Genomic DNA, 288,358 nt, shown 5'->3' with positions numbered 1-288,358 from the left:
GGACCCTTAGTTTGCGGCCTTAAGCGGAATGGACACCGCGATGCCCTGACTCGAAATAAGGCCGGATATCCCTGCAGTGACTTGAATGCAGGCTCGTCTTGCATCTCCCAAGACGAAAGGATGTCTGAATCCCCTGTGGAGACCACAGAGAAAGACCTAGTTCCCCACCTCATTGCTACCGGAGGCCTCACATCCTTTGAAAACTCCAGAGGGACGCGGAGATCAGTGCCTCCAAAGGAGACGATGCCTGACTTATCGTGAAACTTGATAGGAGTCCCAGGATTCCTGTGGCACGTGGAAAGGGACACTTGGTCTCCCGCCTCAGCTGGAGAGGCGTCCCAATTGCCCTGCCAAGCCTCGAGGAGAATCCCGTGTTGTCCCTCGCAACTAGGCAGGAGTCCTTACGTCGCTAAACAAACACGTGTGTGGAAGGGCCATCCCCGTCGTAACTCGAAAATATACCCCAGGTTCCCGCCGCAACTCGTGAAAAACCATGAGACTTCCCCCTCTCCGCGAATGAGGCCTGATTCCCCTGCACTGCGTGCAAAGCAATGCCGTGTTGCACATCACACATGAAAGGACCTTGATTTCCTTGATGGCACTCCAGAGAAAGCCCAAGAACACTGTTTCAAAGCTAGAGGGATCCTGAGGTCACTGTAGCAACACGAAAGAGCTCCGTGGACCAAAAATCAACTCGAGATGAGAGGTTAGTCCCTGGCTTCGACTGCAGAGGAATACCACCTTACCACAAGCACCTCAAGAGGAGGCTTCTCTGAGCTCTAGGTATGTGAGAGGGACCCTGAGTTTGCGGCCTCAAGTGGAATGGACACCGCGATGCCCTGACTAGAAATAAGGCCGGATATGCCTGCAGTGACTTGAATGCAGGCTCGTCTTTCATCTCCCAAGACGAAGGTTGTCTGAATCCCTTGTGGAGACCACAGAGAAAGACCTAGTTCCCCACCTCATCGCGACCGGAGGCCTCACATCCTTTGAAAACTCCAGACGGACGCGGAGATCAGTGCCTCCAAAGGAGACGATGCCTGACTCCTCGTGAAACTTGATAGGAGTTCCAGGATTGCTGTGGCACGTGGAAAGGGACCCTTGGTCTCCCGCCTCAGCTGGAGAGGCGTCCCAATTGCCCTGCCAAGCCTCGAGGAGAATCCCGAGTTGTCCCTCGCAACTAGGCAGGAGTCCTGACTTCGCTGAACAAACACGTGTGTGGAAGGGCCATCTCCGTCGTAACTCGAGAATATACCCCAGGTTCCCGCCGCAACTTGAGATAAACCATAAGATTTCCCCCTCGCCGCGAGATGAGGCCCGATTCCCCTGCACTGCGTGCAGAGCAATGCCGTGTTGCACATCACACTTGAAAGGAGCCTTGATTTCCTTGATGGCACTCCAGAGAAAACCCAAGAACACTGTTTCAAGGCTAGAGGGATCCTGAGGTCACTGTAGCAACACGAAAGAGCTCCGTGAACCCCAAATCAACTCGAGATGAGAGGTTAGTTCCTGGCTTCGACTCCAGAGAAATACCAACTTACCACAAGCACCTCAAGAGGAGGCTTCTCTCAGCTCTAGGTATGTGAGAGGGACCCTGAGTTTGCCGCCTCAAGTGGAATGGACACCCGATGCCCTGACTAGAAATAAGGCCGGATATGCCTGCAATGACATGAATGCAGGCTCGTCTTGCATCTCCCAAGACGAAAGGTTGACTGAATCCCCTGTTGAGACCACAGAGAAAGACCTAGTTCCCCACCTCATCGCGACCGGAGGCCTCACATCCTTTGAAAACTCCAGAGGGACGCGGAGATCAGTGCCTCCAAAGGAGATGATGCCTGACACCTCGTGAAACTTGATAGGAGTCCCAGGATTCCTGTGGCACGTGGAAAGGGACCCTTGGTCTCCCGCCTCAGCTGGAGAGGCGTCCCAATTGCCCTGCCAAGCCTCGAGGAGAATCCCGAGTTGTCCCTTGCAACTAGGCAGGAGTCCTGACGTCGCTGAACAAACACGTGTGTGGAAGGGCCATCCCCGTCGTAACTCGAGAATATACCCCAGGTTCCCAGCTCAATTCGAGAAGAACCATGAGACTTCCCCCTCGCCGCGAGATGAGGCCCGATTCTCCTGCACTGCGTGCAGAGCAATGCCGTTTTGCACAACACACATGAAAGGACCTTGATTTCCTTGATGGCACTCCAGAGAAAGCCCAAGAACACTGTTTCAGTTCTAGAGGGTTCCTAAGGTCACTGTAGCAACACGAAAGAGCTCCGTGGACCAAAAATCAACTCGAGATGAGAGGTTAGTCCCTGGCTTCGACTCCAGAGGAATACCACCTTACCACAAGCACCTCAAGAGGAGGCTTCTCTCAGCTCTAGATATGTGAGAGTGACCCTGAGTTTGCGGCCTCAAGTGGAATGGACACCGCGATGCCCTGACTAGAAATAAGGCCGGATATGCCTGCAGTGACTTGAATGCAGGCTCGTCTTGCATCTCCCAAGACGAAAGGTTGTCTGAATCCCCTGAGGACACCACAGAGAAAGACCTAGTTCCCCACCTCATCGCGACCGGAGGCCTCACATCCTTTGAAAACTCCAGAGGGATGCGGAGATCAGTGCCTCCAAAGGAGACGATGCCTGACTCATCGTGAAACTTGATAGGAGTCCCAGGATTCCTGTGGCACGTGGAAAGGGACCCTTGGTCTCCCGCCTCAGCTGGAGAGGCGTCCCAATTGCCCTGCCAAGCCTCGAGGAGAATCCCGAGTTGTCCCTCGCAACTAGGCAGGAGTCCTGACGTCGCTGAACAAACACGTGTGTGGAAGGGCCATCCCCATCGAAACTCGAGAATATACCCCAGCTTCCCGCCGCAACTCGAGAAAAACAATGAGACTTCCCCCTTGCCGCGAGATGAGGCCCGATTCCCCTGCACTGCATGCAGAGCAATGCCGTGTTGCACATCACACAGGAAAGGAGCCTTGATATCCTTGATGGCACTCCAGAGAAAGCCCAAGAACACTGTTTCAAGGCTAGAGGGATCCTGAGGTCACTGTAGCAACACGAAAGAGCTCCGTGAACCCCAAATGAACTCGAGATGAGAGGTTAGTTCCTGGCTTCGACTCCAGAGAAATACCACCTTACCACAAGCACCACAAGAGGAGGCTTCTCTGAGCTCTAGGTATGTGAGAGGGACCCTGAGTTTGCGGCCTCAAGTGGAATGGACACTGCGATGCCCTGACTCGAAATAAGGCCGGATATGCCTGCAGTGACTTGAATGCTGGCTCGTCTTGCATCTCCCAAGACGAAAGGATGTCTGAATCCCCTGTGGAGACCACAGAGAAAGACCTAGTTTCCCACATCATCGTGACCGGAGGCCTCACATCCTTTGAAAACTCCAGAGGGACGCGGAGATCAGTGCCTCCAAAGGAGACGATGCCTGACTCCTCCTGAAACTTGATAGGAGTCCCAGGATTCCTGTGGCACGTGCAAAGGGACCCTTGGTCTCCTGCCTCAGCTGGAGAGGCGTCCCAATTGCCCTGCCACGCCTCGAGGAGAATCCCGAGTTGTCCCTCGCAACTAGGCAGGAGTCCTGATGTCGCTGAACAAACACGTGTGTGGAAGGGCCATCCCCGTCGTATCTCGAGAATAAACTCCAGGTTCCCGCCGCAACTCGTGAAAAACCATGAGACTTCCCCCTCGCAGCGAGATGAGGCCGATTCCCCTGCACTGCGTGCAGAGCAATGCCGTGTTGCACATCACACATGAAAGGACCTTGATTTCCTTGATGGCACTCCAGAGAAAGCCCAAGAACACTGTTTCAAGGCTAGAGGGATCCTGAGGTCACTGTAGCAACACGAAAGAGCTCCGTGGACCAACAATCAACTCGACATGAGAGGTTAGTCCCTGGCTTCGACTGCAGAGGAATACCACCTTACCACAAGCACCTCAAGAGGAGGCTTCTCTGAGCTCTAGGTATGTGAGAGGGACCCTGAGTTTGCGGCCTCAAGTGGAATGGACACCGCGATGCCCTGACTAGAAATAAGGCCGGATATGCCTGCAATGACTTGAATGCAGGCTCGTCTTTCATCTCCCAAGACGAAAGGTTGTCTGAATCCCTTGTGGAGACCACAGAGAAAGACCTAGTTCCCCACCTCGTCGCGACCGGAGGCCTCACATCCTTTGAAAATTCCAGAGGGACGCGGAGATCAGTGCCTCCAAAGGAGACGATGCCTGACTCCTCGTGAAACTTGATAGGAGTCCCAGGATTCCTGTGGCACGTGGAAAGGGACACTTGGTCTCCCGCCTCAGCTGGAGAGGCGTCCCAATTGCCCTGCCAAGCCTCGAGGAGAATCCCGTGTTGTCCCTCGCAACTAGGCCGGAGTCCTTACGTCGCTAAACAAACACGTGTGTGGAAGGGCCATCCCCGTCGTAACTCGAAAATATACCACAGGTTCCCGCCGCAACTCGAGAAAAACAATGAGACTTCCCCCTCGCCGCGAGATGAGGCCCGATTCCCCTGCACTGCGTGCAGAGCAATGCCGTGTTGCACATCACACAGGAAAGAAGCCTTGATATCCTTGATGGCACTCCAGAGAAAGCCCAAGAACACTGTTTCAAGGCTAGAGGGATCCTGAGGTCACTGTAGCAACACGAAAGAGCTCCGTGGACCAAAAATCAACTCGAGATGAGAGGTTAGTCCCTGGCTTCGACTCCAGAGGAATACCACCTTACCACAAGCACCTAAAGAGGAGGCTTCTCTCAGCTCTAGGTATGTGAGAGGGACCCTTAGTTTGCAGCCTTAAGCGGAATGGACACCGCGATGCCCTGACTCGAAATAAGGCCGGATATGCCTGCAGTGACTTGAATGCAGGCTCATCTTGCATCTCCCAAGACGAAAGGATGTCTGAATCCCCTGTGGAGACCACAGAGAAAGACCTAGTTCCCCACCTCATTGCGACCGGAGGCCTCACATCCTTTGAAAACTCCAGAGGGACGCGGAGATCAGTGCCTCCAAAGGAGACGATGCCTGACTTATCGTGAAACTTGATAGGAGTCCCAGGATTCCTGTGGCACGTGGAAAGGGACACTTGGTCTCCCGCCTCAGCTGGAGAGGCGTCCCAATTGCCCTGCCAAGCCTCGAGGAGAATCCCATGTTGTCCCTCGCAACTAGGCAGGAGTCCTGACGTCGCTAAACAAACACGTGTGTGGAAGGGCCATCCCCGTCGTAACTCGAAAATATACCCCAGGTTCCCGCCGCAACTCGTGAAAAACCATGAGACTTCCCCCTCTCCGCGAATGAGGCCTGATTCCCCTGCACTGCGTGCAGAGCAATGCCGTGTTGCACATCACACATGAAAGGACCTTGATTTCCTTGATGGCACTCCAGAGAAAGCCCAAGAACACTGTTTCAAGGCTAGAGGGATCCTGAGGTCACTGTAGCAACACGAAAGAGCTCCGTGGACCAAAAATCAACTCGACATGAGAGGTTAGTCCCTGGCTTCGACTGCAGAGGAATACCACCTTACCACAAGCACCTCAAGAGGAGGCTTCTCTGAGCTCTAGGTATGTGAGAGGGACCCTGAGTTTGCGGCCTCAAGTGGAATGGACACCGCGATGCCCTGAATAGAAATAAGGCCGGATATGCCTGCAGTGACTTGAATGCAGGCTCGTCTTTCATCTCCCAAGACGAAGGTTGTCTGAATCCCTTGTGTAGACCACAGAGAAAGACCTAGTTCCCCACCTCATCGCGACCGGAGGCCTCACATCCTTTGAAAACTCCAGACGGACGCGGAGATCAGTGCCTCCAAAGGAGACGATGCCTGACTCCTCGTGAAACTTGATAGGAGTTCCAGGATTGCTGTGGCACGTGGAAAGGGACACTTCGTCTCCCACCTCAGCTGGACAGGCGTCCCAATTGCCCTGCCAAGCCTCGAGGAGAATCCCGAGTTGTCCCTCGCAACTAGGCAAGAGTCCTGACTTCGCTGAACAAACACGTGTTTGGAAGGGCCATCCCCGTCGTAACTCGAGAATATACCCCAGGTTCCCGCCGCTACTCGAGAAAAACCATGAGACTTCCCCCTCGCCGCGAGATGAGGCCCGATTCCCCTGCACTGCGTGCAGAGCAATGCCGTGTTGCACATCACACAGGAAAGGAGCCTTGATTTCCTTGATGGCACTCCAGAGAAAGCCCAAGAACACTGTTTCAAGGCTAGAGGGATCCTGAGGTCACTGTAGCACCACGAAAGAGCTCCGTGGACCAAAAATCAACTCGAGATGAGAGGTTAGTCCCTGGCTTCGAATCCAGAGGAATACCACCTTACCACAAGCACCTCAAGAGGAGGCTTCTCTCAGCTCTAGGTATGTGAGAGGGACCCTGAATTTGTAGCCTCAAGTGCAATCGACATTGCGATGCCCTGACTCGAAATAAGTCCGGATATCCCTGCAGTGACTTGAATGCAGGCTCGTCTTGCATCTCCCAAGACGAAAGGTCGTCTGAATCCCCTGTGGAGACCACAGAGAAAGACCTAGTTCCCCACCTCATCGCGACCGGAGGCCTCACATCCTTTGAAAACTCGAGAGGGACGCGGAGATCAGTGCCTCCAAAGGAGACGATGCCTGACTCCTCGTGAAACTTGACAGGAGTTCCAGGATTCCTGTGGCACGTGGAAACGGACCCTGGACTCCCGCCTCAGATGGAGAGGCGTCCCAATTGCCCTGCCAAGCCTCGAGGAGAATCCCGAGTTGTCCCTCGCAACTAGGCAGGAGTCCTGACGTCGCTGTACAAACACGTGTGTGGAAGGGCCATCCCTGTCGTAACTCGAGAATATACCCCAGGTTCCCGCCGCAACTCGAGAAAAACCATGAGACTTCCCCCTCGCCGCGAGATGAGGCCCGAATCCCCCGCACTGCGTGCAGAGCAATTCCGTGTTGCACATCACACTGGAAAGAAGCCTTGATTTCCTTGATGGCACTCCAGAGAAACCCCAAGAACACTGTTTCAAGGCTAGAGGGATCCTGAGGTCACTGTAGCAACACGAAAGAGCTCCGTGGACCCCAAATCAAATCGATATGAGAGGTTAGTCCCTGGCTTCGACTCCAGAGGAATACCACCTTACCACAAGCACCTCAAGAGGAGGCTTCTCTCAGCTCTAGGTATGTGAGAGGGACCCTGAGTTTGCGGCCTCAAGTGGAATGGACACTACGATGCCCTGACTCGAAATAAGCCCGGATATCCCTGCAGTGACTTGAATGCAGGCTCGTCTTGCATCTCCCAAGACGAAAGGTTGTCTGAATCCCCTGTGGAGACCACAGAGAAAGACCTAGTTCCCCACGTCATCGAGACCGGAGGCCTCACATCCTTTGAAAACTCCAGAGGGACGCGGTGATCAGTGCCTCCAAAGGAGACGATGCCTGACTCCTCGTGAAACTTGATAGGAGTCCCAGGATTCCTGTGGCACGTGGAAAGGGACCCTTGGTCTCCCGCCTCAGCTGGAGAGGCGTCCCAATTGCCCTGCCAAGCCTCGAGGAGAATCCCGAGTTGTCCCTCGCAACTAGGCAGGAGTCCTGACGTCGCTGAACAAACACGTGTGTGGAAGGGCCATCCCCGTCGTAACTCGAGAATATACCCCAGGTTCCCGCCGCAACTCGAGAAAAACCATGAGACTTCCCCCTCTTCGCGAGTTGAGGCCCGATTCCCCTGCACTGCGTGCAGAGCAATGCCGTGTTGCACATCACACAGGAAAGGAGCCTTGATTTCCTTGATGTTACTCCAGAGAAACCCCAAGAACACTGTTTCAAGGCTAGAGGGATCCTGACGTCACTGTAGCAACAAGAAAGAGCTCCGTGGACCAAAAATCAACTCGAGATATAAGGTTAGTCCTTGGCTTCGACTCCAGAGGAATACCACCTTACCACAAGCACCTCAAGAGGAGGCTTCTCTGAGCTCTAGGTATGTGAGAGGGACCCTGAGTTTGTGGCCTCAAGTGGAATGGACACCGCGATGCCCTGACTCGAAATAAGGCCGGATATGCCTGCAGTGACTTGAATGCTGGCTCGTCTTGCATCTCCCAAGACAAAAGGATGTCTGAATCCCCTGTGGAGACCACAGAGAAAGACCTAGTTCCCCACCTCATCGCGACCGGAGGCCTCACATCCTTTGAAAACTCCAGAGGGACGCGGAGATCAGTGCCTCCAAAGGAGACGATGCCTGACTCCTCGTGAAACTTGATAGGAGTCCCAGGATTCCTGTGGCACGTGGAAAGGGACCCTTGGTCTCCCGCCTCAGCTGGAGAGGTGTCCCAATTGCCCTGCCAAGCCTCGAGGAGAATCCCGAGTTGTCCCTCCCAACTAGGCAGGAGTCCTGACGTCGCTGAACAAACACGTGTGTGGAAGGGCCATCCCAGTCGTAATTCGAGAATATACCCCAGGTTCCCACCGCAACTCGAGAAAAACCATGAGACTTCCCACTCGCCGAGAGATGAGGCCCGATTCCCCTGCACTGCGTGCAGAGCAATGCCGTGTTGTACATCACACAGGAAAAGAGCCTTGATTTCCTTGATGTCACTCCAGAGAAACCCCAAGAACACTGTTTCAAGGCTAGAGGGATCCTGAGGTCACTGTAGCAACACGAAAGAGCTCCGTGGACCAAAAATCAACTCGAGATGAGAGGTTAGTCCTTGGCTTCGACTCCAGAGGAATACCACCTTACCACAAGCACCTCAAGAGGAGGCATCTCTCAGCTCTAGATATGTGAGAGGGACCCTGAGTTTGTGGCCTCAAGTGGAATGGACACCCCGATGCCCTGACTCGAAATAAGGCCGGATATGCCTGCAGTGACTTGAATGCAGGCTCGTCTTGCATCTCCCAAGACAAAAGGATGTCTGAATCCCCTGTGGAGACCACAGAGAAAGACCTAGTTCCCCACCTCATCGCGACCGGAGGCCTCACATCCTTTGAAAACTCCAGAGGGACGCGGAGATCAGTGCCTCCAAAGGAGACGATGCCTGACTCCTCGTGAAACTTGATAGGAGTCCCAGGATTCCTGTGGCACGTGGAAAGGGACCCTTGGTCTCCCGCCTCAGCTGGAGAGGCGTCCCAATTGCCCTGCCAAGCCTCGAGGAGAATCCCCAGTTGTCCCTCGTAACTAGGCAGGAGTCCTGACGTCGCTGAACAAACACGTGTGTGGAAGGGCCATCCCCATCGTAACTCGAGAATATACCCCAGGTTCCCGCTGCAACTCGAGAAAAACAATGAGACTTCCCCCTCGCCGCGAGATGAGGCCCGATTCCCCTGCACTGTTGGCAAAGCAATGCCGTGTTGCACATCACACAGGAAAGGAGCCTTGATTTCCTTGATGGCACTCCAGAGAAAGCCCAAGAACACTGTTTCAAGGCTATAGGTATCCTGAGGTCACTGTAGCAACACGAAAGAGCTCCGTGGACCAAAAATCAACTCGAGATGGGAGGTAAGTCCCTGACTTCCACTCCAGAGGAATACCACCTTACTACAAGCACCTCAAGAGGAGGCTTCTCGCAGCTCTAGGTATGTGAGAGGGACCCTGAGTTTGCGGCCTCAAGTGGAATGGACACCGCGATGCCCTGACTCGAAATAAGGCCGGATATGCCTGCAGTGACTTGAATGCAGGCTCGTCTTGCATCTCCCAAGACGAAAGGATGTCTGAATCCCCTGTGGAGACCACGGAGAAAGACCTAGGTCCCCACCTCAATGCGACCGGAGGCCTCACATCCTTTGAAAACTCCAGAGGGACGCGGAGATCAGTGCCTCCAAAGGAGACGATGCCTGACTCCTGGTGAAACTTGATAGGAGTCCCAGGATTCCTGTGGCACGTGGAAAGGGACACTTGGTTTCCCGCCTCAGCTGGAGAGGCGTCCCAATTGCCCTGCCAAACCTCGAGGAGAATCCCGAGTTGTCCCTCGCAACTAGGCAGGAGTTCTGACATTGCTGAACAAACACGTGTGTGGAACGGCCATCCCCGTCGTAACTCGAGAATATACCCCAGGTTCCCGCCGCAACTCGAGAAAAACCATGAGACTTCCCCCTCGCCAAGAGATGAGGCCCGTTTTCCCTGCACTGCGTGCAGAGCAATGCCGTGTTGCACATCACACAGGAAAGGAGCCTTGATATCCTTGACTTCACTCCAGAGAAAGCCCAAGAACACTGTTTCAAGGCTAGAGGGATCCTGAGGTCACTGTAGCAACACGAAAGAGCTCCGTGGACCAAAAATCAACTCGAGATGAGAGGTTTGTGCTTTGCTTCGACTCCAGAGGAATACCACCTTACCACAAGCACCTCAAGAGGAGGCGTCTCTGAGCTCCAGATATGTGGGAGGGACCCTGAGTTTGCGGCCTCAAGTGGAATGGACACCGCGATGCCCTGACTCGAAATAAGGCCGGATATGCCTGCAGTGACTTGAATGCAGGCTCGTCTTGCATCTCCCAAGACGAAAGGATGTCTGAATCCCCTGTGGAGACCACAGAGAAAGACCTAGTTCCCCACCTCATCGCGACCGGAGGCCTCACATCCTTTGAAAACTACAGAGGGACGCGGAGATCAGTGCCTCCAAAGGAGACGATGCCTGACTCCTCGTGAAACTTGATAGGAGTCCCAGGATTTCTGTGGCACGTGGAAAGGGACATTTGGTCTCCCGCCTCAGCTGGAGAGGCGTCCCAATTGCCCTGCCAAGCCTCGAGGAGAATCCCGATTTGTCCCTCGCAACTAGGCAGGAGTCCTGACGTCGCTGCACAAACACGTGTGTGGAAGGGCCATCCCTGTCGTAACTCGAGAATATACCCCAGGTTCCCGCCGCAACTCGAGAAAAACCATGAGACTTCCCCCTCGCCGCGAGATGAGGCCCGATTCCCCTGCACTGCGTGCAGAGCAATGCCGTGTTGCACATCACACAGGAAAGGAGCCTTGATTTCCTTGATGTCACTCCAGAGAAACCCCAAGAACACTGTTTCAAGGCTAGAGGGATCCTGAGGTCACTGTAGCAACACGAAAGAGCTCCGTGGACCAAAAATCAACTCGAGATGAGAGGTTAGTCCTTGGCTTCGATTCCAGAGGAATACCACCTTACCACAAGCACCTCAAGAGGAGGCTTCTCTGAGCTCTAGGTATGTGAGAGGGACCCTGAGTTTGCGGCCTCAAGTGGAATGGACACCGCGATGCCCTGACTCGAAGTAAGGCCGGATATGCCTGCAGTGACTTGAATGCAGGCTCGTCTTGCATCTCCCAAGACAAAAGGATGTCTGAATCCCCTGTGGAGACCACAGAGAAAGACCTAGTTCCCCACCTCATCGCGACCGGAGGCCTCACATCCTTTGAAAACTCCAGAGGGACGCGGAGATCATTGCCTCCAAAGGAGACGAGGCCTGACTCCTCATGAATCCTGATAGGAGTCCCAGGATTCCTGTGGCACGTGGAAAGGGACCCTTGGTCTCCCGCCTCAGCTGGAGAGGCGTCCCAATTGCCCTGCCAAGCCTCGAGGAGAATCCCGAGTTGTCCCTCCCAACTAGGCAGGAGTCCTGACGTCGCTGAACAAACACGTGTGTGGAAGGGCCATCCCCGTCGTAACTCGAGAATATACCCCAGGTTCCCGCTGCAACTCGAGAAAAACAATGAGAATTCCAACTCGCCGCGAGATGAGGCCCGATTCCCCTGCACTGTTGGCAAAGCAATGCCGTGTTGCACATCACACAGGAAAGGAGCCTTGATTTCCTTGATGGCACTCCAGAGAAACCCCAAGAACACTGTTTCAAGGCTAGAGGGATCCTGAGGTCACTGTAGCAACACGAAAGAGCTCCGTGGACCAAAAATCAACTCGAGATGAGAGGTTAGTCCCTGGCTTCGACTCCAGAGGAATACCACCTTACCACAAGCACCTCAAGAGGAGGCATCTCTCAGCTCTAGGTATGTGAGAGGGACCCTGAGTTTGCGGCCTCAAGTGGAATGGACACCGCGATGCCCTGACTCGAAGTAAGGCCGGATATGCCTGCAGTGACTTGAATGCAGGCTCGTCTTGCATCTGCCAAGACGAAAGGATGTCTGAATCCCCTGTGGAAACCACAGAGAAAGACCTAGTTCCCCAACTCATCGCGACCGGAGGCCTCACATCCTTTGAAAACTCCAGAGGGACGCAGAGAAAAGTGCCTCCAAAGGAGACGATGCCTGACTCCTCGTGAAACTTGATAGGAGTCCCAGGATTCCTGTGGCACGTGGAAAGGGACCCTTGGTCTCCCGCCTCAGCTGGAGAGGCGTCCCAATTGCCCTGCCAAGCCTCGAGGAGAATCCTGAGTTGTCCCTCGCAACTAGGCAGGAGTCCTGACGTCGCTGAACAAACAAGTGTGTGGAAGGGCCATCCCCGTCGTAACTCGAGAATATACCCCAGGTTCGCGCCGCAACTGGAGAAAAACCATGAGACTTCCGCCTCGCCGCGAGATGAGGCTCGATTCCCCTGCACTGCGTGCAGAGCAGTGCAGTGTTGCACATCACACAGGAAAGAAGCCTTGATATCCTTGATGGCACTCCAGAGAAACCCCAAGAACACTGTTTCAAGGCTAGAGGGATCCTGAGGTCACTGTAGCAATACGAAAGAGCTCCGTGGACCAAAAATCAACTCGAGATGAGAGGTTAGGCCCTGGCATCGACTCCAGAGGAATACCACCTTACCACAAGCACCTCAAGAGGAGGAATCTCTCAGCTCTAGGTATGTGAGAGGGACCCTGAGTTTTCGGCTTCAAATGGAATGGACACCACGATGCCCTGACTCAAAGTAAGGCCGGATATCCCTGCAGTGACTTGAATGCAGGCTCGTCTTGCATCTCCCAAGACAAAAGGATGTCTGAATCCCCTGTGGAGACCACAGAGAAAGACCTATTTCCCCACCTCATTGCGACCGGAGGCCTCACATCCTTTGAAAAGTCCAGAGGGACGCGGAGATCAGTGCCTCCAAAGGAGACGATGCCTGACTCCTCGTGAAACTTGATAGGAGTCCCAGGATTCCTGGGGCACGTGGAAAGGGACACTTGGTCTCCCGCCTCAGCTGGAGAGGCATCCCAATGGCCCTGCCAAGCCTCGAGGAGAATCCCGAGTTGTCCCTCGCAACTAGGCAGGAGTCCTGACATCGCAGAACAAACACGTGTGTGGAAGGGCCATCCCCGTCGTAACTCGAGAATATACCCCAGGTTCCCGCCGCAACTCGTGAAAAACCATGAGACTTCCCCCTCGCCGCAAAATGAGGCCCGATTCCACTGCACTGCTAGCAGAGCAATGCCGTGTTGCACATCACACAGGAAAGGAGCCTTGATTTCCTTGATGGCACTCCAGAGAAAGCCCAAGAACACTGTTTCAAGGCTAGAGGGATCCTGAGGTCACTGTAGCAACACGAAAGAGCTCCGTGGACAAAAAATCAACTCGAGATGAGAGGTTAGTCCCTGGCCTTGACTCCAGAGGAATACCACCTTACCACAAGCACCTCAAGAGGAGGCTTCTCTCAGCTCTAGGTATGTGAGAGGGACCCTGAGTTTGCGGCCTCAAGTGGAATGGACACCGCGATGCCCTGACTCGAAGTAAGGCCGGATATGCCTGCAGTGACTTGAATGCAGGCTCGTCTTGCATCTCCCAAGACGAAAGGATGTCTGAATCCCCTGTGGAGACCACAGAGAAAGACTTAGTTCCACACCTCATCACGACCGGAGGCCTCACATCCTTTGAAAACTCCAGAGGGACGCGGAGATCAGTGCCTCCAAAGGAGACGATGCCTGACTCCTCGTGAAACTTGATAGGAGTCCCAGGATTCCTGTGGCACGTGGAAAGGGACCCTTGGTCTCCCGCCTCAGCTGGAGAGGCATCCCAATTGCCCTGCCAAGCCTCGAGGAGAATCCTGAGTTGTCCCTCGCAACTAGGCAGGAGTCCTGACGTCGCTGAACAAACAAGTGTGTGGAAGGGCCATCCCCGTCGTAACTCGAGAATATACCCCAGGTTCCCGCCGCAACTCGAGAAAAACCATGAGACTTCCCCTTCGCTGCGAGATGAGGCCCGATTCGCCTGCACTGCGTGCAGAGCAATGCCGTGTTGCACATCACACAGGAAAGGAGCCTTGATTTCCTCGATGGCACTCCAGAGAAAGCCCAAGAACACTGTTTCAAGGCTAGAGGGATCCTGAGGTCACTGTAGCAACACGAAAGAGCTCCGTGGACCAAAAATCAACTCGAGATGAGAGGTTAGTCCCTGGCTTCGACTCCAGAGGAATATCACCTTAATACAAGCACCTCAAGAGGAGGCTTCTCTCAGCTCTAGGTATGTGAGAGGGACCCTGAGTTTGCGGCCTCAAGTGGAATGGACACCCGATGCCCTGACTAGAAATAAGGCCGGATATGTCTGCAATGACTTGAATGCAGGCTCGTGTTGCATCTCCCAAGACGAAAGGTTGTCTGAATCCCCTGTGGAGACCACAGAGAAAGACCTAGTTCCCCACCTCATCGCGACCGGAGGCCTCACATCCTTTGAAAACTCCAGAGGGACGCGGAGATCACTGCCTCCAAAGGAGACGATGCCTGACACCTCGTGAAACTTGATAGGAGTCCCAGGATTCCTGTGGCACGTGGAAAGGGACCCTTGGTCTCCCGCCTCAGCTGGAGAGGCGTCCCAATTGCCCTGCCAAGCCTCGAGGAGAATCCCGAGTTGTCCCTCGCAACTAGGCAGGAGTCCTGACATCACAGAACAAACACGTGTGTGGAAGGGCCATCCCCGTCTTAACTCGAGAATATACCCCAGGTTCCCGCCACAACTCGAGAAAAACCATGAGACTTCCCCCTCGCCGCGAGATGAGGCCCGATTCCGCTGCACTGTATGCAGAGTAATGCCGTAATGCACATCACACAAGAAAGGAGCCTTGATTTCCTTGATGGCACTCCAGAGAAAGCCCAAGAACACTGTTTCAAGGCTATAGGTATCCTGAGGTCACTGTAGCAACACGAAAGAGCTCCGTGGACCAAAAATCAACTCGAGATGGGAGGTTAGTCCCTGACTTCCACTCCAGAGGAATACCACCTTACTACATGCACCTCAAGAGGAGGCTTCTCGCAGCTCTAGGTATGTGAGAGGGACCCTGAGTTTGCGGCCTCAAGTGGAATAGACACCGCGATGCCCTGACTCGAAATAAGGCCGGATATGCCTGCAGTGACTTGAATGCAGGCTCGTCTTGCATCTCCCAAGACGAAAGGATGTCTGAATCCCCTGTGGAGACCACAGAGAAAGACCTAGTTCCCCACATCATCGCGACCGGAGGCCTCACATCCTTTGAAAACTCCAGAGTGACGCGGAGATCAGTGCCTCCAAAGGAGACGATGCCTGACTCCTCGGAAAAATTGATAGGAATTCCAGGATTCCTGTGGCACCTGGAAAGGGACCCTTGGTCTCCCGCCTCAGCTGGAGAGGCGACCCAATTGCCCTGTCAAGCCTCGACGAGAATCCCGAGTTGTCCCTCGCAACTAGGCAGGAGTCCTGACATCGCAGAACAAACACGTGTGTGGAAGGGCCATCCCCGTCGTAACTCGAGAATATACCCCAGGTTCCCGCCGCAACTCGAGAAAAACCATGAGACTTCCCCCTCTTCGCGAGATGAGGCCCGATTCCCCTGCACTGCATGCAGAGCAATGCCGTAATGCACATCACACAAGAAAGGAGCCTTGATTTCCTTGATGGCACTCCACAGAAAGCCCAAGAACACTGTTTCAAGGCTAGAGGGATCCTGAGGTCACTGTAGCAACACGAAAGAGCTCCGTGGACCAAAAATCACCTCGAGATGAGAGGTTAGTCCCTGACTTCCACTCCAGAGGGATACCACCTTACCACAAGCACCTCAAGAGGAGGCATCTCTCAGCTCTAGATATGTGAGAGGGACCCTGAGTTTGCGGCCTCAAGTGGAATGGACACCGCGATGCCCTGACGCGAAATAAGGCCGGATATGCCTGCAGTGACTTGAATGCAGGCTCGTCTTGCATCTCCCAAGACGAAAGGATGTCTGAATCCCTGTGGAGACCACAGAGAAAGACCTAGTTCCCCACCTCATCGCGACCGGAGGCCTCACATCCTTTGAAAACTCCAGAGGGACGCGGAGATCAGTGCCTCCAAAGGAGTCGATGCCTGACTCCTCTTGAAACTTGATAGGAGTCCCAGGATTCCTGTGGCACGTGGAAAGGGAGCCTTGGTCTCCCGCCTAAGCTGGAGAGGCGTCCCAATTGCCCTGCCAAGCCTCGACGAGAATCCCGAGTTGTCCCTCGCAACTAGGCAGGAGTCCTGACATCGCAGAACAAACACGTGTGTGGAAGGGCCATCCCCGTCGTAACTCGAGAATATACCCCAGCTTCCCGCCGCAACTCGAGAAAAACCATGAGACTTCCCCCTCGCCGCGAGATGAGGCCCGATTCCCCTGCACTGCGTGCAGAGCAATGCCGTGTTGCACATCACACAGGAAAGAAGCCTTGATTTCCTTGATGGCACTCCAGAGAAAGCCCAAGAACACTGTTTCAAGGCTAGAGGGATCCTGAGGTTACTGTAGCAATGCGAAAGAGCTCTGTGTGCCGCAAATCAACTCGAGATGAGAGGTTAGTCCCTGGCTTCGACTCCAGAGGAATACCACCTTACCACAAGCACTTCAAGAGGAGGCTTCTCTCAGCTCTAGGTATGTGAGAGGGACCCTGAGTTTGCGGCATCAAGTGGAATGAACACCGCGATGCCCTGACTCGAAATAAGGCCGGACATGCATGCAGTGTCTTGAATGCAGGCTCGTCTTGCATCTCCCAAGACGAAAGGATGTCTGAATCCCCTGTGGAGACCACAGAGAAAGACCTAGTTCCCCACCTCATCGCGACCGGAGGCCTCACATCCTTTGAAAACTACAGAGGGACGCGGAGATCAGTGCCTCCAAAGGAGACGATGCCTGACTCCTCGTGAAACTTGATAGGAGTCCCAGGATTCCTGTGGCACGTGGAAAGGGACCCTTGGTTTCCCGCCTCAGCTGGAGAGGCGTCCCTATTGCCCTGCCAAGCCTCGAGGAGAATCCCGAGTTGTCCCTCGCAACTAGGCAGGAGTCCTGACGTCGCTGAACAAACACGTGTGTGGAAGGGCCATCCCAGTCGTAACTCGAGAATATACCCCAGGTTCCCGCCGCAACTCGAGAAAAACCATGAGACTTCCCCCTCGCCAAGAGATGAGGCCCGTTTTCCCTGCACTGCGTGCAGAGCAATGCCGTGTTGCACATCACACAGGAAAGGAGCCTTGATATCCTTGATAGCACTCCAGAGAAAGCCCAAGAACACTGTTTCAAGGCTAGAGGGATCCTGAGGTCACTGTAGCAACACGAAAGAGCTCCGTGGACCAAAAATGAACTCGAGATGAGAGGTTAGTCCCTGGCTTCGACTCCAGAGGAATACCACCTTACCACAAGCACCTCAAGAGGAGGCATCTCTCAGCTCTAGGTATGTGAGAGGGACCCTGAGTTTGCGGCCTCAAGTGGAATGGACACCGCGATGCCCTGACTCGAAGTAAGGCCGGATATGCCTGGAGTGACCTGAGTGCAGGCTCGTCTTGCATCTCGCAAGACGAAAGGATGTCTGAATCCCCTGTGGAGACCACAGAGAAAGACCTAGTTCCCCACCTCATCGCGACCGGAGGCCTCACATCCTTTGAAAACTCCAGAGGGATGCGGAGATCAGTGCCTCCAAAGGAGACGGTGCCTGACTCCTCGTGAAACTTGATAGGAGTCCCAGGATTACTGTGGCACGTGGAAAGGGACCCTTGGTCTCCCACCTCAGCTGGAGAGGCGTCCCAATTGCCCTGCCAAGCCTCGAGGAGAATCCCGAGTTGTCCCTCGCAACTAGGCAGGAGTCCTGACGTCGCTGTACAAACACGTGTGTGGAAGGGCCATCCCTGTCGTAACTCGAGAATATACCCCAGGTTCCCGCCGCAACTCGAGAAAAACCATGAGACTTCCCCCTCGCCGCGAGATGAGGCCCGATTCCCCCGCACTGCGTGCAGAGCAATGCCGTGTTGCACATCACACTGGAAAGAAGCCTTGATTTCCTAGATGGCACTCCAGAGAAACCCCAAGAACACTGTTTCAAGGCTAGAGGGATCCTGAGGTCACTGTAGCAACACGAAAGAGCTCCGTGGACCCCAAATCAAATCGATATGAGAGGTTAGTCCCTGGCTTCGACTCCAGAGGAATACCACCTTACCACAAGCACCTCAAGAGGAGGCTTCTCTCAGCTCTAGGTATGTGAGAGGGACCCTGAGTTTGCGGCCTCAAGTGGAATGGACACTACGATGCCCTGACTCGAAATAAGCCCAGATATCCCTGCAGTGACTTGAATGCAGGCTCGTCTTGCATCTCCCAAAACGAAAGGTTGTCTGAATCCCCTGTGGAGACCACAGAGAAAGACCTAGTTCCCCACCTCTTCGAGACCGGAGGCCTCACATCCTTTGAAAACTCCAGAGGGACGCGGAGATCAGTGCCTCCAAAGCAGACGATGCCTGACTCCTCGTGAAACTTGATAGGAGTCCCAGGATTCCTGTGGCACGTGGAAAGGGACACTTGATCTCCCGCCTCAGCTGGAGAGGCGTCCCAATTGCCCTGCCAAGCCTCGAGGAGAATCCCGAGTTGTCCCTCACAACTAGGCAGGAGTCCTGACTTCGCTGAACAAACACGTGTGTGGAAGGGCCATCCCCGTCGTAACTCGAGAATATACCCCAGGTTCCCGCCGCAACTCGAGAAAAACCATGAGACTTCCCCCTCACCGCGAGATGAGGCCCGATTCCCCTGCACTGCGTGCAGAGCAATGCCGTGTTGCACATCACACAGGAAAGGAGCCTTGATTTCCTTGATGGCATTCCAGAGAAACCCCAAGAACACTGTTTCAAGGCTAGAGGGATCCTGAGGTCACTGTAGCAACACGAAAGAGCTCCGTGGACCAAAAATCAACTCGAGATGAGAGGTTAGTCCTTGGCTTCGACTCCAGAGGAATACCACCTTACCACAAGCACCTCAAGAGGAGGCTTCTCTCAGCTCTAGGTATGTGAGAGGGACCCTGAGTTTGTGGCCTCAAGTGGAATGGACACCGCGATGCCCTGACTCGAAATAAGGCCGGATATGCCTGCAGTGACTTGAATGCAGGCTCGTCTTGCATCTCCCAAGACAAAAGGATGTCTGAATCCCCTGTGGAGACCACAGAGAAAGACCTAGTTCCCCACCTCATCGCGACCGGAGGCCTCACATCCTTTGAAAACTCCAGAGGGACGCGGAGATCAGTGCCTCCAAAGGAGACGAGGCCTGACTCCTCGTGAAACTTGATAGGAGTCCCAGGATTCCTGTGGCACGTGGAAAGGGACCCTTGGTCTCCCGCCTCAGCTGGAGAGGCGTCTCAATTGCCCTGCCAAGCCTCGAGGAGAATCCCGAGTTGTCCCTCGCAACTAGGCAGGAGTCCTGACGTCGCTGTACAAACACGTGTGTGGAAGGGCCATCCCTGTCGTAACTCGAGAATATACCCCAGGTTCCCGCCGCAACTCGAGAAAAACCATGAGACTTCCCCCTCGCCGCGAGATGAGGCCCGATTCCCCCGCACTGCGTGCAGAGCAATGCCGTGTTGCACATCACACTGGAAAGAAGCCTTGATTTCCTAGATGGCACTCCAGAGAAACCCCAAGAACACTGTTTCAAGGCTAGAGGGATCCTGAGGTCACTGTAGCAACACGAAAGAGCTCCGTGGACCCCAAATCAAATCAATATGAGAGGTTAGTCCCTGGCTTCGACTCCAGAGGAATACCACCTTACCACAAGCACCTCAAGAGGAGGCTTCTCTCAGCTCTAGGTATGTGAGAGGGACCCTGAGTTTGCGGCCTCAAGTGGAATGGACACTACGATGCCCTGACTCGAAATAAGCCCAGATATCCCTGCAGTGACTTGAATGCAGGCTCGTCTTGCATCTCCCAAAACGAAAGGTTGTCTGAATCCCCTGTGGAGACCACAGAGAAAGACCTAGTTCCCCACCTCTTCGAGACCGGAGGCCTCACATCCTTTGAAAACTCCAGAGGGACGCGGAGATCAGTGCCTCCAAAGCAGACGATGCCTGACTCCTCGTGAAACTTGATAGGAGTCCCAGGATTCCTGTGGCACGTGGAAAGGGACACTTGGTCTCCCGCCTCAGCTGGAGAGGCGTCCCAATTGCCCTGCCAAGCCTCGAGGAGAATCCCGAGTTGTCCCTCACAACTAGGCAGGAGTCCTGACTTCGCTGAACAAACACGTGTGTGGAAGGGCCATCCCCGTCGTAACTCGAGAATATACCCCAGGTTCCCGCCGCAACTCGAGAAAAACCATGAGACTTCCCCCTCACCGCGAGATGAGGCCCGATTCCCCTGCACTGCGTGCAGAGCAATGCCGTGTTGCACATCACACAGGAAAGGAGCCTTGATTTCCTTGATGGCATTCCAGAGAAACCCCAAGAACACTGTTTCAAGGCTAGAGGGATCCTGAGGTCACTGTAGCAACACGAAAGAGCTCCGTGGACCAAAAATCAACTCGAGATGAGAGGTTAGTCCTTGGCTTCGACTCCAGAGGAATACCACCTTACCACAAGCACCTCAAGAGGAGGCTTCTCTCAGCTCTAGGTATGTGAGAGGGACCCTGAGTTTGTGGCCTCAAGTGGAATGGACACCGCGATGCCCTGACTCGAAATAAGGCCGGATATGCCTGCAGTGACTTGAATGCAGGCTCGTCTTGCATCTCCCAAGACAAAAGGATGTCTGAATCCCCTGTGGAGACCACAGAGAAAGACCTAGTTCCCCACCTCATCGCGACCGGAGGCCTCACATCCTTTGAAAACTCCAGAGGGACGCGGAGATCAGTGCCTCCAAAGGAGACGAGGCCTGACTCCTCGTGAAACTTGATAGGAGTCCCAGGATTCCTGTGGCACGTGGAAAGGGACCCTTGGTCTCCCGCCTCAGCTGGAGAGGCGTCTCAATTGCCCTGCCAAGCCTCGAGGAGAATCCCGAGTTGTCCCTCGCAACTAGGCAGGAGTCCTGACGTCGCTGAACAAACACGTGTGTGGAAGGGCCATCCCCGTCGTAACTCGAGAATATACCCCAGGTTCCCGCCGCAACTCGAGAAAAACCATGAGACTTCCCCCTCGCCGCGACATGAGGCCCGATTCCACTGCACTGCTTGCAGAGCAATGCCGTGTTGCACATCACACAGGAAAGGAGCCTTGATTTCCTTGATGGCATTCCAGAGAAACCCCAAGAACACTGTTTCAAGGCTAGAGGGAACCTGAGGTCACTGTAGCTACACGAAAGATCTCCGTGGACAAAAAATCAACTCGAGATGAGAGGTTAGTCCCTGGCCTTGACTCCAGAGGAATACCACCTTACCACAAGCAGCTCAAGAGGAGGCTTCTCTCAGCTCTAGGTATGTGAGAGGGACCCTGAGTTTGCGGCCTCAAGTGGAATGGACACCGCGATGCCCTGACTCGAAGTAAGGCCGGATATGCCTGCAGTGACTTGAATGCAGGCTCGTCTTGCATCTCGCAAGACGAAAGGATGTCTGAATCCCCTGTGGAAACCACAGAGAAAGACTTAGTTCCACACCTCATCGCGACCGGAGGCCTCACATCCTTTGAAAACTCCAGAGGGACGCGGAGATCAGTGCCTCCAAAGGAGACGGTGCCTGACTCCTCGTGAAACTTGATAGGAGTCCCAGGATTCCTGTGGCACGTGGAAAGGGACCCTTGGTCTCCCGCCTCAGCTGGAGAGGTGTCCCAATTGCCCTGCCAAGCCTCGAGGAGAATCCCGAGTTGTCCCTCGCAACTAGACAGGAGTCCTGACGTCGCTGAACAAACACGTGTGTGAAGGGCCATCCTCGTCGTAACTCGAGAATATACCCCAGGTTCCCGCCGCAACTCGAGAAAAACCATGAGACTTCCCCCTCGCCGCGAGATGAGGCCCGATTCCCCTGCACTGCGTGCAGAGCAATGCCGAGTTGCACATCACACAGGAAAGGAGCCTTGATTTCCTTGATGGCACTCCAGAGAAAGCCCAAGAACACTGTTTCAAGGCTAGAGGGATCCTGAGGTCACTGTAGCAACATGAAAGAGCTCCGTGGACCAAAAATCAACTCGAGATGAGAGGTTAGTCCCTGACTTCCACTCCAGAGGAATACCACCTTACCACAAGCACCTCAAGAGCAGGCTTCTCTCAGCTCTAGGTATGTGAGAGGGACCCTGAGTTTGCGGCCTCAAGTGGAATGGACACCGCGATGCCCTGACGCGAAATAAGGCCGGATATCCCTGCAGTGACTTGAATGCAGGCTCGTCTTGCATCTCCCAAGACGAAAGGATGTCTGAATCCCCTGTGGAGACCACAGAGAAAGACCTAGTTCCCCACCTCATCGCGCCCGGAGGCCTCACATCCTTTGAAAACCTCAGAGGGACGCGGAGATCAGTGCCTCCAAAGGAGACGGTGCCTGACTCCTCGTGAAACTTGATAGGAGTCCCAGGATTCCTGTGGCACGTGGAAAGGGACCCTTGGTCTCCCGCCTCAGCTGGAGAGGCGTCCCAATTGCCCTGCCAAGCCTCGAGGAGAATCCCGAGTTGTCCCTCGCAACTAGGCAGGAGTCCTGACATCACAGAACAAACACGTGTGTGGAAGGGCCATCCCCGTCGTAACTCGAGAATATACCCCAGGTTCCCGCCGCAACTCGAGAAAAACCATGAGACTTCCCCCTCGCCGCGAGATGAGGCCCGATTCCCCTGCACTGCGTGCAGAGCAATGCCGTGTTGCACATCACACAGGAAAGGAGCCTTGATTTCCTTGATGGCACTCCAGAGAAAGCCAAAGACACTGTTTCAAGGCTAGAGGGATCCTGAGGTCACTGTAGCAACACGAAAGAGCTCCGTGGACCACAAATCAACTCGAGATGAGAGGTTAGTCCCTGGCTTCGACTCCAGAGGAATATCACCTTAATACAAGCACCTCAAGAGGAGGCTTCTCTCAGCTCTAGGTATGTGAGAGGGACCCTGAGTTTGCGGCCTCAAGTGGAATGGACACCCAAAGCCCTGACTAGAAATAAGGCCGGATATGTCTGCAATGACTTGAAGGCAGGCTCGTGTTGCATCTCCCAAGACGAAAGGTTGTCTGAATCCCCTGTGGAGACCACAGAGAAAGACCTACTTCCCCACCTCATCGCGACCGGAGGCCTCACATCCTTTGAAAACTCCAGAGGGACGCGGAGATCACTGCCTCCAAAGGAGACGATGCCTGACACCTCGTGAAACTTGATAGGAGTCCCAGGATTCCTGTGGCACGTGGAAAGGGACCCTTGGTCTCCCGCCTCAGCTGGAGAGGCGTCCCAATTGCCCTGCCAAGCCTCGAGGAGAATCCCGAGTTGTCCCTCGCAACTAGGCAGGAGTCCTGACATCACAGAACAAACACGTGTGTGGAAGGGCCATCCCCGTCGTAACTCGAGAATATACCCCAGGTTCCCGCCGCAACTCGAGAAAAACCATGAGACTTCCCACTCGCCGCGAGATGAGGCCCGATTCCCCTGCACTGCGTGCAGAGCAATGCCGAGTTGCACATCACACAGGAAAGGAGACTTGATTTCCTTGATGGCACTCCAGAGAAACCCCAAGAACACTGTTTCAAGGCTAGAGGGATCCTGAGGTCACTGTAGCAACACGAAAGAGCTCCGTGGACCAAAAATCAACTCGAGATGAGAGGTTTGTGCTTGGCTTCGACTCCAGAGGAATACCACCTTACCACAAGCACCTCAAGAGGAGGCTTCTCTGAGCTCCAGATATGTGGGAGGGACCCTGTGTTTGCGGCCTCAAGTGGAATGGACACCGCGATGCCCTGACTCGAAATAAGGCCGGATATGCCTGCAGTGACTTGAATGCAGGCTCGTCTTGCATCTCCCAAGACGAAAGGATTCCTGAATCCCCTGTGGAGACCACAGAGAAAGACCTAGTTCCCCACCTCATCGCGACCGGAGGCCTCACATCCTTTGAAAACTCCAGAGTGACGCGGAGATCAGTGCCTCCAAAGGAGACGATGCCTGACTCCTCGGGAAAATTGATAGGAGTTCCAGGATTCCTGTGGCACCTGGAGAGGGACACTTGGTCTCCCGCCTCAGCTCGAGGGGTGACCCAATTGCCCTGTCAAGCCTCGAGGAGAATCCCGAGTTGTCCCTCGCAACTAGGCAGGAGTCCTGCCGTCGCTGAACAAACACGTGTGTGGAAGGGCCATCCCCGTCGTAACTCGAGAATATACCCCAGCTTCCCGCCGCAACTCGAGAAAAACCATGAGACTTCCCCCTCGCCGCGAGATGAGGCCCGATTCCCCTGCACTGAATGCAGAGCAATGCCGTGTTGCACATCACACAGGAAAGAAGCCTTGATTTCCTTGATGGCACTCCAGAGAAAGTCCAAGAACACTGTTTCAAGGCTAGAGGGATCCTGAGGTTACTGTAGCAACGCGAAAGAGCTCTGTGTACCACAAATCAACTCGAGATGAGAGGTTAGTCCCTGGCTTCGACTCCAGAGGAATACCACCTTACCACAAGCACCTCAAGAGGAGGCTTCTCTCAGCTCTAGGTATGTGAGAGGGACCCTGAGTTTGCGGCCTCAAGTGGAATGAACACCGCGATGCCCTGACTCGAAATAAGGCCGGACATGCCTGCAGTGACTTGAATGCAGGCTCGTCTTGCATCTCGCAAGACGAAAGGATGTCTGAATCCCCTGTGGAGACCACAGAGAAAGACCTCGTTCCCCACCTCATCCCGACCGGAGGCCTCACATCCTTTGAAAACTCCAGAGGGACGCGGAGATGAGTGCCTCCAAGGAGACGATGCCTGACTCCTCGTGAAACTTGATAGGAGTCCCAGGATTCCTGTGGCACGTGGAAAGGGACCCTTGGTCTCCCGCCTCAGCTGGAGAGGCGTCCCAATTGCCCTGCCAAGCCTCGAGGAGAATCCCGAGTTGTCCCTCGCAACTAGGCAGGAGTCCTGACGTCGCTGAACAAACACGTGTGTGGAAGGGCCATCCCCGTCGTAACTCGAGAATATACCCCAGGTTCCCGCCGCAACTCGAGAAAAACCATGAGACTTCCCCCTCGATGCGAGATGAGGCCCGATTCCCCTGCACTGCGTGCCGAGCAATGCCGTGTTGCACATCACACATGAAAGGATCCTTGATTTCCTTGATGGCACTCCAGAGAAAGCCCAAGAACACTGTTTCAAGGCTAGAGGGTTCCTGAGGTCACTGTAGCAACACGAAAGAGCTCCGTGGACAAAAAATCAACTCGAGATGAGAGGTTAGTCCTTAGCTTCGACTCCAGAGGAATACCACCTTACCACAAGCACCTCAAGAGGAGGCTTCTCTGAGCTCTATGTATATGAGAGGGACCCTGAGTTTGCGGCCTCAAGTGGAATGGACACCGCGATGCCCTGACTCGAAGTAAGGCCGGATATGCCTGCAGTGACTTGAATGCAGGCTCGTCTTGCATCTCCCAAGACGAAAGGATGTCTGAATCCCCTGTGGAGACCACAGAGAAAGACCTACTTCCCCACCTCATCGCGACCGGAGGCCTCACATCCTTTGAAAACTCCAGAGGGACGCGGAGATGAGTGCCTCCAAAGTAGACGATGCCTGACTCCTCGTGAAACTTGATAGGAGTTCCAGGATTCCTGTGGCACGTGGTAAGGGAGCCTTGGTCTCCCGCCTAAGCTGGAGAGGCGTCCCAATTGCCCTGTCAAGCCTCGACGAGAATCCCGAGTTGTCCCTCGCAACTAGGCTGGAGTCCTGATATCGCAGAACAAACACGTGTGTGGAAGGGCCATCCCCTTCGTAACTCGAGAATATACCCCAGCTTCCCGCCGCAACTCGAGAAAAACCAAGAGACTTCCCCCTCGCCGCGAGATGAGGCCCGATTCCCCTGCACTGCGTGCAGAGCAATGCCGTGTTGCACATCACACAGGAAAGAAGCCTTGATTTCCTTGATGGCACTCCAGAGAAAGCCCAAGAACACTGTTTCAAGGCTAGAGGGATCCTGGGGTTACTGTAGCAACGCAAAGAGCTCTGTGGACCACAAATCAACTCGAGATGAGAGGTTAGCCCCTGGCTTCGACTCCAGAGGAATACCTCCTTACCACAAGCACCTCAAGAGGAGGCTTCTCTCAGCTCTAGGTATGTGAGAGGGACCCTGAGTTTGCGGCCTCAAGTGGAATCGACACCGCGATGCCCTGACTCGAAATAAGGCCGGATATCCCTGCAGTGACTTGAATGCAGGCTCGTCTTGCATCTCCCAAGACGAAAGGATGTCTGAATCCCCTGTGGAGACCACAGAGAAAGACCTACTTCCCCACCTCATCGCGACCAGAGGCCTCACATTCTTTGAAAACTCCAGAGGGACGCGGAGATCAGTGCCTCCAAAGGAGACGATGCCTGACTCCTCGTGAAACTTGATAGGAGTCCCAGGATTCCTGTGACTCGTGGAACGGGACCCTTGGTCTCCCGCCTCAGCTGGAGAGGCGTCCCAATTGCCCTGCCAAGCCTCAAGGAGAATCCCGAGTTGTCCCTCGCAACTAGGCAGGAGTCCTGACGTCGCTGAACAAACACGTGTGTGGAAGGGCCATCCCCGTCGTAACTCGAGAATATACCCCAGGTTCCCGCCGCAACTCGAGAAAAACCATGAGACTTCGCCCTCGCCTTGAGATGAGGCCCGAATCCCCTGCACTGCGTGCCGAGCAATGCCGTGTTGCACATCACACAGGAAAGGAGCCTTGATTTCCTTGATGGCACTCCAGAGAAAGCCCAAGAACACTGTTTCAAGGCTAGAGGGATCTTGAAGTCACTGTAGCAACACGAAAGAGCTCCGTGGAGCACAAATCAACTCGAGATAAGAGGTTAGTCCCTGGCTTCGACTCCAGAGGAATACCACCTTACCACAAGCACCTCAAGAGGAGGCTTCTCTCAGCTCTAGGTATGTGAGAGGGACACTGAGTTTGCGGCCTCAAGTGGAATGGACACCACGATGCCCTGACTCGAAATAAGGCCGGATATGCCTGCAGTGACTTGAATGCAGTCTCGTCTTGCATCTCGCAAGACGAAAGGATGTCTGAATCCCCTGTGGAGACCACAGAGCAAGACCTACTTCCCCACCTCATCGCGACCAGAGGCCTCACATTCTTTGAAAACTCCAGAGGGACGCGGAGATCAGTGCCTCCAAAGGAGACGATGCCTGACTCCTCGTGAAACTTGATAGGAGTCCCAGGATTCCTGTGGCACGTGGAAAGGGACACTTGGTCTCCCGCCTCACCTGGAGAGGCGTCCCAATTGCCCTGCCAAGCCTCGAGGAGAATCCCGAGTTGTCCCTCGCAACTAGGCAGGAGTCCTGTCGTCACTGAACAAACACGTGTGTGAAGGGCCATCCCCGTCGTAACTCGAGAATATACCCCAGGTTCCCACCACAACTCGAGAAAAACCATGAGACTTCCCCCTCGCCGCGAGATGAGGCCCGATTCCCCTGCACTGCAATGCCGTGTTGCACATCACACAGGAAAGGAGCCTTGATTTCCTTGATGGCACTCCAGAGAAAATCCAAGAACACTGTTTCAAGGCTAGAGGCATCCTGAGGTCACTGTAGCAACACGAAAAAGCTCCGTGGACCGAAAATCAACTCGAGATGAGAGGTTAGTCCCTGGCTTCGACTCCAGAGGAATACCACCTTACCACAAGCACCTCAAGAGGAGGATTCTCTCAGCTCTAGGTATGTGAGAGGGACCCTGAGTTAGCGTCCTCAAGTGGAATAGACACCGCGATCCCTGACTCGAAATAAGGCCGGATATGCATGCAGTGACTTGAATACAGGCTCATCTTGCATCTCGCAAGACGAAAGGATGTCTGAATCCCCTGTGGAGACCACAGAGAAAGACCTAGTTCGCCACCTCATCTCGACCGAGGTCTCACATCCTTTGAAAACTCCAGAGGGACGCGGAGATCAGTGCCTCCAAAGGAGACGATGCCTGACTCCTCGTGAAACTTGATAGGAGTCCCAGGATGCCTGTGGCACGTGGAAAGGGACACTTGGTGTCCCGCCTCAGCTGGAGAGGCGTCCCAATTGCCCTGCCAAGCCTCGAGGAGAATCCCGAGTTGTCCCTCGCAACTAGGCAGGAGTCCTGACGTCGCTGAACAAACACATGTGTGGAAGGGCCATCCCCGTCGAAACTCGAGAATATACCCCAGGTTCCCGCCGCAACTCGAGAAAAACAATGAGACTTCCCCCTCGCCGCAAAATGAAGCCCGATTCCCGTGCACTGCGTGCAGAGTAAGTCTGTGTTGCACATCACACATGAAAGGAGCCTTGATTTCCTTGATGGCACTCCAGAGAAAGTCCAAGAACACTGTTTCAAGGCTAGAGGGATCTTGAGGTCACTGTAGCAACACGAAAGAGCTCCGTGGAGCACAAATCAACTCGAGATAAGAGGTTAGTCCCTGGCTTCGACTCCAGAGGAATACCACCTTACCAAGAGCACCTCAAGAGGAGGCTTCTCTCAGCTCTAGGTATGTGAGAGGGACACTGAGTTTGCGGCCTCAAGTGGAATGGACACCGCGATGCCCTGACTCGAAATAAGGCCGGATATGCCTGCAGTGACTTGAATGCAGGCTCGTCTTGAATCTCGCAAGACGAAAGGTTGTCTGATTCCCCTGTGGAGACCACAGAGAAAGACCTAGTTCCCCACCTCATCCCGACCGGAGGCCTCACATCCTTTGAAAACTCCAGAGGGACCCGGAGATGAGTGCCTCCAAAGGAGACGATGCCTGACTCCTCGTGAAACTTGATAGGAGTCCCAGGATTCCTGTGGCACGTGGAAAGGGACCCTTGGTTTCCCGCCTCAGCTGGAGAGGCGTCCCTATTGCCCTGCCAAGCCTCGAGGAGAATCCCGAGTTGTCCCTCCCAACTAGGCAGAAGTCCTGACGTCGCTGAACAAACACGTGTGTGGAAGGGCCATCCCCGTCGTAACTCGAGAATATACCCCAGGTTCCCGCCGCAACTCGAGAAAAACCATGAGACTTCCCCCTCACCGCGAGATGAGGCCCGATTCCCCTGCACTGCGTGCAGAGCAATGCCGTGTTGCACATCACACAGGAAAGGAGCCTTGATTTCCTTGATGGCACTCCAGAGAAAGCCCAAGAACACTGTTTCAAGGCTAGAGGGATCCTGAGGTCACTGTAGCAACACGAAAGAGCTCCGTGGACCACAAATCAACTCGAGATGAGAGGTTAGTCCCTGGCTTCGACTCCAGAGGAATACCACCTTACCACAAGCACCTCAAGAGGAGGTTCTCTCAGCTCTAGGTATGTGAGAGGAACACTGAGTTTGCGGCCTCAAGTGGAATGGACACCGCGATGCCCTGACTCGAAATAAGGCCGGATTTCCCTGCAGTGACTTGAATGCAGGCTCGTCTTGCATCTCGCAAGACAAAAGGATGTCTGAATCCTCTGTGGAGACCACAGAGCAAGACCTACTTTCCCACCTCATCGTGACCAGAGGCCTCACATTCTTTGAAAACTCCAGAGGGACGCGGAGATGAGTGCCTCCAAAGGAGACGATGCCTGACTCCTCGTGAAACTTGATAGGAGTCCCAGGATTCCTGTGGCACGTGGAAAGGGACCCTTGGTCTCCCGCCTCAGCTGGAGAGGCGTCCCAATTGCCCTGCCAAGCCTCGAGGAGAATCCCGAGTTGTCCCTCGCAACTAGGCAGGAGTCCTGTCGTCGCTGAACAAACACGTGTGTGGAAGGGCCATCCCTGTCGTAACTCGAGAATATACCCCAGGTTCCCGCCGCAACTCGAGAAAAACCATGAGACTTCCCCCTCGCCGCGAGATGAGGCCCGATTCCCCTGCACTGCGTGCAGAGCAATGCCGTGTTGCACATCACACAGGAAAGGAGCCTTGATATCCTTGATGGCACTCCAGAGAAATCCCAAGAACACTGTTTCAAGGCTAGAGGGATCCTGAGGTCACTGTAGCAACACGAAAGAGCTCCGTGGACCAAAAATCAACTCGAGATGAGAGGTTAGTCCCTGGCTTCGACTCCAGAGGAATAACACCTTACCACAAGCACCTCAAGAGGAGGCTTCTCTGAGCTCTAGGTATGTGAGAGGGACCCTGAGTTTGCGGCCTCAAGTGGAATAGACACCGCGATGCCCTGACTCGAAATAAGGCCGGATATGCCTGTAGTGACTTGAATGCAGGCTCATCTTGCATCTCGCAAGACGAAAGGATGTCTGAATCCCCTGTGGAGACCACAGAGAAAGACCTAGTTCCCCACCTCATCGCGACCGGAGGCCTCACATCCTTTGAAAACTCCAGAGGGACGCGGAGATCAGTGCCTCCAAAGGAGACGATGCCTGACTCTTCGTGAAACTTGATAGGAGTCCCAGGATTCCTGTGACTCGTGGAACGGGACCCTTGGTCTCCCGCCTCAGCTGGAGAGTCGTCCCAATTGCCCTGCCAAGCCTCGAGGAGAATCCCGAGTTGTCCCTCGCAACTAGGCAGGAGTCCTGACGTTGCTGAACAAACACGTGTGTGGAAGGGCCATCCCCGTCTTAACTCGAGAATATACCCCAGGTTCCCGCCGCAACTCGAGAAAAACCATGAGACTTCCCCCTCGCCTTGAGATGAGGCCCGATTCCCCTGCACTCTGTACCGAGTAATGCCGTGTTGCACATCACACAGGAAAGGAGCCTTGATATCCTTGATGGCACTCCAGAGAAAGCCCAAGAACACTGTTTCAAGGCTAGAGGGATCCTGAGGTCACTGTAGCAACACGAAAGAGCTCCGTGGACCAAAAATCAACCCGAGATGAGAGGTTAGTCCTTAGCTTCGACTCCAGAGGAATACCACCTTACCACAAGCACCTCAAGAGGAGGCTTCTCTGAGATCTAGGTATGTGAGAGGGACCCTGAGTTTGCGGCCTCAAGTGGAATGGACACCGCGATGCCCTGACTCGAAATAAGGCCGGATATGCCTGCAGTGACTTGAATGCAGGCTCGTCTTGCACCTCCCAAGACGAAAGGATGTCTGAATCCCCTGTGGAGACCACAGAGAAAGACCTAGTTCCCCACCTCATCGCGACCGGAGGCCTCACATCCTTTGAAAACTCCAGAGGGACGCGGAGATCAGTGCTTCCAAAGGAGACGATGCCTGACTCCTCGTGAAACTTGATAGGAGTCCCAGGATTCCTGTGGCACGTGGAAAGGGACCCTTGGTCTCCCGCCTCAGCTGGAGAGGCGTCCCAATTGCCCTGCCAAGCCTCGAGGAGAATCCCGAGTTGTCCCTCCCAACTAGGCAGGAGTCCTGACGTCGCTGAACAAACACGTGTGTGGAAGGGCCATCCCCGTCGTAACTCGAGAATATACCCCAGGTTCCCGCCGCAACTCGAGAAAAGCCATGAGACTTCCCCCTCACCGCGAGATGAGGCCCGATTCCCCTGCACTGCGTGCAGAGCAATGCCGTGTTGCACATCACACAGGAAAGGAGCCTTGATTTCCTTGATGGCACTCCAGAGAAAGCCCAAGAACACTGTTTCAAGGCTAGAGGGATCCTGAGGTCACTGTAGCAACACGAAAGAGCTCCGTGGACCACAAATCAACTCGAGATGAGAGGTTAGTCCCTGGCTTCGACTCCAGAGGAATACCACCTTACCACAAGCACCTCAAGAGGAGGCTTCTCTCAGCTCTAGGTATGTGAGAGGAACCCTGAGTTTGCGGCCTCAAGTGGAATGGACACCGCGATGCCCTGACTCGAAATAAGGCCGGATATGCCTGCAGTGACTTGAATGCAGGCTCGTCTTGCATCTCCCAAGACGAAAGGATGTCGGAATCCCCTGTGGAGACCACAGAGAAAGACCTAGTTCGCCACCTCATCGCGACCGGAGGCCTCACATCCTTTGAAAACTCCAGAGGGACGCGGAGATCAGTGCTTCCAAAGGAGACGATGCCTGACTCCTCGTGAAACTTGATAGGAGTCCCAGGATTCCTGTGGCACGTGGAAAGGGACCCTTGGTCTCCCGCCTCAGCTGGAGAGGCGTCCCAATTGCCCTGCCAAGCCTCGAGGAGAATCCCGAGTTGTCCCTCCCAACTAGGCAGGAGTCCTGACGTCGCTGAACAAACACGTGTGTGGAAGGGCCATCCCCGTCGTAACTCGAGAATATACCACAGGTTCCCGCCGCTACTCGAGAAAAACCATGAGACTTCCCCCTCGCCGGGAGATGAGGCCCGATTCCCCTGCACTGTGTGGAGAGCAATGCCGTGTTGCACATCACACAGGAAAGGAGCCTTGATTTCCTTGATGGCACTCCAGAGATACCCCAAGAACACTGTTTCAAAGCTAGAGGATCCTGAGGTCAATGTAGCAACACGAAAGAGCTCCGTGGACCAAAAATCAACTCCAGATGAGAGGTTATTCCCTGGCTTCGACTCCAGAGGAATACCACCTTACCACAAGCACCTCAAGAGGAGGCTTCTCTCAGCTATAGGTATGTGAGAGGGACCCTGAGTTTGCGGCCTCAAGTGGAATGGACACCGCGATGCCCGGACTCGAAATAAGGCCGGATTTCCCTGCAGTGACTTGAATGCAGGCTCGTCTTGCATCTCGCAAGACGAAAGGATGTCTGAATCCCCTGTGCAGACCACAGAGCAAGACCTACTTCCCCACCTCATCGCGACCAGAGGCCTCACATTCTTTGAAAACTCCAGAGGGACGCGGAGATCAGTGCCTCCAAAGGAGACGGTGCCTGACTCCTCGTGAAACTTGATAGGAGTCCCAGGATTCTTGTGGCACGTGGAAAGGGACCCTTGGTCTCCCGCCTCAGCTGGAGAGGCGTCCCAGTTGCCCTGCCAAGCCTCGAGGAGAATCCCGAGTTGTCCCTCGCAACTAGGCAGGAGTCCTGACGTCGCTGAACAAACCAGTGTGTGGAAGGGCCATCCGTGTCGTAACTCGAGAATATACCCCAGGTTCCCGCCGCAACTCGAGAAAAACCATGAGACTTCCCCCTCGCCACGAGATGAGGCCCGATTCCCCTGCACTGCGTGCAGAGCAATGCCTTGTTGCACATCACACAGGAAAGGAGCCTTGATTTCCTTGATGGCACTCCAGAGAAAGCCCAAGAACACTGTTTCAAGGCTAGAGGGATCCTGAGGTCACTGTAGCAAATCGAAAGAGCTCCGTGGACCAAAAATCAACTCGAGATGAGAGGTTAGTCCTTGGCTTCGACTCCAGAGGAATACCACCTTACCACAAGCACCTCAAGAGGAGGCATCTCTCAGCTCTAGGTATGTGAGAGGGACCCTGAGTTTGCGGCCTCAAGTGGAATGGACACCGCGATGCCCTGACTCGAAGTAAGGCCGGATATGCCTGCAGTGACTTGAATGCAGGCTCGTCTTGGATCTCCCAAGACGAAAGGATGTCTGAATCCCCTGTGGAGACCACAGAGAAAGACCTAGTTCCCCACCTCATCGCGACCGGAGGCCTCACATCCTTTGAAAACTCCAGAGGGACTCGGAGATCAGTGCCTCCAAAGGAGACGATGCCTGACTCCTCTTGAAACTTGATAGGAGTCCCAGGATTCCTGTGGCACGTGGAAAGGGACCCTTGGTCTCCCGCCTCAGCTGGAGAGGCGTCCCAATTGCCCTGCCAAGCCTCGAGGAGAATCCCGAGTTGTCCCTCGCAACTAGGCAGGAGTCCTGACATCGGTGAACAAACACGTGTGTGCAAGGGCCATCCCCGTCGTAACTCGAGAATATACCCCAGGTTCCCACCGCAACTCGAGAAAAACCATGAGACTTCCCCCTCGCCGCGAGATGAGGCCCGATTCCCCTGCACTGCGTGCAGAGAAATGCCGTGTTGCACATCACACAGGAATGGAGCCTTGATTTCCTTGATGACACTCCAGAGAAATCCCAAGAACACTCTTTCAAGGCTAGAGGGATCCTGAGGTCACTGTAGCAACACGAAAGAGCTCCGTGGACCACAAATCAACTCGAGATGAGAGGTTAGTCCCTGGCTTCGACTCCAGAGGAATACCACCTTACCACAAGCACCTCAAGAGGAGGCTTCTCTCAGCTCTAGGTATGTGAGAGGGACCCTGAATTTGCGTCCTCAAGTGGAATGGACACCGCGATGCCCTGACTCGAAATAAGGCCGGATATGCCTGCAGTGACTTGAATACAGGCTCATCTTGCATCTCGCAAGACGAAAGGATGTCTGAATCCCCTGTGGAGACCACAGAGAAAGACCTAGTTCCCCACCTCATCTCGACCGGAGGGCTCACATCCTTTGAAAACTCCAGAGGGACGCGGAGATCAGTGCCTCCAAAGGAGACGATGCCTGACTCCTCGTGAAACTTGATAGGAGTCCCAGGATTCCTGTGACTCGTGGAACGGGACCCTTGGTCTCCCGCCTCAGCTGGAGAGGCGTCCCAATTGCCCTGCCAAGCCTCGAGGAGAATCCCGAGTTGTCCCTCGCAACTAGGCAGGAGTCCTGACGTCGCTGAACAAACACGTGTGTGGAAGGGCCATCCCCGTCGTAACTCGAGAATATACCCCAGGTTCCCGCCGCAACTCGAGAAAAACCATGAGACTGCCCCTCGCCTTGAGATGAGGCCCGATTCCCCTGCACTGCATGCAGAGCAATGCCGTGTTGCACATCACACAGGAAAGGAGCCTTGATATCCTTGATGGCACTCCAGAGAAAGCCCAAGAACACTGTTTCAAGGCTAGAGGGATCCTGAGGTCACTGTAGCAACACGAAAGAGCTCCGTGAACCAAAAATCAACTCGAGATGAGAGGTTAGTCCCTGGCTTCGACTCCAGAGGAATACCACCTTACCACAAGCACCTCAAGAGGAGGCTTCTCTCAGCTCTAGGTATGTGAGAGGGACCCTGAGTTTGCGGCCTCAAGTGGAATGGACACCGCGATGCCCTGACTCGAAATAAGGCCGGATTTCCCTGCAGTGACTTGAATGCAGGCTCGTCTTGCATCTCGCAAGACGAAAGGATGTCTGAATCCCCTGTGGAGACCACAGAGAAAGACCTCGTTCCCCACCTCTTCGCGACCGCAGGCCTCACATCCTTTGAAAACTCCAGAGGGACGCGGAGATCAGTGCCTCCAAAGGAGACGATGCCTGACTCCTCGTGAAACTTGATAGGAGTCCCAGGATTCCTGTGACTCGTGGAACGGGACCCTTGGTCTCCCGCCTCAGCTGGAGAGGCGTCCCAATTGCCCTGCCAAGCCTCGAGGAGAATCCCACGTTGTCCCTCGCAACTAGGCAGGAGTCCTGACGTCGCTGAACAAACACGTGTGTGGAAGGGCCATCCCCGTCGTAACTCGAGAATATACCCCAGGTTCCCGCCGCAACTCGAGAAAAACCATGAGACTTCCCCCTCGCCGCGAGATGAGGCCCGATTCCCCTGCACTGCGTGCCGAGCAATGCCGTGTTGCACATCACACAGGAAAGGAGCCTTAATTTCCGTGATTGCACTCCAGAGAAAGCCCAAGAACACTGTTTCAAGGCTAGAGGGATCCTGAGGTCACTGTAGCAACACGAAAGAGCTCCGTGGACCAAAAATCAACTCGAGATGAGAGGTTAGCCCCTGGCTTCGACTCCAGAGGAATACCACCTTACCACAAGCACCTCAAGAGGAGGCTTCTCTGAGCTCTAGGTATGTGAGAGGGACCCTGAGTTTGCGGCCTCAAGTGGAATGGACACCGCGATGCCTTGACTCGAAATAAGGCCGGATATGCCTGCAGTGACTTGAATGCAGGCTCATCTTGCATCTCCCAAGACGAAAGGATGTCTGAATCCCCTGTGGAGACCACAGAGAAAGACCTAGTTCCCCAACTCATCCCGACCGGAGGCCTCACATCCTTTGAAAACTCCAGAGGGACGCGGAGATCAGTGCCTCCAAAGGAGACGATGCCTGACTCCTCGTGAAACTTGATAGGAGTCCCAGGATTCCTGTGGCACGTGGAAAGGGACCCTTGGTCTCCCGCCTCAGCTGGAGAGGCGTCCCAATTGCCCTGCCAAGCCTCGAGGAGCATCCCGAGTTGTCCCTCGCAACTAGGCAGGAGTCCTGACGTCGCTGAACAAACACGTGTGTGGAAGGGCCATCCCCGTCGTAACTCGAGAATATACCCCAGGTTCCCGCCGCAACTCGAGAAAAACCATGAGACTGCCCCTCGCCTTGAGATGAGGCCCGATTCCCCTGCACTGCGTGCAGAGCAATGCCGTGTTGCACATCACACAGGAAAGGAGCCTTGATTTCCTTGATGGCACTCCAGAGAAAGCCCAAGAACACTGTTTCAAGGCTAGAGGGATCCTGAGGTCACTGTAGCAACACGAAAGAGCTCCGTGGACCAAAAATCAACTCGAGATGAGAGGTTAGTCCCTGGCTTCGACTCCAGAGGAATACCACCTTACCACAAGCACCTCAAGAGGAGGTTCTCTCAGCTCTAGGTATGTGAGAGGGACACTGAGTTTGCGGCCTCAAGTGGAATGGACACCGCGATGCCCTGACTCGAAATAAGGCCGGATTTCCCTGCAGTGACTTGAATGAAGGCTCGTCTTGCATCTCGCAAGACGAAAGGATGTCTGAATCCCCTGTGGAGACCACAGAGAAAGACCTCGTTTCCCACCTCATTGCGACCGCAGGCCTCACATCCTTTGAAAACTTCAGAGGGACGCGGAGATCAGTGCCTCCAAAGGAGACGATGCCTGACTCATCGTGAAACTTGATAGGAGTCCCAGGATTCCTGTGACTCGTGGAACGGGACCCTTGGTCTCCCGCCTCAGCTGGAGAGGCGTTCCAATTGCTCTGCCAAGCCTCGAGGAGAATCCCACGTTGTCCCTCGCAACTAGGCAGGAGTCCTGACGTCGCTGAACAAACACGTGTGTGGAAGGGCCATCCCCGTCGTAACTCGAGAATATACCCCAGGTTCCCGCCGCACCTCGAGAAAAACCATGAGACTTCCCCCTCGCCGCGAGATGAGGCCCGATTCCCCTGCACTGCGTGCCGAGCAATGCCGTGTTGCACATCACACAGGAAAGGAGCCTTAATTTCCGTGATTGCACTCCAGAGAAAGCCCAAGAACACTGTTTCAAGGCTAGAGGGATCCTGAGGTCACTGTAGCAACACGAAAGAGCTCCGTGGACCAAAAATCAACTCGAGATGAGAGGTTAGCCCCTGGCTTCGACTCCAGAGGAATACCACCTTACCACAAGCACCTCAAGAGGAGGCTTCTCTGAGCTCTAGGTATGTGAGAGGGACCCTGAGTTTGCGGCCTCAAGTGGAATGGACACCGCGATGCCTTGACTCGAAATAAGGCCGGATATGCCTGCAGTGACTTGAATGCAGGCTCATCTTGCATCTCCCAAGACGAAAGGATGTCTGAATCCCCTGTGGAGACCACAGAGAAAGACCTAGTTCCCCAACTCATCCCGACCGGAGGCCTCACATCCTTTGAAAACTCCAGAGGGACGCGGAGATCAGTGCCTCCAAAGGAGACGATGCCTGACTCCTCGTGAAACTTGATAGGAGTCCCAGGATTCCTGTGGCACGTGGAAAGGGACCCTTGGTCTCCCGCCTCAGCTGGAGAGGCGTCCCAATTGCCCTGCCAAGCCTCGAGGAGCATCCCGAGTTGTCCCTCGCAACTAGGCAGGAGTCCTGACGTCGCTGAACAAACACGTGTGTGGAAGGGCCATCCCCGTCGTAACTCGAGAATATACCCCAGGTTCCCGCCGCAACTCGAGAAAAACCATGAGACTGCCCCTCGCCTTGAGATGAGGCCCGATTCCCCTGCACTGCGTGCAGAGCAATGCCGTGTTGCACATCACACAGGAAAGGAGCCTTGATATCCTTGATGGCACTCCAGAGAAAGCCCAAGAACACTGTTTCAAGGCTAGAGGGATCCTGAGGTCACTGTAGCAACACGAAAGAGCTCCGTGGACCAAAAATCAACTCGAGATGAGAGGTTAGTCCCTGGCTTCGACTCCAGAGAAATACCACCTTACCTCAAGCACCTCAAGAGGAGGCTTCTCTCAGCTCTAGGTATCTGAGAGGGACCCGGATTTTGCGGCCTCAAGTGGAATGGACACCGCGATGCCCTGACTCGAAATAAGGCCGGATTTCCCTGCAGTGACTTGAATGAAGGCTCGTCTTGCATCTCCTAAGACAAAAGGATGTCTGAATCCCCTGTGGAGACCACAGAGCAAGACCTACTTTCCCACCTCATCGTGACCAGAGGCCTCACATTCTTTGAAAACTCCAGAGGGACGCGGAGATCAGTGCCTCCAAAGGAGACGATGCCTGACTCCTCGTGAAACTTGATAGGAGTCCCAGGATTCCTGTGGCACGTGGAAAGGGACCCTTGGTCTCCCGCCTCAGCTGGAGAGGCGTCCCAATTGCCCTGCCAAGCCTCGAGGAGAATCCCGAGTTGTCCCTCGCAACTAGGCAGGATTCCTGTCGTCGCTGAACAAACACGTGTGTGAAGGGCCATCCCCGTCGTAACTCGAGAATATACCCCAGGTTCCCGCCGCAACTCGAGAAAAACCATGAGACTTCCCCCTCGCCGCAAAATGAGGCCCGATTCCCCTGCACTGCGTGCAGAGCAATGCCTTGTTGCACATCACACAGGAAAGGAGCCTTGATATCCTTGATGGCACTCCAGAGAAATCCCAAGAACACTGTTTCAAGGCTAGAGGGATCCGGAGGTCACTGTAGCAACACGAAAGAGCTCCGTGGACCAAAAATCAACTCGAGATGAGAGGTTAGTCCCTGGCTTCGACTCCAGAGGAATAACACCTTACCACAAGCACCTCAAGAGGAGGCTTCTCTCAGCTCTAGGTATGTGAGAGGGACCCTGAGTTTGCGGCCTCAAGTGGAATGGACACCGCGATGCCCTGACTCGAAATAAGGCCGGATATGCCTGTAGTGACTTGAATGCAGGCTCATCTTGCATCTCGCAAGACGAAAGGATGTCTGAATCCCCTGTGGAGACCACAGAGAAAGACCTAGTTCCCCACCTCATCGCGACCGGAGGCCTCACATCCTTTGAAAACTCCAGAGGGACGCGGAGATCAGTGCCTCCAAAGGAGACGATGCCTGACTCCTCGTGAAACTTGATAGGAGTCCCAGGATTCCCGTGACTCGTGGAACGGGACCCTTGGTCTCCCGCCTCAGCTGGAGAGTCGTCCCAATTGCCCTGCCAAGCCTCGAGGAGAATCCCGAGTTGTCCCTCGCAACTAGGCAGGAGTCCTGACGTTGCTGAACAAACACGTGTGTGGAAGGGCCATCCCCGTCATAACTCGAGAATATACCCCAGGTTCCCGCCGCAACTCGAGAAAAACCATGAGACTTCCCCCTCGCCTTGAGATGAGGCCCGATTCCCCTTCACTGCGAACTGAGCAATGCCGTGTTGCACATCACACAGGAAAGGAGCCTTGATATCCTTGATGGCACTCCAGAGAAAGCCCAAGAACACTGTTTCAAGGCTAGAGGGATCCTGAGGTCACTGTAGCAACACGAAAGAGCTCCGTGGACCAAAAATCAACCCGAGATGGGAGGTTAGTCCTTAGCTTCGACTCCAGAGGAATACCACCTTACCACAAGCACCTCAAGAGGAGGCTTCTCTGAGCTCTAGGTATGTGAGAGGGACCCTGAGTTTGCGGCCTCAAGTGGAATGGACACCGCGATGCCCTGACTCGAAATAAGGCCGGATATGCCTGCAGTGACTTGAATGCAGGCTCGTCTTGCATCTCCCAAGACGAAAGGATGTCGGAATCCCCTGTGGAGACCACAGAGAAAGACCTAGTTCCCCACCTCATCGCGACCGGAGGCCTCACATCCTTTGAAAACTCCAGAGGGACGCGGAGATCAGTGCTTCCAAAGGAGACGATGCCTGACTCCTCGTGAAACTTGATAGGAGTCCCAGGATTCCTGTGGCACGTGGAAAGGGACCCTTGGTCTCCCGCCTCATCTGGAGAGGCGTCCCAATTGCCCTGCCAAGCCTCGAGGAGAATCCCGAGTTGTCCCTCCCAACTAGGCAGGAGTCCTGACGTCGCTGAACAAACACGTGTGTGGAAGGGCCATCCCCGTCGTAACTCGAGAATATACCCCAGGTTCCCGCCGCAACTCGAGAAAAACCACGAGACTTCCCCCTCGCCGCGAGATGAGGCCCGATTCCACTGCACTGCGTGCAGAGCAATTACGTGTTGCACATCACACAGGAAAGGAGCCTTGATTTCCGTGATTGCACTCCAGAGAAAGCCCAATAACACTGTTTCAAGGCTAGAGGGATCCTGAGGTCACTGTAGCAACACGAAAGAGCTCCGTGGACCAAAAATCAACTCGAGATGAGAGGTTAGCCCCTGGCTTCGACTCCAGAGGAATACCACCTTACCACAAGCACCTCAAGAGGAGGCTTCTCTGAGCTCTAGGTATGTGAGAGGGACCCTGAGTTTGCGGCCTCAAGTGGAATGGACACCGCGATGTCCTGACTCGAAATAAGGCCGGATATGCCTGCAGTGACTTGAATGCAGGCTCATCTTGCATCTCCCAAGACGAAAGGATGTCTGAATCCCCTGTGGAGACCACAGAGAAAGACCTAGTTCCCCACCTCATTCCGACCGGAGGCCCCACATCCTTTGAAAACTCCAGAGGGACGCGGAGATCAGTGCCTCCAAAGGAGACGATGCCTGACTCCTCGTGAAACTTGATAGGAGTCCCAGGATTCCTGTGGCACGTGGAAAGGGACCCTTGGTCTCCCGCCTCAGCTGGAGAGGCGTCCCAATTGCCCTGCCAAGCCTCGAGGAGAATCCCGAGTTGTCCCTCCCAACTAGGCAGGAGTCCTTACGTCGTTGAACAAACACGAGTGTGAAGGGCCATCCCCGTCGTAACTCGAGAATATACCCCAGGTTCCCGCCGCAACTCGAGAAAAACCATGAGACTTCCCCCTCGCCACGAGATGAGGCCCGATTCCACTGCACTGCTTGCAGAGCAATGCCGTGTTGCATATCACACAGGAAAGGAGCCTTGATATCCTTGATGGCACTCCAGAGAAAGCCCAAGAACACTGTTTCAAGGCTAGAGGGATCCTGAGGTCACTGTAGCAACACGAAAGAGCTCCGTGGACCAAAAATCAACTCGAGATGAGAGGTTAGTCCCTGGCTTCGACTCCAGAGGAATACCACCTTACCACAAGCACCTCAAGAGGAGGCTTCTCTGAGCTCTAGGTATGTGAGAGGGACCCTGAGTTTGCGGCCTCAAGTGGAATGGACACCGCGATGCCCTGACTCGAAATAAGGCCGGATATGCCTGCAGTGACTTGAATGCAGGCTCGTCTTGCATCTCCCGAGACGAAAGGATGTCTGAATCCCCTGTGGAGACCACAGAGAAAGACCTAGTTCCCCACCTCATCGCGACCGGAGGCCTCACATCCTTTGAAAACTCCAGAGGGACGCGGAGATCAGTGCCTCCAAAGGAGACGATGCCTGACTCCTCGTGAAACTTGATAGGAGTCCCAGGATTCCTGTGACTCGTGGAACGGGACCCTTGGTCTCCCGCCTCAGCTGGAGAGTCGTCCCAATTGCCCTGCCAAGCCTCGAGGAGAATCCCGAGTTGTCCCTCGCAACTAGGCAGGAGTCCTGACGTCGCTGAACAAACACGTGTGTGGAAGGGCCATCCCCGTCGTAACTCGAGAATATACCCCAGGTTCCCGCCGCAACTCGAGAAAAACCATGAGACTTCCCCCTCGCCGCGAGATGAGGCCGGATTCCCCTGCACTGCGTGCCGAGCAATGCCGTGTTGCACATCACACAGGAAAGCAGCCTTGATTTCCTTGATGGCACTCCAGAGAAACCCCAAGAACACTGTTTCAAGGCTAGAGGGATCCTGAGGTCACTGTAGCAACACGAAAGAGCTCCGTGGACCAAAAATCAACTCGAGATGAGAGGTTAGTCCTTGGCTTCGACTCCAGAGGAATACCACCTTACCACAAGCACCTCAAGAGGAGGCTTCTCTGAGCTCTAGGTATGTGAGAGGGACCCTGAGTTTGCGGCCTCAAGTGGAATGGACACCGCGATGCCCTGACTCGAAATAAGGCCGGATATGCCTGCAGTGACTTGAATGCAGGCTCGTCTTGCATCTCCCAAGACAAAAGGATGTCTGAATCCCCTGTGGAGACCACAGAGAAAGACCTAGTTCCCCACCTCATTGCGAGCGGAGGCCTCTCACATCCTTTGAAAACTCCAGAGGGACGCGAAGATCAGTGCCTCCAAAGGAGACGATGCCTGACTCCTCGTGAAACTTGATAGGAGTCCCAGGATTCCTGTGGCACGTGGAAAGGGACCCTTGGTCTCCCGCCTCAGCTGGAGAGGCGTCCCAGTTGCCCTGCCAAGCCTCGAGGAGAATCCCGAGTTGTCCCTCGCAACTAGGCAGGAGTCCTGACGTCGCTGAACAAACAAGTGTGTGGAAGGGCCATCCCTGTCATAACTCGAGAATATACCCCAGGTTCCCGCCGCAACTCGAGAAAAACCATGAGACTTCCCCCTCGCCTTGAGATGAGGCCCGAATCCCCTGCACTGCGTGCCGAGCAATGCCGTGTTGCACATCACACAGGAAAGGAGCCTTGATTTCCTTGATGGCACTCCAGAGAAAGCCCAAGAACACTGTTTCAAGGCTAGAGGGATCCTGAGGTCACTGTAGCAACACGAAAGAGCTCCGTGGACCAAAAATCAACTCGAGATGAGAGGTTAGTCCCTGGCTTCGACTCCAGAGGAATACCACCTTACCACAAGCACCTCAAGAGGAGGCTTCTCTGAGCTCTAGGTATGTGAGAGGGACCCTGAGTTTGCGGCCTCAAGTGGAATGGACACCGCGATGCCCTGACTCGAAATAAGGCCGGATATGCCTGCAGTGACTTGAATGCAGGCTCGTCTTGCATCTTCCAAGACGAAAGGTTGTCTGAATCCCTTGTGGAGACCACAGAGAAAGACCTAGTTCCCCACCTCATCGCGACCGGAGGCCTCACATCCTTTGAAAACTCCAGAGGGACGCGGAGATCAGTGCCTCCAAAGGAGACGATGCCTGACTCCTCGTGAAACTTGATAGGAGTCCCAGGATTCCTGTGGCACGTGGAAAGGGACCCTTGGTCTCCCGCCTCAGCTGGAGAGGCGTCCCAATGGCCCTGCCAAGCCTCGAGGAGAATCCCGAGTTGTCCCTCGCAACTAGGCAGGAGTCCTGACGTCGCTGAACAAACACGTGTGTGAAAGGGCCATCCCCGTCGAAACTCGAGAATATACCCAGGTTCGCGCTGCAACTCGAGAAAAACAATGAGACTTCCCCGTCGCCGCTAGATGAGGCCCGATTCCCCTGCACTGCATGCAGAGCAATGCCGTGTTGCACATCACACAGGAAAGGAGCCTTGATAACCTTGATGGCACTCCAGAGAATGCCCAAGAACACTGTTTCAAGGCTAGAGGGATCCTGAGGTCACTGTAGCAAATCGAAAGAGCTCCGTGGACCAAAAATCAACTCGAGATGAGAGGTTAGTCCTTGGCTTCGACTCCAGAGGAATACCACCTTACCACAAGCACCTCAAGAGGAGGCATCTCTCAGCTCTAGGTATGTGAGAGGGACCCTGAGTTTGCGGCCTCAAGTGGAATGGACACCGCGATGCCGTGACTCGAAATAAGGCCGGATTTCCCTGCAGTGACTTGAATGAAGGCTCGTCTTGCATCTCGCAAGACGAAAGGATGTCTGAATCCCCTGTGGAGACCACAGAGAAAGACCTCGTTCCCCAGCTCATCGCGACCGTAGGCCTCACATCCTTTGAAAACTCCAGAGGGACGCGGAGATCAGTGCCTCCAAAGGAGACGATGCCTGACTCCTCGTGAAACTTGATAGGAGTCCCAGGATTCCTGTGACTCGTGGAACGGGACCCTTGGTCTCCCGCCTCAGCTGGAGAGGCGTCCCAATTGCCCTGCCAAGCCTCGAGGAGAATCCCACGTTGTCCCTCGCAACTAGGCAGGAGTCCTGACGTCGCTGAACAAACACGTGTGTGGAAGGGCCATCCCCGTCGTAACTCGAGAATATACCCCAGGTTCCCGCCGCAACTCGAGAAAAACCATGAGACTTCCCCCTCGCCGCGAGATGAGGCCCGATTTCCCTGCACTGCGTGCCGAGCAATGCCGTGTTGCACATCACACAGGAAAGGAGCCTTGATTTCCTTGATGGCACTCCAGAGAAAGCCCAAGAACACTGTTTCAAGGCCAGAGGATCCTGAGGTCAATGTAGCAACACGAAAGAGCTCCGTGGACCAAAAATCAACTCGAGATGAGAGGTTAGTCCCTGGCTTCGACTCCAGAGGAATACCACCTTACCACAAGCACCTCAAGAGGAGGCTTCTCTCAGCTCTAGGTATGTGAGAGGGACCCTGAGTTTGCGGCCTCAAGTGGAATGGACACCGCGATGCCCTGACTCGAAATAAGGCCGGATTTCCCTGCAGTGACTTGAATGCAGGCTCGTCTTGCATCTCGCAAGACGAAAGGATGTCTGAATCCCCTGTGCAGACCACAGAGCAAGACCTACTTCCCCACCTCATCGCGACCAGAGGCCTCACATCCTTTGAAAACTCCAGAGGGACGCGGAGATCAGTGCCTCCAAAGGAGACGATGCCTGACTCCTCGTGAAACTTGATAGGAGTCCCAGGATTCCTGTGGCACGTGGAAAGGATCCCTTGGTCTCCCGCCTCAGCTGGAGAGGCGTCCCAATTGCCCTGCCAAGCCTCGAGGAGAATCCCGAGTTGTCCCTCGCAACTAGGCAGGAGTCCTTACGTCGTTGAACAAACACGTGTGTGAAGGGCCATCCCCGTCGTAACTCGAGAATATACCCCAGGTTCCCGCCGCAACTCGAGAAAAACCATGAGACTTCCCCCTCGCCGCGAGATGAGGCCGGATTCCCCTGCACTGCGTGCCGAGCAATGCCGTGTTGCACATCACACATGAAAGCAGCCTTGATTTCCTTGATGGCACTCCAGAGAAAGCCCGAGAACACTGTTTCAAGGCTAGAGGGATCCTGAGGTCACTGTAGCAACACGAAAGAGCTCCGTGAACCAAAAATCAACTCGAGATGAGAGGTTAGTCCTTGGCTTCGACTCCAGAGGAATACCACCTTACCACAAGCACCTCAAGAGGAGGCTTCTCTGAGCTCTAGGTATGTGAGAGGGACCCTGAGTTTGTGGCCTCAAGTGGAATGGACACCGCGATGCCCTGACTCGAAATAAGGCCGGATATGCCTGCAGTGACTTGAATGCAGGCTCGTCTTGCATCTCCCGAGACGAAAGGATGTCTGAATCCCCTGTGGAGACCACAGAGAAAGACCTAGTTCCCCACCTCATTGCGACCGGAGGCCTCACATCCTTTGAAAACTCCAGAGGGACGCGAAGATCAGTGCCTCCAAAGGAGACGATGCCTGACTCCTCGTGAAACTTGATAGGAGTCCCAGGATTCATGTGGCACGTGGAAAGGGACCCTTGGTGTCCCGCCTCAGCTGGAGAGGCGTCCCAATTGCCCTGCCAAGCCTCGAGGAGAATCCCGAGTTGTCCCTCCCAACTAGGCAGGAGTCCTGACGTCGCTGAACAAACAAGTGTGTGGAAGGGCCATCCCTGTCGTAACTCGAGAATATACCCCAAGTTCCCGCCGCAACTCGAGAAAAACCATGAGACTTCCCCCTCGCCACGAGATGAGGCCCGATTCCCCTGCACTGCGTGCAGAGCAATGCCGTGTTGCACATCACACAGGAAAGGAGCCTTGATTTCCTTGATGGCACTCCAGAGAAAGCCCAAGAACACTGTTTCAAGGCTAGAGGGATCCTGAGGTCACTGTAGCAACACGAAAGAGCTCCGTGAACCAAAAATTAACTCGAGATGAGAGGTTAGTCCTTGGCTTCGACTCCAGAGGAATACCACCTTACCACAAGCACCTCAAGAGGAGGCATCTCTCAGCTCTTGGTATGTGAGAGGGACCCTGAGTTTGCGGCCTCAAGTGGAATGGACACCGCGATGCCCTGACTCGAAGTAAGGCCGGATATGCCTGCAGTGACTTGAATGCAGGCTCGTCTTGCATCTCCCAAGACGAAAGGATGTCTGAATGCCCTGTGGAGACCACAGAGAAAGACCTAGTTCCCCACCTCATCGCGACCGGAGGCCTCACATCCTTTGAAAACTCCAGAGGGACGCGGAGGTCAGTGCCTCCAAAGGAGACGATGCCTGACTCCTCGTGAAACTTGATAGGAGACCCAGGATTCCTGTGACTCGTGGAACGGGACGCTAGGTCTCCCGCCTCAGCTGGAGAGTCGTCCCAATTGCCCTGCCAAGCCTCGAGGAGAATCCCGAGTTGTCCCTCGCAACTAGGCAGGAGTCCTGACGTCGCTGAACAAACACGTGTGTGAAGGGCGATCCCCGTCGTAACTCGAGAATATACCCCAGGTTCCCGCCGCAACTCGAGAAAAACCATGAGACTTTCCCCTCGCCACGAGATGAGGCCCGATTCCCCTGCACTGCATGCAGAGTAATGCCGTGTTGCATATCACACAGGAAAGGAGCCTTGATATCCTTGATGGCACTCCAGAGAAAACCCAAGAACACTGTTTCAAGGCTAGAGGGATCCTGAGGTCACTGTAGCAACATGAAAGAGCTCCGTGGACCAAAAATCAACTCGAGATGAGAGGTTAGTCCCTGGCTTCGACTCCAGAGGAATACCACCTTACCACAAGCACCTCAAGAGGAGGCTTCTCTCAGCTCTAGGTATGTGAGAGGGACCCTGAGTTTGCGGCCTCAAGTGGAATGGACACCGCGATGCCCTGACTCGAAATAAGGCCGGATATGCCTGCAGTGACTTGAATGCAGGCTCGTCTTGCATCTCCCGAGACGAAAGGATGTCTGAATCCCCTGTGGAGACCAAAGAGAAAGACCTAGTTCCCCACCTCATCGCGACCGGAGGCCTCACATCCTTTGAAAACTCCAGAGGGACGCGGAGATCAGTGCCTCCAAAGGAGACGATGCCTGACTCCTCGTGAAACTTGATAGGAGTCCCAGGATTCCTGTGACTCGTGGAACGGGACCCTTGGTCTCCCGCCTCAGCTGGAGAGTCGTCCCAATTGCCCTGCCAAGCCTCGAGGAGAATCCCGAGTTGTCCCTCGCAACTAGGCAGGAGTCCTGACGTCGCTGAACAAACACGTGTGTGGAAGGGCCATCCCCGTCGTAACTCGAGAATATACCCCAGGTTCCCGCCGCAACTCGAGAAAAACCATGAGACTTCCCCCTCGCCGCGAGATGAGGCTGGATTCCCCTGCACTGCGTGCCGAGCAATGCCGTGTTGCACATCACACATGAAAGCAGCCTTGATTTCCTTGATGGCACTCCAGAGAAAGCCCAAGAACACTGTTTCAAGGCTAGAGGGATCCTGAGGTCACTGTAGCAACACGAAAGAGCTCCGTGAACCAAAAATCAACTCGAGATGAGAGGTTAGTCCTTGGCTTCGACTCCAGAGGAATACCACCTTACCACAAGCACCTCAAGAGGAGGCTTCTCTGAGTTCTAGGTATGTGAGAGGGACCCTGAGTTTGTGGCCTCAAGTGGAATGGACACCGCGATGCCCTGACTCGAAATAAGGCCGGATATGCCTGCAGTGACTTGAATGCAGGCTCGTCTTGCATCTCCCGAGACGAAAGGATGTCTGAATCCCCTGTGGAGACCACAGAGAAAGACCTAGTTCCCCACCTCATTGCGACCGGAGGCCTCACATCCTTTGAAAACTCCAGAGGGACGCGAAGATCAGTGCCTCCAAAGGAGACGATGCCTGACTCCTCGTGAAACTTGATAGGAGTCCCAGGATTCATGTGGCACGTGGAAAGGGACACTTGGTGTCCCGCCTTAGCTGGAGAGGCGTCCCAATTGCCCTGCCAAGCCTCGAGGAGAATCCCGAGTTGTCCCTCGCAACTAGGCAGGAGTCCTGACGTCGCTGAACAAACAAGTGTGTGGAAGGGCCATCCCTGTCGTAACTCGAGAATATACCCCAAGTTCCCGCCGCAACTCGAGAAAAACCATGAGACTTCCCCCTCGCCACGAGATGAGGCCCGATTCCCCTGCACTGCGTGCAGAGCAATGCCGTGTTGCACATCACACAGGAAAGGAGCCTTGATTTCCTTGATGGCACTCCAGAGAAAGCCCAAGAACACTGTTTCAAGGCTAGAGGGATCCTGAGGTCACTGTAGCAACACGAAAGAGCTCCGTGGACCAAAAATCAACTCGAGATGAGAGGTTAGTCCCTGGCTTCGACTCCAGAGGAATACCACCTTACCACAAGCACCTCAAGAGGAGGCTTCTCTGAGCTCTAGGTATGTGAGAGGGACCCTGAGTTTGCGGCCTCAAGTGGAATGGACACCGCGATGCCCTGACTCGAAATAAGGCCGGATATGCCTGCAGTGACTTGAATGCAGGTTCGTCTTGCATCTTCCAAGACGAAAGTTTGTCTGAATCCCCTGTGGAGACCACAGAGAAAGACCTAGTTCCCCACCTCATCGCGACCGGAGGCCTCACATCCTTTGAAAACTCCAGAGGGACGCGGAGATCAGTGCCTCCAAAGGAGACGATGCCTGACTCCTCGTGAAACTTGATAGGAGTCCCAGGATTCCTGTGGCACGTGGAAAGGGACCCATGGTCTCCCGCCTCAGCTGGAGAGGCGTCCCAATTGCCCTGCCAAGCCTCGAGGAGAATCCCGAGTTGTCCCTCGCAACTAGGCAGGAGTCCAGACGTCGCTGAACAAACACGTGTGTGGAAGGGCCATCCCCGTCGAAACTCGAGGATATACCCCAGGTTCCCGCCGCAACTCGAGAAAAACAATGAGACTTCCCCTTCGCCGTGAGATGTGGCCCGATTCCCCTGCACTGCGTGCAGAGCAATGCCGTGTTGCACATCACACAGGAAAGGAGCCTTGATATCCTTGATGGCACTCCAGAGAAAGCCCAAGAACCCTGTTTCAAGGCTAGAGGGATCCTGAGGTCACTGTAGCAACACGAAAGAGCTCCGGGGACCAAAAATCTACTCGAGATGAGAGGTTAGTCCCTGGCTTTGACTCCAGAGGTATACCACCTTACCACAAGCACCTCAAGAGGAGGCATCTCTCAGCTCTAGGTATGAGAGAGGGACCCTGAAGTTGCGGCCTCAAGTGGAATGGACACCGCGATGCCCTGACTCGAAGTAAGGCCGGATATGCCTGCAGTGACTTGAATGCAGGCTCGTCTTGCATCTCCCAAGACGAAAGGATGTCTGAATCCCCGGTGGAGACCACAGAGAAAGACCTAGTTCCCCACCTCATCGCGACCGGAGGCCTCACATCCTTTTAAAACTTCAGAGGGACGCGGAGATCAGTGCCTCCAAAGGAGACGATGCCTGACTCCTCGTGAAACTTGATAGGAGTCCCAGGATTCCTGTGACTCGTGGAACGGGACGCTAGGTCTCCCGCCTCAGCTGGAGAGTCGTCCCAATTGCCCTGCCAAGCCTCGAGGAGAATCCCGAGTTGTCCCTCGCAACTAGGCAGGAGTCCTGACGTCGCTGAACAAACACGTGTGTGGAAGGGCCATCCCCGTCGTAACTCGAGAATATACCCCAGGTTCCCGCCGCAACTCGAGAAAAACCATGAGACTTCCCCCTCGCCCCGAGATGAGGCCTGATTCCCCTGCACCACATGCAGAGCAATTCCGTGTTGCACATCAAACATGAAAGGAGCCTTGATTTCCTTCATGGCACTCCAGAGAAAACCCAAGAACACTGTTTCAAGGCTAGAGGGATCCTGAGGACACTGTGACAACACGAAAGAGCTCTGTGGACCAAAAAGCAACTCGAGATGGGAGGTTAGTCCCTGGCTTCGACTCCAGAGGAATACCACCTTACCACAAGCACCTCAAGAGGAGGCTTCTCTCAGCTCTAGGTATGTGAGTGGGACCCTAAGTTTGCGGCCTCAAGTGGAATGGACACCGCGATGCCCTGACTCGAAATAAGGCTGGATATCCCTGCAGTGACTTGAATGCAGGCTCGTCTTGCATCTCCCAAGATGAAAGCATGTCTGAATCCCCTGTGGAGACCACAGAGAAAGACCTAGTTCCCCACCTCATCGCGACCGGAGGCTTCACATCCTTTGAAAACTCCAGAGGTACGCGGACATCAATGCCTCAAAAGGAAACGATGCCTGACTCCTCGTGAAACTTGATAGGAGTCCCAGGATTCCTGTGGTTGGTGAAAGGGACCCTTGGTCTCCCGCCTCAGCTGGAGAGGCGCCCCAATTGCCCTGCCAAGCCTCGAGGACAATCCCTAGTTGTCCGTCGCAACTATGCAGGAGTCGTGACGTCGCTGAACAAACACGTGTGTGGAAGGTCCATCCCCGTCGTAACTCGAGAATATACCCCAGGTTCCCGCCGCAACTAGAGAAAAACCATGAGACTTCACCCTCGCCGCGAGATGAGGACCGTTTCCCCTGCACTTCGTGCAGAGCAATTCCGTGTTGCACATCAAACATGAAAGGACCCTTGTTTTCCTTGATGGCACTCCAGACAAAAACCCAAGAACACTCTTTCAAGGCTAGAGGGATCCTGAGGAAACTGTAGCAACACGAAAGAGCTCTGTGGACCAAAAATCAACTCGAGATGAGAGGTTAGTCCCTGGCTTCGACTCCAGAGGAATACCACCTTACCAAAAGGACCTCAAGAGGAGGCTTCTCTCAGCTCTAGGTATGTGAGAGGGACCCTGAGTTTGCGGCTTCAAGTGGAATGGACACCGAGATGCCCTGACTCTAAAAAAGGCCGGATATCCCTGCAGTGACTTGAATGCAGACTCGTCTTGCATCTCCCAAGAAGAAAGCATGTCTGAATCCCCTGTGGAGACCACAGAGAAAGACCTAGTTCCCCACCTTATCGCGACCGGAGGCCTCACATCCTTGGAAAACTCCAGAGGTACGCGGAGATCAATGCCTCAAAAGGAGACGATGCCTGACTCCTTGTGAAACTTGATAGGAGTTCCAGGATTCCTGTGGCACGTGGAAAGGGACACTTGGTCTCCCGCCTCAGCTGGAGAGGCGTCCCAATTGCCCTGCCAAGCCTCGAGGAGAATCCCGAGTTGTCCCTCGCAACGAGGCAGGAGTCCTGACGTCGCTGAACAAACACGTGTGTGGAAGGGCCATACCCGTCGTAACTCGAGAATATACAACAGGTTCCCGCCGCAACTCGATAAAAACCATGAGACTTCCCCCTCGCCGCGAGATGAGGCCCGATTCCCCTGCACGGCATGCAGAGCAATGCCGTGTTGCACATCACACATGAAAGGAGCCTTGATTTCCTTCATGGCACTCCAGAGAAACCCCAAGATCACTGTTTCAAGGCTAGAGGGATCCTGAGGAAACTGTGACAAAACAAAAGAGCTCTGTGGACCAAAAATCCACTCGAGATGAGAGGTTAGTCCCTGGCTTCGACTCCAGAGGAATACCACCTTACAACAAGCACCTCAAGAGGAGGCTTCTCTCTGCTCTAGGTATGTGAGAGTGACCCTGAGTTTGCGGCCTCAAGTGGAATGAACACCGAGATGCCCTGACTCGAAATAAGGCCGGATATCCCTGCAGTGACTTGAATGCAGGCTCGTCTTGCATCTCCCAAGACAAAAGGATGTCTGAATCCCCTGTGAGACCACAGAGAAAGACCTTGTTCCCCACCTCATCACAACTGGAGGCTTCACATCCTTTGAAAACTCCAGAGGTACATGGAGATAATTGCCTCCAAAGGAGAAGATACCTGACTCCTCGTGAAACTTGATAGGAGTCTCAGGATTCCTCTGGCACGTGGAAAGGGACCCTTGGTCTCCCGCCTCAGATGGAGAGGAGTCCCAATTGCCCTGCCAAGCCTCGAGGAGAATCCCGAGTTGTCCCTCGCAACCAGGCAGGAGTCCTGTCGTCGGTGAACAAACACCTGTGTGGAAGGGCCATCCCCGTCTTAACTCGAGAATATACCCCAGGTTCCCACCGCAACTCGAGAAAAACCATGAGACTTCCCCCTCGCCGCGAGATGAGGCCGGATTCCCCGGCACTGCATGCAGAGCAATGCCGTGTTGCACATCACACAGGAAAGCAGCCTTGATTTCCTTGATAGCACTCCAGAGAAACCCCAAGAACACTATTTCAAGGCTAGAGGGATCCTGAGGTCACTGTAGCAACACGAAAGAGTTCCGTGGACCAAGAATCAACTCGAGATGAGAGGTTAGTCCCTGGCTTCGACTCCAGAGGAATACCACCTTACCACAAGCACCTCAAGAGGAGGCATCTCTCAGCTCTTGGTATGTGAGAGGGACCCTGAGTTTGCGGCCTCAAGTGGAATGGACACCGCGATGCCCTGACTCGAAGTAAGGCCGGATATGCCTGCAGTGACTTGAATGCAGGCTCGTCTTGCATCTCCCAAGACGAAAGGATGTCTGAATGCCCTGTGGAGACCACAGAGAAAGACCTAGTTCCCCACCTCATCGCGACCGGAGGCCTCACATCCTTTGAAAACTCCAGAGGGACGCGGAGGTCAGTGCCTCCAAAGGAGACGATGCCTGACTCCTCGTGAAACTTGATAGGAGTCCCAGGATTCCTGTGGCACGTGGAAAGGGACCCTTGGTCTCCCGCCTCAGCTGGAGAGGCGTCCCAATTGCCCTGCCAAGCCTCGAGGAGAATCCCGAGTTGTCCCTCGCAACTAGGCAGGAGTCCTGACGTCGCTGAACAAACACGTGTGTGGAAGGGCCATCCCCGTCGAAACTCGAGGATATACCCCAGGTTCCCGCCGCAACTCGAGAAAAACAATGAGACTTCCCCTTCGCCGTGAGATGTGGCCCGATTCCCCTGCACTGCGTGCAGAGCAATGCCGTGTTGCACATCACACAGGAAAGGAGCCTTGATATCCTTGATGGCAGTCCAGAGAAAGCCCAAGAACACTGTTTCAAGGCTAGAGGGATCCTGAGGTCACTGTAGCAACACGAAAGAGCTCCGGGGACCAAAAATCTACTCGAGATGAGAGGTTAGTCCCTGGCTTTGACTCCAGAGGTATACCACCTTACCACAAGCACCTCAAGAGGAGGCATCTCTCAGCTCTAGGTATGAGAGAGGGACCCTGAGTTTGCGGCCTCAAGTGGAATGGACACCGCGATGCCCTGACTCGAAGTAAGGCCGGATATGCCTGCAGTGACTTGAATGCAGGCTCGTCTTGCATCTCCCAAGACGAAAGGATGTCTGAATCCCCTGTGGAGACCACAGAGAAAGACCTAGTTCCCCACCTCATCGCGACTGGAGGCCTCACATCCTTTTAAAACTTCAGAGGGACGCGGAGATCAGTGCCTCCAAAGGAGACGATGCCTGACTCCTCGTGAAACTTGATAGGAGTCCCAGGATTCCTGTGACTCGTGGAACGGGACGCTAGGTCTCCCGCCTCAGCTGGAGAGTCGTCCCAATTGCCCTGCCAAGCCTCGAGGAGAATCCCGAGTTGTCCCTCGCAACTAGGCAGGAGTCCTGACGTCGCTGAACAAACACGTGTGTGGAAGGGCCATCCCCGTCGTAACTCGAGAATATACCCCAGGTTCCCGCCGCAACTCGAGAAAAACCATGAGACTTCCCCCTCGCCCCGAGATGAGGCCTGATTCCCCTGCACCACATGCAGAGCAATTCCGTGTTGCACATCAAACATGAAAGGAGCCTTGATTTCCTTCATGGCACTCCAGAGAAAACCCAAGAACACTGTTTCAAGGCTAGAGGGATCCTGAGGACACTGTGACAACACGAAAGAGCTCTGTGGACCAAAAAACAACTCGAGATGAGAGGTTAGTCCTTGGCTTCGACTCCCGAGGAATACCACCTTACCACAAGCACCTCAAGAGGAGGCTTCTCTCAGCTCTAGGTATGTGAGTGGGACCCTAAGTTTGCGGCCTCAAGTGGAATGGACACCGCGATGCCCTGACTCGAAATAAGGCTGGATATCCCTGCAGTGACTTGAATGCAGGCTCGTCTTGCATCTCCCAAGATGAAAGCATGTCTGAATCCCCTGTGGAGACCACAGAGAAATACCTAGTTCCCCACCTCATCGCGACCGGAGGCTTCACATCCTTTGAAAACTCCAGAGGTACGCGGACATCAATGCCTCAAAAGGAAACGATGCCTGACTCCTCGTGAAACTTGATAGGAGTCCCAGGATTCCAGTGGTTGGTGAAAGGGACCCTTGGTCTCCCGCCTCAGCTGGAGAGGCGCCCCAATTGCCCTGCCAAGCCTCGAGGACAATCCCTAGTTGTCCGTCGCAACTATGCAGGAGTCGTGACGTCGCTGAACAAACACGTGTGTGGAAGGTCCATCCCCGTCGTAACTCGAGAATATACCCCAGGTTCCCGCCGCAACTAGAGAAAAACCATGAGACTTCACCCTCGCCGCGAGATGAGGACCGTTTCCCCTGCACTCCGTGCAGAGCAATTCCGTGTTGCACATCAAACATGAAAGGACCCTTGTTTTCCTTGATGGCACTCCAGACAAAAACCCAAGAACACTCTTTCAAGGCTAGAGGGATCCTGAGGAAACTGTAGCAACACGAAAGAGCTCTGTGGACCAAAAATCAACTCGAGATGAGAGGTTAGTCCCTGGCTTCGACTCCAGAGGAATACCACCTTACCAAAAGGACCTCACGAGGAGGCTTCTCTCAGCTCTAGGTATGTGAGAGGGACCCTGAGTTTGCGGCTTCAAGTGGAATGGACACCGAGATGCCCTGGCTCTAAAAAAGGCCGGATATCCCTGCAGTGACTTGAATGCAGGCTGGTCTTGGATCTCCCAAGAAGAAAGCATGTCTGAATCCCCTGTGGAGACCACAGAGAAAGACCTAGTTCCCCACCTTATCGCGACCGGAGGCCTCACATCCTTGGAAAACTCCAGAGGTACGCGGAGATCAATGCCTCAATAGGAGACGATGCCTGACTCCTCGTGAAAATGATAGGAGAGCCAGGATACCTGTGGCACGTGAAAAGCGACCCTTGGTCACCCGCCTCACCTGGAGAGGCGTCCCATTTGCCCTGACGAGCCTTGAAGAGAATACCGAGTTGTCCCTAGAAACTAGGCAGGAGTCCTGACGTCGCTGAACATACACGTGTGTGGAAGGGCCATCCTCGTCGTAACTCGAGAATATACCCCAGGTTTCCGCCGCAACTCGAGAAAAAAAATAAGACTTCCCTCTCACTGCGAGACGAGGCCAGATTCCACTGCACTGCGTGCAGAGCAATTCCGTGTTGCACATCAAACATGAAAGGAGCCTTGATTTCCTTGATGGCACGCGAGAGAATCCCCAAGAACACTGTTTCAAGGCTAGAGGGAGCCTGACGTCACTGTAGCAACACAAAAGAGCTCCGTGGACCAAAAATCCACTCGAAATGAGAGGTTAGTCCCTGGCTTCGAGTCCAGAGGAATACCACCTTACCACAAGCACCTCACGAGGAGGCTTCTCTCAGCTCTAGGTATGTGGGAGGGACCCTGAGTTTGCGGCCTCAAGTGGAATGGACACCGCGATGCCCTGACTCGAAATAAGGCCAGATATCCCTGCAGTGACTTGAATGCAGGCTCGTCTTGCATCTCCCAAGACGAAAGGATGTCTGAATCCCCTGTGGAGACCACAGAGAAAGACCTAGTTCCCCACCTCATCACGACCGGAGGCCTCACATCCTTTGAAAACTCCAGAGGTACGCGGAGATCAGTGCCTCCAAAGGAGACGATGCCTGACTCCTCGTGATACTTGATAGGAGTCCCAGGATGCCTGTGGCACGTGGAAAGGGACCCTTGGTCTCCCGCCTCAGCTGGAGAGGCGTCCGAATTGCCCTGCCAAGCCTCGAGGAGAATCCCGAGTAGTCCCTCGCTACTAGGCAGGAGTCCTGACGTCGCTGAAAAAACCCGTGTGTGGAAGGGTCATCCCCGTCGTAACTCGAGAATATACAACAGGTTCCCGCCGCAACTCGAGAAAAACCAAGAGACTTCCTCCTCGCCGCGAGATGAGGCCCGATACCACTGCACTGCGTGCAGAGCAATTCCGTGTTGCACATCACACATGAAAGGAGCCTTGATTTCCTTGATGGCACTCCAGAGAAACCCCAAGAACACTCTTTCAAGGCTAGAGGGATCCTGACGTCACTGTAGCGACACGAAAGAGCTCCGTGGACCAAAAGTCAACTCGAGATGAGAGGTTAGTCCCTGGCTTCGACTCCAGAGGAATACCCCCTTACCACAAGCACCTCCAGAGGAGGCTTCTCTCAGCTCTAGGTATGTGAGAGGGTCCCTGATTTTGCGACCTCAAGTGGAATGGACACCGCGATGCCCTGACTCGAAATAAGGCCGGATATCCCTGCAGTTACTTGAATGCAGGCTCGTCTTGCATCTCCCAAAACGAAAGAATGTCTGAATCCCCTGTGGAGACCAAAGAGAAAGACCTAGTTCCCCACCTCATCGCGACCGGAGGCCTCACATCCTTTGAAAACTCCAGAGGTTCGCGGAGATCAGTGCCTCCAACGGAGACGATGCCTGACTCCTCATGAAACTTGATAGGAGTCCCAGGATCCCTGTGGCATGTGGAAAGGGACCCTTGGTCTCCCGCCTCAGCTGGAGAGGCGTCCCAATTGCCCTGCCATGCCTCGAAGAGAATCCCGAGTTGTCCCTCGCAACGAGGCAGGAGTCCTGATGTCGCTGAACAAACACGTGTGTGGAAGGGCCATCCCCGTCGTAACTCGAGAATATACCCCAGGTTCCCGCCGCAACTCGAGAAAAACCATGAGACTTCCCCCTCGCCCCGAGATGAGGCCCGATTCCCCTGCACTGCGTGCAGAGCAATTCCGTGTTGCACATCACACATGAAAGGAGCCTTGATTTCCTTGATGGCACTCCAGAGAAACCCCAAGAACACTGTTTCAAGGCTAGAGGGATCCTGAGGTCACTGTAGCAACACGAAAGAGATCCGTGGGCCAAAAATCAACTCGAGATGAGAGGTTAGTCCCTGGCTTCGACTCCAGAGGAATACTGAAAGTTTGTTTCTGAATGATAAGACGCGGTATTCTTGGCCTCCGGAGGAGACGAATTCTATCCAGGGCCAGAGACGAAGCTGGATCGCTCAGAGCTTTTGTGTAATAAAGTTTTATTAAAGTATAGAGAAAGCTTCTGACATAGGCATCAGAAGGGGGCAAAAGAGTACCCCCCTCCTAGTCTTTAGCTGTATGTTATATAGTCACTCACAGTCTGTTAATGAAATGAAAGTAACGTCATAAAATTTAGAATGGCATCAGATAATTCATCCCAGGCCATAAAACAATTGACTTGAATTTTGTAGAAGGGCAGAATACCAACAAATAGTTCGGTTTACATAGATTAGGGGAACAATACCTGAGTAAGTAAGTTAGGCCGTTTGGCGGAACCAACTTTAAGATAGAGTCTGGAGTTCATTAACATAGCTTAAGACAACATTTCCATACGAAAAAGGCATGTATTGGTTAACTCAAAGTTTGAGAGTAGTTAGCTTTAGGTGAGACCAGGTGTCATGGCAACACAGAATGTTAAGAGAAACCTCCTTTTAAATTTGTATAGAGAAGGAAAAACTGATCGCTGGTTTGTTTCTTCCTGCCGCTTAAGAGAGATAAAAATGTCTGGCACTTACAGCCTCTTTCCTCCATTTGGAGACCCCTGGCCTTCCTGCCTGTTACCCTCTCATTCCCCACCTTTTTCTTTTAGGAGAATTATGTTGCCTAGGGAAAAGGGGCGTCGTTTTCATTCCATAACTGCTTCCGAGCTGACAAGGGGCATTGTCCCTAAATTGGTGAGGCAACATATTCTCCTAATCCTCATATTGAGGATGTCTGATCCAGGGGCCCCAAATAGTAGTCGGAAGAAGCTGCAGTGATAGCAGGAGTTTGAGCAACGATTTGTAACTTAAAAGCTTTCAGGCGACTAGAAACAAATCCAGTTACACAGTTACAGATGCAGGGAGCAAACAGCAAAAACAAAACAATCAGAATTAAAAGTCACGTTACGTCCATAGTGAAGGTACAAAGTATTGCACCAGACCATTCTAGGGTTGTTAGATGTCATCAGACGAAGAAGAGGCATCACATGTGATTGTTGTCGAAGGTATTCGCAGACTTGGAGAAAGTCCTTTCCTTGAAGTGGAGATGTCCACCACGGGAAGCCTTCCACTGATGAAGAGGGGAGTGCTCCGCAGACCCAGCAGTTAGACCGATTGTGGAATGCAGCATAGGAGTGAGCCCAGGACAGGAAGGCACTGTCTTGAGGATCAAAGGGCAGACTCAGGATTTCTGGAGTCAGCAGAAGTAGGCTCACATAGATTATCAGGCCCATCTGAAACATACAAAGTCAGAGCATAGAAAGTAAAACATAAAATGACATCACTTAGTTCTGGTCAGGGTGCCACCTCTTGACTCGAGTGTGATGTACCCACGAATCAATTCCTGGGACTTTGACAGCTGTGGGAGAAGAAAGAATAACCTGGTAAGGGCCTTCCCAGAGGGGCTCAAGGGATGGGCCCCCAGATCCCAATGTTTTTATGAGGACCTCGGTTCCTGGCTCAAATAGAGGCTTGCTGGATTCAGAGGCTGGGTCAGGAGTCGTCTCCCGGAGTTCTGTTAATGCCTGTTGAAAAGCTGAGAGTTGAGTTACATAATTAGTTAACTCTAAGGCCTCAGGATCTATAACAATGTCTGTGCGTAAGAAAGGCCTTCCATAAATACATTCAAAGGGGGACAGTCCCTCCTTTTTTGGGGCAGTTCGAGCCCTCATTAAAGCTATGGGTAGGACTTTAATCCAGTTGTCCTGCGTTTCTTGAGTTAATTTGCGCAGATGTCTTTTGATAACGTCATTAGCTTTTTCAACCTTTCCTGAGGATTGGGGTCTCCAGGAGCAGTGTAAGTGATACTCTATTCCTAGAGCTTTAGACACCCCCTGAGTTACAGCAGCTTTAAAGGCGGAGCCATGGTCACTCTGAAGGCTCCGTGGCAGCCCAAACCTGGGGATAATTTCATGGATTAAAATCTTTATAACCTCTTTAGCTTGTTCACTACGACAGGGGAACGCCTCAATCCATCCAGTAAAAGTATCCACCCAAACTTGTAAGCAAGAATATCCATTAGCTTTTGGCATATGAGTAAAATCAATTTCCCAGTCTTCTCCAGGATACTTTCCCTTTCGTTGTAATCCAGATTTTGCTAGCTTTTCAGTCTTTGGGTTATTTTTCTGACATATCTCACACCGTTTGATAATGTTCTTTAAAGTTTTTATTATATTTTTACCTTCAAACAAACGAGAAGCCATCTGGTAAGTACTTTCTACACCCAAATGAAAACTCTGATGTAAACCCTTAAGAATTTTCCACTGAGCATTTTCAGGAATTGTTAATCGTCCATCCTCGGACTGTAACCATCCTTTATCAGTAATCTTTGCTCCTCTTTTCTCATATCTTTCTAATTCTTCCTCAGTATATTGTGGTTTTTCCTGTTCCACAGGACCTGTCCAGATCAAAGGCGTCTGTAGGGAGGGGGTTTCGTAAAGTGCCGCTTTTTTGGCTTGAGAGTCAGCTAACAGGTTACCGGCAGCTACTTTACTCCCATCCCTGTTGTGCCCTTTGCAATGCATAACCGCTACTTCTTTAGGACAATAGATAGCAGTTAAAAGTCTCTCAATCTCTCTGAAATGCTTAATAGGTTCTCCTGTTGCTGTTTTAAACTGTCTTTCTCTTTCCATATTGCAGCATGAGCATGTAAAGTCAAATAAGCATACTCAGAATCAGTGTAGATATTTACTCGCTGCCCTTTGCTTAACTCTAGAGCTCGGGTCAGAGCCACAAGCTCCGCTAACTGGGCACTGGTTCCCTGGGGGAGAGATTTTGCTTCTAAAACGTGTTCAGCAGTCACCACAGCGTAACCTGCTTTGCGCTTTTCATCCCGAACAAAAGAACTGCCGTCTGTAAATATTTCCATGTCAGGATTGTCTAATGGGGTATCCATTAGATCCTCCCGAGCTGCATAGTTTAAGGTTAGGAATTGGGAACAATCGTGACCAGGTGTTTCATCTTCCTTCTCAGGAAGGAAAGTGGCAGGATTTAAATTTCCACAAACTTTAAGGTTAGTTACTGGTCCTTCTAACAACAGTGACTGATATTTAAGAAGCCTACTGTCTGTCATCCAAATATTAACCTTAGAATTTAAGATTCCACTCACATCATGAGAAGTCAATACAGTAAGGTTTCGCCCATTAATTATTTTTAAAGCTTCAGGTGCTAATAAAGCCGCTGCCCCAATTACTCTTAGGCAGTGGGGCCACCCACGTGCAATTACATCTAATTCTTTGCTTAGATAAGCAATAGGTTGCTGGTGAGGCCCCCGGGGTTGTGTCAAAACTCCCAAGGCCATACCTTTTCTTTCAGTGACAAACAGGTTAAATTCTGACCCTGTGGGCAAACTCAAAGCCGGAGCTTGCAGGAGAGCAGTCTGAAGAACCTTAAAAGCCTTTTGAGTATCTGGAGACCAAACCAGTTTGTCGGTTTGGGCCTGCTGAGTTTCAGCTATAAGTTTATATAAAGGCCGGGCAAGTTCCCCATAGCTCGGAATCCAAATACGACAGTAGCCTGTGATTCCCAAAAATCCTCTCAATTGTCTTAAAGTCATAGGTAGGGGATGGTTTAGTATAGGTTTAATTCTCTCAGGGCCTATGGCCCTAGTCCCTTCTGATATGATTAGGCCCAGATATCTAACAGATTGTTGACAAAGCTGAGCCTTTTCTCTTGATGCCTTGTAACCGCAGCCTGCCAGAAAGTTTAAGAAATCTTCTGAGGCTCGTGAACAAGCTTCCTCTGTCTCAGCACAGAGCAAAATATCATCTACATATTGTAACACTACCGCTTCAGAGCTATTAAAGTTTTGTAGATCCCGTGACAAACTTTGTCCAAATAAGTGAGGACTGTCACGAAATCCCTGGGGCAAAACTGTCCAGGTTAACTGGGAAGCTGGCTGTGTGGGGTCTTCAAAGGCAAATATAAATTGACTTTCCTCCGCCAAAGGCACTGAATAGAAGGCATCTTTTAAATCAATTACTGAAAAATATTTGGCTCGTTCAGGAATTTCAGACAATAGAGTATAGGGATTAGGCACCACGGGGTGTAAAGGAACCACAGCCTCATTTATTATTTGTAAATCTTGAACTAATCTCCATTTATCATTTGATTTTTTTACACCCAAAATAGGAGTGTTGCATGGACTGTTACAGGGAACTAATAGTCCCTGCTCTTTTAAATTCTCAATGATGGGTTTTAACCCTTCCTTAACCTCAGGTTTTAGTGGATACTGCTTCTTATGTGGGAATAGGTGTGGGTCCTTGAGCTTGACAACTACAGGAATAGCATTTTGTGCTCGACCCACAGATTTTCCATCAGCCCATACTCTAGGATTCACATTTTGTTCAACTAAAGGGAGAGAAAGGGAAGGCTCCATATTCATGAAAACAGAGGCATGGACCTTGCTCAGTATATCCCTCCCCAAAAGGGGTGAGGGTGATTCTGGCACGATAAGAAACTCGTGTGAAAATAGCACAGAATCCCAGTTGCATGATAGAGAATAACTGAAGTAATACCTTTTGGCTCGTCCAGACAGTCCCATTACGGAAGCGGATCGGGAAGAAAGTGGGCCAGGGGCTTCAGTAAGCACGGAGTAAGTTGCCCCAGTATCTAAAAGGAAATTGATGGATTGGCCTCCCACCGTTATCAATACCCGGGGTTCCTCAGGTGTAATTAGGACGGGAGCTTGTGTGGGGACCCCCGGGCACCTTCAGTCCTGATTGTCTTGAGAGTCAGACCCCTGAGACCTACGCCTCTGGGGGCAGTCTCTCCTCCAGTGTGGTCCCTTGCAGACCGGACATGGAGCCGGGGGCGGCTTAGATGCCTGAGGGCAATCCCGCTTGAGATGCCCCTCCTTTCCACAGCAATAGCAAGCCCATCCCTTTTCACCTGGGTCCCTCTGGGCATTATTTTCAGGCTGCTTAAGAACGGTTTTCATAGCCATTGCAAGGGCTTCTTCCTTCGTCTTTTTCTGCCTTTTTTTCTTTTCTTCATATTCCCTACCATAATAGACTGTCTGAGCCAGTTGTAACAGATTATCTAAAGACTGATTTGGTCCATACGCCCGTTTTGATAACTTACGGCGAATATCTGGAGCCGACTGAGTGAGAAATTTATCTTTTAAGATCACTTTCCCTTCTTCACTTTCGGGATCAATCTCAGTGAATCTGTGAAGGGCTTCTCTCAGTCTATCTAGGAATTTACCAGGAGCTTCTTTCTCCTCCTGTTCTATGTCTGCCAGTTTGCCATAGTTTAAAGGCTTAGAACGTGCCTGTCTGAGTCCTTCAAGAATACATCTGACAAAATGACTCTGATCCCATCTTCCTTTAGCAGTGTTATAGTCCCAGTCTGGTTCTGTAGCTGGGACCGCCTGACTCCCAGTGGGTACCGCGGCCATGCAGTATCACATAGGAAGACCAGGTGTGTCTTCTTTAAGCCCTGGGGATCAAATCTATCCCAGTTTTTCAGGATACAGTTCAAAGGAGTGAGGCTGGAATTGTTAGCTCCCATCTGTAAGAGAGAAAAAAGCGACCAGCGCCATTTTTTCTACCGGAGGCGTCCCTCCCTGCTCTAGATGGGGGTGTAGACAGACTTTACACCAAAAGCTTTTCCTTCCTGGTCGGACTTAGTCTGTCCCTTACCGACGCAGGCGTCACACTCGTCCCTCCCGGTTCTTCCACCGAGACGGGATGGGGATGCACCAGGGGTAGACCTGATGGCATCCCTGACTGACGTCCAGCTCTTCACCTCGCTTGCCTCTGATGCCACCCGGGGTGCAATCAGAGTAACCTTCCGGAATGCTTCCCAAGCTAAGACCTCTGGGGGACACATTCGTCACCTGAGTGCCTGTGCACAACCCTGAGTACACTCCTGACCGCAATAAGACCTGCACGAACTTTAAACTGAGATGCTCCTTCCAAGCGTCACCACACCGGTATAAGAGCCTCCTCTGGTCCACTAAGAGCCAGTGTTACCAAAGGAAAAAACCATTGCAGTTTCAATCCGAATAACCTTTAACCTCAGAGACGCTCTGGGAGTTAGAGCTCCATCTAGCTTCCGAACTTTCCCTGCCTAGCGAGGCTAGGCGCTTCCTGACTACCAATCCAAGTTTGAGACCTAGACCACAGTATAGCAGCAACATAGGTCACAAGTCCCTTGAAAGTCTATGATCCGATAGATAAGGTTAGTATTTCTAATTCCCAAGGAGTTATGAAATGGTCAAAGAGACCGAAAAGTTTGACCGAGAAAGGAGAGTTTGGTCCACACGCTTTGCCCGTTTCTGGTCAGTTCCTGAAGGAGACATTGGTTGCCTCTTGGCATTGGCAGGTCGGTATAAACCCCCGACAGGTTTCTGCCATAGCCTTATGAGGTCACCGTGGGACCGCAGAGCAGGGCTCCTCATTTGCTTCGCGCAGGGCATTTCATTCATTCACACAAGCACACCATAGAGTTAGGAAAGTACAGTGGAAAATGTGTTCTCTAGGAGAACAAAGAACTAGAGCTCCAAGCATCCTTACCTTGTCCTGAAGGATCCCGGACAAGCCCCCAAGATGAAAGTTTCTTGCTGAACGATAAGACGCGGGATTCTTGGCCTCCGGAGGAGACGAATTCAATCCGGGGCCAGAGACGAGGCTGGATCGCTCAGAGCTTTTGTGTAATAAAGTTTTATTAAAGTATAGAGAAAGCTTCTGACATAGGCATCAGAAGGGGGCAAAAGAGTACCCCCCTCCTAGTCTTTAGCTGTATGTTATATAGTCACTCACAGTCTGTTAATGAAATGAAAGTAATGTCATAAAATTTAGAATGGCATCAGATAATTCATCCCAGGCCATAAAACAATTGACTTGAATTTTGTAGAAGGGCAGAATACCAACAAATAGTTCGGTTTACATAGATTAGGGGAACAATACCTGAGTAAGTAAGTTAGGCCGTTTGGCGGAACCAACTTTAAGATAGAGTCTGGAGTTCATTAACATAGCTTAAGACAACATTTCCATACGAAAAAGGCATGTATTGGTTAACTCAAAGTTTGAGAGTAGTTAGCTTTAGGTGAGACCAGGTGTCATGGCAACACAGAATGTTAAGAGAAACCTCCTTTTAAATTTGTATAGAGAAGGAAAAACCGATCGCTGGTTTGTTTCTTCCTGCCGCTTAAGAGAGATAAAAATGTCTGGCACTTAAGGCTTTTTCCTCCATTTAGAGATCCTTGGCCTTGCTGCCTCTTACCCTTTCAATACCACCTTACCACAAGCACCTCAAGAGGAGGCTTCTCTCAGCTCTAGGTATGTGAGAGGGACCCTGAGTTTGCAGCCTCAAGTCGAATGGACATGGGGTTGCCCTGACTCGACATAAGGCCGGATATCCCTGCAGTGACTTGAATGCAGGCTCGTCTTGCATCTCCCAAGGCGAAAGGATGTCTGAATCCCCTGTGGAGACCACAGAGAAAGACCTAGTTGCAAACCTCATCGCGAGTCAAGGCCTCACATCCTTTAAAAACTCCTGAGGTACGTGTAGATCAGTGCCTCCAAAGGACAGGATGCCTGACTCCTCGTGAAACTTGATAGGAGTCCCAGGATTCCTGTGGCACGTGGAAAGGGACCCTTGGTCTCCCGCCTCAGCTGGAGAGGCGTCCCAATTGCCGTGTCAAGCCTCGAGGAGAATCCCGAGTTGTCCCTCGCAACGAGGCAGGAGTCCTGACGTCGCTGAACAAACACGTGGGTGGAAGGGCCATCCCCGTCGTAACTCGAGAATATACCCCAGGTTCCCGCCGCAACTCGAGAAAAACCATGAGACTTCCCCCTCGCCGCGAGATGAGGCCCGATTCCCCTGCACTGTGTGCAGAGCAATTCCGTGTTGCACATCACACATGAAAGGAGCCTTGATTTCCTTGATGGCACTCCAGAGAAACCCCAAGAACACTGTTTCAAGGCTAGAGGGATCCTGAGGTCACTGTAGCAACACGAAAGAGCTCCGTGGACCAAGAATCAACTCAAGATGAGAGGTTAGTCCCTGGCTTCGACTCCAGAGGAATACCACCTTACCACAAGCACCTCAAGAGGAGGCTTCTCTCAGCTCTAGGTATGTGAGAGGTACCCTGAGTTTGCGGCCTCAAGTGGAATGAACAACGTGAAGCCCTGACTCGAAATAAGGCCGGATATCCCTGCAGTGACTTGGATGCAGGCTCGTCTTGCATCTTCCAAGACGAAAGGAGGTCTGAATCCCCTGTGGAGACCACAGAGAAAGACCTAGTTCCCCACCTCATCGCGACCGGAGGCCTCACATCCTTTGAAAACTCCAGAGGTACGCAGAGTTCAATGCCTCGAAAGGAGACGATGCCTGACTCCTCGTGAAACTTGATAGGAGTCCCAGGATCCCTGTGGCACGTGGAAAGGGACCCTTGGTCTCCCGCCTCAGCTGGAGAGGCGTCCCAATTGTCCTGCCAAGCCTCGAGGAGAATCCCGAGTTGTCCCTCGCAACGAGGTAGGAGTCCTGACGTCACTGAACAAACACGTGTGTGGAAGGGCCATCCCCGACATAACTCGAGAATATACCCTAGGTTCCCGCCGCAATTCGAGAAAAACCATGAGACTTCCCCCTCGCCGCGAGATGAGGCCCGATTCCCCTACACTGCGTGCAGAGCAATTCCGTGTTGCACATCACACATGAAAGGAGCCTTGATTTCCTTGATGGCACTCCAGAGAAACCCCAAGAACACTCTTTCAAGGCTAGAGCGATCCTGAGGTCACTGTAGCAACAGGAAAGAGATCCGTGGACCAAAAATCAACTCGAGATGAGAGGTTAGTCCCTGGCTTCGACTCCAGAGGAATACCACCTTACCACAAGCACCTCAAGAGGAGGCTTCTCTCAGCTCTAGGTATGTGAGAGGGACCCTGAGTTTGCGGCCTCAAGTGGAATGGACACCGCGATGCTTTGACTCGATATAAGGCCGGATATCCCTGCAGTGACTTGAATGCAGGCTCGTCTTGCATCTCCCAAGACGAAAGGATGTCTGATTCCCCTGTGGAGACGACAGAGAAAGACCTAGTTCCCCACCTCATCGCGCCCGAAGTCCTCACATCCTTTGAAAACTCCAGAGGTACGCGGAGATCAGTGCCTCCAAAGGAGACGATGCCTGACTCCTCGTGAAACTTGATAGGAGTCCCAGGATTCCTGTGGCACGTGGAAAGGGACACTTGGTCTCCCGCCTCAGCTGGAGAAGCGTCCCAATTGCCCTGCCAAGCCTCGAGGAGAATCCCGAGTTGTCCCTGGCAACTAGGCAGGAGTCCTGACGTCGGTGAACAAACACGTGTGTGGAAGGGCCATCCCCGTCCGAACTCGAGAATATACCCCAGGTTCCCGCCGCAACTCGAGAAAAACCATGAGACTTCCCCCTCGCCGGGAGATGAGGCCCGATTCGCCTGCACTGCGTGCAGAGCAATTCCGTGTTGCACATCAGACATGAAAGGAGCCTTGATTTCCTTGATGGCACTCCAGAGAATCCCCAAGAACACTGTTTCAGGGCTAGAGGGATCCTGAGGTCACTGTAGCAAAACGAAAGAGCTCTGTAGACCCAAAATCAACTCGAGATGAGAGGTTATTCCCTGGATTCGACTCCAGAGGAATTCCACCTTACCACAAGCACCTCAAGAGGAGGCTTCTCTCAGCTCTAGGTATGTGAGAGGGACCCTCATTTTGCGGCCTCTAGTGGAATGGACACCGCGATGCCCTGACTCGAAATAAGGCCGGATATCCCTGCATTGACTTGAATACAGTCTCGTCCTGCATCTCCCAAGATGAAAGGATGTCTGAATCCCGTGTGGAGACCACAGAGAAAGACCTAGTTCCCCACCTCATCGCGACCGGAGGCCTCACATCCTTTGAAAACTCCAGAGGTACGCGGAGATCAGTGCCTCCAAAGGAGACGATGCCTAACTCCTCGTGAAACTTGATAGGAGTCCCAGGATTCCTGTGGCACGTGGAAAGGGACCCTTGGTCTCCCGCCTCAGCTGGAGAGGCGTCCCAATTGCCCTGCCAAGCCTCGAGGAGAATCCCGAGTTGTCCCTCGCAACTAGGCAGGAGCCGTGATGTCGCTGAACAAACACGTGTGTGGAAGGGCCATCCCTGTCGTAACTCGAGAATATACCTCAGATTCCCGCTACAACTCGAGAAAAACCATGAGACTTCCCCCTCGCCGCGAGATGAGGCCCGATTCCCCTGCACTGCGTGCAGAGCAATTCCGTGTTGCACATCACACATGATAGGAGCCTTGATTTCCTTGATGGCACTCCAGAGAAACCCCAAGAACACTGTTTCAAGGCTAAAGGAATCCTGAAGTCACTGTAGCAACACGAAACAGCTCCGTGGACCAAAAATTAACTCGAGATGAGAGGTTAGTCCCTGGCTTCGACTCCAGAGGAATACCACCTTACCACAAGCACCTCAAGAGGAAGCTTCTCTCAGCTCTAGGTATGTGAGATGGACCCTGAGTTTGCGGCCTCAAGTGGATTGAACATGAGGATGCCCGGACTGAAAATAAGGCCGGATATCCCTGCAGTGACTTGAACGCAGGCTCGTCTTGCATCTCCCAAGACGAAATGATGTCTGAATCCCCTGTGGAGACCACAGAGAAAGACCTAGTTACCCACCTCATCGCGACCGGAGGCCTCACATCCTTTGAAAACTCCAGAGGTACGCGAAGATCAGTGCCTCCAAAGGAGACGATGCCTGACTCCTCGTGAAACTTGATAGGAGTCCCAGGATTCCTGTGGCACGTGGAAAGGGACCCTTGGTCTCCCGCCTCAGCTGGAGAGGCGTCCCAATTGTCCTGCCAAGCCTCGAGGAGAATCCCGAGTTGTCCCTCGCAACTAGGCAGGAGTCCTGACGTCGCCGACCAAACACGTGTGTGGAAGGGCCATCCCCATCGTAACTCGAGAATATACCCCAGGTTCCAGCCGCAACTCGAGAAAAACCATGAGACTTCCTCCTCGCCGCGACATGAGGCCCGATTCCCCTGCACTGCGTGCAGAGCAATTCCGTGTTGCACATAACACTTGCAAGGATCCTTGATTTCCTTGATGGAACTCCAGAGAAACCCCACGAACACTGTTTCAAGGCTAGAGGGATCCTGAGGCCACTGTAGCAAGACGAAAGAACTCAGTGGACGAAAAATCAACTCTAGATGAGAGGTTATTCCCTGGCTTCGACTCCAGAGGAATACCACCTTACCACAAGCACCTCAAGAGGAGGCTTCTCTCAGCTCTAGGTATGTGAGAGGGACCCTGAGTTTGCGGCCTCAAGTGGATTGGACACGGGGATGCCCTGACTCGAAATAAGGCCGGATATCCCTGCAGTGACTTGAATGCAGGCTCGTCTTGCATCTCCCAAGACGAAAGGATTTCTGAGTCCCCTCTGGAGACTACAGAGAAAGACGTAGTTTCCCCCCTCATCGCAACCGGAGACCTCACATCCTTTGAAAACTCCATAGGTACGCGGAGATCAATGCCTCAATAGGAGACGATGCCTGACTCCTCGTGAAAATGATAGGAGAGCCAGGATACCTGTGACACGTGAAAAGCGACCCTTGGTCACCCGCCTCACCTGGAGAGGCGTCCCATTTGCCCTGACGAGCCTTGAAGAGAATACCGAGTTGTCCCTAGAAACTAGGCAGGAGTCCTGACGTCGCTGAACATACACGTGTGTGGAAGGGCCATCCTCGTCGTAACTCGAGAATATACCCCAGGTTTCCGCCGCAACTCGAGAAAAAAAATAAGACTTCCCTCTCACTGCGAGATGAGGCCAGATTCCACTGCACTGCGTGCAGAGCAATTCCGTGTTGCACATCAAACATGAAAGGAGCCTTGATTTCCTTGATGGCACGCGAGAGAATCCCCAAGAACACTGTTTCAAGGCTAGAGGGAGCCTGACGTCACTGTAGCAACACAAAAGAGCTCCGTGGACCAAAAATCCACTCGAAATGAGAGGTTAGTCCCTGGCTTCGAGTCCAGAGGAATACCACCTTACCACAAGCACCTCACGAGGAGGCTTCTCTCAGCTCTAGGTATGTGGGAGGGACCCTGAGTTTGCGGCCTCAAGTGGAATGGACACCGCGATGCCCTGACTCGAAATAAGGCCAGATATCCCTGCAGTGACTTGAATGCAGGCTCGTCTTGCATCTCCCAAGACGAAAGGATGTCTGAATCCCCTGTGGAGACCACAGAGAAAGACCTAGTTCCCCACCTCATCACGACCGGAGGCCTCACATCCTTTGAAAACTCCAGAGGTACGCGGAGATCAGTGCCTCCAAAGGAGACGATGCCTAACTCCTCGTGATACTTGATAGGAGTCCCAGGATGCCTGTGGCACGTGGAAAGGGACCCTTGGTCTCCCGCCTCAGCTGGAGAGGCGTCCGAATTGCCCTGCCAAGCCTCGAGGAGAATCCCGAGTAGTCCCTCGCTACTAGGCAGGAGTCCTGACGTCGCTGAAAAAACCCGTGTGTGGAAGGGTCATCCCCGTCTTAACTCGAGAATATACAACAGGTTCCCGCCGCAACTCGAGAAAAACCAAGAGACTTCCTCCTCGCCGGGAGATGAGGCCCGATACCACTGCACTGCGTGCAGAGCAATTCCGTGTTGCACATCACACATGAAAGGAGCCTTGATTTCCTTGATGGCACTCCAGAGAAACCCCAAGAACACTCTTTCAAGGCTAGAGGGATCCTGACGTCACTGTAGCGACACGAAAGAGCTCCGTGGACCAAAAGTCAACTCGAGATGAGAGGTTAGTCCCTGGCTTCGACTCCAGAGGAATACCCCCTTACCACAAGCACCTCCAGAGGAGGCTTCTCTCAGCTCTAGGTATGTGAGAGGGTCCCTGATTTTGCGACCTCAAGTGGAATGGACACCGCGATGCCCTGACTCGAAATAAGGCCGGATATCCCTGCAGTTACTTGAATGCAGGCTCGTCTTGCATCTCCCAAAACGAAAGAATGTCTGAATCCCCTGTGGAGACCAAAGAGAAAGACCTAGTTCCCCACCTCATCGCGACCGGAGGCCTCACATCCTTTGAAAACTCCAGAGGTTCGCGGAGATCAGTGCCTCCAACGGAGACGATGCCTGACTCCTCATGAAACTTGATAGGAGTCCCAGGATCCCTGTGGCATGTGGAAAGGGACCCTTGGTCTCCCGCCTCAGCTGGAGAGGCGTCCCAATTGCCCTGCCATGCCTCGAAGAGAATCCCGAGTTGTCCCTCGCAACGAGGCAGGAGTCCTGATGTCGCTGAACAAACACGTGTGTGGAAGGGCCATCCCCGTCGTAACTCGAGAATATACCCCAGGTTCCCGCCGCAACTCGAGAAAAACCATGAGACTTCCCCCTCGCCCCGAGATGAGGCCCGATTCCCCTGCACTGCGTGCAGAGCAATTCCGTGTTGCACATCACACATGAAAGGAGCCTTGATTTCCTTGATGGCACTCCAGAGAAACCCCAAGAACACTGTTTCAAGGCTAGAGGGATCCTGAGGTCACTGTAGCAACACGAAAGAGATCCGTGGGCCAAAAATCAACTCGAGATGAGAGGTTAGTCCCTGGCTTCGACTCCAGAGGAATACTGAAAGTTTGTTTCTGAATGATAAGACGCGGTATTCTTGGCCTCCGGAGGAGACGAATTCTATCCAGGGCCAGAGACGAAGCTGGATCGCTCAGAGCTTTTGTGTAATAAAGTTTTATTAAAGTATAGAGAAAGCTTCTGACATAGGCATCAGAAGGGGCAAAAGAGTACCCCCCTCCTAGTCTTTAGCTGTATGTTATATAGTCACTCACAGTCTGTTAATGAAATGAAAGTAATGTCATAAAATTTAGAATGGCATCAGATAATTCATCCCAGGCCATAAAACAATTGACTTGAATTTTGTAGAAGGGCAGAATACCAACAAATAGTTCGGTTTACATAGATTAGGGGAACAATACCTGAGTAAGTAAGTTAGGCCGTTTGGCGGAACCAACTTTAAGATAGAGTCTGGAGTTCATTAACATAGCTTAAGACAACATTTCCATACGAAAAAGGCATGTATTGGTTAACTCAAAGTTTGAGAGTAGTTAGCTTTAGGTGAGACCAGGTGTCATGGCAACACAGAATGTTAAGAGAAACCTCCTTTTAAATTTGTATAGAGAAGGAAAAACTGATCGCTGGTTTGTTTCTTCCTGCCGCTTAAGAGAGATAAAAATGTCTGGCACTTACAGCCTCTTTCCTCCATTTGGAGACCCCTGGCCTTCCTGCCTGTTACCCTCTCATTCCCCACCTTTTTCTTTTAGGAGAATTATGTTGCCTAGGGAAAAGGGGCGTCGTTTTCATTCCATAACTGCTTCCGAGCTGACAAGGGGCATTGTCCCTAAATTGGTGAGGCAACATATTCTCCTAATCCTCATATTGAGGATGTCTGATCCAGGGGCCCCAAATAGTAGTCGGAAGAAGCTGCAGTGATAGCAGGAGTTTGAGCAACCATTTGTAACTTAAAAGCTTTCAGGCGACTAGAAACAAATCCAGTTACACAGTTACAGATGCAGGGAGCAAACAGCAAAAACAAAACAATCAGAATTAAAAGTCACGTTACGTCCATAGTGAAGGTACAAAGTATTGCACCAGACCATTCTAGGGTTGTTAGATGTCATCAGACGAAGAAGAGGCATCACATGTGATTGTTGTCGAAGGTATTCGCAGACTTGGAGAAAGTCCTTTCCTTGAAGTGGAGATGTCCACCACGGGAAGCCTTCCACTGATGAAGAGGGGAGTGCTCCGCAGACCCAGCAGTTAGACCGATTGTGGAATGCAGCATAGGAGTGAGCCCAGGACAGGAAGGCACTGTCTTGAGGATCAAAGGGCAGACTCAGGATTTCTGGAGTCAGCAGAAGTAGGCTCACATAGATTATCAGGCCCATCTGAAACATACAAAGTCAGAGCATAGAAAGTAAAACATAAAATGACATCACTTAGTTCTGGTCAGGGTGCCACCTCTTGACTCGAGTGTGATGTACCCACGAATCAATTCCTGGGACTTTGACAGCTGTGGGAGAAGAAAGAATAACCTGGTAAGGGCCTTCCCAGAGGGGCTCAAGGGATGGGCCCCCAGATCCCAATGTTTTTATGAGGACCTCGGTTCCTGGCTCAAATAGAGGCTTGCTGGATTCAGAGGCTGGGTCAGGAGTCGTCTCCCGGAGTTCTGTTAATGCCTGTTGAAAAGCTGAGAGTTGAGTTACATAATTAGTTAACTCTAAGGCCTCAGGATCTATAACAATGTCTGTGCGTAAGAAAGGCCTTCCATAAATACATTCAAAGGGGGACAGTCCCTCCTTTTTTGGGGCAGTTCGAGCCCTCATTAAAGCTATGGGTAGGACTTTAATCCAGTTGTCCTGCGTTTCTTGAGTTAATTTGCGCAGATGTCTTTTGATAACGTCATTAGCTTTTTCAACCTTTCCTGAGGATTGGGGTCTCCAGGAGCAGTGTAAGTGATACTCTATTCCTAGAGCTTTAGACACCCCCTGAGTTACAGCAGCTTTAAAGGCGGAGCCATGGTCACTCTGAAGGCTCCGTGGCAGCCCAAACCTGGGGATAATTTCATGGATTAAAATCTTTATAACCTCTTTAGCTTGTTCACTACGACAGGGGAACGCCTCAATCCATCCAGTAAAAGTATCCACCCAAACTTGTAAGCAAGAATATCCATTAGCTTTTGGCATATGAGTAAAATCAATTTCCCAGTCCTCTCCAGGATACTTTCCCTGTTGTTGTAATCCAGATTTTGCTAGCTTTTCAGTCTTTGGGTTATTTTTCTGACATACCTCACACCGTTTGATAATGTTCTTTAAAGTTTTCATTATATTTTTACCTTCAAACAAACGAGAAGCCATCTGGTAAGTACTTTTTACACCCAAATGAAAACTCTGATGTAAACCCTTAAGAATTTTCCATTGAGCATTTTTCAGGAATTATTAATCGTCCATCCTCGGACTGTAACCATCCTTTATCAGTAATCTTTGCTCCTCTTTTCTCATATCTTTCTAATTTTTCCTCAGTATATTGTGGTTTTTCCTGTTCCACAGGACCTGTCCAGATCAAAGGCGTCTGTAGGGAGGGGGTTTCATAAAGTGCCGCTTTTTTGGCTTGAGAGTCAGCTAACAGGTTACCGGCAGCTACTTTACTCCCATCCCTGTTGTGCCCTTTGCAATGCATAACCGCTACTTCTTTAGGACAATAGATAGCAGTTAAAAGTCTCTCAATCTCTCTGAAATGCTTAATAGGTTCTCCTGTTGCTGTTTTAAACTGTCTTTCTCTTTCCATATTGCAGCATGAGCATGTAAAGTCAAATAAGCATACTCAGAATCAGTGTAGATATTTACTCGCTGCCCTTTGCTTAACTCTAGAGCTCGGGTCAGAGCCACAAGCTCCGCTAACTGGGCACTGGTTCCCTGGGGGAGAGATTTTGCTTCTAAAACGTGTTCAGCAGTCACCACAGCGTAACCTGCTTTGCGCTTTTCATCCCGAACAAAAGAACTGCCGTCTGTAAATATTTCCATGTCAGGATTGTCTAATGGGGTATCCATTAGATCCTCCCGAGCTGCATAGTTTAAGGTTAGGAATTGGGAACAATCGTGACCAGGTGTTTCATCTTCCTTCTCAGGAAGGAAAGTGGCAGGATTTAAATTTCCACAAACTTTAAGGTTAGTTACTGGTCCTTCTAACAACAGTGACTGATATTTAAGAAGCCTACTGTCTGTCATCCAAATATTAACCTTAGAATTTAAGATTCCACTCACATCATGAGAAGTCAATACAGTAAGGTTTCGCCCATTAATTATTTTTAAAGCTTCAGGTGCTAATAAAGCCGCTGCCCCAATTACTCTTAGGCAGTGGGGCCACCCACGTGCAATTACATCTAATTCTTTGCTTAGATAAGCAATAGGTTGCTGGTGAGGCCCCCGGGGTTGTGTCAAAACTCCCAAGGCCATACCTTTTCTTTCAGTGACAAACAGGTTAAATTCTGACCCTGTGGGCAAACTCAAAGCCGGAGCTTGCAGGAGAGCAGTCTGAAGAACCTTAAAAGCCTTTTGAGTATCTGGAGACCAAACCAGTTTGTCGGTTTGGGCCTGCTGAGTTTCAGCTATAAGTTTATATAAAGGCCGGGCAAGTTCCCCATAGCTCGGAATCCAAATACGACAGTAGCCTGTGATTCCCAAAAATCCTCTCAATTGTCTTAAAGTCATAGGTAGGGGATGGTTTAGTATAGGTTTAATTCTCTCAGGGCCTATGGCCCTAGTCCCTTCTGATATGATTAGGCCCAGATATCTAACAGATTGTTGACAAAGCTGAGCCTTTTCTCTTGATGCCTTGTAACCGCAGCCTGCCAGAAAGTTTAAGAAATCTTCTGAGGCTCGTGAACAAGCTTCCTCTGTCTCAGCACAGAGCAAAATATCATCTACATATTGTAACACTACCGCTTCAGAGCTATTAAAGTTTTGTAGATCCCGTGACAAACTTTGTCCAAATAAGTGAGGACTGTCACGAAATCCCTGGGGCAAAACTGTCCAGGTTAACTGGGAAGCTGGCTGTGTGGGGTCTTCAAAGGCAAATATAAATTGACTTTCCTCCGCCAAAGGCACTGAATAGAAGGCATCTTTTAAATCAATTACTGAAAAATATTTGGCTCGTTCAGGAATTTCAGACAATAGAGTATAGGGATTAGGCACCACGGGGTGTAAAGGAACCACAGCCTCATTTATTATTTGTAAATCTTGAACTAATCTCCATTTATCATTTGATTTTTTTACACCCAAAATAGGAGTGTTGCATGGACTGTTACAGGGAACTAATAGTCCCTGCTCTTTTAAATTCTCAATGATGGGTTTTAACCCTTCCTTAACCTCAGGTTTTAGTGGATACTGCTTCTTATGTGGGAATAGGTGTGGGTCCTTGAGCTTGACAACTACAGGAATAGCATTTTGTGCTCGACCCACAGATTTTCCATCAGCCCATACTCTAGGATTCACATTTTGTTCAACTAAAGGGAGAGAAAGGGAAGGCTCCATATTCATGAAAACAGAGGCATGGACCTTGCTCAGTATATCCCTCCCCAAAAGGGGTGAGGGTGATTCTGGCACGATAAGAAACTCGTGTGAAAATAGCACAGAATCCCAGTTGCATGATAGAGAATAACTGAAGTAATACCTTTTGGCTCGTCCAGACAGTCCCATTACGGAAGCGGATCGGGAAGAAAGTGGGCCAGGGGCTTCAGTAAGCACGGAGTAAGTTGCCCCAGTATCTAAAAGGAAATTGATGGATTGGCCTCCCACCGTTATCAATACCCGGGGTTCCTCAGGTGTAATTAGGACAGGAGCTTGTGTGGGGACCCCCGGGCACCTTCAGTCCTGATTGTCTTGAGAGTCAGACCCCTGAGACCTACGCCTCTGGGGGCAGTCTCTCCTCCAGTGTGGTCCCTTGCAGACCGGACATGGAGCCGGGGGCGGCTTAGATGCCTGAGGGCAATCCCGCTTGAGATGCCCCTCCTTTCCACAGCAATAGCAAGCCCATCCCTTTTCACCTGGGTCCCTCTGGGCATTATTTTCAGGCTGCTTAAGAACGGTTTTCATAGCCATTGCAAGGGCTTCTTCCTTCGTCTTTTTCTGCCTTTTTTTCTTTTCTTCATATTCCCTACCATAATAGACTGTCTGAGCCAGTTGTAACAGATTATCTAAAGACTGATTTGGTCCATACGCCCGTTTTGATAACTTACGGCGAATATCTGGAGCCGACTGAGTGAGAAATTTATCTTTTAAGATCACTTTCCCTTCTTCACTTTCGGGATCAATCTCAGTGAATCTGTGAAGGGCTTCTCTCAGTCTATCTAGGAATTTACCAGGAGCTTCTTTCTCCTCCTGTTCTATGTCTGCCAGTTTGCCATAGTTTAAAGGCTTAGAACGTGCCTGTCTGAGTCCTTCAAGAATACATCTGACAAAATGACTCTGATCCCATCTTCCTTTAGCAGTGTTATAGTCCCAGTCTGGTTCTGTAGCTGGGACCGCCTGACTCCCAGTGGGTACCGCGGCCATGCAGTATCACATAGGAAGACCAGGTGTGTCTTCTTTAAGCCCTGGGGATCAAATCTATCCCAGTTTTTCAGGATACAGTTCAAAGGAGTGAGGCTGGAATTGTTAGCTCCCATCTGTAAGAGAGAAAAAAGCGACCAGCGCCATTTTTTCTACCGGAGGCGTCCCTCCCTGCTCTAGATGGGGGTGTAGACAGACTTTACACCAAAAGCTTTTCCTTCCTGGTCGGACTTAGTCTGTCCCTTACCGACGCAGGCGTCACACTCGTCCCTCCCGGTTCTTCCACCGAGACGGGATGGGGATGCACCAGGGGTAGACCTGATGGCATCCCTGACTGACGTCCAGCTCTTCACCTCGCTTGCCTCTGATGCCACCCGGGGTGCAATCAGAGTAACCTTCCGGAATGCTTCCCAAGCTAAGACCTCTGGGGGACACATTCGTCACCTGAGTGCCTGTGCACAACCCTGAGTACACTCCTGACCGCAATAAGACCTGCACGAACTTTAAACTGAGATGCTCCTTCCAAGCGTCACCACACCGGTATAAGAGCCTCCTCTGGTCCACTAAGAGCCAGTGTTACCAAAGGAAAAAACCATTGCAGTTTCAATCCGAATAACCTTTAACCTCAGAGACGCTCTGGGAGTTAGAGCTCCATCTAGCTTCCGAACTTTCCCTGCCTAGCGAGGCTAGGCGCTTCCTGACTACCAATCCAAGTTTGAGACCTAGACCACAGTATAGCAGCAACATAGGTCACAAGTCCCTTGAAAGTCTATGATCCGATAGATAAGGTTAGTATTTCTAATTCCCAAGGAGTTATGAAATGGTCAAAGAGACCGAAAAGTTTGACCGAGAAAGGAGAGTTTGGTCCACACGCTTTGCCCGTTTCTGGTCAGTTCCTGAAGGAGACATTGGTTGCCTCTTGGCATTGGCAGGTCGGTATAAACCCCCGACAGGTTTCTGCCATAGCCTTATGAGGTCACCGTGGGACCGCAGAGCAGGGCTCCTCATTTGCTTCGCGCAGGGCATTTCATTCATTCACACAAGCACACCATAGAGTTAGTAAAGTACAGTGGAAAATGTGTTCTCTAGGAGAACAAAGAACTAGAGCTCCAAGCATCCTTACCTTGTCCTGAAGGATCCCGGACAAGCCCCCAAGATGAAAGTTTCTTGCTGAACGATAAGACGCGGGATTCTTGGCCTCCGGAGGAGACGAATTCAATCCGGGGCCAGAGACGAGGCTGGATCGCTCAGAGCTTTTGTGTAATAAAGTTTTATTAAAGTATAGAGAAAGCTTCTGACATAGGCATCAGAAGGGGGCAAAAGAGTACCCCCCTCCTAGTCTTTAGCTGTATGTTATATAGTCACTCACAGTCTGTTAATGAAATGAAAGTAATGTCATAAAATTTAGAATGGCATCAGATAATTCATCCCAGGCCATAAAACAATTGACTTGAATTTTGTAGAAGGGCAGAATACCAACAAATAGTTCGGTTTACATAGATTAGGGGAACAATACCTGAGTAAGTAAGTTAGGCCGTTTGGCGGAACCAACTTTAAGATAGAGTCTGGAGTTCATTAACATAGCTTAAGACAACATTTCCATACGAAAAAGGCATGTATTGGTTAACTCAAAGTTTGAGAGTAGTTAGCTTTAGGTGAGACCAGGTGTCATGGCAACACAGAATGTTAAGAGAAACCTCCTTTTAAATTTGTATAGAGAAGGAAAAACCGATCGCTGGTTTGTTTCTTCCTGCCGCTTAAGAGAGATAAAAATGTCTGGCACTTACAGCCTTTTTCCTCCATTTAGAGATCCTTGGCCTTGCTGCCTCTTACCCTTTCAATACCACCTTACCACAAGCACCTCAAGAGGAGGCTTCTCTCAGCTCTAGGTATGTGAGAGGGACCCTGAGTTTGCAGCCTCAAGTCGAATGGACATGGGGTTGCCCTGACTCGACATAAGGCCGGATATCCCTGCAGTGACTTGAATGCAGGCTCGTCTTGCATCTCCCAAGGCGAAAGGATGTCTGAATCCCCTGTGGAGACCACAGAGAAAGACCTAGTTGCAAACCTCATCGCGAGTCAAGGCCTCACATCCTTTAAAAACTCCTGAGGTACGTGTAGATCAGTGCCTCCAAAGGACAGGATGCCTGACTCCTCGTGAAACTTGATAGGAGTCCCAGGATTCCTGTGGCACGTGGAAAGGGACCCTTGGTCTCCCGCCTCAGCTGGAGAGGCGTCCCAATTGCCGTGTCAAGCCTCGAGGAGAATCCCGAGTAGTCCCTCGCAACGAGGCAGGAGTCCTGACGTCGCTGAACAAACACGTGGGTGGAAGGGCCATCCCCGTCGTAACTCGAGAATATACCCCAGGTTCCCGCCGCAACTCGAGAAAAACCATGAGACTTCCCCCTCGCCGGGAGATGAGGCGCGATTCCCCTGCACTGTGTGCAGAGCAATTCCGTGTTGCACATCACACATGAAAGGAGCCTTGATTTCCTTGATGGCACTCCAGAGAAACCCCAAGAACACTGTTTCAAGGCTAGAGGGATCCTGAGGTCACTGTAGCAACACGAAAGAGCTCCGTGGACCAAGAATCAACTCAAGATGAGAGGTTAGTCCCTGGCTTCGACTCCAGAGGAATACCACCTTACCACAAGCACCTCAAGAGGAGGCTTCTCTCAGCTCTAGGTATGTGAGAGGTACCCTGAGTTTGCGGCCTCAAGTGGAATGAACAACGTGAAGCCCTGACTCGAAATAAGGCCGGATATCCCTGCAGTGACTTGGATGCAGGCTCGTCTTGCATCTTCCAAGACGAAAGGAGGTCTGAATCCCCTGTGGAGACCACAGAGAAAGACCTAGTTCCCCACCTCATCGCGACCGGAGGCCTCACATCCTTTGAAAACTCCAGAGGTACGCAGAGATCAGTGCCTCGAAAGGAGACGATGCCTGACTCCTCGTGAAACTTGATAGGAGTCCCAGGATCCCTGTGGCACGTGGAAAGGGACCCTTGGTCTCTCGCCTCAGCTGGAGAGGCATCCCAATTGCCCTGCCAAGCCTCGAGGAGAATCCAGAGTTGTCCCTCGCAACGAGGCAGCAGTCCTGACGTCGCTGAACAAACACGTGTGTGGAAGGGCCATCCCCGTCGTAACTCGAGAATATACCCCAGGTTCCCGCTGCAACTCGAGAAAAACCATGAGACTTCCCCCTCGCCGCGAGATGAGGCCCGATTCCCCTGCACTGCGTGCAGAGCAATTCCGTGTTGCACATCACACTTGAAAGGAGCTGTGATTTCCTTGATGGCACTCCAGAGAAACCCCAAGAACACTGTTTCAAGGCTAGAGGGATCCTGAGGTCACTGTAGCAACACGAAAGAGCTCCAGGGACCAAAAATCAACTCGAGATGAAAGGTTAGTCCCTGGCTTCGACTCCAGAGAAATACCCCCTTACGACAAGCACCTCAAAAGGAGGCTTCTCTAAGCTCTAGTTATGTGAGAGGGTCCCTGAGTTTGCGACCTGAAGTGGAATTGACACCGCGATGCCCTGACTCGAAATAAGGCCGGATATCCCTGCAGTGACTTGAATGCAGGCTCGCCTTGCATCTCCCAAGACGAAAGGATGTCTGAATCCCCTGTGGAGACAACAGAGAAAGACCTAGTTCCTCACCTCATCGCGACCGGAGGCCTCACATCCTTTGAAAACTCCAGAGGTACGCGGAGATCAGTGCCTCCAAAGGAGACGATGCCTGACTCCTCGTGAAACTTGATAGGAGTCCCAGGATCCCTGTGGCACGTGGAAAGGGACCCTTGGTCTCCCGCCTCAGCTGGAGAGGCGTCCCAATTGTCCTGCCAAGCCTCGAGGAGAATCCCGAGTTGTCCCTCGCAACGAGGTAGGAGTCCTGACGTCACTGAACAAACACGTGTGTGGAAGGGCCATCCCCGACATAACTCGAGAATATACCCTAGGTTCCCGCCGCAATTCGAGAAAAACCATGAGACTTCCCCCTCGCCGCGAGATGAGGCCCGATTCCCCTACACTGCGTGCAGAGCAATTCCGTGTTGCCCATCACACATGAAAGGACCCTTGATTTCCTTGATGGCACTCCAGAGAAACCCCAAGAACACTCTTTGAAGGCTAGAGCGATCCTGAGGTCACTGTAGCAACAGGAAAGAGATCCGTGGACCACAAATCAACTCGAGATGAGAGGTTAGTCCCTGGCTTCGACTCCAGAGGAATACCACCTTACCACAAGCACCTCAAGAGGAGGCTTCTCTCAGCTCTAGGTATGTGAGAGGGACCCTGAGTTTGCGGCCTCAAGTGGATTGGACACGGGGATGCCCTGACTCGAAATAAGGCCGGATATCCCTGCAGTGACTTGAATGCAGGCTCGTCTTGCATCTCCCAAGACGAAAGGATGTCGGAATCCCCTGTGGAGACCACAGAGAAAGACCTAGTTCCCCACCTCATCGCGACCGGAGGCCTCACATCCTTTGAAAACTCCAGAGGGACATGGAGATCAGTGCCTCCAAAGGAGACGATGCCTGACTCCTCGTGAAACTTGATAGGAGTCCCAGGATTCCTGTGGCACGTGGAAAGGGACCCTTGGTCTCCCGCCTCAGCTGGAGAGGCGTCCCAATTGCCCTGCTAAGCCTCGAGAAGAATCCCGAGTTGTCCCTCGCAACGAGGCAGGAGTCCTGACATCACTGAACAAACACGTGTGTGGACGGGCCATCCCCGTCGTAACTGGAGAATATACCCCAGGTTCCCACCGCAACTCAAGAAAAACCATGAGACTTCCTCCCTCGCCGCGAGATGAGGCCCGATTCCCCTGCACTGAATGCAGAGCAATTCCGTGTTGCACATAACACAGGAAAGGAGCCTTGATTTCCTTGATGGCACTCCAGAGAAAACCCAAGAACACTGTTTCAAGGCGAGAGGGATCCTGAGGTCACTGTAGCAACACGAAAGAGCTCCGTGGACCAAAAATCAACTCGAGATGAGAGGTTAGTCCCTGGCCTCGACTCCAGAGGAATACCACTTTACCACAAGCACCTCAAGAGGAGGCTTCTTTCAGCTCTAGGTATGTGAGAGGATCCCTGAGTTTGCGGCCTCAAGTGGAATGGACACCACGATGCCCTGACTCGAAATAAGGCCGGATATCCCTGCAGTGACTTGAATGCAGGCTCGTCTTACATCTACCAAGACGAAAGGATGTCTGAATCCCCTGTGGAGACCACAGAGAAAGACCTAGTTCCCCACCTCATCGCGACCGGAGGCCTCACATCCTTTGACAACTCCAGAGCTACGCAGAGATCAACGACTCCAAAGGAGACGATGCCTGACTCCTCGAGAAACTTGATAGGAGTCCCAGGATCCCTGTGGCATGTGGAAAGGGACCCTTGGTCTCCAGGCTCAGCTGGAGAGGCGTCCCAATTGCCCTGCCATGCCTCGAGGAGAATCCCGAGTTGTACCTTGCAACAAGGCAGGAGTCCTGACGTCGCTGAACAAATACGTGTGTGGAAGGGCCATCCCCGTCGTAACTCGAGAATATACCCCAGGTTCCCGCCAACACTCGAGAAAATCCATGAGACTTCCCCCTCGCCGCGAGATGAGGCCCGATTCCCCTGCACTGTGTGCAGGGCAATTCGGTGTTGCACATCCCACATGAAAGGAGCCTTGATTTCCTTGATGGCACTCCGGAGAAAGCCCAAGAACACTGTTTCAAGGCTAGAGGGATCCTGAGGTCACTGGAGCAACAGGAAAGAGCTCCGTGGACCAAAAATTAACTCGAGAAGAGAGGTTAGTCCCTGGCTTCGACTCCAGAGGAATACCACCTTACCACAAGCACCTCAACAGGAGGCTTCTCTCAGCTCTAGGTTTGTGAGAGGGACCCTGAGTTTGCGGCCTCAAGTGGAATGGACACCTCGATACCCTGACTCGAAATAAGGCCGGATATCCCTGCAGTGACTTGAATGCAGGCTCGTCTTGCATCTCCCAAGATGAAAGGATGTCTGAATCCCCTGTGGAGACCACAGAGAAAGACCTAGTTCCCCACCTCATCACGACCGGAGGCCTCACATCCTTTGACAACTCCAGAGGTACGCGGAGATCAGTGCCTCCAAAGGAGAAGATTCCTGACTCCTCGTGAAAGTTGATAGGAGTCCCAGGATTCCTGTGGCACGTGGAAAGGGGCCCTTGGTCTCCCGCCTCTGCTGGAGAGGCTTCCCAATTGCCCTGCCAAGCCTCGAGGAGAACCCCGAGTTGTCCCTTGCAACTAGGCAGGAGTCCTGACGTCGCTGTACAAACACGTGTGTGGAAGGGCCATCCCCGTCGTAACTCGAGAATATACCCCAGGTTCCTGCCGCAACTTGAGAAAGACCAACCATGAGACTTCCCCCTCGCCGCGAGATTAGGCCCGATTCCCCTGCACTGCGTGCAGAGCAATTCCGTGTTGCACATCACACATGAAAGGAGCCTTGATTTCCTTGATGGCACTCCAGAGAAACCCCAAGAACACTGTTTCAAGGCTAGAGGGATCCTGAGGTCACTGTAGCAACACGAAAGAGCTCCGTGGACCAAAAATCAACTCGAGATGAGAGGTTAGTCCCTGGCTTCGACTCCAGAGGAATACCACCTTACCACAAGCACCTCAAGAGGAGGCTTCTCTCAGCTCTAGGTATGTGAGAGAGACCCTGAGTTTGCGGCCTCAAGTGGAATGGAAACCGCTATGCCCTGACTCGAAATAAGGCAGGATATCCCTGCAGTGACTTGAATGCAGGCTCGTCTTGCATCTCCCAAGATGAAAGGATGTATGAATCCCCTGTGGAGACCACAGAGAAGGATCTAGTTGCCCACCTCATCGCAACCGGAGCCCTCACATCCTTTGAAAACTCCAGAGGTACGCGGAGATCAGTGCCTCCAAAGGAGACGATGCCTGACTCCTCGTGAAACTTGATAGGAGTCACAGGATTCCTGTGGCACGTGGAAAGGGACACTTGGTCTCCCGCCTCAGCTGGAGAGGCGTCCCAATTGCCCTGCCAAGCCTCGAGGAGAATCCCGAGTTGTCCCTCGCAACTAGGCAGGAGTCCTGACGTCACTGGATAAACACGTGTGTGGAAGGGCCATCCCCGTTGTAATTCGAGAATATGCCCCAGCTTCCCGCCGCAACTCGAGAAAAACCATGAGACTTCCCCTTCACCCGGAGATGCGGCCCGATTCCCCTGCAACGTGTGCAGAGCAATTCCGTGTTGCACATCACACATGAAAGGAGCCTTGATTTCCTTGTTGGCACTCCAGAGAAACCCCAAGAACAGTTTCAAGGCTAGAGGGATCCTGAGGTCACAAGACGAACAAGAAAGAGCTCCGTGGACCAAAAATCAACTCGAGATGAGAGGTTAGTCCCTGGCTTCGACTCCAGAGGAATACCACCTTACCACAAGCAACTCAAGAGGAAGCTTCTCTCAGCTCTAGGTATGTGAGAGGGTCCCTGAGTTTGCGGCTTCAAGTAGAATGGACACCGCGATGCCCTGACTCGAAATAAGGCCGGATATCCCTGCAGTGACTTGAATGCAGGCTCGTCTTGCATCTCCCAAGAAGAAAGGTTGTCTCAATGCCCTGTGGAGACCACACAGAAAGACCTAGTCCCCACCTCATCACGACCGGAGACATCACATCCATTGACAACTCCAGAGGTACGCGGAGATCAGTGCCTCCAAAGGAGACGTTGCCTGACTCCTCGTGAAACTTGATAGGAGTCCCAGGATTCCTGTGGCACGTGGAAAGGGACCCTTGGTCTCCCCCCTCAGCTGTAGAGGCATCCCAATTGCCCTGCCAAGCCTCGAGGAGAATCCCGAGTTGTCCCTCGCACCTAGGCAGGAGTCCTGACGTCGCTGAAGAAACACGTGGGTGGAAGGGCCATCCCCGTCGTAACTCGAGAATATACCCCAGGTTCCCGCCGCAACTCGAGAAAAACCATGAGACTTCCGACTCGCCGCGAGATGAGTCCCGATTCCCCTGCACTGCGGTCAGAGCAATTCCGTGTTGCACATCACACATGAAAGGAGCCTTGATTTCCTTGATGGCACTCCAGAGAAACCCCAAGAACACTGTTTCAAGGCTAGAGGGATCCTGAGGTCACTGTAGCAACACGAAACAGCTCCGTGGAGCAAAAATTAACTCGAGATGAGAGGTTAGTCCCTGGCTTCGACTCCAGAGGAATACCACCTTACCACAAGCACCTCAAGAGGAGGCTTCTCTCAGCTCTAGGTATGTGAGATGGACCCTGAGTTTGCGGCCTCAAGTGGATTGAACATGAGGATGCCCGGACTCAAAATAAGGCCGGATATCCCTGCAGTGACTTGAACGCAGGCTCGTCTTGCATCTCCCAAGACGAAATGATGTCTGAATCCCCTGTGGAGACCACAGAGAAAGACCTAGTTACCCACCTCATCGCGACCGGAGGCCTCACATCCTTTGAAAACTCCAGAGGTACGCGAAGATCAGTGCCTCCAAAGGAGACGATGCCTGACTCCTCGTGAAACTTGATAGGAGTCCCAGGATTCCTGTGGCACGTGGAAAGGGACCCTTGGTCTCCCGCCTCAGCTGGAGAGGCGTCCCAATTGTCCTGCCAAGCCTCGAGGAGAATCCCGAGTTGTCCCTCGCAACTAGGCAGGAGTCCTGACGTCGCCGACCAAACACGTGTGTGGAAGGGCCATCCCCATCGTAACTCGAGAATATACCCCAGGTTCCCGCCGCAACTCGAGAAAAACCATGAGACTTCCTCCTCGCCGCGACATGAGGCCCGATTCCCCTGCACTGCGTGCAGAGCAATTCCGTGTTGCACATAACACTTGCAAGGATCCTTGATTTCCTTGATGGAACTCCAGAGAAACCCCAAGAACACTGTTTCAAGGCTAGAGGGATCCTGAGGCCACTGTAGCAAGACGAAAGAACTCAGTGGACGAAAAATCAACTCTAGATGAGAGGTTATTCCCTGGCTTCGACTCCAGAGGAATACCACCTTACCACAAGCACCTCAAGAGGAGGCTTCTCTCAGCTCTAGGTATGTGAGAGGGACCCTGAGTTTGCGGCCTCAAGTGGATTGGACACGGGGAGGCCCTGACTCGAAATAAGGCCGGATATCCCTGCAGTGACTTGAATGCAGGCTCGTCTTGCATCTCCCAAGACGAAAGGATGTCGGAATCCCCTGTGGAGACCACAGAGAAAGACCTAGTTCCCCACCTCATCGCGACCGGAGGCCTCACATCCTTTGAAAACTCCAGAGGGACATGGAGATCAGTGCCTCCAAAGGAGACGATGCCTGACTCCTCGTGAAACTTGATAGGAGTCCCAGGATTCCTGTGGCACGTGGAAAGGGACCCTTGGTCTCCCGCCTCAGCTGGAGAGGCGTCCCAATTGCCCTGCTAAGCCTCGAGAAGAATCCCGAGTTGTCCCTCGCAACTAGGCAGGAGTCCTGACATCACTGAACAAACACGTGTGTGGACGGGCCATCCCCGTCGTAACTGGAGAATATACCCCAGGTTCCCACCGCAACTCAAGAAAAACCATGAGACTTCCTCCCTCGCCGCGAGATGAGGCCCGATTCCCCTGCACTGAATGCAGAGCAATTCCGTGTTGCACATAACACATGAAAGGAGCCTTGATTTCCTTGATGGCACTCCAGAGAAAACCCAAGAACACTGTGTCAAGGCTAGAGGGATCCTGAGGTCACTGTAGCAACACGAAAGAGCTCCGTGGACCAAAAATCAACTCGAGATGACAGGTTAGTCCCTGGCTTCGACTCCAGAGGAATACCACCTTACCACAAGCACCTCAAGAGCAGGCTTCTCTCAGCTCTAGGTATGTTTGAGGGACCCTGAGTTTGCGGCCTCAAGTGGAATGGACACCGCGATGCCCTGACTCGAAATAAGGCCGGATATCCCTGCAGTGACTTGAATGCAGGCTCGTCTTGCATCTCCCAAGACGAAAGGATTTCTGAATCGCCTGTGGAGACCACAGAGAAAGACCTAGTTCCCCACCTCATCGCTACCGGAGGCCTCACATCCTTTGAAAACTCCAGAGGGACGCGGAGATCAGTGCCTCCAAAGGAGAAGATGCCTGAAACCTCGTGAAAGTTGATAGGAGTCCCAGGATTCCTGTGGCACGTGGAAAGGGACCCTTGGTCTCCCGCCTCAGCTGGAGAGGCGTCCCAATTGCCCTGCCAAGCCTCGAGGAGAATCCCGAGTTGTCCCTCGCAACTAGGCAGGAGTCCTGACATCGCTGAACAAACACATGTGTGGAAGGGCCATCCCCGTCGTAACTCGAGAATATACCCCAGGTTCCCGCCGCAACTCGAGAAAAACCACGAGACTTCCCCCTCGCCGCGAGATGAGGCCCGATTCCACTGCACTGCGTGCAGAGCAATTACGTGTTGCACATCACACATGAAAGGAGCCTTGATTTCCTTGATGGCACTCCAGAGCAACCCCAAGAACACTGTTTCAAGGCTAGAGGGATCCTGAGGTCACTGTAGCAACACGAAAGAGCTCCGTGGACCAAAAATCAACTCGAGATGAAAGGTTAGTCCCTGGCCTCGACTCCAGAGGAATACCACTTTACCACAAGCACCTCAAGAGGAGGCTTCTTTCAGCTCTAGGTATGTGAGAGGATCCCTGAGTTTGCGGCCTCAAGTGGAATGGACACCACGATGCCCTGACTCGAAATAAGGCCGGATATCCCTGCAGTGACTTGAATGCAGGCTCGTCTTACATCTACCAAGACGAAAGGATGTCTGAATCGCCTGTGGAGACCACAGAGAAAGACCTAGTTCCCCACCTCATCGCGACCGGAGGCCTCACATCCTTTGACAACTCCAGAGCTACGCAGAGATCAATGACTCCAAAGGAGACGATGCCTGACTCCTCGAGGAACTTGATAGGAGTCCCAGGATCGCTGTGGCATGTGGAAAGGGACCCTTGGTCTCCAGGCTCAGCTGGAGAGGCGTCCCAATTGCCCTGCCATGCCTCGAGGAGAATCCCGAGTTGTACCTTGCAACAAGGCAGGAGTCCTGACGTCGCTGAACAAACACGTGTGTGGAAGGGCCATCCCCGTCGTAACTCGAGAATATACCCCAGGTTCCCGCCGACACTCGAGAAAAACCATGAGACTTCCCCCTCGCCGCGAGATGAGGCCCGATTCCCCTGCACTGTGTGCAGGGCAATTCGGTGTTGCACATCCCACATGAAAGGAGCCTTGATTTCCTTGATGGCACTCCAGAGAAAGCCCAAGAACACTGTTTCAAGGCTAGAGGGATCCTGAGGTCACTGGAGCAACAGGAAAGAGCTCCGTGGACCAAAAATTAACTCGAGAAGAGAGGTTAGTCCCTGGCTTCGACTCCAGAGGAATACCACCTTACCACAAGCACCTCAAGAGGAGGCTTCTCTCAGCTCTAGGTTTGTGAGAGGGACCCTGAGTTTGCGGCCTCAAGTGGATTGGACACGGGGAGGCCCTGACTCGAAATAAGGCCGGATATCCCTGCAGTGACTTGAATGCAGGCTCGTCTTGCATCTCCCAAGATGAAATTATGTCTGAATCCCCTGTGGAGACCACAGAGAAAGACCTAGTTCCCCACCTCATCACGACCGGAGGCCTCACATCCTTTGACAACTCCAGAGGTACGCGGAGATCAGTGCCTCCAAAGGAGAAGATGCCTGACTCCTCGTGAAAGTTGATAGGAGTCCTAGGATTCCTGTGGCACGTGGAAAGGGGCCCTTGGTCTCCCGCCTCTGCTGGAGAGGCGTCCCAATTGCCCTGCCAAGCCTCGAGGAGAACCCCGAGTTGTCCCTTGCAACTAGGCAGGAGTCCTGACGTCGCTGTACAAACACGTGTGTGGAAGGGCCATCCCCGTCGTAACTCGAGAATATACCCCAGGTTCCTGCCGCAACTTGAGAAAGACCAACCATGAGACTTCCCCCTCACCCGGAGATGCGGCCCGATTCCCCTGCAACGTGTGCAGAGCAATTCCGTGTTGCACATCACACATGAAAGGAGCCTTGATTTCCTTGATGGCACTCCAGAGAAACCCCAAGAACAGTTTCAAGGCTAGAGGGATCCTGAGGTCACAAGACGAACAAGAAAGAGCTCCGTGGACCAAAAATCAACTCGAGATGAGAGGTTAGTCCCTGGCTTCGACTCCAGAGGAATACCACCTTACCACAAGCAACTCAAGAGGAAGCTTCTCTCAGCTCTAGGTATGTGAGAGGGTCCCTGAGTTTGCGGCTTCAAGTGGAATGGACACCGCGATGCCCTGACTCGAAATAAGGCCGGATATCCCTGCAGTGACTTGAATGCAGGCTCGTCTTGCATCTCCCAAGAAGAAAGGTTGTCTCAATGCCCTGTGGAGACCACACAGAAAGACCTAGTCCCCACCTCATCACGACCGGAGACATCACATCCATTGACAACTCCAGAGATACGCGGAGATCAGTGCCTCCAAAGGAGACGTTGCCTGACTCCTCGTGAAACTTGATAGGAGTCCCAGGATTCCTGTGGCACGTGGAAAGGGACCCTTGGTCTCCCCCCTCAGCTGTAGAGGCATCCCAATTGCCCTGCCAAGCCTCGAGGAGAATCCCGAGTTGTCCCTCGCACCTAGGCAGGAGTCCTGACGTCGATGAAGAAACACGTGGGTGGAAGGGCCATCCCCGTCGTAACTCGAGAATATACCCCAGGTTCCCGCCGCAACTCGAGAAAAACCATGAGACTTCCGACTCGCCGCGAGATGAGTCCCGATTCCCCTGCACTGCGGTCAGAGCAATTCCGTGTTGCACATCACACATGAAAGGAGCCTTGATTTCCTTGATGGCACTCAGGAGAAACCCAAAGAACACTGTTTCAAGGCTAGAGGGATCCTGAGGTCACTGGAGCAACAGGAATGAACTCCGTGGACCAAAAATCAACTCAAGATGAGAGGTTATTCCCTGGCTTCGACTCCAGAGGAATACCACCTTTCCACAAGCACCTCACGAGGGGCTTCGCTCAGCTCTAGGTATGTGAGAGGGTCCCTGAGTTTGCGGCCTCAAGTGGAATGGATACGGGGATGCCCTGACTTGAAATAAGGCAGGATATCCCTGCAGTGACTTGAATGCAGGCTCGGCTGGCATCTCCCAAGATGAAAGGTTGTCTGAATCCCCTGTGGAGACCACAGAGAAAGACCTAGTTCCCCACCTCATCGCGACCGGACCCCTCACATCCTTTGAAAACTCCAGAGGTACGCTGAGATCATTGCCTACAAAGGAGACGATGCCTGACTCCTCGGGAAACCTGATAGGAGTCCCAGGATCCCTGTGGCACGTAGAAAGGGACCCTTGGTCTCCCGCCTCAGCTGGAGAGGCGTCCCAATTGCCCTGCCAAGCCTCGAGGAGAATCCCGAGTTGTCCCTCGCAACTAGGCAGGAGTCCTGACGTCAATGAATAAACACGTGTGTGGAAGGGCCATCCCCATCGTAACTCGAGAATATACCCCAGGTTCCCGCCGCAACTCGAGAAAAACCATGAGACTTCCCCCTCGCCGCGAGATGAGGCCCGAATCCCCTGCACTGCGTGCAGAGCAATTCCGTGTTGCACATCACACATGAAAGGAGCCTTGATTTCCTTGATGGCACTCCAGAGAATCCCCAAGAACACTGTTTCAAGGCTAGAGGGATCCTGAGGTCACTGTAGCAAAAGGAAAGAGCTCTGTAGACCCAAAATCAACTCGAGATGAGAGGTTATTCCCTGGCTTCGACTCCAGAGGAATACCACCTTACCACAAGCACCTCAAGAGGAGGCTTCTCTCAGCTCTAGGTATGTGAGAGGGACCCTCAGTTTGCGGCCTCTAGTGGAATGGACACCGCGATGCCCTGACTCGAAATAAGGCCGGATATCCCTGCAGTGACTTGAATACAGTCTCGTCCTGCATCTCCCAAGATGAAAGGATGTCTGAATCCCCTGTGGAGACCACAGAGAAAGACCTAGTTCCCCACCTCATCGCGACCGGAGGCCTCACATCCTTTGAAAACTCCAGAGGGACGCGGAGATCAGTGCCTCCAAAGGAGACGATGCCTGACTCCTCGTGAAACTTGATAGGAGTCCCAGGATTCCTGTGGCACGTGGAAAGGGACCCTTGGTCTCCCGCCTCAGCTGGAGAGGCGTCCCAATTGCCCTGCCAAGCCTCGAGGAGAATCCCGAGTTGTCCCTCGCAACTAGGCAGGAGCCGTGATGTAGCTGAACAAACACGTGTGTGGAAGGGCCATCCCTGTCGTAACTCGAGAATATACCTCAGATTCCCGCTACAACTCGAGAAAAACCATGAGACTTCCCCCTCGCCGCGAGATGAGGCCCGATTCCCCTGCACTGTGTGCAGAGCAATTCCGTGTTGCACATCACACATGATAGGAGCCTTGATTTCCTTGATGGCACTCCAGAGAAACCCCAAGAACACTGTTTCAAGGCTAGAGGGATCCTGAGGTCACTGTAGCAACACGAAACAGCTCCGTGGACCAAAAATTAACTCGAGATGAGAGGTTAGTCCCTGGCTTCGACTCCAGAGGAATACCACCTTACCACAAGCACCTCAAGAGGAGGCTTCTCTCAGCTCTAGGTATGTGAGATGGACCCTGAGTTTGCGGCCTCAAGTGGATTGAACATGAGGATGCCCGGACTCAAAATAAGGCCGGATATCCCTGCAGTGACTTGAACGCAGGCTCGTCTTGCATCTCCCAAGACGATATGATGTCTGAATCCCCTGTGGAGACCACAGAGAAAGACCTAGTTACCCACCTCATCGCGACCGGAGGCCTCACATCCTTTGAAAACTCCAGAGGGACATGGAGATCAGTGCCTCCAAAGGAGACGATGCCTGACTCCTCGTGAAACTTGATAGGAGTCCCAGGATTCCTGTGGCACGTGGAAAGGGACCCTTGGTCTCCCGCCTCAGCTGGAGAGGCGTCCCAATTGCCCTGCTAAGCCTCGAGAAGAATCCCGAGTTGTCCCTCGCAACTAGGCAGGAGTCCTGACATCACTGAACAAACACGTGTGTGGACGGGCCATCCCCGTCGTAACTGGAGAATATACCCCAGGTTCCCACCGCAACTCAAGAAAAACCATGAGACTTCCTCCCTCGCCGCGAGATGAGGCCCGATTCCCCTGCACTGAATGCAGAGCAATTCCGTGTTGCACATAACACATGAAAGGAGCCTTGATTTCCTTGATGGCACTCCAGAGAAAACCCAAGAACACTGTGTCAAGGCTAGAGGGATCCTGAGGTCACTGTAGCAACACGAAAGAGCTCCGTGGACCAAAAATCAACTCGAGATGACAGGTTATTCCCTGGCTTCGACTCCAGAGGAATACCACCTTACCACAAGCACCTCAAGAGCAGGCTTCTCTCAGCTCTAGGTATGTTTGAGGGACCCTGAGTTTGCGGCCTCAAGTGGAATGGACACCGCGATGCCCTGACTCGAAATAAGGCCGGATATCCCTGCAGTGACTTGAATGCAGGCTCGTCTTGCATCTCCCAAGATGAAATTATGTCTGAATCCCCTGTGGAGACCACAGAGAAAGACCTAGTTCCCCACCTCATCACGACCGGAGGCCTCACATCCTTTGACAACTCCAGAGGTACGCGGAGATCAGTGCCTCCAAAGGAGAAGATGCCTGACTCCTCGTGAAAGTTGATAGGAGTCCTAGGATTCCTGTGGCACGTGGAAAGGGGCCCTTGGTCTCCCGCCTCTGCTGGAGAGGCGTCCCAATTGCCCTGCCAAGCCTCGAGGAGAACCCCGAGTTGTCCCTTGCAACTAGGCAGGAGTCCTGACGTCGATGAAGAAACACGTGGGTGGAAGGGCCATCCCCGTCGTAACTCGAGAATATACCCCAGGTTCCCGCCGCAACTCGAGAAAAACCATGAGACTTCCGACTCGCCGCGAGATGAGTCCCGATTCCCCTGCACTGCGGTCAGAGCAATTCCGTGTTGCACATCACACATGAAAGGAGCCTTGATTTCCTTGATGGCACTCAGGAGAAACCCAAAGAACACTGTTTCAAGGCTAGAGGGATCCTGAGGTCACTGGAGCAACAGGAATGAACTCCGTGGACCAAAAATCAACTCAAGATGAAAGGTTATTTCCTGGCTTCGACTCCAGAGGAATACCACCTTTCCACAAGCACCTCACGAGGGGCTTCGCTCAGCTCTAGGTATGTGAGAGGGTCCCTGAGTTTGCGGCCTCAAGTGGAATGGATACGGTGATGCCCTGACTTGAAATAAGGCAGGATATCCCTGCAGTGACTTGAATGCAGGCTCGGCTGGCATCTCCCAAGATGAAAGGTTGTCTGAATCCCCTGTGGAGACCACAGAGAAAGACCTAGTTCCCCACCTCATCGCGACCGGACCCCTCACATCCTTTGAAAACTCCAGAGGTACGCTGAGATCATTGCCTACAAAGGAGACGATGCCTGACTCCTCGGGAAACCTGATAGGAGTCCCAGGATCCCTGTGGCACGTAGAAAGGGACCCTTGGTCTCCCGCCTCAGCTGGAGAGGCGTCCCAATTGCCCTGCCAAGCCTCGAGGAGAATCCCGAGTTGTCCCTCGCAACTAGGCAGGAGTCCTGACGTCAATGAATAAACACGTGTGTGGAAGGGCCATCCCCATCGTAACTCGAGAATATACCCCAGGTTCCCGCCGCAACTCGAGAAAAACCATGAGACTTCCCCCTCGCCGCGAGATGAGGCCCGATTCCCCTGCACTGCGTGCAGAGCAATTCCGTGTTGCACATCACACATGAAAGGAGCCTTGATTTCCTTGATGGCACTCCAGAGAATCCCCAAGAACACTGTTTCAAGGCTAGAGGGATCCTGAGGTCACTGTAGCAAAAGGAAAGAGCTCTGTAGACCCAAAATCAACTCGAGATGAGAGGTTATTCCCTGGCTTCGACTCCAGAGGAATACCACCTTACCACAAGCACCTCAAGAGGAGGCTTCTCTCAGCTCTAGGTATGTGAGAGGGACCCTCAGTTTGCGGCCTCTAGTGGAATGGACACCGCGATGCCCTGACTCGAAATAAGGCCGGATATCCCTGCAGTGACTTGAATACAGTCTCGTCCTGCATCTCCCAAGATGAAAGGATGTCTGAATCCCCTGTGGAGACCACAGAGAAAGAACTAGTTCCCCACCTCATCGCGACCGGAGGCCTCACATCCTTTGAAAACTCCAGAGGGACGCGGAGATCAGTGCCTCCAAAGGAGACGATGCCTGACTCCTCGTGAAACTTGATAGGAGTCCCAGGATTCCTGTGGCACGTGGAAAGGGACCCTTGGTCTCCCGCCTCAGCTGGAGAGGCGTCCCAATTGCCCTGCCAAGCCTCGAGGAGAATCCCGAGTTGTCCCTCGCAACTAGGCAGGAGCCGTGATGTAGCTGAACAAACACGTGTGTGGAAGGGCCATCCCTGTCGTAACTCGAGAATATACCTCAGATTCCCGCTACAACTCGAGAAAAACAATGAGACTTCCCCCTCGCCGCGAGATGAGGCCCGATTCCCCTGCACTGTGTGCAGAGCAATTCCGTGTTGCACATCACACATGATAGGAGCCTTGATTTCCTTGATGGCACTCCAGAGAAACCCCAAGAACACTGTTTCAAGGCTAGAGGGATCCTGAGGTCACTGTAGCAACACGAAACAGCTCCGTGGACCAAAAATTAACTCGAGATGAGAGGTTAGTCCCTGGCTTCGACTCCAGAGGAATACCACCTTACCACAAGCACCTCAAGAGGAGGCTTCTCTCAGCTCTAGGTATGTGAGATGGACCCTGAGTTTGCGGCCTCAAGTGGATTGAACATGAGGATGCCCGGACTCAAAATAAGGCCGGATATCCCTGCAGTGACTTGAACGCAGGCTCGTCTTGCATCTCCCAAGACGATATGATGTCTGAATCCCCTGTGGAGACCACAGAGAAAGACCTAGTTACCCACCTCATCGCGACCGGAGGCCTCACATCCTTTGAAAACTCCAGAGGGACATGGAGATCAGTGCCTCCAAAGGAGACGATGCCTGACTCCTCGTGAAACTTGATAGGAGTCCCAGGATTCCTGTGGCACGTGGAAAGGGACCCTTGGTCTCCCGCCTCAGCTGGAGAGGCGTCCCAATTGCCCTGCTAAGCCTCGAGAAGAATCCCGAGTTGTCCCTCGCAACTAGGCAGGAGTCCTGACATCACTGAACAAACACGTGTGTGGACGGGCCATCCCCGTCGTAACTGGAGAATATACCCCAGGTTCCCACCGCAACTCAAGAAAAACCATGAGACTTCCTCCCTCGCCGCGAGATGAGGCCCGATTCCCCTGCACTGAATGCAGAGCAATTCCGTGTTGCACATAACACATGAAAGGAGCCTTGATTTCCTTGATGGCACTCCAGAGAAAACCCAAGAACACTGTGTCAAGGCTAGAGGGATCCTGAGGTCACTGTAGCAACACGAAAGAGCTCCGTGGACCAAAAATCAACTCGAGATGACAGGTTATTCCCTGGCTTCGACTCCAGAGGAATACCACCTTACCACAAGCACCTCAAGAGCAGGCTTCTCTCAGCTCTAGGTATGTTTGAGGGACCCTGAGTTTGCGGCCTCAAGTGGAATGGACACCGCGATGCCCTGACTCGAAATAAGGCCGGATATCCCTGCAGTGACTTGAATGCAGGCTCGTCTTGCATCTCCCAAGACGAAAGGATTTCTGAATCGCCTGTGGAGACCACAGAGAAAGACCTAGTTCCCCACCTCATCGCTACCGGAGGCCTCACATCCTTTGAAAACTCCAGAGGGACGCGGAGATCAGTGCCTCCAAAGGAGAAGATGCCTGAAACCTCGTGAAAGTTGATAGGAGTCCCAGGATTCCTGTGGCACGTGGAAAGGGACCCTTGGTCTCCCGCCTCAGCTGGAGAGGCGTCCCAATTGCCCTGCCAAGCCTCGAGGAGAATCCCGAGTTGTCCCTCGCAACTAGGCAGGAGTCCTGACATCGCTGAACAAACACATGTGTGGAAGGGCCATCCCCGTCGTAACTCGAGAATATACCCCAGGTTCCCGCCGCAACTCGAGAAAAACCACGAGACTTCCCCCTCGCCGCGAGATGAGGCCCGATTCCCCTGCACTGCGTGCAGAGCAATTACGTGTTGCACATCACACATGAAAGGAGCCTTGATTTCCTTGATGGCACTCCAGAGCAACCCCAAGAACACTGTTTCAAGGCTAGAGGGATCCTGAGGTCACTGTAGCAACACGAAAGAGCTCCGTGGACCAAAAATCAACTCGAGATGAGAGGTTAGTCCCTGGCCTCGACTCCAGAGGAATACCACTTTACCACAAGCACCTCAAGAGGAGGCTTCTTTCAGCTCTAGGTATGTGAGAGGATCCCTGAGTTTGCGGCCTCAAGTGGAATGGACACCACGATTCCCTGACTCGAAATAAGGCCGGATATCCCTGCAGTGACTTGAATGCAGGCTCGTCTTACATCTACCAAGACGAAAGGATGTCTGAATCCCCTGTGGAGACCACAGAGAAAGACCTAGTTCCCCACCTCATCGCGACCGGAGGCCTCACATCCTTTGACAACTCCAGAGCTACGCAGAGATCAATGACTCCAAAGGAGACGATGCCTGACTCCTCGAGGAACTTGATAGGAGTCCCAGGATCGCTGTGGCATGTGGAAAGGGACCCTTGGTCTCCAGGCTCAGCTGGAGAGGCGTCCCAATTGCCCTGCCATGCCTCGAGGAGAATCCCGAGTTGTACCTTGCAACAAGGCAGGAGTCCTGACGTCGCTGAACAAACACGTGTGTGGAAGGGCCATCCCCGTCGTAACTCGAGAATATACCCCAGGTTCCCGCCGACACTCGAGAAAAACCATGAGACTTCCCCCTCGCCGCGAGATGAGGCCCGATTCCCCTGCACTGTGTGCAGGGCAATTCGGTGTTGCACATCCCACATGAAAGGAGCCTTGATTTCCTTGATGGCACTCCAGAGAAAGCCCAAGAACACTGTTTCAAGGCTAGAGGGATCCTGAGGTCACTGGAGCAACAGGAAAGAGCTCCGTGGACCAAAAATTAACTCGAGAAGAGAGGTTAGTCCCTGGCTTCGACTCCAGAGGAATACCACCTTACCACAAGCACCTCAAGAGGAGGCTTCTCTCAGCTCTAGGTTTGTGAGAGGGACCCTGAGTTTGCGGCCTCAAGTGGAATGGACACCTCGATGCCCTGACTCGAAATAAGGCCGGATATCCCTGCAGTGACTTGAATGCAGGCTCGTCTTGCATCTCCCAAGATGAAAGGATGTCTGAATCCCCTGTGGAGACCACAGAGAAAGACCTAGTTCCCCACCTCATCACGACCGGAGGCCTCACATCCTTTGACAACTCCAGAGGTACGCGGAGATCAGTGCCTCCAAAGGAGAAGATGCCTGACTCCTCGTGAAAGTTGATAGGAGTCCTAGGATTCCTGTGGCACGTGGAAAGGGGCCCTTGGTCTCCCGCCTCTGCTGGAGAGGTGTCCCAATTGCCCTGCCAAGCCTCGAGGAGAACCCCGAGTTGTCCCTTGCAACTAGGCAGGAGTCCTGACGTCGCTGTACAAACACGTGTGTGGAAGGGCCATCCCCGTCGTAACTCGAGAATATACCCCAGGTTCCTGCCGCAACTTGAGAAAGACCAACCATGAGACTTCCCCCTCGCCGCGAGATTAGGCCCGATTCCCCTGCACTGCGTGCAGAGCAATTCCGTGTTGCACATCACACATGAAAGGAGCCTTGATTTCCTTGATGGCACTCCAGAGAAACCCCAAGAACACTGTTTCAAGGCTAGAGGGATCCTGAGGTCACTGTAGCAACACGAAAGAGCTCCGTGGACCAAAAATCAACTCGAGATGAGAGGTTAGTCCCTGGCTTCGACTCCAGAGGAATACCACCTTACCACAAGCACCTCAAGAGGAGGCTTCTCTCAGCTCTAGGTATGTGAGAGAGACCCTGAGTTTGCGGCCTCAACTGGAATGGAAACCGCTATGCCCTGACTCGAAATAAGGCAGGATATCCCTGCAGTGACTTGAATGTAGGCTCGTCTTGCATCTCCCAAGATGAAAGGATGTATGAATCCCCTGTGGAGACCACAGAGAAGGATCTAGTTGCCCACCTCATCGCAACCGGAGCCCTCACATCCTTTGAAAACTCCAGAGGTACGCGGAGATCAGTGCCTCCAAAGGAGACGATGCCTGACTCCTCGTGAAACTTGATAGGAGTCCCAGGATTCCTGTGGCACGTGGAAAGGGACACTTGGTCTCCCGCCTCAGCTGGAGAGGCGTCCCAATTGCCCTGCCAAGCCTCGAGGAGAATCCCGAGTTGTCCCTCGCAACTAGGCAGGAGTCCTGACGTCACTGGATAAACACGTGTGTGGAAGGGCCATCCCCGTTGTAATTCGAGAATATGCCCCAGGTTCCCGCCGCAACTCGAGAAAAACCATTAGACTTCCCCCTCACCCGGAGATGCGGCCCGATTCCCCTGCAACGTGTGCAGAGCAATTCCGTGTTGCACATCACACATGAAAGGAGCCTTGATTTCCTTGATGGCACTCCAGAGAAACCCCAAGAACAGTTTCAAGGCTAGAGGGATCCTGAGGTCACAAGACGAACAAGAAAGAGCTCCGTGGACCAAAAATCAACTCGAGATGAGAGGTTAGTCCCTGGCTTCGACTCCAGAGGAATACCACCTTACCACAAGCAACTCAAGAGGAAGCTTCTCTCAGCTCTAGGTATGTGAGAGGGTCCCTGAGTTTGCGGCTTCAAGTGGAATGGACACCGCGATGCCCTGACTCGAAATAAGGCCGGATATCCCTGCAGTGACTTGAATGCAGGCTCGTCTTGCATCTCCCAAGAAGAAAGGTTGTCTCAATGCCCTGTGGAGACCACACAGAAAGACCTAGTCCCCACCTCATCACGACCGGAGACATCACATCCATTGACAACTCCAGAGGTACGCGGAGATCAGTGCCTCCAAAGGAGACGTTGCCTGACTCCTCGTGAAACTTGATAGGAGTCCCAGGATTCCTGTGGCACGTGGAAAGGGACCCTTGGTCTCCCCCCTCAGCTGTAGAGGCATCCCAATTGCCCTGCCAAGCCTCGAGGAGAATCCCGAGTTGTCCCTCGCACCTAGGCAGGAGTCCTGACGTCGCTGAAGAAACACGTGGGTGGAAGGGCCATCCCCGTCGTAACTCGAGAATATACCCCAGGTTCCCGCCGCAACTCGAGAAAAACCATGAGACTTCCGACTCGCCGCGAGATGAGTCCCGATTCCCCTGCACTGCGGTCAGAGCAATTCCGTGTTGCACATCACACATGAAAGGAGCCTTGATTTCCTTGATGGCACTCAGGAGAAACCCAAAGAACACTGTTTCAAGGCTAGAGGGATCCTGAGGTCACTGGAGCAACAGGAATGAACTCCGTGGACCAAAAATCAACTCAAGATGAGAGGTTATTCCCTGGCTTCGACTCCAGAGGAATACCACCTTTCCACAAGCACCTCCCGGGGGGCTTCGCTCAGCTCTAGGTATGTGAGAGGGTCCCTGAGTTTGCGGCCTCAAGTGGAATGGATACGGGGATGCCCTGACTTGAAATAAGGCAGGATATCCCTGCAGTGACTTGAATGCAGGCTCGGCTGGCATCTCCCAAGATGAAAGGTTGTCTGAATCCCCTGTGGAGACCACAGAGAAAGACCTAGTTCCCCACCTCATCGCGACCGGACCCCTCACATCCTTTGAAAACTCCAGAGGTACGCTGAGATCATTGCCTACAAAGGAGACGATGCCTGACTCCTCGGGAAACCTGATAGGAGTCCCAGGATCCCTGTGGCACGTAGAAAGGGACCCTTGGTCTCCCGCCTCAGCTGGAGAGGCGTCCCAATTGCCCTGCCAAGCCTCGAGGAGAATCCCGAGTTGTCCCTCGCAACTAGGCAGGAGTCCTGACGTCAATGAATAAACACGTGTGTGGAAGGGCCATCCCCATCGTAACTCGAGAATATACCCCAGGTTCCCGCCGCAACTCGAGAAAAACCATGAGACTTCCCCCTCGCCGCGAGATGAGGCCCGATTCCCCTGCACTGCGTGCAGAGCAATTCCGTGTTGCACATCACACATGAAAGGAGCCTTGATTTCCTTGATGGCACTCCAGAGAATCCCCAAGAACACTGTTTCAAGGCTAGAGGGATCCTGAGGTCACTGTAGCAAAAGGAAAGAGCTCTGTAGACCCAAAATCAACTCGAGATGAGAGGTTATTCCCTGGCTTCGACTCCAGAGGAATACCACCTTACCACAAGCACCTCAAGAGGAGGCTTCTCTCAGCTCTAGGTATGTGAGAGGGACCCTCAGTTTGCGGCCTCTAGTGGAATGGACACCGCGATGCCCTGACTCGAAATAAGGCCGGATATCCCTGCAGTGACTTGAATACAGTCTCGTCCTGCATCTCCCAAGATGAAAGGATGTCTGAATCCCCTGTGGAGACCACAGAGAAAGACCTAGTTCCCCACCTCATCGCGACCGGAGGCCTCACATCCTTTGAAAACTCCAGAGGGACGCGGAGATCAGTGCCTCCAAAGGAGACGATGCCTGACTCCTCGTGAAACTTGATAGGAGTCCCAGGATTCCTGTGGCACGTGGAAAGGGACCCTTGGTCTCCCGCCTCAGCTGGAGAGGCGTCCCAATTGCCCTGCCAAGCCTCGAGGAGAATCCCGAGTTGTCCCTCGCAACTAGGCAGGAGCCGTGATGTAGCTGAACAAACACGTGTGTGGAAGGGCCATCCCTGTCGTAACTCGAGAATATACCTCAGATTCCCGCTACAACTCGAGAAAAACCATGAGACTTCCCCCTCGCCGCGAGATGAGGCCCGATTCCCCTGCACTGTGTGCAGAGCAATTCCGTGTTGCACATCACACATGATAGGAGCCTTGATTTCCTTGATGGCAGTCCAGAGAAACCCCAAGAACACTGTTTCAAGGCTAGAGGAATCCTGAAGTCACTGTAGCAACACGAAACAGCTCCGTGGACCAAAAATTAACTCGAGATGAGAGGTTAGTCCCTGGCTTCGACTCCAGAGGAATACCACCTTACCACAAGCACCTCAAGAGGAGGCTTCTCTCAGCTCTAGGTATGTGAGATGGACCCTGAGTTTGCGGCCTCAAGTGGATTGAACACGAGGATGCCCGGACTCAAAATAAGGCCGGATATCCCTGCAGTGACTTGAACGCAGGCTCGTCTTGCGTCTCCCAAGACGAAATGATGTCTGAATCCCCTGTGGAGACCACAGAGAAAGACCTAGTTCCCCACCTCATCGCGACCGGAGGCCTCACATCCTTTGAAAACTCCAGAGGTACGCGAAGATCAGTGTCTCCAAAGGAGACGATGCCTGACTCCTCGTGAAACTTGATAGGAGTCCCAGGATTCCTGTGGCACGTGGAAAGGGACACTTGGTCTCCCGCCTCAGCTGGAGAGGCGTCCCCATTGCCCTGCCAAGCCTCGAGGAGAATCCCGAGTTGTCCCTCGCAACTAGGCAGGAGTCCTGACGTCGCCGACCAAACACGTGTTTGGAAGGGCCATCCCCATCGTAACTCGAGAATATACCCCAGGTTCCCGCCGCAACTCGAGAAAAACCATGAGATTTCCCCCTCGCCGCGAGATGAGGCCCGATTCCCCTGCACTGCGTGCAGAGCAATTCCGTGTTGCACATAACACTTGCAAGGATCCTTGATTTCCTTGATGGCACTCCAGAGAAACCCCAAGAACACTGTTTCAAGGCTAGAGGGATCCTGAGGCCACTGTAGCAAGACGAAAGAACTCCGTGGACGAAAAATCAACTCTAGATGAGAGGTTATTCCCTGGCTTCGACTCCAGAGGAATAGCACCTTACCACAAGCACCTCAAGAGGAGGCTTCTCTCAGCTCTAGGTATGTGAGAGGGACCCTGAGTTTGCGGCCTCAAGTGGATTGGACACGGAGATTCCCTGACTCGAAATAAGGCCGGATATCCCTACAGTGACTTGAATGCAGGCTCGTCTTGCATCTCCCAAGACGAAAGGATGTCTGAATCCCCTGTGGAGACCACAGAGAAAGACCTACTTCCCCACCTCATCGCGACCGGAGGCCGCACATCCTTTGAAAACTCCAGAGGGACATGGAGATCAGTGCCTCCAAAGGAGACGATGCCTGACTCCTCGTGAAACTTGATAGGAGTCCCAGGATTCCTGTGGCACGTGGAAAGGGACCCTTGGTCTCCCGCCTCAGCTGGAGAGGCGTCCCAATTGCCCTGCCAAGCCTCGAGGAGAATCCCGAGTTTTCCTCGCAACTAGGCAGGAGTCCTGACATCACTGAACAAACACGTGTGTGGACGGGCCATCCCCGTCGTAACTCGAGATTATACCCCGGGTTCCTGCCGCAACTCGAGAAAAACCATGAGACTTCCCCCTCGCCGCGAGATGAGGCCCGATTCCCCTGCACTGCGTGCAGAGCAATTCCGTGTTGCACATCACACATGAAAGGAGCCTTGATTTCCTTGATGACACTCCAGAGAAACCCCAAGGACACTGTTTCAAGGCTAGAGGATCCTGAGGTCACTGTAGCAACACGAAAGGGCTCCGTAGACCAAAAATCAACTCGAGATGAGAGGTTCGTCCCTGGCTTCGACTCCAGAGGAGTACCACCTTACCACAAGCACTTCAAGAGGAGGCTTCTCTCAGCTCTAGGTATGTGAAAGGGACCCTGAGATTATGGCCTCAAGTTGAATGGACACGGGGATGCCCTGATTCGAAATAAGGCCGGATATCGCTACAGTGACTTGAATGCAGGCTCGTCTTGCATCTCCCAAGACGAAAGAATGTCTGAATCCCCTGTGGAGACCACAGAGAAAGACCTAGTTCCCCACCTCATTGCGACCGGAGGCCTCACATCCTTTGAAAATTCCAGAGGGACGCGGAGAGCAGTGCCTCCAAAGGAGACGATGCCTGACTCCTCGTGAAATTTGATAGGAGTCCCAGGATTCCTGTCACGTGGAAAGGGACCCTTGGTCTCCTGCCTCAGCTGGAGAGGCGTCCCAATTGCCCTGCCAAGCCTCGAGGAGAATCCCGAGTTGTCCCTCGCAACTAGGCAGGAGTCCTGACGTCGCTGAACAAACACGTGTGTCGAAGGGACATCCCCGTCCCAAATCGAGATTATACCCCAGGTTCGCGCCGCAACTCGAGAAAAACCATGAGACTTCCCCATCTCTGCCAGATGAGACCCGATTCCCCTGCACTGCGTGCAGAGCAATTCCGTGTTGCACATCACACATGAAAGGAGCCTTGATTTCCTTCATGGCACTCAAGAGAAACCCCAAGAACACTGTTTAAAGTCTAGAGGGATCCTGAGGTCACTGTAGCAACACGAAAGAGCTCCGTAGACCAAAAATCAACTCGAGATGAGAGGTTAGTCCCTGGCTTCGACTCCAGAGGAATACCACCTTACTACAAGCACCTCAAGAGGAGGCTTCTCTCAGCTCTAGGTATGTGAGAGGAACCCTGAGTTTGCGGCCTCAAGTGGAATGGACACCGCGATGCCCTGACTCGAAATAATGCCGGATATCCCTGCAGTGACTTGAATGCAGGCTCGTCTCGAATCTCCCAAGACAAACGGATGTCTGCATCCCCTGTGCAGACCACAGAGAAAGAACTAGTTCCCCACCTCATCGTGACCGGAGGCATCATATCCTTTGAAAACTCCAGAGGTACGTGGAGATCAGTGCCTCCAAAGGAGACGATGCCTGACTCCTCCGGAAACTTGATAGGAGTCCCAGGATTCCTGTGGCAGGTGAAAAGGGACTCTTGGTCTCCTGCCTCAGCTGGAGAGGCGTCCCAATTGCCCTGCCAAGCCTCGAGGAGAATCCCGATTTGTCCCTCAAAACTAGGAAGGAGTCCTGACATCGCTGAAGAAACACGTGTGTGGAAGGGCCATCCCTGTAGAAACTCGAGATTATACCCCAGGTTCCCGCCGCAACTCGAGAGAAACCATGAGACTTCCCTCTCACCGCGAGATGAGGCCTGATTCCCATGCACTGCGTGCAGAGCAATTCCGTGTTGCAAATCACACATGAAAGGAGCCTTGATTTCCTTGATGGCACTCCAGAGAAACCCCAAGAACACTGTTTCAAGGCTAGAGGGGTCCCGAGGTCACTGTAGCAACATGAAAGAACTCCGTGAACCAAAAATCAACTCGAGATGAGAGGTTAGTCCTTGGCTTCGACTCCAGAGGAATACCACCTTACCACAAGCACCTCAAGAGAAGGCTTCTCTCAGCTCTAGGTATGCACCTTACCAGAAGCCCCTCAAGAGGAGCCTTCTCTCAGCTCTAGGTATGTGAGAGGGGCCCTGAGTTTGCGGTCTCAAGTGGAATGGACACAGGGAGGCCCTGACTAGAAATAAGGACAGATATCCCTGCAGTGACTTGAATGCAGGCTCGTCTTGCATCTCCGAAAAAAAAGGATGTCTGAATCCCCTGTGGAGACCACAGAGAAAAACCTAGTTCCCCATCTCATCGCGAACGGAGGCCTCACATCCTTTGAAAACTCCAGAGGTACGCGGCGATCAGTGCCTCAAAAGGAGACGATGCCTGACTCCTCGTGAAACTTGACAGGAGTCCCAGGATTCCTGTGGCACGTGGAAAGGGATCCTTGGTCTCCCGCCTCAGCTGGAGAGGCGTCCCAATTTCCCTGCCAAGCCTCGAGGAGACTCCCGAGTTGTCCCTCGCAACTAGGCAGGAGTCCTGACGTCGCTGAACAAACACGTGTGTGGAAGGGCCAACCCCGACGTAACTCGAGAATATACCCCAGGTTCCCGCCGCAACTCGAGAAAAACCATGAGACTTCCCCCTCGCCGCGAGATGAGGCCCGATTCCCCTGCACTGAGTGCAGAGCAATTCCGTGTTGCACATCACTCATGAAAGGAGCCTTGATTTCCTTGATGGCACTGCAGAGAAATCCCAAGAACACTGTTTCAAGGCTAGAGGGATCCTGAGGTGACTGTAGCAACACGAAAGAGCTCCGTGAACCAAAAATCAACTCAAGATGAGAGGTTAGTCCCTGGCTTCGACTCCAGAGGAATACCACCTTACCAGACGCTCCTCAAGACGAGGCTTCTCTCAGCTCTAGGTATGCACCTTACCAGAAGCCCCTCAAGAGGAGGCTTCTCTCAGCTCTAGGTATGTGAGAGGGACCCTGAGTTTGAGGCCTCATGTGAAATGGACTCCACGATGCTGTGACTCGAAATAAGGCCGGATATCCCTGCAGTGACTTGAATGCAGGCTAATTTTGCATCTCCCAAGACGAAAGGATGTCTGAATCCCCTGTGGAGACCACAGAGAAAGACCTAGTTCCCAACCTCATCGCGACCGGAGGTCTCACATCCTTTGAAAACTCCAGAGGTACGCGGAGATCAGTGCCTCCAAAGGAGACGATGCCTAACTCCTCGTCAAACTTGATAGCAGTCCCAGGATTCCTATGGCACGTGGAAAGGGACACTTGGTCTCCCCCCCCAGCTGGAGAGGCGTCCCAATTGCCCTGCCATGCCTCGAGGAGAATCCCGAGTTGTCCCTCGAAACTAGGCAGGAATCCTGACGTCGCTGAACAAGCACGTGTGTGGAAGGGCCATCCCCGACGTAACTCGAGAATATACCCCAGGTTCCCGCCGCAACTCAAGAAAAACCATGAGACTTCCCCCTCGCCGCGAGATGAGGCCCGATTCCCCTGCACTGCGTGCAGAGCAATTCCGTGTTGCACATCACACATGAAAGGAGCCTTGATTTCCTTGATGGCACTCCAGAGAAACCCCAAGAACACTGTATCAAGGCTAGGGGGTTCCTAGGGTCACTGTAGCAACAGGAAAGATCTCCGTGGACCAAAAATCAACTCGAGATGAGAGGTTAGTCCCTGGCTTTGACTCCAGAGGAATAGCACCTTACCACAAGCACCTCAAGAGGAGGCTTCTCTCAGCTCTAGGTATGTGAGAGGGACCCTGAGTTTGCGCCCTCAAGTGGAATGGACACCGTGATGCCCTGAGGCGAAATAAGTCCGGATATCCCTGCAGTGACTTGAATGCAGGCTCATCTTGCATCTCCCATGACGAAAGGATATCTGAATCCCCTGTGGAGACCACAGAGAAAGACTTAGTTCCCACCTCATTGCAACCGGAGGCCTCACATCCTTTGAAAATTCCAGAGGTATTTGGAGATCAGTGCCTTCAAAAAAGACGATGCCTGACTACTTGTGAACCTTGATAGGAGTCCCAGGATTCCTGTGGCACGTGGAAAGGGACCCTTGATCTCCCGCCTCAGCTGGAGAGGCGTCCCAATTGCCCTGCCAAGCCGCGAGGAGAATCCCGGGTTGTCCCTCACATCTAGGTATGACTCCTGACGTTGCTGAACAAACACGTGGGTGGAAGGGCCATCCCCTTTGTAACTCGAGAATATACCCCAGGTTCCCGCCGCAACTCGAGAAAAAACATGAGACTTCCCCCTCGCCGCGAGATGAGTCCCGATTCCCCTGCACTGCGTGCAGAGCAATGCCGTGTTGCACATCACACAGGAAAGGAGCCTTGATTTCATTGATGGCACTCCAGAGAAACCCCAAGAACACTGTTTCAAGGCTAGAGGGATCCTGAGGTCACTGTAGCAACACAAAAGAGCTCCATGGACCAAAAATCAACTCGAGGTGAGAGGTTAGTCCCTGGCTTCGACTCCAGAGGAATACCACCTTACCACAAGCACCTCAAGAGGAGGATTCTCTCAGCTCTGGGTATGTGAGAGGGTTCCTGAGTTTGCGGCCTCAAGTGAAATGGACACCGCGATGCCCTGACTCGAAATAAGGCCGGATATCCCTGCAGTGACTTGAATGCAGGCTCGTCTTGCATCTCCCAAGATGAAAGGATGTCGGAATCCCCAGTGGAGACCACAGAGAAAGACCTAGTTCCCCACCTCATCGCGACCGGAGGCCTCACATCCTTTGAAAACTCCAGAGGTACGCGGAGATCAGTGCCTCCAAAGGAGACGATGCCTGACTCCTCGTGAAACTTGATAGGAGTCCCAGGATTCCTGTGGCACGTGAAAAGGGACCTTTGGTCTGCTGCCTCAGCTGGAGAGGCGTCCCAATTGCCCTGCCCAGCCTCGAGGAGAATCCGGAGTTCTCCCTCTGAACTAGGCAGGAGTCCTGAAGTGGCTGAACTAACACGTGGGTGGAAGGGCCATCCCCGTCGTAACTCGGGAATATACGCCAGGTTCCCGCCGCAACTCGAGAAAAACCATGAGACTTCCCCCCTCGCCGCGAGATGAGGCCCGATTCCCCTGCACTGCGTGCAGAGCAATTCCGTGTTGCACATCACACATGAAAGGAGGCTTGATTTACTTGATGGCACTGCAGAGAAATCCCAAGAACACTGTTTCAAGGCTAGAGGGATCCTGAGGTGACTGTAGCAACACGAAAGAGCTCCGGGGACCAAAAATCAACTCAAGATGAGAGGTTAGTCCCTGGCTTCGACTCCAGAGGAATACCACCTTACCAGAAGCTCCTCAAGACGAGGCTTCTCTCAGCTCTAGGTATGCACCTTACCAGAAGCCCCTCAAGAGGAGGCTTCTCTCAGCTCTAGGTATGTGAGAGGGACCCTGAGTTTGCGGTCTCAAGTGGAATGGAAACGGGGAGGCCCTGACTCGAAATAAGGCTGGATATCAATGCAGTGACTTGAATGCAGGCTCGTCTTGCACCTCCCAAGACGAAAGGATGTCTGAATCCCCTGTGGAGACCACAGAGAAAGACCTAGTTCCCCACCTCATCGCGACCGGAGGCATCACATCCTTTGAAAACTCCAGAGGGACGCGGAGATCAGTGCCTCCAAAGGAGACGATGCCTGACTCCTCGTGAAACTTGATAGGAGTCCCAGGATTCCTGTGGCACGTGAAAAGGGACCTTGGGTCTGCTGCCTCAGATGGAGAGGCGTCCCAATTGCCATGCCAAGTCTCGAGGAGAATCCCGAGTTGTCCCTCGCAACTAGGCAGGAGTCCTGACGTCGCTGAACAAACACGTGGGTGGAAGGGCCATCCCCGTCGTAACTCGAGAATACACCCCAGGTTCCCGCCGCAACTCGAGAAAAACCATGAGACTTCCCCCTCGCCGCGAGATGAGGCCCGATTCCCCTGCACTGCGTGCAGAGCAATGCCGTGTTGCACATCACACAGGAAAGGAGCCTTGATTTCCTTGATGGCACTCCAGAGAAACCCCAAGAACACTGTTTCAAGGCTAGAGGGATCCTGAGGTCACTGTAGCAACACGAAAGAGCTCCGTGGACCAAAAGTCAACTCGAGATGAGAGGTTAGTCCCTGGCTTCGACTCCAGAGGAATACCACCTTACCACAAGCACCTCAAGAGGAGGCTTCTCTCAGCTCTAGGTATGTGAGAGGGACACGGAGTTTGCGGCCTCAAGTGGAATGGACACCGCGATGCCCTGACTCAAAATAAGGCCGGAGATCCCTGCAGTGACTTGAATGCAGGCTCGTCTTGCATCTCCCAAGACGAAAGGATGTCTGAATCCCCTGTCGAGACCACAGAGAAAGACCTAGTTCCCCACCTCATCGCGACCGGAGGCCTCACATCCTTTGAAAACTCCAGAGGGAGGCGGAGATCAGTGCCTCCAAAGGAGACGATGCCTGACTCCTCGTGAATCTTGATAGGAGTCCCAGGATTCCTGTGGCACGTGGAAAGGGACCCTTGGTCTCCCGCCTCAGCTGGAGACGCGTCCCAATTGCCCTGCCAAGCCTCGAGGAGAATCCCGAGTTGTCCCTCGCAACTAGACAGGAGTCCTGACGTCGCTGAAGAAACACGTGTGTGGAAGGGGCATCCCCCTCGTAACTCGAGAATATACCCCAGGTTCCCGCCGCAACTCGAGAAAAACCATGAGACTTCCCCCTCGCCGCGAGATGAGGCCCGATTCCCCTGCACTGCGTGCAGAGCAATGCCGGGTTGCACATCACACAGGAAAGGAGCCTTGATTTCCTTGATTGCACTCCAGAGAATCCCCAAGAACACTGTTTCAAGGCTAGAGGGATCCTGAGGTCACTGTAACAACATGAAAGAACTCCGTGGACCAAATGTTAACTCAAGATGAGAGGTTAGTCCCTGGCTTCGACTCCAGAGGAATACCACCTTACCACAAGCACCTCAAGAGGAGGCTTCTCTCAGCTCTAGGTATGTGAGAGGGACCCTGAGTTTGAGTCCTCATGTGAAATGGACTCCACGATGCTGTGACTCGAAATAAGGCCGGATATCCCTGCAGTGACTTGAATGAGGGCTCGTCTTGCATCTCCCATGACGAAAAGATATCTGAATGCCCTGTGGAGACCACAGAGAAAGACCTAGTTCCCCACCTCATCGCGACCGGAGGCCTCACATCCTTTAAAAAATCCAGAGGTACGCGGAGATCAGTGCCTCCAAAGGAGACGATGCCTGACTCCTCGTGAAACTTGATAGGAGTCCCAGGATTCATGTGGCACGTGGAAAGGGACCCTTGGTCTCCCGCCTCAGTTGGAGAGGCGTCCCTATTGCCGTGCCAAGCCTCGAGGAGAATCCCGAGTTGTCCCTCGCAACTAGGCAGGAGTCCTGCCGTCGCTGAACAAACACGTGTGTGGAAGGGCCATCCCCGTCATAACTCGAGAATATACCCCAGGTTCCCGCCGCAACTCGACAAAAACCATGAGACTTCCCCCTCGCCGCAAAATGAAGCCCGATTCCCGTGCACTTCGTGCAGAGTAAGTCTGTGTTGCACATCACACATGAAAGGAGCCTTGATTTCCTTGATGACACTCCAGAGAAAGCCCAAGAACACTGTTTCAAGGCTAGAGGGATCCTGAGGTCACTGTAGCAACACAAAAGAGCTCCATGGACCAAAAATCAACTCGAGGTGAGAGGTTAGTCCCTGGCTTCGACTCCAGAGGAATACCACCTTACCACAAGCACCTCAAGAGGAGGATTCTCTCAGCTCTGGGTATGTGAGAGGGTTCCTGAGTTTGCGGCCTCAAGTGGAATGGACACCGCGATGCCCTGACTCGAAATAAGGCCGGATATCCCTGCAGTGACTTGAATGCAGGCTCGTCTTGCATCTCCCAAGATGAAAGGATGTCGGAATCCCCAGTGGAGACCACAGAGAAAGACCTAGTTCCCCACCTCATCGCGACCGGAGGCCTCACATCCTTTGAAAACTCCAGAGGTACGCGGAGATCAGTGCCTCCAAAGGAGACGATGCCTGACTCCTCGTGAAACTTGATAGGAGTCCCAGGATTCCTGTGGCACGTGAAAAGGGACCTTTGGTCTGCTGCCTCAGCTGGAGAGGCGTCCCAATTGCCCTGCCCAGCCTCGAGGAGAATCCGGAGTTCTCCCTCTGAACTAGGCAGGAGTCCTGAAGTGGCTGAACTAACACGTGGGTGGAAGGGCCATCCCCGTCGTAACTCGGGAATATACGCCAGGTTCCCGCCGCAACTCGAGAAAAACCATGAGACTTCCCCCTCGCCGCGAGATGAGGCCCGATTCCCCTGCACTGCGTGCAGAGCAATTCCGTGTTGCACATCACACATGAAAGGAGGCTTGATTTCCTTGATGGCACTGCAGAGAAATCCCAAGAACACTGTTTCAAGGCTAGAGGGATCCTGAGGTGACTGTAGCAACACGAAAGAGCTCCGGGGACCAAAAATCAACTCAAGATGAGAGGTTAGTCCCTGGCTTCGACTCCAGAGGAATACCACCTTACCAGAAGCTCCTCAAGACGAGGCTTCTCTCAGCTCTAGGTATGCACCTTACCAGAAGCCCCTCAAGAGGAGGCTTCTCTCAGCTCTAGGTATGTGAGAGGGACCCTGAGTTTGCGGTCTCAAGTGGAATGGAAACAGGGAGGCCCTGACTCGAAATAAGGCTGGATATCAATGCAGTGACTTGAATGCAGGCTCGTCTTGCACCTCCCAAGACGAAAGGATGTCTGAATCCCCTGTGGAGACCACAGAGAAAGACCTAGTTCCCCACCTCATCGCGACCGGAGGCATCACATCCTTTGAAAACTCCAGAGGGACGCGGAGATCAGTGCCTCCAAAGGAGACGATGCCTGACTCCTCGTGAAACTTGATAGGAGTCCCAGGATTCCTGTGGCACGTGAAAAGGGACCTTGGGTCTGCTGCCTCAGATGGAGAGGCGTCCCAATTGCCATGCCAAGTCTCGAGGAGAATCCCGAGTTGTCCCTCGCAACTAGGCAGGAGTCCTGACGTCGCTGAACAAACACGTGGGTGGAAGGGCCATCCCCGTCGTAACTCGAGAATACACCCCAGGTTCCCGCCGCAACTCGAGAAAAACCATGAGACTTCCCCCTCGCCGCGAGATGAGGCCCGATTCCCCTGCACTGCGTGCAGAGCAATGCCGTGTTGCACATCACACAGGAAAGGAGCCTTGATTTCCTTGATGGCACTCCAGAGAAACCCCAAGAACACTGTTTCAAGGCTAGAGGGATCCTGAGGTCACTGTAGCAACACGAAAGAGCTCCGTGGACCAAAAGTCAACTCGAGATGAGAGGTTAGTCCCTGGCTTCGACTCCAGAGGAATACCACCTTACCACAAGCACCTCAAGAGCAGGCTTCTCTCAGCTCTAGGTATGTGAGAGGGACACGGAGTTTGCGGCCTCAAGTGGAATGGACACCGCGATGCCCTGACTCGAAATAAGGCCGGAGATCTCTGCAGTGACTTGAATGCAGGCTCGTCTTGCATCTCCCAAGACGAAAGGATGTCTGAATCCCCTGTCGAGACCACAGAGAAAGACCTAGTTCCCCACCTCATCGCGACCGGAGGCCTCACATCCTTTGAAAACTCCAGAGGGAGGCGGAGATCAGTGCCTCCAAAGGAGACGATGCCTGACTCCTCGTGAAACTTGATAGGAGTCCCAGGATTCCTGTGGCACGTGGAAAGGGACACTTGGTCTCCCGCCTCAGCTGGAGAGGCGTCCCAATTGCCCTGCCAAGCCTCGAGGAGAATCCCGAGTTGTCCCTCGCAACTAGGCAGGAGTCCTGACGTCGCCGACCAAACACGTGTTTGGAAGGGCCATCCCCATCGTAACTCGAGAATATACCCCAGGTTCCCGCCGCAACTCGAGAAAAACCATGAGATTTCCCCCTCGCCGCGAGATGAGGCCCGATTCCCCTGCACTGCGTGCAGAGCAATTCCGTGTTGCACATAACACTTGCAAGGATCCTTGATTTCCTTGATGGCACTCCAGAGAAACCCCAAGAACACTGTTTCAAGGCTAGAGGGATCCTGAGGCCACTGTAGCAAGACGAAAGAACTCCGTGGACGAAAAATCAACTCTAGATGAGAGGTTATTCCCTGGCTTCGACTCCAGAGGAATAGCACCTTACCACAAGCACCTCAAGAGGAGGCTTCTCTCAGCTCTAGGTATGTGAGAGGGACCCTGAGTTTGCGGCCTCAAGTGGATTGGACACGGAGATTCCCTGACTCGAAATAAGGCCGGATATCCCTACAGTGACTTGAATGCAGGCTCGTCTTGCATCTCCCAAGACGAAAGGATGTCTGAATCCCCTGTGGAGACCACAGAGAAAGACCTACTTCCCCACCTCATCGCGACCGGAGGCCGCACATCCTTTGAAAACTCCAGAGGGACATGGAGATCAGTGCCTCCAAAGGAGACGATGCCTGACTCCTCGTGAAACTTGATAGGAGTCCCAGGATTCCTGTGGCACGTGGAAAGGGACCCTTGGTCTCCCGCCTCAGCTGGAGAGGCGTCCCAATTGCCCTGCCAAGCCTCGAGGAGAATCCCGAGTTTTCCTCGCAACTAGGCAGGAGTCCTGACATCACTGAACAAACACGTGTGTGGACGGGCCATCCCCGTCGTAACTCGAGATTATACCCCGGGTTCCTGCCGCAACTCGAGAAAAACCATGAGACTTCCCCCTCGCCGCGAGATGAGGCCCGATTCCCCTGCACTGCGTGCAGAGCAATTCCGTGTTGCACATCACACATGAAAGGAGCCTTGATTTCCTTGATGACACTCCAGAGAAACCCCAAGGACACTGTTTCAAGGCTAGAGGATCCTGAGGTCACTGTAGCAACACGAAAGGGCTCCGTAGACCAAAAATCAACTCGAGATGAGAGGTTCGTCCCTGGCTTCGACTCCAGAGGAGTACCACCTTACCACAAGCACTTCAAGAGGAGGCTTCTCTCAGCTCTAGGTATGTGAAAGGGACCCTGAGATTATGGCCTCAAGTTGAATGGACACGGGGATGCCCTGATTCGAAATAAGGCCGGATATCGCTACAGTGACTTGAATGCAGGCTCGTCTTGCATCTCCCAAGACGAAAGAATGTCTGAATCCCCTGTGGAGACCACAGAGAAAGACCTAGTTCCCCACCTCATTGCGACCGGAGGCCTCACATCCTTTGAAAATTCCAGAGGGACGCGGAGAGCAGTGCCTCCAAAGGAGACGATGCCTGACTCCTCGTGAAATTTGATAGGAGTCCCAGGATTCCTGTGGCACGTGGAAAGGGACCCTTGGTCTCCTGCCTCAGCTGGAGAGGCGTCCCAATTGCCCTGCCAAGCCTCGAGGAGAATCCCGAGTTGTCCCTCGCAACTAGGCAGGAGTCCTGACGTCGCTGAACAAACACGTGTGTCGAAGGGACATCCCCGTCCCAAATCGAGATTATACCCCAGGTTCGCGCCGCAACTCGAGAAAAACCATGAGACTTCCCCATCTCTGCCAGATGAGACCCGATTCCCCTGCACTGCGTGCAGAGCAATTCCGTGTTGCACATCACACATGAAAGGAGCCTTGATTTCCTTCATGGCACTCAAGAGAAACCCCAAGAACACTGTTTCAAGTCTAGAGGGATCCTGAGGTCACTGTAGCAACACGAAAGAGCTCCGTGGACCAAAAATCAACTCGAGATGAGAGGTTAGTCCCTGGCTTCGACTCCAGAGGAATACCACCTTACTACAAGCACCTCAAGAGGAGGCTTCTCTCAGCTCTAGGTATGTGAGAGGAACCCTGAGTTTGCGGCCTCAAGTGGAATGGACACCGCGATGCCCTGACTCGAAATAATGCCGGATATCCCTGCAGTGACTTGAATGCAGGCTCGTCTCGCATCTCCCAAGACAAACGGATGTCTGCATCCCCTGTGCAGACCACAGAGAAAGAACTAGTTCCCCACCTCATCGTGACCGGAGGCATCATATCCTTTGAAAACTCCAGAGGTACGTGGAGATCAGTGCCTCCAAAGGAGACGATGCCTGACTCCTCCGGAAACTTGATAGGAGTCCCAGGATTCCTGTGGCAGGTGAAAAGGGACTCTTGGTCTCCTGCCTCAGCTGGAGAGGCGTCCCAATTGCCCTGCCAAGCCTCGAGGAGAATCCCGATTTGTCCCTCAAAACTAGGCAGGAGTCCTGACATCGCTGAACAAACACGTGTGTGGAAGGGCCATCCCTGTAGAAACTCGAGATTATACCCCAGGTTCCCGCCGCAACTCGAGAGAAACCATGAGACTTCCCTCTCACCGCGAGATGAGGCCTGATTCCCATGCACTGCGTGCAGAGCAATTCCGTGTTGCAAATCACACATGAAAGGAGCCTTGATTTCCTTGATGGCACTCCAGAGAAACCCCAAGAACACTGTTTCAAGGCTAGAGGGGTCCCGAGGTCACTGTAGCAACATGAAAGAACTCCGTGAACCAAAAATCAACTCGAGATGAGAGGTTAGTCCTTGGCTTCGACTCCAGAGGAATACCACCTTACCACAAGCACCTCAAGAGAAGGCTTCTCTCAGCTCTAGGTAGGCACCTTACCAGAAGCCCCTCAAGAGGAGCCTTCTCTCAGCTCTAGGTATGTGAGAGGGGCCCTGAGTTTGCGGTCTCAAGTGGAATGGACACAGGGAGGCCCTGACTAGAAATAAGGACAGATATCCCTGCAGTGACTTGAATGCAGGCTCGTCTTGCATCTCCGAAAAAAAAGGATGTCTGAATCCCCTGTGGAGACCACAGAGAAAAACCTAGTTCCCCATCTCATCGCGAACGGAGGCCTCACATCCTTTGAAAACTCCAGAGGTACGCGGCGATCAGTGCCTCAAAAGGAGACGATGCCTGACTCCTCGTGAAACTTGACAGGAGTCCCAGGATTCCTGTGGCACGTGGAAAGGGATCCTTGGTCTCCCGCCTCAGCTGGAGAGGCGTCCCAATTTCCCTGCCAAGCCTCGAGGAGACTCCCGAGTTGTCCCTCGCAACTAGGCAGGAGTCCTGACGTCGCTGAACAAACACGTGTGTGGAAGGGCCAACCCCGACGTAACTCGAGAATATACCCCAGGTTCCCGCCGCAACTCGAGAAAAACCATGAGACTTCCCCCTCGCCGCGAGATGAGGCCCGATTCCCCTGCACTGAGTGCAGAGCAATTCCGTGTTGCACATCACTCATGAAAGGAGCCTTGATTTCCTTGATGGCACTGCAGAGAAATCCCAAGAACACTGTTTCAAGGCTAGAGGGATCCTGAGGTGACTGTAGCAACACGAAAGAGCTCCGTGAACCAAAAATCAACTCAAGATGAGAGGTTAGTCCCTGGCTTCGACTCCAGAGGAATACCACCTTACCAGACGCTCCTCAAGACGAGGCTTCTCTCAGCTCTAGGTATGCACCTTACCAGAAGCCCCTCAAGAGGAGGCTTCTCTCAGCTCTAGGTATGTGAGAGGGACCCTGAGTTTGAGGCCTCATGTGAAATGGACTCCACGATGCTGTGACTCGAAATAAGGCCGGATATCCCTGCAGTGACTTGAATGCAGGCTAATTTTGCATCTCCCAAGACGAAAGGATGTCTGAATCCCCTGTGGAGACCACAGAGAAAGACCTAGTTCCCAACCTCATCGCGACCGGAGGTCTCACATCCTTTGAAAACTCCAGAGGTACGCGGAGATCAGTGCCTCCAAAGGAGACGATGCCTAACTCCTCGTCAAACTTGATAGCAGTCCCAGGATTCCTATGGCACGTGGAAAGGGACACTTGGTCTCCCCCCTCAGCTGGAGAGGCGTCCCAATTGCCCTGCCATGCCTCGAGGAGAATCCCGAGTTGTCCCTCGAAACTAGGCAGGAATCCTGACGTCGCTGAACAAGCACGTGTGTGGAAGGGCCATCCCCGTCGTAACTCGAGAATATACCCCAGGTTCCCGCCGCAACTCAAGAAAAACCATGAGACTTCCCCCTCGCCGCGAGATGAGGCCCGATTCCCCTGCACTGCGTGCAGAGCAATTCCGTGTTGCACATCACACATGAAAGGAGCCTTGATTTCCTTGATGGCACTCCAGAGAAACCCCAAGAACACTGTATCAAGGCTAGGGGGTTCCTAGGGTCACTGTAGCAACAGGAAAGATCTCCGTGGACCAAAAATCAACTCGAGATGAGAGGTTAGTCCCTGGCTTTGACTCCAGAGGAATAGCACCTTACCACAAGCACCTCAAGAGGAGGCTTCTCTCAGCTCTAGGTATGTGAGAGGGACCCTGAGTTTGCGCCCTCAAGTGGAATGGACACCGTGATGCCCTGAGGCGAAATAAGTCCGGATATCCCTGCAGTGACTTGAATGCAGGCTCATCTTGCATCTCCCATGACGAAAGGATATCTGAATCCCCTGTGGAGACCACAGAGAAAGACTTAGTTCCCACCTCATCGCAACCGGAGGCCTCACATCCTTTGAAAATTCCAGAGGTATTTGGAGATCAGTGCCTTCAAAAAAGACGATGCCTGACTACTTGTGAACCTTGATAGGAGTCCCAGGATTCCTGTGGCACGTGGAAAGGGACCCTTGATCTCCCGCCTCAGCTGGAGAGGCGTCCCAATTGCCCTGCCAAGCCGCGAGGAGAATCCCGGGTTGTCCCTCACATCTAGGTATGACTCCTGACGTTGCTGAACAAACACGTGGGTGGAAGGGCCATCCCCTTTGTAACTCGAGAATATACCCCAGGTTCCCGCCGCAACTCGAGAAAAAACATGAGACTTCCCCCTCGCCGCGAGATGAGTCCCGATTCCCCTGCACTGCGTGCAGAGCAATGCCGTGTTGCACATCACACAGGAAAGGAGCCTTGATTTCATTGATGGCACTCCAGAGAAACCCCAAGAACACTGTTTCAAGGCTAGAGGGATCCTGAGGTCACTGTAGCAACACAAAAGAGCTCCATGGACCAAAAATCAACTCGAGGTGAGAGGTTAGTCCCTGGCTTCGACTCCAGAGGAATACCACCTTACCACAAGCACCTCAAGAGGAGGATTCTCTCAGCTCTGGGTATGTGAGAGGGTTCCTGAGTTTGCGGCCTCAAGTGAAATGGACACCGCGATGCCCTGACTCGAAATAAGGCCGGATATCCCTGCAGTGACTTGAATGCAGGCTCGTCTTGCATCTCCCAAGATGAAAGGATGTCGGAATCCCCAGTGGAGACCACAGAGAAAGACCTAGTTCCCCACCTCATCGCGACCGGAGGCCTCACATCCTTTGAAAACTCCAGAGGTACGCGGAGATCAGTGCCTCCAAAGGAGACGATGCCTGACTCCTCGTGAAACTTGATAGGAGTCCCAGGATTCCTGTGGCACGTGAAAAGGGACCTTTGGTCTGCTGCCTCAGCTGGAGAGGCGTCCCAATTGCCCTGCCCAGCCTCGAGGAGAATCCGGAGTTCTCCCTCTGAACTAGGTAGGAGTCCTGAAGTGGCTGAACTAACACGTGGGTGGAAGGGCCATCCCCGTCGTAACTCGGGAATATACGCCAGGTTCCCGCCGCAACTCGAGAAAAACCATGAGACTTCCCCCTCGCCGCGAGATGAGGCCCGATTCCCCTGCACTGCGTGCAGAGCAATTCCGTGTTGCACATCACACATGAAAGGAGGCTTGATTTACTTGATGGCACTGCAGAGAAATCCCAAGAACACTGTTTCAAGGCTAGAGGGATCCTGAGGTGACTGTAGCAACACGAAAGAGCTCCGGGGACCAAAAATCAACTCAAGATGAGAGGTTAGTCCCTGGCTTCGACTCCAGAGGAATACCACCTTACCAGAAGCTCCTCAAGACGAGGCTTCTCTCAGCTCTAGGTATGCACCTTACCAGAAGCCCCTCAAGAGGAGGCTTCTCTCAGCTCTAGGTATGTGAGAGGGACCCTGAGTTTGCGGTCTCAAGTGGAATGGAAACGGGGAGGCCCTGACTCGAAATAAGGCTGGATATCAATGCAGTGACTTGAATGCAGGCTCGTCTTGCACCTCCCAAGACGAAAGGATGTCTGAATCCCCTGTGGAGACCACAGAGAAAGACCTAGTTCCCCACCTCATCGCGACCGGAGGCATCACATCCTTTGAAAACTCCAGAGGGACGCGGAGATCAGTGCCTCCAAAGGAGACGATGCCTGACTCCTCGTGAAACTTGATAGGAGTCCCAGGATTCCTGTGGCACGTGAAAAGGGACCTTGGGTCTGCTGCCTCAGATGGAGAGGCGTCCCAATTGCCATGCCAAGTCTCGAGGAGAATCCCGAGTTGTCCCTCGCAACTAGGCAGGAGTCCTGACGTCGCTGAACAAACACGTGGGTGGAAGGGCCATCCCCGTCGTAACTCGAGAATACACCCCAGGTTCCCGCCGCAACTCGAGAAAAACCATGAGACTTCCCCCTCGCCGCGAGATGAGGCCCGATTCCCCTGCACTGCGTGCAGAGCAATGCCGTGTTGCACATCACACAGGAAAGGAGCCTTGATTTCCTTGATGGCACTCCAGAGAAACCCCAAGAACACTGTTTCAAGGCTAGAGGGATCCTGAGGTCACTGTAGCAACACGAAAGAGCTCCGTGGACCAAAAGTCAACTCGAGATGAGAGGTTAGTCCCTGGCTTCGACTCCAGAGGAATACCACCTTACCACAAGCACCTCAAGAGGAGGCTTCTCTCAGCTCTAGGTATGTGAGAGGGACACGGAGTTTGCGGCCTCAAGTGGAATGGACACCGCGATGCCCTGACTCGAAATAAGGCCGGAGATCCCTGCAGTGACTTGAATGCAGGCTCGTCTTGCATCTCCCAAGACGAAAGGATGTCTGAATCCCCTGTCGAGACCACAGAGAAAGACCTAGTTCCCCACCTCATCGCGACCGGAGGCCTCACATCCTTTGAAAACTCCAGAGGGAGGCGGAGATCAGTGCCTCCAAAGGAGACGATGCCTGACTCCTCGTGAATCTTGATAGGAGTCCCAGGATTCCTGTGGCACGTGGAAAGGGACCCTTGGTCTCCCGCCTCAGCTGGAGACGCGTCCCAATTGCCCTGCCAAGCCTCGAGGAGAATCCCGAGTTGTCCCTCGCAACTAGACAGGAGTCCTGACGTCGCTGAAGAAACACGTGTGTGGAAGGGGCATCCCCCTCGTAACTCGAGAATATACCCCAGGTTCCCGCCGCAACTCGAGAAAAACCATGAGACTTCCCCCTCGCCGCGAGATGAGGCCCGATTCCCCTGCACTGCGTGCAGAGCAATGCCGGGTTGCACATCACACAGGAAAGGAGCCTTGATTTCCTTGATTGCACTCCAGAGAATCCCCAAGAACACTGTTTCAAGGCTAGAGGGATCCTGAGGTCACTGTAACAACATGAAAGAACTCCGTGGACCAAATGTTAACTCAAGATGAGAGGTTAGTCCCTGGCTTCGACTCCAGAGGAATACCACCTTACCACAAGCACCTCAAGAGGAGGCTTCTCTCAGCTCTAGGTATGTGAGAGGGACCCTGAGTTTGAGTCCTCATGTGAAATGGACTCCACGATGCTGTGACTCGAAATAAGGCCGGATATCCCTGCAGTGACTTGAATGTGGGCTCGTCTTGCATCTCCCATGACGAAAAGATATCTGAATGCCCTGTGGAGACCACAGAGAAAGACCTAGTTCCCCACCTCATCGCGACCGGAGGCCTCACATCCTTTGAAAAATCCAGAGGTACGCGGAGATCAGTGCCTCCAAAGGAGACGATGCCTGACTCCTCGTGAAACTTGATAGGAGTCCCAGGATTCATGTGGCACGTGGAAAGGGACCCTTGGTCTCCCGCCTCAGTTGGAGAGGCGTCCCTATTGCCGTGCCAAGCCTCGAGGAGAATCCCGAGTTGTCCCTCGCAACTAGGCAGGAGTCCTGCCGTCGCTGAACAAACACGTGTGTGGAAGGGCCATCCCCGTCATAACTCGAGAATATACCCCAGGTTCCCGCCGCAACTCGACAAAAACCATGAGACTTCCCACTCGCCGCAAAATGAAGCCCGATTCCCGTGCACTTCGTGCAGAGTAAGTCTGTGTTGCACATCACACATGAAAGGAGCCTTGATTTCCTTGATGACACTCCAGAGAAAGCCCAAGAACACTGTTTCAAGGCTAGAGGGATCCTGAGGTCACTGTAGCAACACAAAAGAGCTCCATGGACCAAAAATCAACTCGAGGTGAGAGGTTAGTCCCTGGCTTCGACTCCAGAGGAATACCACCTTACCACAAGCACCTCAAGAGGAGGATTCTCTCAGCTCTGGGTATGTGAGAGGGTTCCTGAGTTTGCGGCCTCAAGTGGAATGGACACCGCGATGCCCTGACTCGAAATAAGGCCGGATATCCCTGCAGTGACTTGAATGCAGGCTCGTCTTGCATCTCCCAAGATGAAAGGATGTCGGAATCCCCAGTGGAGACCACAGAGAAAGACCTAGTTCCCCACCTCATCGCGACCGGAGGCCTCACATCCTTTGAAAACTCCAGAGGTACGCGGAGATCAGTGCCTCCAAAGGAGACGATGCCTGACTCCTCGTGAAACTTGATAGGAGTCCCAGGATTCCTGTGGCACGTGAAAAGGGACCTTTGGTCTGCTGCCTCAGCTGGAGAGGCGTCCCAATTGCCCTGCCCAGCCTCGAGGAGAATCCGGAGTTCTCCCTCTGAACTAGGCAGGAGTCCTGAAGTGGCTGAACTAACACGTGGGTGGAAGGGCCATCCCCGTCGTAACTCGGGAATATACGCCAGGTTCCCGCCGCAACTCGAGAAAAACCATGAGACTTCCCCCTCGCCGCGAGATGAGGCCCGATTCCCCTGCACTGCGTGCAGAGCAATTCCGTGTTGCACATCACACATGAAAGGAGGCTTGATTTCCTTGATGGCACTGCAGAGAAATCCCAAGAACACTGTTTCAAGGCTAGAGGGATCCTGAGGTGACTGTAGCAACACGAAAGAGCTCCGGGGACCAAAAATCAACTCAAGATGAGAGGTTAGTCCCTGGCTTCGACTCCAGAGGAATACCACCTTACCAGAAGCTCCTCAAGACGAGGCTTCTCTCAGCTCTAGGTATGCACCTTACCAGAAGCCCCTCAAGAGGAGGCTTCTCTCAGCTCTAGGTATGTGAGAGGGACCCTGAGTTTGCGGTCTCAAGTGGAATGGAAACAGGGAGGCCCTGACTCGAAATAAGGCTGGATATCAATGCAGTGACTTGAATGCAGGCTCGTCTTGCACCTCCCAAGACGAAAGGATGTCTGAATCCCCTGTGGAGACCACAGAGAAAGACCTAGTTCCCCACCTCATCGCGACCGGAGGCATCACATCCTTTGAAAACTCCAGAGGGACGCGGAGATCAGTGCCTCCAAAGGAGACGATGCCTGACTCCTCGTGAAACTTGATAGGAGTCCCAGGATTCCTGTGGCACGTGAAAAGGGACCTTGGGTCTGCTGCCTCAGATGGAGAGGCGTCCCAATTGCCATGCCAAGTCTCGAGGAGAATCCCGAGTTGTCCCTCGCAACTAGGCAGGAGTCCTGACGTCGCTGAACAAACACGTGGGTGGAAGGGCCATCCCCGTCGTAACTCGAGAATACACCCCAGGTTCCCGCCGCAACTCGAGAAAAACCATGAGACTTCCCCCTCGCCGCGAGATGAGGCCCGATTCCCCTGCACTGCGTGCAGAGCAATGCCGTGTTGCACATCACACAGGAAAGGAGCCTTGATTTCCTTGATGGCACTCCAGAGAAACCCCAAGAACACTGTTTCAAGGCTAGAGGGATCCTGAGGTCACTGTAGCAACACGAAAGAGCTCCGTGGACCAAAAGTCAACTCGAGATGAGAGGTTAGTCCCTGGCTTCGACTCCAGAGGAATACCACCTTACCACAAGCACCTCAAGAGGAGGCTTCTCTCAGCTCTAGGTATGTGAGAGGGACACGGAGTTTGCGGCCTCAAGTGGAATGGACACCGCGATGCCCTGACTCGAAATAAGGCCGGAGATCTCTGCAGTGACTTGAATGCAGGCTCGTCTTGCATCTCCCAAGACGAAAGGATGTCTGAATCCCCTGTCGAGACCACAGAGAAAGACCTAGTTCCCCACCTCATCGCGACCGGAGGCCTCACATCCTTTGAAAACTCCAGAGGGAGGCGGAGATCAGTGCCTCCAAAGGAGACGATGCCTGACTCCTCGTGAAACTTGATAGGAGTCCCAGGATTCCTGTGGCACGTGGAAAGGGACACTTGGTCTCCCGCCTCAGCTGGAGAGGCGTCCCAATTGCCCTGCCAAGCCTCGAGGAGAATCCCGAGTTGTCCCTCGCAACTAGGCAGGAGTCCTGACGTCGCCGACCAAACACGTGTTTGGAAGGGCCATCCCCATCGTAACTCGAGAATATACCCCAGGTTCCCGCCGCAACTCGAGAAAAACCATGAGATTTCCCCCTCGCCGCGAGATGAGGCCCGATTCCCCTGCACTGCGTGCAGAGCAATTCCGTGTTGCACATAACACTTGCAAGGATCCTTGATTTCCTTGATGGCACTCCAGAGAAACCCCAAGAACACTGTTTCAAGGCTAGAGGGATCCTGAGGCCACTGTAGCAAGACGAAAGAACTCCGTGGACGAAAAATCAACTCTAGATGAGAGGTTATTCCCTGGCTTCGACTCCAGAGGAATAGCACCTTACCACAAGCACCTCAAGAGGAGGCTTCTCTCAGCTCTAGGTATGTGAGAGGGACCCTGAGTTTGCGGCCTCAAGTGGATTGGACACGGAGATTCCCTGACTCGAAATAAGGCCGGATATCCCTACAGTGACTTGAATGCAGGCTCGTCTTGCATCTCCCAAGACGAAAGGATGTCTGAATCCCCTGTGGAGACCACAGAGAAAGACCTACTTCCCCACCTCATCGCGACCGGAGGCCGCACATCCTTTGAAAACTCCAGAGGGACATGGAGATCAGTGCCTCCAAAGGAGACGATGCCTGACTCCTCGTGAAACTTGATAGGAGTCCCAGGATTCCTGTGGCACGTGGAAAGGGACCCTTGGTCTCCCGCCTCAGCTGGAGAGGCGTCCCAATTGCCCTGCCAAGCCTCGAGGAGAATCCCGAGTTTTCCTCGCAACTAGGCAGGAGTCCTGACATCACTGAACAAACACGTGTGTGGACGGGCCATCCCCGTCGTAACTCGAGATTATACCCCGGGTTCCTGCCGCAACTCGAGAAAAACCATGAGACTTCCCCCTCGCCGCGAGATGAGGCCCGATTCCCCTGCACTGCGTGCAGAGCAATTCCGTGTTGCACATCACACATGAAAGGAGCCTTGATTTCCTTGATGACACTCCAGAGAAACCCCAAGGACACTGTTTCAAGGCTAGAGGATCCTGAGGTCACTGTAGCAACACGAAAGGGCTCCGTAGACCAAAAATCAACTCGAGATGAGAGGTTCGTCCCTGGCTTCGACTCCAGAGGAGTACCACCTTACCACAAGCACTTCAAGAGGAGGCTTCTCTCAGCTCTAGGTATGTGAAAGGGACCCTGAGATTATGGCCTCAAGTTGAATGGACACGGGGATGCCCTGATTCGAAATAAGGCCGGATATCGCTACAGTGACTTGAATGCAGGCTCGTCTTGCATCTCCCAAGACGAAAGAATGTCTGAATCCCCTGTGGAGACCACAGAGAAAGACCTAGTTCCCCACCTCATTGCGACCGGAGGCCTCACATCCTTTGAAAATTCCAGAGGGACGCGGAGAGCAGTGCCTCCAAAGGAGACGATGCCTGACTCCTCGTGAAATTTGATAGGAGTCCCAGGATTCCTGTGGCACGTGGAAAGGGACCCTTGGTCTCCTGCCTCAGCTGGAGAGGCGTCCCAATTGCCCTGCCAAGCCTCGAGGAGAATCCCGAGTTGTCCCTCGCAACTAGGCAGGAGTCCTGACGTCGCTGAACAAACACGTGTGTCGAAGGGACATCCCCGTCCCAAATCGAGATTATACCCCAGGTTCGCGCCGCAACTCGAGAAAAACCATGAGACTTCCCCATCTCTGCCAGATGAGACCCGATTCCCCTGCACTGCGTGCAGAGCAATTCCGTGTTGCACATCACACATGAAAGGAGCCTTGATTTCCTTCATGGCACTCAAGAGAAACCCCAAGAACACTGTTTCAAGTCTAGAGGGATCCTGAGGTCACTGTAGCAACACGAAAGAGCTCCGTGGACCAAAAATCAACTCGAGATGAGAGGTTAGTCCCTGGCTTCGACTCCAGAGGAATACCACCTTACTACAAGCACCTCAAGAGGAGGCTTCTCTCAGCTCTAGGTATGTGAGAGGAACCCTGAGTTTGCGGCCTCAAGTGGAATGGACACCGCGATGCCCTGACTCGAAATAATGCCGGATATCCCTGCAGTGACTTGAATGCAGGCTCGTCTCGCATCTCCCAAGACAAACGGATGTCTGCATCCCCTGTGCAGACCACAGAGAAAGAACTAGTTCCCCACCTCATCGTGACCGGAGGCATCATATCCTTTGAAAACTCCAGAGGTACGTGGAGATCAGTGCCTCCAAAGGAGACGATGCCTGAGTCCTCCGGAAACTTGATAGGAGTCCCAGGATTCCTGTGGCAGGTGAAAAGGGACTCTTGGTCTCCTGCCTCAGCTGGAGAGGCGTCCCAATTGCCCTGCCAAGCCTCGAGGAGAATCCCGATTTGTCCCTCAAAACTAGGCAGGAGTCCTGACATCGCTGAACAAACACGTGTGTGGAAGGGCCATCCCTGTAGAAACTCGAGATTATACCCCAGGTTCCCGCCGCAACTCGAGAGAAACCATGAGACTTCCCTCTCACCGCGAGATGAGGCCTGATTCCCATGCACTGCGTGCAGAGCAATTCCGTGTTGCAAATCACACATGAAAGGAGCCTTGATTTCCTTGATGGCACTCCAGAGAAACCCCAAGAACACTGTTTCAAGGCTAGAGGGGTCCCGAGGTCACTGTAGCAACATGAAAGAACTCCGTGAACCAAAAATCAACTCGAGATGAGAGGTTAGTCCTTGGCTTCGACTCCAGAGGAATACCACCTTACCACAAGCACCTCAAGAGAAGGCTTCTCTCAGCTCTAGGTATGCACCTTACCAGAAGCCCCTCAAGAGGAGCCTTCTCTCAGCTCTAGGTATGTGAGAGGGGCCCTGAGTTTGCGGTCTCAAGTGGAATGGACACAGGGAAGCCCTGACTAGAAATAAGGACAGATATCCCTGCAGTGACTTGAATGCAGGCTCGTCTTGCATCTCCGAAAAAAAAGGATGTCTGAATCCCCTGTGGAGACCACAGAGAAAAACCTAGTTCCCCATCTCATCGCGAACGGAGGCCTCACATCCTTTGAAAACTCCAGAGGTACGCGGCGATCAGTGCCTCAAAAGGAGACGATGCCTGACTCCTCGTGAAACTTGACAGGAGTCCCAGGATTCCTGTGGCACGTGGAAAGGGATCCTTGGTCTCCCGCCTCAGCTGGAGAGGCGTCCCAATTTCCCTGCCAAGCCTCGAGGAGACTCCCGAGTTGTCCCTCGCAACTAGGCAGGAGTCCTGACGTCGCTGAACAAACACGTGTGTGGAAGGGCCAACCCCGACGTAACTCGAGAATATCCCCCAGGTTCCCGCCGCAACTCGAGAAAAACCATGAGACTTCCCCCTCGCCGCGAGATGAGGCCCGATTCCCCTGCACTGCGTGCAGAGCAATTCCGTGTTGCACATCACTCATGAAAGGAGCCTTGATTTCCTTGATGGCACTGCAGAGAAATCCCAAGAACACTGTTTCAAGGCTAGAGGGATCCTGAGGTGACTGTAGCAACACGAAAGAGCTCCGTGAACCAAAAATCAACTCAAGATGAGAGGTTAGTCCCTGGCTTCGACTCCAGAGGAATACCACCTTACCAGACGCTCCTCAAGACGAGGCTTCTCTCAGCTCTAGGTATGCACCTTACCAGAAGCCCCTCAAGAGGAGGCTTCTCTCAGCTCTAGGTATGTGAGAGGGACCCTGAGTTTGAGGCCTCATGTGAAATGGACTCCACGATGCTGTGACTCGAAATAAGGCCGGATATCCCTGCAGTGACTTGAATGCAGGCTAATTTTGCATCTCCCAAGACGAAAGGATGTCTGAATCCCCTGTGGAGACCACAGAGAAAGACCTAGTTCCCAACCTCATCGCGACCGGAGGTCTCACATCCTTTGAAAACTCCAGAGGTACGCGGAGATCAGTGCCTCCAAAGGAGACGATGCCTAACTCCTCGTCAAACTTGATAGCAGTCCCAGGATTCCTATGGCACGTGGAAAGGGACACTTGGTCTCCCCCCTCAGCTGGAGAGGCGTCCCAATTGCCCTGCCATGCCTCGAGGAGAATCCCGAGTTGTCCCTCGAAACTAGGCAGGAATCCTGACGTCGCTGAACAAGCACGTGTGTGGAAGGGCCATCCCCGTCGTAACTCGAGAATATACCCCAGGTTCCCGCCGCAACTCAAGAAAAACCATGAGACTTCCCCCTCGCCGCGAGATGAGGCCCGATTCCCCTGCACTGCGTGCAGAGCAATTCCGTGTTGCACATCACACATGAAAGGAGCCTTGATTTCCTTGATGGCACTCCAGAGAAACCCCAAGAACACTGTATCAAGGCTAGGGGGTTCCTAGGGTCACTGTAGCAACAGGAAAGATCTCCGTGGACCAAAAATCAACTCGAGATGAGAGGTTAGTCCCTGGCTTTGACTCCAGAGGAATAGCACCTTACCACAAGCACCTCAAGAGGAGGCTTCTCTCAGCTCTAGGTATGTGAGAGGGACCCTGAGTTTGCGCCCTCAAGTGGAATGGACACCGTGATGCCCTGAGGCGAAATAAGTCCGGATATCCCTGCAGTGACTTGAATGCAGGCTCATCTTGCATCTCCCATGACGAAAGGATATCTGAATCCCCTGTGGAGACCACAGAGAAAGACTTAGTTCCCACCTCATCGCAACCGGAGGCCTCACATCCTTTGAAAATTCCAGAGGTATTTGGAGATCAGTGCCTTCAAAAAAGACGATGCCTGACTACTTGTGAACCTTGATAGGAGTCCCAGGATTCCTGTGGCACGTGGAAAGGGACCCTTGATCTCCCGCCTCAGCTGGAGAGGCGTCCCAATTGCCCTGCCAAGCCGCGAGGAGAATCCCGGGTTGTCCCTCACATCTAGGTATGACTCCTGACGTTGCTGAACAAACACGTGGGTGGAAGGGCCATCCCCTTTGTAACTCGAGAATATACCCCAGGTTCCCGCCGCAACTCGAGAAAAAACATGAGACTTCCCCCTCGCCGCGAGATGAGTCCCGATTCCCCTGCACTGCGTGCAGAGCAATGCCGTGTTGCACATCACACAGGAAAGGAGCCTTGATTTCATTGATGGCACTCCAGAGAAACCCCAAGAACACTGTTTCAAGGCTAGAGGGATCCTGAGGTCACTGTAGCAACACAAAAGAGCTCCATGGACCAAAAATCAACTCGAGGTGAGAGGTTAGTCCCTGGCTTCGACTCCAGAGGAATACCACCTTACCACAAGCACCTCAAGAGGAGGATTCTCTCAGCTCTGGGTATGTGAGAGGGTTCCTGAGTTTGCGGCCTCAAGTGAAATGGACACCGCGATGCCCTGACTCGAAATAAGGCCGGATATCCCTGCAGTGACTTGAATGCAGGCTCGTCTTGCATCTCCCAAGATGAAAGGATGTCGGAATCCCCAGTGGAGACCACAGAGAAAGACCTAGTTCCCCACCTCATCGCGACCGGAGGCCTCACATCCTTTGAAAACTCCAGAGGTACGCGGAGATCAGTGCCTCCAAAGGAGACGATGCCTGACTCCTCGTGAAACTTGATAGGAGTCCCAGGATTCCTGTGGCACGTGAAAAGGGACCTTTGGTCTGCTGCCTCAGCTGGAGAGGCGTCCCAATTGCCCTGCCCAGCCTCGAGGAGAATCCGGAGTTCTCCCTCTGAACTAGGTAGGAGTCCTGAAGTGGCTGAACTAACACGTGGGTGGAAGGGCCATCCCCGTCGTAACTCGGGAATATACGCCAGGTTCCCGCCGCAACTCGAGAAAAACCATGAGACTTCCCCCTCGCCGCGAGATGAGGCCCGATTCCCCTGCACTGCGTGCAGAGCAATTCCGTGTTGCACATCACACATGAAAGGAGGCTTGATTTACTTGATGGCACTGCAGAGAAATCCCAAGAACACTGTTTCAAGGCTAGAGGGATCCTGAGGTGACTGTAGCAACACGAAAGAGCTCCGGGGACCAAAAATCAACTCAAGATGAGAGGTTAGTCCCTGGCTTCGACTCCAGAGGAATACCACCTTACCAGAAGCTCCTCAAGACGAGGCTTCTCTCAGCTCTAGGTATGCACCTTACCAGAAGCCCCTCAAGAGGAGGCTTCTCTCAGCTCTAGGTATGTGAGAGGGACCCTGAGTTTGCGGTCTCAAGTGGAATGGAAACGGGGAGGCCCTGACTCGAAATAAGGCTGGATATCAATGCAGTGACTTGAATGCAGGCTCGTCTTGCACCTCCCAAGACGAAAGGATGTCTGAATCCCCTGTGGAGACCACAGAGAAAGACCTAGTTCCCCACCTCATCGCGACCGGAGGCATCACATCCTTTGAAAACTCCAGAGGGACGCGGAGATCAGTGCCTCCAAAGGAGACGATGCCTGACTCCTCGTGAAACTTGATAGGAGTCCCAGGATTCCTGTGGCACGTGAAAAGGGACCTTGGGTCTGCTGCCTCAGATGGAGAGGCGTCCCAATTGCCATGCCAAGTCTCGAGGAGAATCCCGAGTTGTCCCTCGCAACTAGGCAGGAGTCCTGACGTCGCTGAACAAACACGTGGGTGGAAGGGCCATCCCCGTCGTAACTCGAGAATACACCCCAGGTTCCCGCCGCAACTCGAGAAAAACCATGAGACTTCCCCCTCGCCGCGAGATGAGGCCCGATTCCCCTGCACTGCGTGCAGAGCAATGCCGTGTTGCACATCACACAGGAAAGGAGCCTTGATTTCCTTGATGGCACTCCAGAGAAACCCCAAGAACACTGTTTCAAGGCTAGAGGGATCCTGAGGTCACTGTAGCAACACGAAAGAGCTCCGTGGACCAAAAGTCAACTCGAGATGAGAGGTTAGTCCCTGGCTTCGACTCCAGAGGAATACCACCTTACCACAAGCACCTCAAGAGGAGGCTTCTCTCAGCTCTAGGTATGTGAGAGGGACACGGAGTTTGCGGCCTCAAGTGGAATGGACACCGCGATGCCCTGACTCGAAATAAGGCCGGAGATCCCTGCAGTGACTTGAATGCAGGCTCGTCTTGCATCTCCCAAGACGAAAGGATGTCTGAATCCCCTGTCGAGACCACAGAGAAAGACCTAGTTCCCCACCTCATCGCGACCGGAGGCCTCACATCCTTTGAAAACTCCAGAGGGAGGCGGAGATCAGTGCCTCCAAAGGAGACGATGCCTGACTCCTCGTGAATCTTGATAGGAGTCCCAGGATTCCTGTGGCACGTGGAAAGGGACCCTTGGTCTCCCGCCTCAGCTGGAGACGCGTCCCAATTGCCCTGCCAAGCCTCGAGGAGAATCCCGAGTTGTCCCTCGCAACTAGACAGGAGTCCTGACGTCGCTGAAGAAACACGTGTGTGGAAGGGGCATCCCCCTCGTAACTCGAGAATATACCCCAGGTTCCCGCCGCAACTCGAGAAAAACCATGAGACTTCCCCCTCGCCGCGAGATGAGGCCCGATTCCCCTGCACTGCGTGCAGAGCAATGCCGGGTTGCACATCACACAGGAAAGGAGCCTTGATTTCCTTGATTGCACTCCAGAGAATCCCCAAGAACACTGTTTCAAGGCTAGAGGGATCCTGAGGTCACTGTAACAACATGAAAGAACTCCGTGGACCAAATGTTAACTCAAGATGAGAGGTTAGTCCCTGGCTTCGACTCCAGAGGAATACCACCTTACCACAAGCACCTCAAGAGGAGGCTTCTCTCAGCTCTAGGTATGTGAGAGGGACCCTGAGTTTGAGTCCTCATGTGAAATGGACTCCACGATGCTGTGACTCGAAATAAGGCCGGATATCCCTGCAGTGACTTGAATGTGGGCTCGTCTTGCATCTCCCATGACGAAAAGATATCTGAATGCCCTGTGGAGACCACAGAGAAAGACCTAGTTCCCCACCTCATCGCGACCGGAGGCCTCACATCCTTTGAAAAATCCAGAGGTACGCGGAGATCAGTGCCTCCAAAGGAGACGATGCCTGACTCCTCGTGAAACTTGATAGGAGTCCCAGGATTCATGTGGCACGTGGAAAGGGACCCTTGGTCTCCCGCCTCAGTTGGAGAGGCGTCCCTATTGCCGTGCCAAGCCTCGAGGAGAATCCCGAGTTGTCCCTCGCAACTAGGCAGGAGTCCTGCCGTCGCTGAACAAACACGTGTGTGGAAGGGCCATCCCCGTCATAACTCGAGAATATACCCCAGGTTCCCGCCGCAACTCGACAAAAACCATGAGACTTCCCCCTCGCCGCAAAATGAAGCCCGATTCCCGTGCACTTCGTGCAGAGTAAGTCTGTGTTGCACATCACACATGAAAGGAGCCTTGATTTCCTTGATGACACTCCAGAGAAAGCCCAAGAACACTGTTTCAAGGCTAGAGGGATCCTGAGGTCACTGTAGCAACACAAAAGAGCTCCATGGACCAAAAATCAACTCGAGGTGAGAGGTTAGTCCCTGGCTTCGACTCCAGAGGAATACCACCTTACCACAAGCACCTCAAGAGGAGGATTCTCTCAGCTCTGGGTATGTGAGAGGGTTCCTGAGTTTGCGGCCTCAAGTGGAATGGACACCGCGATGCCCTGACTCGAAATAAGGCCGGATATCCCTGCAGTGACTTGAATGCAGGCTCGTCTTGCATCTCCCAAGATGAAAGGATGTCGGAATCCCCAGTGGAGACCACAGAGAAAGACCTAGTTCCCCACCTCATCGCGACCGGAGGCCTCACATCCTTTGAAAACTCCAGAGGTACGCGGAGATCAGTGCCTCCAAAGGAGACGATGCCTGACTCCTCGTGAAACTTGATAGGAGTCCCAGGATTCCTGTGGCACGTGAAAAGGGACCTTTGGTCTGCTGCCTCAGCTGGAGAGGCGTCCCAATTGCCCTGCCCAGCCTCGAGGAGAATCCGGAGTTCTCCCTCTGAACTAGGCAGGAGTCCTGAAGTGGCTGAACTAACACGTGGGTGGAAGGGCCATCCCCGTCGTAACTCGGGAATATACGCCAGGTTCCCGCCGCAACTCGAGAAAAACCATGAGACTTCCCCCTCGCCGCGAGATGAGGCCCGATTCCCCTGCACTGCGTGCAGAGCAATTCCGTGTTGCACATCACACATGAAAGGAGGCTTGATTTCCTTGATGGCACTGCAGAGAAATCCCAAGAACACTGTTTCAAGGCTAGAGGGATCCTGAGGTGACTGTAGCAACACGAAAGAGCTCCGGGGACCAAAAATCAACTCAAGATGAGAGGTTAGTCCCTGGCTTCGACTCCAGAGGAATACCACCTTACCAGAAGCTCCTCAAGACGAGGCTTCTCTCAGCTCTAGGTATGCACCTTACCAGAAGCCCCTCAAGAGGAGGCTTCTCTCAGCTCTAGGTATGTGAGAGGGACCCTGAGTTTGCGGTCTCAAGTGGAATGGAAACAGGGAGGCCCTGACTCGAAATAAGGCTGGATATCAATGCAGTGACTTGAATGCAGGCTCGTCTTGCACCTCCCAAGACGAAAGGATGTCTGAATCCCCTGTGGAGACCACAGAGAAAGACCTAGTTCCCCACCTCATCGCGACCGGAGGCATCACATCCTTTGAAAACTCCAGAGGGACGCGGAGATCAGTGCCTCCAAAGGAGACGATGCCTGACTCCTCGTGAAACTTGATAGGAGTCCCAGGATTCCTGTGGCACGTGAAAAGGGACCTTGGGTCTGCTGCCTCAGATGGAGAGGCGTCCCAATTGCCATGCCAAGTCTCGAGGAGAATCCCGAGTTGTCCCTCGCAACTAGGCAGGAGTCCTGACGTCGCTGAACAAACACGTGGGTGGAAGGGCCATCCCCGTCGTAACTCGAGAATACACCCCAGGTTCCCGCCGCAACTCGAGAAAAACCATGAGACTTCCCCCTCGCCGCGAGATGAGGCCCGATTCCCCTGCACTGCGTGCAGAGCAATGCCGTGTTGCACATCACACAGGAAAGGAGCCTTGATTTCCTTGATGGCACTCCAGAGAAACCCCAAGAACACTGTTTCAAGGCTAGAGGGATCCTGAGGTCACTGTAGCAACACGAAAGAGCTCCGTGGACCAAAAGTCAACTCGAGATGAGAGGTTAGTCCCTGGCTTCGACTCCAGAGGAATACCACCTTACCACAAGCACCTCAAGAGGAGGCTTCTCTCAGCTCTAGGTATGTGAGAGGGACACGGAGTTTGCGGCCTCAAGTGGAATGGACACCGCGATGCCCTGACTTGAAATAAGGCCGGAGAACTCTGCAGTGACTTGAATGCAGGCTCGTCTTGCATCTCCCAAGACGAAAGGATGTCTGAATCCCCTGTCGAGACCACAGAGAAAGACCTAGTTCCCCACCTCATCGCGACCGGAGGCCTCACATCCTTTGAAAACTCCAGAGGGAGGCGGAGATCAGTGCCTCCAAAGGAGACGATGCCTGACTCCTCGTGAATCTTGATAGGAGTCCCAGGATTCCTGTGGCACGTGGAAAGGGACCCTTGGTCTCCCGCCTCAGCTGGAGACGCGTCCCAATTGCCCTGCCAAGCCTCGAGGAGAATCCCGAGTTGTCCCTCGCAACTAGACAGGAGTCCTGACGTCGCTGAAGAAACACGTGTGTGGAAGGGGCATCCCCCTCGTAACTCGAGAATATACCCCAGGTTCCCGCCGCAACTCGAGAAAAACCATGAGACTTCCCCCTCGCCGCGAGATGAGGCCCGATTCCCCTGCACTGCGTGAAGAGCAATGCCGGGTTGCACATCACACAGGAAAGGAGCCTTGATTTCCCTGATTGCACTCCAGAGAATCCCCAAGAACACTGTTTCAAGGCTAGAGGGATCCTGAGGTCACTGTAACAACACGAAAGAGCTCCGTGGACCAAATGTTAACTCAAGATGAGAGGTTAGTCCCTGGCTTCGACTCCAGAGGAATACCACCTTACCACAAGCACCTCAAGAGGAGGCTTCTCTCAGCTCTAGGTATGTGAGAGGGACCCTGAGTTTGCGGCCTCAAGTGGAATGGACACCGCTATGCTCTGATTCGAAATAAGGCCGGATATGCCTGCAGTGACTTGAATGCAGGCTTGTCTTGCATCTCCCAAGACGAAAGGATGTCTGAATCCCCTGTCGAGACCACAGAGAAAGACCTAGTTCCCCACCTCATCGCGCCCGGAGGCCTCACATCCTTTGAAAACTCCAGAGGGACGCGGAGATCAGTGACTCCAAAGGAGAAGATGCCTGACTCCTCGTGAAACTTGATAGGAGTCCCAGGAATCCTGTGGCACGTGGAAAGGGACCTTTGGTCTCCCACCTCAGCTGGAGAGGCGTCCCAATTGCCATGCCAAACCTCGAGGAGAATCCCGAGTTGTCCCTCACAACTAGGCAGGAGTCCTTACGTCGCTGAACAAACACGTTTGTGGAAGGGCCATCCCCGTCTTAACTCGAGAATATACCCCAGGTTCCTGCCACAACTCGAGAAAAACCATGAGACTTCCCCCTCGCCGCAAGATGAGGCCCGATTCCACTGCACTGCATGCAGAGCAATGCCGTGTTGCACATCACACAGGAAAGGAGCCTTGATTTCCTTGATGGCGCTCGAGAGAAACCCCAAGAACAATGTTTCAAGGCTAGAGGCATCCTGAGGTCACTGTAGCAACACGAAAGAGCTTCGTGGACCACAAATCAACTCGAGATGAGAGGTTAGTCCCTGGCTTCGACTCCAGAGGAATACCACCTTACCACCAGCACCTTAAGAGGAGGCTTCTCTCAGCTCTAGGTATGTGAGAGGGACCCTGAGTTTGCGGCCTCAAGTGGAATGGACACCGCGATGCCCTGACTCGAAATAAGGCCGGATATCCCTGCAGTGACTTGAATGCAGGCTAGTCTTGCATCTCCCAAGACGAAAGGATGTCTGAATCCCCTGTGGATACCACAGAGAAAGACCTAGTTCCCCACCTCATCGCGACCGGAGGCCTCACATCCTTTGAAAACTCCAGAGGGACGCGGAGATCAGTGTCTCCAAAGGAGACGATGCCTGACTCCTCGTGAAACTTGATAGGAGTCCCAGGATTCCTGTGGCACGTGGAAAGGGACCCTTGGTCTCCCGCCTCAGCTGGAGAGGCGTCCCAATTTCACTGCCAAGCGTCGAGAAGAATCCCGAGTTGTCCCTCGCAACTAGGCAGGAGTCCTGACGTCGCTGAACAAACACGTGTGTGGAAGGGCCATCCCCGTCGTAACTCGAGAATATACCCCAGGTTCCCGCCGCAACTCGAGAAAAACCATGAGACTTCCCCGTCGCCGCGAGATGAGGCCCGATTCCCCTGCACTGTGTGCAGAGCAATGCCGTGTTGCACATCACACAGGAAAGGAGCCTTGATTTCCTTGATGGCACTCCAGAGAAACCCCAAGAACACTGTTTCAAGGCTAGAGGGATCCTGAGGTCACTGTAGCAACACGAAAGAGCTCCGTGGACCAAAAATCAACCCGAGATGAGAGGTTAGTCCTTAGCTTCGACTCCAGAGGAATACCACCTTACCACAAGCACCTCAAGAGGAGGCTTCTCTGAGCTCTAGGTATGTGAGAGGGACCCTGAGTTTGCGGCCTCAAGTGGAATGGACACCGCGATGCCCTGACTCGAAATAAGGCCGGATATGCCTGCAGTGACTTGAATGCAGGCTCGTCTTGCATCTCCCAAGACGAAAGGATGTCTGAATCCCCTGTGGAGACCACAGAGAAAGACCTAGTTCCCCACCTCATGGCGACTGGAGGCCTCACATCCTTTGAAAACTCCAGAGGGACGCGGAGATCAGTGCCTCCAAAGGAGAAGATGCCTGACTCCTCGTGAAACTTGATAGGAGTCCCAGGATTCCTGTGCCACGTGAAAGGGGACCCTTGGTCTCCCGCCTCAGCTGGAGAGGCGTCCCAATTGCCCTGCCAAGCCTCGAGGAGAATCCCGAGTTGTCCCTCGCAACTAGGCAGGAGTCCTGACGTCACTGAACAAACAGGTGTGTGGAAGGGCCATCCCCGTCGTAACTCGAGAATATACCCCAGGTTCCCGCCGCAACTCGAGAAAAACCATGAGACTTCCCCCTCGCCGCGAGATGAGGCCCGATTCCCCTGCACTGTGTGCAGAGCAATGCCGTGTTGCACATCACACAGGAAAGGAGCCTTGATTTCCTTGATGGCACTCCAGAGAAACCCCAAGAACACTGTTTCAAGGCTAGAGGGATCCTGAGGTCACTGTAGCAACACGAAAGAGCTCCGTGGACCAAAAATCAACTCGAGATGAGAGGTTAGTGCTTGGCTTCGACTCCAGAGGAATACCACCTTACCACAAGCACCTCAAGAGGAGGCTTCTCTCAGCTCTAGGTATGTGAGAGGGACCCTGAGTTTGCGGCCTCAAGTGGAATGGACACCACGATGCCCTGACTCGAAATAACGCCGGATATGCCTGCAGTGACTTGAATGCAGGCTAGTCTTGCATCTCCCAAGACGAAAGGATGTCTGAATTCACTGTGGAGACCACAGAGAAAGACCTAGTTCCCCACCTCATCGCGACCGGAGGCCTCACATCCTTTGAAAACTCCAGAGGGACGCGGAGATCAGTGCCTCCAATGGAGACGATGCCTGACTCCTCGTGAAACTTGATAGGAGTCCCAGGATTCCTGTGGCACGTGGAAAGGGACCCTTGGTCTCCCGCCTCAGCTGGAGAGGCGTCCCAATTGCCCTGCCAAGCCTCGAGGAGAATCCCGAGTTGTCCCTCGCAACTAGGCAGGAGTCCTGACGTCGCTGAACAAACAGGTGTGTGGAAGGGCCATCCCCGTCGTAACTCGAGAATATACCCCAGGTTCCCGCCGCAACACGAGAAAAACCATGAGACTTCCCCCTCGCCGCGAGATGAGGCCCGATTCCCCTGCACTGCGTGCAGAGCAATGCCGTGTTGCACATCACACAGGAAAGGAGCCTTGATTTCCTTGATGGCACTCCAGAGAAAGCCCAAGAACACTGTTGCAAGGCCAGAGGGATCCTGAGGTCACTGTAGCAACACGAAAGAGCTCCGTGGACCAAAAATCAACTCGAGATGAGAGGTTAGTGCCTGGCTTCGACTCCAGAGGAATACCACCTTACCACAAGCACCTCAAGAGGAGGCTTCTCTCAGCTCTAGGTATGTGAGAGGAACCCTGAGTTTGCGGCCTCAAGTGGAATGGACACCGCGATGCCCTGACGCGAAATAAGGCTGGATATCCCTGCAGTGACTTGAATGCAGGCTCGTTTTGCATCTCCAAAGACGAAAGGATGTCTGAATCCCCTGTGGAGACCACAGAGAAAGACCTAGTTCCCCACCTCATCGCGACCGGAGGCCTCACATCCTTGGAAAACTCCAGAGGGACGCGGAGATCAGTGCCTCCAAAGGAGACGATGCCTGACTCCTCGTGAAACTTGATAGGAGTCCCAGGATTCCTGTGGCACGTGGAAAGGGAACCTTGGTCTCCCGCCTCAGCTGGAGAGGCGTCCCAATTGCCCTGCCAAGCCTCGAGGAGAATCCCGAGTTGTCCCCCGCAACTAGGCAGGAGTCCTGACGTCGCTGAACAAACACGTGTGTGGAAGGGCCATCCCCGTCGTAACTCGAGAATATACCCCAGGGACCCGCCGCAACTCGAGAAAAACCATGAGACTTCCCCCTCTCCGCGAGATGAGGCCCGATTCCCCTGCACTGCGTGCAGAGCAATCGGGTGTTGCACATCACACAGGAAAGGAGCCTTGATTTCCTTGATGGCACTCCAGAGAAACCCCAAGAACACTGTTTCAAGGCTAGAGGGATCCTGAGGTCACTGTAGCAACACGAAAGAGCTCCGTGGACCACAAATCAACTCGAGATGAGAGGTTAGTGCCTGGCTTCGACTCCAGAGGAATACCACCTTACCAAAAGCACCTCAAGAGGAGGCTTCTCTCAGCTCTAGGTATGTGAGAGGGACCCTGAATTTGGGGCCTCAAGTGGAATGGACACCGCGATGCCCTGACTCGAAATAAGGCCGGATATCCCTGCAGTGACTTGAATGCAGGCTCGTCTTGCATCTCCCAAGATGAAAGGATGTCTGAATCCCCTGTGGAGACCACAGAGAAAGACCTAGTTCCCCACCTCATCGCGACCGTAGGCCTCACATCCTTTGAAAACTCCAGAAGGACGCGGAGATCAGTGCCTCCAAAGGAGACGATGCCTGACTCCTCGTGAAACTTGATAGGAGTCCCAGGATTCCTGTGGCACGTGGAAAGGGACTCTTGGTCTCCCGCCTCAGCTGGAGAGGTGTCCCCCTTGCCCTGCCAAGCCTCGAGGAGAATCCCGAGTTGTCCCTCGCAACTAGGCAGGAGTCCTGACGTGCCTGAACAAACACGTGTGTGGAAGGGCCATCCCCGTCGTAACTCGAGAATATACCCCAGGTTCCCCCCGCAACTCGAGAAAAACCATGAGACTTCCCCGTCGCCGCGACATGAGGCCCGATTCCCCTGCACTGCGTGCAGAGCAATGCCGTGTTGCACATCACACCGGAAAGGAGCCTTGATTTCCTTGATGGCACTCCAGAGAAACCCCAAGAACACTATTTCAAGGCTACAGGGATCCTGAGGTCACTGTAGCAACACGAAAGAGCTCCGTGGATCACAAATCAACTCGAGATGAGAGGTTAGTGCCTGTCTTCGACTCCAGAGGTATACCACCTTACCACAAGCACCTCAAGAGGAGGCTTCTCTCAGCTCTAGATATGTGAGACAGACCCTGAGTTTGCGGCCTCAAGTGGAATGGACACCGCGATGCCCTGACTCGAAATAAGGCCGGATATGCCTGCAATGACTTGAATGCAGGCTCGTCTTGCATCTCCCAAGACGAAAGGTTGTCTGAATCCCCTGTGGAGACCACAGAGAAAGACCTAGTTCCCCACGTCATCGCGACCGCAGGCCTCACATCCTTTGAAAACTCCAGAGGGACGCGGAGATCAGTGCCTCCAAAGGAAACGATGCCTGACTCCTCGTGAAACTTGATAGGAGTCCCAGGATTACTGTGGCACGCGGAAAGGGACCCTTGGTCTCCCGCCTCAGCTGGAGAGGCGTCCCAATTGCCCTGCCAAGCCTCGAGGAGAATCCCGAGTTGTCCCTCGCAACTAGGCAGGAGTCCTGACGTCGCTGAACAAACAGGTGTGTGGAAGGGCCATGCCCGTCGTAACTCGAGAATATACCCAAGGTTCCCGCCGCAACTCGAGAAAAACCATGAGACTTCCCACTCGCCACGAGATGAGGCCCGATTCCCCTGCACTGCGTGCAGAGCAATGCCGTGTTGCACATCACACAGGAAAGGAGCCTTGATTTCCTTGATGGCACTCCAGAGAAACCCCAAGAACACTGTTTCAAGGCTAGAGGGATCCTGAGGTCACTGTAGCAGCACGAAAGAGCTCCATGGACCACAAATCAACTCGAGATGAGAGGTTAGTGCCTGGCTTCGACTCCAGAGGAATACCACCTTACCAGAAGCACCTCAAGAGGAGGCTTCTCTCAGCTCTAGGTATGTGAGAGGGACCCTGAGTTTGCGGCCTCAAGTGGAATGGACACCGCGATGCCCTGACTCGAAATAAGGTCGGATATGCCTGCAGTGACTTGAATGCAGACGCGTCTTGCATCTCCCAAGACGAAAGGATGTCTGAATCCCCTGTGGAGACCACAGAGAAAGACCTAGTTCCCCACCTCATCGCGACCGGAGGCCTCACATCCTTTGAAAACTCCAGAGGGACGCGGAGATCAGTGCCTCCAAAGGAGACGATGCCTGACTCCTCGTGAAACTTGATAGGAGTCCCAGGATTCCTGTGGCACGTGGAAAGGGACCCTTGGTCTCCCGCCTCAGCTGGAGAGGCGTCCCAATTGCCCTGCCAAGCCCCGAGGAGAATCCCGAGTTGTCCCTCGCAACTAGGCAGGAGTCCTGACGTCGCTGAACAAACAGGTGTGTGGAAGGGCCATCCCCGTCGTAACTCGAGAATATACCCCAGGTTCCCCCCGCAACTCGAGAAAAACCATGAGACTTCCCCCTCGCCGCGAGATGAGGCCCGATTCCCCTGCACTGCGTGCAGAGCAATGGGGTGTTGCACATCACACAGGAAAGGAGCCTTGATTTCCTTGATGGCACTCCAGAGAAAGCCCAAGAACACTGTTTCAAGGCCAGAGGGATCCTGAGGTCACTGTAGCAACACGAAAGAGCTCCGTGGACCACAAATCAACTCGAGATGAGAGGTTAGTGCCTGGCTTCGACTCCAGAGGAATACCACCTTACCACAAGCACCTCAAGAGGAGGCTTCTCTCAGCTCTAGGTATGTGAGAGGGACCCTGAGTTTGCGGCCTCAAGTGGAATGGACACCGCAATGCCCTGACTCGAAATAAGGCCGGATATGCCTGCAGTGACTTGAATGCAGGCTCGTCTTGCATCTCCCAAGACGAAAGGATGTCTGAATCCCCTGTGGAGACCACAGAGAAAGACCTAGTTCCCCACCTCATCGCGACCGAAGGCCTCACATCCTTTGAAAACTCCAGAGGGACGCGGAGATCAGTGCCTCCAAAGGAGACGATGCCTGACTCCTCGTGAAACTTGATAGGAGTCCCAGGATTCCTGTGGCACGTGGAAAGGGACCCTTGGTCTCCCGCCTCAGCTGGAGAGGCGTCCCAATTGCCCTGCCAAGCCTCGAGGTGAATCCCGAGTTGTCCCTCCCAACTAGGCAGGAGTCCTGACGTCGCTGAACAAACAGGTGTGTGGAAGGGCCATCCCCGTCGTAATTCGAGAATATACCCCAGGTTCCCGCCGCAACTCGAGAAAAACCATGAGACTTCCCCCTCGCCGCGAGATGAGGCCCGATTCCCCTGCACTGCGTGCAGAGCAATGCCGTGTTGCACATCACACATGAAAGGAGCCTTGATTTCCTTGATGGAACTCCAGAGAAAACCCAAGAACACTGTTTCAAGGCTAGAGGGATCCTGAGGTCACTGTAGCAACACGAAAGAGCTCCGTGGACCACAAATCAACTCGAGATGAGAGGTTAGTGCCTGGCTTCGACTCCAGAGGAATACCACCTTACTACAAGCACCTCAAGAGGAGGCTTCTCGTAGCTCTAGGTATGTGAGAGGAACCCTGAGTTTGCGGCCTCAAATGGAATGGACACCGCGATGCCCTGACTCGAAATAAGGACGGATATCCCTGCAGTGACTTGAATGCAGGCTCGTTTTGCATCTCCAAAGACGAAAGGATGTCTGAATCCCCTGTCGAGACCACAGAGAAAGACCTAGTTCCCAACCTCAACGCGACCGGAGGCCTCACATCCTTTGAAAACTCCAGAGGGACGCGGAGATCAGTGCCTCCAAAGGAGACGATGCCTGACTCCTCGTGAAACTTGATAGGAGTCCCAGGATTCCTGTGGCACGTGGAAAGGGAACCTTGGTCTCCCGCCTCAGCTGGAGAGGCGTCCCAATTGCCCTGCCAAGCCTCGAGGAGAATCCCGAGTTGTCCCTCGCAACTAGGCAGGATTCCTGACGTCGCTGAACAAACACGTGTGTGGAAGGGCCATCCCCGTCGTAACTCGAGAATATAACCCAGGTTCCCGCCGCAACTCGAGAAAAACCATGAGACTTCCCCCTCGCCGCGAGATGAGGCCCGATTTCCCTGCACTGCGTGCAGAGCAATGCCGTGTTGCACATCACACAGGAAAGGAGCCTTGATTTCCTTGATGGCACTCCAGAGAAACCCCAAGAACACTGTTTCAAGGCTAGAGGGATCCTGAGGTCACTGTAGCAACACGAAAGAGCTCCGTGGACCACAAATCAACGCGAGATGAGAGGTTAGTGCCTGGCTTCGACTCCAGAGGAATACCACCTTACCAAAAGCACCTCAAGAGGAGGCTTCTCTCAGCTCTAGGTATGTGAGAGGGACCCTGAATTTGCGGCCTCAAGTGGAATGGACACCGCGATGCCCTGACTCGAAATAAGGCCAGATATGCCTGCAGTGACTTGAATGCAGGCTCGTCTTCCATCTCCCAAGATGAAAGGATGTCTGAATCCCCTGTGGAGACCACAGAGAAAGACCTAGTTCCCCACCTCATCGCGACCGGAGGCCTCACATCCTTTGAAAACTCCAGAGGGACGCGGAGATCAGTGCCTCCAAAGGAGACGATGCCTGACTCCTCGTGAAACTTGATAGGAGTCCCAGGTTTCCTGTGGCACGTGGAAAGGGACTCTTGGTCTCCCGCCTCAGCTGGAGAGGTGTCCCCCTTGCCCTGACAAGCCTCGAGGAGAATCCCGAGTTGTCCCTCGCAACTAGGCAGGAGTCCTGACGTGCCTGAACAAACACGTGTGTGGAAGGGCCATCCCCGTCGTAACTCGAGAATATACCCCAGGTTCCCCCTGCAACTCGAGAAAAAAAATGAGACTTCCCCCTCGCTGCGAGATGAGGCCCGATTCCCCTGCACTGCGTGCAGAGAAATGCCGTGTTGCCCATCACACCGGAAAGGAGCCTTGATTTCCTTGATGGCACTCCAGAGAAACCCCAAGAACACTGTTTCAAGGCTAGAGGGATCCTGAGGTCACTGTAGCAGCACGAAAGAGCTCCATGGACCACAAATCAACTCGAGATAAGAGGTTAGTGCCTGGCTTCGATTCCAGAGGAATACCACCTTACCAGAAGCACCTCAAGAGGAGGCTTCTCTCAGCTCTAGGTATGTGAGAGGGACCCTGAGTTTGCGGCCTCAAGTGGAATGGACACCGCGATGCCCTGACTCGAAATAAGGTCGGATATGCCTGCAGTGACTTGAATGCAGACTCGTCTTGCATCTCCCAAGACGAAAGGATGTCTGAATCCCCTGTGGAGACCACAGAGAAAGACCTAGTTCCCCACCTCATCGCGACCGGAGGCCTCACATCCTTTGAAAACTCCAGAGGGACGCGGAGATCAGTGCCTCCAAAGGAGACGATGCCTGACTCCTCGTGAAACTTGATAGGAGTCCCAGGATTCCTGTGGCACGTGGAAAGGGACCCTTGGTCTCCCGCCTCAGCTGGAGAGGCGTCCCAATGGCCCTGCCAAGCCTCGAGGAGAATCCCGAGTTGTCCCTCGCAACTAGGCAGGAGTCCTGACGTCGCTGAACAAACAGGTGTGTGGAAGGGCCATCCCCGTCGTAACTCGAGAATATACCCCAGGTTCCCCCCGCAACTCGAGAAAAACCATGAGACTTCCCCCTCGCCGCGAGATGAGGCCCGATTCCCCTGCACTGCGTGCAGAGCAATGGGGTGTTGCACATCACACAGGAAAGGAGCCTTGATTTCCTTGATGGCACTCCAGAGAAAGCCCAAGAACACTGTTTCAAGGCCAGAGGGATCCTGAGGTCACTGTAGCAACACGAAAGAGCTCCGTGGACCACAAATCAACTCGAGATGAGAGGTTAGTGCCTGGCTTCGACTCCAGAGGAATACCACCTTACCACAAGCACCTCAAGAGGAGGCTTCTCTCAGCTCTAGGTATGTGAGAGGGACCCTGAGTTTGCGGCCTCAAGTGGAATGGACACCGCGATGCCCTGACTCGAAATAAGGCCGGATATGCCTGCAGTGACTTGAATGCAGGCTCGTCTTCCATCTCCCAAGATGAAAGGATGTCTGAATCCCCTGTGGAGACCACAGAGAAAGACCTAGTTCCCCACCTCATCGCGACCGGAGGCCTCACATCCTTTGAAAACTCCAGAGGGACGCGGAGATCAGTGCCTCCAAAGGAGACGATGCCTGACTCCTCGTGAAACTTGATAGGAGTCCCAGGATTTCTGTGGCACGTGGAAAGGGAGCCTTGGTCTCCCGCCTCAGCTGGAGAGGTGTCCCCCTTGCCCTGACAAGCCTCGAGGAGAATCCCGAGTTGTCCCTCGCAACTAGGCAGGAGTCCTGACGTGCCTGAACAAACACGTGTGTGGAAGGGCCATCCCCGTCGTAACTCGAGAATATACCCCAGGTTCCCCCCGCAACTCGAGAAAAAAAATGAGACTTCCCCCTCGCTGCGAGATGAGGCCCGATTCCCCTGCACTGCGTGCAGAGCAATGCCGTGTTGCACATCACACCGGAAAGGAGCCTTGATTTCCTTGATGGCACTCCAGAGAAACCCCAAGAACACTATTTCAAGGCTACAGGGATCCTGAGGTCACTGTAGCAACACGAAAGAGCTCCGTGGATCACAAATCAACTCGAGATGAGAGGTTAGTGCCTGTCTTCGACTCCAGAGGTATACCACCTTACCACAAGCACCTCAAGAGGAGGCTTCTCTCAGCTCTAGATATGTGAGACAGACCCTGAGTTTGCGGCCTCAAGTGGAATGGACACCGCGATGCCCTGACTCGAAATAAGGCCGGATATGCCTGCAATGACTTGAATGCAGGCTCGTCTTGCATCTCCCAAGACGAAAGGTTGTCTGAATCCCCTGTGGAGACCACAGAGAAAGACCTAGTTCCCCACGTCATCGCGACCGGAGGCCTCACATCCTTTGAAAATTCCAGAGGGACGCGGAGATCAGTGCCTCCAAAGGAAACGATGCCTGACTCCTCGTGAAACTTGATAGGAGTCCCAGGATTCCTGTGGCACGTGGAAAGGGAACCTTGGTCTCCCGCCTCAGCTGGAGAGGCGTCCCAATTGCCCTGCCAAGCCCCGAGGAGAATCCCGAGTTGTCCCTCGCAACTAGGCAGGAGTCCTGACGTCGCTGAACAAACAGGTGTGTGGAAGGGCCATCCCCGTCGTAACTCGAGAATATACCCCAGGTTCCCCCCGCAACTCGAGAAAAACCATGAGACTTCCCCCTCGCCGCGAGATGAGGCCCGATTCCCCTGCACTGCGTGCAGAGCAATGCCGTGTTGCACATCACACAGGAAAGGAGCCTTGATTTCCTTGATGGCACTCCAGAGAAACCCCAAGAACACTGTTTCAAGGCTAGAGGGATCCTGAGGTCACTGTAGCAACACGAAAGAGCTCCGTGGACCACAAATCACCTCGAGATGAGAGGTTAGTGCCTGGCTTCGACTCCAGAGGAATACCACCTTACCACAAGCACCTCAAGAGGAGTCTTCTCTCAGCTCTAGTTATGTGAGAGGGACCCTGAGTTTGCGGCCTCAAGTGGAATGGACACCACGATGCCCTGACTCGAAATAAGGCCGGATATGCCTGCAGTGACTTCAATGCAGGCTCGTCTTGCATCTCCCAAGACGAAAGGATGTCTGAATCCACTGTGCAGACCGCAGAGAAAGACCTAGTTCCCCATTCATCGCGACCGGAGGCCTCACATCCTTTGAAAACTCCAGAGGGACGCGGAGATCAGTGCCTCCAAAGGAGACGATGCCTGACTCCTCGTGAAACTTGATAGGAGTCCCAGGATTCCTGTGGCACGTGGAAAGGGAACCTTGGTCTCCCGCCTCAGCTGGAGAGGCGTCCCAATTGCCCTGCCAAGCCTCGAGGAGAATCCCGAATTGTCCCCCGCAACTAGGCAGGAGTCCTGACGTCGCTGAACAAACACGTGTGTGGAAGGGCCATCCCCGTCGTAACTCGAGAATATACCCCAGGTACCCGCCGCAACTCGAGAAAAACCATGAGACTTCCCCCTCTCCGCGAGATGAGGCCCGATTCCCCTGCACTGCGTGCAGAGCAATGGGGTGTTGCACATCACACAGGAAAGGAGCCTTGATTTCCTTGATGGCACTCCAGAGAAACCCCAAGAACACTGTTTCAAGGCTAGAGGGATCCTGAGGTCACTGTAGCAACACGAAAGAGCTCCGTGGACCACAAATCAACTCGAGATGAGAGGTTAGTGCCTGGCTTCGACTCCAGAGGAATACCACCTTACCAAAAGCACCTCAAGAGGAGGCTTCTCTCAGCTCTAGGTATGTGAGAGGGACCCTGAATTTGCGGCCTCAAGTGGAATGGACACCGCGATGCCCTGACTCGAAATAAGGCCGGATATGCCTGCAGTGACTTGAATGCAGGCTCGTCTTCCATCTCCCAAGATGAAAGGATGTCTGAATCCCCTGTGGAGACCACAGAGAAAGACCTAGTTCCCCACCTCATCGCGACCGGAGGCCTCACATCCTTTGAAAACTCCAGAAGGACGCGGAGATCAGTGCCTCCAAAGGAGACGATGCCTGACTCCTCGTGAAACTTGATAGGAGTCCCAGGATTCCTGTGGCACGTGGAAAGGGACTCTTGGTCTCCCGCCTCAGCTGGAGAGGTGTCCCCCTTGCCCTGCCAAGCCTCGAGGAGAATCCCGAGTTGTCCCTCGCAACTAGGCAGGAGTCCTGACGTGCCTGAACAAACACGTGTGTGGAAGGGCCATCCCCGTCGTAACTCGAGAATATACCCCAGTTTCCCCCCGCAACTCGAGAAAAACCATGAGACTTCCCCGTCGCCGCGACATGAGGCCCGATTCCCCTGCACTGCGTGCAGAGCAATGCCGTGTTGCACATCACACCGGAAAGGAGCCTTGATTTCCTTGATGGCACTCCAGAGAAACCCCAAGAACACTATTTCAAGGCTACAGGGATCCTGAGGTCACTGTAGCAACACGAAAGAGCTCCGTGGATCACAAATCATCTCGAGATGAGAGGTTAGTGCCTGTCTTCGACTCCAGAGGTATACCACCTTACCACAAGCACCTCAAGAGGAGGCTTCTCTCAGCTCTAGATATGTGAGACAGACCCTGAGTTTGCGGCCTCAAGTGGAATGGACACCGCGATGCCCTGACTCGAAATAAGGCCGGATATGCCTGCAATGACTTGAATGCAGGCTCGTCTTGCATCTCCCAAGACGAAAGGTTGTCTGAATCCCCTGTGGAGACCACAGAGAAAGACCTAGTTCCCCACGTCATCGCGACCGCAGGCCTCACATCCTTTGAAAACTCCAGAGGGACGCGGAGATCAGTGCCTCCAAAGGAAACGATGCCTGACTCCTCGTGAAACTTGATAGGAGTCCCAGGATTACTGTGGCACGCGGAAAGGGACCCTTGGTCTCCCGCCTCAGCTGGAGAGGCGTCCCAATTGCCCTGCCAAGCCTCGAGGAGAATCCCGAGTTGTCCCTCGCAACTAGGCAGGAGTCCTGACGTCGCTGAACAAACAGGTGTGTGGAAGGGCCATGCCCGTCGTAACTCGAGAATATACCGAAGGTTCCCGCCGCAACTCGAGAAAAACCATGAGACTTCCCACTCGCCACGAGATGAGGCCCGATTCCCCTGCACTGCGTGCAGAGCAATGCCGTGTTGCACATCACACAGGAAAGGAGCCTTGATTTCTTTGATGGCACTCCAGAGAAACCCCAAGAACACTGTTTCAAGGCTAGAGGGATCCTGAGGTCACTGTAGCAGCACGAAAGAGCTCCATGGACAACAAATCAACTCGAGATGAGAGGTTAGTGCCTGGCTTCGACTCCAGAGGAATACCACCTTACCAGAAGCACCTCAAGAGGAGGCTTCTCTCAGCTCTAGGTATGTGAGAGGGACCCTGAGTTTGCGGCCTCAAGTGGAATGGACACCGCGATGCCCTGACTCGAAATAAGGTCGGATATGCCTGCAGTGACTTGAATGCAGACTCGTCTTGCATCTCCCAAGACGAAAGGATGTCTGAATCCCCTGTGGAGACCACAGAGAAAGACCTAGTTCCCCACCTCATCGCGACCGGAGGCCTCACATCCTTTGAAAACTCCAGAGGGACGCGGAGATCAGTGCCTCCAAAGGAGACGATGCCTGACTCCTCGTGAAACTTGATAGGAGTCCCAGGATTTCTGTGGCACGTGGAAAGGGAGCCTTGGTCTCCCGCCTCAGCTGGAGAGGTGTCCCCCTTGCCCTGACAAGCCTCGAGGAGAATCCCGAGTTGTCCCTCGCAACTAGGCAGGAGTCCTGACGTGCCTGAACAAACACGTGTGTGGAAGGGCCATCCCCGTCGTAACTCGAGAATATACCCCAGGTTCCCCCTGCAACTCGAGAAAAAAAATGAGACTTCCCCCTCGCTGCGAGATGAGGCCCGATTCCCCTGCACTGCGTGCAGAGAAATGCCGTGTTGCCCATCACACCGGAAAGGAGCCTTGATTTCCTTGATGGCACTCCAGAGAAACCCCAAGAACACTGTTTCAAGGCTAGAGGGATCCTGAGGTCACTGTAGCAGCACGAAAGAGCTCCATGGACCACAAATCAACTCGAGATAAGAGGTTAGTGCCTGGCTTCGACTCCAGAGGAATACCACCTTACCAGAAGCACCTCAAGAGGAGGCTTCTCTCAGCTCTAGGTATGTGAGAGGGACCCTGAGTTTGCGGCCTCAAGTGGAATGGACACCGCGATGCCCTGACTCGAAATAAGGTCGGATATGCCTGCAGTGACTTGAATGCAGACTCGTCTTGCATCTCCCAAGACGAAAGGATGTCTGAATCCCCTGTGGAGACCACAGAGAAAGACCTAGTTCCCCACCTCATCGCGACCGGAGGCCTCACATCCTTTGAAAACTCCAGAGGGACGCGGAGATCAGTGCCTCCAAAGGAGACGATGCCTGACTCCTCGTGAAACTTGATAGGAGTCCCAGGATTCCTGTGGCACGTGGAAAGGGACCCTTGGTCTCCCGCCTCAGCTGGAGAGGCGTCCCAATGGCCCTGCCAAGCCTCGAGGAGAATCCCGAGTTGTCCCTCGCAACTAGGCAGGAGTCCTGACGTCGCTGAACAAACAGGTGTGTGGAAGGGCCATCCCCGTCGTAACTCGAGAATATACCCCAGGTTCCCCCCGCAACTCGAGAAAAACCATGAGACTTCCCCCTCGCCGCGAGATGAGGCCCGATTCCCCTGCACTGCGTGCAGAGCAATGGGGTGTTGCACATCACACAGGAAAGGAGCCTTGATTTCCTTGATGGCACTCCAGAGAAAGCCCAAGAACACTGTTTCAAGGCCAGAGGGATCCTGAGGTTACTGTAGCAACACGAAAGAGCTCCGTGGACCACAAATCAACTCGAGATGAGAGGTTAGTGCCTGGCTTCGACTCCAGAGGAATACCACCTTACCACAAGCACCTCAAGAGGAGGCTTCTCTCAGCTCTAGGTATGTGAGAGGGACCCTGAGTTTGCGGCCTCAAGTGGAATGGACACCGCGATGCCCTGACTCGAAATAAGGCCGGATATGCCTGCAGTGACTTGAATGCAGGCTCGTCTTCCATCTCCCAAGATGAAAGGATGTCTGAATCCCCTGTGGAGACCACAGAGAAAGACCTAGTTCCCCACCTCATCGCGACCGGAGGCCTCACATCCTTTGAAAACTCCAGAGGGACGCGGAGATCAGTGCCTCCAAAGGAGACGATGCCTGACTCCTCGTGAAACTTGATAGGAGTCCCAGGATTTCTGTGGCACGTGGAAAGGGAGCCTTGGTCTCCCGCCTCAGGTGGAGAGGTGTCCCCCTTGCCCTGACAAGCCTCGAGGAGAATCCCGAGTTGTCCCTCGCAACTAGGCAGGAGTCCTGATGTGCCTGAACAAACACGTGTGTGGAAGGGCCATCCCCGTCGTAATTCGAGAATATACCCCAGGTTCCCCCCGCAACTCGAGAAAAAAAATGAGACTTCCCCCTCGCTGCGAGATGAGGCCCGATTCCCCTGCACTGCGTGCAGAGCAATGCCGTGTTGCACATCACACCGGAAAGGAGCCTTGATTTCCTTGATGGCACTCCAGAGAAACCCCAAGAACACTATTTCAAGGCTACAGGGATCCTGAGGTCACTGTAGCAACACGAAAGAGCTCCGTGGATCACAAATCAACTCGAGATGAGAGGTTAGTGCCTGTCTTCGACTCCAGAGGAATACCACCTTACCAGAAGCACCTCAAGAGGAGGCTTCTCTCAGCTCTAGGTATGTGAGAGGGACCCTGAGTTTGCGGCCTCAAGTGGAATGGACACCGCGATGCCCTGACTCGAAATAAGGTCGGATATGCCTGCAGTGACTTGAATGCAGACTCGTCTTGCATCTCCCAAGACGAAAGGATGTCTGAATCCCCTGTGGAGACCACAGAGAAAGACCTAGTTCCCCACCTCATCGCGACCGGAGGCCTCACATCCTTTGAAAACTCCAGAGGGACGCGGAGATCAGTGCCTCCAAAGGAGACGATGCCTGACTCCTCGTGAAACTTGATAGGAGTCCCAGGATTCCTGTGGCACGTGGAAAGGGACCCTTGGTCTCCCGCCTCAGCTGGAGAGGCGTCCCAATTGCCCTGCCAAGCCCCGAGGAGAATCCCGAGTTGTCCCTCGCAACTAGGCAGGAGTCCTGACGTCGCTGAACAAACAGGTGTGTGGAAGGGCCATCCCCGTCGTAACTCGAGAATATACCCCAGGTTCCCCCCGCAACTCGAGAAAAACCATGAGACTTCCCCCTCGCCGCGAGATGAGGCCCGATTCCCCTGCACTGCGTGCAGAGCAATGGGGTGTTGCACATCACACAGGAAAGGAGCCTTGATTTCCTTGATGGCACTCCAGAGAAAGCCCAAGAACACTGTTTCAAGGCCAGAGGGATCCTGAGGTCACTGTAGCAACACGAAAGAGCTCCGTGGACCTCAAATCAACTCGAGATGAGAGGTTAGTGCCTGGCTTCGACTCCAGAGGAATACCACCTTACCACAAGCACCTCAAGAGGAGGCTTCTCTCAGCTCTAGGTATGTGAGAGGGACCCTGAGTTTGCGGCCTCAAGTGGAATGGACACCGCAATGCCCTGACTCGAAATAAGGCCGGATATGCCTGCAGTGACTTGAATGCAGGCTCGTCTTGCATCTCCCAAGACGAAAGGATGTCTGAATCCCCTGTGGAGACCACAGAGAAAGACCTAGTTCCCCACCTCATCGCGACCGAAGGCCTCACATCCTTTGAAAACTCCAGAGGGACGCGGAGATCAGTGCCTCCAAAGGAGACGATGCCTGACTCCTCGTGAAACTTGATAGGAGTCCCAGGATTCCTGTGGCACGTGGAAAGGGACCCTTGGTCTCCCGCCTCAGCTGGAGAGGCGTCCCAATTGCCCTGCCAAGCCTCGAGGTGAATCCAGAGTTGTCCCTCCCAACTAGGCAGGAGTCCTGACGTCGCTGAACAAACAGGTGTGTGGAAGGGCCATCCCCGTCGTAATTCGAGAATATACCCCAGGTTCCCGCCGCAACTCGAGAAAAACCATGAGACTTCCCCCTCGCCGCGAGATGAGGCCCGATTCCCCTGCACTGCGTGCAGAGCAATGCCGTGTTGCACATCACACATGAAAGGAGCCTTGATTTCCTTGATGGAACTCCAGAGAAAACCCAAGAACACTGTTTCAAGGCTAGAGGGATCCTGAGGTCACTGTAGCAACACGAAAGAGCTCCGTGGACCACAAATCAACTCGAGATGAGAGGTTAGTGCCTGGCTTCGACTCCAGAGGAATACCACCTTACTACAAGCACCTCAAGAGGAGGCTTCTCGTAGCTCTAGGTATGTGAGAGGAACCCTGAGTTTGCGGCCTCAAATGGAATGGACACCGCGATGCCCTGACTCGAAATAAGGCCGGATATCCCTGCAGTGACTTGAATGCAGGCTCGTTTTGCATCTCCAAAGACGAAAGGATGTCTGAATCCCCTGTCGAGACCACAGAGAAAGACCTAGTTCCCAACCTCAACGCGACCGGAGGCCTCACATCCTTTGAAAACTCCAGAGGGACGCGGAGATCAGTGCCTCCAAAGGAGACGATGCCTGACTCCTCGTGAAACTTGATAGGAGTCCCAGGATTCCTGTGGCACGTGGAAAGGGAACCTTGGTCTCCCGCCTCAGCTGGAGAGGCGTCCCAATTGCCCTGCCAAGCCTCGAGGAGAATCCCGAGTTGTCCCTCGCAACTAGGCAGGATTCCTGACGTCGCTGAACAAACACGTGTGTGGAAGGGCCATCCCCGTCGTAACTCGAGAATATACCCCAGGTTCCCGCCGCAACTCGAGAAAAACCATGAGACTTCCCCCTCGCCGCGAGATGAGGCCCGATTTCCCTGCACTGCGTGCAGAGCAATGCCGTGTTGCACATCACACAGGAAAGGAGCCTTGATTTCCTTGATGGCACTCCAGAGAAACCCCAAGAACACTGTTTCAAGGCTAGAGGGATCCTGAGGTCACTGTAGCAACACGAAAGAGCTCCGTGGACCACAAATCAACGCGAGATGAGAGGTTAGTGCCTGGCTTCGACTCCAGAGGAATACCACCTTACCAAAAGCACCTCAAGAGGAGGCTTCTCTCAGCTCTAGGTATGTGAGAGGGACCCTGAATTTGCGGCCTCAAGTGGAATGGACACCGCGATGCCCTGACTCGAAATAAGGCCAGATATGCCTGCAGTGACTTGAATGCAGGCTCGTCTTCCATCTCCCAAGATGAAAGGATGTCTGAATCCCCTGTGGAGACCACAGAGAAAGACCTAGTTCCCCACCTCATCACGACCGGAGGCCTCACATCCTTTGAAAACTCCAGAGGGACGCGGAGATCAGTGCCTCCAAAGGAGACGATGCCTGACTCCTCGTGAAACTTGATAGGAGTCCCAGGTTTCCTGTGGCACGTGGAAAGGGACTCTTGGTCTCCCGCCTCAGCTGGAGAGGTGTCCCCCTTGCCCTGACAAGCCTCGAGGAGAATCCCGAGTTGTCCCTCGCAACTAGGCAGGAGTCCTGACGTGCCTGAACAAACACGTGTGTGGAAGGGCCATCCCCGTCGTAACTCGAGAATATACCCCAGGTTCCCCCTGCAACTCGAGAAAAAAAATGAGACTTCCCCCTCGCTGCGAGATGAGGCCCGATTCCCCTGCACTGCGTGCAGAGAAATGCCGTGTTGCCCATCACACCGGAAAGGAGCCTTGATTTCCTTGATGGCACTCCAGAGAAACCCCAAGAACACTGTTTCAAGGCTAGAGGGATCCTGAGGTCACTGTAGCAGCACGAAAGAGCTCCATGGACCACAAATCAACTCGAGATAAGAGGTTAGTGCCTGGCTTCGACTCCAGAGGAATACCACCTTACCAGAAGCACCTCAAGAGGAGGCTTCTCTCAGCTCTAGGTATGTGAGAGGGACCCTGAGTTTGCGGCCTCAAGTGGAATGGACACCGCGATGCCCTGACTCGAAATAAGGTCGGATATGCCTGCAGTGACTTGAATGCAGACTCGTCTTGCATCTCCCAAGACGAAAGGATGTCTGAATCCCCTGTGGAGACCACAGAGAAAGACCTAGTTCCCCACCTCATCGCGACCGGAGGCCTCACATCCTTTGAAAACTCCAGAGGGACGCGGAGATCAGTGCCTCCAAAGGAGACGATGCCTGACTCCTCGTGAAACTTGATAGGAGTCCCAGGATTCCTGTGGCACGTGGAAAGGGACCCTTGGTCTCCCGCCTCAGCTGGAGAGGCATCCCAATGGCCCTGCCAAGCCTCGAGGAGAATCCCGAGTTGTCCCTCGCAACTAGGCAGGAGTCCTGACGTCGCTGAACAAACAGGTGTGTGGAAGGGCCATCCCCGTCGTAACTCGAGAATATACCCCAGGTTCCCCCCGCAACTCGAGAAAAACCATGAGACTTCCCCCTCGCCGCGAGATGAGGCCCGATTCCCCTGCACTGCGTGCAGAGCAATGGGGTGTTGCACATCACACAGGAAAGGAGCCTTGATTTCCTTGATGGCACTCCAGAGAAAGCCCAAGAACACTGTTTCAAGGCCAGAGGGATCCTGAGGTCACTGTAGCAACACGAAAGAGCTCCGTGGACCACAAATCAACTCGAGATGAGAGGTTAGTGCCTGGCTTCGACTCCAGAGGAATACCACCTTACCACAAGCACCTCAAGAGGAGGCTTCTCTCAGCTCTAGGTATGTGAGAGGGACCCTGAGTTTGCGGCCTCAAGTGGAATGGACACCGCGATGCCCTGACTCGAAATAAGGCCGGATATGCCTGCAGTGACTTGAATGCAGGCTCGTCTTCCATGTCCCAAGATGAAAGGATGTCTGAATCCCCTGTGGAGACCACAGAGAAAGACCTAGTTCCCCACCTCATCGCGACCGGAGGCCTCACATCCTTTGAAAACTCCAGAGGGACGCGGAGATCAGTGCCTCCAAAGGAGACGATGCCTGACTCCTCGTGAAACTTGATAGGAGTCCCAGGATTTCTGTGGCACGTGGAAAGGGAGCCTTGGTCTCCCGCCTCAGCTGGAGAGGTGTCCCCCTTGCCCTGACAAGCCTCGAGGAGAATCCCGAGTTGTCCCTCGCAACTAGGCAGGAGTCCTGACGTGCCTGAACAAACACGTGTGTGGAAGGGCCATCCCCGTCGTAACTCGAGAATATACCCCAGGTTCCCCCCGCAACTCGAGAAAAAAAATGAGACTTCCCCCTCGCTGCGAGATGAGGCCCGATTCCCCTGCACTGCGTGCAGAGCAATGCCGTGTTGCACATCACACCGGAAAGGAGCCTTGATTTCCTTGATGGCACTCCAGAGAAACCCCAAGAACACTATTTCAAGGCTACAGGGATCCTGAGGTCACTGTAGCAACACGAAAGAGCTCCGTGGATCACAAATCAACTCGAGATGAGAGGTTAGTGCCTGTCTTCGACTCCAGAGGTATACCACCTTACCACAAGCACCTCAAGAGGAGGCTTCTCTCAGCTCTAGATATGTGAGACAGACCCTGAGTTTGCGGCCTCAAGTGGAATGGACACCGCGATGCCCTGACTCGAAATAAGGCCGGATATGCCTGCAATGACTTGAATGCAGGCTCGTCTTGCATCTCCCAAGACGAAAGGTTGTCTGAATCCCCTGTGGAGACCACAGAGAAAGACCTAGTTCCCCACGTCATCGCGACCGGAGGCCTCACATCCTTTGAAAACTCCAGAGGGACGCGGAGATCAGTGCCTCCAAAGGAAACGATGCCTGACTCCTCGTGAAACATGATAGGAGTCCCAGGATTCCTGTGGCACGCGGAAAGGGACCCTTGGTCTCCCGCCTCAGATGGAGAGGTGTCCCAATTGCCCTGCCAAGTCTCGAGGAGAATCCCGAGTTGTCCCTCGCAACTAGGCAGGAGTCCTGACGTCGCTGAACAAACACGTGTGTGGAAGGGCCATCCCCGTCGTAACTCGAGAATATACCCCAGGTTCCCGCCGCAACTCGAGAAAAACCATGAGACTTCCCCCTCGCCGCGAGATGAGGCCCGATTCCCCTGCACTGCGTGCAGAGCAATGCCGTGTTGCACATCACACAGGAAAGGAGCCTTGATTTCCTTGATGGCACTCCAGAGAAACCCCAAGAACACTGTTTCAAGGCTAGAGGGATCCTGAGGTCACTGTAGCAACACGAAAGAGCTCCGTGGACCACAAATCACCTCGAGATGAGAGGTTAGTGCCTGGCTTCGACTCCAGAGGAATACCACCTTACCACAAGCACCTCAAGAGGAGTCTTCTCTCAGCTCTAGTTATGTGAGAGGGACCCTGAGTTTGCGGCCTCAAGTGGAATGGACACCACGATGCCCTGACTCGAAATAAGGCCGGATATGCCTGCAGTGACTTCAATGCAGGCTCGTCTTGCATCTCCCAAGACGAAAGGATGTCTGAATCCCCTGTGCAGACCGCAGAGAAAGACCTAGTTCCCCATTCATCGCGACCGGAGGCCTCACATCCTTTGAAAACTCCAGAGGGATGCGGAGATCAGTGCCTCCAAAGGAGACGATGCCTGACTCCTCGTGAAACTTGATAGGAGTCCCAGGATTCCTGTGGCACGTGGAAAGGGAACCTTGGTCTCCCGCCTCAGCTGGAGAGGCGTCCCAATTGCCCTGCCAAGCCTCGAGGAGAATCCCGAGTTGTCCCCCGCAACTAGGCAGGAGTCCTGACGTCGCTGAACAAACACGTGTGTGGAAGGGCCATCCCCGTCGTAACTCGAGAATATACCCCAGGTACCCGCCGCAACTCGAGAAAAACCATGAGACTTCCCCCTCTCCGCGAGATGAGGCCCGATTCCCCTGCACTGCGTGCAGAGCAATGGGGTGTTGCACATCACACATGAAAGGAGCCTTGATTTCCTTGATGGCACTCCAGAGAAACCCCAAGAACACTGTTTCAAGGCTAGAGGGATCCTGAGGTCACTGTAGCAACACGAAAGAGCTCCGTGGACCACAAATCAACTCGAGATGAGAGGTTAGTGCCTGGCTTCGACTCCAGAGGAATACCACCTTACCAAAAGCACCTCAAGAGGAGGCTTCTCTCAGCTCTAGGTATGTGAGAGGGACCCTGAATTTGCGGCCTCAAGTGGAATGGACACCGCGATGCCCTGACTCGAAATAAGGCCGGATATGCCTGCAGTGACTTGAATGCAGGCTCGTCTTGCATCTCCCAAGATGAAAGGATGTCTGAATCCCCTGTGTAGACCACAGAGAAAGACCTAGTTCCCCACCTCATCGCGACCGGAGGCCTCACATCCTTTGAAAACTCCAGAAGGACGCGGAGATCAGTGCCTCCAAAGGAGACGATGCCTGACTCCTCGTGAAACTTGATAGGAGTCCCAGGATTCCTGTGGCACGTGGAAAGGGACTCTTGGTCTCCCGCCTCAGCTGGAGAGGTGTCCCCCTTGCCCTGCCAAGCCTCGAGGAGAATCCCGAGTTGTCCCTCGCAACTAGGCAGGAGTCCTGACGTGCCTGAACAAACACGTGTGTGGAAGGGCCATCCCCGTCGTAACTCGAGAATATACCCCAAGTTCCCCCCGCAACTCGAGAAAAACCATGAGACTTCCCCGTCGCCGCGACATGAGGCCCGATTCCCCTGCACTGCGTGCAGAGCAATGCCGTGTTGCACATCACACAGGAAAGGATCCTTGATTTCCTTGATGGCACTCCAGAGAAACCCCAAGAACACTATTTCAAGGCTACAGGGATCCTGAGGTCACTGTAGCAACACGAAAGAGCTCCGTGGATCACAAATCAACTCGAGATGAGAGGTTAGTGCCTGTCTTCGACTCCAGAGGTATACCACCTTACCACAAGCACCTCAAGAGGAGGCTTCTCTCAGCTCTAGATATGTGAGACAGACCCTGAGTTTGCGGCCTCAAGTGGAATGGACACCGCGATGCCCTGACTCGAAATAAGGCCGGATATGCCTGCAATGACTTGAATGCAGGCTCGTCTTGCATCTCCCAAGACGAAAGGTTGTCTGAATCCCCTGTGGAGACCACAGAGAAAGACCTAGTTCCCCACGTCATCGCGACCGCAGGCCTCACATCCTTTGAAAACTCCAGAGGGACGCGGAGATCAGTGCCTCCAAAGGAAACGATGCCTGACTCCTCGTGAAACTTGATAGGAGTCCCAGGATTACTGTGGCACGCGGAAAGGGACCCTTGGTCTCCCGCCTCAGCTGGAGAGGCGTCCCAATTGCCCTGCCAAGCCTCGAGGAGAATCCCGAGTTGTCCCTCGCAACTAGGCAGGAGTCCTGACGTCGCTGAACAAACAGGTGTGTGGAAGGGCCATGCCCGTCGTAACTCGAGAATATACCCAAGGTTCCTGCCGCAACTCGAGAAAAACCATGAGACTTCCCACTCGCCACGAGATGAGGCCCGATTCCCCTGCACTGCGTGCAGAGCAATGCCGTGTTGCACATCACACAGGAAAGGAGCCTTGATTTCTTTGATGGCACTCCAGAGAAACCCCAAGAACACTGTTTCAAGGCTAGAGGGATCCTGAGGTCACTGTAGCAGCACGAAAGAGCTCCATGGACCACAAATCAACTCGAGATGAGAGGTTAGTGCCTGGCTTCGACTCCAGAGGAATACCACCTTACCAGAAGCACCTCAAGAGGAGGCTTCTCTCAGCTCTAGGTATGTGAGAGGGACCCTGAGTTTGCGGCCTCAAGTGGAATGGACACCGCGATGCCCTGACTCGAAATAAGGTCGGATATGCCTGCAGTGACTTGAATGCAGACTCGTCTTGCATCTCCCAAGACGAAAGGATGTCTGAATCCCCTGTGGAGACCACAGAGAAAGACCTAGTTCCCCACCTCATCGCGACCGGAGGCCTCACATCCTTTGAAAACTCCAGAGGGACGCGGAGATCAGTGCCTCCAAAGGAGACGATGCCTGACTCCTCGTGAAACTTGATAGGAGTCCCAGGATTTCTGTGGCACGTGGAAAGGGAGCCTTGGTCTCCCGCCTCAGCTGGAGAGGTGTCCCCCTTGCCCTGACAAGCCTCGAGGAGAATCCCGAGTTGTCCCTCGCAACTAGGCAGGAGTCCTGACGTGCCTGAACAAACACGTGTGTGGAAGGGCCATCCCCGTCGTAACTCGAGAATATACCCCAGGTTCCCCCTGCAACTCGAGAAAAAAAATGAGACTTCCCCCTCGCTGCGAGATGAGGCCCGATTCCCCTGCACTGCGTGCAGAGAAATGCCGTGTTGCCCATCACACCGGAAAGGAGCCTTGATTTCCTTGATGGCACTCCAGAGAAACCCCAAGAACACTGTTTCAAGGCTAGAGGGATCCTGAGGTCACTGTAGCAGCACGAAAGAGCTCCATGGACCACAAATCAACTCGAGATAAGAGGTTAGTGCCTGGCTTCGACTCCAGAGGAATACCACCTTACCAGAAGCACCTCAAGAGGAGGCTTCTCTCAGCTCTAGGTATGTGAGAGGGACCCTGAGTTTGCGGCCTCAAGTGGAATGGACACCGCGATGCCCTGACTCGAAATAAGGTCGGATATGCCTGCAGTGACTTGAATGCAGACTCGTCTTGCATCTCCCAAGACGAAAGGATGTCTGAATCCCCTGTGGAGACCACAGAGAAAGACCTAGTTCCCCACCTCATTGCGACCGGAGGCCTCACATCCTTTGAAAACTCCAGAGGGACGCGGAGATCAGTGCCTCCAAAGGAGACGATGCCTGACTCCTCGTGAAACTTGATAGGAGTCCCAGGATTCCTGTGGCACGTGGAAAGGGACCCTTGGTCTCCCGCCTCAGCTGGAGAGGCGTCCCAATGGCCCTGCCAAGCCTCGAGGAGAATCCCGAGTTGTCCCTCGCAACTAGGCAGGAGTCCTGACGTCGCTGAACAAACAGGTGTGTGGAAGGGCCATCCCCGTCGTAACTCGAGAATATACCCCAGGTTCCCGCTGCAACTCGAGAAAAACCATGAGACTTCCCCCTCGCCGCGAGATGATGCCCGATTCCCCTGCACTGCGTGCAGAAAAATTCCGGTTTGCACATCAAACAGGAAAGGAGCCTTGATTTCCTTGATGGCACTCCAGAGAAACTCCAAGAACACTGTTTCAAGGCTGGAGGGATCCTGAGGTCACTGTAGCAACACGAAAGAGCTCCATGGACCACAAATCAACTCGAGATGAGAGGTTAGTCCCTGGCTTCGACTCCAGAGGAATACCACCTTACCACAAGCACCTCAAGAGGAGGCTTCTCTCAGCTCTAGGTATGTGAGAGGAAGCCTTAGCTTGCGGCCTCAAGTGGAATGGACACCGCGATGCCCTGACTCGAAATAAGGCCGGATATCCCTGCAGTGACTTGAATGCAGGCTCGTCTTGCATCTCCCAAGACGAAAGGATGTTTGAATCACCTGTAGAGACCACAGAGAAAGACCTAGTTCCCCACCTCATCGTGACCGGAGGCCTCACATCCTTTGAAAACTCCAGAGGGACGCGGAGATCAGTGCCTCCAAAGAACACGATGCCTGACTCCTCATGAAACTTGATAGGAGTCCCAGGATTCCGGTTGCACGTGCAAAGGGACACTTGGTCTCCCGCCTCAGATGGACAGGCGTCCCAATTGCCCTGCCAAGCCTCGAGGTGAATCCCGAGTTGTCCCTCGCAACTAGGCAGGGGTCCTGACGTCGCTGAACAAACACGTGTGTGGAAGGGCCATCCCCGTCGTAACTCGAGAATATACCCCAGGTTCCCGCGGCAACTCGAGAAAAGCAATGAGACTTCCCCCTCGCCGCGAGATGAGGCCCGATTCCCCTGCACTGCGTGCAGAACAATGCCGTGTTGCACATCACACAGGAAAGGAGCCTTGATTTCCTTGATGGCACTCCAGAGAAGCCCCAAGAACACTGTTTCAAGGCTAGAGGAATCCTGAGGTCACTGTAGCAACACGAAAGAGTTCCGTGGACCAAAAATCAACTCGAGATGAGAGGTTAGTCCCTGGCTTCGACTCCAGAGGAATACCACCTTACCACAAGCACCTTCAGAGGAGGCTTCTCTCAGCTCTAGGTATGTGAGAGGGACTCTGAGTTTGCGGCACAAGTGGAATGGACACCGCGATGCCCTGACTCGAAATAAGGCCGGATATCCCTGCAGTGACTTGAATGCAGGCTCGTCTTGCATCTCCAAACCGAAAGGATGTCTGAATCCCCTGTGGCGAGAACAGAGAAAGACCTAGTTCCCCACCTCATCGCGCCGGGAGGCCGCACATCCTTTGAAAACTCCAGAGGGATGCGGAGATCAGTGCCTCCAAAGGAGACGATGCCTGACTCCTCATGAAACTTGATAGGAGTCCCAGGATTCCTGTGGCACGTGGAAAGGGACACTTGGTCTCCCGCCTCAGCTGGAGAGGCGTCCCAATTGCCCTTCCAAGCCTCGAGGAGAATCCCGAGTTTTCCCTCGCAACTAGGCAGGAGTCCTGACGTCGCTGAACAAACACATGTGTGGAAGGGCCATCCCCGTCGTAACTCGAGAATATACCCCAGGTTCCCGCCGCAACTCGAGAAAAACCATGAGACTTCCCCCTCTCCGCGAGATGAGGCCCGATTCCCCTGCACTGCGTGCAGAGCAATGCCGTGTTGCACATCACACAGGAAAGGAGCCTTGATTTCCTTGATGGCACTCCAGAGAAACCCCAAGAACACTGTTTCAAGGCTAGAGGGATCCTGAGGTCACAGTAGCAACATGAAAGAGCACCGTGGACCAAGAATCAACTAGAGATGAGAGGTTATTCCCTGGCTTCGACTCCAGAGGAATACCACCTTACCACAAGCACCTCAAGAGGAGGCTTCTCTCAGCTCTAGGTATGTGAGAGGGACCCTGAGTTTGCGGCCTCAAGTGGAATGGACACCGCAATGCCCTGACTCGAAATAAGGCCGGATATCCCTGCAGTGACTTGAATGCAGGCTCGTCTTGCATCTCCTAAGATGAAAGGATGTCTGAATCCCCTGGTGAGACCACAGAAAAAGACCTAGTTCCCCACTCATCGCGACCGGAGGCCTCACATCCTTTGAAAACTCCAGAGGGACGCGGAGATCAGTGCCTCCAAAGGAGACGAGGCCTGACTCCTTGTGAAACTTGATAGGAGTCCCAGGATTCCTGTGGCACATGGAAAGGGACACTTGGTCTCCTGCCTCAGCTGCAGAGGCGTCCCAATTGCCCTGCCAAGCCTCGAGGAGAATCCCGAGTTGTCCCTCGCAACTAGGCAGGAGTCCTGATGTCGCTGAACAAACACGTGTGTGGAAGGGCCATCCCCGTCGTAACTCGAGAATACACCCAGGTTCCCGCCGCAACTCGAGAAAAACCATGAGACTTCCCCCTCGCCGCGAGATGAGGCCCGATTCCCCTGCAATGCATGCAGAGCAATGCCGTGTTGCACATCACACCGGAAAGGAGCCTTGATTTCCTTGATGGCACTCCAGAGAAACCCAAAGAACACTGTTTCAAGGCTAGAGGGATCCTGAGGTCACTGTAGCAACACAAAAGAGCTCCGTGGACCGCAAATCACCTCGAGGTGAGAGGTTAGTCCCTGGCTTCGACTCCAGAGGAATACCACCTTACCACAAGCACCTCAAGAGGAGGCTTCTCTCAGCTCTAGGTATGTGAGAGGGACCTTGAGTTTGCGGCCTCATGTGGAATGGACACCGCGATGCCCTGACTCGAAATAAGGCCAGATATCCCTGCAGTGACTTGAATGCAGGCTCGTCTTGCATCTCCCAATACGAAAGGATGTCTGAATCCCCTGTGGAGACCACAGAGAAAGACCTAGTTCCCCACCTCATCGCAACCGGAGGCCTCACATCCTTTGAAAACTCCAGAGGGACGTGGAGATCAATGCCTCCAAAGGAGAAGATGCCTGACTACTCGTGAAACTTGATGGAGTCCCAGGATTCCTGTGGCACGTGGAAAGGGACACTTGGTCTCATGCCTCAGCTGGAGAGGCGTCCCAATGGCCCTGCCAAGCCTCGAGGAGAATCCCGAGTTGTCCCTCGCAACTAGGCAGGAGTCCTGACGTCGCTGAACAAACACGTGTGTGGAAGGGACATCCCATTCGTAACTCGAGAATATACCCCAGGTTCCCGCTGCTACTCGAGAAAAACCATGAGACTTCCCCCTCGCCGCGAGATGAGACCCGATTCCCCTGTAATGCGTGCAGAGCAATGCCGTGTTGCACATCACACAGGAAAGGAGCCTTGATTTCCTTGATGGCACTCCAGAGAAAGCCCAAGAACACTGTTTCACGGCTAGAGGGATCCTGAGGTCACTGTAGCAACACGAAAGAGCTCCGTGGACCACAAATCAACTCGAGATGAGAGGTTAGTCCCTGGCTTCGACTCCAGAGGAATACCACCTTACCACAAGTACCTCAAGAGGAGGCTTCTCTCAGCTCTAGGTATGTGAGAGGGACCCTGAGTTTGCGGCCTCAAGTGGAATGGACACCGCGATGCCGACTCGAAATAAGGCCGGATATCCTTGCAGTGACTTGAATGCAGGCTCGTCTTGCATCTCCCCAGACGAAAGGATGTCTGAATCCCCTGTGGAGACCATAGAGAAAGACCTAGTTCCGCACCTCATCGCGATCGGAGGCCTCAGATCCTTTGAAAATTCCAGAGGGACGCGGAGATCAGTGCCTCCAAAGGAGACGATGCCTGACTCCTCGTGAAACATGATAGGAGTCCCAGGATTCCTGTGGCACGTGGAAAGGGAGCCTTGCTCTCCCGCCTCAGCTGGAGAGGCGTCCCAATTGCCCAGCCAAGCCTCGAGGAGAATCCCGAGTTGTCCCTCGCAACTAGGCAGGAGTCCTGACGTCGCTGAACAAACACGTGTGTGGAAGGGCCATCCCGGTCGTAACTCGAGAATATACCCCAGGTTCCCGCCGCAACTCGAGAAAAACCATGAGACTTCCCCCTCGCGGCGAGATGAGGCCCGATTCCACTGCACTGCGTGCAGAGCAATGCCGTGTTGCACATCACACAGGAAAGGAGCCTTGATTTCCTTGATGGCACTCCAGAGAAAGCCCAAGAACACGGATTCAAGGCTGGAGGGATCCTGAGGTCACTGTAGAAACACGGAAGTGCTCCCTGGACCAAAAATCAACTCGAGTTGAGGGGTTAGTCTCTGGCTTCGACTCCAGAGGAATACAACCTTACCACAAGCACCTCAAGAGGAGGCTTCTCTCAGCTCTAGGTATGTGAGAGGGACCCTTAGCTTGCGGCCTCAAGTGGAATGGACACCACGATGCCCTGACTCGAAATAAGGCCGGATATCCCTGCAGTGACTTAAATGCAGGCTCGTCTTGCATCTCCCAAGACGAAAGGATGTTTGAATCCCCTGTAGAGACCACAGAGAAAGACCTAGTTCCCCACCTCATCGCGACCGGAGGCCTCACATCCTTTGAAAACTCCAGAGGGACGCGGAGATCAGTGCCTCCAAAGGAGACGATGCCTGACTCCTCGTGAAACTTGATAGGAGTCCCAGGATTCCAGTTGCACGTGGAAAGGGACACTTCGTCTCCCGCCTCAGCTGGACAGGCGTCCCAATTGCCCTGCCAAGCCTCGAGGTGAATCCCGAGTTGTCCCTCCCAACTAGGCAGGAGTCCTGACGTCGCTGAACAAACACGTGTGTGGAAGGGCCATCCCCGTCGTAACTCGAGAATATACCCCAGGTTCCCGCCGCAACTCGAGAGAAACAATGAGACTTCCCCCTCGCCGCGAGATGAGGCCCGATTCCCCTGCACTGCGTGCAGAGCAATGCCGTGTTGCACATCACACAGGAAAGGAGCCTTGATTTCCTTGATGGCACTCCAGAGAAGCCCCAAGAACACTGTTTCAAGGCTAGAGGGATCCTGAGGTCACTGTAGCAAGAAGAAAAACCTCCGTGGACCAAAAATCAACTTGAGATGAGAGTTTAGTCCCTGGCTTCGACTCCAGAGGAATAGCACCTTACCACAAGCACCTCAAGAGGAGGCTTCTCTCAGCTCTAGGTATGTGAGAGGGACCCTGAGTTTGCGGCCTCAAGTGAATGGATACCGCAATGCCCTGACTTGAAATAAGGCTGATATGCCTGCAGTGACTTGAATGCAGGCTCGCCTTGCATCTCCCAAGACGAAAGGATGTCTGAATCCCCTGTGGAGACCACAGAGAAAGACCTAGTTCTCCACCTCATCGCGACCTGAGGCCTCACATCCTTTGAAAACTCCAGAGGGACGCGGAGATCAGTGCCTCCAAAGGAGACGATGCCTGACTCCTCGTGAAACTTGATAGGAGTCCCAGGATTTCTGTGGCACGTGGAAAGGGAGCCTTGGTCTCCCGCCTCAGCTGGAGAGGCGTCCCAATTGCCCTGCCAAGCCTCGAGGAGAATCCCGAGTTGTCCCTCGCAACTAGGCAGGAGTTCTGCCGTCGCTGAACAAACACGTGTGTGGAAGGGCCATCCCCGTCGTAACTCGAGAATATACACCAGGATCCCGCCGCAACTCGAGAAAAACCATTAGACTTCCCCCTCGCCGCGAGATGAGGCCCGATTCCCCTGCACTGCGTGCAGAGCAATGCCGTGTTGCACATCACACAGGAAAGGAGCCTTGATTTCCTTGATGGCACTCCAGAGAAACCCCAAGAACACTGTTTCAAGGCTGGAGGGATCCTGAGGTCACTGTAGAACACGGAAGTGCTCCCTGGACCAAAAATCAACTCGAGTTGAGGGGTTAGTCCCTGGCTTCGACTCCAGAGGAATACCACCTTACCACAAGCACCTCAAGAGGAGGCTTCTCTCAGCTCTAGGTATGTGAGAGGGACCCTGAGTTTGCGGCCTCAAGTGGAATGGACACCGCGATGCCCTGACTCGAAATAAGGCCGGATATCAATGCAGTGACTTGAATGCAGACTCGTCTTGCATCTCCCAAGACGAAAGGATATCTAAATCACCTGTGGAGACCACAGAGAAAGACCTAGTGCCCCACCTCATCGCGACCAGAGGCCTCACATCCTTTGAAAACTCCACAGGGACGCGGAGATCAGTGCCTCCAAAGGAGACGATGCCTGACTCCTCGTGAAACTTGATAGGAGTCCCAGGATTCCTGTGGCATGTGGAAAGGGACCCTTGGTCTCCCGCCTCAGCTGGAGAGGTGTCCCAATTGCCCTGCCAAGCCTCGAGGAGTATCCCGAGTTGTCCCTCGCAACTAGGCAGGAGTTCTGACGTCGCTGAACAAACACGTGTGTGGAAGGGCCATCCCCGTCGTAACTCGAGAATATACCCCAGATTCCCGCCGTAACTCGAGAAAAACCATGAGACTTCCCCTCGCCGCGAGATGAGGCCAGATTCCCCTGCCCTGCCTGCAGAGCAATGCCGTGTTGCACATCACACAGGAAGGGAGCCTTGATTTCCATGATGGCACTCCAGAGAAAGCCCAAGAACACTGTTTCAAGGCTAGAGGGATCCTGAGGTCACTGTAGCAACACGAAAGAGCTCCGTGGATGAAAAATCAACTCGAGATGAGAGGTTAGGCCCTGGCTTCGACTCCAGAGGAATACCACCTTACCACAAGCACCTCAAGAGGAGACTTCTCTCAGCTCTAGGTATGTGAGAGGGACCCTGAGTTTGCGGCCTCAAGTGGAATGGACACCGCGATGCCCTGACTCGAAATAAGGCCGGATATCCCTGCAGTGACTTGAATGCAGGCTCGTCTTGCATCTCCCAAGTCGAAAGGATGTCTGAATCCCCTGTGGAGACTACAGAGAAAGACCTAGTTCCCCACCTCATCGCGACCGGAGGCCTCACATCCTTTGAAAACTCCAGAGGGACGCGGAGATCAGTGCCACCCAAGGAGACGATGCCTGACTCCTCGTGAAACTTGATAGGAGTCCCAGGATTCCTGTGGCACTTGGAAAGGGATCCCTCATCTCCCGCCTCAGCTGGAGAGGCGTCCCAATTGCCCTGCGAAGCCTCGAGGAGAATCCCGAGTTCTCCCTTGTAACTAGGCCGGAGTTCTGACGTCGCTGAACAAACACGTGTGTGGAAGGGCCATCCCCGTCGTAACTCGAGAATATACCCCAGGTTCCCGCCGCAACTCGAGAAAAACCATGAGAATTCCCGCTCGCCGCGAGATGAGGCCAGATTCCCCTGCACTGCCTGCAGAGCAATGCCGTGTTGCACATCGCACAGGAAAGGAGCCTTGATTTCCTTGATGGCACTCCAGAGAAAGCCCAAGAACACTGTTTCAAGGCTAGAGGGATCCTGAGGTCACTGTAGCAACACGAAAGAGCTCCGTGGACCACAAATCAACTCGAGATGAGAGGTTAGTCCCTGGCTTCTACTCCAGAGGAATACCACCTTACCACAAGCACCTCAAGAGGAGGCTTCTCTCACCTCTAGGTATGTGAGAGGGACCCTGAGTTTACGGCCTCAAGTGGAATGGACACCGCGATGCCCTGACTCGAAATAAGGCCGGATATCCCTGCAGTGTCTTGAATGCAGTCTCGTCTTGCATCTCCCAAGACGAAAAGATGTCTGAATCCCCTGTGGAGACCACAGAGAAAGACCTAGTTCCCCACCTCATCGCGACCGGAGGCTTCACATCCTTTGCAAATTCCAGAGGGACGCGGAGATCAGTGCCTCCAAAGGAGACGATCATTGACTCCTCGTGAAACTTGATAGGAGTCCGAGGATTCCTGTGGCACTTTGAAAGGGACTCTTGGTCGCCCGCCTCAGCTGGAGAGGCGTCCCAATTGCCCTGCCAAGCCTCGAGGAGAATCCCGAGTTGTCCCTCGCAACTAGGCAGGAGTCCTGAGGTCGCTGACGAAACACGTGGGTGGAAGGGGCATCCCCGTCCTAACTCGAGAATATACCCCAGGTTCCCGCCGCCACTCGAGAAAAACCATGAGACTTCCCCCTCGCCGCGAGATGAGGCCCGATTCCCCTGAAATGCGTGCAGAGCAATGCCGTGTTGCACATCACACAGGAAAGGAGCCTTGATTTCCTTGATGGCACTCCAGAGAAAGCCCAAGAACACTGTTTCAAGGCTAGAGGGATCCTGAGGTCACTGTAGCAACACGAAAGAGCTCCGTGGACCAAAAATCAACTCGAGATGAAAGGTTAGTCCCCGGCTTCGACTCAAGAGGAATACCACCTGAACACAAGCACCTCAAGAGGAGGCTTCTCTCAGCTCTAGGTATGTGAGAGGGACCCTGAGTTTGTGGCCTCAAGTGGAATGGACAACGCGATGCCCTGACTCGAAATAAGGCCGGATATGCCTGCAGTGACTTGAATGCAGGTTCGTCTTGCATCTCCCAAGACGAAAGGGTGTCTGAATCCCCTGTGGAGACCACAGAGAAAGACCTAGTTCCCCACCTCATCGCGACCTGAGGCCTCACATCCTTTGAAAACTCCAGAGGGACGCGGAGATCAGTGCCTCCAAAGGAGACGATGCCTGACTCCTCTTGAAACTTGATAGGAGTCCCAGGATGCCTGTGGCACGTGGAAAGGGACCCTTGGTCTCCCGTCTCAGCTGGAGGGGCAACCCAATTGCCCTGCAAAGCCTCGAGGAGAATCCTGAGTTGTCACTCGCAACTAGGCAGGAGTCCTGACATCGCTGAACCAATAGGTGTGTGGAAGGGCCATCCCCGTCGTAATTCGAGAATATACCCCAGATTCCCGCCGCAACTCGAGAAAAACCATGAGACTTCCCCTCGCCGCGAGATGAGGCCCGATTCCCCTGCCCTGCCTGCAGAGCAATGCCGTGTTGCACATCACACAGGATGGGAGCCTTGATTTCCTTGATGGCACTCCAGAGAAAGCCCAAGAACACTGTTTCAAGGCTAGAGGGATCCTGAGGTCACTGTAGCAACACGAAAGAGCTCCGTGGACCAAAAGTCAACTCGAGATGAGAGGGTAGGCCCTGGCTTCGACTCCAGAGGAATACCACCTTACCTCAAGCACCTCAAGAGGAGGCTTCTCTCAGCTCTAGGTATGTGAGAGGGACCCTGAGTTTGCGGCCTCAAGTGAAATGGACACCGCGATGCCCTGACTCGAAATAAGTCCGCATATCCTGCAGTTACTTAAATGCAGGCTCGTCCTGCATCTCCCAAGACGAAAGGATGTCTGAATCCCCTGTGGAGACCGCAGAGAAAGACCTAGTTCCCCACCTCATCCCGACCGGAGGCCTCACATCCTTTGAAAACTCCAGAGGGACGCGGAGATCAGTGCCTCCAAAGGAGACGATGCCTGACTCCTCTTGAAACTTGATAGGAGTCCCAGGATGCCTGTGGCACGTGGAAAGGGACCCTTGGTCTCCCGTCTCAGCTGGAGGGGCAACCCAATTGCCCTGCAAAGCCTCGAGGAGAATCCTGAGTTGTCACTCGCAACTAGGCAGGAGTCCTGACATCGCTGAACCAATAGGTGTGTGGAAGGGCCTTCCCCGTCGTAACTCGAGAATATACACCAGGATCCCGCCGCAACTCGAGAAAAACCATGAGACTTCCCCTCGCCGCGAGATGAGGCCCGATTCCCCTGCCCTGCCTGCAGAGCAATGCCGTGTTGCACATCACACAGGATGGGAGCTTTGATTTCCTTGATGGCACTCCAGAGAAAGCCCAAGAACACTGTTTCAAGGCTCGAGGGATCCTGAGGTCACTGTAGCAACACGAAAGAGCTCCGTGGACCAAAAGTCAACTCGAGATGAGAGGGTAGGCCCTGGCTTCGACTCCAGAGGAATACCACCTTACCTCAAGTACCTCAAGAGGAGGCTTCTCTCAGCTCTAGGTATGTGAGAGGGACCCTGAGTTTGCGGCCTCAAGTGAAATGGACACCGCGATGCCCTGACTCGAAATAAGTCCGCATATCCTGCAGTTACTTGAATGCAGGCTCGTCCTGCATCTCCCAAGACGAAAGGATGTCTGAATCCCCTGTGGAGACCGCAGAGAAAAACCTAGTTCCCCACCTCATCGCGACCGGAGGCCTCACATCCTTTGAAAACTCCAGAGGGACGCGGAGATCAGTGCCTCCAAAGGAGATGATGACTGACTCCTCGTGAAACTTGATAGGAGTCCCAGGATTCCTGTGGCACGTGGAAAGGGACACTTGGTCTACCGCCTCAGCTGGAGAGGCGTCCCAATTGCCCTGCCATGCCTCGAGGATAATCCCGAGTTGTCCCTTGCAACTAGGCAGGAGTCCTGACGTTATTGAACAAACATGTGTGTGGAAGGGCCATCCCCGTCGTAACTCGAGAATATACCCCAAGTTCCCGCCGCAACTCGAGAAAAACCATGAGACTTCCCCCTGGCCGCCAGATGAGGCCTGATTCCCCTGCACTGCCTGCAGAGCAATGCCGTGTTGCACATCACACAGGAAAGGAGCCTTGACTTCCTTGATGGCACTCCAGAGAAACCCCAAGAACACTGTTTCAAGGCTAGAGGGATCCTGAGGTCACTGTAGCAACACGAAAGAGCTCCGTGGACCAAAAATCAACTCGAGATGAGAGGTTAGTCCCTGGCTTCGACTCCAGAGGAATACCACCTTACCACAAGCACCTCAAGAGGAGGCTTCTCTCAGCTCTAGGTATGTGAGAGGGACCCTCAGTTTGCGGCCTCAAGTGGAATGGAATCCGCGATGCCCTGACTCGAAATAAGGCCGGATATCCCTGCAGTGACTTGAATGCAGGCTCGTCTTGCATCTCCCAAGTCGAAAGGATGTCTGAATCCCCTGTGGAGACCACAGAGAAAGACCTAGTTCCCCACTTCATCGCGACCGGAGGCCTCACATCCTTTGAAAACTCCAGAGGGACACGGAGTTCAGTGCCACCCAAGGAGACGATGCCTGACTCCTCGTGAAACTTGATAGGAGTCCCAGGATTCCTGTGGCACTTGGAAAGGGATCCCTCATCTCCAGCCTCAGCTGGAGAGGCGTCCCAATTGCCCTGCCAAGCCTCGAGGAGAATCCCGAGTTGTCCCTCGCAACTAGGCAGGAGTCCTGCCGTCGGTGAACAAACACGTGTGTGGAAGAGCCATCCCCGTCCTAACTCGGGAATATACCCCAGGTTCCCACCGCAACTCGAGAAAAACCATGAGACTTCCCCCTCGCCGCGAGATGAGGCCCGATTCCCCAGTATTGTGAGCAGAGCAATTCCGTGTTGCACGTCACACACGAAAGGAGCCTTGCTTTCCTTGATGGCACTCCAGAGAAAGCCCAAGAATACGGTTTCTAGGCTGGAGGGATCCTGAGGTCACTGTAGAAACACGGAAGTGCTCCCTGGACCAAAAATCAACTCGAGATGAGAGGTTAGTCCCTGGCTTCGACTTCAGAGGAATACCACCTTACCACAAGCACCTGAAGAGGAGGGTTCTCTCAGCTCTAGGTATGTGAGAGGGACCCTTAGTTTGCGGCCTCAAGTGGAATGGACACCGTGATTCCCTGACTCGAAATAAGGCTGGATATCCCTGCAGTGACTTGAATGCAGGCTCGTCTTGCATCTCCCAAGACGAAAGGATGTCTGAATCCCCTGTGGAGACCACAGAGAAAGACCTAGTTCCCCACCTCATCGCGACCGGAGGCCTCACATTCTTTGAAAACTCCAGAGGGACGCAGAGATCAGTGCCTCCAAAGGAGACGATGCCTGACTCCTCGTGAAACTTGATAGGAGTCCCAGGATGCCTGTGGCACGTGGAAAGGGACCCATGGTCTAGCGCCTCAGCTGGAGAGGCGTCCCAATTGCCCTGCCAAGCCTCGAGGAGAATCCCGAGTTTTCCCTCACAACTAGGCAGGAGTCCTGACGTCGCTGAACAAACACGTGTGTGGAAGGGCCATCCCCGTCGTAACTCGAGAATATACCCCAGGTTCCCGCCGCAACTCAAGATAAACAATGAGACTTCCCCCTCGCCGTGAGATGAGGCCCGATTCCCCTGCACTGCGAGCAGAGCAATGCCGTGTTGCATATCACACAGGAAAGGAGGCTTGATTTCCTTGATGGCACTCCAGAGAAAGCCCAAGAACACTGTTTCAAGGCTAGAGGGATCCTGAGGTCACTGTATCAACACGAAAGAGCTCCGTGGACCAAAATTCAACTCGAGATGAGAGGTTAGTCCCTGGCTTCGACTCCAGCGGAATACCACCTTACCACAAGCACCTCAAGAGGAGGCTTCTCTCAGCTCTATGTATGTGAGAGGGACCCTGAGTTTGTGGCCTCAAGTGGAATGGACACCGCGATGCCATGACTCGAAATGAGGCCGGATATCTCTGCAGTGACGTGAATGCAGGCTCGTCTTGCATCTCCCAAGACGAAAGGATGTCTGAATCCCCTGTGGAGACCACAGAGAAAGACCTAGTTCCCCACCTCATCGCGACCGGAGGCCTCACATCCTTTGCAAATTCCAGAGGGTCGCGGAGATCAGTGCCTCCAAAGGAGACGATCCCTGACTCCTCGTGAAACTTGATAGGAGTCCCAGGATTCCTGTGGAACGTGTAAAGGGACCCATGGTCTAGCGCCTGTGCTGGAGAGGCGTCCCAATTGCCCTGCCAAGCCTCGAGGAGAATCCCGAGTTGTCCCTCACAACTAGGCAAGAGTCCTGATGTCGCTGAACAAACACGTGTGTGGAAGGGCCATCCCCATCGTAACTCGAGAATATACCCCAGGTTCCCGCCGCCACTCGAGAAAAACCATGAGACTTCCCCCTCGCCGCGAGATGAGGCCCGATTCCCCTGCAGTGCGTGCAGAGCAATGCCGTGTTGCACATCACACAGGAAAGGAGCCTTGATTTCCTTGATGGCACTCCAGAGAAAGCCCAAGAACACTGTTTCAAGGCTAGAGGGATCCTGAGGTCACTGTAGCAACACGAAAGAGCTCCGTGGACCAAAAATCAACTCGAGATGAAAGGTTAGTCCCCGGCTTCGACTCAAGAGGAATACCACCTTACCACAAGCACCTCAAGAGGAGGCTTCTCTCAGCTCTAGGTATGTGAGAGGGACCCTGAGTTTGTGGCCTCAAGTGGAATGGACAACGCGATGCCCTGACTCGAAATGAGGCCGGATATCCCTGCAGTGACTTGAATGCAGGTTCGTCTTGCATCTCCCAAGACGAAAGGGTGTCTGAATCCCCTGTGGAGACCACAGAGAAAGACCTAGTTCCCCACCTCATCTCGACCTGAGGCCTCACATCCTTTGAAAACTCCAGAGGGACGCGGAGATCACTGCCTCCAAAGGAGACGATGCCTGACTCCTCTTGAAACTTGATAGGAGTCCCAGGATGCCTGTGGCACGTGGAAAGGGACCCTTGGTCTCACGTCTCAGCTGGAGGGGCGTCCCAATTGCCCTGCAAAGCCTCGAGGAGAATCCTGAGTTGTCACTCGCAACTAGGCAGGAGTCCTGACGTCGCTGAACCAACAGGTTTGTGGAAGGGCCATCCCCGTCGTAACTCGAGAATATACCCCAGATTCCCGCCGCAACTCGAGAAAAACCATGAGACTTCCCCTCGCCGCGAGATGAGGCCCGATTCCCCTGCCTGCCTGCAGAGCAATGCCGTGTTGCACATCACACAGGATGGGAGCCTTGATTTCCTTGATGGCACTCCAGAGAAAGCCCAAGAACACTGTTTCAAGGCTAGAGGGATCCTGAGGTCACTGTAGCAACACGAAAGAGCTCCGTGGACCAAAAGTCAACTCGAGATGAGAGGGTAGGCCCTGGCTTCGACTCCAGAGGAATACCACCTTACCTCAAGCACCTCAAGAGGAGGCTTCTCTCAGCTCTAGGTATGTGAGAGGGACCCTGAGTTTGCGGCCTCAAGTGAAATGGACACCGCGATGCCCTGACTCGAAATAAGTCCGCATATCCCTGCAGTTACTTGAATGCAGGCTCGTCTTGCATCTCCCAAGACGAAAGGATGTCTGAATCCCCTGTGGAGACCGCAGAGAAAGACCTAGTTCCCCACCTCATAGCGACCGGAGGCCTCTCATCTTTTGAAAACTCCAGAGGGACGTGGAGATCAGTGCCTCCAAAGGAGATGATGACTGACTCCTCGTGAAACTTGATAGGAGTCCCAGGATTACTGTGGCACGTGGAAAGGGACACTTGGTTTCCCGCCTCAGCTGGAGAGGCGTCCCAATTGCCCTGCCAAGCCTCGAGGAGAATCCCGAGTTGTTCCTTGCAACCAGGCAGGAGTCCTGACGTTGGTGAACAAACATGTGTGTGGAAGGGCCATCCCCGTCGTAACTCGAGAATATACCCCAGGTTCCCGCCGCAACTCGAGAAAAACCATGAGACTTCCCCCTCGCCACAATATGAGGCCCGATTCCCCTGCACTGCGTGCAGAGCAATGCCGTGTTGCACATCACACAGGAAAGGAGCCTTGACTTCCTTGATGGCACTCCAGAGAAACCCCAAGAACACTGTTTCAAGGCTAGAGGGATCCTGAGGTCACTGTAGCAACACGAAAGAGCTCCGTGGACCAAAAATCAACTCGAGATGAGAGGTTAGTCCCTGGCTTCGACTCTAGAGAAATACCACCTTACCACAAGCACCTCAAGAGGAGGCTTCTCTCAGCTCTAGGTATGTGAGAGGGACCCTGAGTTTGCGGCCTCAAGTGGAATGGACACCGCGATGCCCTGACTCGAAATAAGGCCGGATATCCCTGCAGTGACTTGAATGCAGGCTCGTCTTGCATCTCCCAAGACGAAAGGATATCTAAATCACCTGTGGAGACCACAGAGAAAGACCTAGTGCCCCACCTCATCGCGACTGGAGGCCTCACATCCTTTGAAAACTCCAGAGGGACGCGGAGATCAGTGCCTCCAAAGGAGACGATGCCTGACTCCTCGTGAAACTTGATAGGAGTCCCAGGATTCCTGTGGCATGTGGAAAGGGACCCTTGGTCTCCCGCCTCAGCTGGAGAGGTGTCCCAATTGCCCAGCCAAGCCTCGAGGAGTATCCCGAGTTGTCCCTCGCAACTAGGCAGGAGTTCTGACGTCGCTGAACAAACACGTGTGTGGAAGGGCCATCCCCATCGTAACTCGAGAATATACCCCAGATTCCCGCCGTAACTCGAGTAAAACCATGAGACTTCCCCTCGCCGCGAGATGAGGCCAGATTCCCCTGCCCTGCCTGCAGAGCAATGCCGTGTTGCACATCACACAGGAAGGGAGCCTTGATTTCCATGATGGCACTCCAGAGAAAGCCCAAGAACACTGTTTCAAGGCTAGAGGGATCCTGAGGTCACTATAGCAACACGAAAGAGCTCCGTGGACCAAAATTCAACTCGAGATGAGAGGTTAGTCCATGGCTTCGACTCCAGCGGAATACTACCTTACCACAAGCACCTCAAGAGGAGGCTTCTCTCAGCTCTAGGTATGTGAGAGGGACCCTGAGTTTGTGGCCTCAAGTGGAATGGACACCGTGATGCCATGACTCGAAATGAGGCCGGATATCTCTGCAGTGACGTGAATGCAGGCTCGTCTTGCATCTCCCAAGACGAAAGGATGTCTGAATCCCCTGTGGAGACCACAGAGAAAGACCTAGTTCCCCACCTCATTGCGACCGGAGGCCTCACATCCTTTGAAAACTCCAGAGGGACGCGGAGATCAGTGCCTCCAAAGGAGACGATGCCTGACTCCTCGTGAAACTTGATAGGAGTCCCAGGATTGCTGTGGCACGTGGAAAGGGACCCTTGGTCTCCCGTCTCAGCTGGAGAGGCATCACAATTGCCCTGCAAAGCCTCGAGGAGAATCCCGAGTTGTCCCTTGTAACTAGGCAGGAGTTCTGACGTCGCTGAACAAACACGTGTGTGGAAGGGCCATCCCCGTCGTAACTCGAGAATATACCCCAGGTTCCCGCCGCAACTCGAGAAAAACCATGAGAATTCCCGCTCGCCGCGAGATGAGGCCAGATTCCCCTGCACTGCCTGCAGAGCAATGCCTTGTTGCACATCGCACAGGAAAGGAGCCTTGATTTCCTTGATGGCACTCCAGAGAAAGCCCAAGAACACTGTTTCAAGGCTAGATGGATCCTGAGGTCACTGTAGCAACACGAAAAAGCTCCGTGGACCACAAATCAACTCGAGATGAGAGATTAGTCCCTGGCTTCTACTCCAGAGGAATACCACCTTATCACAAGCACCTCAAGAGGAGGCTTCTCTCAGCTCTAGGTATGTGAGAGGGACCCTGAGTTTGCGGCCTCAAGTGGAATGGACACCGCGATGCCCTGACTCAAAATAAGGCCGGATATCCCTGCAGTGACTTGAATGCAGTCTCGTCTTGCATCTCCCAAGACGAAAGGATGGCTGAATCCCCTGTGGAGACCACAGAGAAAGACCTAGTTCCCCACCTCATCGCGACCGGAGGCCTCACATCCTTGCAAATTCCAGAGGGACGCGGAGATCAGTGCCTCCAAAGGAGACGATCATTGACTCCTCGTGAAACTTGATAGGAGTCCCAGGATTCCTGTGGCACGTTGAAAGGGACTCTTGGTCGCCCGCCTCAGCTGGAGAGGCGTCCCAATTGCCCTGCCAAGCCTCGAGGAGAATCCCGAGTTGTCCCTCGCAACTAGGCAGGAGTCCTGAGGTCGCTGACGAAACACGTAGGAGGAAGGGCCATCCCCGTCGTAACTCGAGAATATACCCCAGGTTCCCGCCGCCACTCGAGAAAAACCATGAGACTTCCCCCTCGCCGCTAGATGAGGCCCGATTCCCCTGCAATGCGTGCAGAGCAATGCCGTGTTGCACATCACACAGGAAAGGAGCCTTGATTTCCTTGATGGCACTCCAGAGAAAGCCCAAGAACACTGTTTCAAGGCTAGAGGGATCCTGAGGTCACTGTAGCAACACGAAAGAGCTCCGTGGACCAAAAATCAACTCGAGATGAAAGGTTAGTCCCTGGCTTCGACTCAAGAGGAATACCACCTGACCACAAGCACCTCAAGAGGAGGCTTCTCTCAGCTCTAGGTATGTGAGAGGGACCCTGAGTTTGCGGCCTCAAGTGAAATGGACACCGCGATGCCCTGACTCGAAATAAGTCCGCATATTCCTGCAGTGACTTGAATGCAGGCTCGTCTTGTATCTCCCAAGACGAAAGGATGTCTGAATCCCCTGTGCAGACCGCAGAGAAAGACCTAGTTCCCCACCTCATCGCGACCGGAGGCCTCACATCCTTTGAAAACTCCAGAGGTACGCGGAGATCAGTGCCTCCAAAGGAGATGATGGCTGACTACTCGTGAAACTTGATAGGAGTCCCAGGATTCCTGTGGCACGTGGAAAGGGACCCTTGGTCTCCCGCCTCAGCTGGAGAGGCGTCCCAATTGCCCTGCCAAGCCTCGAGGAGAATCCCGAGTTGTCCCTCGCAACTAGGCAGGAGTCCAGACGTCGCTGAACAAACACGTGTGTGGAAGGGCCATCCCCGTCGTAACTCGAGAATATACCCCAGGTTCCCGCCGCAACTCAAGAAAAACCATGAGACTTCTCCCTCGCCGCGAGATGAGGCCCGATTCCCCTGCACTGCGTGCAGAGCAATGCCGTGTTGCACATCACACAGGAAAGGAGCCTTGATTTCCTTGATGGCACTCCAGAGAAACCCCATGAACACTGTTTCAAGGCAGAGGGATCCTGAGGTCACTGTAGCAACACGAAAGAGCTCCGTGGATCCAAAAATCAACTCGAGATGAGAGGTTAGTCCCTGGCTTCGACTCCAGAAGTATACCACCTTACAACAAGCACCTCAAGAGGAGGCTTCTCTCAGCTCTAAGTATGTGAGAGGGACCCTGAGTTTTTGGCCTCAAGCGGAATGGACACCGCGATGCCCTGACTCGAAATAAGGGCGGATATCCCTGCAGTGACTTGAATGCAGGCTCATCTTGCATCTCCCAAGATGAAAGGATGTATGAATCCCCTGTGGAGACCACAGAGAAAGACCTAGTTCCCCACCTCATCGCGACCTGAGGCCTCACATCCTTTGAAAACTCCAGAGGGACGCGGAGATCAGTGCCTCCAAAGGAGACGATGCCTGACTCCTCGTGAAACTTGATAGGAGTCCCAGGATTCCTGTGGCACGTGGAAAGGGACCCTTGGTCTCCCGCCTCAGTTGGAGAGGCGTCCCAATTGCCCTGCTAAGACTCGAGTAGAATCCCGAGTTGTCCCTCGCAACTAGGCAGCAGTCCTGACGTCGCTGAGCAAACACGTGTGTGGAAGGGCCATCCCCGTCGTAACTCGAGAATATACCCCAGGTTCCCGCCGCAACCCGAGAAAAACCATGACACTTCCCCCTCGCCGGGAGATGAGGCCCGATTCCCCTGCACTGCCTGCAGAGCAATGCCGTGTTGCACATCACACAGGAAAGGAGCCTTGATTTCCTTGATTGCACTCCAGAGAAACCCCAAGAACACTGTTTCAAGGCTAGAGGGATCCTGAGGTCACTGGAGCAACAAGAAACAGCTCCGTGGACCAAAAATCAACTCGAGATGAGAGGTTTGTCCCTGGCTTTGACTCCAGAGGAATATCACCTTACCACAAGCACCTCAAGAGGAAGCTTCCCTCAGCTCTAGGTATGTGAGAGGGACTCTGAGTTTGCGGCCTCAAGTGGAATGGACACCGCGATGCCCTGACTCGAAATAAGGCCGGATATCCCTGCAGTGACTTGAATGCAGGCTCGTCTTTCATCTGCCAAGACGAAAGAATGTCTGAATGCCCTGTGGAGACCACAGAGAAAGACCTAGTTCCCCACCTCATCGCGACCGGAGGCCTCACATCCTTGAAAAATTCCAAAGGGACGCGGAGATCAGTGCCACCAAAGGAGACGATGCCCGACACCTCGTGAAACTTGATAGGAGTCCCAGGATTCCTGTGGCACGTGGAAAGGGACCCTTGGTCTCCCGCCTCAGCTGGAGAGGCGTCCTAATTGCCCTGCCAAGCCTCGAGGAGAATCCCGAGTTGTCCCTCGCAACTAGGCAGGAGTCCTGACGTCGCTGAACAAACACGTGTGTGGAAGGGCCATCCCCGTCGTAACTCGAGAATATACCCCAGGTTCCCGCCGCAACTCGAGAAAAACCATGAGACTTCCCCCTCGCCGCGAGATGAGGCCCGATTCCCCTGCACTGTGTGCAAAGCAATTCCGTGTTGCACATCACACAGGAAAGGAGACTTGATTTCCTTGATGGAACTCCAGAGAAGCCCCAAGAACACTGTTTCAAGGCTAGAGGAATCCTGAGGTCACTGTAGCAACACTAAAGAGTTCCGTGGACCACAAATCAACTCGAGATGAGAGGTTAGTCCCTGGCTTCGTCTCCAGAGGAATACCACCTTACCACAAGCACCTCAAGAGGAGGCTTCTCTCAGCTCTAGGTATGTGAGAGGGACTCTGAGTTTGCGGCCTCAAGTGGAATGAACACCACGATGCCCTGACTCGAAATAAGGCAGGATATCCCTGCAGTGACTTGAATGCAGGGTTGTCTTGCATCTTCCAAGACGAAAGGATGTCTGAATCCCCTGTGGAGACCACAGAGAAAGACCTAGTTACCCACCTCATCGCGACCGGAGGCCTCACATCCTTGGAAAACTGGAGAGGGACGCGGAGATCAGTGCCTCCAAAGGAGACGATGCCTGACTCCTCGTGAAACTTGATAGGAGTCCCAGGATTCCTGTGGCACGTGGAAAGGGAGCCTTGGTCTCCCGCCTCAGCTGGAGAGGCGTCCCAATTGCCCTGCCAAGCCTCGAGGAGAATCCCGAGTTGTCCCTCGCAACTAGGCAGGAGTGCTTTCGTGGCTGAACAAACACGTGTGTGGAAGGGCCATCCCCGCCGTAACTCGAGAATATACCCCAGGTTTCCACCGCAACTCGAGAAAAACCATGAGACTTCCCCCTCGCCGCGAGATGAGGCCCGATTCCCCTGCACTCCGTACAGAGCAATGCCGTGTTGCACATCACACAGGAAAGGAGACTTGATTTCCATTATGGCACTCCAGGGAAAGCCCAAGAACACTGTTTCAAGGCTGGAGGGATCGTGTGGTCACTGTAGAAACACGAAAGTGCTCCCTGGACCAAAAATCAACTCGAGTTGAGGGGTTAGTCTCTGGCTTCGACTCCAGAGGAATACCACCTTACTACAAGCACCTCAAGAGGAGGCTTCTCTCAGCTCTAGGTATGTGAGAGGGACCCTGAGTTTTTGGCCTCCAGCGGAATGGACACCGCGATGCCCTGACTCGAAATAAGGCCGGGTATCCTTGCAGTGACTTGAATGCAGGCACGTCTTGCATCTCCCAAGACGAAAGGATGTCTGAATCCTCTGTGGAGACTACAGAGAAAGACCTAGTTCCCCACCTCATCGCGACCGAAGGCCTCACATCCTTTGAAAACTCCAGAGGTATGCGGAGATCAGTGCCTCCAAAGGAGACGATGCCTGACTCCTTGTTAAACTTCATAGGAGTCCCCGGTTTCGTGTGGCACGTGGAAAGGGACCCTTGGTCTCCCTCCTCAGCTGGAGAGGCGTCCCAATTGCCCTGCCAAGCCTCGAGGAGAATCCCGAGTTGTCCCTCGCAACTAGGCTGGAGTCCTGACGTCGCTGAACAAACACGTGTGTGGAAGGGCCATCCCCGTCGTAACTCGAGAATATACCCCAGGTTCCCGCCGCAACTCAAGAAAAACCATGAGACTTCTGCCTCGCCGCGAGATGAGGCCCGATTCCCCTGCACTGCGTGCAGAGCAATGCCGTGTTGCACATCACACAGGAAAGGAGCCTTGATTTCCTTGATGGCACTCCAGAGAAAGCCCAAGAACACTGTTTCAAGGCTAGAGGGATCCTGAGGTCACTGTAGCAACACGAAAGAGCTCCGTGGATCCAAAAATCAACTCGAGATGAGAGGTTAGTCCCTGGCTTCGACTCCAGAGGAATACCACCTTACCACAAGCACCTCAAGAGGAGGCTTCTCTCAGCTCTAGGTATGTGAGAGGGACCCTGAGTTTGCGGCCTCAAGTGGAAAGGACACCGCGATGCCCTTACTCGAAATAAGGCCAGATATCCCTGCAGTGACTTGAATGCAGGCTCGTCTTGCATCTCCCAAGACGAAAGGATGTCTGAATCCCCTGTGGAGACCACAGAGAAAGACCTAGTTCCCCACCTCATCGCGACTGGAGGCCTCACATCCTTGGAAAACTCCAGAGGGAGCGGAGATCAGTGCCTCCAAAGGAGACGATGCCTGACTCCTCGTGAAACTTGATAGGAGTCCCAGAATTCCTGTGGCACGTGGAAAGGGACCCTTGGTCTTACTACTTAGCTGAAGAGGCGTCCCAATTGCCCTGCAAAGCCTCGAGGAGAATCCCGAGTTGTCCCTCGCAACTAGGCAGGAGTCCTGACGTCGCTGAACAAACACGTGTGTGGAAGGGCCATCCCCGTCGTAACTCGAGAATATACCCCAGGTTCCCGCCGCAACTCGAGAAAACCCATGAGACTTCCCCCTCGCCGCGAGATGAGGCCCGATTCCCCTTCACTGCGTGCAGAGCAATGCAGTGTTGCCCATCACACAGGAAAGGAGCCTGGATTTCCTTGATGGCACTCCAGAGAAACCCCAAGAACACTGTTTCAAGGCTAGAGGGATCCTGAGGTCACTGTAGCAACACGAAAGAGCTCCGTGGACCACAAATCAACTCGAGATGAGAGGTTAGTCCCTGGCTTCGACTCCAGAGGAATACCACCTTACCACAAGCACCTCAAGAGGAGGCTTCTTTCAGCTCTAGGTATGTGAGAGGGACCCTGAATTTGCGGCCTCAAGTGGAATGGACACCGCGATGCCCTGACTCGAAATAAGGCCGGATATCCCTGCAGTGAGTTGAATGCAGGCTCGTCTTGCATCTGCCAAGACGAAAGGATGTTTGAATCCCCTGTGGAGACCACAGAGAAAGACCTAGTTCCCCACCTCATCGCGACCGGAGGCCTCACATCCTTTGAAAACTCCAGAGGTATGCGGAGATCAGTGCATCCAAAGGAGACGATGCCTGACTCCTCGTGAAACTTGATAGGAGTCCCAGGATTCCTGTGGCACGTGGAAAGGGACCCTTGGTCTCCCGCCTCAGCTGGAGAGGCGTCCTAATTGCCCTGCCAAGCCTCGAGGAGAATCCCGAGTTGTCCCAAGCAACTAGGCAGGAGTCCTGACGTCGCTGAACAAACACGTGTGTGGAAGGGCCATCCCCGTCGTAACTCGAGAATATACCCCAGGTTCCCGCCGCAACTCAAGAAAAACCATGAGACTTCTCCCTCGCCGCGAGATGAGGCCCGATTCCCCTGCACTGCGTGCAGAGCAATGCCGTGTTGCACATCACACAGGAAAGGAGCCTTGATTTCCTTGATGGCACTCCAGAGAAAGCCCAAGAACACTGTTTCAAGGCTAGAGGGATCCTGAGGTCACTGTAGCAACACGAAAGAGCTTCGTGGATCCAAAAATCAACTCGAGATGAGAGGTTAGTCCCTGGCTTCGACTCCAGAGGAATACCACCTTACCACAAGCACCTCAAGAGGAGGCTTCTCTCAGCTCTAGGTATGTGAGAGGGACCCTGAGTTTGCGGCCTCAAGTGGAAAGGACACCGCGATGCCCTTACTCGAAATAAGGCCAGATATCCCTGCAGTGACGTGAATGCAGGCTCGTCTTGCATCTCCCAAGACGAAAGGATGTCTGAATCCCCTGTGGAGACCACAGAGAAAGACCTAGTTCCCCACCTCATCGCGACTGGAGGCCTCACATCCTTGGAAAACTCCAGAGGGACGCGGAGATCAGTGCCTCCAAAGGAGACGATGCCTTACTCCTCGTGAAACTTGATAGGAGTCCCAGGATTCCTGTGGCACGTGGAAAGGGACCCTTGGTCTTACTACTTAGCTGAAGAGGCGTCCCAATTGCCCTGCCAAGCCTCGAGGAGAATCCCGAGTTGTCCCTCGCAACTAGGCAGGAGTCCTAACGTCGCTGAACAAACACGTGTGTGGAAGGGCCATCCCCGTCGTAACTCGAGAATATACCCCAGGTTCCCGCCGCAACTCGAGAAAAACCATGAGACTTCCCCCTCGCCGCGAGATGAGGCCCGATTCCCCTGCACTGCGTGCAGAGCAATGCCGTGTTGCCCATCACACAGGAAAGGAGCCTTGATTTCCTTGATGGCACTCCAGAGAAAGCCCAAGAAAACTGTTTCAAGGCTAGAGGAATCCTGAGGTCACTGTAGCAACACGAAAGAGCTCCGTGGACGAAAAATCAACTCGAGATGAGAGGTTAGTCCCTGGCTTCGACTCCAGAGGAAAACCACCTTACCACAAGCACCTCAAGAGGAGGCTTCTCTCAGCTCTAGGCATGTGAGAGGGACCCTGATTTTGCGGCCTCAAGTGGAATGGACACCGCGATGCCCTGACTCGATATAAGGCCGGATGTGCCTGCAGTGACTTGCATTCAGGCTCGTCTTGCGTCTCCCAAGACGAAAGGATGCCTGAATCCCCTGTGCAGACCACAGAGAAAGACCTAGTTCCCCACCTCATCGCGACCGGAGGCCTCACATCCTTGGAAAACTCCAGAGGGACGCGGAGATCAGTGCCTGCAAAGGAGACGATGCCTGACTCCTCGTGAAATTTGATAGGAGTCCCAGGATTCCTGTGGCACGTGGAAAAGGACCCTTGGTCTCCCGCCTCAGCTGGAGAGGCGTCCCAATTGCGCTGCCAAGCCTCGAGGAGAATCCCGAGTTGTCCCAAGCAACTAGGCAGGAGTCCTGACGTCGCTGAACGAACACGTGTGTGGAAGGGCCATCCCCGTCGTAACTCGAGAATATACCCCAGATTCCTGCCGCAACTCGAGAAAAACCATGAGACTTCCCCCTCGCCACTAGATGAGGCCCGATTCACCTGCACTGCGTGCAGAGCAATGCCGTGTTGCACATCACACAGGAAAGGAGCCTTGATTTCCTTGATGGCACTCCAGAGAAACCCCAAGAACTCTGTTTCAAGGCTAGAGGGATCCTGAGGTCACTGTAGCAACACGAAAGAGCTCGGTGGACCAAAAATCAACTCGAGATGAGAGGTTAGTCCCTGGCTTCGACTCCAGAGGAATACCACCTTACCACAAGCACCTCAAGAGGAGGCTTCTCTCAGCTCTAGGTATGTGAGAGGGACCCTGAATTTGCGGCCTCAAGTGGAATGGACTCCGCGATGCCCTGACTGGAAATAAGGCCGGATATCCCTGCAGTGACTTGAATGCAGGCTCGTCTTGCATCTCCCAAGGCTAAAGGATGTCTGAATCCCCTGTGGAGACCACAGAGAAAGACCTAGTTCCCCACCTCATCGCGACTGGAGGCCTCATATCCTTGGAAAACTCCAGAGGGACGCGGAGATCAGTGCCTCCAAAGGAGACGATGCCTGACTCCTCGTGAAACTTGATAGGAATCCCAGGATTCCTGTGGCACGTGGAAAGGGACCCTTGGTCTCCCGCCTCAGCTGGAGAGGCGTCCCAATTGCCCTGCCAAGCCTCGATAAGAACCCCGAGTTGTCCCTCGCAACTAGGCAGGAGTCCTGTCGTCGCTGAACAAACACGTTTGTGGAAGGGCCATCCCCGTCGTAACTCGAGAATATACCCCAGGTTCCCGCCGCAACTCGAGAAAAACCATGAGACTTCCCCCTCGCCACGAGATGAGGCCTTATTCCCCTGCACTGCGTGCAGGGCAATTCCGTGTTGCACATCACACAGGAAAGGAGCCTTGATTTCCTTGATGGCACTCCAGAGAAACCCCAAGAAAACTGTTTCAAGGCTAGAGGGATCCTGAGGTCACTGTAGCAACACGAAAGAGCTCCGTGGACCAAAAATCAACTCGAAATGAGAGGTTAGTCCCTGGCTTCGACTCCAGAGGAATACCACCTTACCACAAGCACCTCAAGAGGAGGCTTCTCTCAGCTATAGGTATGTGAGAGGGACCCTGAGTTTGCGGCCTCAAGTGGAATGGACACCGCGATGCCCTTACTCGAAATAAGGCCAGATATCCCTGCAGTGACTTGAATGCAGGCTCGTCTTGCATCTCCCAAGACGAAAGGATGTCTGAATCCCCTGTGGAGACCACAGAGAAAGACCTAGTTCCCCACCTCATCGCGACCGGAGGCCTCACATCCTTGGAAAACTCCAGAGGGACGCGGAGATCAGTGCCTCCAAAGGAGACGATGCCTGACTCCTCGTGAAACTTGATAGGAGTCCCATGATTCCTGTGGCACGTGGAATGGGACCCTTGGTCTCCCGCCTCAGCTGGAGAGGCGTCCCAATTGCCCTGCCAAGCCTCGAGGAGAATCCCGAGTTGTCCCTCGCAACTAGGCAGGAGTCCTGACGTCGCTGAACAAACACGTGTGTGGAAGGGCCATCCCCGTCGTAACTCGAGAATATACCCCAGGTTCCCGCCGCAACTCGAGAAAAACCATGAGACTTCCCCCTCGCGGCGAAATGAGGCCCGATTCCCCTGCACTGCGTGCAGAGCAATGCCGTGTTGCACATCACACAGGAAAGGAGCCTTGATTTCCTTGATGGCACTCCAGAGAAAGCCCAAGAACACTGTTTCAAGGCTAGAGGGATCCTGAGGCCACTGTAGCAAAACGAAAGATCTCCGTATACCCCAAATCAACTCGACATGAGAGGTTTGTCCCTGGCTTCGACTCCAGAGGAATACCACCTTACCACAAGCACCTCAAGAGGAGGCTTCTCTCAGCTCTAGGTATGTGAGAGGGACCCTGAGTTTGCGGCCTCAAGTGGAATGGACTCCGCGATGCCCTGACTGGAAATAAGGCCGGATATCCCTGCAGTGACTTGAATGCAGGCTCGTCTTGCATCTCCCAAGACGAAAGGATGTCTGAATCCCCTGTGGAGACCACAGAGAAAGACCTAGTTCCCCACCTCATAGCGACCGGAGGCCTCACATCCTTGGAAAACTCCAGAGGGACGCGGAGATCAGTGCCTCCAAAGGAGACGATGCCTGACTCCTCGTGAAACTTGATAGGAGTCCCAGGATTACTGTGGCACGTGGAAAGGGACACTTCGTCTCCCGCCTAAGCTGGAGAGGCGTCCCAATTGCCCTGCCAAACCTCGAGGAGAATCTCCAGTTGTCGCTCGCAACTAGGCAGGAGTCCTGACGTCGCTGAACAAACTCGTGTTTGGAAGGGCCATCCCCGTCGTAACTCGAGAATATACCCCAGGTTCCCGCCGCAACTCGAGAAAAACCATGAGACTTCCCCCTCGCCGCGAGATGAGGCCTTATTCCCCTGCACTGGGTGCAGAGCAATGCCGTGTTGCACATCACACAGGAAAGGAGCCTTGATTTCCTTGATGGCACTCCAGAGAAACCCCAAGAACTCTGTTTCAAGGCTAGAGGGATCCTGAGGTCACTGTAGCAACACGAAAGAGCTCGGTGGACCAAAAATCAACTCGAGATGAGAGGTTAGTCCCTGGCTTCGACTCCAGAGGAATCCCACCTTACCACAAGCACCTCAAGAGGAGGCTTCTCTCAGCTCTAGGTATGTGAGAGGGACCCTGAATTTGCGGCCTCAAGTGGAATGGACTCCGCGATGCCCTGACTGGAAATAAGGCCGGATATCCCTGCAGTGACTTGAATGCAGGCTCGTCTTGCATCTCCCAAGGCTAAAGGATGTCTGAATCCCCTGTAGAGACCACAGAGAAAGACCTAGTTCCCCACCTCATTGCGACAGGAGGCCTCACATCCTTGGAAAACTCCAGAGGGACGTGGAGATCAGTGCCTCCAAAGGAGACGATGCCTGACTCCTCGTGAAACTTGATAGGAATCCCAGGATTCCTGTGGCACGTGGAAAGGGACCCTTGGTCTCCCGCCTCAGCTGGAGAGGCGTCCCAAATGCCCTGCCATGCCTCGATAAGAACCCCGAGTTTTCCCTTGCAACTAGGCAGGAGTCCTGTCGTCGCTGAACAAACACGTTTGTGGAAGGGCCATCCCCGTCGTAACTCGAGAATATACCCCAGGTTCCCGCCGCAACTCGAGAAAAACCATGAGACTTCCCCTTCGCCACGAGATGAGGCCTTATTCCCTTGCACTGCGTGCAGGGCAATTCCGTGTTGCACATCACACAGGAAAGGAGCCTTGATTTCCTTGATGGCACTCCAGAGAAACCCCAAGAAAACTGTTTCAAGGCTAGAGGGATCCTGAAGTCACTGTAGCAACACGAAAGAGCTCCATGGACTAAAAATCAACTCGAGATGAGAGGTTAGTCCCTGGCTTTGACTCCAGAGGAATACCACCTTACCACAAGCACCTCAAGAGGAGGCTTCTCTCAGCTCTAGGTATGTGAGAGGGACCCTGAGTTTTCCGCATCAAGTGGAATGGACACCGCGATGCCCTTACTCGAAATAAGGCCAGATATCCATGCAGTGACTTGAATGCAGGCTCGTCTTGCATCTCCCAAGACGAAAGGATGTCTGAATCCCCTGTGGAGACCACAGAGAAAGACCTAGTTCCCCACCTCATCGCGACCGGAGGCCTCAAATCCTTGGAAAACTCCAGAGGGACGCGGAGATCAGTGCCTCCAAAGGAGACGATGCCTGACTCCTCGTGAAACTTGATAGGAGTCCCAGGATTCCTGTGGCACGTGGAAAGGGAGCCTTGGTCTCCCGCCTCAGCTGGAGAGGCGTCCCAATTGCCCTGCCAAGCCTCGAGGAGAATCCCGAGTTGTCCCTCGCAACTAGGCAGGAGTGCTTTCGTGGCTGAACAAACACGTGTGTGGAAGGGCCATCCCCGCCGTAACTCGAGAATATACCCCAGGTTTCCACCGCAACTCGAGAAAAACCATGAGACTTCCCCCTCGCCGCGAGATGAGGCCCGATTCCCCTGCACTCCGTACAGAGCAATGCCGTGTTGCACATCACACAGGAAAGGAGACTTGATTTCCATTATGGCACTCCAGGGAAAGCCCAAGAACACTGTTTCAAGGCTGGAGGGATCGTGTGGTCACTGTAGAAACACGAAAGTGCTCCCTGGACCAAAAATCAACTCGAGTTGAGGGGTTAGTCTCTGGCTTCGACTCCAGAGGAATACCACCTTACTACAAGCACCTCAAGAGGAGGCTTCTCTCAGCTCTAGGTATGTGAGAGGGACCCTGAGTTTTTGGCCTCCAGCGGAATGGACACCGCGATGCCCTGACTCGAAATAAGGCCGGGTATCCTTGCAGTGACTTGAATGCAGGCACGTCTTGCATCTCCCAAGACGAAAGGATGTCTGAATCCTCTGTGGAGACTACAGAGAAAGACCTAGTTCCCCACCTCATCGCGACCGAAGGCCTCACATCCTTTGAAAACTCCAGAGGTATGCGGAGATCAGTGCCTCCAAAGGAGACGATGCCTGACTCCTTGTTAAACTTCATAGGAGTCCCCGGTTTCGTGTGGCACGTGGAAAGGGACCCTTGGTCTCCCTCCTCAGCTGGAGAGGCGTCCCAATTGCCCTGCCAAGCCTCGAGGAGAATCCCGAGTTGTCCCTCGCAACTAGGCTGGAGTCCTGACGTCGCTGAACAAACACGTGTGTGGAAGGGCCATCCCCGTCGTAACTCGAGAATATACCCCAGGTTCCCGCCGCAACTCAAGAAAAACCATGAGACTTCTGCCTCGCCGCGAGATGAGGCCCGATTCCCCTGCACTGCGTGCAGAGCAATGCCGTGTTGCACATCACACAGGAAAGGAGCCTTGATTTCCTTGATGGCACTCCAGAGAAAGCCCAAGAACACTGTTTCAAGGCTAGAGGGATCCTGAGGTCACTGTAGCAACACGAAAGAGCTCCGTGGATCCAAAAATCAACTCGAGATGAGAGGTTAGTCCCTGGCTTCGACTCCAGAGGAATACCACCTTACCACAAGCACCTCAAGAGGAGGCTTCTCTCAGCTCTAGGTATGTGAGAGGGACCCTGAGTTTGCGGCCTCAAGTGGAAAGGACACCGCGATGCCCTTACTCGAAATAAGGCCAGATATCCCTGCAGTGACTTGAATGCAGGCTCGTCTTGCATCTCCCAAGACGAAAGGATGTCTGAATCCCCTGTGGAGACCACAGAGAAAGACCTAGTTCCCCACCTCATCGCGACTGGAGGCCTCACATCCTTGGAAAACTCCAGAGGGAGCGGAGATCAGTGCCTCCAAAGGAGACGATGCCTGACTCCTCGTGAAACTTGATAGGAGTCCCAGAATTCCTGTGGCACGTGGAAAGGGACCCTTGGTCTTACTACTTAGCTGAAGAGGCGTCCCAATTGCCCTGCAAAGCCTCGAGGAGAATCCCGAGTTGTCCCTCGCAACTAGGCAGGAGTCCTGACGTCGCTGAACAAACACGTGTGTGGAAGGGCCATCCCCGTCGTAACTCGAGAATATACCCCAGGTTCCCGCCGCAACTCGAGAAAACCCATGAGACTTCCCCCTCGCCACGAGATGAGGCCCGATTCCCCTTCACTGCGTGCAGAGCAATGCAGTGTTGCCCATCACACAGGAAAGGAGCCTGGATTTCCTTGATGGCACTCCAGAGAAACCCCAAGAACACTGTTTCAAGGCTAGAGGGATCCTGAGGTCACTGTAGCAACACGAAAGAGCTCCGTGGACCACAAATCAACTCGAGATGAGAGGTTAGTCCCTGGCTTCGACTCCAGAGGAATACCACCTTACCACAAGCACCTCAAGAGGAGGCTTCTTTCAGCTCTAGGTATGTGAGAGGGACCCTGAATTTGCGGCCTCAAGTGGAATGGACACCGCGATGCCCTGACTCGAAATAAGGCCGGATATCCCTGCAGTGAGTTGAATGCAGGCTCGTCTTGCATCTGCCAAGACGAAAGGATGTCTGAATCCCCTGTGGAGACCACAGAGAAAGACCTAGTTCCCCACCTCATCGCGACCGGAGGCCTCACATCCTTTGAAAACTCCAGAGGTATGCGGAGATCAGTGCATCCAAAGGAGACGATGCCTGACTCCTCGTGAAACTTGATAGGAGTCCCAGGATTCCTGTGGCACGTGGAAAGGGACCCTTGGTCTCCCGCCTCAGCTGGAGAGGCGTCCTAATTGCCCTGCCAAGCCTCGAGGAGAATCCCGAGTTGTCCCAAGCAACTAGGCAGGAGTCCTGACGTCGCTGAACAAACACGTGTGTGGAAGGGCCATCCCCGTCGTAACTCGAGAATATACCCCAGGTTCCCGCCGCAACTCAAGAAAAACCATGAGACTTCTCCCTCGCCGCGAGATGAGGCCCGATTCCCCTGCACTGCGTGCAGAGCAATGCCGTGTTGCACATCACACAGGAAAGGAGCCTTGATTTCCTTGATGGCACTCCAGAGAAAGCCCAAGAACACTGTTTCAAGGCTAGAGGGATCCTGAGGTCACTGTAGCAACACGAAAGAGCTTCGTGGATCCAAAAATCAACTCGAGATGAGAGGTTAGTCCCTGGCTTCGACTCCAGAGGAATACCACCTTACCACAAGCACCTCAAGAGGAGGCTTCTCTCAGCTCTAGGTATGTGAGAGGGACCCTGAGTTTGCGGCCTCAAGTGGAAAGGACACCGCGATGCCCTTACTCGAAATAAGGCCAGATATCCCTGCAGTGACGTGAATGCAGGCTCGTCTTGCATCTCCCAAGACGAAAGGATGTCTGAATCCCCTGTGGAGACCACAGAGAAAGACCTAGTTCCCCACCTCATCGCGACTGGAGGCCTCACATCCTTGGAAAACTCCAGAGGGACGCGGAGATCAGTGCCTCCAAAGGAGACGATGCCTTACTCCTCGTGAAACTTGATAGGAGTCCCAGGATTCCTGTGGCACGTGGAAAGGGACCCTTGGTCTTACTACTTAGCTGAAGAGGCGTCCCAATTGCCCTGCCAAGCCTCGAGGAGAATCCCGAGTTGTCCCTCGCAACTAGGCAGGAGTCCTAACGTCGCTGAACAAACACGTGTGTGGAAGGGCCATCCCCGTCGTAACTCGAGAATATACCCCAGGTTCCCGCCGCAACTCGAGAAAAACCATGAGACTTCCCCCTCGCCGCGAGATGAGGCCCGATTCCCCTGCACTGCGTGCAGAGCAATGCCGTGTTGCCCATCACACAGGAAAGGAGCCTTGATTTCCTTGATGGCACTCCAGAGAAAGCCCAAGAAAACTGTTTCAAGGCTAGAGGAATCCTGAGGTCACTGTAGCAACACGAAAGAGCTCCGTGGACGAAAAATCAACTCGAGATGAGAGGTTAGTCCCTGGCTTCGACTCCAGAGGAAAACCACCTTACCACAAGCACCTCAAGAGGAGGCTTCTCTCAGCTCTAGGCATGTGAGAGGGACCCTGATTTTGCGGCCTCAAGTGGAATGGACACCGCGATGCCCTGACTCGATATAAGGCCGGATGTGCCTGCAGTGACTTGCATTCAGGCTCGTCTTGCGTCTCCCAAGACGAAAGGATGCCTGAATCCCCTGTGCAGACCACAGAGAAAGACCTAGTTCCCCACCTCATCGCGACCGGAGGCCTAACATCCTTGGAAAACCCAGAGGGACGCGGAGATCAGTGCCTCCAAAGGAGACGATGCCTGACTCCTCGTGAAATTTGATAGGAGTCCCAGGATTCCTGTGGCACGTGGAAAAGGACCCTTGGTCTCCCGCCTCAGCTGGAGAGGCGTCCCAATTGCGCTGCCAAGCCTCGAGGAGAATCCCGAGTTGTCCCAAGCAACTAGGCAGGAGTCCTGACGTCGCTGAACGAACACGTGTGTGGAAGGGCCATCCCCGTCGTAACTCGAGAATATACCCCAGATTCCTGCCGCAACTCGAGAAAAACCATGAGACTTCCCCCTCGCCACTAGATGAGGCCCGATTCACCTGCACTGCGTGCAGAGCAATGCCGTGTTGCACATCACACAGGAAAGGAGCCTTGATTTCCTTGATGGCACTCCAGAGAAACCCCAAGAACTCTGTTTCAAGGCTAGAGGGATCCTGAGGTCACTGTAGCAACACGAAAGAGCTCGGTGGACCAAAAATCAACTCGAGATGAGAGGTTAGTCCCTGGCTTCGACTCCAGAGGAATACCACCTTACCACAAGCACCTCAAGAGGAGGCTTCTCTCAGCTCTAGGTATGTGAGAGGGACCCTGAATTTGCGGCCTCAAGTGGAATGGACTCCGCGATGCCCTGACTGGAAATAAGGCCGGATATCCCTGCAGTGACTTGAATGCAGGCTCGTCTTGCATCTCCCAAGGCTAAAGGATGTCTGAATCCCCTGTGGAGACCACAGAGAAAGACCTAGTTCCCCACCTCATCGCGACTGGAGGCCTCATATCCTTGGAAAACTCCAGAGGGACGCGGAGATCAGTGCCTCCAAAGGAGACGATGCCTGACTCCTCGTGAAACTTGATAGGAATCCCAGGATTCCTGTGGCACGTGGAAAGGGACCCTTGGTCTCCCGCCTCAGCTGGAGAGGCGTCCCAATTGCCCTGCCAAGCCTCGATAAGAACCCCGAGTTGTCCCTCGCAACTAGGCAGGAGTCCTGTCGTCGCTGAACAAACACGTTTGTGGAAGGGCCATCCCCGTCGTAACTCGAGAATATACCCCAGGTTCCCGCCGCAACTCGAGAAAAACCATGAGACTTCCCCCTCGCCACGAGATGAGGCCTTATTCCCTTGCACTGCGTGCAGGGCAATTCCGTGTTGCACATCACACCGGAAAGGAGCCTTGATTTCCTTGATGGCACTCCAGAGAAACCCCAAGAAAACTGTTTCAAGGCTAGAGGGATCCTGAGGTCACTGTAGCAACACGAAAGAGCTCCGTGGACCAAAAATCAACTCGAAATGAGAGGTTAGTCCCTGGCTTCGACTCCAGAGGAATACCACCTTACCACAAGCACCTCAAGAGGAGGCTTCTCTCAGCTATAGGTATGTGAGAGGGACCCTGAGTTTGCGGCCTCAAGTGGAATGGACACCGCGATGCCCTTACTCGAAATAAGGCCAGATATCCCTGCAGTGACTTGAATGCAGGCTCGTCTTGCATCTCCCAAGACGAAAGGATGTCTGAATCCCCTGTGGAGACCACAGAGAAAGACCTAGTTCCCCACCTCATCGCGACCGGAGGCCTCACATCCTTGGAAAACTCCAGAGGGACGCGGAGATCAGTGCCTCCAAAGGAGACGATGCCTGACTCCTCGTGAAACTTGATAGGAGTCCCATGATTCCTGTGGCACGTGGAATGGGACCCTTGGTCTCCCGCCTCAGCTGGAGAGGCGTCCCAATTGCCCTGCCAAGCCTCGAGGAGAATCCCGAGTTGTCCCTCGCAACTAGGCAGGAGTCCTGACGTCGCTGAACAAACACGTGTGTGGAAGGGCCATCCCCGTCGTAACTCGAGAATATACCCCAGGTTCCCGCCGCAACTCGAGAAAAACCATGAGACTTCCCCCTCGCGGCGAAATGAGGCCCGATTCCCCTGCACTGCGTGCAGAGCAATGCCGTGTTGCACATCACACAGGAAAGGAGCCTTGATTTCCTTGATGGCACTCCAGAGAAAGCCCAAGAACACTGTTTCAAGGCTAGAGGGATCCTGAGGCCACTGTAGCAAAACGAAAGATCTCCGTATACCCCAAATCAACTCGACATGAGAGGTTTGTCCCTGGCTTCGACTCCAGAGGAATACCACCTTACCACAAGCACCTCAAGAGGAGGCTTCTCTCAGCTCTAGGTATGTGAGAGGGACCCTGAGTTTGCGGCCTCAAGTGGAATGGACTCCGCGATGCCCTGACTGGAAATAAGGCCGGATATCCCTGCAGTGACTTGAATGCAGGCTCGTCTTGCATCTCCCAAGACGAAAGGATGTCTGAATCCCCTGTGGAGACCACAGAGAAAGACCTAGTTCCCCACCTCATAGCGACCGGAGGCCTCACATCCTTGGAAAACTCCAGAGGGACGCGGAGATCAGTGCCTCCAAAGGAGACGATGCCTGACTCCTCGTGAAACTTGATAGGAGTCCCAGGATTACTGTGGCACGTGGAAAGGGACACTTCGTCTCCCGCCTAAGCTGGAGAGGCGTCCCAATTGCCCTGCCAAACCTCGAGGAGAATCTCCAGTTGTCGCTCGCAACTAGGCAGGAGTCCTGACGTCGCTGAACAAACTCGTGTTTGGAAGGGCCATCCCCGTCGTAACTCGAGAATATACCCCAGGTTCCCGCCGCAACTCGAGAAAAACCATGAGACTTCCCCCTCGCCGCGAGATGAGGCCTTATTCCCCTGCACTGGGTGCAGAGCAATGCCGTGTTGCACATCACACAGGAAAGGAGCCTTGATTTCCTTGATGGCACTCCAGAGAAACCCCAAGAACTCTGTTTCAAGGCTAGAGGGACCCTGAGGTCACTGTAGCAACACGAAAGAGCTCGGTGGACCAAAAATCAACTCGAGATGAGAGGTTAGTCCCTGGCTTCGACTCCAGAGGAATCCCACCTTACCACAAGCACCTCAAGAGGAGGCTTCTCTCAGCTCTAGGTATGTGAGAGGGACCCTGAATTTGCGGCCTCAAGTGGAATGGACTCCGCGATGCCCTGACTGGAAATAAGGCCGGATATCCCTGCAGTGACTTGAATGCAGGCTCGTCTTGCATCTCCCAAGGCTAAAGGATGTCTGAATCCCCTGTAGAGACCACAGAGAAAGACCTAGTTCCCCACCTCATTGCGACAGGAGGCCTCACATCCTTGGAAAACTCCAGAGGGACGTGGAGATCAGTGCCTCCAAAGGAGACGATGCCTGACTCCTCGTGAAACTTGATAGGAATCCCAGGATTCCTGTGGCACGTGGAAAGGGACCCTTGGTCTCCCGCCTCAGCTGGAGAGGCGTCCCAATTGCCCTGCCAAGCCTCGATAAGAACCCCGAGTTTTCCCTTGCAACTAGGCAGGAGTCCTGTCGTCGCTGAACAAACACGTTTGTGGAAGGGCCATCCCCGTCGTAACTCGAGAATATACCCCAGGTTCCCGCCGCAACTCGAGAAAAACCATGAGACTTCCCCTTCGCCACGAGATGAGGCCTTATTCCCTTGCACTGCGTGCAGGGCAATTCCGTGTTGCACATCACACAGGAAAGGAGCCTTGATTTCCTTGATGGCACTCCAGAGAAACCCCAAGAAAACTGTTTCAAGGCTAGAGGGATCCTGAAGTCACTGTAGCAACACGAAAGAGCTCCATGGACTAAAAATCAACTCGAGATGAGAGGTTAGTCCCTGGCTTTGACTCCAGAGGAATACCACCTTACCACAAGCACCTCAAGAGGAGGCTTCTCTCAGCTCTAGGTATGTGAGAGGGACCCTGAGTTTGCCGCATCAAGTGGAATGGACACCGCGATGCCCTTACTCGAAATAAGGCCAGATATCCATGCAGTGACTTGAATGCAGGCTCGTCTTGCATCTCCCAAGACGAAAGGATGTCTGAATCCCCTGTGGAGACCACAGAGAAAGACCTAGTTCCCCACCTCATCGCGACCGGAGGCCTCAAATCCTTGGAAAACTCCAGAGGGACGCGGAGATCAGTGCCTCCAAAGGAGACGATGCCTGACTCCTCGTGAAACTTGATAGGAGTCCCAGGATTCCTGTGGCACGTGGAATGGGACCCTTGGTCTCCCGCCTCAGCTGGAGAGGCGTCCCAATTGCCCTGCCAAGCCTCGAGGAGAATCCCGAGTTGTCCCTCGCAACTAGGCAGGAGTCCTGACGTCGCTGAACAAACACGTGTGTGGAAGGGCCATCCCCGTCGTAACTCGAGAATATACCCCAGGTTCCTGCCGCAACTCGAGAAAAACCATGAGACTTCCCCCTCGCGGCGAAATGAGGCCCGATTCCCCTGCACTGCGTGCAGAGCAATGCCGTGTTGCACATCACACAGGAAAGGAGCCTTGATTTCCTTGATGGCACTCCAGAGAAAGCCCAAGAACACTGTTTCAAGGCTAGAGGGATCCTGAGGCCACTGTAGCAAAACGAAAGATCTCCGTATACCCCAAATCAACTCGACATGAGAGGTTAGTCCCTGGCTTCGACTCCAGAGGAATACCACCTTACCACAAGCACCTCAAGAGGAGGCTTCTCTCAGCTCTAGGTATGTGAGAGGGACCCTGAGTTTGCGGCCTCAAGTGGAATGGACTCCGCGATGCCCTGACTGGAAATAAGGCCGGATATCCCTGCAGTGACTTGAATGCCGGCTCGTCTTGCATCTCCCAAGGCGAAAGGATGTCTGAATCCCCTGTGGAGACCACAGAGAAAGACCTAGTTCCCCACCTCATAGCGACCGGAGGCCTCACATCCTTGGAAAACTCCAGAGGGACGTGGAGATCAGTGCCTCCAAAGGAGACGATGCCTGACTCCTCATGAAACTTGATAGGAGTCCCAGGAATCCTGTGGCACGTGGAAAGGGACACTTCGTCTCCCGCCTAAGCTGGAGAGGCGTCCCAATTGCCCTGCCAAGCCTCGAGGAGAATCCCCAGTTGTCCCTCGCAACTAGGCAGCAGTCCTGACGTCGCTGAACAAACACGTGTTTGGAAGGGCCATCCCCGTTCTAACTCGAGAATATACCCCAGGTTCCCGCCGCAACTCGAGAAAAACCATGAGACTTCCCCCTCGCCACGAGATGAGGCCTTATTCCCCTGCACTGCGTGCAGAGCAATGCCGTGTTGCACATCACACCGGAAAGGAGCCTTGATTTCCTTGATGGCACTCCAGAGAAACCCCAAGAACACTATTTCAAGGCTACAGGGATCCTGAAGTCACTGTAGCAACACGAAAGAGCTCCGTGGATCACAAATCAACTCGAGATGAGAGGTTAGTGCCTGTCTTCGACTCCAGAGGTATACCACATTACCACAAGCACCTCAAGAGGAGGCTTCTCTCAGCTCTAGGTATGTGAGACAGACCCTGAGTTTGCGGCCTCAAGTGGAATGGACACCGCGATGCCCTGACTCGAAATAAGGCCGGATATGCCTGCAATGACTTGAATGCAGGCTCGTCTTGCATCTCCCAAGACGAAAGGTTGTCTGAATCCCCTGTGGAGACCACAGAGAAAGACCTTGTTCCCCACCTCATCGCGACAGGAGGCCTCACATCCTTGGAAAACTCCAGAGGGACGCGGAGATCAGTGCCTCCAAAGGAAACGATGCCTGACTCCTCGTGAAACTTGATAGGAGTCCCAGGATTCCTGTGGCACGCGGAAAGGGACACTTGGTCTCCCGCCTCAGATGGAGATGTGTCCCAATTGCCCTGCCAAGTCTCGAGGAGAATCCCGAGTTGTCCCTCGCAACTAGGCAGGAGTCCTGACGTCGCTGAACAAACACGTGCATGGAAGGGCCATCCCCGTCGTAACTCGAGAATATACCCCAGGTTCCCGCCGCAACTCGAGAAAAACCATGAGACTTCCCTCTCGCCGCGAGATGAGGCCCGATTCCCCTGCACTACGTGCAGAGCAATGCCGTGTTGCACATCACACAGGAAAGGAGCCTTGATTTCCTTGATGGCACTCCAGAGAAACCCCAAGAACACTGTTTCAAGGCTAGAGGGATCCTGAGGTCACTGTAGCAACACGAAAGAGCTCCGTGGACCACAAATCAACTCGAGATGAGAGGTTAGTCCCTGGCTTCGACTCCAGAGGAATACCACCTTACCACAAGCACCTCAAGAGGAGGCTTCTTTCAGCTCTAGGTATGTGAGAGGGACCCTGAATTTGCGGCCTCAAGTGGAATGGACACCGCGATGCCCTGACTCGAAATAAGGCCGGATATCCCTGCAGTGAGTTGAATGCAGGCTCGTCTTGCATCTGCCAAGACGAAAGGATGTCTGAATCCCCTGTGGAGACCACAGAGAAAGACCTAGTTCCCCACCTCATCGCGACCGGAGGCCTCACATCCTTTGAAAACTCCAGAGGTATGCGGAGATCAGTGCATCCAAAGGAGACGATGCCTGACTCCTCGTGAAACTTGATAGGAGTCCCAGGATTCCTGTGGCACGTGGAAAGGGACCCTTGGTCTCCCGCCTCAGCTGGAGAGGCGTCCTAATTGCCCTGCCAAGCCTCGAGGAGAATCCCGAGTTGTCCCAAGCAACTAGGCAGGAGTCCTGACGTCGCTGAACAAACACGTGTGTGGAAGGGCCATCCCCGTCGTAACTCGAGAATATACCCCAGGTTCCCGCCGCAACTCAAGAAAAACCATGAGACTTCTCCCTCGCCGCGAGATGAGGCCCGATTCCCCTGCACTGCGTGCAGAGCAATGCCGTGTTGCACATCACACAGGAAAGGAGCCTTGATTTCCTTGATGGCACTCCAGAGAAAGCCCAAGAACACTGTTTCAAGGCTAGAGGGATCCTGAGGTCACTGTAGCAACACGAAAGAGCTTCGTGGATCCAAAAATCAACTCGAGATGAGAGGTTAGTCCCTGGCTTCGACTCCAGAGGAATACCACCTTACCACAAGCACCTCAAGAGGAGGATTCTCTCAGCTCTAGGTATGTGAGAGGGACCCTGAGTTTGCGGCCTCAAGTGGAAAGGACACCGCGATGCCCTTACTCGAAATAAGGCCAGATATCCCTGCAGTGACTTGAATGCAGGCTCGTCTTGCATCTCCCAAGACGAAAGGATGTCTGAATCCCCTGTGGAGACCACAGAGAAAGACCTAGTTCCCCACCTCATCGCGACTGGAGGCCTCACATCCTTGGAAAACTCCAGAGGGACGCGGAGATCAGTGCCTCCAAAGGAGACGATGCCTTACTCCTCGTGAAACTTGATAGGAGTCCCAGGATTCCTGTGGCACGTGGAAAGGGACCCTTGGTCTTACTACTTAGCTGAAGAGGCGTCCCAATTGCCCTGCCAAGCCTCGAGGAGAATCCCGAGTTGTCCCTCGCAACTAGGCAGGAGTCCTGACGTCGCTGAACAAACACGTGTGTGGAAGGGCCATCCCCGTCGTAACTCGAGAATATACCCCAGGTTCCCGCCGCAACTCGAGAAAAACCATGAGACTTCCCCCTCGCCGCGAGATGAGGCCCGATTCCCCTGCACTGCGTGCAGAGCAATGCCGTGTTGCCCATCACACAGGAAAGGAGCCTTGATTTCCTTGATGGCACTCCAGAGAAAGCCCAAGAAAACTGTTTCAAGGCTAGAGGAATCCTGAGGTCACTGTAGCAACACGAAAGAGCTCCGTGGACCAAAAATCAACTCGAGATGAGAGGTTAGTCCCTGGCTTCGACTCCAGAGGAAAACCACCTTACCACAAGCACCTCAAGAGGAGGCTTCTCTCAGCTCTAGGCATGTGAGAGGGACCCTGATTTTGCGGCCTCAAGTGGAATGGACACCGCGATGCCCTGACTCGATATAAGGCCGGATGTGCCTGCAGTGACTTGAATTCAGGCTCGTCTTGCGTCTCCCAAGACGAAAGGATGCCTGAATCCCCTGTGCAGACCACAGAGAAAGACCTAGTTCCCCACCTCATCGCGACCGGAGGCCTCACATCCTTGGAAAACTCCAGAGGGACGCGGAGATCAGTGCCTGCAAAGGAGACGATGCCTGACTCCTCGTGAAATTTGATAGGAGTCCCAGGATTCCTGTGGCACGTGGAAAGGGACCCTTGGTCTCCCGCCTCAGCTGGAGAGGCGTCCCAATTGCGCTGCCAAGCCTCGAGGAGAATCCCGAGTTGTCCCAAGCAACTAGGCAGGAGTCCTGACGTCGCTGAACGAACACGTGTGTGGAAGGGCCATCCCCGTCGTAACTCGAGAATATACCCCAGATTCCTGCCGCAACTCGAGAAAAACCATGAGACTTCCCCCTCGCCACTAGATGAGGCCCGATTCACCTGCACTGCGTGCAGAGCAATGCCGTGTTGCACATCACACAGGAAAGGAGCCTTGATTTCCTTGATGGCACTCCAGAGAAACCCCAAGAACTCTGTTTCAAGGCTAGAGGGATCCTGAGGTCACTGTAGCAACACGAAAGAGCTCGGTGGACCAAAAATCAACTCGAGATGAGAGGTTAGTCCCTGGCTTCGACTCCAGAGGAATACCACCTTACCACAAGCACCTCAAGAGGAGGCTTCTCTCAGCTCTAGGTATGTGAGAGGGACCCTGAATTTGCGGCCTCAAGTGGAATGGACTCCGCGATGCCCTGACTGGAAATAAGGCCGGATATCCCTGCAGTGACTTGAATGCAGGCTCGTCTTGCATCTCCCAAGGCTAAAGGATGTCTGAATCCCCTGTGGAGACCACAGAGAAAGACCTAGTTCCCCACCTCATCGCGACTGGAGGCCTCACATCCTTGGAAAACTCCAGAGGGACGCGGAGATCAGTGCCTCCAAAGGAGACGATGCCTGACTCCTCGTGAAACTTGATAGGAATCCCAGGATTCCTGTGGCACGTGGAAAGGGACCCTTGGTCTCCCGCCTCAGCTGGAGAGGCGTCCCAATTGCCCTGCCAAGCCTCAATAAGAACCCCGAGTTGTCCCTCGCAACTAGGCAGGAGTCCTGTCGTCGCTGAACAAACACGTTTGTGGAAGGGCCATCCCCGTCGTAACTCGAGAATATACCCCAGGTTCCCGCCGCAACTCGAGAAAAACCATGAGACTTCCCCCTCGCCACGAGATGAGGCCTTATTCCCCTGAACTGCGTGCAGGGCAATTCCGTGTTGCACATCACACAGGAAAGGAGCCTTGATTTCCTTGATGGCACTCCAGAGAAACCCCAAGAAAACTGTTTCAAGGCTAGAGGGATCCTGAGGTCACTGTAGCAACACGAAAGAGCTCCGTGGACCAAAAATCAACTCGAAATGAGAGGTTAGTCCCTGGCTTCGACTCCAGAGGAATACCACCTTACCACAAGCACCTCAAGAGGAGGCTTCTCTCAGCTCTAGGTATGTGAGAGGGACCCTGAGTTTGCGGCCTCAAGTGGAATGGACACCGCGATGCCCTTACTCGAAATAAGGCCAGATATCCATGCAGTGACTTGAATGCAGGCTCGTCTTGCATCTCCCAAGACGAAAGGATGTCTGAATCCCCTGTGGAGACCACAGAGAAAGACCTAGTTCCCCACCTCATCGCGACCGGAGGCCTCACATCCTTGGAAAACTCCAGAGGGACGCGGAGATCAGTGCCTCCAAAGGAGACGATGCCTGACTCCTCGTGAAACTTGATAGGAGTCCCATGATTCCTGTGGCACGTGGAATGGGACCCTTGGTCTCCCGCCTCAGCTGGAGAGGCGTCCCAATTGCCCTGCCAAGCCTCGAGGAGAATCCCGAGTTGTCCCTCGCAACTAGGCAGGAGTCCTGACGTCGCTGAACAAACACGTGTGTGGAAGGGCCATCCCCGTCGTAACTCGAGAATATACCCCAGGTTCCCGCCGCAACTCGAGAAAAACCATGAGACTTCCCCCTCGCCGCGAGATGAGGCCCGATTCCCCTGCACTGCGTGCAGAGCAATGCCGTGTTGCACATCACACAGGAAAGGAGCCTTGATTTCCTTGATGGCACTCCAGAGAAAGCCCAAGAACACTGTTTCAAGGCTAGAGGGATCCTGAGGCCACTGTAGCAAAACGAAAGATCTCCGTATACCCCAAATCAACTCGACATGAGAGGTTTGTCCCTGGCTTCGACTCCAGAGGAATACCACCTTACCACAAGCACCTCAAGAGGAGGCTTCTCTCAGCTCTAGGTATGTGAGAGGGACCCTGAGTTTGCGGCCTCAAGTGGAATGGACTCCGCGATGCCCTGACTGGAAATAAGGCCGGATATCCCTGCAGTGACTTGAATGCAGGCTCGTCTTGCATCTCACAAGACGAAAGGATGTCTGAATCCCCTGTGGAGACCACAGAGAAAGACCTAGTTCCCCACCTCATAGCGACCGGAGGCCTCACATCCTTGGAAAACTCCAGAGGGACGTGGAGATCAGTGCCTCCAAAGGAGACGATGCCTGACTCCTCGTGAAACTTGATAGGAGTCCCAGGATTACTGTGGCACGTGGAAAGGGACACTTCGTCTCCCGCCTAAGCTGGAGAGGCGTCCCAATTGCCCTGCCAAACCTCGAGGAGAATCTCCAGTTGTCGCTCGCAACTAGGCAGGAGTCCTGACGTCGCTGAACAAACTCGTGTTTGGAAGGGCCATCCCCGTCGTAACTCGAGAATATACCCCAGGTTCCCGCCGCAACTCGAGAAAAACCATGAGAATTCCCCCTCGCCGCGAGATGAGGCCTTATTCCCCTGCACTGGGTGCAGAGCAATGCCGTGTTGCACATCACACAGGAAAGGAGCCTTGATTTCCTTGATGGCACTCCAGAGAAACCCCAAGAACTCTGTTTCAAGGCTAGAGGGATCCTGAGGTCACTGTAGCAACACGAAAGAGCTCGGTGGACCAAAAATCAACTCGAGATGAGAGGTTAGTCCCTGGTTTCGACTCCAGAGGAATCCCACCTTACCACAAGCACCTCAAGAGGAGGCTTCTCTCAGCTCTCGGTATGTGAGAGGGACCCTGAATTTGCGGCCTCAAGTGGAATGGACTCCGCGATGCCCTGACTGGAAATAAGGCCGGATATCCCTGCAGTGACTTGAATGCAGGCTCGTCTTGCATCTCCCAAGGCTAAAGGATGTCTGAATCCCCTGTAGAGACCACAGAGAAAGACCTAGTTCCCCACCTCATTGCGACAGGAGGCCTCACATCCTTGGAAAACTCCAGAGGGACGTGGAGATCAGTGCCTCCAAAGGAGACGATGCCTGACTCCTCGTGAAACTTGATAGGAATCCCAGGATTCCTGTGGCACGTGGAAAGGGACCCTTGGTCTCCCGCCTCAGCTGGAGAGGCGTCCCAATTGCCCTGCCAAGCCTCGATAAGAACCCCGAGTTTTCCCTTGCAACTAGGCAGGAGTCCTGTCGTCGCTGAACAAACACGTTTGTGGAAGGGCCATCCCCGTCGTAACTCGAGAATATACCCCAGGTTCCCGCCGCAACTCGAGAAAAACCATGAGACTTCCCCTTCGCCACGAGATGAGGCCTTATTCCCTTGCACTGCATGCAGGGCAATTCCGTGTTGCACATCACACAGGAAAGGAGCCTTGATTTCCTTGATGGCACTCCAGAGAAACCCCAAGAAAACTGTTTCAAGGCTAGAGGGATCCTGAAGTCACTGTAGCAACACGAAAGAGCTCCATGGACTAAAAATCAACTCGAGATGAGAGGTTAGTCCCTGGCTTTGACTCCAGAGGAATACCACCTTACCACAAGCACCTCAAGAGGAGGCTTCTCTCAGCTCTAGGTATGTGAGAGGGACCCTGAGTTTGCGGCCTCAAGTGGAATGGACTCCGCGATGCCCTGACTGGAAATAAGGCCGGATATCCCTGCAGTGACTTGAATGCCGGCTCGTCTTGCATCTCCCAAGGCGAAAGGATGTCTGAATCCCCTGTGGAGACCACAGAGAAAGACCTATTTCCCCACCTCATAGCGACCGGAGGCCTCACATCCTTGGAAAACTCCAGAGGGACGTGGAGATCAGTGCCTCCAAAGGAGACGATGCCTGACTCCTCGTGAAACTTGATAGGAGTCCCAGGAATCCTGTGGCACGTGGAAAGGGACACTTCGTCTCCCGCCTAAGATGGAGAGGCGTCCCAATTGCCCTGCCAAGCCTCGAGGAGAATCCCCAGTTGTCCCTCGCAACTAGGCAGCAGTCCTGACGTCGCTGAACAAACACGTGTTTGGAAGGGCCATCCCCGTTCTAACTCGAGAATATACCCCAGGTTCCCGCCGCAACTCGAGAAAAACCATGAGACTTCCCCCTCGCCACGAGATGAGGCCTTATTCCCCTGCACTGCGTGCAGAGCAATGCCGTGTTGCACATCACACCGGAAAGGAGCCTTGATTTCCTTGATGGCACTCCAGAGAAACCCCAAGAACACTATTTCAAGGCTACAGGGATCCTGAGGTCACTGTAGCAACACGAAAGAGCTCCGTGGATCACAAATCAACTCGAGATGAGAGGTTAGTGCCTGTCTTCGACTCCAGAGGTATACCACCTTACCACAAGCACCTCAAGAGGAGGCTTCTCTCAGCTCTAGGTATGTGAGACAGACCCTGAGTTTGCGGCCTCAAGTGGAATGGACACCGCGATGCCCTGACTCGAAATAAGGCCGGATATGCCTGCAATGACTTGAATGCAGGCTCGTCTTGCATCTCCCAAGACGAAAGGTTGTCTGAATCCCCTGTGGAGACCACAGAGAAAGACCTTGTTCCCCACCTCATCGCGACAGGAGGCCTCACATCCTTGGAAAACTCCAGAGGGACGCGGAGATCAGTGCCTCCAAAGGAAACGATGCCTGACTCCTCGTGAAACTTGATAGGAGTCCCAGGATTCCTGTGGCACGCGGAAAGGGACCCTTGGTCTCCCGCCTCAGATGGAGATGTGTCCCAATTGCCCTGCCAAGTCTCGAGGAGAATCCCGAGTTGTCCCTCGCAACTAGGCAGGAGTCCTGACGTCGCTGAACAAACACGTGCATGGAAGGGCCATCCCCGTCGTAACTCGAGAATATACCCCAGGTTCCCGCCGCAACTCGAGAAAAACCATGAGACTTCCCCCTCGCCGCGAGATGAGGCCCGATTCCCCTGCACTACGTGCAGAGCAATGCCGTGTTGCACATCACACAGGAAAGGAGCCTTGATTTCCTTGATGGCACTCCAGAGAAACCCCAAGAACACTGTTTCAAGGCTAGAGGGATCCTGAGGTCACTGTAGCAACACGAAAGAGCTCCGTGGACCACAAATCACCTCGAGATGAGAGGTTAGTGCCTGGCTTCGACTCCAGAGGAATACCACCTTACCACAAGCACCTCAAGAGGAGGCTTCTCTCAGCTCTAGGTATATGAGAGGGACCCTCAGTTTGCGGCCTCAAGTGGAATGGACACCACGATGCCCTGACTCGAAATAAGGCCGGATATGCCTGCAGTGACTTCAATGCAGGCTCGTCTTGCATCTCCCAAGACGAAAGGATGTCTGAATCCCCTGTGCAGACCGCAGAGAAAGACCTAGTTCCCCATTCATCGCGACCGGAGGCCTCACATCCTTTGAAAACTCCAGAGGGACGCGGAGATCAGTGCCTCCAAAGGAGACGATGCCTGACTCCTCGTGAAACTTGATAGGAGTCCCAGGATTCCTGTGGAATGTGGAAAGGGACCCTTGGTCTCCCGCCTCAGCTGGAACGGCGTCCCAATAGCCTGCCAAGCCTCGAGGAGAATCTCGAGTTGTCCATCGCAACTAGGCAGGAGTCCTGGCGTCACTGAACAAACACGTGTGTGGAAGGGTCATCCCCGTCGTAACTCGAGAATATACCCCAGGTTCCCGCCGCAACTCGAGAAAAACCATGAGACTTCCCCCTCGCCGCGTGATGAGGCCCGATTCCCCTGCACTGCGTGCAGAGCAATGCCGTGTTGCACATCACACAGGAAAGGAGCCTTGATTTCCTTGATGGCACTCCAGAGAAAGCCCAAGAACACTGTTTCAAGGCTCGAGGGATCCTGAGGTCACTGTAGCAACACGAAAGAGCTCCGTGGATCAAAAATCAACTCGAGATGAGAGGTTAGTCCCTGGCTTCGACTCCAGAGGAATAGCACCTTACCACAAACACCTCAAGAGGAGGCTTCTCTCAGCTCTAGGTATGTGAGAGGAACCCTGAGTTTGTGGCCTCAAGTGGAATGGACACCGCGATGCCCTGACTCGAAATAAGGCCGGATATCCCTGCAGTGACTTGAATGCAGGCTCGTCTTGCATCCCCCAAGACGAAAGGATGTCTGAATCCCTTGTGGAGACCACAGAGAAAGAACTAGTTCCCCACCTCATCGCGACCGGAGGCCTCACATCCTTTGAAAACTCCAGAGGGACGCGGAGATCAGTGCCTCCAAAGGAGATGCTGCCTGACTCCTCGTGAAACTTGATAGGAGTCCCAGGACTCCTGTGGCATGTGGAAAGGGACTCTTGGTCTCCCGCCTCAGCTGGAGAGGCGTCCCAATTGCCCTGCCAAGCCTCGAGGAGAATCCCGACTTGTCCCTCGCAACTAGGCAGGAGTCCTGACGTGCCTGAACAAACACGTTTGTGGAAGGGCCATCCCCGTCGTAACTCGAGAATATACCCCAGGTTCCCGCCGACACTCGAGAAAAACCATGAGACTTCCCCCTCGCCGCAAGATGAGGCCCGATTCCCCTGCACTGCGTGCAGAGCAATGCCGTGTTGCCCATCACACAGGAAAGGAGCCTTGATTTCCTTGATGGCACTCCAGAGAAAGCCCAAGAACACTGTTTCAAGGCTAGAGGGATCCTGAGGTCGCTGTAGCAACACAAAAGAGCTCCGTGGACCAAAAATCAACTAGAGATGAGAGGTTAGTCCCTGGCTTCGACTCCAGAGGAATACCACCTTACCACAAGCACCTCAAGAGGAGGCTTCTCTCAGCTCTAGGTATGTGAGAGGGACCCTGAGTTTGCGGCCTCAAGTGGAATGGACACCGCGATGCCCTGACTAGAAATAAGGCCGGATATTCCTGCAGTGACTTGAATACAGGCTCGTCTTGCATCTCCCAAGACGAAAGGATGTCTTAATCCCCTGTGGAGACCACAGAGAAAGACCTAGTTCCCCACCTCATCGCGACCGGAGGCCTCACATCCTTTGAAAACTCCAGAGGGACGCGGAGATCAGTGCCTCCAAAGGAGACTATGCCTGACTCATCGTGAAACTTGATAGGAGTCCCAGGATTCCTGTGGAATGTGGAAAGGGACTCTTGGTCTCCCACCTCAGCTGGAGAGGCGTCCCAATTGCGCTGCCAAGCCTCGAGGAGAATCCCGAGTTGTCCCTCACAACTAGGCCGGAGTCCTGACGTCGCTGAACAAACAGGTGTGTGGAAGGTCCATCCCCGTCGTAACTCGAGAACATACCCCAGGTTCCCGCCGCAACTCGAGAAAAACCATGAGACTTCCCCCTCGCCGCGAGATGAGGCCCGATTCCCCTGCACTGCGTGCAGAGCAATGCCGTGTTGCACATCACACAGGAAAGTAGCCTTGATTTCCTTGATGGCACTCCAGAGAAACCCCAAGAACACTGTTTCAAGGCTAGAGGGATCCTGAGGTCACTGTAGCAACACGAAAGAGCTCGGTGGACCAAAAGTCAACTCGAGATGAGAGGATAGTCCCTGGCTTCGACTCCAGAGGAATACCACCTTACCACAAGCACCTCAAGAGGAGGCTTCTCTCAGCTCTAGGTATGTGAGAGGGACCCTGAGTTTGCGGCCTCAAGTGGAATGGACACCGCGATGCCCTGACTCGAAATAAGGCCGGATATCCCTGCAGTGACTTGAATGCAGGCTCCTCTTGCATCTCCCAAGACGAAAGGATGTCTGAATCCACTGTGGAGACCACAGAGAAAGACCTAGTTCCCCACCTCATCGTGACCGGAAGCCTAACATCCTTTGAAAACTCCAGAGGGATGCGGAGATCAGTGCCTCCAAGGGAGACGATGCCTGACTCCTCGTGAAACTTGATAGGAGACCCAGGATTCCTGTGACACGTGGAAAGGGACACATGGTCTCCCGCCTCAGCTGGAGAGGCGTCCCAATTGCCCTGCCAAGCCTCGAGGAGAATCCCGAATTGTCCCTCGCAACTAGGCAGGAGTCCTGACGTCGCTGAACAAACACGTGTGTGGAAGGGCTATCCCCGTCGTAACTCGAGAATATACCCCAGGTTCCCGCTGCAACTCGAGAAAAACCATGAGACTTCCCCCTCGCCACGAGATGAGGCCCGATTCCCCTGCACTGCGTGCAGAAAAATTCCGGTTTGCACATCAAACAGGAAAGGAGCCTTGATTTCCTTGATGGCACTCCAGAGAAACTCCAAGAACACTGTTTCAAGGCTGGAGGGATCCTGAGGTCACTGTAGCAACACGAAAGAGCTCCATGGACCACAAATCAACTCGAGATCAGAGGTTAGTCCCTGGCTTCGACTTCAGAGGAATACAACCTTACCACAAGCACCTCAAGAGGAGGCTTCTCTCAGCTCTAGGTATGTGAGAGGGAGCCTTAGCTTGCGGCCTCAAGTGGAATGGACACCGCGATGCCCTGACTCGAAATAAGGCCGGATATCCCTGCAGTGACTTGAATGCAGGCTCGTCTTGCATCTCCCAAGACGAAAGGATGTTTGAATCACCTGTAGAGACCACAGAGAAAGAACTAGTTCCCCACCTCATCGTGACCGGAGGCCTCACATCCTTTGAAAACTCCAGAGGGACGCGGAGATCAGTGCCTCCAAAGAACACGATGCCTGACTCCTCATGAAACTTGATAGGAATCCCAGGATTCCGGTTGCACGTGGAAAGGGACACTTGGTCTCCCGCCTCAGCTGGACAGGCGTCCCAATTGCCCTGCCAAGCCTCGAGGTGAATCCTGAGTTGTCCCTCGCAACTAGGCAGGGGTCCTGACGTCGCTGAACAAACACGTGTGTGGAAGGGCCATCCCCGTCGTAACTCGAGAATATACCCCAGGTTCCCGCGGCAACTCGAGAAAAACAATGAGACTTCCCCCTCGCCGTGAGATGAGGCCCGATTCCCCTGCACTGCGTGCAGAACAATGCCGTGTTGCACATCACACAGGAAAGGAGCCTTGATTTCCTTGATGGCACTCCAGAGAAGCCCCAAGAACACTGTTTCAAGGCTAGAGGAATCCTGAGGTCACTGTAGCAACACGAAAGAGTTCCGTGGACCAAAAATCAACTCGAGATGAGAGGTTAGTCCCTGGCTTCGACTCCAGAGGAATACCACCTTACCACAAGCACCTTCAGAGGAGGCTTCTCTCAGCTCTAGGTATGTGAGAGGGACTCTGAGTTTGCGGCACAAGTGGAATGGACACCGCGATGCCCTGACTCGAAATAAGGCCGGATATCCCTGCAGTGACTTGAATGCAGGCTCGTCTTGCATCTCCAAACCGAAAGGATGTCTGAATCCCCTGTGGCGAGAAGAGAGAAAGACCTAGTTCCCCACCTCATCGCGCCGGGAGGCCGCACATCCTTTGAAAACTCCAGAGGGATGCGGAGATCAGTGCCTCCAAAGGAGACGATGCCTGACTCCTCATGAAACTTGATAGGAGTCCCAGGATTCCTGTGGCACGTGGAAAGGGACACTTGGTCTCCCGCCTCAGCTGGAGAGGCGTCCCAATTGCCCTGCCAAGCCTCGAGGAGAATCCCGAGTTTTCCCTCGCAACTAGGCAGGAGTCCTGACGTCGCTGAACAAACACATGTGTGGAAGGGCCATCCCCGTCGTAACTCGAGAATATACCCCAGGTTCCCGCCGCAACTCGAGAAAAACCATGAGACTTCCCCCTCGCCGCGAGATGAGGCCCGATTCCCCTGCACTGCGTGCAGAGCAATGCCGTGTTGCACATCACACAGGAAAGGAGCCTTGATTTCCTTGATGGCACTCCAGAGAAACCCCAAGAACACTCTTTCAAGGCTAGAGGGATCCTGAGGTCACAGTAGCAACATGAAAGAGCTCCGTGGACCAAGAATCAACTAGAGATGAGAGGTTATTCCCTGGCTTCGACTCCAGAGGAATACCACCTTACCATAAGCACCTCAAGAGGAGGCTTCTCTCAGCTCTAGGTATGTGAGAGGGACCCTGAGTTTGCGGCCTCAAGTTGAATGGACACCGCAATGCCCTGACTCGAAATAAGGCCGGATATCCCTGCAGTGACTTGAATGCAGGCTCGTCTTGCATCTCCTAAGATGAAACGATGTCTGAATCCCCTGGTGAGACCACAGAAAAAGACCTAGTTCCCCACTCATCGCGACCGGAGGCCTCACATCCTTTGAAAACTCCAGAGGGACGCGGAGATCAGTGCCTCCAAAGGAGACGAGGCCTGACTCCTCGTGAAACTTGATAGGAGTCCCAGGATTCCTGTGGCACGTGGAAAGGGACACTTGGTCTCCTGCCTCAGCTGGAGAGGCGTCCCAATTGCCCTGGCAAGCCTCGAGGAGAATCCCGAGTTGTCCCTCGCAACTAGGCAGGAGTCCTGACGTCGCTGAACAAACACGTGTGTGGAAGGGCCATCCCCGTCGTAACTCGAGAATACACCCAGGTTCCCGCCGCAACTCGAGAAAAACCATGAGACTTCCCCCTCGCCGCGAGATGAGGCCCGATTCCCCTGCAATGCATGCAGAGCAATGCCGTGTTGCACATCACACAGGAAAGGAGCCTTGATTTCCTTGATGGCACTCCAGAGAAACCCAAAGAACACTGTTTCAAGGCTAGAGGGATCCTGAGGTCACTGTAGCAACACCAAAGAGCTCCGTGGACCGCAAATCACCTCGAGGTGAGAGGTTAGTCCCTGGCGTCGACTCCAGAGGAATACCACCTTACCACAAGCACCTCAAGAGGAGGCTTCTCTCAGCTCTAGGTATGTGAGAGGGTCCTTGAGTTTGCGGCCTCAAGTGGAATGGACACCGCGATGCCCTGACTCGAAATAAGGCCAGATATCCCTGCAGTGACTTGAATGCAGGCTCGTCTTGCATCTCCCAAGATGAAAGGATGTCTGAATCCCCTGTGGAGACCACAGAGAAAGACCTAGTTCCCCACCTCATCGCGACCGGTGGCCTCACATCCTTTGAAAACTCCAGAGGGACGCGGAGATCAGTGCCTCCAAAGGAGACGATGCCTGACTCCTCGGGAAACATGATAGGAGTCCCAGGATTGCTGTGGCACGTGGAAAGGGAGCCCTGGTCTCCCGTCTCAGCTGGAGAGGCGTCCCAGTAGCCCTGCCAATCCTCGAGGAGAATCCCGAGTTGTCCCTCGCAACTAGGCAGGAGTCCTGTCGTCACTGAACAAACACGTGTGTGGAAGGGCCATCCCCGTCGTAACTCGAGAATATACCCCAGGTTCCCGCCGCAACTCGAGAAAAACCATGAGACTTTCCCCTCGCCCCCAGATGAGGCCCGATTCCCCTGCACTGCGTGCAGAGCAATGCCGTGTTTCACATCACACAGGAAAGGAGCCTTGATTTCCTTTATGGCACTCCAGAGAAACCTCAAGAACACTGTTTCAAGGCTAGAGGGATCCTGAGGTCACTGTAGCAACACGAAAGAACTCCGTGGACCAAAAATCAACTAGAGATGAAAGGTTAGTCCCTGGCTTCGACTCAAGAGGAATACCACCTTACCACAAGCACCTTAACAGGAGGCTTCTCTCAGCTCTAGGTATTTGAGTGGGACTCTGAGTTTGCGGCCTCAAATGGAATGGACACCGCGATGCCCTGACTCGAAATAAGGCCGGATATCCCTGCAGTTACTTGAATGCAGGCTCGTCTTGCATCTCCCAAGACGAAAGGATGTCTGAATCCCCTGTGGAGACCACAGAGAAAGACCTAGTTCCCCACCTCATCGCAACCGGAGGCCTCACATCCTTTGAAAACTCCAGAGGGACGTGGAGATCAATGCCTCCAAAGGAGAAGATGCCTGACTACTCGTGAAACTTGATGGAGTCCCAGGATTCCTGTGGCACGTGGAAAGGGACCCTTGGTCTCATGCCTCAGCTGGAGAGGCGTCCCAATTGCCCTGCCAAGCCTCGAGGAGAATCCTATGTTGTCCCTCGCAACTAGGCAGGAGTCCTGACGTCGCTGAACAAACACGTGTGTGGAAGGGCCATCCCCGTCGTAACTCGAGAATATACCCCACGTTCCCGCCGCAACTCGAGAAAAACCATGAGACTCCCCCCTCGCCGCGAGATGAGGCCCGATTCCCCTGCACTGTGTGCAGAGCAATGCCGTGTTGCACATCACACAGGAAAGGAGCCTTGATTTCCTTGATGGCACTCCAGAGAATCCCCAAGAACACTGTTTCAAGGCTAGAGGGATCCTGAGGTCACTGTAGCAACACAAAAGAGCTCCGTGGATCACAAATCAAGTCGAGATGAGAGGTTAGTCCCTGGCTTCGACTCCAGAGGAATACCACCTTACCACAAGCACCTCAAGAGGAGGCTTCTCTCAGCTCTAGGTATGTGAGAGGGACCCTGAATTTGCGGCCTCAAGTGGAATGGACACCGCGATGCCCTGACTCGAAATAAGGCCGGATATCCCTGCAGTGACTTGAATGCAGGCTCGTCTTACATCTCCCAAGATGAAAGGATGTCTGAATCCCCTGTGGAGATCACAGAGAAAGACCTAGTTCCCCACCTCATCGCGACCGGTGGCCTCACATCCTTTGAAAACTCCAGAGGTACGCGGAGATCAGTGCTTCCAAAGGAGACGAGGCCTGACTCCTCGTGAAACTTGATAGGAGTCCCAGGATTCCTGTGGCACTTGGAAAGGGGCCCTTGGTCTCCTGCCTCAGCTGGAGAGGCGTCCCAATGGCCCTGCCAAGCCTCGAGGAGAATCCCGAGTTGTCCCTCGCAACTAGGCAGGAGTCCTGACGTCGCTGAACAAACACGTGTGTGGAAGGGACATCCCATTCGTAACTCGAGAATATACCCCAGGTTCCCGCTGCTACTCGAGAAAAACCATGAGACTTCCCCCTCGCCGCGAGATGAGACCCGATTCCCCTGTAATGCGTGCAGAGCAATGCCGTGTTGCACATCACACAGGAAAGGAGCCTTGATTTCCTTGATGGCACTCCAGAGAAAGCCCAAGAACACTGTTTCACGGCTAGAGGGATCCTGAGGTCACTGTAGCAACACGAAAGAGCTCCGTGGACCAAAAATCAACTCGAGATGAGAGGTTAGTCCCTGGCTTCGACTCCAGAGGAATAGCACCTTACCACAAGCACCTCAAGAGGAGGCTTCTCTCAGCTCTAGGTATGTGAGAGGGACCCTGAGTTTGCGGCCTCAAGTGGAATGGACACCGCGATGCCCTGACTCGAAATAAGGCCGGATATCCTTGCAGTGACTTGAATGCAGGCTCGTCTTGCATCTCCCAAGACGAAAGGATGTCTGAATCCCCTGTGGAGACCATAGAGAAAGACCTAGTTCCCCACCTCATCGCGATCGGAGACCTCAGATCCTTTGAAAATTCCAGAGGGACGCGGAGATCAGTGCCTCCAAAGGAGACGATGCCTGACTCCTCGTGAAACATGATAGGAGTCCCAGGATTCCTGTGGCACGTGGAAAGGGAGCCTTGCTCTCCCGCCTCAGCTGGACAGCCGTCCCAATTGCCCTGCCAAGCCTCGAGGTGAATCCCGAGTTGTCCCTCGCAACTAGGCAGGGGTCCTGACGTCGCTGAACAAACACGTGTTTGGAAGGGCCATCCCCGTCGTAACTCGAGAATATACCCCAGGTTCCCGCCGCAACTCGAGAAAAACAATGAGACTTCCCCCTCGCCGCGAGATGAGGCCCAATTCCCCTGCACTGCGTGCAGAGCAATGCCGTGTTGCACATCACACAGGAAAGGAGCCTTGATTTCCTTGATGGCACTCCAGAGAAGCCCCAAGAACACTGTTTCAAGGCTAGAGGAATCCTGAGGTCACTGTAGCAACACGAAAGAGTTCCGTGGACCAAAAATCAACTCGAGATGAGAGGTTAGTCCCTGGCTTCGACTCCAGAGGAATACCACCTTACCACAAGCACCTCAAGAGGAGGCTTCTCTCAGCTCTAGGTATGTGAGAGGGACTCTGAGTTTGCGGCACAAGTGGAATGGACACCGCGATGCCCTGACTCGAAATAAGGCCGGATATCCCTGCAGTGACTTGAATGCAGGCTCGTCTTGCATCTCCCAAGGCTAAAGGATGTCTGAATCCCCTGTGGAGACCACAGAGAAAGACCTAGTTCCCCACCTCATCGCGACTGGAGGCCTCACATCCTTGGAAAACTCCAGAGGGACGCGGAGATCAGTGCCTCCAAAGGAGACGATGCCTGACTCCTCGTGAAACTTGATAGGAATCCCAGGATTCCTGTGGCACGTGGAAAGGGACCCTTGGTCTCCCGCCTCAGCTGGAGAGGCGTCCCAATTGCCCTGCCAAGCCTCAATAAGAACCCCGAGTTGTCCCTCGCAACTAGGCAGGAGTCCTGACGTCGCTGAACAAACACGTTTGTGGAAGGGCCATCCCCGTCGTAACTCGAGAATATACCCCAGGTTCCCGCCGCAACTCGAGAAAAACCATGAGACTTCCCCCTCGCCACGAGATGAGGCCTTATTCCCCTGAACTGCGTGCAGGGCAATTCCGTGTTGCACATCACACAGGAAAGGAGCCTTGATTTCCTTGATGGCACTCCAGAGAAACCCCAAGAAAACTGTTTCAAGGCTAGAGGGATCCTGAGGTCACTGTAGCAACACGAAAGAGCTCCGTGGACCAAAAATCAACTCGAAATGAGAGGTTAGTCCCTGGCTTCGACTCCAGAGGAATACCACCTTACCACAAGCACCTCAAGCGGAGGCTTCTCTCAGCTCTAGGTATGTGAGAGGGACCCTGAGTTTGCGGCCTCAAGTGGAATGGACACCGCGATGCCCTTACTCGAAATAAGGCCAGATATCCATGCAGTGACTTGAATGCAGGCTCGTCTTGCATCTCCCAAGACGAAAGGATGTCTGAATCCCCTGTGGAGACCACAGAGAAAGACCTAGTTCCCCACCTCATCGCGACCGGAGGCCTCACATCCTTGGAAAACTCCAGAGGGACGCGGAGATCAGTGCCTCCAAAGGAGACGATGCCTGACTCCTCGTGAAACTTGATAGGAGTCCCATGATTCCTGTGGCACGTGGAATGGGACCCTTGGTCTCCCGCCTCAGCTGGAGAGGCGTCCCAATTGCCCTGCCAAGCCTCGAGGAGAATCCCGAGTTGTCCCTCGCAACTAGGCAGGAGTCCTGACGTCGCTGAACAAACACGTGTGTGGAAGGGCCATCCCCGTCGTAACTCGAGAATATACCCCAGGTTCCCGCCGCAACTCGAGAAAAACCATGAGACTTCCCCCTCGCGGCGAAATGAGGCCCGATTCCCCTGCACTGCGTGCAGAGCAATGCCGTGTTGCACATCACACAGGAAAGGAGCCTTGATTTCCTTGATGGCACTCCAGAGAAAGCCCAAGAACACTGTTTCAAGGCTAGAGGGATCCTGAGGCCACTGTAGCAAAACGAAAGATCTCCGTATACCCCAAATCAACTCGACATGAGAGGTTTGTCCCTGGCTTCGACTCCAGAGGAATACCACCTTACCACAAGCACCTCAAGAGGAGGCTTCTCTCAGCTCTAGGTATGTGAGAGGGACCCTGAGTTTGCGGCCTCAAGTGGAATGGACTCCGCGATGCCCTGACTGGAAATAAGGCCGGATATCCCTGCAGTGACTTGAATGCAGGCTCGTCTTGCATCTCACAAGACGAAAGGATGTCTGAATCCCCTGTGGAGACCACAGAGAAAGACCTAGTTCCCCACCTCATAGCGACCGGAGGCCTCACATCCTTGGAAAACTCCAGAGGGACGTGGAGATCAGTGCCTCCAAAGGAGACGATGCCTGACTCCTCGTGAAACTTGATAGGAGTCCCAGGATTACTGTGGCACGTGGAAAGGGACACTTCGTCTCCCGCCTAAGCTGGAGAGGCGTCCCAATTGCCCTGCCAAACCTCGAGGAGAATCTCCAGTTGTCGCTCGCAACTAGGCAGGAGTCCTGACGTCGCTGAACAAACTCGTGTTTGGAAGGGCCATCCCCGTCGTAACTCGAGAATATACCCCAGGTTCCCGCCGCAACTCGAGAAAAACCATGAGACTTCCCCCTCGCCGCGAGATGAGGCCTTATTCCCCTGCACTGGGTGCAGAGCAATGCCGTGTTGCACATCACACAGGAAAGGAGCCTTGATTTCCTTGATGGCACTCCAGAGAAACCCCAAGAACTCTGTTTCAAGGCTAGAGGGATCCTGAGGTCACTGTAGCAACACGAAAGAGCTCGGTGGACCAAAAATCAACTCGAGATGAGAGGTTAGTCCCTGGTTTCGACTCCAGAGGAATCCCACCTTACCACAAGCACCTCAAGAGGAGGCTTCTCTCAGCTCTCGGTATGTGAGAGGGACCCTGAATTTGCGGCCTCAAGTGGAATGGACTCCGCGATGCCCTGACTGGAAATAAGGCCGGATATCCCTGCAGTGACTTGAATGCAGGCTCGTCTTGCATCTCCCAAGGCTAAAGGATGTCTGAATCCCCTGTAGAGACCACAGAGAAAGACCTAGTTCCCCACCTCATTGCGACAGGAGGCCTCACATCCTTGGAAAACTCCAGAGGGACGTGGAGATCAGTGCCTCCAAAGGAGACGATGCCTGACTCCTCGTGAAACTTGATAGGAATCCCAGGATTCCTGTGGCACGTGGAAAGGGACCCTTGGTCTCCCGCCTCAGCTGGAGAGGCGTCCCAATTGCCCTGCCAAGCCTCGATAAGAACCCCGAGTTTTCCCTTGCAACTAGGCAGGAGTCCTGTCGTCGCTGAACAAACACGTTTGTGGAAGGGCCATCCCCGTCGTAACTCGAGAATATACCCCAGGTTCCCGCCGCAACTCGAGAAAAACCATGAGACTTCCCCTTCGCCACGAGATGAGGCCTTATTCCCTTGCACTGCATGCAGGGCAATTCCGTGTTGCACATCACACAGGAAAGGAGCCTTGATTTCCTTGATGGCACTCCAGAGAAACCCCAAGAAAACTGTTTCAAGGCTAGAGGGATCCTGAAGTCACTGTAGCAACACGAAAGAGCTCCATGGACTAAAAATCAACTCGAGATGAGAGGTTAGTCCCTGGCTTTGACTCCAGAGGAATACCACCTTACCACAAGCACCTCAAGAGGAGGCTTCTCTCAGCTCTAGGTATGTGAGAGGGACCCTGAGTTTGCGGCCTCAAGTGGAATGGACTCCGCGATGCCCTGACTGGAAATAAGGCCGGATATCCCTGCAGTGACTTGAATGCCGGCTCGTCTTGCATCTCCCAAGGCGAAAGGATGTCTGAATCCCCTGTGGAGACCACAGAGAAAGACCTATTTCCCCACCTCATAGCGACCGGAGGCCTCACATCCTTGGAAAACTCCAGAGGGACGTGGAGATCAGTGCCTCCAAAGGAGACGATGCCTGACTCCTCGTGAAACTTGATAGGAGTCCCAGGAATCCTGTGGCACGTGGAAAGGGACACTTCGTCTCCCGCCTAAGCTGGAGAGGCGTCCCAATTGCCCTGCCAAGCCTCGAGGAGAATCCCCAGTTGTCCCTCGCAACTAGGCAGCAGTCCTGACGTCGCTGAACAAACACGTGTTTGGAAGGGCCATCCCCGTTCTAACTCGAGAATATACCCCAGGTTCCCGCCGCAACTCGAGAAAAACCATGAGACTTCCCCCTCGCCACGAGATGAGGCCTTATTCCCCTGCACTGCGTGCAGAGCAATGCCGTGTTGCACATCACACCGGAAAGGAGCCTTGATTTCCTTGATGGCACTCCAGAGAAACCCCAAGAACACTATTTCAAGGCTATAGGGATCCTGAGGTCACTGTAGCAACACGAAAGAGCTCCGTGGATCACAAATCAACTCGAGATGAGAGGTTAGTGCCTGTCTTCGACTCCAGAGGTATACCACCTTACCACAAGCACCTCAAGAGGAGGCTTCTCTCAGCTCTAGGTATGTGAGACAGACCCTGAGTTTGCGGCCTCAAGTGGAATGGACACCGCGATGCCCTGACTCGAAATAAGGCCGGATATGCCTGCAATGACTTGAATGCAGGCTCGTCTTGCATCTCCCAAGACGAAAGGTTGTCTGAATCCCCTGTGGAGACCACAGAGAAAGACCTTGTTCCCCACCTCATCGCGACAGGAGGCCTCACATCCTTGGAAAACTCCAGAGGGACGCGGAGATCAGTGCCTCCAAAGGAAACGATGCCTGACTCCTCGTGAAACTTGATAGGAGTCCCAGGATTCCTGTGGCACGCGGAAAGGGACCCTTGGTCTCCCGCCTCAGATGGAGATGTGTCCCAATTGCCCTGCCAAGTCTCGAGGAGAATCCCGAGTTGTCCCTCGCAACTAGGCAGGAGTCCTGACGTCGCTGAACAAACACGTGCATGGAAGGGCCATCCCCGTCGTAACTCGAGAATATACCCCAGGTTCCCGCCGCAACTCGAGAAAAACCATGAGACTTCCCCCTCCCCGCGAGATGAGGCCCGATTCCCCTGCACTACGTGCAGAGCAATGCCGTGTTGCACATCACACAGGAAAGGAGCCTTGATTTCCTTGATGGCACTCCAGAGAAACCCCAAGAACACTGTTTCAAGGCTAGAGGGATCCTGAGGTCACTGTAGCAACACGAAAGAGCTCCGTGGACCACAAATCACCTCGAGATGAGAGGTTAGTGCCTGGCTTCGACTCCAGAGGAATACCACCTTACCACAAGCACCTCAAGAGGAGGCTTCTCTCAGCTCTAGGTATGTGAGAGGGACCCTCAGTTTGCGGCCTCAAGTGGAATGGACACCACGATGCCCTGACTCGAAATAAGGCCGGATATGCCTGCAGTGACTTCAATGCAGGCTCGTCTTGCATCTCCCAAGACTTAAGGATGTCTGAATCCCCTGTGCAGACCGCAGAGAAAGACCTAGTTCCCCATTCATCGCGACCGGAGGCCTCACATCCTTTGAAAACTCCAGAGGGACGCGGAGATCAGTGCCTCCAAAGGAGACGATGCCTGACTCCTCGTGAAACTTGATAGGAGTCCCAGGATTCCTGTGGAATGTGGAAAGGGACCCTTGGTCTCCCGCCTCAGCTGGAACGGCGTCCCAATAGCCTGCCAAGCCTCGAGGAGAATCTCGAGTTGTCCATCGCAACTAGGCAGGAGTCCTGGCGTCACTGAACAAACACGTGTGTGGAAGGGTCATCCCCGTCGTAACTCGAGAATATACCCCAGGTTCCCGCCGCAACTCGAGAAAAACCATGAGACTTCCCCCTCGCCGCGTGATGAGGCCCGATTCCCCTGCACTGCGTGCAGAGCAATGCCGTGTTGCACATCACACAGGAAAGGAGCCTTGATTTCCTTGATGGCACTCCAGAGAAAGCCCAAGAACACTGTTTCAAGGCTCGAGGGATCCTGAGGTCACTGTAGCAACACGAAAGAGCTCCGTGGATCAAAAATCAACTCGAGATGAGAGGTTAGTCCCTGGCTTCGACTCCAGAGGAATAGCACCTTACCACAAACACCTCAAGAGGAGGCTTCTCTCAGCTCTAGGTATGTGAGAGGAACCCTGAGTTTGTGGCCTCAAGTGGAATGGACACCGCGATGCCCTGACTCGAAATAAGGCCGGATATCCCTGCAGTGACTTGAATGCAGGCTCGTCTTGCATCTCCCAAGACGAAAGGATGTCTGAATCCCTTGTGGAGACCACAGAGAAAGAACTAGTTCCCCACCTCATCGCGACCGGAGGCCTCACATCCTTTGAAAACTCCAGAGGGACGCGGAGATCAGTGCCTCCAAAGGAGATGCTGCCTGACTCCTCGTGAAACTTGATAGGAGTCCCAGGACTCCTGTGGCATGTGGAAAGGGACTCTTGGTCTCCCGCCTCAGCTGGAGAGGCGTCCCAATTGCCCTGCCAAGCCTCGAGGAGAATCCCGACTTGTCCCTCGCAACTAGGCAGGAGTCCTGACGTGCCTGAACAAACACGTGTGTGGAAGGGCCATCCCCGTCGTAACTCGAGAATATACCCCAGGTTCCCGCCGACACTCGAGAAAAACCATGAGACTTCCCCCTCGCCGCAAGATGAGGCCCGATTCCCCTGCACTGCGTGCAGAGCAATGCCGTGTTGCACATCACACAGGAAAGTAGCCTTGATTTCCTTGATGGCACTCCAGAGAAACCCCAAGAACACTGTTTCAAGGCTAGAGGGATCCTGAGGTCACTGTAGCAACACGAAAGAGCTCGGTGGACCAAAAGTCAACTCGAGATGAGAGGATAGTCCCTGGCTTCGACTCCAGAGGAATACCACCTTACCACAAGCACCTCAAGAGGAGGCTTCTCTCAGCTCTAGGTATGTGAGAGGGACCCTGAGTTTGCGGCCTCAAGTGGAATGGACACCGCGATGCCCTGACTCGAAATAAGGCCGGATATCCCTGCAGTGACTTGAATGCAGGCTCCTCTTGCATCTCCCAAGACGAAAGGATGTCTGAATCCACTGTGGAGACCACAGAGAAAGACCTAGTTCCCCACCTCATCGTGACCGGAAGCCTAACATCCTTTGAAAACTCCAGAGGGATGCGGAGATCAGTGCCTCCAAGGGAGACGATGCCTGACTCCTCGTGAAACTTGATAGGAGACCCAGGATTCCTGTGACACGTGGAAAGGGACACATGGTCTCTCGCCTCAGCTGGAGAGGCGTCCCAATTGCCCTGCCAAGCCTCGAGGAGAATCCCGAATTGTCCCTCGCAACTAGGCAGGAGTCCTGACGTCGCTGAACAAACACGTGTGTGGAAGGGCTATCCCCGTCGTAACTCGAGAATATACCCCAGGTTCCCGCTGCAACTCGAGAAAAACCATGAGACTTCCCCCTCGCCACGAGATGAGGCCCGATTCCCCTGCACTGCGTGCAGAAAAATTCCGGTTTGCACATCAAACAGGAAAGGAGCCTTGATTTCCTTGATGGCACTCCAGAGAAACTCCAAGAACACTGTTTCAAGGCTGGAGGGATCCTGAGGTCACTGTAGCAACACGAAAGAGCTCCATGGACCACAAATCAACTCGAGATCAGAGGTTAGTCCCTGGCTTCGACTTCAGAGGAATACAACCTTACCACAAGCACCTCAAGAGGAGGCTTCTCTCAGCTCTAGGTATGTGAGAGGGAGCCTTAGCTTGCGGCCTCAAGTGGAATGGACACCGCGATGCCCTGACTCGAAATAAGGCCGGATATCCCTGCAGTGACTTGAATGCAGGCTCGTCTTGCATCTCCCAAGACGAAAGGATGTTTGAATCACCTGTAGAGACCACAGAGAAAGAACTAGTTCCCCACCTCATCGTGACCGGAGGCCTCACATCCTTTGAAAACTCCAGAGGGACGCGGAGATCAGTGCCTCCAAAGAACACGATGCCTGACTCCTCATGAAACTTGATAGGAATCCCAGGATTCCGGTTGCACGTGGAAAGGGACACTTGGTCTCCCGCCTCAGCTGGACAGGCGTCCCAATTGCCCTGCCAAGCCTCGAGGTGAATCCTGAGTTGTCCCTCGCAACTAGGCAGGGGTCCTGACGTCGCTGAACAAACACGTGTGTGGAAGGGCCATCCCCGTCGTAACTCGAGAATATACCCCAGGTTCCCGCGGCAACTCGAGAAAAACAATGAGACTTCCCCCTCGCCGTGAGATGAGGCCCGATTCCCCTGCACTGCGTGCAGAACAATGCCGTGTTGCACATCACACAGGAAAGGAGCCTTGATTTCCTTGATGGCACTCCAGAGAAGCCCCAAGAACACTGTTTCAAGGCTAGAGGAATCCTGAGGTCACTGTAGCAACACGAAAGAGTTCCGTGGACCAAAAATCAACTCGAGATGAGAGGTTAGTCCCTGGCTTCGACTCCAGAGGAATACCACCTTACCACAAGCACTTTCAGAGGAGGCTTCTCTCAGCTCTAGGTATGTGAGAGGGACTCTGAGTTTGCGGCACAAGTGGAATGGACACCGCGATGCCCTGACTCGAAATAAGGCCGGATATCCCTGCAGTGACTTGAATGCAGGCTCGTCTTGCATCTCCAAACCGAAAGGATGTCTGAATCCCCTGTGGCGAGAACAGAGAAAGACCTAGTTCCCCACCTCATCGCGCCGGGAGGCCGCACATCCTTTGAAAACTCCAGAGGGATGCGGAGATCAGTGCCTCCAAAGGAGACGATGCCTGACTCCTCATGAAACTTGATAGGAGTCCCAGGATTCCTGTGGCACGTGGAAAGGGACACTTGGTCTCCCGCCTCAGCTGGAGAGGCGTCCCAATTGCCCTGCCAAGCCTCGAGGAGAATCCCGAGTTTTCCCCCGCAACTAGGCAGGAGTCCTGACGTCGCTGAACAAACACATGTGTGGAAGGGCCATCCCCGTCGTAACTCGAGAATATACCCCAGGTTCCCGCCGCAACTCGAGAAAAACCATGAGACTTCCCCCTCGCCGCGAGATGAGGCCCGATTCCCCTGCACTGCGTGCAGAGCAATGCCGTGTTGCACATCACACAGGAAAGGAGCCTTGATTTCCTTGATGGCACTCCAGAGAAACCCCAAGAACACTGTTTCAAGGCTAGAGGGATCCTGAGGTCACAGTAGCAACATGAAAGAGCTCCGTGGACCAAGAATCAACTAGAGATGAGAGGTTATTCCCTGGCTTCGACTCCAGAGGAATACCACCTTACCATAAGCACCTCAAGAGGAGGCTTCTCTCAGCTCTAGGTATGTGAGAGGGACCCTGAGTTTGCGGCCTCAAGTTGAATGGACACCGCAATGCCCTGACTCGAAATAAGGCCGGATATCCCTGCAGTGACTTGAATGCAGGCTCGTCTTGCATCTCCTAAGATGAAACGATGTCTGAATCCCCTGGTGAGACCACAGAAAAAGACCTAGTTCCCCACTCATCGCGACCGGAGGCCTCACATCCTTTGAAAACTCCAGAGGGACGCGGAGATCAGTGCCTCCAAAGGAGACGAGGCCTGACTCCTCGTGAAACTTGATAGGAGTCCCAGGATTCCTGTGGCACGTGGAAAGGGACACTTGGTCTCCTGCCTCAGCTGGAGAGGCGTCCCAATTGCCCTGGCAAGCCTCGAGGAGAATCCCGAGTTGTCCCTCGCAACTAGGCAGGAGTCCTGACGTCGCTGAACAAACACGTGTGTGGAAGGGCCATCCCCGTCGTAACTCGAGAATACACCCAGGTTCCCGCCGCAACTCGAGAAAAACCATGAGACTTCCCCCTCGCCGCGAGATGAGGCCCGATTCCCCTGCAATGCATGCAGAGCAATGCCGTGTTGCACATCACACAGGAAAGGAGCCTTGATTTCCTTGATGGCACTCCAGAGAAACCCAAAGAACACTGTTTCAAGGCTAGAGGGATCCTGAGGTCACTGTAGCAACACCAAAGAGCTCCGTGGACCGCAAATCACCTCGAGGTGAGAGGTTAGTCCCTGGCGTCGACTCCAGAGGAATACCACCTTACCACAAGCACCTCAAGAGGAGGCTTCTCTCAGCTCTAGGTATGTGAGAGGGACCTTGAGTTTGCGGCCTCAAGTGGAATGGACACCGCGATGCCCTGACTCGAAATAAGGCCAGATATCCCTGCAGTGACTTGAATGCAGGCTCGTCTTGCATCTCCCAAGATGAAAGGATGTCTGAATCCCCTGTGGAGACCACAGAGAAAGACCTAGTTCCCCACCTCATCGCGACCGGTGGCCTCACATCCTTTGAAAACTCCAGAGGGACGCGGAGATCAGTGCCTCCAAAGGAGACGATGCCTGACTCCTCGGGAAACATGTTAGGAGTTCCAGGATTGCTGTGGCACGTGGAAAGGGAGCCCTGGTCTCCCGTCTCAGCTGGAGAGGCGTCCCAGTAGCCCTGCCAATCCTCGAGGAGAATCCCGAGTTGTCCCTCGCAACTAGGCAGGAGTCCTGTCGTCACTGAACAAACACGTGTGTGGAAGGGCCATCCCCGTCGTAACTCGAGAATATACCCCAGGTTCCCGCCGCAACTCGAGAAAAACCATGAGACTTTCCCCTCGCCCCCAGATGAGGCCCGATTCCCCTGCACTGCGTGCAGAGCAATGCCGTGTTTCACATCACACAGGAAAGGAGCCTTGATTTCCTTTATGGCACTCCAGAGAAACCTCAAGAACACTGTTTCAAGGCTAGAGGGATCCTGAGGTCACTGTAGCAACACGAAAGAACTCCGTGGACCAAAAATCAACTCGAGATGAAAGGTTAGTCCCTGGCTTCGACACAAGAGGAATACCACCTTATCACAAGCACCTTAACAGGAGGCTTCTCTCAGCTCTAGGTATTTGAGTGGGACTCTGAGTTTGCGGCCTCAAATGGAATGGACACCGCGATGCCCTGACTCGAAATAAGGCCGGATATCCCTGCAGTTACTTGAATGCAGGCTCGTCTTGCATCTCCCAAGACGAAAGGATGTCTGAATCCCCTGTGGAGACCACAGAGAAAGACCTAGTTCCCCACCTCATCGCAACCGGAGGCCTCACATCCTTTGAAAACTCCAGAGGGACGTGGAGATCAATGCCTCCAAAGGAGAAGATGCCTGACTACTCGTGAAACTTGATGGAGTCCCAGGATTCCTGTGGCACGTGGAAAGGGACCCTTGGTCTCATGCCTCAGCTGGAGAGGCGTCCCAATTGCCCTGCCAAGCCTCGAGGAGAATCCTATGTTGTCCCTCGCAACTAGGCAGGAGTCCTGACGTCGCTGAACAAACACGTGTGTGGAAGGGCCATCCCCGTCGTAACTCGAGAATATACCCCACGTTCCCGCCGCAACTCGAGAAAAACCATGAGACTCCCCCCTCGCCGCGAGATGAGGCCCGATTCCCCTGCACTGTGTGCAGAGCAATGCCGTGTTGCACATCACACAGGAAAGGAGCCTTGATTTCCTTGATGGCACTCCAGAGAATCCCCAAGAACACTGTTTCAAGGCTAGAGGGATCCTGAGGTCACTGTAGCAACACAAAAGAGCTCCGTGGATCACAAATCAAGTCGAGATGAGAGGTTAGTCCCTGGCTTCGACTCCAGAGGAATACCACCTTACCACAAGCACCTCAAGAGGAGGCTTCTCTCAGCTCTAGGTATGTGAGAGGGACCCTGAATTTGCGGCCTCAAGTGGAATGGACACCGCGATGCCCTGACTCGAAATAAGGCCGGATATCCCTGCAGTGACTTGAATGCAGGCTCGTCTTACATCTCCCAAGATGAAAGGATGTCTGAATCCCCTGTGGAGAACACAGAGAAAGACCTAGTTCCCCACCTCATCGCGACCGGTGGCCTCACATCCTTTGAAAACTCCAGAGGTACGCGGAGATCAGTGCTTCCAAAGGAGACGAGGCCTGACTCCTCGTGAAACTTGATAGGAGTCCCAGGATTCCTGTGGCACGTGGAAAGGGGCCCTTGGTCTCCTGCCTCAGCTGGAGAGGCGTCCCAATGGCCCTGCCAAGCCTCGAGGAGAATCCCGAGTTGTCCCTCGCAACTAGGCAGGAGTCCTGACGTCGCTGAACAAACACGTGTGTGGAAGGGACATCCCATTCGTAACTCGAGAATATACCCCAGGTTCCCGCTGCTACTCGAGAAAAACCATGAGACTTCCCCCTCGCCGCGAGATGAGACCCGATTCCCCTGTAATGCGTGCAGAGCAATGCCGTGTTGCACATCACACAGGAAAGGAGCCTTGATTTCCTTGATGGCACTCCAGAGAAAGCCCAAGAACACTGTTTCACGGCTAGAGGGATCCTGAGGTCACTGTAGCAACACGAAAGAGCTCCGTGGACCAAAAATCAACTCGAGATGAGAGGTTAGTCCCTGGCTTCGACTCCAGAGGAATAGCACCTTACCACAAGCACCTCAAGAGGAGGCTTCTCTCAGCTCTAGGTATGTGAGAGGGACCCTGAGTTTGCGGCCTCAAGTGGAATGGACACCGCGATGCCCTGACTCGAAATAAGGCCGGATATCCTTGCAGTGACTTGAATGCAGGCTCGTCTTGCATCTCCCAAGACGAAAGGATGTCTGAATCCCCTGTGGAGACCATAGAGAAAGACCTAGTTCCCCACCTCATCGCGATCGGAGACCTCAGATCCTTTGAAAATTCCAGAGGGACGCGGAGATCAGTGCCTCCAAAGGAGACGATGCCTGACTCCTCGTGAAACATGATAGGAGTCCCAGGATTCCTGTGGCACGTGGAAAGGGAGCCTTGCTCTCCCGCCTCAGCTGGACAGCCGTCCCAATTGCCCTGCCAAGCCTCGAGGTGAATCCCGAGTTGTCCCTCGCAACTAGGCAGGGGTCCTGACGTCGCTGAATAAACAGGTGTGTGGAAGGGCCATCCCCGTCGTAACTCGAGAATATACCCCAGGTTCCCGCCGCAACTCGAGAAAAACAATGAGACTTCCCCCTCGCCGCGAGATGAGGCCCAATTCCCCTGCACTGCGTGCAGAGCAATGCCGTGTTGCACATCACACAGGAAAGGAGCCTTGATTTCCTTGATGGCACTCCAGAGAAGCCCCAAGAACACTGTTTCAAGGCTAGAGGAATCCTGAGGTCACTGTAGCAACACGAAAGAGTTCCGTGGACCAAAAATCAACTCGAGATGAGAGGTTAGTCCCTGGCTTCGACTCCAGAGGAATACCACCTTACCACAAGCACCTCAAGAGGAGGCTTCTCTCAGCTCTAGGTATGTGAGAGGGACTCTGAGTTTGCGGCACAAGTGGAATGGACACCGCGATGCCCTGACTCGAAATAAGGCCGGATATCCCTGCAGTGACTTGAATGCAGGCTCGTCTTGCATCTCCAAACCGAAAGGATGTTTGAATCCCCTGTGGCGAGAACAGAGAAAGACCTAGTTCCCCACCTCATCGGGCCGGGAGGCCGCACATCCTTTGAAAACTCCAGAGGGATGCGGAGATCAGTGCCTCCAAAGGAGACGATGCCTGACTCCTCATGAAACTTGATAGGAGTCCCAGGATTCCTGTGGCACGTGGAAAGGGACACTTGGTCTCCCGCCTCAGCTGGAGAGGCGTCCCAATTGCCCTGCCAAGCCTCGAGGAGAATCCCGAGTTTTCCCTCGCAACTAGGCAGGAGTCCTGACGTCGCTGAACAAACACATGTGTGGAAGGGCCATTCCCGTCGTAACTCGAGAATATACCCCAGGTTCCCGCCGCAACTCGAGAAAAAAGATGAGACTTCCCCCTCGCCACGAGATGAGGCCCGATTCCCCTGCACTGCGTGCAGAGCAATGCCGTGTTGCACATCACACAGGAAAGGAGCCTTGATTTCCTTGATGGCACTCCAGAGAAACCCCAAGAACACTGTTTCAAGGCTAGAGGGATCCTGAGGTCACAGTAGCAACATGAAAGAGCTCCGTGGACCAAGAATCAACTAGTGATGAGAGGTTATTCCCTGGCTTCGACTCCAGAGGAATACCACCTTACCACAAGCACCTCAAGAGGAGGCTTCTCTCAGCTCTAGGTATGTGAGAGGGACCCTGAGTTTGCGGCCTCAAGTTGAATGGACACCGCAATGCCCTGACTCGAAATAAGGCCGGATATCCCTGCAGTGACTTGAATGCAGGCTCGTCTTGCATCTCCCAAGATGAAAGGATGTCTGAATCACCTGTGGAGACCACAGAGAAAGACCTAGTTCCCCACCTCATCGCGACCGGAGGCCTCACATCCTTGGAAAACTGGAGAGGGACGCGGAGATCAGTGCCTCCAAAGGAGACGATGCCTGACTCCTCGTGAAACTTGATAGGAGTCCCAGGATTCCTGTGGCACGTGGAAAGGGAGACTTGGTCTCCCGCCTCAGGTGGACAGGCGTCCCAATTGCCCTGCCAATCCTCGAGGAGAATCTCGAGTTGTCCCTCGCAACTAGGCAGGAGTCCTGACGTCGCTGGACAAACACGTGTGTGGAAGGGCCATCCCCGTCGTAACTCGAGATTATAGCCCAGGTTCCCGCCGCAACTCGAGAAAAACCATGAGACTTCCCCCTCGCCGCGAGATGAGGCCCGATTCCCCTGCAATGCATGCAGAGCAATGCCGTGTTGCACATCACACAGGAAAGGAGCCTTGATTTCCTTCATGGCACTCCAGAGAAAGCCCAAGAATACGGTTTCAAGGCTAGAGGGATCCTGAGGTTACTGTAGCAAGACGAAAAACCTCCGTGGACCAAAAATCAACTTGAGATGAGAGTTTAGTCCCGTGCTTCGACTCCAGAGGAATAGCACCTTACCACAAGCACCTCAAGAGGAGGCTTCTCTCAGCTCTAGGTATGTGAGAGGGACCCTGAGTTTGCGGCCTCAAGTGAATGGATACCGCAATGCCCTGACTTGAAATAAGGCTGATATGCCTGCAGTGACTTGAATGCAGGCTCGCCTTGCATCTCCCAAGACGAAAGGATGTCTGAATCCCCTGTGGAGACCACAGAGAAAGACCTAGTTCTCCACCTCATCGCGACCTGAGGCCTCACATCCTTTGAAAACTCCAGAGGGACGCGGAGATCAGTGCCTCCAAAGGAGACGATGCCTGACTCCTCGTGAAACTTGATAGGAGTCCCAGGATTTCTGTGGCACGTGGAAAGGGAGCCTTGGTCTCCCGCCTCAGCTGGAGAGGCGTCCCAATTGCCCTGCCAAGCCTCGAGGAGAATCCCGAGTTGTCCCTCGCAACTAGGCATGAGTCCTGCCGTCGGTGAACAAACACGTGTGTGGAAGGGCCATCCCCGTCGTAACTCGAGAATATACACCAGGATCCCGCCGCAACTCGAGAAAAACCATTAGACTTCCCCCTCGCCGCGAGACGAGGCCCGATTCCCCTGCAGTGCGTGCAGAGCAATGCCGTGTTGCACATCACACAGGAAAGGAGCCTTGATTTCCTTGATGGCACTCCAGAGAAAGCCCAAGAACACTGTTTCAAGGCTGGAGGGATCCTGAGGTCACTGTAGCAACACGAAAGAGCTCCGTGGACCGCAAATCACCTCGAGGTGAGAGGTTAGTCCCTGGCGTCGACTCCAGAGGAATACCACCTTACCACAAGCACCTCAAGAGGAGGCTTCTCTCAGCTCTAGGTATGTGAGAGGGACCTTGAGTTTGCGGCCTCAAGTGGAATGGACACCGCGATGCCCTGACTCGAAATAAGGCCAGATATCCCTGCAGTGACTTGAATGCAGGCTCGTCTTGCATCTCCCAAGATGAAAGGATGTCTGAATCCCCTGTGGAGACCACAGAGAAAGACCTAGTTCCCCACCTCATCGCGACCGGTGGCCTCACATCCTTTGAAAACTCCAGAGGGACGCGGAGATCAGTGCCTCCAAAGGAGACGATGCCTGACTCCTCGGGAAACATGTTAGGAGTTCCAGGATTCCTGTGGCACGTGGAAAGGGACCCTTGGTCTCATGCCTCAGCTGGAGAGGCGTCCCAATTGCCCTGCCAAGCCTCGAGGAGAATCCTATGTTGTCCCTCGCAACTAGGCAGGAGTCCTGACGTCGCTGAACAAACACGTGTGTGGAAGGGCCATCCCCGTCGTAACTCGAGAATATACCCCACGTTCCCGCCGCAACTCGAGAAAAACCATGAGACTCCCCCCTCGCCCCCAGATGAGGCCCGATTCCCCTGCACTGTGTGCAGAGCAATGCCGTGTTGCACATCACACAGGAAAGGAGCCTTGATTTCCTTGATGGCACTCCAGAGAATCCCCAAGAACACTGTTTCAAGGCTAGAGGGATCCTGAGGTCACTGTAGCAACACAAAAGAGCTCCGTGGATCACAAATCAAGTCGAGATGAGAGGTTAGTCCCTGGCTTCGACTCCAGAGGAATACCACCTTACCACAAGCACCTCAAGAGGAGGCTTCTCTCAGCTCTAGGTATGTGAGAGGGACCCTGAATTTGCGGCCTCAAGTGGAATGGACACCGCGATGCCCTGACTCGAAATAAGGCCGGATATCCCTGCAGTGACTTGAATGCAGGCTCGTCTTACATCTCCCAAGATGAAAGGATGTCTGAATCCCCTGTGGAGAACACAGAGAAAGACCTAGTTCCCCACCTCATCGCGACCGGTGGCCTCACATCCTTTGAAAACTCCAGAGGTACGCGGAGATCAGTGCTTCCAAAGGAGACGAGGCCTGACTCCTCGTGAAACTTGATAGGAGTCCCAGGATTCCTGTGGCACGTGGAAAGGGGCCCTTGGTCTCCTGCCTCAGCTGGAGAGGCGTCCCAATGGCCCTGCCAAGCCTCGAGGAGAATCCCGAGTTGTCCCTCGCAACTAGGCAGGAGTCCTGACGTCGCTGAACAAACACGTGTGTGGAAGGGACATCCCATTCGTAACTCGAGAATATACCCCAGCTTCCCGCTGCTACTCGAGAAAAACCATGAGACTTCCCCCTCGCCGCGAGATGAGACCCGATTCCCCTGTAATGCGTGCAGAGCAATGCCGTGTTGCACATCACACAGGAAAGGAGCCTTGATTTCCTTGATGGCACTCCAGAGAAAGCCCAAGAACACTGTTTCACGGCTAGAGGGATCCTGAGGTCACTGTAGCAACACGAAAGAGCTCCGTGGACCAAAAATCAACTCGAGATGAGAGGTTAGTCCCTGGCTTCGACTCCAGAGGAATAGCACCTTACCACAAGCACCTCAAGAGGAGGCTTCTCTCAGCTCTAGGTATGTGAGAGGGACCCTGAGTTTGCGGCCTCAAGTGGAATGGACACCGCGATGCCCTGACTCGAAATAAGGCCGGATATCCTTGCAGTGACTTGAATGCAGGCTCGTCTTGCATCTCCCAAGACGAAAGGATGTCTGAATCCCCTGTGGAGACCATAGAGAAAGACCTAGTTCCCCACCTCATCGCGATCGGAGACCTCAGATCCTTTGAAAATTCCAGAGGGACGCGGAGATCAGTGCCTCCAAAGGAGACGATGCCTGACTCCTCGTGAAACATGATAGGAGTCCCAGGATTCCTGTGGCACGTGGAAAGGGAGCCTTGCTCTCCCGCCTCAGCTGGACAGCCGTCCCAATTGCCCTGCCAAGCCTCGAGGTGAATCCCGAGTTGTCCCTCGCAACTAGGCAGGGGTCCTGACGTCGCTGAATAAACAGGTGTGTGGAAGGGCCATCCCCGTCGTAACTCGAGAATATACCCCAGGTTCCCGCCGCAACTCGAGAAAAACAATGAGACTTCCCCCTCGCCGCGAGATGAGGCCCAATTCCCCTGCACTGCGTGCAGAGCAATGCCGTGTTGCACATCACACAGGAAAGGAGCCTTGATTTCCTTGATGGCACTCCAGAGAAGCCCCAAGAACACTGTTTCAAGGCTAGAGGAATCCTGAGGTCACTGTAGCAACACGAAAGAGTTCCGTGGACCAAAAATCAACTCGAGATGAGAGGTTAGTCCCTGGCTTCGACTCCAGAGGAATACCACCTTACCACAAGCACCTCAAGAGGAGGCTTCTCTCAGCTCTAGGTATGTGAGAGGGACTCTGAGTTTGCGGCACAAGTGGAATGGACACCGCGATGCCCTGACTCGAAATAAGGCCGGATATCCCTGCAGTGACTTGAATGCAGGCTCGTCTTGCATCTCCAAACCGAAAGGATGTTTGAATCCCCTGTGGCGAGAACAGAGAAAGACCTAGTTCCCCACCTCATCGGGCCGGGAGGCCGCACATCCTTTGAAAACTCCAGAGGGATGCGGAGATCAGTGCCTCCAAAGGAGACGATGCCTGACTCCTCATGAAACTTGATAGGAGTCCCAGGATTCCTGTGGCACGTGGAAAGGGACACTTGGTCTCCCGCCTCAGCTGGAGAGGCGTCCCAATTGCCCTGCCAAGCCTCGAGGAGAATCCCGAGTTTTCCCTCGCAACTAGGCAGGAGTCCTGACGTCGCTGAACAAACACATGTGTGGAAGGGCCATTCCCGTCGTAACTCGAGAATATACCCCAGGTTCCCGCCGCAACTCGAGAAAAAAGATGAGACTTCCCCCTCGCCACGAGATGAGGCCCGATTCCCCTGCACTGCGTGCAGAGCAATGCCGTGTTGCACATCACACAGGAAAGGAGCCTTGATTTCCTTGATGGCACTCCAGAGAAACCCCAAGAACACTGTTTCAAGGCTAGAGGGATCCTGAGGTCACAGTAGCAACATGAAAGAGCTCCGTGGACCAAGAATCAACTAGTGATGAGAGGTTATTCCCTGGCTTCGACTCCAGAGGAATACCACCTTACCACAAGCACCTCAAGAGGAGGCTTCTCTCAGCTCTAGGTATGTGAGAGGGACCCTGAGTTTGCGGCCTCAAGTTGAATGGACACCGCAATGCCCTGACTCGAAATAAGGCCGGATATCCCTGCAGTGACTTGAATGCAGGCTCGTCTTGCATCTCCCAAGATGAAAGGATGTCTGAATCACCTGTGGAGACCACAGAGAAAGACCTAGTTCCCCACCTCATCGCGACCGGAGGCCTCACATCCTTGGAAAACTGGAGAGGGACGCGGAGATCAGTGCCTCCAAAGGAGACGATGCCTGACTCCTCGTGAAACTTGATAGGAGTCCCAGGATTCCTGTGGCACGTGGAAAGGGAGACTTGGTCTCCCGCCTCAGGTGGACAGGCGTCCCAATTGCCCTGCCAATCCTCGAGGAGAATCTCGAGTTGTCCCTCGCAACTAGGCAGGAGTCCTGACGTCGCTGGACAAACACGTGTGTGGAAGGGCCATCCCCGTCGTAACTCGAGATTATAGCCCAGGTTCCCGCCGCAACTCGAGAAAAACCATGAGACTTCCCCCTCGCCGCGAGATGAGGCCCGATTCCCCTGCAATGCATGCAGAGCAATGCCGTGTTGCACATCACACAGGAAAGGAGCCTTGATTTCCTTCATGGCACTCCAGAGAAAGCCCAAGAATACGGTTTCAAGGCTAGAGGGATCCTGAGGTTACTGTAGCAAGACGAAAAACCTCCGTGGACCAAAAATCAACTTGAGATGAGAGTTTAGTCCCGTGCTTCGACTCCAGAGGAATAGCACCTTACCACAAGCACCTCAAGAGGAGGCTTCTCTCAGCTCTAGGTATGTGAGAGGGACCCTGAGTTTGCGGCCTCAAGTGAATGGATACCGCAATGCCCTGACTTGAAATAAGGCTGATATGCCTGCAGTGACTTGAATGCAGGCTCGCCTTGCATCTCCCAAGACGAAAGGATGTCTGAATCCCCTGTGGAGACCACAGAGAAAGACCTAGTTCTCCACCTCATCGCGACCTGAGGCCTCACATCCTTTGAAAACTCCAGAGGGACGCGGAGATCAGTGCCTCCAAAGGAGACGATGCCTGACTCCTCGTGAAACTTGATAGGAGTCCCAGGATTTCTGTGGCACGTGGAAAGGGAGCCTTGGTCTCCCGCCTCAGCTGGAGAGGCGTCCCAATTGCCCTGCCAAGCCTCGAGGAGAATCCCGAGTTGTCCCTCGCAACTAGGCATGAGTCCTGCCGTCGGTGAACAAACACGTGTGTGGAAGGGCCATCCCCGTCGTAACTCGAGAATATACACCAGGATCCCGCCGCAACTCGAGAAAAACCATTAGACTTCCCCCTCGCCGCGAGACGAGGCCCGATTCCCCTGCAGTGCGTGCAGAGCAATGCCGTGTTGCACATCACACAGGAAAGGAGCCTTGATTTCCTTGATGGCACTCCAGAGAAAGCCCAAGAACACTGTTTCAAGGCTGGAGGGATCCTGAGGTCACTGTAGAACACGGAAGTGCTCCCTGGACCAAAAATCAACTCGAGTTGAGGGGTTAGTCCCTGGCTTCGACTCCAGAGGAATACCACCTTACCACAAGCACCTCAAGAGGAGGCTTCTCTCAGCTCTAGGTATGTGAGAGGGACCCTGAGTTTGCGGCCTCAAGTGGAATGGACACCGCGATGCCCTGACTCGAAATAAGGCCGGATATCCCTGCAGTGACTTGAATGCAGGCTCGTCTTGCATCTCCCAAGACGAAAGGATGTCTGAATCCCCTGAGGAGACCACAGAGAAAGACCTAGTGCCCCACCTCATCGCGACCGGAGGCCTCACATCCTTTGAAAACTCCACAGGGACGCGGAGATCAGTGCCTCCAAAGGAGACGATGCCTGACTCCTCGTGAAACTTGATAGGAGTCCCAGGATTCCTGTGGCATGTGGAAAGGGACCCTTGGTCTCCCGCCTCAGCTGGAGAGGCGTCCCAATTGCCCTGCCAAGCCTCGAGGAGTATCCCGAGTTGTCCCTCGCAACTAGGCAGGAGTTCTGACGTCGCTGAACAAACACGTGTGTGGAAGGGCCATCCCCGTCGTAACTCGAGAATATACCCCAGGTTCCCGCCGCAACTCGAGAAAAACCATGAGACTTCCCCTCGCCGCGAGATGAGGCCAGATTCCCCTGCACTGCCTGCAGAGCAATGCCGTGTTGCACATCACACAGGAAGGGAGCCTTGATTTCCTTGATGGCACTCCAGAGAAAGCCCAAGAACACTGTTTCAAGGCTAGAGGGATCCTGAGGTCACTGTAGCAACAGGAAAGAGCTCCGTGGATGAAAAATCAACTCGAGATGAGAGGTTAGGCCCTGGCTTCGACTCCAGAGGAATACCACCTTACCACAAGCACCTCAAGAGGAGGCTTCTCTCAGCTCTAGGTATGTGAGAGGGACCCTGAGTTTGCGGCCTCAAGTGGAATGGACACCGCGATGCCCTGACTCGAAATAAGGCCGGATATCCCTGCAGTGACTTGAATGCAGGCTCGTCTTGCATCTCCCAAGACGAAAGGATGTCTGAATCCCCTGTGGAGACCACAGAGAAAGACCTAGTTCCCCACCTCATCGCGACCGGAGGCCTCACATCCTTTGAAAACTCCAGAGGGACGCGGAGATCAGTGCCACCCAAGGAGACGATGCCTGACTCCTCATGAAACTTGATAGGAGTCCCAGGATTCCTGTGGCACTTGGAAAGGGATCCCTCATCTCCAGCCTCAGCTGGAGAGGCGTCCCAATTGCCCTGCCAAGCCTCGAGGAGAATCCCGAGTTGTCCCTCGCAACTAGGCAGGAGTCCTGCCGTCGGTGAACAAACACGTGTGTGGAAGAGCCATCCCCGTCCTAACTCGGGAATATACCCCAGGTTCCCACCGCAACTCGAGAAAAACCATGAGACTTCCCCCTCGCCGCGAGATGAGGCCCGATTCCCCAGTACTGTGAGCAGAGCAATTCCGTGTTGCACGTCACACACGAAAGGAGCCTTGCTTTCCTTGATGGCACTCCAGAGAAAGCCCAAGAATACGGTTTCTAGGCTGGAGGGATCCTGAGGTCACTGTAGAAACACGGAAGTGCTCCCTGGACCAAAAATCAACTCGAGATGAGAGGTTAGTCCCTGGCTTCGACTTCAGAGGAATACCACCTTACCACAAGCACCTGAAGAGGAGGGTTCTCTCAGCTCTAGGTATGTGAGAGGGACCCTTAGTTTGCGGCCTCAAGTGGAATAGACACCGCGATGCCCTGACTCGAAGTAAGGCTGGATATGCCTGCACTGACTGGAATGCAGGCTCGTCTTGCATCTCCCAAGACGAAAGGATGTCTGAATCCCCTGTGGAGACCACAGAGAAAGACCTAGTTCCCCACCTCATCGCGACCGGTGGCCTCACATCCTTTGAAAACTCCAGAGGGACGCGGAGATCAGTGCCTCCAAAGGAGACGATGCCTGACTCCTCGGGAAACATGATAGGAGTCCCAGGATTGCTGTGGCACGTGGAAAGGGAGCCCTGGTCTCCCGTCTCAGCTGGAGAGGCGTCCCAATTGCCCTGCCAAGCCTCGAGGATAATCCCGAGTTGTCCCTCGCAACTAGGCAGGAGTCCTGACGTTGGTGAACAAACACGTGTGTGGAAGGGCCATCCCCGTCGTAACTCGAGAATATACCCCAGGTTCCCGCCGCAACTCGAGAAAAACCATGAGACTTCCCCCTCGCCGCGAGATGAGGCCCGATTCCCCTGCACTGCCTGCAGAGCAATGCCGTGTTGCACATCACACAGGAAAGGAGCCTTGACTTCCTTGATGGCACTCCAGAGAAACCCCAAGAACACTGTTTCAAGGCTAGAGGGATCCTGAGGTCACTGTAGCAACACGAAAGAGCTCCGTGGACCAAAATTCAACTCGAGATGAGAGGTTAGTCCATGGCTTCGACTCCAGCGGAATACCACCTTACCACAAGCACGTCAAGAGGAGGCTTCTCTCAGCTCTAGGTATGTGAGAGGGACCCTGAGTTTGTGGCCTCAAGTGGAATGGACACCGTGATGCCATGACTCGAAATGAGGCCGGATATCTCTGCAGTGACGTGAATGCAGGCTCGTCTTGCATCTCCCAAGACGAAAGGATGTCTGAATCCCCTGTGGAGACCACAGAGAAAGACCTAGTTCCCCACCTCATTGCGACCGGAGGCCTCACATCCTTTGAAAACTCCAGAGGGACGCGGAGATCAGTGCCTCCAAAGGAGACGATGCCTGACTCCTCGTGAAACTTGATAGGAGTCCCAGGATGCCTGTGGCACGTGGAAAGGGACCCTTGTTCTCCCGTCTCAGCTGGAGAGGCATCACAATTGCCCTGCAAAGCCTCGAGGAGAATCCCGAGTTGTCCCTCGCAACTAGGCAGGAGTTCTGACGTCGCTGAACAAACACGTGTGTGGAAGGGCCATCCCCGTCGTAACTCGAGAATATACCCCAGGTTCCCGCCGCAACTCGAGAAAAACCATGAGAATTCCCGCTCGCCGCGAGATGAGGCCCGATTCCCCTGCACTGCCTGCAGAGCAATGCCGTGTTGCACATCGCACAGGAAAGGAGCCTTGATTTCCTTGATGGCACTCCAGAGAAAGCCCAAGAACACTGTTTCAAGGCTAGATGGATCCTGAGGTCACTGTAGCAACACGAAAGAGCTCCGTGGACCGAAAATCAACTCGAGATGAAAGATTAGTCCCTGGCTTCTACTCCAGAGGAATACCACCTTATCAAAAGCACCTCAAGAGGAGGCTTATCTCAGCTCTAGGTATGTGAGAGGGACCCTGAGTTTGCGGCCTCAAGTGGAATGGACACCGCGATGCCCTGACTCGAAATAAGGCCGGATATCCCTGCAGTGACTTGAATGCAGTCTCGTCTTGCATCTCCCAAGACGAAAGGATGGCTGAATCCCCTGTGGAGACCACAGAGAAAGACCTAGTTCCCCACCTCATCGCGACCGGAGGCCTCACATCCTTGCAAATTCCAGAGGGACGCGGAGATCAGTGCCTCCAAAGGAGACGATCATTGACTCCTCGTGAAACTTGATAGGAGTCCCAGGATTCCTGTGGCACGTTGAAAGGGACTCTTGGTCGCCCGCCTCAGCTGGAGAGGCGTCCCAATTGCCCTGCCAAGCCTCGAGGAGAATCCCGAGTTGTCCCTCGCAACTAGGCAGGAGTCCTGAGGTCGCTGAAGAAACACGTGGGAGGAAGGACCATCCCCGTCGTAACTCGAGAATATACCCCAGGTTCCCGCCGCAACTCAAGAAAAACCATGAGACTTCCCCCTCGCCGCGAGATGAGGCCCGATTCCCCTGCACTGCGTGCAGAGCAATGCCGTGTTGCACATCACACAGGAAAGGAGCCTTGATTTCCTTGATGGCACTCCAGAGAAACCCCAAGAACACTGTTTCAAGGCAGAGGGATCCTGAGGTCACTGTAGCAACACGAAAGAGTTCCGTGGATCCAAAAATCAACTCGAGATGAGAGGTTAGTCCCTGGCTTCGACTCCAGAGGAATACCACCTTACCACAAGCACCTCAAGAGGAGGCTTCTTTCAGCTATAGGTATGTGAGAGGGACCCTGAGTTTGCGGCCTCAAGTGGAATGGACACCGCGATGCCCTGACTCGAAATAAGGCCAGATATCCCTGCAGTGAGTTGAATGCAGGCTCGTCTTGCATCTGCCAAGACGAAAGGATGTCTGAATCCCCTGTGGAGACCACAGAGAAAGACCTAGTTCCCCACCTCATCGCGACCGGAGGCCTCACATCCTTTGAAAACTCCAGAGGTATGCGGAGATCAGTGCCTCCAAAGGAGACGATGCCTGACTCCTCGTGAAACTTGATAGGAGTCCCAGGATTCCTGTGGCACGTGGAAAGGGACCCTTGGTCTCCCGCCTCAGCTGGAGAGGCGTCCTAATTGCCCTGCCAAGCCTCGAGGAGAATCCCGAGTTGTCCCTCGCAACTAGGCAGGAGTCCTGACGTCGCTGAACAAACACGTGTGTGGAAGGGCCATCCCCGTCGTAACTCGAGATTATAGCCCAGGTTCCCGCCGCAACTCGAGAAAAACCATGAGACTTCCCCCTCGCCGCGAGATGAGGCCCGATTCCCCTGCACTGCGTGCAGAGCAATGCCGTGTTGCACATCACACAGGAAAGGAGCCTTGATTTCCTTCATGGCACTCCAGAGAAAGCCCAAGAATACGGTTTCAAGGCTAGAGGGATCCTGAGGTTACTGTAGCAAGACGAAAAACCTCCGTGGACCAAAAATCAACTTGAGATGAGAGTTTAGTCCCGTGCTTCGACTCCAGAGGAATAGCACCTTACCACAAGCACCTCAAGAGGAGGCTTCTCTCAGCTCTAGGTATGTGAGAGGGACCCTGAGTTTGCGGCCTCAAGTGAATGGATACCGCAATGCCCTGACTTGAAATAAGGCTGATATGCCTGCAGTGACTTGAATGCAGGCTCGCCTTGCATCTCCCAAGACGAAAGGATGTCTGAATCCCCTGTGGAGACCACAGAGAAAGACCTAGTTCTCCACCTCATCGCGACCTGAGGCCTCACATTCTTTGAAAACTCCAGAGGGACGCGGAGATCAGTGCCTCCAAAGGAGACGATGCCTGACTCCTCGTGAAACTTGATAGGAGTCCCAGGATTTCTGTGGCACGTGGAAAGGGAGCCTTGGTCTCCCGCCTCAGCTGGAGAGGCGTCCCAATTGCCCTGCCAAGCCTCGAGGAGAATCCCGAGTTGTCCCTCGCAACTAGGCAGGAGTTCTGACGTCGCTGAACAAACACGTGTGTGGAAGGGCCATCCGCGTCGTAACTCGAGAATATACACCTGGATCCCGCCGCAACTCGAGAAAAACCATTAGACTTCCCCCTCGCCGCGAGATGAGGCCCGATTCCCCTGCAGTGCGTGCAGAGCAATGCCGTGTTGCACATCACACAGGAAAGGAGCCTTGATTTCCTTGATGGCACTCCAGAGAAAGCCCAAGAACACTGTTTCAAGGCTGGAGGGATCCTGAGGTCACTGTAGAACACGGAAGTGCTCCCTGGACCAAAAATCAACTCGAGTTGAGGGGTTAGTCCCTGGCTTCGACTCCAGAGGAATACCACCTTACCACAAGCACCTCAAGAGGAGGCTTCTCTCAGCTCTAGGTATGTGAGAGGGACCCTGAGTTTGCGGCCTCAAGTGGAATGGACACCGCGATGCCCTGACTCGAAATAAGGCCGGATATCCCTGCAGTGACTTGAATGCAGGCTCGTCTTGCATCTCCCAAGACGAAAGGATGTCTGAATCCCCTGTGGAGACCACAGAGAAAGACCTAGTGCCCCACCTCATCGCGACCGGAGGCCTCACATCCTTTGAAAACTCCACAGGGACGCGGAGATCAGTGCCTCCAAAGGAGACGATGCCTGACTCCTCGTGAAACTTGATAGGAGTCCCAGGATTCCTGTGGCATGTGGAAAGGGACCCTTGGTCTCCCGCCTCAGCTGGAGAGGCGTCCCAATTGCCCTGCCAAGCCTCGAGGAGTATCCCGAGTTGTCCCTCGCAACTAGGCAGGAGTTCTGACGTCGCTGAACAAACACGTGTGTGGAAGGGCCATTCCCGTCGTAACTCGAGAATATACCCCAGGTTCCCGCCGCAACTCGAGAAAAACCATGAGACTTCCCCTCGCCGCGAGATGAGGCCAGATTCCCCTGCACTGCCTGCAGAGCAATGCCGTGTTGCACATCACACAGGAAGGGAGCCTTGATTTCCTTGATGGCACTCCAGAGAAAGCCCAAGAACACTGTTTCAAGGCTAGAGGGATCCTGAGGTCACTGTAGCAACAGGAAAGAGCTCCGTGGATGAAAAATCAACTCGAGATGAGAGGTTAGGCCCTGGCTTCGACTCCAGAGGAATACCACCTTACCACAAGCACCTCAAGAGGAGGCTTCTCTCAGCTCTAGGTATGTGAGAGGGACCCTGAGTTTGCGGCCTCAAGTGGAATGGACACCGCGATGCCCTGACTCGAAATAAGGCCGGATATCCCTGCAGTGACTTGAATGCAGGCTCGTCTTGCATCTCCCAAGTCGAAAGGTTGTCTGAATCCCCTGTGGAGACCACAGAGAAAGACCTAGTTCCCCACCTCATCGCGACCGGAGGCCTCACATCCTTTGAAAACTCCAGAGGGACGCGGAGATCAGTGCCACCCAAGGAGACGATGCCTGACTCCTCATGAAACTTGATAGGAGTCCCAGGATTCCTGTGGCACTTGGAAAGGGATCCCTCATCTCCAGCCTCAGCTGGAGAGGCGTCCCAATTGCCCTGCCAAGCCTTGAGGAGAATCCCGAGTTGTCCCTCGCAACTAGGCAGGAGTCCTGCCGTCGGTGAACAAACACGTGTGTAGAAGAGCCATCCCCGTCCTAACTCGGGAATATACCCCAGGTTCCCACCGCAACTCGAGAAAAACCATGAGACTTCCCCCTCGCCGCGAGATGAGGCCCGATTCCCCAGTACTGTGAGCAGAGCAATTCCGTGTTGCACGTCACACACGAAAGGAGCCTTGCTTTCCTTGATGGCACTCCAGAGAAAGCCCAAGAATACGGTTTCTAGGCTGGAGGGATCCTGAGGTCACTGTAGAAACACGGAAGTGCTCCCTGGACCAAAAATCAACTCGAGATGAGAGGTTAGTCCCTGGCTTCGACTTCAGAGGAATACCACCTTACCACAAGCACCTGAAGAGGAGGGTTCTCTCAGCTCTAGGTATGTGAGAGGGACCCTTAGTTTGCGGCCTCAAGTGGAATGGACACCGTGATTCCCTGACTCGAAATAAGGCCGGATATCCCTGCAGTGACTTGAATGCAGGCTCGTCTTGCATCTCCCAAGACGAAAGGATGTCTGAATCCCCTGTGGAGACCACAGAGAAAGACCTAGTTCCCCACCTCATCGCGACCGGAGGCCTCACATTCTTTGAAAACTCCAGAGGGACGCAGAGATCAGTGCCTCCAAAGGAGACGATGCCTGACTCCTCGTGAAACTTGATAGGAGTCCCAGGATGCCTGTGGCACGTGGAAAGGGACCCATGGTCTAGCGCCTCAGCTGGAGAGGCGTCCCAATTGCCCTGCCAAGCCTCGAGGATAATCCCGAGTTGTCCCTTGCAACTAGGCAGGAGTCCTGACGTTGGTGAACAAACATGTGTGTGGAAGGGCCATCCCCGTCGTAACTCGAGAATATACCCCAGGTTCCCGCCGCAACTCGAGAAAAACCATGAGACTTCCCCCTCGCCGCGAGATGAGGCCCGATTTCCCTGCACTGCCTGCAGAGCAATGCCGTGTTGCACATCACACAGGAAAGGAGCCTTGACTTCCTTGATGGCACTCCAGAGAAACCCCAAGAACACTGTTTCAAGGCTAGAGGGATCCTGAGGTCACTGTAGCAACACGAAAGAGCTCCGTGGACCAAAAATCAACTCGAGATGAGAGGTTAGTCCCTGGCTTCGACTCTAGAGAAATACCACCTTACCACAAGCACCTCAAGAGGAGGCTTCTCTCAGCTCTAGGTATGTGAGAGGGACCCTGAGTTTGCGGCCTCAAGTGGAATGGACACCGCGATGCCCTGACTCGAAATAAGGCCGGATATCCCTGCAGTGACTTGAATGCAGGCTCGTCTTGCATCTCCCAAGACGAAAGGATATCTAAATCACCTGTGGAGACCACAGAGAAAGACCTAGTGCCCCACCTCATCGCGACCGGAGGCCTCACATCCTTTGAAAACTCCAGAGGGACGCGGAGATCAGTGCCTCCAAAGGAGACGATGCCTGACTCCTCGTGAAACTTGATAGGAGTCCCAGGATTCCTGTGGCATGTGGAAAGGGACCCTTGGTCTCCCGCCTCAGCTGGAGAGGTGTCCCAATTGCCCTGCCAAGCCTCGAGGAGTATCCCGAGTTGTCCCTCGCAACTAGGCAGGAGTTCTGACGTCGCTGAACAAACACGTGTGTGGAAGGGCCATCCCCGTCGTAACTCGAGAATATACCCCAGATTCCCGCCGTAACTCGAGAAAAACCATGAGACTTCCCCTCGCCGCGAGATGAGGCCAGATTCCCCTGCCCTGCCTGCAGAGCAATGCCGTGTTGCACATCACACAGGAAGGGAGCCTTGATTTCTATGATGGCACTCCAGAGAAAGCCCAAGAACACTGTTTCAAGGCTAGAGGGATCCTGAGGTCACTGTAGCAACACGAAAGAGCTCCGTGGACCAAAATTCAACTCGAGATGAGAGGTTAGTCCATGGCTTCGACTCCAGCGGAATACCACCTTACCACAAGCACGTCAAGAGGAGGCTTCTCTCAGCTCTAGGTATGTGAGAGGGACCCTGAGTTTGTGGCCTCAAGTGGAATGGACACCGTGATGCCATGACTCGAAATGAGGCCGGATATCTCTGCAGTGACGTGAATGCAGGCTCGTCTTGCATCTCCCAAGACGAAAGGATGTCTGAATCCCCTGTGGAGACCACAGAGAAAGACCTAGTTCCCCACCTCATTGCGACCGGAGGCCTCACATCCTTTGAAAACTCCAGAGGGACGCGGAGATCAGTGCCTCCAAAGGAGACGATGCCTGACTCCTCGTGAAAATTGATAGGAGTCCCAGGATGCCTGTGGCACGTGGAAAGGGAGCCTTGGTCTCCCGCCTCAGCTGGAGAGGCGTCCCAATTGCCCTGCCAAGCCTCGAGGAGAATCCCGAGTTGTCCCTCGCAACTAGGCAGGAGTTCTGACGTCGCTGAACAAACACGTGTGTGGAAGGGCCATCCCCGTCGTAACTCGAGAATATACACCAGGATCCCGCCGCAACTCGAGAAAAACCATTAGACTTCCCCCTCGCCGCGAGATGAGGCCCGATTCCCCTGCAGTGCGTGCAGAGCAATGCCGTGTTGCACATCACACAGGAAAGGAGCCTTGATTTCCTTGATGGCACTCCAGAGAAAGCCCAAGAACACTGTTTCAAGGCTGGAGGGATCCTGAGGTCACTGTAGAACACGGAAGTGCTCCCTGGACCAAAAATCAACTCGAGTTGAGGGGTTAGTCCCTGGCTTCGACTCCAGAGGAATACCACCTTACCACAAGCACCTCAAGAGGAGGCTTCTCTCAGCTCTAGGTATGTGAGAGGGACCCTGAGTTTGCGGCCTCAAGTGGAATGGACACCGCGATGCCCTGACTCGAAATAAGGCCGGATATCCCTGCAGTGACTTGAATGCAGGCTCGTCTTGCATCTCCCAAGACGAAAGGATGTCTGAATCCCCTGTGGAGACCACAGAGAAAGACCTAGTTCCCCACCTCATCGCGACCGGAGGCCTCACATCCTTTGAAAACTCCACAGGGACGCGGAGATCAGTGCCTCCAAAGGAGACGATGCCTGACTCCTCGTGAAACTTGATAGGAGTCCCAGGATTCCTGTGGCATGTGGAAAGGGACCCTTGGTCTCCCGCCTCAGCTGGAGAGGCGTCCCAATTGCCCTGCCAAGCCTCGAGGAGTATCCCGAGTTGTCCCTCGCAACTAGGCAGGAGTTCTGACGTCGCTGAACAAACACGTGTGTGGAAGGGCCATCCCCGTCGTAACTCGAGAATATACCCCAGGTTCCCGCCGCAACTCGAGAAAAACCATGAGACTTCCCCTCGCCGCGAGATGAGGCCAGATTCCCCTGCACTGCCTGCAGAGCAATGCCGTGTTGCACATCACACAGGAAGGGAGCCTTGATTTCCTTGATGGCACTCCAGAGAAAGCCCAAGAACACTGTTTCAAGGCTAGAGGGATCCTGAGGTCACTGTAGCAACACGAAAGAGCTCCGTGGATGAAAAATCAACTCGAGATGAGAGGTTAGGCCCTGGCTTCGACTCCAGAGGAATACCACCTTACCACAAGCACCTCAAGAGGAGGCTTCTCTCAGCTCTAGGTATGTGAGAGGGACCCTGAGTTTGCGGCCTCAAGTGGAATGGACACCGCGATGCCCTGACTCGAAATAAGGCCGGATATCCCTGCAGTGACTTGAATGCAGGCTCGTCTTGCATCTCCCAAGTCGAAAGGATGTCTGAATCCCCTGTGGAGACCACAGAGAAAGACCTAGTTCCCCACCTCATCGCGACCGGAGGCCTCACATCCTTTGAAAACTCCAGAGGGACGCGGAGATCAGTGCCACCCAAGGAGACGATGCCTGACTCCTCATGAAACTTGATAGGAGTCCCAGGATTCCTGTGGCACTTGGAAAGGGATCCCTCATCTCCAGCCTCAGCTGGAGAGGCGTCCCAATTGCCCTGCCAAGCCTTGAGGAGAATCCCGAGTTGTCCCTCGCAACTAGGCAGGAGTCCTGCCGTCGGTGAACAAACACGTGTGTAGAAGAGCCATCCCCGTCCTAACTCGGGAATATACCCCAGGTTCCCACCGCAACTCGAGAAAAACCATGAGACTTCCCCCTCGCCGCGAGATGAGGCCCGATTCCCCAGTACTGTGAGTAGAGCAATTCCGTGTTGCACGTCACACACGAAAGGAGCCTTGCTTTCCTTGATGGCACTCCAGAGAAAGCCCAAGAATACGGTTTCTAGGCTGGAGGGATCCTGAGGTCACTGTAGAAACACGGAAGTGCTCCCTGGACCAAAAATCAACTCGAGATGAGAGGTTAGTCCCTGGCTTCGACTTCAGAGGAATACCACCTTACCACAAGCACCTGAAGAGGAGGGTTCTCTCAGCTCTAGGTATGTGAGAGGGACCCTTAGTTTGCGGCCTCAAGTGGAATGGACACCGTGATTCCCTGACTCGAAATAAGGCCGGATATCCCTGCAGTGACTTGAATGCAGGCTCGTCTTGCATCTCCCAAGACGAAAGGATGTCTGAATCCCCTGTGGAGACCACAGAGAAAGACCTAGTTCCCCACCTCATCGCGACCGGAGGCCTCACATTCTTTGAAAACTCCAGAGGGACGCAGAGATCAGTGCCTCCAAAGGAGACGATGCCTGACTCCTCGTGAAACTTGATAGGAGTCCCAGGATGCCTGTGGCACGTGGAAAGGGACCCATGGTCTAGCGCCTCAGCTGGAGAGGCGTCCCAATTGCCCTGCCAAGCCTCGAGGAGAATCCCGAGTTTTCCCTCACAACTAGGCAGGAGTCCTTACGTCGCTGAACAAACACGTGTGTGGAAGGGCCATCCCCGTCGTAACTCGAGAATATACCCCAGATTCCCGCCGCAACTCGAGGAAAACCATGAGACTTCCCCTCGCCGCGAGATGAGGCCCGATTCCCCTGCCCTGCCTGCAGAGCAATGCCGTGTTGCACATCACACAGGATGGGAGCCTTGATTTCCTTGATGGCACTCCAGAGAAAGCCCAAGAACACTGTTTCAAGGCTAGAGGGATCCTGAGGTCACTGTAGCAACACGAAAGAGCTCCGTGGACCAAAAGTCAACTCAAGATGAGAGGGTAGGCCCTGGCTTCGACTCCAGAGGAATACCACCTTACCTCAAGCACCTCAAGAGGAGGCTTCTCTCAGCTCTAGGTATGTGAGAGGGACCCTGAGTTTGCGGCCTCAAGTGAAATGGACACCGCGATGCCCTGACTCGAAATAAGTCCGCATATCCCTGCAGTTACTTGAATGCAGGCTCGTCTTGCATCTCCCAAGACGAAAGGATGTCTGAATCCCCTGTGGAATCCGCAGAGAAAGACCTAGTTCCCAACCTCATCGCGACCGGAGGCCTCACATCCTTTGAAAACTTCAGAGGGACGCGGAGATCAGTGCCTCCAAAGGAGATGATGCCTGACTCCTCGTGAAACTTGATAGGAGTCCCAGGATTCCTGTGGCACGTGGAAAGGGACACTTGGTCTCCCGCCTCAGCTGGAGAGGCGTCCCAATTGCCCTGCCAAGCCTCGAGGATAATCCCGAGTTGTCCCTTGCAACTAGGCAGGAGTCCTGACGTTGGTGAACAAACATGTGTGTGGAAGGGCCATCCCCGTCGTAACTCGAGAATATACCCCAGGTTCCCGCCGCAACTCGAGAAAAACCATGAGACTTCCCCCTCGCCGCGAGATGAGGCCCGATTCCCCTGCACTGCCTGCAGAGCAATGCCGTGTTGCACATCACACAGGAAAGGAGCCTTGACTTCCTTGATGGCACTCCAGAGAAACCCCAAGAACACTGTTTCAAGGCTAGAGGGATCCTGAGGTCACTGTAGCAACACGAAAGAGCTCCGTGGACCAAAAATCAACTCGAGATGAGAGGTTAGTCCCTGGCTTCGACTCTAGAGAAATACCACCTTACCACAAGCACCTCAAGAGGAGGCTTCTCTCAGCTCTAGGTATGTGAGAGGGACCCTGAGTTTGCGGCCTCAAGTGGAATGGACACCGCGATGCCCTGACTCGAAATAAGGCCGGATATCCCTGCAGTGACTTGAATGCAGGCTCGTCTTGCATCTCCCAAGACGAAAGGATATCTAAATCACCTGTGGAGACCACAGAGAAAGACCTAGTGCCCCACCTCATCGCGACCGGAGGCCTCACATCCTTTGAAAACTCCAGAGGGACGCGGAGATCAGTGCCTCCAAAGGAGACGATGCCTGACTCCTCGTGAAACTTGATAGGAGTCCCAGGATTCCTGTGGCATGTGGAAAGGGACCCTTGGTCTCCCGCCTCAGCTGGAGAGGTGTCCCAATTGCCCTGCCAAGCCTCGAGGAGTATCCCGAGTTGTCCCTCGCAACTAGGCAGGAGTTCTGACGTCGCTGAACAAACACGTGTGTGGAAGGGCCATCCCCGTCGTAACTCGAGAATATACCCCAGATTCCCGCCGTAACTCGAGAAAAACCATGAGACTTCCCCTCGCCGCGAGATGAGGCCAGATTCCCCTGCCCTGCCTGCAGAGCAATGCCGTGTTGCACATCACACAGGAAGGGAGCCTTGATTTCTATGATGGCACTCCAGAGAAAGCCCAAGAACACTGTTTCAAGGCTAGAGGGATCCTGAGGTCACTGTAGCAACACGAAAGAGCTCCGTGGACCAAAATTCAACTCGAGATGAGAGGTTAGTCCATGGCTTCGACTCCAGCGGAATACCACCTTACCACAAGCACGTCAAGAGGAGGCTTCTCTCAGCTCTAGGTATGTGAGAGGGACCCTGAGTTTGTGGCCTCAAGTGGAATGGACACCGTGATGCCATGACTCGAAATGAGGCCGGATATCTCTGCAGTGACGTGAATGCAGGCTCGTCTTGCATCTCCCAAGACGAAAGGATGTCTGAATCCCCTGTGGAGACCACAGAGAAAGACCTAGTTCCCCACCTCATTGCGACCGGAGGCCTCACATCCTTTGAAAACTCCAGAGGGACGCGGAGATCAGTGCCTCCAAAGGAGACGATGCCTGACTCCTCGTGAAAATTGATAGGAGTCCCAGGATGCCTGTGGCACGTGGAAAGGGACCCTTGGTCTCCCGTCTCAGCTGGAGAGGCATCACAATTGCCCTGCAAACCTCGAGGAGAATCCCGAGTTGTCCCTTGTAACTAGGCAGGAGTTCTGACGTCGCTGAACAAACACGTGTGTGGAAGGGCCATCCCCGTCGTAACTCGAGAATATACAATAGGTTCCCGCCGCAACTCGAGAAAAACCATGAGAATTCCCGCTCGCCGCGAGATGAGGCCCGATTCCCCTGCACTGCCTGCAGAGCAATGCCGTGTTGCACATCGCACAGGAAAGGAGCCTTGATTTCCTTGATGGCACTCCAGAGAAAGCCCAAGAACACTGTTTCAAGGCTAGATGGATCCTGAGGTCACTGTAGCAACACGAAAGAGCTCCGTGGACCGAAAATCAACTCGAGATGAGAGATTAGTCCCTGGCTTCTACTCCAGAGGAATACCACCTTATCAAAAGCACCTCAAGAGGAGGCTTCTCTCAGCTCTAGGTATGTGAGAGGGACCCTGAGTTTGCGGCCTCAAGTGGAATGGACACCGCGATGCCCTGACGCGAAATAAGGCCGGATATCCCTGCAGTGACTTGAATGCAGTCTCGTCTTGCATCTCCCAAGACGAAAGGATGGCTGAATCCCCTGTGGAGACCACAGAGAAAGACCTAGTTCCCCACCTCATCGCGACCGGAGGCCTCACATCCTTGCAAATTCCAGAGGGACGCGGAGATCAGTGCCTCCAAAGGAGACGATCATTGACTCCTCGTGAAACTTGATAGGAGTCCCAGGATTCCTGTGGCACGTTGAATGGGACTCTTGGTCGCCCGCCTCAGCTGGAGAGGCGTCCCAATTGCCCTGCCAAGCCTCGAGGAGAATCCCGAGTTGTCCCTCGCAACTAGGCAGGAGTCCTGAGGTCGCTGAAGAAACACGTGCGAGGTAGGGCCATCCCCGTCGTAACTCGAGAATATACCCCAGGTTCCCGCCGCAACTCAAGAAAAACCATGAGACTTCCCCCTCGCCGCGAGATGAGGCCCGATTCCCCTGCACTGCGTGCAGAGCAATGCCGTGTTGCACATCACACAGGAAAGGAGCCTTGATTTCCTTGATGGCACTCCAGAGAAACCCCAAGAACACTGTTTCAAGGCAGAGGGATCCTGAGGTCACTGTAGCAACACGAAAGAGCTCCGTGGATCCAAAAATCAACTCGAGATGAGAGGTTAGGCCCTGGCTTCGACTCCAGAGGAATACCACCTTACCACAAGCACCTCAAGAGGAGGCTTCTCTCAGCTCTAAGTATGTGAGAGGGACCCTGAGTTTTTGGCCTCAAGCGGAATGGACACCGCGATGCCCTGACTCGAAATAAGGCCGGATATCCCTGCAGTGACTTGAATGCAGGCTCATCTTGCATCTCCCAAGACGAAAGGATGTCTGAATCCCCTGTGGAGACCACAGAGAAAGACCTATTTCCCGACCTCATCGCGACCTGAGGCCTCACATCCTTGGAAAACTGGAGAGGGACGCGGAGATCAGTGCCTCCAAAGGAGACGATGCCTGACTCCTCGTGAAACTTGATAGGAGTCCCAGGATTCCTGTGGCACGTGGAAAGGGAGCCTTGGTCTCCCGCCTCAGCTGGAGAGGCGTCCCAATTGCCCTGCCAAGCCTCGAGGAGAATCCCGAGTTGTCCCTCGCAACTAGGCAGGAGTGCTTTCGTGGCTGAACAAACACGTGTGTGGAAGGGCCATCCCCGCAGTAACTGGAGAATATACCCCAGGTTCCCGCCGCAACTCGAGAAAAACCATGAGACTTCCCCCTCGCCGCGAGATGAGGCCCGATTCCCCTGCACTCCGTACAGAGCAATGCCGTGTTGCACATCACACAGGAAAGGAGACTTGATTTCCTTGATGGCACTCCAGGGAAAGCCCAAGAACACTGTTTCAAGGCTGGAGGGATCGTGAGGTCACTGTAGAAACACGAAAGTGCTCCCTGGACCAAAAATCAACTCGAGTTGAGGGGTTAGTCTCTGGCTTCGACTCCAGAGGAATACCACCTTAACACAAGCACCTCAAGAGGAGGCTTCTCTCAGCTCTAGGTATGTGAGAGGGACCCTGAGTTTTTGGCCTCCAGCGGAATGGACTCCGCGATGCCCTGACTCGAAATAAGGCCGGGTATCCTTGCAGTGACTTGAATGCAGGCACGTCTTGCATCTTCCAAGACGAAAGGATGTCTGAATCCTCTGTGGAGACTACAGAGAAAGACCTAGTTCCCCACCTCATCGCGACCGAAGGCCTCACATCCTTTGAAAACTCCAGAGGTATGCGGAGATCAGTGCCTCCAAAGGAGACGATGCCTGACTCCTTGTTAAACTTCATAGGAGTCCCCGGTTTCGTGTGGCACGTGGAAAGGGACCCTTGGTCTCCCTCCTCAGCTGGAGAGGCGTCCCAATTGCCCTGCCAAGCCTCGAGGAGAATCCCGAGTTGTCCCTCGCAACTAGGCAGGAGTTCTGACGTCGCTGAACAAACACGTGTGTGGAAGGGCCATCCCCGTCGTAACTCGAGAATATAACCCAGGTTCCCGCCGCAACTCGAGAAAACCCATGAGACTTCCCCCTCGCCGCGAGATGAGGCCCGATTCCCCTTCACTGCGTGCAGAGCAATGCTGTGTTGCCCATCACACAGGAAAGGAGCCTGGATTTCCTTGATGGCACTCCAGAGAAACCCCAAGAACACTGTTTCAAGGCTAGAGGGATCCTGAGGTCACTGTAGCAACACGAAAGAGCTCCGTGGACCACAAATCAACTCGAGATGAGAGGTTAGTCCCTGGCTTCGACTCCAGAGGAATACCACCTTACCACAAGCACCTCAAGAGGAGGCTTCTTTCAGCTCTAGGTATGTGAGAGGGACCCTGAGTTTGCGGCCTCAAGTGGAATGGACACCGCGATGCCCTGACTCGAAATAAGGCCGGATATCCCTGCAGTGAGTTGAATGCAGGCTCGTCTTGCATCTGCCAAGACGAAAGGATGTCTGAATCCCCTGTGGAGACCACAGAGAAAGACCTAGTTCCCCACCTCATCGCGACCGGAGGCCTCACATCCTTTGAAAACTCCAGAGGTATGCGGAGATCAGTGCCTCCAAAGGAGACGATGCCTGACTCCTCGTGAAACTTGATAGGAGTCCCAGGATTCCTGTGGCACGTGGAAAGGGACCCTTGGTCTCCCGCCTCAGCTGGAGAGGCGTCCTAATTGCCCTGCCAAGCCTCGAGGAGAATCCCGAGTTGTCCCTCGCAACTAGGCAGGAGTCCTGACGTCGCTGAACAAACACGGGTGTGGAAGGGCCATCCCCGTCGTAACTCGAGAATATACCCCAGGTTCCCGCCGCAACTCAAGAAAAACCATGAGACTTCTCCCTCGCCGCGAGATGAGGCCCGATTCCCCTGCACTGCGTGCAGAGCAATGCCGTGTTGCACATCACACAGGAAAGGAGCCTTGATTTCCTTGATGGCACTCCAGAGAAAGCCCAAGAACACTGTTTCAAGGCTAGAGGGATCCTGAGGTCACTGTAGCAACACGAAAGAGCTCCGTGGATCCAAAAATCAACTCGAGATGAGAGGTTAGTCCCTGGCTTCGACTCCAGAGGAATACCACCTTACCACAAGCACCTCAAGAGGAGGCTTCTCTCAGCTCTAGGTATGTGAGAGGGACCCTGAGTTTGCGGCCTCAAGTGGAAAGGACACCGCGATGCCCTTACTCGAAATAAGGCCAGATATCCCTGCAGTTACTTGAATGCAGGCTCGTCTTGCATCTCCCAAGACGAAAGGATGTCTGAATCCCCTGTGGAGACCACAGAGAAAGACCTAGTTCCCCACCTCATCGCGACTGGAGGCCTCACATCCTTGGAAAACTCCAGAGGGACGCGGAGATCAGTGCCTCCAAAGGAGACGATGCCTGACTCCTCGTGAAACTTGATAGGAGTCCCAGGATTCCTGTGACTCGTGGAAAGGGACCCTTGGTCTTACTACTTAGCTGAAGAGGCGTCCCAATTGCCCTGCCAAGCCTCGAGGAGAATCCCGAGTTGTCCCTCGCAACTAGGCAGGAGTCCTGACGTCGCTGAACAAACACGTGTGTGGAAGGGCCATCCCCGTCGTAACTCGAGAATATACCCCAGATTCCTGCCGCAACTCGAGAAAAACCATGAGACTTCCCCCTCGCCACTAGATGAGGCCCGATTCACCTGCACTGCGTGCAGAGCAATGCCGTGTTGCACATCACACAGGAAAGGAGCCTTGATTTCCTTGATGGCACTCCAGAGAAACCCCAGGAACTCTGTTTCAAGGCTAGAGGGATTCTGAGGTCACTGTAGCAACACGAAAGAGCTCCGTGGACCAAAAATCAACTCGAGATGAGAGGTTAGTCCCTGGCTTCGACTCCAGAGGAATACCACCTTACCACAAGCACCTCAAGAGGAGGCTTCTCTCAGCTCTAGGTATGTGAGAGGGACCCTGAATTTGCGGCCTCAAGTGGAATGGACTCCGCGATGCCCTGACTGGAAATAAGGCCGGATATCCCTGCAGTGACTTGAATGCAGGCTCGTCTTGCATCTCCCAAGGCTAAAGGATGTCTGAATCCCCTGTGGAGACCACAGAGAAAGACCTAGTTCCCCACCTCATCGCGACTGGAGGCCTCACATCCTTGGAAAACTCCAGAGGGACGTGGAGATCAGTGCCTCCAAAGGAGACGATGCCTGACTCCTCGTGAAACTTGATAGGAATCCCAGGATTCCTGTGGCACGTGGAAAGGGACCCTTGGTCTCCCGCCTCAGCTGGAGAGGCGTCCCAATTGCCCTGCCAAGCCTCGATAAGAACCCCGAGTTGTCCCTTGCAACTAGGCAGGAGTCCTGTCGTCGCTGAACAAACACGTTTGTGGAAGGGCCATCCCCGTCGTAACTCGAGAATATACCCCAGGTTCCCGTCGCAACTCGAGAAAAACCATGAGACTTCCCCCTCGCCACGAGATGAGGCCTTATTCCCCTGCACTGCGTGCAGGGCAATTCCGTGTTGCACATCACACAGGAAAGGAGCCTTGATTTCCTTGATGGCACTCCAGAGAAACCCCAAGAAAACTGTTTCAAGGCTAGAGGGATCCTGAGGTCACTGTAGCAACACGAAAGAGCTCCGTGGACCAAAAATCAACTCGAAATGAGAGGTTAGTCCCTGGCTTCGACTCCAGAGGAATACCACGTTACCACAAGCACCTCAAGAGGAGGCTTCTCTCAGCTCTAGGTATGTGAGAGGGACCCTGAGTTTGCGGCCTCAAGTGGAATGGACACCGCGATGCCCTTACTCGAAATGAGGCCGGATATCTCTGCAGTGACGTGAATGCAGGCTCGTCTTGCATCTCCCAAGACGAAAGGATGTCTGAATCCCCTGTGGAGACCACAGAGAAAGACCTAGTTCCCCACCTCATTGGGACCAGAGGCCTCACATCCTTTGAAAACTCCAGAGGGACGCGGAGATCAGTGCCTCCAAAGGAGACGATGCCTGACTCCTCGTGAAACTTGATAGGAGTCCGAGGATTCCTGCGGCACGTTGAAAGGGACTCTTGGTCGCCCGCCTCAGCTGGAGAGGCGTCCCAATTGCCCTGCCAAGCCTCGAGGAGAATCCCGAGTAGTCCCTCGCTACTAGGCAGGAGTCCTGAGGTCGCTGAAGAAACACGTGGGTGGAAGGGGCATCCCCGTCGTAACTCGAGAATATACCCCAGGTTCCCGCCGCAACTCGAGAAAAACCATGAGACTTCCCCCTCGCGGCGAAATGAGGCCCGATTCCCCTGCACTGCGTGCAGAGCAATGCCGTGTTGCACATCACACAGGAAAGGAGCCTTGATTTCCTTGATGGCACTCCAGAGAAAGCCCAAGAACACTGTTTCAAGGCCAGAGGGATCCTGAGGCCACTGTAGCAACATGAAAGAGCTCCGTGGACCACAAATCAACTCGAGATGAGAGGTTAGTCCCTGGCTTCGACTCCAGAGGAATACCACCTTACCACAAGCACCTCAAGAAGAGGATTCTCTCAGCTCCAGGTATGTGAGAGGGACCCTGAGTTTGCGGCCTCAAGTGGAATGGACACCGCGATGCCCTGACTCAAAATAAGGCCGGATATGCCTGCAGTGACTTGAATGCAGGCTCGTCTTGCATCTCCCAAGACGAAAGGATGTCTGAATACCCTGTGGAGACCTTAGAGAAAGACCTAGTTCCCCACCTCATCGCGACCGGAGGCCTCACATCCTTTGAAAACTCCAGAGGGACGCGAAGATCAGTGCCTAAAAAGGAGACGATGCCTGACTCCTCGTGAAACTTGATAGGAGACCCAGGATTCCTGTGGCACGTGGAAAGGGATCCCTCGTCTCCCGCCTCAGCTGGCGAGGCGTCCCAATTGCCCTGCGAAGCCTCGAGGAGAATCCCGAGTTGTCCCTCGCAACTAGGCAGGAGTCCTGCGTCACTGAACAAACACGTGTGTGGAAGGGCCATCCCCGTCCTAACTCGGGAATATACCCCAGGTTCCCGCCGCAACTCGAGAAAAACCATGAGACTTCCCCCTCGACACGAGATGAGGCCCGATTCCCCAGTACTGTGAGCAGAGCAATTCCGTGTTGCACGTCACAAACGAAAGGAGCCTTGCTTTCCTTGATGGTACTCCAGAGAAACCCAAAGAACACTGTTTCAAGGCTAGAGGGATCCTGAGGTCACTGCAGCAACACGAAAGAGCTCCGTGGACCAAAAATCAACTCGAGATGAGAGGTTAGTCCTTGGCTTCGACTCCAGAGGTATACTAGCTTAGCACAAGCACCTCAGGTGGAGGCTTCTCTCAGCTTTAAGTATGTGAGAGGGACCCTGAGTTTGCGGCCTCAAGTTTAATGGACACCGAGATGCTCTGAATCGAAATAAGGCCGGATATCCCTGCTGTGACTTAAATGCAGGCTCGTCTTGCATCTCCCAAGTCGAAAGGATGTCTGAGTCACCTGTGGAGACCACAGAGAAAGACCTAGTTCCCCACCTCATCGCGACCGGAGACCTCACATCCTTGGAAAAGCCCAGAGGGACGCGGAGATCAGTGCCTCCAAAGGAGACGATGCCTGACTCCTCGTGAAACTTGATAGGAGTCCCAGGATTCCTGTGGCACGTGGAAAGGGAGACTTGGTCTCCCGCCTCAGCTGGACAGGCGTCACAATTGCCCTGCCAAACCTCAAGGAGAATCCCGAATTGTCCCTCGCAACTAGGCAGGAGTCCTGACGTCGCTGGACAAACACGTGTGTGGAAGGGCCATCCCCGTCGTAACTCGAATTATACCCCAGGATCCCGCCGCAACTCGAGAAAAACTATGAGACTTCCCCCTCGCCGCGAGATGAAGCCCGATTCCCCTGCACTGCGTGCAGAGCAATGCCGTGTTGCACATCACACAGGAAAGGAGCCTTGATTTCCTTGATGGCACTCCAGAGAAAGCCCAAGAACACTGTTTCAAGGCTAGAGGGATCCTGAGGTCACTGTACCAACACGAAAGAGCTTCGTGGACCAAAAATCACCTCGAGATGAGAGGTTAGTCCCTGGCTTCGACTCCAGAGGAATACCACCTTACCACAAGCACCTCAAGAGGAGGCTTCTCTCAGCTCTTGGTAAGTGAGAGGGACCCTGAGTTTGCGGCCTCAAGTGGAATGTACACCGCGATGCCCTGACTCGAAATAAGGCCGGATATCCCTGCAGTGACTTGAATGCAGGCTCGTCTTGCATCTCCCAAGACGAAAGGATATCTAAATCACCTGTGGAGACCACAGAGAAAGACCTAGTTCCCCACCTCATCGCGACCGGAGGCCTCACATCCTTTGAAAACTCCACAGGGACGCGGAGATCAGTGCCTCCAAAGGAGACGATGCCTGACTCCTCGTGAAACTTGATAGGAGTCCCAGGATTCCTGTGGCATGTGGAAAGGGACACTTGGTCTCCCGCCTCAGCTGGAGAGGCGTCCCAATTGCCCTGCCAAGCCTCGAGGAGTATCCCGAGTTGTCCCTCGCAACTAGGCAGGAGTTCTGACGTCGCTGAACAAACACGTGTGTGGAAGGGCCATCCCCGTCGTAACTCGAGAATATACCCCAGATTCCCGCCGCAACTCGAGAAAAACCATGAGACTTCCCCTCGCCGCGAGATGAGGCCAGATTCCCCTGCCCTGCCTGCAGAGCAATGCCGTGTTGCACATCACACAGGAAGGGAGCCTTGATTTCCTTGATGGCACTCCAGAGAAAGCCCAAGAACACTGTTTCAAGGCTAGAGGGATCCTGAGGTCACTGTAGCAACAGGAAAGAGCTCCGTGGATGAAAAATCAACTCGAGATGAGAGGTTATTCCCTGGCTTCGACTCCAGAGGAATACCACCTTACCACAAGCACCTCAAGAGGAGGCTTCTCTCAGCTCTAGGTATGTGAGAGGGACCCTGAGTTTGCGGCCTCAAGTGGAATGGACACCGCGATGCCCTGACTCGAAATAAGGCCGGATATCCCTGCAGTGACTAGAATGCAGGCTCGTCTTGCATCTCCCAAGTCGAAAGGATGTCTGAATCCCCTGTGGAGACCACAGAGAAAGACCTAGTTCCCCACCTCATCGCGACCGGAGGCCTCACATCCTTTGAAAACTCCAGAGGGACGCGGAGATCATTGCCACCCAAAGAGACGATGCCTGACTCCTCATGAAACTTGATAGGAGTCCCAGGATTCCTGTGGCACTTGGAAAGGGATCCCTCATCTCCAGCCTCACCTGGAGAGGCGTCCCAATTGCCCTGCCAAGCCTCGAGGAGAATCCCGAGTTGTCCCTCGCAACTAGGCAGGAGTCCTGCCGTCGGTGAACAAACACGTGTGTGGAAGAGCCATTCCCGTCCTAACTCGGGAATATACCCCAGGTTCCCACCGCAAGTCGAGAAAAACCATGAGACTTCCCCCTCGCCGCGAGATGAGGCCCGATTCCCCAGTACTGTGAGCAGAGCAATTCCGTGTTGCACGTCACACACGAAAGGAGCCTTGCTTTCCTTGATGGCACTCCAGAGAAAGCCCAAGAATACGGTTTCTAGGCTGGAGGGATCCTGAGGTCACTGTAGAAACACGGAAGTGCTCCCTGGACCAAAAATCAACTCGAGATGAGAGGTTAGTCCCTGGCTTCGACTTCAGAGGAATACCACCTTACCACAAGCACCTGAAGAGGAGGGTTCTCTCAGCTCTAGGTATGTGAGAGGGACCCTTAGTTTGCGGCCTCAAGTGGAATGGACACCGTGATTCCCTGACTCGAAATAAGGCCGGATATCCCTGCAGTGACTTGAATGCAGGCTCGTCTTGCATCTCCCAAGACGAAAGGATGTCTGAATCCCCGGTGGAGACCACAGAGAAAGACCTAGTTCCCCACCTCATCGCGACCGGAGGCCTCACATTCTTTGAAAACTCCAGAGGGACGCAGAGATCAGTGCCTCCAAAGGAGACGATGCCTGACTCCTCGTGAAACTTGATAGGAGTCCCAGGATGCCTGTGGCACGTGGAAAGGGACCCATGGTCTAGCGCCTCAGCTGGAGAGGCGTCCCAATTGCCCTGCCAAGCCTCGAGGAGAATCCCGAGTTTTCCCTCACAACTAGGCAGGAGTCCTTACGTCGCTGAACAAACACGTGTGTGGAAGGGCCATCCCCGTCGTAACTCGAGAATATACCCCAGGTTCCCGCCGCAACTCAAGAAAAACCATGAGACTTCCCCCTCGCCGTGAGATGAGGCCCGATTCCCCTGCACTGCGAGCAGAGCAATGCCGTGTTGCACATCACACAGGAAAGGAGGCTTGATTTCCTTGATGGCACTCCAGAGAAAGCCCAAGAACACTGTTTCAAGGCTAGAGGGATCCTGAGGTCACTGTAGCAACACGAAAGAGCTCCGTGGACCAAAATTCAACTCGAGATGAGAGGTTAGTCCCTGGCTTCGACTCCAGCGGAATACCACCTTACCACAAGCACCTCAAGAGGAGGCTTCTCTCAGCTCTATGTATGTGAGAGGGACCCTGAGTTTGTGGCCTCAAGTGGAATGGACACCGCGATGCCATGACTCGAAATGAGGCCGGATATCTCTGCAGTGACGTGAATGCAGGCTCGTCTTGCATCTCCCAAGACGAAAGGATGTCTGAATCCCCTGTGGAGACCACAGAGAAAGACCTGGTTCCCCACCTCATCGCGACCGGAGGCCTCACATCCTTTGCAAATTCCAGAGGGTCGCGGAGATCAGTGCCTCCAAAGGAGACGATCCCTGACTCCTCGTGAAACTTGATAGGAGTCCCAGGATTCCTGTGGAACGTGTAAAGGGACCCATGGTCTAGCGCCTGAGCTGGAGAGGCGTCCCAATTGCCCTGCCAAGCCTCGAGGAGAATCCCGAGTTGTCCCTCACAACTAGGCAGGAGTCCTGACGTCGCTGAACAAACACGTGTGTGGAAGGGCCATCCCCATCATAACTCGAGAATATACCCCAGGTTCCCGCCGCCACTCGAGAAAAACCATGAGACTTCCCCCTTGCCGCGAGATGAGGCCCGATTCCCCTGCAATGCGTGCAGAGCAATGCCGTGTTGCACATCACACAGGAAAGGAGCCTTGATTTCCTTGATGGCACTCCAGAGAAAGCCCAAGAACACTGTTTCAAGGCTAGAGGGATCCTGAGGTCACTGTAGCAACACGAAAGAGCTCCGTGGACCAAAAATCAACTCGAGATGAAAGGTTAGTCCCCGGCTTCGACTCCAGAGGAATACCACCTTACCACAAGCACCTCAAGAGGAGGCTTCTCTCAGCTCTAGGTATGTGAGAGGGACCCTGAGTTTGTGGCCTCAAGTGGAATGGACAACGCGATGCCCTGACTCGAAATGAGGCCGGATATCCCTGCAGTGACTTGAATGCAGGTTCGTCTTGCATCTCCCAAGACGAAAGGGTGTCTGAATCCCCTGTGGAGACCACAGAGAAAGACCTAGTTCCCCACCTCATCTCGACCTGAGGCCTCACATCCTTTGAAAACTCCAGAGGGTCGCGGAGATCACTGCCTCCAAAGGAGACGATGCCTGACTCCTCTTGAAACTTGATAGGAGTCCCAGGATGCCTGTGGCACGTGGAAAGGGACCCTTGGTCTCCCGTCTCAGCTGGAGGGGCGTCGCAATTGTGCTGCCAAGCCTCGAGGAGAATCCTGAGTTGTCACTCGCAACTAGGCAGGAGTCCTGACGTCGCTGAACCAACAGGTGTGTGGAAGGGCCATCCCCGTCGTAACTCGAGAATATACCCCAGATTCCCGCCGCAACTCGAGAAAAACCATGAGACTTCCCCTCGCCGCGAGATGAGGCCCGATTCCCCTGCCCTGCCTGCAGAGCAATGCCGTGTTGCACATCACACAGGATGGGAGCCTTGATTTCCTTGATGGCACTCCAGAGAAAGCCCAAGAACACTGTTTCAAGGCTAGAGGGATCCTGAGGTCACTGTAGCAACACGAAAGAGCTCCGTGGACCAAAAGTCAACTCGAGATGAGAGGGTAGGCCCTGGCTTCGACTCCAGAGGAATACCACCTTACCTCAAGCACCTCAAGAGGAGGCTTCTCTCAGCTCTAGGTATGTGAGAGGGACCCTGAGTTTGCGGCCTCAAGTGAAATGGACACCGCGATGCCCTGACTCGAAATAAGTCCGCATATCCCTGCAGTTACTTGAATGCAGGCTCGTCTTGCATCTCCCAAGACGAAAGGATGTCTGAATCCCCTGTGGAGACCGCAGAGAAAGACCTAGTTCCCCACCTCATCGCGACCGGAGGCCTCACATCCTTTGAAAGCTCCAGAGGGACGCGGAGATCAGTGCCTCCAAAGGAGATGATGACTGACTCCTCGTGAAACTTGATAGGAGTCCCAGGATTCCTGTGGCACGTGGAAAGGGACACTTGGTCTCCCGCCTCAGCTGGAGAGGCGTCCCAATTGCCCTGCCAAGCCTTGAGGATAATCCCGAGTTGTGCCTTGCAACTAGGCAGGAGTCCTGACGTTGGTGAACAAACATGTGTGTGGAAGGGCCATCCCCGTCGTAACTCGAGAATATACCCCAGGTTCCCGCCGCAACTCGAGAAAAACCATGAGACTTCCCCCTCGCCGCGAGATGAGGCCCGATTCCCCTGCACTGCCTGCAGAGCAATGCCGTGTTGCACATCACACAGGAAAGGAGCCTTGACTTCCTTGATGGCACTCCAGAGAAACCCCAAGAACACTGTTTCAAGGCTAGAGGGATCCTGAGGTCACTGTAGCAACACGAAAGAGCTCCGTAGACCAAAAATCAACTCGAGGTGAGAGGTTAGTCCCTGGCTTCGACTCTAGAGAAATACCACCTACCACCAGCACCTCAAGAGGAGGCTTCTCTCAGCTCTAGGTATGTGAGAGGGACCCTGAGTTTGCGGCCTCAAGTGGAATGGACACCGCGATGCCCTGACTCGAAATAAGGCCGGATATCCCTGCAGTGACTTGAATGCAGGCTCGTCTTGCATCTCCCAAGACGAAAGGATATCTAAATCACCTGTGGAGACCACAGAGAAAGACCTAGTGCCCCACCTCATCGCGACCGGAGGCCTCACATCCTTTGAAAACTCCAGAGGGACGCGGAGATCAGTGCCTCCAAAGGAGACGATGCCTGACTCCTCGTGAAACTTGATAGGAGTCCCAGGATTCCTGTGGCATGTGGAAAGGGACCCTTGGTCTCCCGCCTCAGCTGGAGAGGTGTCCCAATTGCCCTGCCAAGCCTCGAGGAGTATCCCGAGTTGTCCCTCTCAACTAGGCAGGAGTCCTGACGTCGCTGAACAAACACGTGTGTGGAAGGGCCATCCCCGTCGTAACTCGAGAATATACCCCAGGTTCCCGCCGCAACTCGAGAAAAACCATGAGACTTCCCCCTCGCCGCGAGATGAGGCCCGATTCCCCTGCACTGTGTGCAGAGCAATGCCGTGTTGCACATCACACAGGAAAGGAGCCTTGATTTCCTTGATGGAACTCCAGAGAAGCCCCAAGAACTCTGTTTCAAGGCTAGAGGAATCCTGAGGTCACTGTAGCAACATGAAAGAGTTCCGTGGACCAAAAATCAACTCGAGATGAGAGGTTAGTCCCTGGCTTCGTCTCCAGAGGAATACCACCTTACCACAAGCACCTCAAGAGGAGGCTTCTCTCAGCTCTAGGTATGTGAGAGGGACTCTGAGTTTGCGGCCTCAAGTGGAATGAACACCACGATGCCCTGACTCGAAATAAGGCAGGATATCCCTGCAGTGACTTGAATGCAGGGTTGTCTTGCATCTTCCAAGACGAAAGGATGTCTGAATCCCCTGTGGAGACCACAGAGAAAGACCTAGTTACCCACCTCATCGCGACCGGAGGCCTCACATCCTTGGAAAACTGGAGAGGGACGCGGAGATCAGTGCCTCCAAAGGAGACGATGCCTGACTCCTCGTGAAACTTGATAAGAGTCCCAGGATTCCTGTGGCACGTGGAAAGGGAGCCTTGGTCTCCCGCCTCAGCTGGAGAGGCGTCCCAATTGCCCTGCCAAGCCTCGAGGAGAATCCCGAGTTGTCCCTCGCAACTAGGCAGGAGTGCTTTCGTGGCTGAACAAACACGTGTGTGGAAGGGCCATCCCCGCCGTAACTCGAGAATATACCCCAGGTTCCCGCCGCAACTCGAGAAAAACCATGAGACTTCCCCCTCGCCGCGAGATGAGGCCCGATTCCCCTGCACTCCGTACAGAGCAATGCCGTGTTGCACATCACACAGGAAAGGAGACTTGATTTCCTTGATGGCACTCCAGGGAAAGCCCAAGAACACTGTTTCAAGGCTGGAGGGATCGTGAGGTCACTGTAGAAACACGAAAGTGCTCCCTGGACCAAAAATCAACTCGAGTTGAGGGGTTAGTCTCTGGCTTCGACTCCAGAGGAATACCACCTTAACACAAGCACCTCAAGAGGAGGCTTCTCTCAGCTCTAGGTATGTGAGAGAGACCCTGAGTTTTTGGCCTCCAGCGGAATGGACACCACGATGCCCTGACTCGAAATAAGGCCGGGTATCCTTGCAGTGACTTGAATGCAGGCACGTCTTGCATCTCCCAAGACGAAAGGATGTCTGAATCCTCTGTGGAGACTACAGAGAAAGACCTAGTTCCCCACCTCATCGCGACCGAAGGCCTCACATCCTTTGAAAACTCCAGAGGTATGCGGAGATCAGTGCCTCCAAAGGAGACGATGCCTGACTCCTCGTGAAACTTGATAGGAGTCCCAGGATTCCTGTGGCACGTGGAAAGGGAGCCTTGGTCTCCCGCCTCAGCTGGAGAGGCGTCCTAATTGCCCTGCCAAGCCTCGAGGAGAATCCCGAGTTGTCCCTCGCAACTAGGCAGGAGTCCTGACGTCGCTGAACAAACACGTGTGTGGAAGGGCCATCCCCGTCGTAACTCGAGAATATACCCCAGGTTCCCGCCGCAACTCAAGAAAAACCATGAGACCTCTCCCTCGCCGCGAGATGAGGCCCGATTCCCCTGCACTGCGTGCAGAGCAATGCCGTGTTGCACATCACACAGGAAAGGAGCCTTGATTTCCTTGATGGCACTCCAGAGAAAGCCCAAGAACACTGTTTCAAGGCTAGAGGGATCCTGAGGTCACTGTAGCAACACGAAAGAGCTCCGTGGATCCAAAAATCAACTCGAGATGAGAGGTTAGTCCCTGGCTTCGACTCCAGAGGAATACCACCTTACCACAAGCACCTCAAGAGGAGGCTTCTCTCAGCTCTAGGTATGTGAGAGGCACCCTGAGTTTGCGGCCTCAAGTGGAAAGGACACCGCGATGCCCTTACTCGAAATAAGGCCAGATATCCCTGCAGTGACTTGAATGCAGGCTCGTCTTGCATCTCCCAAGACGAAAGGATGTCTGAATCCCCTGTGGAGACCACAGAGAAAGACCTAGTTCCCCACCTCATCGCGACTGGAGGCCTCACATCCTTGGAAAACTCCAGAGGGACGCGGAGATCAGTGCCTCCAAAAGAGACGATGCCTGACTCCTCGTGAAACTTGATAGGAGTCCCAGGATTCCTGTGGCACGTGGAAAGGGACCCTTGGTCTCACTACTTAGCTGAAGAGGCGTCCCAATTGCCCTGCCAAGCCTCGAGGAGAATCCCGAGTTGTCCCTCGCAACTAGGCAGGAGTCCTGACGTCGCTGAACAAACACGTGTGTGGAAGGGCCATCCCCGTCGTAACTCGAGAATATACCCCAGGTTCCCGCCGCAACTCGAGAAAAACCATGAGACTTCCCCCTCGCCGCGAGATGAGGCCCGATTCCCCTGCACTGCGTGCAGAGCAATGCCGTGTTGCACATCACACAGGAAAGGAGCCTTGATTTCCTTGATGGCACTCCAGAGAAAGCCCAGGAAAACTGTTTCAAGGCTAGAGGAATCCTGAGGTCACTGTAGCAACACGAAAGAGCTCCGTGGACCAAAAATCAACTCGAGATGAGAGGTTAGTCCCTGGCTTCGACTCCAGCGGAAAACCACCTTACCACAAGCACCTCAAGAGGAGGCTTCTCTCAGCTCTAGGCATGTGAGATGGACCCTGAGTTTGCGGCCTCAAGTGGAATGGACACCGCGATGCCCTGACTGGAAATAAGGCCGGATATCCCTGCAGTGACTTGAATGCAGGCTCATCTTGCATCTCCCAAGGCTAAAGGATGTCTGAATCCCCTGTGGAGACCACAGAGAAAGACCTTGTTCCCCACCTCATCGCGACAGGAGGCCTCACATCCTTGGAAAACTCCAGAGGGACGTGGAGATCAGTGCCTCCAAAGGAGACGATGCCTGACTCCTCGTGAAACTTGATAGGAGTCCCAGGATTCCTGTGGCACGTGGAAAGGGACACTTCGTCTCCCGCCTAAGCTGGAGAGGCGTCCCAATTGCCCTGCCAAGCCTCGAGGAGAATCCCCAGTTGTCCCTCGCAACTAGGCAGCAGTCCTGACGTCGCTGAACAAACACGTGTTTGGAAGGGCCATCCCCGTTCTAACTCGAGAATATACCCCAGGTTCCCGCCGCAACTCGAGAAAAACCATGAGACTTCCCCCTCGCCACGAGATGAGGCCTTATTCCCCTGCACTGCGTGCAGAGCAATGCCGTGTTGCACATCACACAGGAAAGGAGCCTTGATTTCCTTGATGGCACTCCAGAGAAACCCCAAGAAAACTGTTTCAAGGCTAGAGGGATCCTGAGGTCACTGTAGCAACACGAAAGAACTCCGTGGACCAAAAATCAACTCGAGATGAGAGGTTAGTCCCTGGCTTCGACTCCAGAGGAATACCACCTTACCACAAGCACCTCGAGAGGAGGCTTCTCTCAGCTCTAGGTATGTGAGAGGGACCCTGAGTTTGCGGCCTCAAGTGGAATGAACTCCGCGATGCCCTGACTGGAAATAAGGCCGAATATCCCTGCAGTGACTTGAATGCAGGCTCGTCTTGCATCTCCCAAGACGAAAGGATGCCTGAATCCCCTGTGCAGACCACAGAGAAAGACCTAGTTCCCCACCTCATCGCGACCGGAGGCCTCACATCCTTTGAAAACTCCAGAGGGACGCGGAGATCAGTGCCTGCAAAGGAGACGATGCCTGACTCCTCGTGAAATTTGATAGGAGTCCCAGGATTCCTGTGGCACGTGGAAAGGGACCCTTGGTCTCCCGCCTCAGCTGGAGAGGCGTCCCAATTGCGCTGCCAAGCCTCGAGGAGAATCCCGAGTTGTCCCAAGCAACTAGGCAGGAGTCCTGACGTCGCTGAACAAACACGTGTGTGGAAGGGCCATCCCCGTCGTAACTCGAGAATATACCCCAGATTCCTGCCGCAACTCGAGAAAAACCATGAGACTTCCCCCTCGCCACTAGATGAGGCCCGATTCCCCTGCACTGCGTGCAGAGCAATGCTGTGTTGCACATCACACAGGAAAGGAGCCTTGATTTCCTTGATGGCACTCCAGAGAAAGCCCAAGAACACTGTTTCAAGGCTAGAGGGATCCTGAGGCCACTGTAGCAAAACGAAAGATCTCCGTATACCCCAAATCAACTCGACATGAGAGGTTTGTCCCTGGCTTCGACTCCAGAGGAATACCACCTTACCACAAGCACCTCAAGAGGAGGCTTCTCTCAGCTCTAGGTATGTGAGAGGGACCCTGAGTTTGCGGCCTCAAGTGGAATGGACTCCGCGATGCCCTGACTGGAAATAAGGCCGGATATCCCTGCAGTGACTTGAATGCAGGCTCGTCTTGCATCTCCCAAAATGAAAGGATGTCTGAATCCCCTGTGGAGACCACAGAGAAAGACCTAGTTCCCCACCTCATAGCGACCGGAGGCCTCACATCCTTGGAAAACTCCAGAGGGACGTGGAGATCAGTGCCTCCAAAGGAGACGATGCCTGACTCCTCGTGAAACTTGATAGGAGTCCCAGGATTACTGTGGCACGTGGAAAGGGACACTTCGTCTCCCGCCTAAGCTGGAGAGGCGTCCCAATTGCCCTGCCAAACCTCGAGGAGAATCTCCAGTTGTCGCTCGCAACTAGGCAGGAGTCCGGACGTCGCTGAACAAACACGTATGTGGAAGGGCCATCCCCGTCGTAACTCGAGAATATACCCCAGGTTCCCGCCGCAACTCGAGAAAAACCATGAGACTTCCCCCTCGCCGCGAGATGAGGCCTTATTCCCCTGCACTGGGTGCAGAGCAATGCCGTGTTGCACATCACACAGGAAAGGAGCCTTGATTTCCTTGATGGCAGTCCAGAGAAAGCCCAAGAACACTGTTTCAAGGCTAGAGGGATCCTGAGGTCACTGTAGCAACACGAAAGAGCTCCGTGGACCAAAAATCAACTCGAGATGAGAGGTTAGTCCCTGGCTTCGAATCCAGAGGAATACCACCTTACCACAAGCACCTCAAGAGGAGGCTTCTCTCAGCTCTAGGTATGTGAGAGGGACCCTGAGTTTGCGGCCTCAAGTGGAATGGACACCGCGATGCCCTTACTCGAAATAAGGCCAGATATCCCTGCAGTGACTTGAATGCAGGCTCGTCTTGCATCTCCCAAGACGAAAGGATGTCTGAATCCCCTGTGGAGACCACAGAGAAAGACCTAGTTCCCCACTTCATCGCGACCGGAGGCCTCACATCCTTGGAAAACTCCAGAGGGACGCGGAGATCAGTGCCTCCAAAGGAGACGATGCCTGACTCCTCGTGAAACTTGATAGGAGTCCCAGGATTCCTGTGGCACGTGGAAAGGGACCCTTGGTCTCACTACTTAGCTGGAGAGGCGTCCCAATTGCCCTGCCAAGCCTCGAGGAGAATCCCGAGTTGTCCCTCGCAACTAGGCAGGAGTCCTGACGTCGCTGAACAAACACGTGTGTGGAAGGGCCATCCCCGTCGTAACTCGAGAATATACCGCAGGTCCCCGCCGCAACTCGAGAAAAACCATGAGACTTCCCCCTCGCCACTAGATGAGGCCCGATTCACCTGCACTGCGTGCAGAGCAATGCCGTGTTGCACATCACACAGGAAAGGAGCCTTGATTTCCTTGATGGCACTCCAGAGAAACCCCAAGAACTCTGTTTCAAGGCTAGAGGGATCCTGAGGTCACTGTAGCAACACGAAAGAGCTCGGTGGACAAAAAATCAACTCGAGATGAGAGGTTAGTCCCTGGCTTTGACTCCAGAGGAATACCAGCTTACCACAAGCACCTCAAGAGGAGGCTTCTCTCAGCTCTAGGTATGTGAGAGGGACCCTGAATTTGCGGCCTCAAGTGGAATGGACTCCGTGATGCCCTGACTGGAAATAAGGCCGGATATCCCTGCAGTGACTTGAATGCAGGCTCGTCTTGCATCTCCCAAGGCGAAAGGATGTCTGAATCCCCTGTGGAGACCACAGAGAAAGAACTTGTTCCCCACCTCATCGCGACAGGAGGCCTCACATCCTTGGAAAACTCCAGAGGGACGTGGAGATCAGTGCCTCCAAAGGAGACGATGCCTGACTCCTCGTGAAACTTGATAGGAGTCCCAGGATTCCTGTGGCACGTGGAAAGGGACACTTCGTCTCCCGCCTAAGCTGGAGAGGCGTCCCAATTGCCCTGCCAAGCCTCGAGGAGAATCCCCAGTTGTCCCTCGCAACTAGGCAGCAGTCCTGACGTCGCTGAACAAACACGTGTTTGGAAGGGCCATCCCCGTTCTAACTCGAGAATATACCCCAGGTTCCCGCCGCAACTCGAGAAAAACCATGAGACTTCCCCCTCGCCACGAGATGAGGCCTTATTCCCCTGCACTGCGTGCAGAGCAATGCCGTGTTGCACATCACACAGGAAAGGAGCCTTGATTTCCTTGATGGCACTCCAGAGAAACCCCAAGAAAACTGTTTCAAGGCTAGAGGGATCCTGAGGTCACTGTAGCAACACGAAAGAACTCCGTGGACCAAAAATCAACTCGAGATGAGAGGTTAGTCCCTGGCTTCGACTCCAGAGGAATACCACCTTACCACAAGCACCTCAAGAGGAGGCTTCTCTCAGCTCTAGGTATGTGAGAGGGACCCTGAGTTTGCGGCCTCAAGTGGAATGGACACCGCGATGCCCTTACTCGAAATAAGGCCAGATATCCCAGCAGTGACTTGAATGCAGGCTCGTCTTGCATCTCCCAAGACGAAAGGATGCCTGAATCCCCTGTGCAGACCACAGAGAAAGACCTAGTTCCCCACCTCATCGCGACCGGAGGCCTCACATCCTTGGAAAACTCCAGAGGGACGCGGAGATCAGTGCCTGCAAAGGAGACGATGCCTGACTCCTCGTGAAATTTGATAGGAGTCCCAGGATTCCTGTGGCAGGTGGAAAGGGACACTTGGTCTCCCGCCTCAGCTGGAGAGGCGTCCCAATTGCGCTGCCAAGCCTCGAGGAGAATCCCGAGTTGTCCCAAGCAACTAGGCAGGAGTCCTGACGTCGCTGAACAAACACGTGTGTGGAAGGGCCATCCCCGTCGAAACTCGAGAATATACCCCAGATTCCTGCCGCAACTCGAGAAAAACCATGAGACTTCCCCCTCGCCACTAGATGAGGCCCGATTCACCTGCACTGCGTGCAGAGCAATGCCGTGTTGCACATCACACAGGAAAGGAGCCTTGATTTCCTTGATGGCACTCCAGAGAAACCCCAAGAACTCTGTTTCAAGGCTAGAGGGATCCTGAGGTCACTGTAGCAACACGAAAGAGCTCGGTGGACCAAAAATCAACTCGAGATGAGAGGTTAGTCCCTGGCTTCGACTCCAGAGGAATACCACCTTACCACAAGCACCTCAAGAGGAGGCTTCTCTCAGCTCTAGGTATGTGAGAGGGACCCTGAATTTGCGGCCTCAAGTGGAATGGACTCCGCGATGCGCTGACTGGAAATAAGGCCGGATATCCCTGCAGTGACTTGAATGCAGGCTCGTCTTGCATCTCCCAAGGCTAAAGGATGTCTGAATCCCCTGTGGAGACCACAGAGAAAGACCTAGTTCCCCACCTCATTGCGACAGGAGGCCTCATATCCTTGGAAAACTCCAGAGGGACGTGGAGATCAGTGCCTCCAAAGGAGACGATGCCTGACTCCTCGTGAAACTTGATAGGAATCCCAGGATTCCTGTGGCACGTGGAAAGGGACCCTTGGTCTCCCGCCTCAGCTGGAGAGGCGTCCCAATTGCCCTGCCAAGCCTCGATATGAACCCCGAGTTGTCCCTTGCAACTAGGCAGGAGTCCTGTCGTCGCTGAACAAACACGTTTGTGGAAGGGCCATCCCCGTCGTAACTCGAGAATATACCCCAGGTTCCCGCCGCAACTCGAGAAAAACCATGAGACTTCCCCCTCGCGGCGAAATGAGGCCCGATTCCCCTGCACTGCGTGCAGAGCAATGCCGTGTTGCACATCACACAGGAAAGGAGCCTTGATTTCCTTGATGCCACTCCAGAGAAAGCCCAAGAACACTGTTTCAAGGCTAGAGGGATCCTGAGGCCACTGTAGCAAAACGAAAGATCTCCGTATACCCCAAATCAACTCGACATGAGAGGTTAGTCCCTGGCTTCGACTCCAGAGGAATACCACCTTACCACAAGCACCTCAAGAGGAGGCTTCTCTCAGCTCTAGGTATGTGAGAGGGACCCTGAGTTTGCGGCCTCAAGTGGAATGGACTCCGCGATGCCCTGACTGGAAATAAGGCCGGATATCCCTGCAGTGACTTGAATGCCGGCTCGTCTTGCATCTCCCAAGGCGAAAGGATGTCTGAATCCCCTGTGGAGACCACAGAGAAAGACCTAGTTCCCACCTCATCGCGACCGGAGGCCTCACATCCTTGGAAAACTCCAGAGGGACGTGGAGATCAGTGCCTCCAAAGGAGACGATGCCTGACTCCTCGTGAAACTTGATAGGAGTCCCAGGAATCCTGTGGCACGTGGAAAGGGACACTTCGTCTCCCGCCTAAGCTGGAGAGGCGTCCCAATTGCCCTGCCAAGCCTCGAGGAGAATCCCCAGTTGTCCCTCGCAACTAGGCAGCAGTCCTGACGTCGCTGAACAAACACGTGTTTGGAAGGGCCGTCCCCGTTCTAACTCGAGAATATACCCCAGGTTCCCGCCGCAACTCGAGAAAAACCATGAGACTTCCCCCTCGCCACGAGATGAGGCCTTATTCCCCTGCACTGCGTGCAGAGCAATGCCGTGTTGCACATCACACAGGAAAGGAGCCTTGATTTCCTTGATGGCACTCCAGAGAAACCCCAAGAAAACTGTTCAAGGCTAGAGGGATCCTGAGGTCACTGTAGCAACACGAAAGAACTCCGTGGACCAAAAATCAACTCGAGATGAGAGGTTAGTCCCTGGCTTCGACTCCAGAGGAATACCACCTTACCACAAGCACCTCAAGAGGAGGCTTCTCTCAGCTCTAGGTATGTGAGAGGGACCCTGAGTTTGCGGCCTCAAGTGGAATGGACACCGCGATGCCCTGACTCGATATAAGGCCGGATGTGCCTGCAGTGACTTGAATTCAGGCTCGTTTGCGTCTCCCAAGACGAAAGGATGTCTGAATCCCCTGTGGAGACCACAGAGAAAGACCTAGTTCCCCACCTCATCGCGACCGGAGGCCTCACATCCTTTGAAAACTTCAGAGGGACGCGGAGATCAGTGCCTGTAAAGGAGACGATGCCTGACTCCTCGTGAAATTTGATAGCAGTCCCAGGATTCCTGTGGCACGTGGAAAGGTACCCTTGGTCTCCTGCCTCAGCTGGAGAGGCGTCATAATTGCGCTGCCGAGCCTCGAGGAGAATCCCGAGTTGTCCCAAGCAACTAGGCAGGAGTCCTGACGTCGCTGAACAAACACGTGTGTGGAAGGGCCATCCCCATCGTAACTCGAGAATATACCCCAGGTTCCCGCCGCAACTCGAGAAAAACCATGAGACTTCCCCCTCGCCACTAGATGAGGCCCGATTCACCTGCACTGCGTGCAGAGCAATGCCGTGTTGCACATCACACAGGAAAGGAGCCTTGATTTCCTTGATGGCACTCCAGAGAAACCCCAAGAACTCTGTTTCAAGGCTAGAGGGATCCTGAGGTCACTGTAGCAACACGAAAGAGCTCGGTGGACGAAAAATCAACTCGAGATGAGAGGTTAGTCCCTGGCTTCGACTCCAGAGGAATACCACCTTGCCACAAGCACCTCAAGAGGAGGCTTCTCTCAGCTCTAGGTATGTGAGAGGGACCCTGAATTTGCGGCGTCAAGTGGAATGGACTCCGCGATGCCCTGACTGGAAATAAGGCCGGATATCCCTGCAGTGACTTGAATGCAGGCTCGTCTTGCATCTCCCAAGGCGAAAGGATGTCTGAATCCCCTGTGGAGACCACAGAGAAAGACCTAGTTCCCCACCTCATCGCGACAGGAGGCCTCACATCCTTGGAAAACTCCAGAGGGACGTGGAGATCAGTGCCTCCAAAGGAGACGATGCCTGACTCCTCGTGAAACTTGATAGGAGTCCCAGGATTCCTGTGGCACGTGGAAAGGGACACTTCGTCTCCCGCCTCAGCTGGAGAGGCGTCCCAATTGCCCTGCCAAGCCTCGAGGAGAATCCCGAGTTGTCCCTCGCAACTAGGCAGGAGTCCTGACGTCGCTGAACAAACACGTGTGTGGAAGGGCCATCCCCGTCGTAACTCTAGAATATACCCCAGGTTCCCGCCGCAACTCGAGAAAATCCATGAGACTTCCCCCTCGCCGTGAGATGAGGCCTTATTCCCCTGCACTGCGTGCAGAGCAATGCCGTGTTGCACATCACACAGGAAAGGAGCCTTGATTTCCTTGATGGCACTCCAGAGAAACCCCAAGAAAACTGTTTCAAGGCTAGAGGGATCCTGAGGTCACTGTAGCAACACGAAAGAGCTCCGTGGACCAAAAATCAACTCGAGATGAGAGGTTAGTCCCTGGCTTCGACTCCAGAGGAATACCACCTTACCACAAGCACCTCAAGAGGAGGCTTCTCTCAGCTCTAGGTATGTGAGAGGGACCCTGAGTTTACGGCCTCAAGTGGAATGGACACCGCGATGCCCTTACTCGAAATAAGGCCAGATATCCCTGCAGTGACTTGAATGCAGGCTCGCCTTGCTTCTCCCAAGACTAAAGGATGCCTGAATACCCTGTGGAGACCACAGAGAAAGACCTAGTTCCCCACCTCATCGCGACCGGAGGCCTCACATCCTTGGAAAACTCCAGAGGGACGCGGAGATCAGTGCCTGCAAAGGAGACGATGCCTGACTCCTCGTGAAACTTGATAGGAGTCCCAGGATTCCTGCGGCACGTGGAAAGGGACCCTTGGTCTCCCGCCTCAGCTGGAGAGGCGTCCCAATTGCGCTGCCAAGCCTCGAGGAGAATCCCGAGTTGTCCCAAGCAACTAGGAAGGAGTCCTGACGTCGCTGAACAAACACGTGTGTGGAAGGGCCATCCCCGTCGTAACTCGAGAATATACCCCAGGTTCCCGCCGCAACTCGAGAAAAACCATGAGACTTCCCCCTCGCCGCGAGATGAGGCCGGATTCTCCTGCACTGCGTGCAGAGCAATGCCGTGTTGCACATCACTCATGAAAGGAGCCTTGATTTCCTTGATGGCACTCCAGAGAAACCCCAAGAACACTATTTCAAGGCTAGAGGGATCCTGAGGTCACGTTAGCAACACGAAAGAGCTCCGTGGACCAAAAATCAACTCGAGATGAGAGGTTAGTCCCTGGCTTCGACTCCAGAGGAATACCACCTTACCACAAGCACCTCAAGAGGAGGCTTCTCTCAGCTCTAGGTATGTGAGAGGGACCCTGAGTTTGCGGCCTCAAGTGGAATGGACACCGCGATGCCCTAAATTGAAATCAGGCCGGATATGCCTGCAGTGACTTGAATGCAGGCTCGTCTTGCATCTCCCAGAATGAAAGGATGTCTGAATCCCCTGTGGAGACCACAGAGAAAGACCTAGTTCCCCACGTCATCCCGACCGGAGGCCTCACATCCTTTGAAAACTCCAGAGGGACGCGGAGATCAGTGGCTCCAAAGGAGACGATGCCTGACTCCTCGTGAAACTTGATAGGAGTACCAGGATTCCTGCTGTACGTGAAAAGGGACCCTTGGTCTCCCACCTCACCTGGAGAGGCGTCCCAATTGCGCTGCCAAGCCTCGAGGAGAATCCCGAGTTGTCCCTCACAACTAGGCCGGAGTCCTGACGTCCCTGAACAAACAGGTGTGTGGAAGGTCCATCCCAGTCGTAACTCGAGAACATACCCCAGGTTCCCGCCGCAACTCGAGAAAAACCATGAGACTTCCCCCTCGCCGCGAGATGAGGCCCGATTCCCCTGCACTGCGTGCAGAGCAATGGGGTGTTGCACATCACACAGGAAAGGAGCCTTGATTTCCTTGATGGCACTCCAGAGAAAGCCCAAGAACACTGTTTCAAGGCTAGAGGGATCCTGACGTCACTGTAGCAACACGAAAGAACTCCGTGGACCAAAAGTCAACTCGAGATGAGAGGATAGTCCCTGGCTTCGACTCCAGAGGAAAACCACCTTACCACAAGCACCTCAAGAGGAGGCTTCTCTCAGCTCTAGGTATGTGAGAGGGACCCTGAGTTTGCGGCCTCAAGTGGAATGGACACCGCGATGCCCTGACTCGAAATAAGGCCGGATATCCCTGCAGTGACTTGAATGCAGGCTCCTCTTGCATCTCCCAAGACGAAAGGATGTCTGAATCCCCTGTGGAGACCACAGAGAAAGACCTAGTTCCCCACCTCATTGCGACCGGAGGCCTCACATCCTTTGAAAACTCCAGAGGTACGCGGAGATCAGTGCCTCCAAAGGAGACGATGCCTGACTCCTCGTGAAACTTGATAGGAGTCCCAGGATTCCTGTGGCACGTGGAAAGTTACCCTTGGTCTCCTGCCTCAGCTGGAGAGGCATCCCAATGGCCCAGCCAAGCCTCGAGGAGAATCCCGAGTTGTCCCTCGCAACTAGGCAGGAGTCCTGACGTCGCTGAACAAACACGTGTGTTTAAGGGACATCCCCGTCGTAACTCGAGAATATACCCCAGGTTACCGCTGCAACTCGAGAAAAACCATGAGACTTCCCTCTCGCCGCGAGATGAGACCCGATTCCCCTGCAATGCGTGCAGAGCCATGCTGTGTTGCACATCACACAGGAAAGGAGCCTTGATTTCCTTGATGGCACTCCAGAGAAACCCCAAGAACACTGTTTGAAGGCCAGAGGGATCCTGAGGTTACTGTAGGAACACGAAAGGGCTCCGTGGACCAAAAATCAACTCGAGATGAGAGGTTACTCCCTGGATTCGACTCCAGAGGAATACCACCTTACCACAAGCACCTCAAGAGGAGGCTTCTCTCAGCTCTAGGTATGTGAGAGCGACCCTGAGTTTACGGCCTCAAGTGGAATGGACACCGCGACGCCCTGACTCGAAATAAGGCCGGATATGCCTGCAGTGACTTGAATGCAGGTTCGTCTTGCATCTCCCAAGACGAAAGGGTGTCTGAATCCCCTGTGGAGACCACAGAGAAAGACCTAGTTCCCCACCTCATCTCGACCTGAGGCCTCACATCCTTTGAAAACTCCAGAGGGTCGCGGAGATCACTGCCTCCAAAGGAGACGATGCCTGACTCCTCTTGAAACTTGATAGGAGTCCCAGGATGCCTGTGGCACGTGGAAAGGGACCCTTGGTCTCCCGTCTCAGCTGGAGGGGCGTCGCAATTGCGCTGCCAAGCCTCGAGGAGAATCCTGAGTTGTCACTCGCAACTAGGCAGGAGTCCTGACGTCGCTGAACCAACAGGTGTGTGGAAGGGCCATCCCCGTCGTAACTCGAGAATATACCCCAGATTCCCGCCGCAACTCGAGAAAAACCATGAGACTTCCCCTCGCCGCGAGATGAGGCCCGATTTCCCTGCACTGCGTGCAGAGCAATGCCGTGTTGCACATCACACAGGATGGGAGCCTTGATTTCCTTGATGGCACTCCAGAGAAAGCCCAAGAACACTGTTTCAAGGCTAGAGGGATCCTGAGGTCACTGTAGCAACACGAAAGAGCTCCGTGGACCAAAAGTCAACTCGAGATGAGAGGGTAGGCCCTGGCTTCGACTCCAGAGGAATACCACCTTACCTCAAGCACCTCAAGAGGAGGCTTTTCTCAGCTCTAGGTATGTGAGAGGGACCCTGAGTTTGCGGCCTCAAGTGAAATGGACACCGCGATGCCCTGACTCGAAATAAGTCCGCATATCCCTGCAGTTACTTGAATGCAGGCTCGTCTTGCATCTCCCAAGACGAAAGGATGTCTGAATCCCCTGTGGAGACCGCAGAGAAAGACCTAGTTCCCCACCTCATCGCGACCGGAGGCCTCACATCCTTTGAAAGCTCCAGAGGGACGCGGAGATCAGTGCCTCCAAAGGAGATGATGACTGACTCCTCGTGAAACTTGATAGGAGTCCCAGGATTCCTGTGGCACGTGGAAAGGGACACTTGGTCTCCCGCCTCAGCTGGAGAGGCGTCCCAATTGCCCTGCCAAGCCTTGAGGATAATCCCGAGTTGTGCCTTGCAACTAGGCAGGAGTCCTGACGTTGGTGAACAAACATGTGTGTGGAAGGGCCATCCCCGTCGTAACTCGAGAATATACCCCAGGTTCCCGCCGCAACTCGAGAAAAACCATGAGACTTCCCCCTCGCCGCGAGATGAGGCCCGATTCCCCTGCACTGCCTGCAGAGCAATGCCGTGTTGCACATCACACAGGAAAGGAGCCTTGACTTCCTTGATGGCACTCCAGAGAAACCCCAAGAACACTGTTTCAAGGCTAGAGGGATCCTGAGGTCACTGTAGCAACACGAAAGAGCTCCGTAGACCAAAAATCAGCTCGAGGTGAGAGGTTAGTCCCTGGCTTCGACTCTAGAGAAATACCACCTACCACAAGCACCTCAAGAGGAGGCTTCTCTCAGCTCTAGGTATGTGAGAGGGACCCTGAGTTTGCGGCCTCAAGTGGAATGGACACCGCGATGCCCTGACTCGAAATAAGGCCGGATATCCCTGCAGTGACTTGAATGCAGGCTCGTCTTGCATCTCCCAAGACGAAAGGATATCTAAATCACCTGTGGAGACCACAGAGAAAGACCTAGTGCCCCACCTCATCGCGACCGGAGGCCTCACATCCTTTGAAAACTCCAGAGGGACGCGGAGATCAGTGCCTCCAAAGGAGACGATGCCTGACTCCTCGTGAAACTTGATAGGAGTCCCAGGATTCCTGTGGCATGTGGAAAGGGACCCTTGGTCTCCCGCCTCAGCTGGAGAGGTGTCCCAATTGCCCTGCCAAGCCTCGAGGAGTATCCCGAGTTGTCCCTCTCAACTAGGCAGGAGTCCTGACGTCGCTGAACAAACACGTGTGTGGAAGGGCCATCCCCGTCGTAACTCGAGAATATACCCCAGGTTCCCGCCGCAACTCGAGAAAAACCATGAGACTTCCCCCTCGCCAAGAGATGAGGCCCGATTCCCCTGCACTGTGTGCAGAGCAATGCCGTGTTGCACATCACACAGGAAAGGAGCCTTGATTTCCTTGATGGAACTCCAGAGAAGCCCCAAGAACTCTGTTTCAAGGCTAGAGGAATCCTGAGGTCACTGTAGCAACATGAAAGAGTTCCGTGGACCAAAAATCAACTCGAGATGAGAGGTTAGTCCCTGGCTTCGTCTCCAGAGGAATACCACCTTACCACAAGCACCTCAAGAGGAGGCTTCTCTCAGCTCTAGGTATGTGAGAGGGACTCTGAGTTTGCGGCCTCAAGTGGAATGAACACCACGATGCCCTGACTCGAAATAAGGCAGGATATCCCTGCAGTGACTTGAATGCAGGGTTGTCTTGCATCTTCCAAGACGAAAGGATGTCTGAATCCCCTGTGGAGACCACAGAGAAAGACCTAGTTACCCACCTCATCGCGACCGGAGGCCTCACATCCTTGGAAAACTGGAGAGGGACGCGGAGATCAGTGCCTCCAAAGGAGACGATGCCTGACTCCTCGTGAAACTTGATAAGAGTCCCAGGATTCCTGTGGCACGTGGAAAGGGAGCCTTGGTCTCCCGCCTCAGCTGGAGAGGCGTCCCAATTGCCCTGCCAAGCCTCGAGGAGAATCCCGAGTTGTCCCTCGCAACTAGGCAGGAGTGCTTTCGTGGCTGAACAAACACGTGTGTGGAAGGGCCATCCCCGCCGTAACTCGAGAATATACCCCAGGTTCCCGCCGCAACTCGAGAAAAACCATGAGACTTCCCCCTCGCCGCGAGATGAGGCCCGATTCCCCTGCACTCCGTACAGAGCAATGCCGTGTTGCACATCACACAGGAAAGGAGACTTGATTTCCTTGATGGCACTCCAGGGAAAGCCCAAGAACACTGTTTCAAGGCTGGAGGGATCGTGAGGTCACTGTAGAAACACGAAAGTGCTCCCTGGACCAAAAATCAACTCGAGTTGAGGGGTTAGTCTCTGGCTTCGACTCCAGAGGAATACCACCTTAACACAAGCACCTCAAGAGGAGGCTTCTCTCAGCTCTAGGTATGTGAGAGAGACCCTGAGTTTTTGGCCTCCAGCGGAATGGACACCACGATGCCCTGACTCGAAATAAGGCCGGGTATCCTTGCAGTGACTTGAATGCAGGCACGTCTTGCATCTCCCAAGACGAAAGGATGTCTGAATCCTCTGTGGAGACTACAGAGAAAGACCTAGTTCCCCACCTCATCGCGACCGAAGGCCTCACATCCTTTGAAAACTCCAGAGGTATGCGGAGATCAGTGCCTCCAAAGGAGACGATGCCTGACTCCTCGTGAAACTTGATAGGAGTCCCAGGATTCCTGTGGCACGTGGAAAGGGAGCCTTGGTCTCCCGCCTCAGCTGGAGAGGCGTCCTAATTGCCCTGCCAAGCCTCGAGGAGAATCCCGAGTTGTCCCTCGCAACTAGGCAGGAGTCCTGACGTCGCTGAACAAACACGTGTGTGGAAGGGCCATCCCCGTCGTAACTCGAGAATATACCCCAGGTTCCCGCCGCAACTCAAGAAAAACCATGAGACCTCTCCCTCGCCGCGAGATGAGGCCCGATTCCCCTGCACTGCGTGCAGAGCAATGCCGTGTTGCACATCACACAGGAAAGGAGCCTTGATTTCCTTGATGGCACTCCAGAGAAAGCCCAAGAACACTGTTTCAAGGCTAGAGGGATCCTGAGGTCACTGTAGCAACACGAAAGAGCTCCGTGGATCCAAAAATCAACTCGAGATGAGAGGTTAGTCCCTGGCTTCGACTCCAGAGGAATACCACCTTACCACAAGCACCTCAAGAGGAGGCTTCTCTCAGCTCTAGGTATGTGAGAGGCACCCTGAGTTTGCGGCCTCAAGTGGAAAGGACACCGCGATGCCCTTACTCGAAATAAGGCCAGATATCCCTGCAGTGACTTGAATGCAGGCTCGTCTTGCATCTCCCAAGACGAAAGGATGTCTGAATCCCCTGTGGAGACCACAGAGAAAGACCTAGTTCCCCACCTCATCGCGACTGGAGGCCTCACATCCTTGGAAAACTCCAGAGGGACGCGGAGATCAGTGCCTCCAAAAGAGACGATGCCTGACTCCTCGTGAAACTTGATAGGAGTCCCAGGATTCCTGTGGCACGTGGAAAGGGACCCTTGGTCTCACTACTTAGCTGAAGAGGCGTCCCAATTGCCCTGCCAAGCCTCGAGGAGAATCCCGAGTTGTCCCTCGCAACTAGGCAGGAGTCCTGACGTCGCTGAACAAACACGTGTGTGGAAGGGCCATCCCCGTCGTAACTCGAGAATATACCCCAGGTTCCCGCCGCAACTCGAGAAAAACCATGAGACTTCCCCCTCGCCGCGAGATGAGGCCCGATTCCCCTGCACTGCGTGCAGAGCAATGCCGTGTTGCACATCACACAGGAAAGGAGCCTTGATTTCCTTGATGGCACTCCAGAGAAAGCCCAGGAAAACTGTTTCAAGGCTAGAGGAATCCTGAGGTCACTGTAGCAACACGAAAGAGCTCCGTGGACCAAAAATCAACTCGAGATGAGAGGTTAGTCCCTGGCTTCGACTCCAGCGGAAAACCACCTTACCACAAGCACCTCAAGAGGAGGCTTCTCTCAGCTCTAGGCATGTGAGATGGACCCTGAGTTTGCGGCCTCAAGTGGAATGGACACCGCGATGCCCTGACTGGAAATAAGGCCGGATATCCCTGCAGTGACTTGAATGCAGGCTCATCTTGCATCTCCCAAGGCTAAAGGATGTCTGAATCCCCTGTGGAGACCACAGAGAAAGACCTTGTTCCCCACCTCATCGCGACAGGAGGCCTCACATCCTTGGAAAACTCCAGAGGGACGTGGAGATCAGTGCCTCCAAAGGAGACGATGCCTGACTCCTCGTGAAACTTGATAGGAGTCCCAGGATTCCTGTGGCACGTGGAAAGGGACACTTCGTCTCCCGCCTAAGCTGGAGAGGCGTCCCAATTGCCCTGCCAAGCCTCGAGGAGAATCCCCAGTTGTCCCTCGCAACTAGGCAGCAGTCCTGACGTCGCTGAACAAACACGTGTTTGGAAGGGCCATCCCCGTTCTAACTCGAGAATATACCCCAGGTTCCCGCCGCAACTCGAGAAAAACCATGAGACTTCCCCCTCGCCACGAGATGAGGCCTTATTCCCCTGCACTGCGTGCAGAGCAATGCCGTGTTGCACATCACACAGGAAAGGAGCCTTGATATCCTTGATGGCACTCCAGAGAAACACCAAGAAAACTGTTTCAAGGCTAGAGGGATCCTGAGGTCACTGTAGCAACACGAAAGAACTCCGTGGACCAAAAATCAACTCGAGATGAGAGGTTAGTCCCTGGCTTCGACTCCAGAGGAATACCACCTTACCACAAGCACCTCGAGAGGAGGCTTCTCTCAGCTCTAGGTATGTGAGAGGGACCCTGAGTTTGCGGCCTCAAGTGGAATGAACTCCGCGATGCCCTGACTGGAAATAAGGCCGAATATCCCTGCAGTGACTTGAATGCAGGCTCGTCTTGCATCTCCCAAGACGAAAGGATGCCTGAATCCCCTGTGCAGACCACAGAGAAAGACCTAGGTCCCCACCTCATCGCGACCGGAGGCCTCACATCCTTTGAAAACTCCAGAGGGACGCGGAGATCAGTGCCTGCAAAGGAGACGATGCCTGACTCCTCGTGAAATTTGATAGGAGTCCCAGGATTCCTGTGGCACGTGGAAAGGGACCCTTGGTCTCCCGCCTCAGCTGGAGAGGCGTCCCAATTGCGCTGCCAAGCCTCGAGGAGAATCCCGAGTTGTCCCAAGCAACTAGGCAGGAGTCCTGACGTCGCTGAACAAACACGTGTGTGGAAGGGCCATCCCCGTCGTAACTCGAGAATATACCCCAGATTCCTGCCGCAACTCGAGAAAAACCATGAGACTTCCCCCTCGCCACTAGATGAGGCCCGATTCCCCTGCACTGCGTGCAGAGCAATGCTGTGTTGCACATCACACAGGAAAGGAGCCTTGATTTCCTTGATGGCACTCCAGAGAAAGCCCAAGAACACTGTTTCAAGGCTAGAGGGATCCTGAGGCCACTGTAGCAAAACGAAAGATCTCCGTATACCCCAAATCAACTCGACATGAGAGGTTTGTCCCTGGCTTCGACTCCAGAGGAATACCACCTTACCACAAGCACCTCAAGAGGAGGCTTCTCTCAGCTCTAGGTATGTGAGAGGGACCCTGAGTTTGCGGCCTCAAGTGGAATGGACTCCGCGATGCCCTGACTGGAAATAAGGCCGGATATCCCTGCAGTGACTTGAATGCAGGCTCGTCTTGCATCTCCCAAGACGAAAGGATGTCTGAATCCCCTGTGGAGACCACAGAGAAAGACCTAGTTCCCCACCTCATAGCGACCGGAGGCCTCACATCCTTGGAAAACTCCAGAGGGACGTGGAGATCAGTGCCTCCAAAGGAGACGATGCCTGACTCCTCGTGAAACTTGATAGGAGTCCCAGGATTACTGTGGCACGTGGAAAGGGACACTTCGTCTCCCGCCTAAGCTGGAGAGGCGTCCCAATTGCCCTGCCAAACCTCGAGGAGAATCTCCAGTTGTCGCTCGCAACTAGGCAGGAGTCCGGACGTCGCTGAACAAACACGTATGTGGAAGGGCCATCCCCGTCGTAACTCGAGAATATACCACAGGTTCCCGCCGCAACTCGAGAAAAACCATGAGACTTCCCCCTCGCTGCGAGATGAGGCCTTATTCCCCTGCACTGGGTGCAGAGCAATGCCGTGTTGCACATCACACAGGAAAGGAGCCTTGATTTCCTTGATGGCAGTCCAGAGAAAGCCCAAGAACACTGTTTCAAGGCTAGAGGGATCCTGAGGTCACTGTAGCAACACGAAAGAGCTCCGTGGACCAAAAATCAACTCGAGATGAGAGGTTAGTCCCTGGCTTCGAATCCAGAGGAATACCACCTTACCACAAGCACCTCAAGAGGAGGCTTCTCTCAGCTCTAGGTATGTGAGAGGGACCCTGAGTTTGCGGCCTCAAGTGGAATGGACACCGCGATGCCCTTACTCGAAATAAGGCCAGATATCCCTGCAGTGACTTGAATGCAGGCTCGTCTTGCATCTCCCAAGACGAAAGGATGTCTGAATCCCCTGTGGAGACCACAGAGAAAGACCTAGTTCCCCACTTCATCGCGACCGGAGGCCTCACATCCTTGGAAAACTCCAGAGGGACGCGGAGATCAGTGCCTCCAAAGGAGACGATGCCTGACTCCTCGTGAAACTTGATAGGAGTCCCAGGATTCCTGTGGCACGTGGAAAGGGACCCTTGGTCTCACTACTTAGCTGGAGAGGCGTCCCAATTGCCCTGCCAAGCCTCGAGGAGAATCCCGAGTTGTCCCTCGCAACTAGGCAGGAGTCCTGACGTCGCTGAACAAACACGTGTGTGGAAGGGCCATCCCCGTCGTAACTCGAGAATATACCGCAGGTCCCCGCCGCAACTCGAGAAAAACCATGAGACTTCCCCCTCGCCACTAGATGAGGCCCGATTCACCTGCACTGCGTGCAGAGCAATGCCGTGTTGCACATCACACAGGAAAGGAGCCTTGATTTCCTTGATGGCACTCCAGAGAAACCCCAAGAACTCTGTTTCAAGGCTAGAGGGATCCTGAGGTCACTGTAGCAACACGAAAGAGCTCGGTGGACAAAAAATCAACTCGAGATGAGAGGTTAGTCCCTGGCTTTGACTCCAGAGGAATACCAGCTTACCACAAGCACCTCAAGAGGAGGCTTCTCTCAGCTCTAGGTATGTGAGAGGGACCCTGAATTTGCGGCCTCAAGTGGAATGGACACCGCGATGCCCTGACTGGAAATAAGGCCGGATATCCCTGCAGTGACTTGAATGCAGGCTCGTCTTGCATCTCCCAAGGCGAAAGGATGTCTGAATCCCCTGTGGAGACCACAGAGAAAGAACTTGTTCCCCACCTCATCGCGACAGGAGGCCTCACATCCTTGGAAAACTCCAGAGGGACGTGGAGATCAGTGCCTCCAAAGGAGACGATGCCTGACTCCTTGTGAAACTTGATAGGAGTCCCAGGATTCCTGTGGCACGTGGAAAGGGACACTTCGTCTCCCGCCTAAGCTGGAGAGGCGTCCCAATTGCCCTGCCAAGCCTCGAGGAGAATCCCCAGTTGTCCCTCGCAACTAGGCAGCAGTCCTGACGTCGCTGAACAAACACGTGTTTGGAAGGGCCATCCCCGTTCTAACTCGAGAATATACCCCAGGTTCCCGCCGCAACTCGAGAAAAACCATGAGACTTCCCCCTCGCCACGAGATGAGGCCTTATTCCCCTGCACTGCGTGCAGAGCAATGCCGTGTTGCACATCACACAGGAAAGGAGCCTTGATTTCCTTGATGGCACTCCAGAGAAACCCCAAGAAAACTGTTTCAAGGCTAGAGGGATCCTGAGGTCACTGTAGCAACACGAAAGAACTCCGTGGACCAAAAATCAACTCGAGATGAGAGGTTAGTCCCTGGCTTCGACTCCAGAGGAATACCACCTTACCACAAGCACCTCAAGAGGAGGCTTCTCTCAGCTCTAGGTATGTGAGAGGGACCCTGAGTTTGCGGCCTCAAGTGGAATGGACACCGCGATGCCCTTACTCGAAATAAGGCCAGATATCCCAGCAGTGACTTGAATGCAGGCTCGTCTTGCATCTCCCAAGACGAAAGGATGCCTGAATCCCCTGTGCAGACCACAGAGAAAGACCTAGTTCCCCACCTCATCGCGACCGGAGGCCTCACATCCTTGGAAAACTCCAGAGGGACGCGGAGATCAGTGCCTGCAAAGGAGACGATGCCTGACTCCTCGTGAAATTTGATAGGAGTCCCAGGATTCCTGTGGCAGGTGGAAAGGGACACTTGGTCTCCCGCCTCAGCTGGAGAGGCGTCCCAATTGCGCTGCCAAGCCTCGAGGAGAATCCCGAGTTGTCCCAAGCAACTAGGCAGGAGTCCTGACGTCGCTGAACAAACACGTGTGTGGAAGGGCCATCCCCGTCGAAACTCGAGAATATACCCCAGATTCCTGCCGCAACTCGAGAAAAACCATGAGACTTCCCCCTCGCCACTAGATGAGGCCCGATTCACCTGCACTGCGTGCAGAGCAATGCCGTGTTGCACATCACACAGGAAAGGAGCCTTGATTTCCTTGATGGCACTCCAGAGAAACCCCAAGAACTCTGTTTCAAGGCTAGAGGGATCCTGAGGTCACTGTAGCAACACGAAAGAGCTCGGTGGACCGAAAATCAACTCGAGATGAGAGGTTAGTCCCTGGCTTCGACTCCAGAGGAATACCACCTTACCACAAGCACCTCAAGAGGAGGCTTCTCTCAGCTCTAGGTATGTGAGAGTGACCCTGAATTTGCGGCCTCAAGTGGAATGGACTCCGCGATGCCCTGACTGGAAATAAGGCCGGATATCCCTGCAGTGACTTGAATGCAGGCTCGTCTTGCATCTCCCAAGGCTAAAGGATGTCTGAATCCCCTGTGGAGACCACAGAGAAAGACCTAGTTCCCCACCTCATTGCGACAGGAGGCCTCATATCCTTGGAAAACTCCAGAGGGACGTGGAGATCAGTGCCTCCAAAGGAGACGATGCCTGACTCCGCGTGAAACTTGATAGGAATCCCAGGATTCCTGTGGCACGTGGAAAGGGACCCTTGGGCTCCCGCCTCAGCTGGAGAGGCGTCCCAATTGCCCTGCCAAGCCTCGATATGAACCCCGAGTTGTCCCTTGCAACTAGGCAGGAGTCCTGTCGTCGCTGAACAAACACGTTTGTGGAAGGGCCATCCCCGTCGTAACTCGAGAATATACCCCAGGTTCCCGCCGCAACTCGAGAAAAACCATGAGACTTCCCCCTCGCGGCGAAATGAGGCCCGATTCCCCTGCACTGCGTGCAGAGCAATGCCGTGTTGCACATCACACAGGAAAGGAGCCTTGATTTCCTTGATGGCACTCCAGAGAAAGCCCAAGAACACTGTTTCAAGGCTAGAGGGATCCTGAGGCCACTGTAGCAAAACGAAAGATCTCCGTATACCCCAAATCAACTCGACATGAGAGGTTAGTCCCTGGCTTCGACTCCAGAGGAATACCACCTTACCACAAGCACCTCAAGAGGAGGCTTCTCTCAGCTCTAGGTATGTGAGAGGGACCCTGAGTTTGCGGCCTCAAGTGGAATGGACTCCGCGATGCCCTGACTGGAAATAAGGCCGGATATCCCTGCAGTGACTTGAATGCCGGCTCGTCTTGCATCTCCCAAGGCGAAAGGATGTCTGAATCCCCTGTGGAGACCACAGAGAAAGACCTAGTTCCCACCTCATCGCGACCGGAGGCCTCACATCCTTGGAAAACTCCAGAGGGACGTGGAGATCAGTGCCTCCAAAGGAGACGATGCCTGACTCCTCGTGAAACTTGATAGGAGTCCCAGGAATCCTGTGGCACGTGGAAAGGGACACTTCGTCTCCCGCCTAAGCTGGAGAGGCGTCCCAATTGCCCTGCCAAGCCTCGAGGAGAATCCCCAGTTGTCCCTCGCAACTAGGCAGCAGTCCTGACGTCGCTGAACAAACACGTGTTTGGAAGGGCCGTCCCCGTTCTAACTCGAGAATATACCCCAGGTTCCCGCCGCAACTCGAGAAAAACCATGAGACTTCCCCCTCGCCACGAGATGAGGCCTTATTCCCCTGCACTGCGTGCAGAGCAATGCCGTGTTGCACATCACACAGGAAAGGAGCCTTGATTTCCTTGATGGCACTCCAGAGAAACCCCAAGAAAACTGTTCAAGGCTAGAGGGATCCTGAGGTCACTGTAGCAACACGAAAGAACTCCGTGGACCAAAAATCAACTCGAGATGAGAGGTTAGTCCCTGGCTTCGACTCCAGAGGAATACCACCTTACCACAAGCACCTCAAGAGGAGGCTTCTCTCAGCTCTAGGTATGTGAGAGGGACCCTGAGTTTGCGGCCTCAAGTGGAATGGACACCGCGATGCCCTGACTCGATATAAGGCCGGATGTGCCTGCAGTGACTTGAATTCAGGCTCGTTTGCGTCTCCCAAGACGAAAGGATGTCTGAATCCCCTGTGGAGACCACAGAGAAAGACCTAGTTCCCCACCTCATCGCGACCGGAGGCCTCACATCCTTTGAAAACTTCAGAGGGACGCGGAGATCAGTGCCTGTAAAGGAGACGATGCCTGACTCCTCGTGAAATTTGATAGCAGTCCCAGGATTCCTGTGGCACGTGGAAAGGTACCCTTGGTCTCCTGCCTCAGCTGGAGAGGCGTCATAATTGCGCTGCCGAGCCTCGAGGAGAATCCCGAGTTGTCCCAAGCAACTAGGCAGGAGTCCTGACGTCGCTGAACAAACACGTGTGTGGAAGGGCCATCCCCATCGTAACTCGAGAATATACCCCAGGTTCCCGCCGCAACTCGAGAAAAACCATGAGACTTCCCCCTCGCCACTAGATGAGGCCCGATTCACCTGCACTGCGTGCAGAGCAATGCCGTGTTGCACATCACACAGGAAAGGAGCCTTGATTTCCTTGATGGCACTCCAGAGAAACCCCAAGAACTCTGTTTCAAGGCTAGAGGGATCCTGAGGTCACTGTAGCAACACGAAAGAGCTCGGTGGACGAAAAATCAACTCGAGATGAGAGGTTAGTCCCTGGCTTCGACTCCAGAGGAATACCACCTTGCCACAAGCACCTCAAGAGGAGGCTTCTCTCAGCTCTAGGTATGTGAGAGGGACCCTGAATTTGCGGCGTCAAGTGGAATGGACTCCGCGATGCCCTGACTGGAAATAAGGCCGGATATCCCTGCAGTGACTTGAATGCAGGCTCGTCTTGCATCTCCCAAGGCGAAAGGATGTCTGAATCCCCTGTGGAGACCACAGAGAAAGACCTAGTTCCCCACCTCATCGCGACAGGAGGCCTCACATCCTTGGAAAACTCCAGAGGGAGGTGGAGATCAGTGCCTCCAAAGGAGACGATGCCTGACTCCTCGTGAAACTTGATAGGAGTCCCAGGATTCCTGTGGCACGTGGAAAGGGACACTTCGTCTCCCGCCTCAGCTGGAGAGGCGTCCCAATTGCCCTGCCAAGCCTCGAGGAGAATCCCGAGTTGTCCCTCGCAACTAGGCAGGAGTCCTGACGTCGCTGAACAAACACGTGTGTGGAAGGGCCATCCCCGTCGTAACTCTAGAATATACCCCAGGTTCCCGCCGCAACTCGAGAAAATCCATGAGACTTCCCCCTCGCCGTGAGATGAGGCCTTATTCCCCTGCACTGCGTGCAGAGCAATGCCGTGTTGCACATCACACAGGAAAGGAGCCTTGATTTCCTTGATGGCACTCCAGAGAAACCCCAAGAAAACTGTTTCAAGGCTAGAGGGATCCTGAGGTCACTGTAGCAACACGAAAGAGCTCCGTGGACCAAAAATCAACTCGAGATGAGAGGTTAGTCCCTGGCTTCGACTCCAGAGGAATACGACCTTACCACAAGCACCTCAAGAGGAGGCTTCTCTCAGCTCTAGGTATGTGAGAGGGACCCTGAGTTTACGGCCTCAAGTGGAATGGACACCGCGATGCCCTTACTCGAAATAAGGCCAGATATCCCTGCAGTGACTTGAATGCAGGCTCGCCTTGCTTCTCCCAAGACTAAAGGATGCCTGAATACCCTGTGGAGACCACAGAGAAAGACCTAGTTCCCCACCTCATCGCGACCGGAGGCCTCACATCCTTGGAAAACTCCAGAGGGACGCGGAGATCAGTGCCTGCAAAGGAGACGATGCCTGACTCCTCGTGAAACTTGATAGGAGTCCCAGGATTCCTGTGGCACGTGGAAAGGGACCCTTGGTCTCCCGCCTCAGCTGGAGAGGCGTCCCAATTGCGCTGCCAAGCCTCGAGGAGAATCCCGAGTTGTCCCAAGCAACTAGGCAGGAGTCCTGACGTCGCTGAACAAACACGTGTGTGGAAGGGCCATCCCCGTTGTAACTCGAGAATATACCCCAGGTTCCCGCCGCAACTCGAGAAAAACCATGAGACTTCCCCCTCGCCGCGAGATGAGGCCGGATTCTCCTGCACTGCGTGCAGAGCAATGCCGTGTTGCACATCACTCATGAAAGGAGCCTTGATTTCCTTGATGGCACTCCAGAGAAACCCCAAGAACACTATTTCAAGGCTAGAGGGATCCTGAGGTCACGTTAGCAACACGAAAGAGCTCCGTGGACCAAAAATCAACTCGAGATGAGAGGTTAGTCCCTGGCTTCGACTCCAGAGGAATACCACCTTACCACAAGCACCTCAAGAGGAGGCTTCTCTCAGCTCTAGGTATGTGAGAGGGACCCTGAGTTTGCGGCCTCAAGTGGAATGGACACCGCGATGCCCTAAATTGAAATCAGGCCGGATATGCCTGCAGTGACTTGAATGCAGGCTCGTCTTGCATCTCCCAAAATGAAAGGATGTCTGAATCCCCTGTGGAGACCACAGAGAAAGACCTAGTTCCCCACGTCATCCCGACCGGAGGCCTCACATCCTTTGAAAACTCCAGAGGGACGCGGAGATCAGTGGCTCCAAAGGAGACGATGCCTGACTCCTCGTGAAACTTGATAGGAGTACCAGGATTCCTGCTGTACGTGAAAAGGGACCCTTGGTCTCCCACCTCACCTGGAGAGGCGTCCCAATTGCGCTGCCAAGCCTCGAGGAGAATCCCGAGTTGTCCCTCACAACTAGGCCGGAGTCCTGACGTCCCTGAACAAACAGGTGTGTGGAAGGTCCATCCCCGTCGTAACTCGAGAACATACCCCAGGTTCCCGCCGCAACTCGAGAAAAACCATGAGACTTCCCCCTCGCCGCGAGATGAGGCCCGATTCCCCTGCACTGCGTGCAGAGCAATGGGGTGTTGCACATCACACAGGAAAGGAGCCTTGATTTCCTTGATGGCACTCCAGAGAAAGCCCAAGAACACTGTTTCAAGGCTAGAGGGATCCTGACGTCACTGTAGCAACACGAAAGAACTCCGTGGACCAAAAGTCAACTCGAGATGAGAGGATAGTCCCTGGCTTCGACTCCAGAGGAAAACCACCTTACCACAAGCACCTCAAGAGGAGGCTTCTCTCAGCTCTAGGTATGTGAGAGGGACCCTGAGTTTGCGGCCTCAAGTGGAATGGACACCGCGATGCCCTGACTCGAAATAAGGCCGGATATCCCTGCAGTGACTTGAATGCAGGCTCCTCTTGCATCTCCCAAGACGAAAGGATGTCTGAATCCCCTGTGGAGACCACAGAGAAAGACCTAGTTCCACACCTCATCGTGACCGGAGGCCTCACATCCTTTGAAAACTCCAGAGGGATGCGGAGATCAGTGCCTCCAAAGGAGACGATGCCTGACTCCTCGTGAAACTTGATAGGAGACCCAGGATTCCTGTGGCACGTGGAAAGGGACATTTGGTCTCCCGCCTCAGCTGGAGAGGCGTCCCAATTGCCCTGCCAAGCCTCGAGGAGAATCCCAAATTGTCCCTCGCAACTAAGCAGGAGTCCTGACGTCGCTGAACAAACACGTGTGTTGAAGGGCCATCCCCGTCGTAACTCGAGAATATACCCCAGGTTCCCGCCGCAACTCGAGAAAAACCATGAGACTTCCCCCTTGCCGCGAGATGACGCCCGATTCCCCTGCACTGCGTGCAGAGCAATGCAGTGTTGCACATCACACAGGGAAGTAGCCTTGATTTCCTTGATGGCACTCCAGAGAAAGCCCAAGAACACTGTTTCAAGGCTAGAGGGATCCTGAGGTCACTGTAGCAACACGAAAGAGCTCCTTGGACCACAAATCAAATCGAGATGAGAGGTTAGTCCCTGGCTTCGACTCCAGAGGAATACCACCTTACCACAAGCACCTCAAGAGGAGGATTCTCTCAGCTCTAGGTATGTGAGAGGGACCCTGAGTTTGCGGCCTAAAGTGGAATGGACACCGCGATGCCCTGACTGGAAATAAGGCCGGATATCCCTGCAGTGACTTGAATGCAGGCTCATCTTGCATCTCCCAAGGCTAAAGGATGTCTGAATCCCCTGTGGAGACCACAGAGAAAGACCTTGTTCCCCACCTCATCGCGACAGGAGGCCTCACATCCTTGGAAAACTCCAGAGGGACGTGGAGATCAGTGCCTCCAAAGGAGACGATGCCTGACTCCTCGTGAAACTTGATAGGAGTCCCAGGATTCCTGTGGCACGTGGAAAGGGACACTTCGTCTCCCGCCTAAGCTGGAGAGGCGTCCCAATTGCCCTGCCAAGCCTCGAGGAGAATCCCCAGTTGTCCCTCGCAACTAGGCAGCAGTCCTGACGTCGCTGAACAAACACGTGTTTGGAAGGGCCATCCCCGTTCTAACTCGAGAATATACCCCAGGTTCCCGCCGCAACTCGAGAAAAACCATGAGACTTCCCCCTCGCCACGAGATGAGGCCTTATTCCCCTGCACTGCGTGCAGAGCAATGCCGTGTTGCACATCACACAGGAAAGGAGCCTTGATATCCTTGATGGCACTCCAGAGAAACACCAAGAAAACTGTTTCAAGGCTAGAGGGATCCTGAGGTCACTGTAGCAACACGAAAGAACTCCGTGGACCAAAAATCAACTCGAGATGAGAGGTTAGTCCCTGGCTTCGACTCCAGAGGAATACCACCTTACCACAAGCACCTCGAGAGGAGGCTTCTCTCAGCTCTAGGTATGTGAGAGGGACCCTGAGTTTGCGGCCTCAAGTGGAATGAACTCCGCGATGCCCTGACTGGAAATAAGGCCGAATATCCCTGCAGTGACTTGAATGCAGGCTCGTCTTGCATCTCCCAAGACGAAAGGATGCCTGAATCCCCTGTGCAGACCACAGAGAAAGACCTAGTTCCCCACCTCATCGCGACCGGAGGCCTCACATCCTTTGAAAACTCCAGAGGGACGCGGAGATCAGTGCCTGCAAAGGAGACGATGCCTGACTCCTCGTGAAATTTGATAGGAGTCCCAGGATTCCTGTGGCACGTGGAAAGGGACCCTTGGTCTCCCGCCTCAGCTGGAGAGGCGTCCCAATTGCGCTGCCAAGCCTCGAGGAGAATCCCGAGTTGTCCCAAGCAACTAGGCAGGAGTCCTGACGTCGCTGAACAAACACGTGTGTGGAAGGGCCATCCCCGTCGTAACTCGAGAATATACCCCAGATTCCTGCCGCAACTCGAGAAAAACCATGAGACTTCCCCCTCGCCACTAGATGAGGCCCGATTCCCCTGCACTGCGTGCAGAGCAATGCTGTGTTGCACATCACACAGGAAAGGAGCCTTGATTTCCTTGATGGCACTCCAGAGAAAGCCCAAGAACACTGTTTCAAGGCTAGAGGGATCCTGAGGCCACTGTAGCAAAACGAAAGATCTCCGTATACCCCAAATCAACTCGACAGGAGAGGTTTGTCCCTGGCTTCGACTCCAGAGGAATACCACCTTACCACAAGCACCTCAAGAGGAGGCTTCTCTCAGCTCTAGGTATGTGAGAGGGACCCTGAGTTTGCGGCCTCAAGTGGAATGGACTCCGCGATGCCCTGACTGGAAATAAGGCCGGATATCCCTGCAGTGACTTGAATGCAGGCTCGTCTTGCATCTCCCAAGACGAAAGGATGTCTGAATCCCCTGTGGAGACCACAGAGAAAGACCTAGTTCCCCACCTCATAGCGACCGGAGG

Source organism: Cervus elaphus, chromosome 27 (genome assembly GCF_910594005.1).
Source record: "Cervus elaphus chromosome 27, mCerEla1.1, whole genome shotgun sequence".
NCBI classification, from domain to species: domain Eukaryota; kingdom Metazoa; phylum Chordata; class Mammalia; order Artiodactyla; family Cervidae; genus Cervus; species Cervus elaphus.
The sequence above is the reverse complement of the archived record's forward strand: the minus strand, read 5'-3'. Positions refer to the sequence as shown.